This window comes from Bombina bombina, chromosome 8 (genome assembly GCF_027579735.1).
Source record: "Bombina bombina isolate aBomBom1 chromosome 8, aBomBom1.pri, whole genome shotgun sequence".
In the NCBI taxonomy this organism is placed as follows: domain Eukaryota; kingdom Metazoa; phylum Chordata; class Amphibia; order Anura; family Bombinatoridae; genus Bombina; species Bombina bombina.
This window is the reverse complement of record NC_069506.1, coordinates 273,077,654-273,366,011: the sequence shown is the minus strand read 5'-3', so window position 1 is coordinate 273,366,011 and position 288,358 is coordinate 273,077,654. Positions and strand designations below refer to the sequence as shown.

General features: G+C 39.4%; 3 protein-coding genes across 4 annotated transcripts in view; all 3 read left to right on the top strand.

Moving 5' to 3' along the window:
- The first annotated feature begins 52,421 nt into the window (after positions 1-52,421).
- On the top strand, positions 52,422-173,977 carry USP2 (ubiquitin specific peptidase 2). 2 transcript variants are annotated; one of them, XM_053691372.1, is made up of 14 exons: positions 52,422-52,587; positions 91,277-91,323; positions 122,399-123,091; positions 144,051-144,101; positions 144,818-144,938; positions 152,121-152,232; positions 157,825-157,935; positions 160,493-160,557; positions 160,925-161,028; positions 161,452-161,529; positions 162,199-162,277; positions 170,906-171,013; positions 171,656-171,776; positions 172,083-173,977. In XM_053691372.1, exons 3-14 carry the CDS (start codon positions 122,438-122,440, stop codon positions 172,168-172,170), a joined length of 1,692 nt encoding a protein of 563 aa, XP_053547347.1. In that variant the 5' UTR covers positions 52,422-52,587; positions 91,277-91,323; positions 122,399-122,437; the 3' UTR covers positions 172,171-173,977. The 2 variants fall into 2 exon arrangements, with proteins under 2 accessions (XP_053547347.1, XP_053547346.1); XM_053691371.1 differs by having other exon boundaries at positions 52,422-52,701.
- A 47,029-nt stretch (positions 173,978-221,006) lies between these two features.
- MFRP (membrane frizzled-related protein) lies at positions 221,007-264,531 on the top strand. The gene is given in 14 exon segments (XM_053691145.1): positions 221,007-221,147; positions 222,804-222,915; positions 228,546-228,671; positions 242,196-242,309; positions 242,905-243,112; positions 243,468-243,598; positions 243,678-243,803; positions 243,888-244,113; positions 244,461-244,591; positions 244,766-244,858; positions 244,861-244,893; positions 245,593-245,596; positions 254,167-254,290; positions 264,231-264,531. Coding segments are annotated over 14 exon segments (1,794 nt in total). The 3' UTR covers positions 264,456-264,531.
- Positions 264,532-270,856: 6,325 nt separating this feature from the next.
- C1QTNF5 (C1q and TNF related 5) overlaps positions 270,857-288,358 on the top strand; it is a 23,646-nt gene continuing 6,144 nt past the window's right edge. The window contains exons 1-2 of the mRNA XM_053691144.1: positions 270,857-270,940; positions 271,027-271,061. Of these exons, the coding sequence (XP_053547119.1) occupies positions 270,857-270,940; positions 271,027-271,061 (119 nt within the window). The remainder of the gene's footprint in view (positions 270,941-271,026; positions 271,062-288,358) is intronic.

The following is a 288,358-nucleotide window of genomic DNA, read 5'->3' as shown; positions in this document are numbered from 1 at the left end:
CCACTGTGATTTATATTGTATGCTCACAAAGATTACATTGAATGAAAATGTTAACTAATGTGTCTGAGAAACGCTGATGTTAATGAGAGTGGACATCCATTTAAAATAGTGATATTTTTCAAATCACAATGGTCAATGCAAGGCTAGAGTAAGTGATCCTTCCTTTGGACTAAGAAACAGATTTTAATGGCCGATAAAAAGTAGCCATTGAGACATTGCAAGTAAAAGCAAAGGGAATAAAACCATAAAAAAGACATGGTTCATAACCTTGTTTTAAATTAAATGTTCAGCTTTTGTGCATAAGACAGAACAGATTTGAATAATAAAGCAAACCTCAAAATGTTTTTATTTGAAAGGGACAGTCTCTGATGCTAAGCTTTGTCTTGCCGTCCCTCTGAGCTAGTCACAGGTCCCTATTTTCATAAATTTCCTTAGATCCACCCACTGACCAGCCCGACATGCTCAGACACACCCACTGACCACCCAGACACGACCATGATCCTGCCCAGTAAACACCCATGATCCCCCTCCTACAACCACAGCTTCTCTTACAAAACAGTAAAAGACCCCCATCAACCTCCTGACTCCCTGATACCCAGCCACAAATGTTCAGAAGTATCATAAAGGAGATGATCTTAATCTTGACCATGTTTTCTGCAGACGATTTTAAACAGAGTTTATAGTCAATGTATTTTTCCAATGAAACAAAAATGTTGCTGCCATTCATACCACTGTAGCTCAGAACTGTCACCTAGTGTTAATCTCCAGATTTTGTAAATTCAAAAATGGAATGTGCACAATTTATGACCAAAAAAAATATGGTTTTAGCAACTACATTATAGGTTGAAGTGTCTGTATTTCTTTCATGTAATTAGCAAGAGTCCATGAGCTAGTGACGTATGGGATATACATTCCTACCAGGAGGGGCAAAGTTTCCCAAACCTCAAAATGCCTATAAATACACCCCTCACCACACCCACAATTCAGTTTTACAAACTTTGCCTCCTATGGAGGTGGTGAAGTAAGTTTGTGCTAGATTCTACGTTGATATGCGCTCCGCAGCAAGTTGGAGCCCGGTTTTCCTCTCAGCGTGCAGTGAATGTCAGAGGGATGTGAGGAGAGTATTGCCTATTTGAATGCAGTGATCTCCTTCTACGGGGTCTATTTCATAGGTTCTCTGTTATCGGTCGTAGAGATTCATCTCTTACCTCCCTTTTCAGATCGACGATATACTCTTATTTATATACCATTACCTCTGCTGATTCTCGTTTCAGTACTGGTTTGGCTTTCTACAAACATGTAGATGAGTGTCCTGGGGTAAGTAAATCTTATTTTCTGTGACACTCTAAGCTATGGTTGGGCACTTTGTTTATAAAGTTCTAAATATATGTATTCAAACATTTATTTGCCTTGTCTCAGAATGTTCAACATTCCTTATTTTTCAGACAGTCAGTTTCATATTTGGGATAATGCATTTGAATTAATCATTTTTTCTTACCTTCAAAAATTTGACTCTTTTTCCCTGTGGGCTGTTAGGCTCGCGGGGGCTGAAAATGCTTCATTTTATTGCGTCATTCTTGGCGCAGACTTTTTTGGCGCAAAAAAATCTTTTCCGTTTCCGGCGTCCTACGTGTCGCCGGAAGTTGCGTCATTTTTTGACGTTATTTTGCGCCAAAGATGTCGGCGTTCCGGATGTGGCGTCATTTTTGGCGCCAAAAGCATTTAGGCGCCAAATAATGTGGGCGTCTTATTTGGCGCCAAAAAATATGGGCGTCACTTTTGTCTCCACATTATTTAAGTCTCATTTTTTATTGCTTCTGGTTGCTAGAAGCTTGTTCTTTGGCATTTTTTCCCATTCCTGAAACTGTCATTTAAGGAATTTGATCAATTTTGCTTTATATGTTGTTTTTTCTCTTACATATTGCAAGATGTCTCACGTTGCATCTGAGTCAGAAGATACTACAGGAAAATCGCTGTCTAGTGCTGGATCTACCAAAGCTAAGTGTATCTGCTGTAAACTTTTGGTAGCTATTCCTCCGGCTGTTGTTTGTATTAATTGTCATGACAAACTTGTTAATGCAGAGAATATTTCCTTTAGTAAAGTACCATTGTCTGTTGCAGTTCCCTCAACATCTAAGGTGCAGAATGTTCCTGATAACATAAGAGATTTTGTTTCTGAATCCATCAAGAAGGCTATGTCTGTTATTTCTCCTTCTAGTAAACGTAAAAAATCTTTTAAAACTTCTCTCCCTACAGATGAATTTTTAAATGTACATCATCATTCTGATTCTGATGACTCTTCTGGTTCAGAAGATTCTGTCTCAGAGATTGATGCTGATAAATCTTCATATTTATTTAAAATGGAATTTATTCGTTCTTTATTTAAAGAAGTACTAATTGCTTTAGAAATAGAGGATTCTGGTCCTCTTGATACTAATTCTAAACGTTTAGATAAGGTATTTAAATCTCCTGTGGTTATTCCAGAAGTTTTTCCTGTTCCTAATGCTATTTCTGAAGTAATTTCCAAAGAATGGGATAAATTGGGTAATTCTTTTACTCCTTCTAAACGTTTTAAGCAATTATATCCTGTGCCGTCTGACAGATTAGAATTTTGGGACAAGATCCCTAAAGTTGATGGGGCTATTGCTACCCTTGCTAAACGTACTACTATTCCTACGTCAGATGGTACTTCGTTTAAGGATCCTTTAGATAGGAAAATTGAATCCTTTCTAAGAAAAGCTTATCTGTGTTCAGGTAATCTTCTTAGACCTGCTATATCATTGGCTGATGTTGCTGCAGCTTCAACTTTTTGGTTGGAAACTTTAGCGCAACAAGTAACAGATCATGATTCTCATGATATTATTATTCTTCTTCAGCATGCTAATAATTTTATCTGTGATGCCATTTTTGATATTATCAGAGTTGATGTCAGGTTTATGTCTCTAGCTATTTTAGCTAGAAGGGCTTTATGGCTTAAAACTTGGAATGCTGATATGGCTTCTAAATCAACTCTACTTTCCATTTCTTTCCAGGGTAACAAATTATTTGGTTCTCAGTTGGATTCTATTATCTCAACTGTTACTGGTGGGAAAGGAACTTTTTTACCACAGGATAAAAAATCTAAGGGTAAAAACAGGGCTAATAATCGTTTTCGTTCCTTTCGTTTCAACAAAGAACAAAAGCCTAATCCTTCATCCTCAGGAGCAGTTTCAGTTTGGAAACCATCTCCAGTCTGGAATAAATCCAAGCCTGCTAGAAAGCCAAAGCCTGCTTCTAAGTCCACATGAAGGTGCGGCCCTCATTCCAGCTCAGCTGGTAGGGGGCAGGTTACGTTTTTTCAAAGAAATTTGGATCAATTCTGTTCACAATCTTTGGATTCAGAACATTGTTTCAGAAGGGTACAGAATTGGTTTCAAGTTGAGACCTCCTGCAAAGAGATTTTTTCTTTCCCGTGTCCCAGTGTAAATCCAGTGAAAGCTCAAGCATTTCTGAATTGTGTTTCAGATCTAGAGTTGGCTGGAGTAATTATGCCAGTTCCAGTTCCGGAACAGGGGATGGGGTTTTATTCAAATCTCTTCATTGTACCAAAGAAGGAGAATTCCTTCAGACCAGTTCTGGATCTAAAAATATTGAATCGTTATGTAAGGATACCAACATTCAAGATGGTAACTGTAAGGACTATCTTGCCTTTTGTTCAGCAAGGGAATTATATGTCCACAATAGATTTACAGGATGCATATCTGCATATTCCGATTCATCCAGATCATTATCAGTTCCTGAGATTCTCTTTTCTGGACAAGCATTACCAGTTTGTGGCTCTGCCGTTTGGCCTAGCTACAGCTCCAAGAATTTTTACAAAGGTTCTCGGTGCCCTTCTGTCTGTAATCAGAGAACAGGGTATTGTGGTATTTCCTTATTTGGACGATATCTTGGTACTTGCTCAAATCTTTACATTTAGCAGAATCTCATACGAATCGACTTGTGTTGTTTCTTCAAGATCATGGTTGGAGGATCAATTTACCAACAAGTTCATTGATTCCTCAGACAAGGGTAACCTTTCTGGGTTTCCAGATAGATTCAGTGTCCATGACTCTGTCTTTAACAGACAAGAGACGTCTAAAACTGATTTCAGCTTGTCGAAACCTTCAGTCACAATCATTCCCTTCGGTAGCCTTATGCATGGAAATTCTAGGTCTTATGACTGCTGCATCGGACGCGATCCCCTTTGCTCGTTTTCACATGCGACCTCTTCAGCTTTGTATGCTGAATCAATGGTGCAAGGATTACACAAAGATATCTCAATTAATATCTTTAAAACCGATTGTTCAACACTCTCTAACATGGTGGACAGATCACCATCGTTTAATTCAGGGGGCTTCTTTTGTGCTTCCGACCTGGACTGTAATTTCAACAGATGCAAGTCTCACAGGTTGGGGAGCTGTGTGGGGATCTCTGACGGCACAAGGAGTTTGGGAATCTCAGGAGGTGAGATTGCTGATAAATATTTTGGAACTCCGTGCAATTTTCAGAGCTCTTCAGTTTTGGCCTCTTCTGAAGAGAGAATCATTCATTTGCTTTCAGACAGACAATGTCACAACTGTGGCATACATCAATCATCAAGGAGGGACTCACAGTCCTCTGGCTATGAAAGAAGTATCTCGAATTTTGGTTTGGGCGGAATCCAGCTCCTGTCTAATCTCTGCAGTTCATATCCCAGGTATAGACAATTGGGAAGCGGATTATCTCAGTCGCCAAACGTTGCATCCGGGCGAATGGTCTCTTCACCCAGAGGTATTTCTTCAGATTGTTCAAATGTGGGAACTTCCAGAAATAGATCTGATGGCGTCTCATCTAAACAAGAAACTTCCCAGGTATCTGTCCAGATCCCGGGATCCTCAGGCGGAGGCAGTGGATGCATTATCACTTCCTTGGAAGTATCATCCTGCCTATATCTTTCCGCCTCTAGTTCTTCTTCCAAGAGTAATCTCCAAGATTCTGAAGGAATGCTCGTTTGTTCTGCTGGTAGCTCCGGCATGGCCTCACAGGTTTTGGTATGCGGATCTTGTCCGGATGGCCTCTTGCCAACCGTGGACTCTTCCGTTAAGACCAGACCTTCTGTCGCAAGGTCCTTTTTTCCATCAGGATCTAAAATCCTTAAATTTAAAGGTATGGAGATTGAACGCTTGATTCTTGGTCAAAGAGGTTTCTCTGACTCTGTGATTAATACTATGTTACAGGCTCGTAAATCTGTATCTAGAGAGATATATTATAGAGTCTGGAAGACTTATATTTCTTGGTGTCTTTCTCATCATTTTTCTTGGCATTCTTTTAGAATACCGAGAATTTTACAGTTTCTTCAGGATGGTTTAGATAAGGGTTTGTCCGCAAGTTCCTTGAAAGGACAAATCTCTGCTCTTTCTGTTCTTTTTGACAGAAAGATTGCTATTTTTCCTGATATTCATTGTTTTGTACAAGCTTTGGTTCATATAAAACCTGTCATTAAGTCAATTTCTCCTCCTTGGAGTTTGAATTTGGTTCTGGGAGCTCTTCAAGCTCCTCCGTTTGAACCTATGCATTCATTGGACATTAAATTACTTTCTTGGAAAGTTTTGTTCCTTTTGGCAATCTCTTCTGCCAGAAGAGTTTCTGAATTATCTGCTCTTTCTTGTGAGTCTCCTTTTCTGATTTTTCATCAGGATAAGGCGGTGTTGCGAACTTCTTTTGAATTTTTACCTAAAGTTGTAAATTCCAACAACATTAGTAGAGATATTGTGGTTCCTTCATTATGTCCTAATCCTAAGAATTCTAAGGAGAAATCGTTGCATTCTTTGGATGTTGTTAGAGCTTTGAAATATTATGTTGAAGCTACTAAGTCTTTCCGAAAGACTTCTAGTCTATTTGTTATCTTTTCCGGTTCTAGAAAAGGCCAGAAAGCTTCTGCCATTTCTTTGGCATCTTGGTTGAAATCTTTAATTCATCTTGCCTATGTTGAGTCGGGTAAAACTCCGCCTCAGAGGATTACAGCTCATTCTACTAGGTCAGTTTCTACTTCCTGGGCGTTTAGGAATGAAGCTTCGGTTGACCAGATTTGCAAAGCAGCAACTTGGTCCTCTTTGCATACTTTTACTAAATTCTACCATTTTGATGTATTTTCTTCTTCTGAAGCAGTTTTTGGTAGAAAAGTACTTCAGGCAGCGGTTTCAGTTTGAATCTTCTGCTTATGTTTTTCATTAAATTTTATTTTGGGTGTGGATTATTTTCAGCAGGAATTGGCTGTCTTTATTTTATCCCTCCCTCTCTAGTGACTCTTGTGTGGAAAGATCCACATCTTGGGTAATCATTATCCCATACGTCACTAGCTCATGGACTCTTGCTAATTACATGCAAGAAAACATAATTTATGTAAGAACTTACCTGATAAATTAATTTCTTTCATATTAGCAAGAGTCCATGAGGCCCGCCCTTTTTTTGTGGTGGTTATGATTTTGTATAAAGCACAATTATTCCAATTCCTTATTTTTATATGCTTTCGCACTTTTTTATCACCCCACTTCTTGGCTATTCGTTAAACTGAATTGTGGGTGTGGTGAGGGGTGTATTTATAGGCATTTTGAGGTTTGGGAAACTTTGCCCCTCCTGGTAGGAATGTATATCCCATACGTCACTAGCTCATGGACTCTTGCTAATATGAAAGAAATGAATTTATCAGGTAAGTTCTTACATAAATTATGTTTTTTATTGATCCCTATTAATAGTGTGCAATGATGCTAAAAGGTGACGTATGCAATTAACCTGTTGTGTTCCAAAACCTTAGATATATGTGTTTGTCTTTCTAACAGATATAAACAGGGGCATTATGGTTATATTGGGAAAGTTTGTTAGGTTATGGATTTTCTTAATTTTTAGTAATGTAAAAGTACTTAGTAGCATCTAGAGATATACTATATCTAGACAGGGAGCACGGAGGCCTCGGCATCCCTAACCTCATTAACTATTACAAAGTTGCGCATCTTGCACATATAATAGCATGGAATCAATCCCTATCTTCCAAACCATGGACCCAACTAGAATCACTCATAGTAGACAAGAACCTGGGAGAGCTGTGCTGAGTACCAACAAAATACAGACCATTGGACAAAATATCCAACTATTACATAGCGAGCACATTGAAAATTTGGGACAGCTTAATCTCGACAACCAAAACAATATCAAGTCCAATCTCACTACTGACTGCACTCCTTGACAACCCATTATTCGCACAACCCAAACCGACTATAACAAACATGTTAAATGGCAAACCAAGAAATATCCCTGTGCATCCCCTACTAACTAGTGCGAGCTTCTGATCTAAAGCAGACATTTCCCAAACTATAGGTCCCCCCTTCCAAAACTGGTTTTCCTATTTTCAAGCATGCCACGTGATCCTATCCAACCCCAATAAACCTGACCTCATAAGACCCCTTACCCCATTTGAAGAAATCTGATCTAAACCTAATACAGTAAGATCACATGTATTCCTCGCATACAAAATACTGACGGGTTTGTTTCCCGATAAGTGACCAACATACATAGCAAAGTGGGAGAAGGAGTTGAATATCTTGCTAACTAATGCACAATGGGGAAAGATATTCGGTTCAATTAAAAAATACTCAATATCCTTAACCATAGCTGAAACTAATATGATAAAATCCTCTCAAGATGGTACCTGACACCACACCGCCTTCACAGCATATTCCCACAAACATTTTCCCACTTCTGTAGGCGCTGCAGTAAAATGGGTATCATGTCCAGGGGCGGAACTACAGGGGATGCAGAGGACGCAATTGCGACTGGGCCCCTGAGGGTGTGGGCCCAGCTTAAAAAAAATATATACATTTTCTTCAATAAAAAACGTTGACCTGCCACTGCCTGCACTGATATCATGTGAGTGTGACATGATGCTTCACTAGTGTCTCTTACTACAGGGGTTAGTGTTTCTGTTTTACCCATTGGTGTTTATGTGTGTGTGTGTATCTATGTATCTATGTATGTATGTATGTACTGTATGTGACTGTGTGTGTATTTATGCATGTATGTATGTGTGTGTGTATGTTTGTGGAACCAGCAAATTACAGACCTTGTTACTACAGCATGGCAGGAGGGGGTAAACAGTACTACTATATACAGTACGGGGGGGCTGGACCATGTCACAGACTACTGTGGTCACTTTATAAAGTACTGGGGCAGGTAGGGTCAGGCCAGCCATCTCACTGGCAGATTACAGACTGTGTCACTAACTCACTATATACAGTACTGGTGGGTTAAACAGTGTCACTATATACAGTAATAGGGGGTCAGACCATCTCACAGACTGTGGGCACAGGGTACCTCCTTTTGCAGACATAATCTGATTCACATTTTTTTTCTGTGTTAAATGTAAAATAAAAATAAAAATACATGTATCAAATTCACCTTTTTTTTGGGGGGGGGGGGGCTTCTTAAATCATTGCACCTAGGCCCTGTGATTTCTAGTTACGCCTCTGATCATGTCCCATATCTGGTAGTCCTGTCCTCTCCTTAAATCTTACTGGGCCGATATCGCTAAATATATAAATAAAAAATTTGGGACTTACGTTGGAACTTTCCTCAGAAAAGATACTACTCAATAGCACCCCCAAAATCTTGTGTAAATATTGACAAAAACTATTACAATGCATGCTGAACTGCGCTAAAATTACTCATTCCTAAATTCTGGGGAAAAATGCAAGTCTCTTCATACATGTTGTGGCTCCAAGAGGTCGATCATGATTATCTCTAAAAAAGCTATATTATAGTTTTAACGGTAGACAAGAATTTATTTTAGATAAAATATATATCTGGGAACAGAAAACACACACATAATACACAACTCAACCTAGTGTAATTCATTACTTTGAGGAGTTGGCCAAATATTAAATATATGTGACATGACACATTGTTACCAGTTTCAGAAATAAACGCCTAGATTACGAGTTTTTTCGGTAAAGACCTGCGGTGCTAACGAGCCTTTTTTTTCCAGCGCACCCTTAAGACAACGCTGGCATTACGAGTTGTCTGAATGGCTGCGTTAGCCTCAGAAAAGTGAGCGTTGAGCAAAATTTAGCTCCACTTTAACCCTCAATACCAGCGTTGCTTACGGTAGCGGTAAGCTGGAAAAACGTGCTTGTGCACGATTTCCCCATAGGGTACAATGGGGCTGAGCTGGCTGAAAAAAAAACTAACACCTGCAGAAAAGCAGCGCTCAGCTCCTAACGCAGCCCCATTGTTTCCTATGGGGAAACACTTTCTAAGTCTACACCTAACACCCTAACATGAACCCCAAGTCCAAACACCCCTAACCTTACACTTATTAACCCCTAATCTGCCGCCCCCGCTATCGCTGACACCTGCATTATACTATTAACCCCTAATCTTCCGCTCCGGACACCGCCGCAACCTACATTATTCCTATGAACCCCTAATCTGCTGCCCCTAACATCGCCGACACCTATATTATATTTATTAACCCCTAATCTGTCCCCCCCAATGTCGCCGCCACCTACCTACACTTATTAACCCCTAATCTGCCGACCGGACATCGCCGCCACTATAATAAATGTATTAACCCCTAAACTGCCGCACTCCCACCTCGCAAACACTATAATACATTTTGTTAACCCCTAATCTGCCCTCCCTAACATCGCTGCCACCTACCTACAATTATTAACCCCTAATCTCCCGCCCCCAACGTCGCCGCTACTATAATAAAGTTATTAACCCCTAAACCTAAGTCTAACCCTAACCCTAACACCCCCCTAAGTTAAATATAATTTAAATAAAACGAACTAAAATTACTATCATTAAATAAATTAATTACCTGTAAAATAAATCCTAACCTAAGTTACAAATACACCTAACACTACACTATCAATAAATTAATTAAATAAATTAACTGCAATTATCTAACATAAAATACAATTAAATAAACTAAAATATAGTACAAAAAAAACAAACACTAAATTACAAAAAATAAAAAAATATTACAAGAATTTTAATCTAATTACACCTAATCTAAGCCACCTAATAAAATAAAAAAGCCCCCCAAAATAATAAAATTCCCTACCCTAAACTAAATTACAAAGTAATCAGCTCTTTTACCAGACCTTAAAAAGGCTTTTTGCATTGCCCCAAAGTAATCAGCTCTTTTACCTGTAAAAAAAAATACAAGACCCCCCCAACATTACAACCCACCACCCACACACCCCTACTCTAAAACCCACCTGATCCCCCCTTAAAAAAACCTAACACAACCCCCCTGAAGATCACCCTACCTTGAGCCATGTTCAGGCAGCCGGCCGGCCGGCCTTCGATGGGACAGAAGAGGACATCCGGACCGGCAGAAGTCTTCATCCTATCCGGGCAGAAGAGGACATCTGGACCGGCAGACATCTTCATCCAGGCGGCATCTTCTATCTTCATCCTTCCGGAGCGGAGCCGAGCCATCTTCTATCCAGCCGACGCGGAGCCATCCTCTTCTTCCGACGGACTAACGACGAATGAAGGTTCCTTTAAATGACGTCATCCAAGATGGCGTCCCTCGAATTACGATTGGCTGATTGGATGAGCCAAGAGAATTGACCTTGCATTCTATTGGCTCATCCAATCAGCCAATCGGATTGAACTTCAATCCGATTGGCTGATTAAATCAACCAATCAGATTTTTCCTACCTTAATTCCGATTGGCTGATTGAATCCTATCAGCCAATCGGAATTCGAGGGACGCCATCTTGGATGACGTCATTTAAAGGAACCTTCATTTGTCGTTAGTCCGTCGGAAGAAGAGGATGGCTCCGCGTCGGCTGGATAGAAGATGGCTCTGCTCCGCTCCGGAAGGATGAAGATAGAAGATGCCGCTTGGATGAAGATGTCTGCTGGTCCGGATGTCCCCTTCTGCCTGGATAGGATGAAGACTTCTGCCGGTCCGGATGTCCTCTTCTGTCCCATCGATGGCCGGCTGGCTGAACACGGCTCAAGGTAGGGTGATCTTCAGGGGGGTAGTGTTAGGTTTTTTAAGGGGGGATCGGGTGGGTTTGTTGGGGGGGTCTTGTATTTTTTTTTACAGGTAAAAGAGCTGATTACTTTGTAATTTAGTTTAGGGTAGGGAATTTTATTATTTTGGGGGGCTTTTTTATTTTATTAGGTGGCTTAGATTAGGTGTAATTAGATTAAAATTCTTGTAATATTTTTTTATTTTTTGTAATTTAGTGTTTGTAATTTAGTTTAGGGTAGGGAATTTTATTATTTTGGGGGGCTTTTTTATTTTATCAGGGGGCTTAGATTAGGTGTAATTAGATTAAAATTCTTGTAATATTTTTTTAATTTTTGTAATTTAGTGTTTGTGTTTTTACTATAGTTTAGTTTATTTAATTGTATTTTATGTTAGATAATTGTAGTTAATTTATTTAATTAATTTATTGATAGTGTAGTGTTAGGTGTATTTGTAACTTAGGTTAGGATTTATTTTACTGGTAATTTTGTATTTATTTAAGCTAGGTAGCTATTAAATAGTTAATAACTATTTAATAGCTATTGTACCTAGTTAAAATAAATAAAAGTTGCCTGTAAAATAAATTTAAATCCTAAAAATAGCTACAATGTAATTATTAATTATATTGTAGCTATATTAGGGTTTATTGTATAGGTAAGTATTTAGTTTTAAATAGGATTAATTTAACGATAGTAATTTTAGTTCGTTTTATTTAAATTATATTTAATTTAGGGGGGTGTTAGGGTTAGACTTAGGTTTAGGGGTTAAAACATTTATTATAGTGGCCGCGATGTCTGGTTGGCAGATTAGGGGTTAATAAGTGTAGGTAGGTAGGTGGCGGCGACATTGGGGGGGAATATAATATAGGTGTCGGCGGTGTCCAGTCGGCAGATTAGGGGTTAAATATTTGTATTATAGGGCTTGCGAGGTGGGGGGGCCTTGGTTTAGGGGTTCATAGGTAGTTTATGGGTGTTAGTGTACTTTGTAGCACTGTAGTTAAGAGCTTTATGTTCCGGTGTTTGCCCATAAAACTCTTAACTACTGACTTTTTTTTGTGGTTGGAGTCTTGGCGGAAGAGGGTCTACCGCTCACTTCTTCCAAGACTCGTAATACCAGCGTTAGGCAAATCCCATTGAAAAGATAGGATACGCAATTGACGTAAGGAGATTTGCGGTAGCCTCGAGTCGTGAAAAAAAAATGACCGGTAGACCCTTTCCTGCCTGACTCGTAATACCAGAGGGCGTTAAAAAGAAGCGTTAGGACCCCTTAACGCTGCTTTTTAATGCTAACACAGAACTCGTAATCTAGGCGATAGTGTTTGATTATTGTTTAAGAGTAATTTAAAGTTATATACTCAAAAGCTGAATTGTTTATACTTGTTTCAGTTTGAAATGTGAGATGTTCTGTACCTCTCTTCATCCTTGCATCTAGCATACATGCCAAAAGCTTTTATTTGAACCTGCTCATACCCGCAAGGATGACCAAAGTTATTGAACTTTGAGAGCATTACATGTATAAAGTCCAAACTGTACAAAGTCTACTGTTTTGTTTTGCCTTTTTCCCTTTACTGTAACTGAGAATTAAAATTCAATAAAAAAAACATTTCATCAAGAATTTTTTTTTACTTAGTATTATTGTGACGGACTCCGGCTACCCCGACTGGGTAGGTTCACCAAAGGATCCTTCCTGGACCTAGAACCTGCTGCTATTTAGTGGAGAAAGTGATTTTAGGCAATCCCACCCAAATAACTAGACAGACTAGCATTCAGGTGAAAACACGAAGTACATCTTTATTGGGAAAACACACCGTTTTTATACACAATCTCATCAAGATAAGAGCCTTATCAGTCCCCCAAATCTCCCACCCTTCCCGCCCCTCCAGACAGGATGGTTCCTTCCATAGAGTCCATTGTCCCATAGTGTCCAGCAATATAGTGATGGTGGTCCCGGGGTGATCCCGGGGGAGTGGCGGCACTTCCCGGGTGTTGTTGGAAAGTCCTCGGTCCCTAGCTGCTACAGTCCAAAAAGTGACATCCATGGCTGGGGGCCGGAGCTATGAGTGATTAAACGTACACTGGGAAGGCCACTGGGGGGTGGGGGTTGTAGAGGGGGGTCCAGAACCCCTGGTTCCCAAGGAGCTACCTTCCGTCAATCACCCCACCTCTTGCCCTCCACAAGGGGTACCAATCCCCAAAAGAGCGGAGCTGTGGGACAAGGGGCAGCTGGAGCGACCTGGGGTAAAGGACACCAGGGATGCGGGACAATGTGACCGGCCGGCAGTTCCAGGAACCCTGCCAGCCGGAGAGGGACTAGGCGATCAGGGGCCAGTTCTTTCATGACGATGTATAAACCATAAAATAAAGCAAATCAAGGGTCTGGGAGATCGCGGTTGCTCTAGAAAACCCAAAGCCGCTGAGAAACAAGAGGGGGCTAGGTAGTAGGGGGTTAGAGGTCTAGCCCCTGCAGCCTGGTATCCGTGACAATTATTTTTTTACTGTATTTGATTGAGTAGGTAGTGTTTGTGTCATCTGATTTGTTTGTATGTTGTTTTCTATCATCATCTAATATGGTATGGGTCATTTCACTATGTGCTTTGAACATGCATAAAACCAATGTTACATTCTAAAACGTTTTGGGGTACTTTTGGGTAATAATTTGAAAATGCCTCTCTATGGGTTTATCAAGTTCTAAAAGCTGGGGTATCTGGTGAAAATGTCCCAGGAAATGTTTCATTAAAGTCTGCAGAGGCTTAGATACAAGGTAATCACAGAGGTAAAAAGTGTATTAATAAAACAGTGTTGGTTATGCAAAACTGGGGAATGGGTATTAAAGGGATTATCTGTTTTTCTAAAGAATAAAAGTTCTGAGTAGACAGTCCCTTAAAGTATCAAGAATTCAGATTGAGACCAGTAAAACAGCAGTGACACATATTAAGTATAGGGCCATATTTCACAAAAATTATAATAAAAAAAAATGTTGCTGTTAGACAACAACAATGTGTGAATGTAGCTAGGTTGACAGAAAATGATAAAATGCAATCAACCTTAAAGTTAGCTAGATAATACATGCAGGGGTGAAACTACAGGGGGTGCAGAGTACGCAATTGCGACTGGGCCCCCAAGGGTGGGGGCTCAGCTTAAAAAAAAAATGTATTTTTTTTATTTATTTTTTTAACAATAAAAAACGCTGACCTGCCACTACCTGCACTGATATCATGTGAGTGTGACATGATGCTTCACTAGTGTCTCTGACTACAGGGGTTAGTGTTTCTGTTTTACCCATTGGTGTGTGTGTGTGTGTGTGTGTGTGTGTGTATGTGACTGTGTGTGTATTTATGCATGTATATGTGTGTGTGTATGTTTGTGGAACCAGCAAATTACAGACCTTGTTACTACAGCATGGGGGGGGGGGGGCGGGGGTAAACAGTGTCAGTCTATACAGTACTACTATATACAGTATGGGGGGGCTGGACCATGTCACAGACTACTGTGATTACTTTATAAAGTACTGGGGCAGGTAGGGTCAGACCAGCTATCTCACTGGCAGATTACAGACTGTGTCACTGACTCACTATATACAGTACTGGTGGGTTAAACAGTGTCACTATATACAGTAATAGGGGATCAGACCATCTCACAGACTGTGGGCACAGGGTACCTCCTTTTGCAGACATGTAATCTGATTCACATTTTTTTCTGTGTTAAAAAAAAAAGATATGTATCAAATTCACTTTTTTTGGTGGGTGGGGTGGGGGGCCCTTCTAAGATTCTTGCACCTGGGCCCTGTGGTTTCTAGTTACGCCTCTGAATGCATGAGCATAAAAATATTATATGTAGCAAAAACAAAGTATCAACTGTGTCTTCTCATTTCTTTGCAAGCCAGAAGAGTAGTCAATAGGGACCTAATATTTAAAAGAAAATATGTTTTCTGGATGCAAGATGTCAATATGGTACTAAGCAGTGTGAATAAATCGGCAGCATTGTCTGCCTTTTTCTACTGGCACTCTATTAAAAAATTATTTGACTGTATACGAAACATCAAAAATAGTTTGAACTGAATAAGAAGTATTATTAATTACTTTTTTGTTTTATCATTTACTAATTGCTAATACGTCTTCTTAATATATATATACTTTACACTACAACAGGGCAGTATTTTGCTCTAAAGTGAATGGGTTAGATTACAAGTGGAAAGAATTTTATGGGGCGCGCTAAAAAAGCCTACACTGAAGGTGTGCTAGACCAACTGCGCTAAAGCCGAAGGTGCGTAAGGAATACTTTAAAAACCGCTGCTTCATAGCTTTTGTTTCCGTGGAGCCTTAAGCTCCATAAATATGCCCCCAAGTATAAAAACCCCTAATCTGCCGCCACAACATCGCCGACACTAATAAAAGTTATTAACCCCTAATCTGCCGCCCCCGACATCGCCAACACTAATAAAAGTTATTAACCCCTAATCTGCTGCTCCCGACATCGCCAACACTATAATAAAGCTATTAACCCCTATTCCGCCGCTCCCCGACATTGCTGACACTATAATAAAGCTATTAACCCCTAAACCTCCGGTCTCCCACATCTCCGCCACTAAATAAACCTATTAACCCCTAAACCGCCGGCCCCCACATCGCAAAACACTAAATTAAACTATTTACCCCTAAACCTAACATCCCCCATAACTTTAAATTAAAATTACAATATAACTATCTTTAAATAAGTAAAAACTTACCTGTGAAATAAAAATAAACCTAACATTAAACTATAAATTAACCTAACCTTACTATTCTAATAAAATAAAAAATACTACCAATTAAAAAATCTAAATTACAAATTTAAAAAAACCTAACACTACGAAAAATTAAAAATCTAAAATTACAAAACATAATAAACACTAAATTACGAAAAATAAAAAACACTAAGGCCTAGATTTAGAGTTTGGCGGTAGCCGTGAAAACCAGCGTTAGAGGCTCCTAACGCTGGTTTTAGGCTACCGCCGGTATTTGGAGTCACTCAAAATAGGGTCTAACGCTCACTTTCCAGCCGCAACTTTTCCATACCGCAGATCCCCTTGCGTAAATTGCGTATCCTATCTTTTTAATGGGATTTTTCTAACTCCGGTATTTAGAGTCGTGTCTGAAGTGAGCGTTAGACATCTAACGACAAAACTCCAGCCGCAGGAAAAAAGTCAGTAGTTAAGAGCTTTCTGGGCTAACGCCGGTTTATAAAGCTCTTAACTACTGTACTCTAAAGTACACTAACACCCATAAACTACCTATGTACCCCTAAACCGAGGTCCCCCCACATCGCCGACACTCGAAAAAAAAATTTAACCCCTAATCTGCCGACCGCCACCTACGTTATCCTTATGTACCCCTAATCTGCTGCCCCTAACACCGCCGACCCCTGTATTATATTTATTAACCCCTAATCTGCCCCCCTCAACGTCGCGTCCACCTGCCTACACTTATTAACCCCTAATCTGCCGACCGCAAAGCGCCGCCACCTACGTTATCCTTATGTACCCCTAATCTGCTGCCCCTAACACCGCCGACCCCTGTATTATATTTATTAACCCCTAATCTGCCCCCCTCAACGTCGCCTCCACCTGCCTACACTTATTAACCCCTAATCTGCCGACCGGACCTGAGCGCTACTATAATAAAGTTATTAACCCCTAATCCGCCTCACTAACCCTATCATAAATAGTATTAACCCCTAATCTGCCCTCCCTAACATCGCCGACACCTAACTTCAATTATTAACCCCTAATCTGCCGGACCTGAGCGCTACTATAATAAAGTTATTAACCCCTAATCCGCCTCACTAACCCTATCATAAATAGTATTAACCCCTAATCTGCCCTCCCTAACATCGCCGACACCTAACTTCAATTATTAACCCCTAATCTGCAGACCGAATCTCGCCGCTATTCTAATAAATGTATTAACCCCTAAAGCTAAGTCTAACCCTAATACTAACACCCCCCTAAGTTAAATATAATTTAAATCTAACGAAATTAATTAACTCTTATTAAATAAATTATTCCAATTTAAAGCTAAATACTTACCTGTAAAATAAATCCTAATATAGCTACAATATAAATTATAATTATATTATAGCTATTTTAGGATTTATATTTATTTTACAGGTAACTTTGTATTTATTTTAACCAGGTACAATAGCTATTAAATAGTTAAGAACTATTTAATAGCTAAAATAGTTAAAATAATTACAAATTTACCTGTAAAAGAAATCTTAACCTAAGTTACAAATAAACCTAACACTAGACTATCAATAAATTAATTAAATAAACTACCTACAATTACCTACAATTAACCTAACACTACACTATCAATAAATGAATTAAATACAATTGCTACAAATAAATACAATTAAATAAACTAGCTAAAGTACAAAAAATAAAAAAGAACTAAGTTACAAAAAATAAAAAAATATTTACAAACATAAGAAAAATATTACAACAATTTTAAACTAATTACACCTACTCTAAGCCCCCTAATAAAATAACAAAGCCCCCCAAAATAAAAAAATGCCCTACCCTATTCTAAATTACTAAAGTTCAAAGCTCTTTTACCTTACCAGCTCTGAACAGGGCCCTTTGCGGGGCATGCCCCAAGAAATACAGCTCTTTTGCCTGTAAAAAAAAACATACAATACCCAAGCCCCCCAACATTACAACCCACCACCCACATACCCCTAATCTAACCCAAACCCCCCTTAAATAAACCTAACACTAAGCCCCTGAAGATCATCCTACCTTGTCTTCACCATACCAGGGGACACCGATCGGTCCAGAAGAGCTCCTCCGATGTCCTGATCCAAGCCCAAGCGGGGAGCTGAAGAGGTCCATGATCCGGCTGAAGTCTTCATCCAAGCAGGCCAGAAGAGGTCTTCCATCCGATTGAAGTCTTCATCCAAGCGGCATCCATCCGGAGCGAAGCGGCAGCATCCTGAAGACCTCCACCGCGGAACATCCATCCTGGCCGACGACTGAACGACGAATGACAGTTCCTTTAAATGACGTCATCCAAGATGGCGTCCCTTGAATTCCGATTGGCTGATAGGATTCTATCAGCCAATCGGAATTAAGGTAGGAATATTCTGATTGGCTGATGGAATCAGCCAATCAGAATCAAGTTCAATCCGATTGGCTGATTCGATCAGCCAATCAGATTGAGCTCGCATTCTATTGGCTGTTCCAATAGAAGAAAAAAAACCCACCCAAATAACAAAAATACCTAACACTAATCCCAGAATATCTACTCACGATTGCTAAAGTCCGGACATCCAGGCAGCTAGAAGTCTTCATCCAGGCAGGGACATCTTCATCTATCACGGGGGGCATCTTCTATCTTTATCCCGGCAGCACGGATTGGAGCGGAGAAGAAATCCAGCGTGGAGCATCCTCTTTATACAGTCCCCGACGTACAATGAAGCTTCAATGCAAGGTAGCCATTACAAAATGGCATACCTTGCATTCCAATTGGCTGATTTGATTCTTCAAATTCAAATCAGCCAATAGGATGAGAGCTTCTAAAATCCTATTGGCTGTTAAAAACAACCAATAGGATGAGAGCTACTGAAATCATATAGGCTATTCAAAACAGCCAATAAGATGAGAGCTACTGAAATCCTATTGGCTGTTCAAATCAGCCAATGGGATTTCAGTAGCTCTCATCCTATTGGCTGTTTTGAACAGCCAATAGGATTTCAGAAGCTCTCATCCTAATTGGCTGATTTGAATTTTAAGAATCAAATCAGCCAATAGGAATGCAAGGTATGCCATTTTGAAACGGCTACCTTGCATTGAAGCTTCAGTGTACGGGGGGGGGGGGGGACCGTATGAAGAGGATGCTCCACGCTGGATGTCTTTGCCACTCCACTCCGTGCCGCCAAGATAAAGATAGAAGATGCGCCCGCGATGGATGAAGATGTCGCTGCCTGGATGAAGACTTCTTGTCGCCTGGATGTCTGGACTTCAGCAATCGTGAGCAGATACTCTGGGGTTAGTGTAAAGTATTTTTTTATTTTTTGGGGTGGTTTTTTTTCAGATTAGGGTTTGGGCTTTTGAAAAAGAGCTAAATGCCCTTTTAAGGGCAATGAAAAAGAGCTGAATGCTCTTTTAAGGGCAATGCCCATACAAATGCCACTTTAGGGGCAATAGGTAGGTTAGGTTTTTTTTTAGAGTTAGGTTTTACTGTTTGGGGGACTTTGTATTTTTTTACAGGTAAAAGTGCTGTTTAACTTAGGGCAATGCCCTACAAAAGGCCCTTTTAAGGGCTATTGGTAGTTTAGATTAGGGGGTGTTTTTATTTTTATAGTTTTTGATCATTTCGTTTATTATTTTTTGTAATCTTAGTGTTTTTAATTTTTTCGTAATTTAGTATTTATTATTTTTTGTAATTTTAGATTTTTTTTTAATTTTTTTTTAAAATTTGTAATTTAGATTTTTTTAATTTTATTAGAATAGTAAGGTTAGGTTAATTTATAGTTTAATGTTAGGTTTATTTTAATTTCACAGGTAAGTTTTTATTTATTTAAAGATAGTTATATTGTAATTTTAATTTAAAGTTAGGGGGTGTTAGGTTTAGGGGTTAATAGTTTACTTTAGTGTTTTGTGATGTGGGGGGCCGGCAGTTTAGGGGTTAATAGGTTTATTTAGTTGCGGGAATGTTGTTATTCTGTCTCTCACTGTTCAAATAAACCTACCATTAAAATTATAGACTGATTATTTCTTTGTCAGTGGGCAAACGTACAAAAGCAGTAGGGGATCAAATATTTATTTCCCTCACTGTATATCCCATTTATGTCCTAATTCATATCTTTTTGACAAAAGCCCATATGTGTTCAATATATATTATATACCCCTTTGCATACCCCTTCCTTGCACATATATATGTTAAAGTTCCAAGAGTGACCATTGATTTCCTTATGGGAATTATTTTATTATAATTCTTGACATCAGAAATTAGGGGTTACTAACATTTTATTATATCCTTACAAAAAGAAAAACATAAGGTTACTGCCTATAATGTTCATAGCATGTAATTTTGACTCTTGTGATACTATGACTTTAATATTGTAAACGCATGCCTTCTATTTTTTCTTCTTCTCTATGTATAATTGTAACCTCAATAATAATTAATAATAATAATAATTTTAAAAATTGCTTGAAAATGATATTACATCATCAAGATATTTGACTGGGAAGGGCTCAGATATATATACTGTATATATATATGTGTGTGTGTGTGTGTGTGTGTTTATATGAGTGTATGTGTGCACATACATATTTACACATATATACACATGTATACACACACATACATATTTACACATATATACACATGTATACACACACATACATATTTACACATATATACACATGTATACACACACATACAAATATTTAGACAACACCTTATCATATAACATATCCTTTTAAAACCCTTTTAAAATGAGTGCAAGACATAACTTTCATCTTATTAGCAATATTTAAATCGGTTCGCAAAACCCATTGAACGTTAGGGTGCGCTAAAGTGATGTCTGCAGTGGTACACCTTCTGTGTAAATTCTGTTTAACCATGGACTTGTAATATCAATTTGTGCACTAATTTTAGTGTGGTCCAGGGATACTGATATTGTAATCTGGGCCAATTTATTTCTGAAGAATTTGATTGAAGACACAAATATTTTTTTGGAAACCACTAGGTGGCAGTATTTTATAACATGACAGTATTATAATGTAATTTTGTTGCCAAAATTTAGCTATTTAAATACCTGTGATCAATCGGCTAGATTACGAGTTTTGCATTAAGCTGAAAAAGCAGCGTTAACAGGTCCTAACGCTGCTTTTTCACTACCGCTGCTATTACGAGTCTTGCAAGTTTAGGGGCACTGCACACTTCTTTGGCCTTACCGCAAACCGACTTACATAAACTTTGTAAACCCTTTTTTCTATGGGACTTCGATAGCGCCGGTATTACGAGTCTGTCCTAGGAGGCCAAAAAGTGAGCAGTACACCCTCTAACTCCAAGGTCCGTAACGCATTCTAAAGTCAGTAGTTATGAGTTTTACACTACAACGCTGTAGCATAAAACTCATAACTAAAGTGCTAAAAAGTACACTAACACCCATAAACTACCTATTAACCCCTAAACCGAGGCCCTCCCGCATCGCAAACACTATAATACATTTTTTAACCTCTAATCTGCCGCTCTGGACATCGCCGACACTATAATAAACATATTAACCCCTAAACCGCCGCACTCCCGCCTTCGCAAACACTAGTTAAATATTATTAACCCCCTAACATCGCCGCCACCTACATTATACTTATTAACCCCTAATCTGCCGTCCCCAACGTCGCCGCCACTATATTAAATGTATTAACCCCTAAATCTAAGTCTAACCCTAACACCCCCTAACTTAAATATAATTTAAATAAATCTAAAGAAAATTACTATAATTAACTAAATTATTCCTATTTAAAACTAAATACTTACCTATAAATAAACCCTAAGCTAGCTACAATATAACTAATATTTACATTGTAGCTAGCTTAGGGTTTATTTTTATTTTACAGGCAAGTTTGTATTTATTTTAACTAGGTAGAATAGCTATTAAATAGTTATTAACTATTTAATAACTACCTAGCTAAAATAAATACAAATTGACCTGTAAAATAAAACCTAACCTAAGTTACACTAACACCTAACACTACAATACATTTAAATAAACTAAATTAAAAACAATTAAATTAAATTAGCTAAATCACAAAAAACAGCAACACTAATTTACAGAAAATAAAAAACAAATTTCAGATCTTTAAACTAATTACACCTAATCTAATAGCCCTATCAAAATAACCCCCCCCCCCCCCAAAATAAAGAAAACCCTAGCCTAAACTAAACTATCAATAGCCCTTAAAGGGGCCTTTTGCACGGCATTGCCCCAAAGTAATCAGCTCTTTTACCTGGAAAAAAAAAATACAAATAAACCCCCAAACAGTAAAACCCACCACCCACACAACCAACCCCCAAATAAAATACTAACTAAAAAACCTAAGCCCTCCAAAAAGGGAATTTAGATGGGCATTGCCCTTAAAAGGGCATTTAGCTTTATTGCAGCCCAAAGCCCTAACCTAAAAAATAAACCCACCCAATACACCCTTAAAAAAACCTAACACTAACCTCCTGAAGATCGACTTAATGTTCTGAAGACCGGACATCCATCCTCAAGGAAGCGGCAGAAATCTTCATCCAACCGGGCCGAAGTCCTCAACAAAGCCGGAAGAAGTCTTCATCCAAGGCGGGTGAAATGGTCCTGCAGACGGGCAGAAGTCTTCATCCAGATGGCATCTTCTATCATCATCCATCCGACGCAGAGAGGGTCCATCTTCAAGACATTTGACGCGGAGCATCCTCTTCAGCCAATAGGATTTTTTCTACCTTAATTCCGATTGGCTGATAAAATTCTATTTTTCCACATAGGAATCAATGGGGCTGCGTTACTGAGATTTACGCTGCTTTTTGGCAGGTGTTAGACTTTTTCTCAGCCGGCTCTCCCCATTGATGTCTATGGGGAAATCGTGCACGAGCACGTACGACCAGCTCACCGCTGACTTAAGCAGCGCTGGTATTGAAGTGCGGTATGGAGCACAATTTTGCTCTACGCTCACTTCTTGCCTTTTAACGCCGGGTTTGTAAAAACCCGTAATACCAGCGCTGTAGGTAAGTGAGCGGTGAGAAAAAAAACTGCTCGTTAGCACTGAATAGCTCCTAAAGCAAAACTCGTAATCTGGCCGAATGTTTCTTACTAAACATAACAAAGTGTATTATTCTGAAATTGTTGTCCTTATGAGGTAAGACCCTATTTTAACTTCTCAAGTGCTGATGCATACTGTCTAAATAACTAGAATGCCTACTGACTTTGCACGTATTTGTTAAGATAGTCTTATGCATATAACAAGCAATACAATCTCAAATAGAATTTGTCCTTACCACCTCTATCAGAAGTCTATTCAATGACAATACGAGAAAGAGTATTACAGGGAACAAAAGAAAAACTAAGCAACTACAAATTTACTATTTATTTTCAGTCTTTCACCCATTATTTTTATCTCTTTTTCACTATTTCCTCTTTCCATTGATCTCATTTGTCCCTTCTTTGACCAGCCCACTATGCTCCTGCGAGAGAATTAGTTATGATATGCCTGCTGCTATGTTTATTATGGGTATAAAATAGAGAATGAGTGAGGTTGCAAGGCACAAGCATGGGTCATATCAGGTCTTGTTTACTCACTGCATCGCCAGCTGGATACATTATGTTCCCAAACTCAAAGACTGTGACAAGATCATGTATTTTGTACCAAGCTTGTTCAATGAATAGGTTTACACACATATAGCTGTGTTGCCTGGACCCAGGCTTTAGGCTCTATATATATTCTGTATGCACACAGCTCATGCTATTATAACACACCCACAATGAATAAATGTTGCAAGAAAGTAATGCGTAGTATTGCTATCACACAATATATATAAAGCAGCTGCCTCTTCTGTCATTGTCCTATCTGGTGTCACCAGGTAACCAAGTGTGGTAACATCACAGCTATCAGTGACTAATTTTAACATCTGGTATAGCCAAAGGGAGCAGAATTGCTAAATCACATTTTAGTGTGCTTCACCCTAGAAAAACAAAATTGTAACTAAATTTCATGAGGAGCATTATTTGGGAGAAACTATCAGCTAACACAAGGAAACTATACAAATGACATCAATATAAGTACATAGGACAAGGCTCATTAAACAATGGTGAGGACACCTGTATAATTTATTATAATAATAGGAGATCCACTTTCTCTGTATTCAGTAATGAACATTTTGCTTTAAATTTGCCATTCTCCACTGATGCCTCATTAAATGAAACATTAACACTGTGCCTTCCCATGATCATTCATATTATGCAGCTTATAAACCTGTTACAAATGCAGTTTTTACCTTGATATTCAAATATTGTCTAACACTAACTTTCTACACAGTTTTTATCCCTGTATCTAAGGGTCTATATCCCACTGTGGACCAGATTATGAGTGGAGCGCAAAATTGAGCTTTCGCAAGCGCGGTATATGCACTCCACTTGTAATACCAGCGCACACAGTTATTTTTAATAAAATACACACCACTGTATTTTGGGAGCATTTAGGGCACATTTATAAAATTAAGTAAAATTAATAATTTCTCTGGTTAATTTTATGAGCGCTAATTGCTACAACGAGCTTGCGGAAGCAATAACCAGCCACTTGTAATTACTGGTTATTTGTCGCAATAAATTGGCACTCCACTTGTAATCTAGGCCTGTATGTGCTACCTGTAGCCCCGCCTATTAATCAGCCGGTATCAAATCATGAGCTATCATACCTACAGCCGTATGCTAAATGTGTTGTGACACTAGCGCTATGTTATAAAGGTGTCTGCATTACAAACAAGATTGCAGTTCAAGGGAAGAAATCACTGTTAGAAGGCAGTCTCACCAAGAGGAGTTTTACTTCACTTCACTGTGGTAAGTGATGCTTCTCTGACACTGGCGGAATGTTAAAAGCAGCATCACCATCAGTAGCAAAGGTGTAATGTAAATGATGTTGTAAACACTGCTGCCATAAACGGTTCTCTAGTCAAGTGTCACACACCTGAGGCTATTATAGTATGCCATAATGGGATGGCCCAAATGCATTCTATCAGAAAGAAGTACATTTGGTACCAGATGTAAATTGGATGTTTTTTTATGTATTCACTATCTGTTGCCTTAGCCTTCCATATATTTTTAATCAACTGACTCATACTGTGAATTACGTCCTTTAAGTGATGTCAGGACTGTCTTGACCTGTTCTCTGCAGTCTGTACTAGGAGGTTTTGGCCTATCACTTTTACAAGTGAATTCCTGTCAATGTTCAGCTGGTTCTCATGAATTTGTGATTTGTAACTTGTCAGGGATCAGTGATGCCGTTTAGAATAGAGCCTTAGGCTACACACGCTGTGACGTGTTTTTAGTCACCCTGGAATCCCTTGGTGCTGTTTAACTATTTTCTGACACTAAACATTGAAGTGAATGAAGTTAGAGTTCATGTTCACAAACCTGCAGAAACAAAGTATTTGACAAGAATGTGATTTAAAAAGGGACCAATAAATACCTCTTTAGGGGAGAAGACACTTTTTAGTAAATGTTTGCACTATTTTAGCACACATTTGCATTTCTTTTGATTTGAGCTAATAATGGACTGGAACATAGATCCATTTGGATTTATAAATAAGTAATACTATTTTGAGAGGGCAGATGTTACAAAATCTACAGTTTACTACTAGCAACCTTCACTAGAAGTCGCTCCCATTTTCCCACACCTACTGCACTTATAGGGGCCGAATTATCAAGCTCTGAATGGATCTTGATGCCTCTGTTTCTGCACGAGCCTTCAGGCTCACTGGAAACAGCAGTTATGAAGCAGTGGTCTTAAGACCGCTGCTCCATAACTGGTCCGCCTGCCCGATCCTATACGATTAGGCTGATTGACACTTTCTGCTAGCGTCCGATAGGCCGCGAATCTGCAGGGGTGGCATTGCACAAGCAGTTCACAAGAACTGCTTGTGCATTGATAAATGCCAACTGCGTGTGCTGTCGGCATTCATCAATGTCTGTCGGACATGATCCGCTAAGTGGATCATGTCGGACAGAGCGATGATAAATCGGCCCCATAGTATCATTCATTATTCTGACACATTCTCTTGAGGTAAATATCCACTAAATGTCCGGATAAACCCCCAATAGATTTAATCCAACTACAAAATAAAACATGTCACACATACACACATATATGGTATAAATATTAGCTGCAACTTTATCATCATTAATATAAATTCGATGACTATAAAGAATATTCCATTATTTAAGTATAACAAACAAAATCAACATGACTAATGCCATCTTAACTAGCCATATGTTCTAACATGTTCTCATAAAGAATAGGAGGAAGGGGAACTCCCTTGACAGAAACTCCCACAGACATACATAAACAGTTGCTCCCTAAAGAACCCATGCCCTAGGTGTCTATTACTAGACACATCTCTGCCCCTTGGCTATGGAAGCATGAACCATAATATAGGGAGACCCAGCCCTGCCAAGTGCTGCAAAAAGCATTGACCACCCAAATAACATAATTTATGCTTACCTGATAAATTCCTTTCTTCTGTTGTGTGATCAGTCCACGGGTCATCATTACTTCTGGGATATAACTCCTCCCCAACAGGAAATGCAAGAGGATTCACCCAGCAGAGCTGCATATAGCTCCTCCCCTCTACGTCAGTCCCAGTCATTCGACCAAGAATCAACGAGAAAGGAGTAACCAAGGGTGAAGTGGTGACTGGAGTATAATTTAAAAGATATTTACCTGCCTTAAAACAGGGCGGGCCGTGGACTGATCACACAACAGAAGAAAGGAATTTATCAGGTAAGCATAAATTATGTTTTCTTCTGTTATGTGTGATCAGTCCACGGGTCATCATTACTTCTGGGATACCAATACCAAAGCAAAAGTACACGGATGACGGGAGGGATAGGCAGGCTCATTATACAGAAGGAACCACTGCCTGAAGAACCTTTCTCCCAAAAATAGCCTCCGAAGAAGCAAAAGTGTCAAATTTGTAAAATTTGGAAAAAGTATGAAGCGAAGACCAAGTTGCAGCCTTGCAAATCTGTTCAACAGAGGCCTCATTCTTAAAGGCCCAAGTGGAAGCCACAGCTCTAGTGGAGTGAGCTGTAATTCTTTCAGGAGGCTGCTGTCCAGCAGTCTCATAGGCTAAACGTATTATGCTACGAAGCCAAAAAGAGAGAGAGGTAGCAGAAGCTTTTTGACCTCTCCTCTGTCCAGAATAAACGACAAACAGGGAAGAAGTTTGGCGAAAATCTTTAGTTGCCTGCAAGTAGAACTTGAGGGCACGAACTACATCCAGATTGTGTAGAAGACGTTCCTTCTTTGAAGAAGGATTTGGACACAAGGATGGAACAACAATCTCTTGATTGATATTCCTGTTAGTGACTACCTTAGGTAAGAACCCAGGTTTAGTACGCAGAACTACCTTGTCTGAGTGAAAAATCAGATAAGGAGAATCACAATGTAAAGCTGATAACTCAGAGACTCTTCGAGCCGAGGAAATAGCCATTAAAAACAGAACTTTCCAAGATAACAATTTTATATCAATGGAATGAAGGGGTTCAAACGGAACACCCTGTAAAACGTTAAGAACTAAGTTTAAACTCCATGGCGGAGCAACAGCTTTAAACACAGGCTTGATCCTAGCTAAAGCCTGACAAAAGGCCTGGACGTCTGGATTTTCTGACAGACGCCTGTGTAACAAGATGGACAGAGCTGAAATCTGTCCCTTTAATGAACTAGCTGATAAACCCTTTTCTAAACCTTCTTGTAGAAAGGACAATATCCTAGGGATCCTAACCTTACTCCAGGAGTAACGTTTGGATTCGCACCAGTATAGGTATTTACGCCATATTTTATGGTAAATCTTTCTGGTAACAGGCTTCCTAGCCTGTATCAGGGTATCAATAACCGACTCAGAAAAACCACGTTTTGATAAAATCAAGCGTTCAATTTCCAAGCAGTCAGCTTCAGAGAAGTTAGATTTTGATGTTTGAATGGACCCTGTATCAGAAGGTCCTGTCTTAGAGGTAGAGACCAAGGCGGACAGGATGACATGTCCACTAGATCTGCATACCAAGTCCTGCGTGGCCATGCAGGCGCTATTAGAATCACTGATGCTCTCTCCTGTTTGATTTTGGCAATCAATCGAGGAAGCAGCGGGAAGGGTGGAAACACATAAGCCATCCCGAAGTTCCAAGGTGCTGTCAAAGCATCTATCAGAACCGCTCCCGGATCCCTGGATCTGGACCCGTAGTGAGGAAGTTTGGCGTTCTGGCGAGACGCCATGAGATCTATCTCTGGTTTGCCCCAACGTCGAAGTATTTGGGCAAAGACCTCCGGATGAAGTTCCCACTCCCCCGGATGAAAAGTCTGGCGACTCAAAAAATCCGCCTCCCAGTTCTCCACTCCCGGGATGTGGATTGCTGACAGGTGGCAAGAGTGAGACTCTGCCCAGCGAATTATCTTTGATACTTCCATCATTGCTAGGGAGCTTCTTGTCCCTCCCTGATGGTTGATGTAAGCTACAGTCGTGATGTTGTCCGACTGAAACCTGATGAACCCCCGAGTTGTTAATTGGGGCCAAGCCAGAAGGGCATTGAGAACTGCTCTCAATTCCAGAATGTTTATTTGAAGGAGACTCTCCTCCTGATTCCATAGTCCCTGAGCCTTCAGAGAATTCCAGACAGCGCCCCAACCTAGTAGGCTGGCGTCTGTTGTTACAATTGTCCAGTCTGGCCTGCTGAATGGCATCCCCCTGGACAGGTGTGGCCGATAAAGCCACCATAGAAGAGAATTTCTGGTCTCTTGATTCAGATTCAGAGTAGGGGACAAATCTGAGTAATCCCCATTCCACTGACTTAGCATGCACAATTGCAGCGGTCTGAGGTGTAGGCGTGCAAAAGGTACTATGTCCATTGCCGCTACCATTAAGCCGATCACCTCCATGCATTGAGCTACTGACGGGTGTTGAATGGAATGAAGGACACGGCATGCATTTAGAAGCTTTGTTAACCTGTCTTCTGTCAGGTAAATCTTCATTTCTACAGAATCTATAAGAGTCCCCAAGAATGGAACTCTTGTGAGAGGAAAAAGAGAACTCTTCTTTTCGTTCACTTTCCATCCATGCGACCTTAGAAATGCCAGAACTAACTCTGTATGAGACTTGGCAGTTTGAAAGCTTGAAGCTTGTATTAGAATGTCGTCTAGATACGGAGCTACCGAAATCCCTCGCGGTCTTAGTACCGCCAGAAGGGCACCCAGAACCTTTGTGAAGATTCTTGGAGCCGTAGCCAATCCGAATGGAAGAGCTACAAACTGGTAGTGCCTGTCTAAGAAGGCAAACCTTAGGTACCGGTGATGATCTTTGTGAATCGGTATGTGAAGGTAAGCATCTTTTAAATCCACTGTGGTCATGTACTGACCCTTTTGGATCATGGGTAAGATTGTCCGAATAGTTTCCATTTTGAACGATGGAACTCTTAGGAATTTGTTTAGAATCTTTAAATCTAAGATTGGCCTGAAAGTTCCCTCTTTTTTGGGAACCACAAACAGGTTTGAGTAGAACCCTTGTCCTTGTTCCGACCGCGGAACCGGATGGATCACTCCCATTAATAACAGATCTTGTACACAGCGTAGAAACGCTTCTTTCTTTATCTGGTTTGTTGACAACCTTGACAGATGAAATCTCCCTCTTGGGGGAGATAATTTGAAGTCTAGAAGGTATCCCTGAGATATGATCTCTAGCGCCCAGGGATCCTGAACATCTCTTGCCCAGGCCTGGGCGAAGAGAGAAAGTCTGCCCCCCACTAGATCCGGTCCCGGATCGAGGGCTCTCGGTTCATGCTGTCTTTGGGGCAGCAGCAGGTTTCCTGGCCTGCTTGCCCTTGTTCCAGGACTGGTTAGGTTTCCAGCCTTGCCTGTAACGAGCAACAGCTCCCTCCTGTTTTGGTGCAGTGGAGGTTGATGCTGCTCCTGTTTTGAAATTCCGAAAGGGACGAAAATTAGACTGTCTAGCCTTAGCTTTGGCTTTGTCTTGAGGTAGGGCGTGGCCCTTACCTCCTGTAATGTCAGCGATAATTTCTTTCAAACCGGGCCCAAATAAAGACTGCCCCTTGAAAGGTATATTAAGTAATTTGGACTTAGAAGTAACATCAGCTGACCAGGATTTTAGCCACAGCGCCCTACGTGCCTGGATGGCGAATCCTGAGTTCTTAGCCGTAAGTTTGGTTAAATGTACTACGGCCTCCGAAATGAATGAATTAGCTAGTTTAAGGACTCTAAGCCTGTCCGTAATGTCGTCTAGCGTAGATGAACTAAGGTTCTCTTCCAGAGACTCAATCCAAAATGCTGCCGCAGCCGTAATCGGCGCGATACATGCAAGGGGTTGCAATATAAAACCTTGTTGAACAAACATTTTCTTAAGGTAACCCTCTAATTTTTTATCCATTGGATCTGAAAAAGCACAGCTATCCTCCACCGGGATAGTGGTACGCTTAGCTAAAGTAGAAACTGCTCCCTCCACCTTAGGGACCGTTTGCCATAAGTCCCGAGTGGTGGCGTCTATTGGAAACATCTTTCTAAATATTGGAGGGGGTGAGAACGGCACACCGGGTCTATCCCACTCCTTAGTAACAATTTCAGTTAGTCTCTTAGGTATAGGAAAAACGTCAGTACTCGCCGGTACCGCAAAGTATTTATCCAACCTACACAATTTCTCTGGTATTGCAACGGTGTTACAATCATTGAGAGCTGCTAAAACCTCCCCTAGTAATACACGGAGGTTCTCCAATTTAAATTTAAAATTTGAAATATCTGAATCCAATCTGTTTGGATCAGAACCGTCACCCACAGAATGAAGCTCTCCGTCCTCATGCTCTGCAAGCTGTGACGCAGTATCAGACATGACCCTAGTATTGTCAGCGCACTCTGTTCTCACCCCAGAGTGATCACGCTTGCCTCTTAGTTCTGGTAATTTAGACAAAACTTCAGTCATAACAGTAGCCATATCTTGTAATGTTATCTGTAATGGTCGCCCAGATGTACTAGGCGCCATAATATCACGCACCTCCCGGGCGGGAGATGCAGGTACTGCCGCGTGAGGCGAGTTAGTCGGCATAACTCTCCCCTCGCTGTTTGGTGAAATTTGTTCAAATTGTACAGATTGACTTTTATTTAAAGTAGCATCAATACAGTTAGTACATAAATTTCTATTGGGCTCCACCTTGGCATTGGAACAAATGACACAGATATCTTCCTCTGAGTCAGACATGTTTAACACACTAGCAATAAACTTGCAACTTGGTTATAATCTTTTTTAGCAAAAACGTACTGTGCCTCAAAGAGGTACTAAACGATTAAATGACAGTTGAAATAATGAACTGAAAAACAGTTATAGCATCAAACTTTAAAACAACACAACTTTTAGTAAAGGTTTGTTCCCATTAGTAAAATAACAATAATTAAATTTGACATAAAAAATTACAGAGCAACGTTTTTATTCACAGTCAATATAAAATTCTCACAGCTCTGCTGAGAGAATCTACCTCCCTCCAAAGAAGTTTGAAGACCCCTGAGATCTGTCAGAGATGAACCGGATCATGCAGGAAATATAAGAGTAGCTGACTGGAAATTTTTGATGCGTAGCAAAGAGCGCCAAAAACGGCCCCTCCCTCTCACACACAGCAGTGAAGAGAAACGAAACTGTCACAATTAAAAGCAAACAACTGCCAAGTGGAAAATAATGCCCAAATATTTATTCACTCAGTACCTCAGAAATGTAAACGATTCTACATTCCAGCAAAAACGTTTAACATGATAAATACTTATTAAAAGGATTAGTGACTTTTAACAGAGTAGTTCCGGTGAAATACCATCCCCAGAATACTGAAATGTATACATACATGACATTATAACGGTATGGCAGGATTTTCTCATCAATTCCATTCAGAAAATAAAAACTGCTACATACCTCAATGCAGATTCATCTGCCCGCTGTCCCCTGATCTGAAGCTTTTACCTCCCTCAGATGGCCGAGAACAGCAATATGATCTTAACTACTCCGGTTAAAATCATAGTAAAAAACTCTGGTAGATTCTTCCTCAAACTCTGCCAGAGAAGTAATAACACGCTCCGGTGCTATTGTAAAATAACAAACTTTTGATTGAAGTCATAAAAACTAAGTATAATCACCATAGTCCTCTCACACATCCTATCTAGTCGTTGGGTGCAAGAGAATGACTGGGACTGACGTAGAGGGGAGGAGCTATATGCAGCTCTGCTGGGTGAATCCTCTTGCATTTCCTGTTGGGGAGGAGTTATATCCCAGAAGTAATGATGACCCGTGGACTGATCACACATAACAGAAGAAATACCTTTTACTGACACAGGACCTCATTAACATTCTTTTTTTCTGATATACAAACAATGATGCCCAACTGAAAATAAATCAAAGAGAAAGGGAATCTCAAATTTCTTCCAAAAAAGTACTTCCTATATATACCCCAGACACTCCCCCACCTACTAAACCACATGTAGGCTGCTCCTTCCTGCCTCAAAACCCCACATCCCTAGGTATGTAAGAGGTGGGGCTCTCTTTCTCTGTCCCTTCTACTACTAAAAGGCATATTTTGTATTTTCTTTTGAAAATCATGTTTACAACCCATGTATAACTATGTGCACATACAAAGCAACTTCATCCAAACAGCAGTGGACTTATATTTTACTCTGCAGCACAGAGAGCTAACCACTATATCCTCCCAGAAATTAGCAAATTATTTAAAGCATAATTAAAGGGACAGTCTAGTCAAAATTAAACTTTCATGTTTCTGATTGGGAATTACATTTTAACCAAATTTCCAATTTACTTTAATCATCAAATTTGCTTTGTTTCTTGGTATTCTTTGTTGAAAGCTAAACCTAGGTAGGTTATTATGTTCATTTCTAAGCCCTTGAAGGCGGTCTCTTATCTCAGTGCATTTTTGACAGATTTTTAAATTTGCTTAGTTTTCTTGGTATTCTTTGTTGAAAGCTAAACCTAGGTAGGTTAATTTGCTCATTTCTAAGCCTGTGAAGGCCGTCTCTTATCTCAGTGCATTGTGACAGGTTTTTAAAGTTAGATATGTGTGCCCTATAGATAACATTGTGCCCACTCCCGTTTAGTAATTCACAAGTCAGCACTGATTGGCTAAAATGCAAGCCTGTGAAAAGAAATGAGATAAGGGGCAGTCTGCAGAGGCTTAGATATAAGGTAATCACAGAGGTAAAAAATATTTTAATATAACAATGTTGGTTATGTAAAACTGGGGAATGGATAATAAGGGGATTATCTATCTATTTAAACAATAACACTGTGGCCCCTAGTTATCAAGCCGTCAACCTCAAATACGCTGGAATTCCGCAGCGTATTTGTGGCGAGGCTGATTCGCCTTAGTTATCAAGCCCTAGATACCGGCAAAAGTAGAATTTTGTGACGTAAGTTTCGATCCGCCGGACTCAGTCCGACACAGATCGATTCTTACGTCACTCCAGATGTTCCGCACACAAGTTCGGCACAATCTGATTACTTTTGCTAGTTATCAAAAAACTAGCAGGTATGCTCGGCACTTTTCCGGCACAGCGTACCTGGTTTTCAAACCGCCGCCCTGGAGGCGGCGGATCCCATAGGAATCAATAGGAGTCTGACCATAGCGAAAGTTCATGTTTGCTGCTGCCCGACATCCCATTGATTCCTATGGGAGCTGTCTACACCTAACACCCTAACATGTACCCCGAGTCTAAACACCCCTAATTAGTAATCTGTCTCCCCCTACACTGCCCAACTAAATAAATGTATTACCCCCTAAACCGCCGCTCCGGGAGCCCACCGCAAGCTATACTAAATATGTTAACCCCTAAACCGCCGCTCCCGGTCCCCGCCGCAACTATAATATATGTATTAACCCCTAAACCACCGCTCCCGGACCCTGCCGCCACCTACATTATACCTATTAACCCCTATCCTGCCCCCCCTATACCGTCGCCACCTATAATAAAGTTATTAACCCCTATCCTGCGGATCCCGGACCTCACCGCAACTAAATAAATAGTTTAACCCCTAAACCGCCACTCCCGGACCCCGCCGCAACCTATATTAAACTTATTAACCCCTAATCTGCCCCACCCCTACACCGTCACCACCTATAATAAGTTTATTAACCCCTATCCTGCCCCCCTACACCGTCGCCACCTATAATAAGTTTATTAACCCCTATCCTGCCCCTCCTACACCGCCACCACTGTAATAAAATTATTAACCCCTAAACCTAAATCTAACACTAACCCTTAACACCCCCTTACTTAAATATTAATTAAATAAATCTAAATAATATTTCTCTTATTAAATAAATTAATCCTATTTAAAACTAAATACTTACCTTTAAAATAAACCCTAAGATAGCTACAATATAAATAATAATTATATTGTAGCTATTTTAGGATTTATATTTATTTTACAGGTAACTTTGTATTTATTTTAGCTAGTTAGAATAGTTATTAAATAGTTATTAACTATTTAATAACTACCTAGCTAAAAGAAATACAAAATTACCTGTAAAATAAATCCTAACCTAAGTTACAATTAAACCTAACACTACACTATCATTAAATTAATTAAATAAATTAGCTACAAATAACTACAATTAAATTAAATAAACTAACTAAAGTACAAAAAATAAAAAAAAGCTAAGTTACAAAAAATAAAAAAAATAAGTTACAAACATTTAAAAAAATATTACAACAATTTTAAGCTACTTACACCTAATCTAAGCCCCCTAATAAAATAACAAAGCCCCCCAAAATAAAAAAATGCCCTACCCTATTCTAAATTAAAAAGTTACCAGCTCTTTTACCTTACCAGCCCTTAAAAGGGCCTTTTGCGGTGCATGCCCCAAAGAATTCTGCTCTTTTGCCTGTAAAAAAAAATACAACCCCCCCCAACATTAAAACCCACCACCCACATACCCCTAATCTAACCCAAACCCCCCTTAACTAAACCTAACACTACCCCCCTGAAGATCAACCTACCTTGAGTCGTCTTCAGCCAGCCGACCCACCGATGGAACCGAAGAGGAGATCCGGAGCGGCAGAAGTCATCATCCAGGCGGCGCTGAAGAAGTCTTCCATCCGATGAAGTCATCATCCAGGCGGCGCTGAAGAAGTCTTCCATCCGATAGAAGTCTTCATCCAGGCGGCGTCTTCAATCTTCATCCATCCGGAGCGGAACCATCTTCAGACGAGCCGACGCGGAGCCATCCTCTTCTTCCTGACGACTAACGATGAATGGATATTCCTTTAAAGGGACAGTCTACTCCAGAATTTTTATTGTTTAAAAAGATAGATCATCCCTTTATTACCCATTCCCCAGTTTTGCATAACCAAAACTGTTATATTAATATACATATTACCGCTGTGACTACCTTGTATCTAAGCCTCTGCAGACTGCCCCCTTACCTCAGTGCTTTTGACAGACAGGCAGTTTAGTCAATCAGTGCAGACTCCTAAATAACTCCACGGGAGTGAGCACAATGTTATCTATATGGCACACATGAACTAGTACTGTCTAACTGTGAAAAACTTTCAAAATGCTCTGAGCTGAGAGGCGGTTTTCAACAGTTTAGAAATCAGTTTGAGCCTAGCTAGGTTTAGCTTTTCAAAAATACCACCAAGGAAACAAAGCAAATTTGATGATAAAAGTAAATTGGAAAGTTGCTTAAAATTGCATGCCCTATCTGAATCATGAAAGTAAAATTTTGACTAGACTGTCCCTTTAAGGGACATCATCCAAGATGGCGTCCCTTCAATTCCGATTGGCTGATAGGATTCTATCAGCCAATCGGAATTAAGGTAGGAAAAATCTGATTGGCTGATTGAATCAGCCAATCAGATTGAGCTCGCATTCTATTGGCTGTTCCGTTCAGGTAGGATGACCTTCAGGGGGGTAGTGTTAGCTTTAGTTAAGGGGGGTTTGGGTTAGATTAGGGGTATGTGGGTGGTGGGTTTTAATGTTGGGGGGGTTGTATTTTTTTTTTACAGGCAAAAGAGCAGAATTCTTTGGGGCATGCCCCTGCTAAAGGCCCTTTTAAGGGCTGGTAAGGTAAAAGAGCTGGTAACTTTTTAATTAGAATAGGGTAGGACATTATTTTATTTTGGGGGGCTTTGTTATTTTATTAGGGGGCTTAGATTAGGTGAAAGTAGCTTAAAATTGTTGTAATATTTTTAAAATGTTTGTAACTTATTTTTTTTATTTTTTGTAACTTAGCTTTTTTTATTTTTTGTACTTTAGTTAGTTTATTTAATTTAATTTAATTGTAGTAATTTGTAGCTAATTTATTTAATTAATTTAATGATAGTGTAGTGTTAGGTTTAATTGTAATTTAGGTTAGGATTTATTTTACAGGTAATTTTGTATTTCTTTTAGCTAGGTAGTTATTAAATAGTTAATAACTATTTAATAACTATTCTAACTAGCTAAAATAAATACAAAGTAAGTATTTAGTTTTAAATAGGATTAATTTATTTAAGTATAGTGTAGTGTTAGGTGTAATTGTAACTTAGGCTAGTTTTTATTTTACAGGTTAATTTCTCTTTATTTTAACTAGGTAGCTATTAAATAGTTAATAACTATTTAATAGCTATTGTACCTAGTTAAAATAAATTGAAAGTTGTCTGTAAAATAAAAATAAATCCTAAAATAGCTACAATATAATTATTATTTATATTATAGCTATCTTAGGGTTTATTTTAAAGGTAAGTATTTAGTTTTAAATAGGATTAATTTATTTAATAAGAGAAATATTATTTAGATTTATTTAATTAATATTTAAGTTAGGGGGGTGTTAGGGTTAGTGTTAGACTTAGGTTTAGGGGTTAATCATTTTATTACAGTGGCGGCGGTGTAGGGGGGGCAGGATAGGGGTTAATAAACTTATTATAGGTGGCGACGGTGTAGGGGGGGGCAGATTAGGGGTTAATAAGTTTAATATAGTTTGCGACGAGGTCCGGGAGCGGCAGTTTAGGGGTTAAACAATTTATTTAGTTGCGGCGGGGTCCGGGATCTGCAGGATAGGGGTTAATAACTTTATTATAGGTGGCGGCGGTATAGGGGGGGCAGATTAGGGGTTACTAGGTATAATGTAGGTGGCGGCGGTGTCCGGGAGCGGCGGTTTAGGGGTTAATACATTTATAAGAGTTGCGGCGGGGTCTAGGAGCGGCGGTTTAGGGGTTAATAACTTTATTGAGTTGCGGGGGGCTCCGGGGGGGGCGGTATAGGGGGTAGAACAGTGTAGTTAGTGTGGGTGCTTAGTGACAGGCTAGCAATAAAGCTGTCAAAAAGCCGAAGAGCAGCAAGATCGGATGAGTGATAACTCTCACAGTCCGCTGCTCATCGCCCCGTACTTGGTGCGTGGCTTTTTGACAGCTTTATTGATAACTTAGGTGAAATGTTGAAGGTCCGCGGCAGCGATGGTAGGCGAGCTTAGGCGGGCGTATTGAACCGGCGAAGGCAGGTAAAGTAGACGCGTTCATAACTACCCCCCTGTAGGTGTAGACTGTCCTTTTAAGCTGCTGGGTACAACAACAGTAGGGTAACAACTACTCACCATGTTGTTGATGTTCCTCCTGTGCCTGCAGCTTTCTTCATTCTCTTATTTTAACCCTTTACAAGTGCTGGCTAGTGGAGCTTCTTCATATTTGGCGCCCACATCTTGGAGTTTAAGTATTTTTGCACCTTATGACATAAGCAGTGCAGACACAGGATGTATTGTGCACTTCATCTTTGTGTGCTTAATACAGAGTATTGTTTTTGCAATGGCTGCAATGCTCTGTAATATTCCTGAGGGCTCTTTTATATTTGTTTTAAAAGATTTAACATGTGTAAAAATATAAAGCTTCTGTTTTTTTATTGTGCAAGCTAACCCAAAGTGCAGACACAGCTTTCATCAGTCCAGTCAAGAAAAACAGGATTACTCTCTATTCTGGAGTCATCTGATGATCATCAAACTACTTTAGAAGTCATTTGCACATCATTAGACATCATCAGGCTTGTGAAGTCATCAGCTAAGGTAACAAATTCTGGGTGATGACTTCAGAATGATTTGCAGATTACATTACTGATTACTTCATAAGCATGAATAGCCAATGAATGTCTCTAGAGTCATCTCATTTAAATATTTTGGCCTCTGGGCATACTTCAGGATGGCTTCTAATGACTAGTCTGGACTCTGGGGTCATTGATGACTTCAGAATGACTCTAGGAAGATCATCCATTTTGACTAGGGGTGACATCACTGCTCTGTTAAAGTACACTACTTCTGTCACAGAGTTGTACCCAGCAGTTAAATGTCCCTTTAGCCAAGTCACTGACTCAGAAACTATTCTCAGTAGTATAGAAGGTAAGCTTCTCTGCAAGCAAACACTATACCTGCACAAACACTGTAAAACACATACTTGAACAAGTCGAATGAGCTGTAATAAATAAAAGTAGTTATTGTCCTGACTCCAAGTAAGCCCTTTTAATCAAACTTTTAAACCATAAAGTTAAAGTAAATGAAGGGGCCAAATTTTGCAATCTCTATTTTGAGGATTTTAAGACACAAAGAAGGAACCACAATCTCCTGGTTAATATTCTCTGAAGAAATCACCTTAGGTAAGAAACTGGTCAAAGTTCGTAAGATCGCCTTGTCCCAATGAAACACTAGATACGGAGGATCACAAGAAAGAGCTGACAATTCAGATACTCCCCATGAGAAAATGGAAATAGAAACAAAACCTTCCAGGATAAAAACACAACATCCAATGTATGCATAGGTTCAAAAGGAGGAGATTGAAAAACCTTGAGCACCAAATTCAAATTCCATGGACGAGAAATGGGCTTATTAACAGGTTTGATTCTAGCCAGCGCCTGAAAAACAGCTTGAATATCTGGAAGATGAGTAAGCTTTCTGACAATAAAGCTGAAAGAGCAGAAATGTCACCCTTATAGGGTGCTGGCTGATAGGCCTTTGTCTAAACCACCCTGAAGGAATTGTAAGATTCAATAAATCCTAAAAGAATGTCATGTATAGCCCTGTTCAGAACACCAAGAGAGATACACCTTCCACGCTTTATGACATATTTTCCAAATAACTGACTTGCGATCCTGAATCAAGCTCTCCACTACAGACTCAGAAAAACCCCTTTGAGAAATATCTAAATGTTTAATCTCTAAGCAGTCAAACAGAGAGACTGAAGGTTTTGAAAAAAAGAAAGGACCTTCAGATCATAGATCTGGACTTTGAGGAAGACACCATGGAGGAACGTTGGACATTGAACCCAATCGGCAAACGACATCTTGCGGGGGCATGTAGGAGCTATTAATATTGAAGATATTTGTCTGTTTGATCTGATCAATCATCCTCAGAAAAAGCACAACTGTTAGTGCATCTATCAATTCCAACTTAGGATCTCTTGACCTTGACCAATATTTGAGAAGTTTGTGGTTCAGTGAGACGCCATACTGTTAATCCCTGGGAGAACCCAGCAATTTACAAACTGATCAAAAATCTCCTGATTGAGGGACCGTTCCCCAGAGTGAAGAGCCTGATTACTCAGATAATCCACTTCCCAGTTGTGGACCCTGGGATGTCAATCACTGAGATGATACACTGATGAACTTCTGCCCAATTCAGGATGCAAGCAACCTCTTTGATTTCAATTTCACTGCAAGTACCACCCTGATGGTTGATATAGGCTACTGCCATGATTTTATTGGACTGAAAATGAATGAAAGGAACTGACCTGAGGAGAGGTAATAATGCCTGAAGAGTTCTGAAGATCACACAAAGTTCAAAGGTATTTATTGGTAACCTCACCTCCTGAGGAGACCAAAATTTTCTGAGACCTTTGAGAGCCCCAGACCATGTCCCAACCATAGAGGCAAAGGAAAGCCATCCCTTGAAATACTTAAAGCCTGGAGTAAACTCAGTGAGACCATACTGTGTAGTATACACAGGCTGGGGGCAAACTGAACTGTCAGTAGTAGTTGTAGACATCTGAGATTGTAATACAAAACTTAGGCAAGTACTACAAAGTTGAGCTGGAGGACAGACAGTGACCAATTTGCAAAGCATACACTTCTTGTTTGAAAAAATAAAGTCTCTGAACCTACCCTCTAATAGGTCTAACTCAGGAGGGGCATTGCCATTTTGCTCCATAATGTAGAGATAAAACTAACAGTTCAAGGAATAAACTGTACAATGACAGAAAGGAAATTAAAAAGCTATGCTGCTGAATCTGTCACATATTTGTCTATGATATACACTACTATAATGTACCTATCAGCCGTAAAGGATCAGCCCAGGATTCAACCCAACTGCTAGCGTGAAAAGTAAAACACACGCTAGCACACTGAGAAATATCCAGGACGTGACCCACTCAGGAATGATTAAAGCAAATGTCCCTTTAAGCAGGTTAGAAAGCAAACAGATAGGTATTCCTTTTTGTAGGAATGGATAAAGCAAATGTCCATTTAAGCAGGTTAACAAACAAACAGAGAAGTAATCCTTTTATCAGGTTTGGATAAAGCAAATGTCCCTTTAAGCAGGTTAGCAAACAAACAGAGAGGTATTCCTTTTAGCAGGTTTGATAAAGCAAATGTCCCTTTAAGCAGGTTAGCAAACAAACAGAGATGTATTCTTTTTAGCAGGTTTGATAAACAAATGTCCCTTTAAGCAGGTTAGCAAACAAACAGAGAGGTAATCCTTTTAGCAGGTTAGATAAAGCAAATGTCCCTTTAAGCAGGTTAGCAAACAAACAGAGAGGTATTCCTTTTAGCAGGTTTGATTAAGCAAATGAATAGTCAGGAAGACAAGGGTGAATAAATCCAGTAGACAATTTGAGGGATTAGGTAATAACAATGTCAGGCAGGCAAAGGTAAAATATCCAGAAGTCAGAATGACCAAGTACTCACACAGCTCTGATTCAGGAAGACAAACGGGCCCCGAGAAGATCTCCCGCCGGTCTTTTAAAGGAGAGAGAGAGACGTCGACATCAGGAGGAGTGTTCAGACAACCGCGTCACGTTGCTAGGTGACGTGACACAGAAGAGATCCGTGAGCCGAGGTGACACGGCGATGAGCGGATCGAATGTGACAGTACCTACTGATAGCCTGCGGGCTGTGTGAAAAAAGGCAGGTACTTACCCAGCAGCTGTCCATACTGAGGAAGTACATTATCATGGCCTAACAGGAGATAATTACAATATATTCATTAAAATATCCTGAGGATTTACAGTATTTTACACCTCATAACGACTTGATAAATCTAACTATGGGCTGGATTTGTACCAGCACTAGCTACAAGTAGCAAATCATTGGCCATCACACTTCAATTGCTACAAATGGTAGCGAAGAACAAAATAGCAGGAGCTCTTGTATATTAGCCAGAGGTTCTGGTGTCCTATACTTATAATGGCAATTCTGAACGCATCGTAGATAACATAGCATTGTGACGCTTGCTACAAATGTACAAGCTGTCGCTACATCTATTCTTGCTATGGGTGGATTCAAAACTTGTAAATTCAAAAGAGTGGATTATTTGGTTAGCAAGCTATACAAGATTTTTTTTTTATTTTAAAAAAACTTTATAGCTTTGTTTATTAAAGAGACACAAAACCCACAATTTTAATTTCATGATTCAGATAGAGGGGTAGATTTACCAACAGGGCAAGCGGACATGATTTGCTGTAGCATCTGGGTAGCGCCTGCTGATTGGTGGCTAAATGTTATTTATTTATTTATTTATTTATTTATATAATAAGATGCTATTGGAGGTGTAACAGTTTTTTTTATAAATATAAATACATTTATTATTTGGAAGGGAAAATGTTAAAACCGCTACTGATGCAGCTACTTTGCTTCTGCAGCGACCCAACGCCGACTCTAACACAGGTACTAAAAATGGTATGAAAATGGACTTGTAACTACAGCCGCTGTTGCTATGTTACGTAAGCGAAATATGCAACTAAAGATCCTTGAAACTACAAATCTCTGCAACTTTGTTTTTATGTAGCAGGCGGTCGCTGCCTATGACCGCACAGAAGTAGCAAATGCAAGGGATTTTATCTACAAGTGTCGTGTAATAGGTAAGTGACGATTGACTCGCTACTTAAAGTAATAATAAAAAAAATGCTAGGATTTAACATCACTAAAAATAAACTGGGTGTTAAACTTACCCTTTCTTTGCCACGGCCTCTTTGCTAAAGGCACAGTGCTCTTTTCTCAATGAGGTGACGTTTCCACCTCTAAACCAATAGCTGTTCTAGAATACAGAGGTGGAAAGTCATCTCATTAAGAAAAGAGCACTGTGCCATGGGAGGCCGGAGGTGCTGACCTTAGCGAGGAAGCCGCGGCACAGAAAGGGTGGGGTTAGGGTCCTTTTCTTTCATGTAATTGGCAAGAGTCCATGAGCTAGTGATGTATGGGATATACAATCCTACCAGGAGTGGCAAAGTTTCCCAAACCTCAAAATGCCTATAAATACACCCCTCACCACACCCACAATTCAGTTTTACAAACTTTGCCTCCCTATGGAGGTGGTGAAGTAAGTTTGTGCTAGATTTTCTTCTGTAATATGCGCTTCTCAGCATTTTGAAGCACGATTCCTCTCAGAGTACAATGTTTGTCAGAGGGATGTGAAGAGAGTATTGCCTATTGATTTTATGGTTTTCCTCGCGGGAAATCTTTTCAAAGGTTCTCTGTTATCGGTCGTAGAGATTCATCTCCTACCTCCCTTTTCAGATCGACGATATACACTTATATACCATTACCTCTACTGTTACAGTTTCAGTACTGGTTTGGCTATCTGCTATATGTGGATGGGTGTCTTTCGGTAAGTATGTTTTCATTGCTTAAAGGGACAGTCAAGTCCAAAAAAAACTTTCATGTTTCAAATAGGGCATGTAATTTTAAACAACTTTCCAATTTACTTTTAACACCAATTTTGCTTTGTTCTTTTGGTATTCTTAGTTGAAAGCTAGACCTAGGAAGGCTCATATGATAATTTCTAAGCCCTTGAAGGCCGCCTCTAATCACATGCTTTTGTATTTGATTTTCACAGCAGGGGAGAGCTAGTTCAGGTAAAACCTATAGATAACATTGTGAGCACGCCCGTGGATTGTGGCAGACACTGCACTAATTGGCTAAAATGAAAGTCAAAATATAATAAATAAAATGTCATGTGACCAGGGGGCTGTCAGAAGATGTTTAGATACAAGTTAATCACAGAGGTAAAACGTATGTTAATATAACTGTGTTGTTTATGCAGAACTGGGGAATGGGTAATAAAGGGATTATCTATCTTTTAAAACAACAAAAATTCTGGTGTTGACTATGTTTTATTATAAAGTTCTAAATATATGTATTGTACTTATATTTGCCATGAGTCAGGTTTATGTATATTTCCTTTTGCAGACGAAGGGGCCTAGTTATCAAGCCGTCAACCTCAAATACGCTGGAATTCCGCAGCGTATTTGTGGCGAGGCTGATACGCCTTAGTTATCAAAGGCTCGAGACCGGCAAAAGTAGAATTTTGTGACGTAAGCTTCGATCCGCCGGACTCAGTCCGACACAGATCGATTCTTACGTCACTCCAGATGTTCCGCACACAAGTGAGGCACATTCTCACTACTTTTGCTAGTTATCAAATGACTAGCAGGTACGCTCGGCACTTTTACGGCCCAGCGTACCTGGTTTTCAAACCGCCACCCCTGGAGGCGGCGGATCCCATAGGAATCAATGGGAGTCTGACCATAGCGAAAGTACAAGTTCGCTGCTGACAGACATCCCATTGATTTCTATGGGAGCTGTCTGCACCTAACACCCTAACATGTACCCCCCCAAAATAAAAAAATGCCCTACCCTATTCTAAATTAAATAAACTTCAAAGCTCTTTTACCTTACCAGCCCTTAAAAGGGCCATTTGTGGGGGCATGCCCCAAAGAAAACAGCTCTTTTGCCTGTAAAAGAAAAATACAACCCCCCCCAACATTAAAACCCACCACCCACATACCCCTAATCTAACCCAAACCCCCCTTACAAAAACCTAACACTAATCCCCTGAAGATCATCCTACCTTGTCTTCACTCAGCCGAGCAGCGATGGAACCGAAGTGGACATCCAGAGCGGAAGAAGTTAATCCTCCAAGCGGCGCTGAAGAAATCTTCCATCAGATGAAGTCATCATCCAGGCGGCGCTGAAGAAAAGTCTTCGATCCGGCCATGTCATCTTCAAAGAGGCGCTGAAGAGGTCTTCTATCCGGGCGATGTCATCTTCCAAGCCGGGTCTTGAATCTTCCTTCCGCCGACGCGGAAGCTCCTTCTTCACCGACGGACTACGACGAATGAAGGCTCCTTTAAGGGACGTCATCCAAGATGGCGTCCCCTCAATTCCGATTGGCTGATAGGATTCTATCAGCCAATCGGAATTAAGGTAGGAAAAATCAGCCAATAGAATGCGAGCTCAATCTGATTGGCTGATTGGATCAGCCAATCGGATTGAACTTGAATCTGATTGGCTGATTCCATCAGCCAATCAGAATTTTCCTACCTTAATTCTGATTGGCTGATAGAATCCTATCAGCCAATCGGAATTGAGGGGACGCCATCTTGGATGATGTCCCTTAAAGGAGCCTTCATTCGTCGTAGTCCGTCGGTGAAGAAGGAAGTTCCGCGTCGGCGGAAGGAAGATTCAAGACCCGGCTTGAAAGATGACTTTGCCCGGATAGAAGACCTCTTCAGCGCCTCTTTGAAGATGACATCGGCCGGATCGAAGACTTTTCTTCAGCGCCGCCTGGATGATGACTTCATCGGATGGAAGATTTCTTCAGCGCCGCTTGGAGGATTAACTTCTTCCGCTCCGGATGTCCACTTCGGTTCCATCGGTGCTCGGCTGAGTGAAGACAAGGTAGGATGATCTTCAGGGGATTAGTGTTAGGTTTTTGTAAGGGGGGTTTGGGTTAGATTAGGGGTATGTGGGTGGTGGGTTTTAATGTTGGGGGGGGGGTTGTATTTTTCTTTTACAGGCAAAAGAGCTGTTTTCTTTGGGGCATGCCCCCACAAATGGCCCTTTTAAGGGCTGGTAAGGTAAAAGAGCTTTGAAGTTTATTTAATTTAGAATAGGGTAGGGCATTTTTTTTATTTTGGGGGGGTTTGTTATTTTATTAGGGGGCTTAGATTAGGTGTAAGTAGCTTAAAATTGTTGTAATATTTTTAACATGTTTGTAACTTATTTTTTTATTTTTTGTAACAGCTTTTTTTATTTTTTGTACTTTAGTTAGTTTATGTAATTGTATTTAATTGTAGTTATTTGTAGGTAGTTTATTTAATTAATTTAATGATAGTGTAGTATTAGGTTTAATTGTAACTTAGGTTAGGATTTATTTTACAGGTAATTTTGTATTTCTTTTAGCTAGGTAGTTATTAAATAGTTAATAACTATTTAATAACTATTCTAACTAGCTAAAATAAATACAAAGTTACCTGTAAAATAAATATAAATCCTAAGATAGCTACAATATAATTATTATTTATATTGTAGCTATATTAGGGTTTATTTTACAGGTAAGTATTTAGTTTTAAATAGGAATAATTTATTAAAGTATAGTGTAGTGTTAGGTGTAATTGTAACTTAGGTTAGGATTTATTTTACAGGTAAATTTCAGTTTATTTTAGCTAGGTAAGCTATTAAATAGTTAATAACTATTTAATAGCTATTGTACCTAGTTAAAATAAATTGAAAGGTACCTGTAAAATAAAAATAAATCCTAAGATAGCTAGAATATAATTATTATTTATATTGTAGCTATATTAGGGTTTATATTATAGGTAAGTATTTAGTTTTAAATAGGATTCATTTAGTTAATAATAAAAATATTATTTAGATTTATTTAATTAATATTTAAGTTAGGGGGGCGTTAGGGTTAGACTTAGGTTTAGGGGTTAATAATTTTATTACAGTGGCGGCGGCGTAGTGGGGGGCAGGATAGGGGTTAATAAATTTATTATAGGGGGCGACGGTGTAGGGGAGGCAGATTAGGGGTTAATACATTTATTATAGGTGACAACGGTATAGGGGGGGCAGGATAGGGGTTAATAGGTTTAATATAGGTTGCGGCGGGTTCAGGGAGCGGCGGTTTAGGGGTTAAACTATTTATTTAGTTGCGGAGAGGTGCGGGATCAGCAGGATAGGGGTTAATAACTTTATAATAGAGGGCGACGGTGTAGGGGGGGCAGGATAGGGGTTACTAGGTATACTGTAGGTGGCAGCGGTGTCCGGGAGCGGCGGTTTAGGGGTTCATACATTTATAAGAGTTGCGGCGGGGTCTAGGAGCGGCGGTTTAGGGGTTAGTAACTTTATTGAGTTGCGGGAGGCTCCGGGGGCGCCGGTATAGGGATAGAACAGTGTAGTTTAGTGTGAGTGCTTAGTGACAGGCTAGCAATAAAGCTGGGAAAAAGCCGAAGGGCAGCGAGATCGGATGAGTGATAACTGTCACAGTCCGCTGCTCATCGCCCCGCGGCTTTTTTACAGCTTTATTTGATAACTTAGGCGTATTTTTTCAGGTCCGCGGCGGCGATGTGAGGCGAGCTTAGGCGGGCGTATTGGGCCGGCGAAGCCAGAAAAGTAGACGGCTTGATAACTACCCCCCTATAAGTTTCAAAATTGGGAAAAACATTTTTAGGAAGTCATTTTTTCTTACCTGGGGTATATTCTTTTTCTTTAAATTGACTATTTTTCATTCAATTTTTGCGGGCAAAATTAGGCTTGCGAGGTCGCAAAATGCTGATATTTATTGCGTCATGCTTGGCGCGAGAATTTTTTTGGCGCAAAGGTACGTTCGGTGTTGCAAATTTGTCATTTCCGGCGTCTTAGTTGACGCCAGGTTTCCTTGCACAAGGTTGCCATGACGCGAGTTGCGTAATTTCCGGATGTTGTTAGCGCCAAAATATTTCATTTTGCGTTGTGCGTCATACTTGGTGACAAATAATTTAATTATTTTAACCCCACTTCCTATATGCCTCTTGCTTTTTTTCTATGCTCAGAGGGCTATGCTGTTTGCATTTTTTTCCCATTCTTGAAACTGCCATATAAGGAAATTGATAATTTTGCTTTATATGTTGTTTTTTTCTCTTACATTTGCAAGATGTCTCAATCTGATCCTGTCTCAGAAACCACTATTGGAACCCTACTGCATGATAACAGTTCAACCAAAGATAAGTGTATCTGTTGTAAATTAGTGGAGATTATATCTCCAGCTGTGGTATGTATCAGTTGTCATGATAAGAGTGTATCCATCAGTACTAGTACAATGCCTGTTGTTCCTACAACATCTAATGTACATGATATCCCTGTGAATATAAAATTTTTATTGCAAATTAGAAGGCTTTGTCTGCTATTTCGCCTTCTAATAAATGTAAAAGGTCTTTTAAAACTTCTCATAAAGTTGATGAAATTTCAAATGACCGACAACATACTCTATTATCCTCCTCTGATGTGGATCTATCTGATTCAGAAGATCCTACCTCAGATATTGACACTGACAAATCTACTTTTCTCTTTAAGATGGAGTATATTTGTTCCTTGTTAAAGAGGTGTTGATTACTTTGGATATTGAGGAAACTAGTCCTCTTGATGCTTAATCTAGTAAATGTTTAAATTCTGTTTATAAACCTCATGTGGTTACTCCAGAGGTTTTTCCAGTTCCTGATGTTATTTCTGATATGATTTCAAAAGAATGGAATATGCCTGGCACTTCTTTTTCCTTCTTCTAGGTTTAAAAAGTTGTAGCCTTTGCCAACAGTTGGATTGGAGTTTTGGGAAAAAATTCCCAAAGTTGATGGGGTTATTTCTGCTCTTACCTAACGTGCTACTATCTCTATGGAACATAGTATTTCCTTTAAGGATCCTTTAGATAGGAAACTTGAATCTTAACTAAGGAAAGCTTATTTATATTATGGCTATCTTCTCAGGCCTGCCATTTCTATGGCTGATGTTGCAGCTGCATCAACTTTTTGGTTGGAAAGCTTAGCGCAACAGGAAACAGATCCTTATTGTCTAGCATTGTTTGCTTGATTCAACATGCTAATTATTTTATCTGTGATGCCATTTTTTGATGTCATCAAAATTGATGTTTGGGCTTTGTGGCTCAGATATTGGAATACTGACATGGTATCTAAGTCTAGATTACTATCTCTTTCTTTCCAAGGTAACAATTTATTTGGTTCAAGCCGTTTAAGAAACCAACGTTAGTCCCCAAGTCTGCATGAAGGTGCAGGCCTCATTCCAGCTCAGCTAGTGAGGGCAGATTAAACTTTTTTCCAAAACATCTGGGCATATTTTGTCCAAAATCTATAGACTCAGAGTGTTGTCTCTCAAGGGTATCGAATTGGATTCAGAGTACGACCTCCTGTGAGAAGATTCTTTCACTCACGTGTCCCAGCAAATCCAGAGATGGTTCAGGTTTTTCTAAAGTGTGTTTCAGATCTAGAGCTTTCAGGGGTAATCATACCAGTTCCGTTCAGGAACAGGGTTTGGGGTTTTATTCAAATCTATTCATTGTCCCAAAGAAAGAATTCATTCAGGCCAGTTCTGGATCTGAAAATTTTGAATCTCACACAAATCAACTAGTGTTCTTTCATCAAAGACATGGTTTAAGGATCAATTTACCAAAAAGTTTCTTGATTCCTCAGACAAGGGTCACCTTTTTAGGTTTCCAGATAGATTCAGTGTCTATGGCCTCTATTTATCAAAGGTCTTGCGGACCTGATCCGATAGTGCGGATCAGGTCTACAAGACCTCGCTAAATGCGGAGAGCAATATGCTCTCCGCATTTAACATTGCACCAGCAGTTCACAAGAGCTGCTGGTGCAACGCCGCCCCCTGCTGACTCGCGGCCAATCGGCCTCCAGCAGGGAGGTGTCAATCAACCCGATTGTACTCAAACGGGTTGATTTCCGGCAATTCCTGTCCGCCTGCTCAGAGCAGGCGGACAGGGTTATGGAGCAGCGGTCTTAAGACCGCTGCTTCATAACTTGTGTTTCTGGCGAGTCTGAAGACTCGCCAGAAACACAGGCCCACAAGCTCCATACTGAGCTTGATAAATATGGGCCTATGTCTAACAGACAAGAGACGAATTAAATTGGTTTCAGCTTGTTGGAACCTTCAGTCTCAATTTTTCCCTTCAGTAGCTATGTGCATGGAAGTTTTAGGTCTCATGACTGCAGCATCGGACGTGATCTCCTTTGCTCATCTTCATATGAGACTTCTCCAGCTTTGTATGCTGATTTAATGGTGCAGGGATTATATAAAGATATCATATTTAATATCCTTAAATCCCAATGTTTGACTCTTTCTGTCTTGGTGGTTAGATCACCATTGTATAGTTCAAGGGGCCTCCTTTGTTCATCCAACCTGGACTGTAATCACAACAGATGCAAGTCTTTCAGGTTGGGGAGCTGTCTAGGGATCTCTGACAGCACAAGGGGTTTGGAAATCTCAAGAGGCGAGATTACCAATCAATATTTTAGAACTGTGTGCTATTTTTAGGGCTCTTCAGGGTTGGCCTCTGTTGAAGAGAGAAACATTCATTTGTTTTCAGACAGTCAATATCACAACTGTGGCATATGTCAATCATCAGGGTGGGACTCACAGTCCCCTAGCTATGAAAGAAGTATCGTGGATTCTTTCTTGGGTGGAATCCAGCGCTTGTCTAATTCCTGTGGTGCATATCCCAGGTGTAGACAATTGGGAAGTGGATTATCTCAGCCGTTAGACTATACATCCGGGGGAGTGGTCGCTCCATTCAGATGTGTTTTTTCATTTAAACAAGAGACTTCCCAGGTACCTATCCAGGTCCAGGAATTTTCAGGTGTAGTTGGTGGATGCGTTAGCAGCTCCTTGGTTTTACCAACCTGCTTATATCTTGCCGCCTCTAGTTCTTCTTCCAAGAGTGATTTCCAAGATCATCATGGAACAATCGTTTGTGTTTCTGGTAGCACCAGCATGGCCTCACAGGTTCTGGTATGCGGATATTGTCCGGATGTCCAGTTGCCAACCTTGGCCACTTCCTTTAAGACCAGACCTTCTGTCTCAAGGGCCGTTTTTTTCCATCAGGATCTCAAATCATTAAATTTGAAGGTATGGAAATTGAACGATTAGTGCTTAGTCATAAAGGTTTCTCTGACTCAGTGATTGATACTATGTTACAGGCTCGTAAATCTGTCTCTAGGAAGATTTATTATCGAGTCTAGAAGACTTATATTTCATGGTGTTCTTTTCATAAATTCTCCTGGCATTCTTTTAGAATTCCTAGAATTTTACAGTTTCTTCAGGATGGTTTAGATAAAGGTTTGTCTGCAAGTTCCTTGAAGGGACAAAGCTCTGCTCTTTCTGTTTTGTTTCAAAGAAAGATTGCTAAGCTTTCTGATATTCACTGTTTTGTACAGGCTTTGGTCTGTATCAAGCCTTTAATTAAAATAAATTTCTCCTCCTTGGAGTCTTCATTTGATTTTGAAGGCTTTACAGGCTCCTCCTTTTGAGCCTATGCATTCCTTGGATATTAAACTACTTTCTTGGAAAGTGTTGTTCCTTTTGGCTATCTCTTCTGCTAGAAGAGTTTCCGAATTATCTGCTCTTTTTTATGAATCTCCTTTTCTGATTTTTCAGCAGGATAAGGCAGTTTTGCGGACTTCATTTAAATTCCTACCTAAGGTTGTGAATTCTAACAACATTTATAGGGAAATTGTTGTCCCCTCTTTGTGTCCTAATCCTAAGAATTCTTTGGAGAGATCCTTACATTCTCTGGATGTTGTAAGAGGTTTGTAATATTACGTTAGAGCTACTAAAGATTTCAGGAAGACTTCTAGTCTATTTGTTGTCTTTTCTGGTTCTAGGAAAGGTCAGAAAGCTTCTGTCATTTCCTTGGCATCTTGGTTAAAGCTTTTGATTCATCAGGCTTATTTGGAGTCGGGTCAGGTTCTGCCTCAGAGAATCACAGCTCATTCTACTAGATCAGTCTCCACTTCGTGGGCTTTTAAGAATGAAGCTTCAGTTAATCAGATTTGCAAAGCAGCAACTTGGTCTTCTTTGCATACATTTACTAAATTCTACCGTTTTGATGTATTTGCCTCTTCGGAAGCAGTTTTTGGTAGAAAAGTTCTTCAGGCAGCTGTTTCAGTTTGATTCCTCTGCTGATGTTTTAAGTTTTTTTCTTTACATTTATGAGAAAAACTTATTCTTTTGGGTGTGGATTTAATTTTTTCAGCGGAAAATGGCTGTTTATTTTTATCCCTCCCTCTCTAGTGACTCTTCTGTTAGGTTATGTTTTTTTTGTATAAAGCACAATTATATTTCCAGTTCCTTTTTGATGCTTTCTACTCATTTTTCTATCACCCCACTACTTGGCTATTTGTTAAACAGAATTGTGGGTGTGGTGAGGGGTGTATTTATAGGCATTTTGAGGTTTGGGAAACTTTGCCCCTCCTGGTAGGATTGTATATCCCATACGTCACTAGCTTATGGACTCTTGCCAATATGAAAGAAATTAATTTATCAGGTAAGTTCTTACATAAATTATGTTTTTTTACAAACTCATCACTGAAAATCCAGTTTATTCTTAGTTATGGTAAATAAAAGCTTTTTTTAAATTCTCGGATTTACCACTTTTAACAAAACAAAAACGCTACTTTTTCCTGTAGCGAACCCATGTTTACCAACCTTGTGTAAATCCAGCCCTATTGTTCTATGTGTTTTGTTTCAGTCACTTTTAAATTAATACATAATAATAATAATAATAATAATAATAATAATAATAAAAGGTTTAGCTAATTTTCATAAAACTGATAAGAAAACATTTACCTACAGTAACAGACGATTTAGGGGATTTAGATGTCTTATCATTTGGTGGCAAGACTATTAGGAAAGCACCAGATAGTTCGTAACTTTCTGCACTGTTTGCTGCGCAGGGCCATTATTAGTTACATAGCCAGAAGCAGCTGATCTGCTGGAATTTAGTGTTCCTGACACTAAGTGAAACATGATTCATTTTCACAAGACACAAAGAAATGGTTAAGCAATTCAATTAAAGAGGGGGCAGCATTCCTAAGTAGCTGTAACACACTGCCAACCTTTTTTTTTTTTTTATTTACTATAGGGTCATTTAATTGAGTTTATGCAAATGTGCACAGCATATGAAACAGATATTCACTGTTTTGTTTGTTTTTTCTCAAAAATAAAAATAAATTATTTTCTTGAAATAGCCTGACAGCAAGGATAGTAGAACTTAAATACGTTTTCTTAAGAAAGAGCCCTAGACAACTGTAAGGAAAGAGGTGTAAATCTTGCATCAAGGCATTGGAATCTTTGTCAGCAGTTAAACAGTTTGTGAAACTGAATATAAAGTACCAGCCCTATAGCTCTGCAGAATGATTAAACAGATATGCAGTGGTACTTTGTTATTATGATACCAATGCACATAGGAGCAGCATTGCCGGCTGGCAGGTGAGGGGTTAAATGTCCTGAGAGGCTGGAATCTGAGATAGTGAGTGGAGAGTCAGTAGCTATATTTATCCTGCTGGTAACCCGAGCTTAGGATTCCAGTGAAGGAGCTTGGTTATTAACCACTACACAAAGTGTTCTACAGAGACCAACTACATTGGGGACTGGAATTGGTGTACAAGCTTCGAAGTGTTGCTAATGTCTTCCAAGCAGCAATAGATGGTATTACGGAGCACTGACCACAACCAGCTGGAAAGACGGGAAGGTGAGAGATTACTGCTGTGTCAACAGAGACTGTGTCAACCAACTGCCATCAGCCCAAGTATACTGTCAGCAATAACTGACTGTGCTAACCAGACACCTGTGCTGATGTTACCTGGTCAGTAATACTGTAACTTGCTAACCCCAGTAACATACTAACTATTGCTTGCTTTGTAACTTATTAACCTGGTACCATACTGTAACTTACTAATATGATACTCAGTCCATATTGCCTGCTCAGTAATGTTGTAATGTTTAGGCTGCTGTAGATTTGTGTTAGGCCGCTGTATATTTATATAATCTTTTTGTGGTTAATCACTCCCATTTTAATCTGCTTTCTATGAGCTAGTCTAAAGGGCAGAATTAATTACCTTTTATTATTATATATACTATTTCAGGTTTTAAGAATTTCACCTGCTTACTATTAAATTTAGGTTTCGACCAATGCTTATTATTAATTCTAGGTTTTTGACCAGTTTTTAACTTGTCCTATTTTTCTACTGTTTGATTAATAACATTTTTAATCTTTACAAAATATATCTCATAATTGTTTTTTTAAATCATCAGCTATATTTATTATTTATTATTATTCCTAGCTTAGGCTAGTTCTATTTAGATTTTATTGTCCTATTGGGTAATCGTCTCCTACGTACCCCTATCTATAGTAATTGTTACCCTAGCTTTACCGCAAGTATTTCCACATTTTTCTGTTTCTAACTGTTCCTCTGGGGGGGGTTTTAGAGAGGGACCCCTATATACTTGGCAGAGGGTAGATGCTAGCGCCAATTCTACTCCCACTTTCTCGTAATTTACTAACCCAACATGCGAGTCCTTATTGTCTATTGAGAAGTATTGTAACTGCACTTGACGGTATTGGGCACCAGCATACCACAAGGCGTACAATGTACACTATAAATACCTTGACCTGGAGAAAGGTGCAGGGGTCACAGACATCTCTCTCCTTCAAAGTGTGTGTGAAACAGCCAAAATATTTTTCAAAACCCTGCTGCAGCGTTTTCTTTTAGAAGACAGTCTAATCATCCTTTTTTGTCCACCCTGCCCTTTAACCCCTGTTTGTGGCCCTCACAAATAGAGCATACTGTGGGTGGGTGTGTGACAAGCTCCACTTGATTAAAAAATAAAAGGGGCACAGAGTTGTTGTGTGTAACAGGCACTTGAGGGATTAAATCATTGCTGCAACAGTATTATGCAGCTGCAATTTATCATTTGCCAAAGTGTGTTCTGAGCAAATAATGTTAAATCAGTTGTATGATAAAAATAATTAAAGATAGATGCACTATACACCCAATAGCAGTGCTAGAGATGGGGTAATGTTTAGTTTCTTGCCCACAATTTTAAATGAAAATATCTCAGAAACATTCACCATAAGCTTTTGCAATAAATGTTTTATTTTCCTTTACCAAATGTAACGTTTAAATAACAAATATAACATTTTGTTATCGCATAATGCAATCAAATAATTTGTTATTAACATTTGAGTGTTGCTACTTATTAAAGGGTAGTTACTTCTTAAAGGGACATGAAACCCCATTTTTTTTCCTTTCATGATTCAGAGAAAATACAACTTTAAGAAGTTTACAGTTTATTTCTATTATCTAATTTGTTTTGTCCTTGTGTTATTATTTGTTTAAGAGATCTCTAGATAGGTAGCGTGCCCATGTTTGTAGCACTACATGACAGGAAATAGTGCTGACACCTAGTGCTCTTGTTAAAATATAACATTGTTGCAAAACTCCTGCCATATAGTGCTCTTGTTAAAATATAACATTGTTGCAAAACTCCTGCCATATAGTGCTCTTGTTAAAATATAACATTGTTGCAAAACTACTGCCATATAGTGCTCTTGTTAAAATATAACATTGTTGCAAAACTCCTGCCATATAGTGCTCTTATTAAAATATAACATTGTTGCAAAACTCCTGCCATATAGTGCTCTTGTTAAAATATAACATTGTTGCAAAACTCCTGCCATATAGTGCTCTTGTTAAAATATAACATTTTTATTGTTGTTGCAAAACTCCTGCCATATAGTGCTCTTGTTAAAATATAACATTGTTGCAAAACTCCTGCCATATAGTGCTCTTGTTAAAATATAACATTGTTGCAAAACTCCTGCCATATAGTGCTCTTGTTAAAATATAACATTGTTATTGTTGTTGCAAAACTCCTGCCATATAGTGCTCTTGTTAAAATATAACATTGTTATTGTTGTTGCAAAACTCCTGCCATATAGTGCTCTTGTTAAAATATAACATTGTTGCAAAACTCCTGCCATATAGTGCTCTTGTTAAAATATAACATTGTTGCAAAACTCCTGCCATATAGTGCTCTTGTTAAAATATAACATTGTTGCAAAACTCCTGCCATATAGTGCTCTTGTTAAAATATAACATTGTTGCAAAACTCCTGCCATATAGTGCTGCAAACATCTGCATACTCCTGAACTTACTGTTCTGCTTTCAACAAAGGATAACAAGAAAACAAAGAAAATTGGAAAATAGAAGTAAAATGGAAAATTGTTTAACATGATATGTTCTATCTGAATTGTGAAAGAAAATGTTGGGTTTTATGTCCTGTTAAGCTTCATTGAGTCTGCGGGAATACTAAAACGTAAGATATGTATGTAAACATTAAAGGGACATTATACACTCATTTTTTCTTTTGTAATTCAGACAGAGCATGCAATTTTAAGCAACTTTCTAATTTACTCCTATTATCAATTTTTCTTCGTTCTCTTGCTATCATTATTTGAAAAAGAAGGCATCTGAGCTTTTTTTTTGGTTTCAGTACTCTGGACAGCACTTTTTTATTGGTGGATGAATGTATCCACCAATCAGCAAGGACAACCCAGGTTGTTCACCAAAAAAGGGCCGGCATCTAAACTTACATTCTTCCATTTCAAATAAAGATACCAAGAGAATGAAGAAAATTTGATAATAGGACTAAATTAGAAAGTTGCTTAAAATTTCATGCTCAATCTGAATCACGAAAGAAAATTTTTGGGTACAGTGTCCCTTTAAGGGCCAGGTTACAAGTGGAGCGCTATTTAATGCTCCTGCACGTGTGCTAGAAGTAAGCTTTTTGCGACCGTCGAGTTTCGCTCATATTACGAGTAAATTGTTTTCGCTTGTGAGTTAACCCAACAAGCGCAAATAGCCAAACTTAGAATATCCTAGATAGGAACAAAGAGGCGCCAATAGGGTGATATCGTATGGACAAAATCAATATCAGCAAGCAACGATGGAACTACTCACAAACAACGCAGCACTAAGTTGTGCCAGAAACAGCAGACCGGGACCTATTCGTTGCCCGGCAGACAAAGACTCAACAAGATTCTCCAGGAGGTCACGTGAGGCCCTTCCACTAATCCGATGAGGAATCACGTCCACTCCTTAGTCCAGACAGCCGAACAACCAATCAACGGTCAGCTTTGGCACACACCTTTCTCCACAGCGATGATACCATACTCCGTGAGTACTTAGCGGAGGCAAAGCGGCAGATATCGCTGAAAATGGTACTGCAGTAGGATCAAGGCAGAAGAATGTTTAGTTCAGACAAGGGGTCAGTACCAGGAACCAATCCAACACAGCTCAGGCAGAAGAGTGGTCAGCTCATACAAGCAGTTCTGCTTTTTACAGACTGCAGTCGCCTGTGTTGGGTGACTGCAGTCTGGAAGAAGCAGAACTGCTTGTATGAGCTGACCACTCTTCTGCCTGAGCTGTGTTGGACTTGTTCCTGGTACTGACCCCTTGTCTGAACTAAACATTCTTCTGCCTTGATCCTACTGCAGTACCATTTTCAGCGATATCTGCCGCTTTGCCTCCGCTAAGTACTCACGGAGTACGGTATCATCGCTGTGGAGAAAGGTGTGTGCCAAAGCTGACCGTTGATTGGTTGTTCGGCCGTCTGGACTAAGGTGTGGACGTGATTCCTCATCGGATTGGTGGAAGGGCCTCACGTGACCTCCTGGAGAATCTTGTTGAGTGTTTGTCTGCCGGGCAACGAATAGGTCCCGGTCTGCTGTTTCTGGCACAACTTAGTGCCGCGTTGTTTGTGAGTAGTTCCATCGTTGCTTGCTGATATTGATTTTGTCCATACGATATCACCCTATTGGCGCCTCTTTGTTCCTATCTAGGAGTCTCTTGGTTGTTTCCGGATTTTTTGAGAGAGCAGCCTACGTTTTCTGTCTACAGTGTGAGATCCGGATTGCTCGACACATAGCGCACCTCCAGAGGTTGAATCGTCATCCTCCTTTAAACTTAGAATATCATGTTCACGTATTCCCCATTGAAGGCAATGTAGGAAAAAAGGTGGAAAAAAACTAACACCCCACTTGCGCGAAAACCTGATCCCATATTCTCATGTGTGCTAACCCAACATGAAAATATGAATATTTCTCATTCCACTGTTCTTAACATACAAGAGTGTGTTCTATTTATTCATAAATACATATTTCTACATATATCTGATGTTCTCATGGTACAATATATATCTATACCTATATATATATATATATATATATATATATATATATATATACACACATGATTATATATAGGTATAGATATATACAGATATATATAGGAATATCTATTTATAAATACATAGAATATATTCTGGTATGTACAGAACATTGAAATGTCAAATATTTACAGCAAATACATATTTAAAACCTTTATTAAAAATGAATATTGCATAAGTATGTTTTTTCATGTTTTCTTCTACTTAACAGCAAAGGGATCCAATGCACTTTTATATATGTCCATATATGTATGCATATGTATTTATGTGTTTATATGTCTATATATATCTGTAAATACATATATACACATATAAATACATAAATACATACAGTATGTACACACACACACACACACACACACATATATATATATATATAGACAGTATATATATATATATATATATATATATATATATATATATATATATAGAGAGAGAGAGAGAGAGAGAGAGAGAGAGAGAGAGAGAGAGAGAGAGAGAGAGAGAGCTCAAAATTTCCACTAGCCCACTAGCCATTGGTGAGTGAAAATTAACAATGGCGAGTGAAAGTTAGCAAGTGAATGTTGGGCTACCTGCTGTTAAAATTATATATCCATGAAAGGATATGATATTCCTCCAGGCCTATAGGAACCCCAGGTAGTTCTGAGAGTGTAAACAGTGGCAGAGAGAGATTCGAGAGGAAAAGTGAAAGTGGAGAAAAAGATAGCGTTAAGAAAGAATGGAGAAAAAAATAAAGGGTAAACAGGTATGAGAGGAGAGTGAAAGAGTGAGTGAAAAGAAAAGATAAGGCCTGAGATAGATGGGAGGGGTTAAAAAAGAGAGACTGGAGAGAGGAGGCAGTGGAGAAACATAGTTGAGAGATGATAATTATAAAGCAATTTTTCCAGGTCTGCTATGACCTCACATTAATGCCAACACTCTCTGCACTCTCTCAGTTCAACAACATTTTCTGTCCAGCTGTTGTTTTCCCAAGAACCCTAGTTGACGTTGCTAACTGCTATGCACTTATTTTTGCTACTTTATTGCTGTATGTAGCGTTATTTAATTTATGGTATAAAACAAACAATATTAAAAAATGAATTCACAATAAGGTATTTCACATTGGCTAAATATATGCAAAGAGGCAAAGAGAGGGGTGGGTTAGTGGGTTTAGTATGGGTGGGTAGTGGCGAGTAACATTTTGGGCTGGCTAGTAGTTTAGCGCTTGACATTTTTAGCCCTGTATAATATATATATATATATATATATATATATATATATATATATATATATATATATATAGATTCACTACAACAATAGAGAGAAACACGAAGAGGACACAGTAGTGCCCTCTCCAAAAAAAGACAGGGATTTCAGCACTCCATAAATGACTAATTGTAAGAAATTTAATAAATTAATACATTTAGGTATTTAGTATTTTAGAAATAGGTGTTCTCCGCAGCAGCGTGAACTAGTCAACGGCCGGGTCCCCTAAATCAAAACCACACACGTAAGAATAATTCATAAATTTTATTATAAGTGCAAATATATTTAAAGTGTTTTCAATATATTAAAATAAACACATAGAAAAAGCAGGCCAGCTCACAACAGTTACTCACGATGCAAGTTATTAACCTTAGATTAAGGCTAAAAGAAAGTTATTAAGCAACACCCCTACCAGTGGGTAGCCCTGTGTGTACACAGGAATCTGCTACCATGGATAGAAATGGGGATCATTGTGTGCACTTATAATAAAATTTATGAATTATTCTTACGTGTGTGGTTTTGATTTAGGGGACCCGGCCGTTGACTAGTTCACGCTGCTGCGGAGAACACCTATTTCTAAAATACTAAATACATAAATTTATTAATTTATTAAATTTCTTACAATTAGTCATTTATGGAGTGCTGAAATCCCTGTCTTTTTTTGGAGAGGGCACTACTGTGTCCTCTTCGTGTTTCTCTCTATTGTTGTAGTGAATCTATGTGTGTAACAGGGTCTGCACCCACGTATAAATTGTATAGCACTATACTATTACCTACTCCCTAATAATTCAGTATATTTTATATATATATATATACAAAAGTTATAGATTTTATTTGAAAGTTCAGAGAGTGCGAATCTATAACTTTTGTGTGGATATTGTTGTTCCTCACACCCTGGCAGCAACTTTGTGAGGTGAGAATGCAAATCCCCTTGAACTTATATATATATTTAGGCATGTATATGTTTGTATCTCTATGTTAATGCCCTTTGCCTGCCTTTTTTTATTTTCTTCTAACGTCTGCAATCTCATATCTTTGAGCTCTTATAACTTTTGTGTGTAATATTTTTTTAAATAATTATTAGACAGCGTTATTTTGAGTGTAACTATTCTCTGCAATGTATTTTTTATCTGCTTTGTGACACTTTTTAGCTTCGTGAAACAGTTAACCAGAGCTCTAAAGTCACGGTAATCATTCTAGCGTAAATCACAATTGCGCTCAAGCAATCTAATTTACTTTCAACTCGTAATACGAGAGGTAAGCCTGACTAACGCAAACCCCACGATAAACCCCTTGCCCTCCACTTATAATCTTGCCCTAATTCTTTATAAACATTTGAATGTGATTTAAAGGTCCTTGTGTACTAGCATTCAAATGTCAAAATACAGAAGTTCTCTCAACCCTTAATGATAACATAATTTATGTAAGAACTTACCTGATAAATTCATTTCTTTCATATTAGCAAGAGTCCATGAGCTAGTGACGTATGGAATATACATTCCTACCAGGAGGGGCAAAGTTTCCCAAACCTTAAAATGCCTATAAATACACCCCTCACCACACCCACAATTCAGTTTAACGAATAGCCAAGAAGTGGGGTGATAAGAAAAAAGTGCGAAAGCATATAAAATAAGGAATTGGAATAATTGTGCTTTATACAAAAAAATCATAACCACCACAAAAAAGGGCGGGCCTCATGGACTCTTGCTAATATGAAAGAAATGAATTTATCAGGTAAGTTCTTACATAAATTATGTTTTCTTTCATGTAATTAGCAAGAGTCCATGAGCTAGTGACGTATGGGATAATGACTACCCAAGATGTGGATCTTTCCACACAAGAGTCACTAGAGAGGGAGGGATAAAATAAAGACAGCCAATTCCTGCTGAAAATAATCCACACCCAAAATAAAGTTTAATGAAAAACATAAGCAGAAGATTCAAACTGAAACCGCTGCCTGAAGTACTTTTCTACCAAAAACTGCTTCAGAAGAAGAAAATACAACAAAATGGTAGAATTTGGTAAAAGTATGCAAAGAGGACCAAGTTGCCGCTTTGCAAATCTGATCAACCGAAGCTTCATTCCTAAACGCCCAGGAAGTAGAAACTGACCTAGTAGAATGAACTGTAATCCTTCGAGGCGGAATTTTACCCGACTCGACATAGGCATGATGAAATAAAGATTTCAACCAAGATGCCAAGGAAATGGCAGAAGCTTTCTGGCCTTTTCTAGAACCGGAAAAGATGACAAATAGACTAGAAGTCTTTCGGAAAGACTTAGTAGCTTAAACATAATAATACAAAACTCTAACAGCATCCAAAGAATGCAATGATGTCTCCTTAGATTTCATAGGATTAGGACATAATGAAGGAACCACAATTTCTCTTACTAAGGTTGTTAGAATTCACAACCTTAGGTAAAAAATTCAAAAGTAGTTCGCAGCACCGCCTCATCCTGATGAAAAATCAGAAAAGGAGACTCACAAGAAAGAGCAGATAATTCAGAGACTCTTCTGGCAGAAGAGATGGCCAAAAGAAACAAAACTTTCCAAGAAAGTAATATAATGATCAAAGAATGCATGGGTTCAAAAGGAGGAGCTTGAAAAGCCCCCAGAATCAAATTCAAACTCCAAGGAGGAGAAATTGACTTAATGACAGGTTTTATACGAACCAAAGCTTGTACAAAACAATGAAATATCAGGAAGATTAGCAATCCTTCTGTGAAAAAAGAACAGAAAGAGCAGAGATTTATCCTTTCAAGGAACTTGCGGACAAACCTTTATCTAAACCATCCTGAAGAAACAGAAAAATTCTCGGTATTCAAAAAGAATGCCAAGAAAAAATGATGAGAAAGACACTAAGAAATATAAGTCTTCCAGACTCTATAATATATCTCTCTAGATACAGATTTACGAGCCTGTAACATAGTATTAATCACAGAGTCAGAGAAACCTTCTTTGACCAAGAATCAAGTGTTCAAACTCCATAACTTAAAATTTAAGGATTTGAGATCCTGATGGAAAAAAGGACCTTGCGACAGAAAGTCTGGTCTTAACGGAAGAGTCCACAGCTGGCAAGAGGCCATCCGGACAAGATCCGCATACCAAAACCTGTGAGGCCATGCTGGAGCTACCAGCAGGACAAACGAGCATTCCTTTAGAATCTTGGAGAATACTCTTGGAAGAAGAACTAGAGGCAGAAAGATATAGGCAGGACGATACTTCCAAGGAAGTGATAATGTATCCACTGCTTCCGCCCGAGGATCCCGGGATCTGGACAGATACCAGGGAAGTTTCTTGTTTAGATGAGAAGCCATCAGATCTATTTCTGGGAGTTCCCACATTTGAACAATCTGAAGAAATACCTCTGGGTGAAGAGACCATTCGCCCGGATGCAACGTTTGGCGACTGAGATAATCCGCTTCCCAATTGTCTATACGTGGGATATGAACCGCAGAGATTAGACAGGAGCTGGATTCCACCCAAACCAAAATTCGAGATACTTCTTTCATAGCCAGAGGACTGTGAGTCCCTCCTTGATGATTGATGTATGCCACAGCTGTGACATTGTCTATCTGAAAACAAATGAACAACTCTCTCTTCAGAAGAGGCCAAGACTGAAGAGCTCTGAAAATTGCACGGAGTTCAAAATATTGATCGGTAATCTCACCTCCTGAGATTCCCAAACCCCTTGTGCCGTCAGAGACCCCCACACAGCTCCCCAACCTGTAAGACTTGCATCTGTTGAGATTATAGTCCAGGTCGGAAGAACAAAGAAGCCCCCTGAACTAAACGATGGTGAACTGTCCACCATGTCAGAGAGTGTTGTATAATCGGTTTAAAGATATTAATTGAGATATCTTTGTGTAATCCCTGCACCACTGGTTCAGCATACAGAGCTGAAGAGGTCGCATGTGAAAACGAGCAAAGGAGATCGCATCCGATGCGGCAGTCCTAAGACCTAAAATTTCCATGCATAAGGCTACCAAAGGGAATGATTGTGACTGAAGGTTTTGACAAGCTGATATCAATGTTAAATTTCTCTTATCTGACAAGGACAGAGTCATAGACACTGAATCTATCTGGAAACCTAAAAAGGTTACCCTTGTCTGAGGAAACAATGAACTGAATGGTAAATTGATCCTCCAACCATGATCTTGAAGAAACAACACAAGTCGATTCGTATGAGATTCTGCGAAAATGTGAAGACTGAGCAAGTACCAAGATATCGTCCAAATAAGGAAATACCAAAACCCTGTTCTCTGATTACAGACAGAAGGGCACCGAGAACCTTTGAAAAAAATTCTTGGAGCTGACGCTAGGCCAAACGGTAGAGCCACAAAACTGGTAATGCTTGTCTAAAAAGAGAATCTCAGAAACTAAAAGTGATCTGGATGAATCGGAATATGCAGATATACATCCTGTAAATCTATTGTAGACATATAATGCCCTTGCTATACAAAAGGCAGGATAGTCCTACAGTTACCATCTTGAATGTTGGTATTCTTACATAACGATTCAATATAGATAGATCCGGAACTGGTCTGAAGGAATTAACCTTCTTTGGTACAATGAAGAGATAGAATAAAACCCCAGCCCCTGTTCCAGAACTGGAACTGGCATAATTACTCCAGCCAACTCTAGATCTGAAACACATTTCAGAAATGCTGAGCCTTTGCTGTGTTTACTGGGACACGGGAAAGAAAAAAATCTCTTTGCAGGAGGCCTTAACTTGAAGCCAATTCTGTACCTTTCTGAAACAATGTTCTGAAACCAGAGATTGTGAACAGAATTGATCCAAATTTTCTTGAAGAAAACATAAACTGCCCCATACCAGCTGAGCTGGAATGAGGGCCGCACCTTCATGGGTATATAGGAGCTGGCTACAGGTTTCTATAAGGCTTGGATATATTCCAAACTGGAAAAGGTTTCCAAACTGATACCGCTCCTGAGGATGAAGGACCAGGCTTTTGTTCCTTGTTGTGAGGAAAGGAACGAAAATGATTATTAGACCTAAATTTACCTTAGATTTTTTATCCTTTGGTAAAAAAGTTCCCTTCCCTGCAGTAACAGTTGAGAAAATAGAATCCAACTGAAAATCGAATAATTTATTACCCTGGAAAGAAAGGGAAAGCAAAGTTTTAAGCCATAAAGCTTTTCTAGCTAAAATAGCTAGAGACATATACCTGACATCAACTCTAATGATATCAAAAGATGGTATCACAAATAAAATTATTAGCATGTTATAGAATAATAATAATGCTATAAAATTATGATCTGTTATTTGTTGCGCTAAAGCTTCTAACCAAAAAGTTGAAGCTGCAGCAACATCCGCTAAAAATATAGCAGGTCTAAGAAGATTACCTGAACATAAGTAAGCTTTTCTTAGAAAGGATACAATTTTCTTATCTAAAGGATCCTTAAATGAAGTACTATCTGCCATAGGAATAGTAGTACGTTTAGCAGGAGTAGAGACAGCCCCATTAACCTTAGAGATTTTGTCCCAAAACTCTAATCTGTCAGATGGCACAGGATATAATTGCTTAAACGTTTAGAAGGAGTAAATGAATTACCCAAATTATTCCATTCCCTGGAAATTACTTCAGAAATAGCATCAGGGAGAAAAAATACTTCTGGAATAACTACAGGAGATTTAAAAACCTTATTTAAACGTTTAGATTTAGTATCAAGAGGACCAGAATCCTCTATTTCTAATGCAATTAATACTTCTTTAAGTAAAGAACGAATAAATTCCATCTTGAACAAATACAAAGATTTATCAGCATCAACCTCTGAGACAGAAACCTCTGAACCAGAAGAACCATTATCAGTATCAGAATGATGATGTTCATTTAAAAATTCATCTGCAAAAAAGAGAAGTTTTAAAAGACTTTTATGTATACTAGAAGGAGAAATAACAGACATAGCCTTCTTAATGGATTTAAAAAATAAAATCTCTTATATTATCAGGAACACTCTGAAAATTAGATGTTGACGGAACAGCAATAGGTAATGTAACAGTACTAAAGGAAATTTTATCTGCATTAATAAGTTTGTCATGACATGCAATACAAACAACAGCTGGAGAAACAGATACCAAAAGTTTATAGCAGATACACTTAGCTTGGTAGCTCCAGCACTGGGCAGCGATTTTCCTGAAGTATCTTCTGACTCAGTTGCAACGTGGAACATCTTGCAATATGTAAAAGAAAAAACAACATATAAAGCAAAATTGATCAAATTCCTTAAATGACAGTTTCAGGAATGGGAAAAAAATGCCAGTGAACAAGCTTCTAGCAACCAGAAGCAAAAAATAATGAGACTTAAATAATGTGGAGACAAAAATGACGCCCATATTTTTTAGCGCCAAAAAAGACGCCCACATTATTTGGCGCCTAAATGCTTTTGGCGCCAAAAATGACGCCACATCCGGAAAGCCGACACTTTTGACGCAAAAAACGTCAAAAAATGACGCAACTTCCGGCGACACGTATGACGCCGGAAACAGAAAAAAAAATTTGCGCCAAAAAAGTCAGCGCCAAGAATGACGCAATAAAATGAAGCATTTTCAGCCCCCGCGAGCCTAACAGCCCACAGGGAAAAAATCTAATTTTTTAAGGTAAGAAAAAATGATTGAAACAAATGCATTTATCCCAAGTATGAAACTGACTGTCTGAAAATAAGGAATGTTGAACATCCTGAGTCAAGGCAAATAAATGTTTGAATACATATATTTAGAACTTTATATAAAAGTGCCCAACCATAGCTTAGAGTGTCACAGAAAATAAGATTTACTTACCCCAGGACACTCATCTACATGTTTGTAGAAAGCCAAACCAGTACTGAAACGAAAATCAGCAGAGGTAATGGTATATATATAAGAGTATATCGTCGATCTGAAAAGGGAGGTAAGAGATGAATCTCTACGACCGATAACAGAGAACCTATGAAATAGACCCCGTAGAAGGAGATCATTGCATTCAAATAGGCAATACTCTTCTCACATCCCTCTGACATTCACTGCACGCTGAGAGGAAAACCGGGCTCCAACTTGCTGCGGAGCGCATATCAACGTAGAATCTAGCACAAACTTACTTCACCACCTCCATAGGAGGCAAAGTTTGTAAAACTGAATTGTGGGTGTGGTGAGGGGTGTATTTATAGGCATTTTAAGGTTTGGGAAACTTTGCCCCTCCTGGTAGGAATGTATATCCCATACGTCACTAGCTCATGGACTCTTGCTAATTACATGAAAGAAATTGTCATTTACTTAGCTGACATTCAAGCCCAGTGAGTAACATTGGAAATACCTAACCTAGCCTAACATCTCAGTCATTATTGCAAATAATATTATAACAAAGTAACTCTTCTTGAGACTCTTTAAATTGTCTAGTGATTAACCCTCTAATGTTTTTTAACATGGCATTACACAATTAATGCCTAATTAGTAATATTGTATCTTGCCCAACATATGAGTTTGCATTGCAGCATATGAACTGTTGTTACCATGACAAGTAGGGACCTTTATCCAGAGTCATTAATATTACATCTTTAGCCCCTAAAAAATTGTAAAATTGTAGCCAGAAGCATTATTTTATCCAGTGACTTAAACTTGGCACCTGAGTCCTTAATACCCAGTCTTTAGTTCTTCAATTACTATACTAAACCTGTATCTTAATAGCCCGATATGTATGTCTATACTGGTCAGTGAATATTATTGTAACTTGCTAATGTTGTACACAGTAAGATACACTATATAAGGTCTGCTCACCTTATTACACTATAGGTCAGTAAATTCACATATTAAAATGAAAAATCTTAATTAGGGTCTGTCTTACTGAAATAACAAGAATGTTGCTGAAATAGTTAAAGGGCCATTACAGTGAAATAAATGCATGGTACAAATTGTTAGAGTGTGTAATGTTAACACTAGTGATGCTGCAAGTCTATGTGTTTAACCCCTGCAAAAGATATAAACACAAAGTTAAATTTCCACTCAGGAGTCACAGAGAACTGCTGGTTCCAAGAGGAAACAGGCACTATTTTCTTTATTTACCATGGCCTAGATTTGGAGTTCGGCGGTAAAAGGGCTGTTAACGCTCCGCGGGCTTTTTTCTGGCCGCACCATAAATTTAACTCTGGTATCGAGAGTTAAAACAAATGCTGCGTTAGGCTCCAAAAAAGGAGCGTAGAGCATTTTTACCACAAATGCAACTCTCGATACCAGAGCTGCTTACGGACGCGGCCGGCCTCAAAAACGTGCTCGTGCACGATTCTCCCATAGGAAACAATGGGGCTGTTTGAGCTGAAAAAAAACCTAACACCTGCAAAAAAGCAGCGTTCAGCTCCTAACGCAGCCCCATTGTTTCCTATGGGGAAACACTTCCTACGTCTGCACCTAACACTCTAACATGTACCCCGAGTCTAAACACCCCTAACCTTACACTTATTAACCCCTAATCTGCCGCCCACGCTATCGCTGACCCCTGCATTACACTTTTAACCCCTAATCTGCCGCTCCGTAAAACGCCGCCACCTACGTTATCCCTATGTACCCCTAATCTGCTGCCCTAACATCGCCGACCCCTATGTTATATTTATTAACCCCTAATCTGCCCCCCACAACGTCGCCGACACCTGCCTACAATTATTAACCCCTAATCTGCCGACCGGACCTGAGCGCTACTATAATAAAGTTATTAACCCCTAATCCGCCTCACTAACCCTATCATAAATAGTATTAACCCCTAATCTGCCCTCCCTAACATCGCCGACACCTACCTTCAATTATTAACCCCTAAACTTCCGATCGGAGCTCACCGCTATTCTAATAAATGGATTAACCCCTAAAGCTAAGTCTAACCCTAACACTAACACCCCCCTAAGTTAAATATAATTTTTATCTAACAAAATAAATTAACTCTTATTAAATAACTTATTCCTATTTAAAGCTAAATACTTACCTGTAAAATAAATCCTAATATAGCTACAATATAAATTATAATTATATTATAGCTATTTTAGGATTAATATTTATTTTACAGGCAACTTTGTAATTATTTTAACCAGGTACAATAACTATTAAATAGTTAAGAACTATTTAATAGTTACCTAGTTAAAATAATAACAAATTTACCTGTAAAATAAATCCTAACCTAAGTTATAATTAAACCTAACACTACCCTATCAATAAAATAATTAAATAAACTACCTACAATTACCTACAATTAACCTAACACTACACTATCAATAAATAAATTAAACACAATTGCTACAAATAAATACAATTAAATAAACTAGCTAAAGTACAAAAAATAAAAAAGAACTAAGTTACAGAAAATAAAAAAATATTTACCAACATAAGAAAAATATTACAACAATTTTAAACTAATTACACCTACTCTAAGCCCCCTAATAAAATAACAAAGCCCCCCAAAATAAAAAATTCCCTACCCTATTCTAAATTAAAAAAGTTACAAGCTCTTTTACCTTACCAGCCCTGAACAGGGCCCTTTGCGGGGCATGCCCCAAGAATTTCAGCTCTTTTGCCTGTAAAAGAATAAATACAATACCCCCCCCCCCCAACATTACAACCCACCACCCACAAACCCCTAATCTAACCCAAACCCCCCTTAAAGAAACCTAACACTAAGCCCCTGAAGATCTTCCTACCTTGTCTTCACCATCCAGGTATCACCGATCCGTCCTGGCTCCAAGATCTTCATCCAACCCAAGCGGGGGTTGGCGATCCATAATCCGGTGCTCCAAAGTCTTCCTCCTATCCGGCAAGAAGAGGACATCCGGACCGGCAAACATCTTCTCCAAGCGGCATCTTCGATCTTCTTCCATCCGGTGCGGAGCGGGTCCATCTTGAAGCAGGCGACGCGGATCCATCCTCTTCTACCGATGTCTCCCGACTAATGACGGTTCCTTTAAGGGACGTCATCCAAGATGGCGTCCCTCGAATTCCGATTGGCTGATAGGATTCTATCAGCCAATCGGAATTAAGGTAGGAATTTTCTGATTGGCTGATGGAATCAGCCAATCAGAATCAAGTTCAATCCGATTGGCCGATCCCATCAGCCAATCAGATTGAGCTCGCATTCTATTGGCTGATCGGAACAGCCAATAGAATGCGAGCTCAATCTGATTGGCTGATTGGATCAGCCAATCGGATTGAACTTGATTCTGATTGGCTGATTCCATCAGCCAATCAGAAAATTCCTACCTTAATTCCGATTGGCTGATAGAATCCTATCAGCCAATCGGAATTCGAGGGACGCCATCTTGGATGACGTCCCTTAAAGGAACCGTCATTAGTCGGGAGACATCGGAAGAAGAGGATGGATCCGCGTCGCCTGCTTCAAGATGGACCCGCTCCGCACCGGATGGAAGAAGATCGAAGATGCCGCTTGGAGAAGATGTTTGCCGGTCCGGATGTCCTCTTCTTGCCGGATAGGAGGAAGACTTTGGAGCACCGGATTATGGATCGCCAACCCCCGCTTGGGTTGGATGAAGATCTTGGAGCCAGGACGGATCGGTGATACCTGGATGGTGAAGACAAGGTAGGAAGATCTTCAGGGGCTTAGTGTTAGGTTTCTTTAAGAGGGGTTTGGGTTAGATTAGGGGTATGTGGGTGGTGGGTTGTAATGTTGGGGGGGGGGTATTGTATTTATTCTTTTACAGGCAAAAGAGCTGAAATTCTTGGGGCATGCCCCGCAAAGGGCCCTGTTCAGGGCTGGTAAGGTAAAAGAGCTTGTAACTTTTTTAATTTAGAATAGGGTAGGGAATTTTTTATTTTGGGGGGCTTTGTTATTTTATTAGGGGGCTTAGAGTAGGTGTAATTAGTTTAAAATTGTTGTAATATTTTTCTTATGTTGGTAAATATTTTTTTATTTTTTGTAACTTAGTTCTTTTTTATTTTTTGTACTTTAGCTAGTTTATTTAATTGTATTTATTTGTAGCAATTGTGTTTAATTTATTTATTGATAGTGTAGTGTTAGGTTAATTGTAGGTAATTGTAGGTAGTTTATTTAATTATTTTATTGATAGGGTAGTGTTAGGTTTAATTATAACTTAGGTTAGGATTTATTTTACAGGTAAATTTGTTATTATTTTAACTAGGTAACTATTAAATAGTTCTTAACTATTTAATAGCTATTGTACCTGGTTAAAATAATTACAAAGTTGCCTGTAAAATAAATATTAATCCTAAAATAGCTATAATATAATTATAATTTATATTGTAGCTATATTAGGATTTATTTTACAGGTAAGTATTTAGCTTTAAATAGGAATAAGTTATTTAAGAAGAGTTAATTTATTTCGTTAGATAAAAATTATATTTAACTTAGGGGGGTGTTAGTGTTAGGGTTAGACTTAGCTTTAGGGGTTAATCCATTTATTAGAATAGCGGTGAGCTCCGATCGGAAGTTTAGGGGTTAATAATTGAAGGTAGGTGTCGGCGATGTTAGGGAGGGCAGATTAGGGGTTAATACTATTTATGATAGGGTTAGTGAGGCGGGTTAGGGGTTAATAACTTTATTATAGTAGCGCTCAGGTCCGCTCGGCAGATTAGGGGTTAATAAGTGTAGGCAGGTGTCGGCGACGTTGAGGGGGGCAGATTAGGGGTTAATAAATATAATATAGGGGTCGGCGGTGTTAGGGGTAGCAGATTAGGGGTACATAGGGATAACGTAGGTGGCGGCGATTTGCGGTCGGTGGATTAGGGGTTAATTATTTTAAGTAGCTTGCGGCGACGTTGTGGGGGGCAGGTTAGGGGTTAATAAATATAATACAGGGGTCGGCGGGGTTAGGGGCAGCAGATTAGGGGTACATAAGTATAACGTAGGTGGCGGTCGGCAGATTAGGGGTTAAAAATTTTAATCGAGTGGCGGCGATGTGGGGGGAGCTCGGTTTAGGGGTACATAGGTAGTTTATGGGTGTTAGTGTACTTTAGGGTACAGTAGTTAAGAGCTTTATGAACCGGCGTTAGCCAGAAAGCTCTTAACTCCTGCTATTTTCAGGCGGCTGGAATCTTGTCGTTAGAGCTCTAACGCTCACTGCAGAAACGACTCTAAATACCAGCGTTAGAAAGATCCCATTGAAAAGATAGGCTACGCAAATGGCTTAGGGGGATCTGCGGTATGGAAAAGTCGCGGCTGAAAAGTGAGCGTTAGACCCTTTAATCACTGACTCCAAATACCAGCGGGCGCCCAAAACCAGCGTTAGGAGCCTCTAACGCTGGTTTTGACGGCTACCGCCGAACTCTAAATCTAGGCCCATGACTTTTAAAAGTGAGCAGGATGACACAATAACAGTATAAATGATATCACACAATAAATAATTGTATTGTATTGTGCTTTAATTACTACTATTTTTTTTAATCTACTTTCTATGGTCATGAGATGAGTAAACACAGCAGATTAGGCAACATTCAATAAAACAAATATGTTGTTCAGGTGCACATAGGGGAAGATTACAGGCAGTGGCGTCACTAGGGTTGGTGCCACCCGGTGCGGTAAGTTATGGTGTCACCCCCCCTCCCCCCAGAAAGCAGACACAAAAACACAGGCACACACACATACAAACACTCAGACACACTTAGACACACTTAAAAACACACTCAGATGCACACACAAACACTCGGAAACACACTCAGACACACACACAAAAACACTCTGACACACACACAAAAACACTCAGGCACACACACAAACACTTAGGCACACACACAAAAACACTCAGACACACACACAGAAACACTCAGACACACACACAAAAGCACTTAGACACACACACACACAAAAACACTCAGGCACACACACAAACACTTAGGTACACACACAAAAACACTCAGACACACACACACACACACACAAAAACACTCAGGCACACACACACACACAAAAACACTCAGGCACACACACAAACACTTAGGCACACACACAAAAACACTCAGGCACACACACAGAAACACTCAGACACACACACACAAAAGCACTCAGACACACACACACAAAAGCACTCAGACACACACACACACACAAAAACACTCAGGCACACACACAAAAACACTCAGGCACACACACAGAAACACTCAGACACACACACAAAAGCGGTCAGACACACACACACACAAAAACACTCAGAAACACACACACACACAAAAACACTCAGACACACGCACGCAAAAACTCAGACACACACACATACAAAATATGTAAACTGCACTGCATTAATTATAAAGCTCATGCCTAGAGCTGCTCCCTGGCTCAGCAGAGCATCGAATGAAAGATAAAAATAAATCACTAAAGAAAAGGTTTAGGTGCGCAAACTATGAAAATTCTGCTCTCTGACTCTGTTCCAAGTCTGTCAGTGCACAGCCCCGGGCTGTGTGCCTACCGCTTCTTATGGCCAAGCACCTCTGCTCTCTGCCTACCCCCAGACCCCCGTCCACCCTCCCCTCCTACCTCTTCAGTGTGCACTTAGTGTACCATAACCGTACCGGTCTGGTGGGCATCATACGTGGCTCCTTCACTTTAGAGACAGTGTCAAACAGTCATGCAGTCAGGTGCCAGGCATCCCCCTCATGATTTCCCAGTTCCCGTTTAGAGAGACAACACAGCAGTGAGTGACTCCACTGCTCCACACGTCACTAAGCAGTGAGCACAGATAGGCAGACAGGTTTAGGCTAGCAGCGCAACTTTGCAAGCCCCACGGCATGCCCACAACATTCATAGTTAAATTGGGCAGGGGAGGAGCAAAGTACAAACAAGCAAAAGCAGCCAGGAATTTCACTATTTGTGGAAATTGCAGCGCTGGCTCAAGGGGCAAAAAAATGAAGTGTCTACAACTTCCCCAGTCCCACTAATGTTCACAAATGCTGGCCCCTCTAATAAAAAAAAAAATATATGCATCTCTACATTGTATTTCTTTGAATTTCACAAAAAAAATTTTTTGGTGGTGTCACCCCCTGGATGGTGCCACCCAGGTGCGGCCCGCACCCCTAGTGACGCCACTGATTACAGGTTGCGAAAAACCCCCACTAAAACCCTAATATGTTGCACAAAGCCCATGCCGGTTTCTCCTTGAAAATTGTACATGAAAATGCGAATATTTCATTTTGCAAGAATGTTTTTGTAAAGTAATAAGTTCTTTTTATTTATAAATAAATATTTCACTACATATGTGATGATTTTTGGACAGAGTTAAAAATTAAGTCAATCGATGTGCCAGCTCACCTAGTCTCTTTGATAGTCAGTATCCCTGGTTAACTAGAATATTGGTAACCAGGGGGTGCCCAGGGACATAATATAAAATGTGTTCAAAATTGGAGAAGAAAAAAAGTCAGAAGAAAAAAGAAGAAAGAAAAGTAAAGAAAATAGACCAGATAAAGGCCTCTAGTTATGAAAGTCTGGCGGACCTGATCCGACAGTGCGGATCAGGTGTGCCAGACCTCGCTGAATACGGCGGGCAATACGCTCGCCATATTCATCATTGCACCAGCAGCTCACAAGAGCTGCTGGTGCAACGCCGCCCCCTGCAGACTCGCCACCAGCAGGGGGTGTCAATCAACCCGATCGGGTTGAATTGCGGCGATATCTGTCCACCTGCTCAGAGCAGATGGACAGGTTATGGAGCAGCGATCTTTGTGACCGCTGCTTCATAACTGCTGTCAAGCTCCATTCGGAGCTTGATACATATGCCCCAAAGAATGTACAGTATGTCCTAGCCAGCACTTACACATAGAAAAAATAAATCTATAATTGAAAGATATGAACCTCAAGGTAATGTGTGTGGTAGTGGCCAATCCCAAGGTGACAGGCTCCCTTCCCCCCAAAAAGTATCTCTCAATACAAATTCAATATGCAAATAAAACACATTTACTTCATAGTAGAAAATTAGAGACAATATACACATAGTTATAAGACTTCTAAAAGTGGCAAGTATTTAATAATAGTGTCTATTAAGCACATACAAAAACACCAATGGCCATTGGATACTGATTAAATATCACCTATAAGAGCTCAGTGCCCTTAAGGTCATTAAAGATCCATATACAAAGACTTGTTTCACACTGTCAGTATGAATCCATAAGGTGATTAATGTCACAGTCTTCAAATCATTATTCAGCTATAATCCTTCAGTCAGTGCTGAAAAAGGCAAACAAAAGTTTGTAAATAGCACAAAAGCAGTTGAGCAGTTCAAGTGATTATTGGTGTAGCAAGAGCAGGGTATATCAGCATGTAGTTTAGTACAAGCAAAGCAGTTCATATAGGTATCCAATGGCCATTGGTGTTTTTGTATGTGTTTTAGACACTATTATTAGATACTTGCCACTTTAAGAAGTCTTATAACTATGTGTATATTGTCTCTAATTTTCTACTATGAAGTAAATGTGTTTTATTTGCATATTTAATTTGTATTGAGAGATACTTTTTTTTTGGGAAGGGAGCCTGTCACCTTGGGATTGGCCACTACCATACACATTACCTTGAGGTTCATATCTTTCAATTATAGATTTATTTTTCTATGTGTAAGTGCTGGCTAGAACATACTGTACATTCTTTATCTGGTCTATTTTCTTTACTTTTCTTTTTTCTTCTGACTTTTTTTCTTCTCCAATTTTGAATATATATATATGTCTAGATATCTCAAGATCTATATGCAAATATCTCTTTGAAAATCCCTCTGAGATATTGTTTAATGTGCAGAAGATTGTAATGTGAAATATTTTCATTATCTCCATAGTTAAACATATCTCTGTACATATAAATCCATGTTTCTCTATATATGTGTATGTATGTCAATGTAAATTCACTTATCTTTTAGCCCTTATAACTTTTTTAATAGTTTTTATTACACAGTTAATGAGTCTAACTGTACTTTGTGTTTCGTGAAACTTTTATATTGCGGCGGACAGCTACAGCTCTTTGAGTGCGGTCAGGATTTTTCAAGACTTGTAATATCTGCGCAATGGAAATTGATTGCGAAAAGACCAATAAATCGCAGGCGGAAAACCCATACCGCGCTACTTGTAATCTTTCCCATAGATTTGAGGTTTTCTAGCTAATTGGTAGATCACAAGTTTGTGTGGGATTCTCACTAATGCCCCCCTACCCCTAAGTAGTGTTTAACCCCTAAACGCTTTTAGGATGTTCCATGTCGTCTTCACAGCACTGGGGTTTAATGCCGTTAAATCAGTATGGAACATCCTATCTTATATGGTGTCCTGGCTGCAGCCCCTCCATTTTACGCAATAAAACATTGGACTGGGGTGCGTGCCTAGCAGCGTAGACAATGCCCCATGATCTGATTAAAATCATGTGATCGCATCAATGATAGTGTCGTGATTTCATTTTTCTAGCAAGTGTTTACATACGATCTAAGCACTTGCACCTTGGCGTGAAGGGGTTAATATAGCCTCAAGTGAAAAACCAACAACAACAATATTTAAAGGGACATTGTACTGTAGAAAAGCTATGTAAACAAGAAGCAAGCAGCTATTGAGTTTCCAGTAAGGGATGGAAGAGATATGGGGCCTGATATTCAAAACCTCGCTGCTCAGGCGATATATTATAAGAAGTCTTGTCGGCACACAAATGTTATCTTGAGAAATGTTTATGTTACTATGTAGTGTTCTTCATTTGAAATAGAGACTCCTACATTACAATACAAGGTCTAAAAAAGTTCCAAAGGTTTTGTGTGATTTATCTCCATGTCAGCGAGGTTTTGAATATCAGGTCCACATAGAGCTATTTCTATTTTGATTTGTTCTTATGGTATCCTTTGTTGATCATCATATCTAGTTAGGCTTAGGAGCAGCAATTCACTACAGGGAGCTAGCTGCTTATTGGTAGCTGTACATTTATGCCTCCTGTCATTGGCTCACCCGATAAGTTCAGATATCTCACAGTAGTGTAATGCTGCTCCTTCAACAAAGGATACCAAAAGAATGAAGCAAATCTGAAAAAGAAATGTTTAAAATTGTAAGCACATCTGAATCTTAAAATAAAAAATTGGGGTTTCATGTCCCTTTAATCTAATCATTACACAATGAACAAATTTGCATATAAAATTAATAAATATATGAACAACAGAATAACTGCCAACTGACTTTTAAACCAACATATAGGGCCAGATTACAAGTGGAGCACAAACGTTTGCACGCGAGAGATAAGGGCTTGTCGGGCGTACTGCTTGTATTATGAGTTGAAAGTAAATGGGATTGCTTGAGCGCAATTGTGATTTACGATAGAATGATTGGCTTCAGAGCTCTGGTTAACTGTTTTGCAAAACTAAAAGGTTAAACAAAACACTACAAAACTGCATTACAAAGTATAGTTACACTCATAATAACACTATCTAATAACAATTATTAAAAAAATATTGCACACAAAAGTTTTAAGGGCTCAAAGATATGAGGTCTCGGGCAGGCAAAGGTGTACATATGTATTTATATGTGTATTTATGTATTTATATATGTATTTATATGTGTATATATGTATTTATATGTGTATTTATGTATTTATATATGTATATATGTATTTATATGTGTATATATGTATTTATGTATTTATATGTGTATATATGTATTTATATGTGTATATTTTGTATTTATATGTGTATATATGTATTTATGTATTTATATGTGTATATATGTATTTATATGTGTATATATGTATTTATGTATTTATATATGTATATATGTATTTATATGTGTATATATGTATTTATGTATTTATATGTGTATATATGTATTTATAAGGGTTACACAAAAATACAGAGTTAGTAGTACAATATCTAGCAGGTATTATTTCCCTTTCACGCGAAACGCATCAGGTGTTTATCTGTACCTACACCTGTCATTTGGCCATTCGGCTGAATAAAAGATATTGATACCAAGTTTGCAGTCTCCGGGTCTCCTCCTTCATTCCCCCTGGTGGGATTTACCTTCTTCATTATATGTATTTATATGTGCATATATGTATTTATGTATTTATATGTGTATATATGTATTTATATGTGTATACAGACATTCACCTCAGCTGTACCACTGCTATGCAAACAGCTTGATTTTAAAAGCACCCCAGTCTTAAAAAGAATATACAGACATTCACCTCAGCTGTACCACTGCTATGCAAACAGGTAGCCTATGGAAGATAGTAATATCACTTTATTTTACCTACCCTGTTATTTTCTGATGTGTGTATTGCTATATATATATATATTTTTATTTTTTTTTTTGCTTTGATAATTTGATAATTGTAAATGCATATTTTGTCACCATTATGTCTGACCATTTTGTTAAAAGTTAGTTTAACCAGTTAAGGCCCATATATATTTTTTGTACTTTGTTTAATGGTTTATTCCCCTGCATGAATGCCTCTGTCTTATCTCTGTAATTTTCTGTGTTTGCTTAACCCCTTAAGGACCAGCGACGTACCCTGTATGTCGCTGGCCTTTTTTTGGGACTTGATTGTTTTATAGTGCGGTCTTGCCACCAGCGTTGAGACTGCTCTATTCCACAAAGCCTTCTGGAGGGAGGGCATTAATAGCGTGTTCTTGCTAGACTTGTGCTATTATGTCCTGAAAAAACACTTAACGACCAGTGACATACAGGGTACATTGTGGTCATTAAGGGGTTAAATGACCCTTAGCTCAAATGTCCATAGACATAGTACCTCCCCATTCCTTTAAACTTTTGCAGGCCAATCTGACGCTAATATATCTCTCTCCTTCAGCTTGATTTTAAAAGCACCCCAGTCTTAATAACAATATACAGACATTAACCTCAGCTGTACCACTGCTATGCAAACAGGTAGCCTATGGAAGATAGTTTACATGCCCAGCTGCGTATGGTGAGAGTAAAAGGAGCACACCTGAATTTGATCACAGCTGACCTCATTCAAATGTACCAGTTTCGGGATTCATTGTGGTCAAAATTCAAACATACAGGCTCTATGAACGATCACTGTGTATATAGAAAATGGCGAAATATATGCTCTAAACAAACAAAATTGGCCAAGGCCCAATATTTCTGTGAAAATCTGAACAATAACATATTAAACCCTAGAAAGTTTTGGAAGCTCATAAATAACTTACAAAATCCTCCAATCCACTCCCATCCCTCCACTGTCACTGTGGACAACCAAACCATGCAACTCCCCTTAGAAGTAGCAAATACCTTTAATAGTTATTTTGTTGGATGCTCCACCACCCTGATTGACAAACTAATAAATGACACACATCCTGAAACTACAAATGTGGATCAGGCCCCACTAAATCAGCAAAGACCCAATATAGAGAAGTTCAATTTTAGACCTGTACCCATCAATTGCATTAAAGGGACAGTATACACTCATTTTCATATAACTGCATGTAATAGACACACAGAGACACACATATATATATATATATATATATATATATATATATATATTTCTTTCATGTAATTAGCAAGAGTCCATGAGCTAGTGACGTATGGGATATACATTCCTACCAGGAGGGGCAAAGTTTCCCAAACCTTAAAATGCCTATAAATACACCCCTCACCACACCCACAATTCAGTTTTACAAACTTTGCCTCCGATGGAGGTGGTGAAGTAAGTTTGTGCTAGATTCTACGTTGATATGCGCTCCGCAGCAAGTTGGAGCCCGGTTTTCCTCTCAGCGTGCAGTGAATGTCAGAGGGATGTGAGGAGAGTATTGCCTATTTGAATGCAGTGATCTCCTTCTACGGGGTCTATTTCATAGGTTCTCTGTTATCGGTCGTAGAGATTCATCTCTTACCTCCCTTTTCAGATCGACGATATACTCTTATATATACCATTACCTCTGCTGATTCTCGTTTCAGTACTGGTTTGGCTTTCTACAAACATGTAGATGAGTGTCCTGGGGTAAGTAAATCTTATTTTCTGTGACACTCTAAGCTATGGTTGGGCACTTTATTTTTAAAGTTCTAAATATATGTATTCAAACATTTATTTGCCTTGACTCAGAATGTTCAACATTCCTTATTTTTCAGACAGTCAGTTTCATATTTGGGATAAATGCATTTGTTTCAATCATTTTTTCTTACCTTAAAAAATTTGACTTTTTCCCTGTGGGCTGTTAGGCTCGCGGGGGCAGAAAATGCTTCATTTTATTGCGTCATTCTTGGCGCAGACTTTTTTGGCGCAAAATTTTTTTTCTGTTTCCGGCGTCATACGTGTCGCCGGAAGTTGCGTCATTTTTTGACGTTTTTTTGCGTCAAAAATGTCGGCGTTCCGGATGTGGCGTCATTTTTGGCGCCAAAAATAATGTGGGCGTCTTTTTTGGCGCTAAAAAATATGGGCGTCATTTTTGTCTCCACATTATTTAAGTCTCATTATTTATTGCTTCTGGTTGCTAGAAGCTTGTTCACTGGCATTTTTTTCCCATTCCTGAAACTGTCATTTAAGGAATTTGATCAATTTTGCTTTATATGTTGTTTTTTTTTTTTTTTTCTTTTACATATTGCAAGATGTTCCACGTTGCAACTGAGTCAGAAGATACTTCAGGAAAATCACTGCCCAGTGCTGGAGCTACCAAGCTAAGTGTATCTGCTATAAACTTTTGGTATCTGTTTCTCCAGCTGTTATTTGTATTGCATGTCATGTCAAACTTATTAATGCAGATACAATTTCCTTTAGTACTGTTACATTACCTGTTGCTGTTCCGTCAACATCTAATTTTCAGAGTGTTCCTGACAACATAAGAGATTTTATTTTTTAAATCCATTAAGAAGGCTATGTCTGTTATTTCTCCTTCTAGTATACATAAAAGTCTTTTAAAACTTCTCTTTTTTCAGATGAATTTTTATATGAACATCATCATTCTGATACTGATAATGGTTCTTCTGGTTCAGAGGTTTCTGTCTCAGAGGTTGATGCTGATAAATCTTTGTATTTGTTCAAGATGGAATTTATTCGTTCTTTACTTAAAGAAGTGTTATTTGCATTAGAAATAGAGGATTCTGGTCCTCTTGATACTAAATGTAAACGTTTAAATAAGGTTTTTAAATCTCCTGTAGTTATTCCAGAAGTGTTTTATCTCCCTGATGCTATTTCTGAAGTAATTTCCAGGGAATGGAATACTTTGGGTAATTTATTTACTCCTTCTAGACGTTTAAGCAAATTATATCCTGTGCCATCTGACAGATTAGAGTTTTTTGGGACAAAAATCCCTAAGGTTATGGGGCTGTCTCTACTCCTGCTAATGTACTACTATTCCTACGGCAGATAGTACTTCATTTAAGGATCCTTTAGATAGGAAAATTGAATCCTTTCTAAGAAAAGCTTACTTATGTTCAAGTGATCTTCTTAGACCTGCTATATTTTTAGCGGATGTTGCTGCAGCTTCAACTTTTTGGTTAGAAGCTTTAGCGCAACAAGTAACAGATCATAATTTTATAGCATTATTATTATTCTATAACATGCTAATAATTTTATTGGTGATACCATCTTTTGATATCATTAGAGTTGATGTCAGGTATATGTCTCTAGCTATTTTAGCTAGAAAAGCTTTATGGATTATACTTGGAATGCTGACATGTCTTCTAAGTCAACTTTGCTTTCCCTTTCTTTCCAGGGTAAATAATCATTTTCGTTCCAAGGAACAAAAGCCTGATCCTTCATCCTCAGGAGCGGTATCAGTTTGGAAACTATTTCCAGTTTGGAATATATCCAAGCCTTATAGAAACCTATAGCCAGCTCCTAAGTACCTATGAAGGTGCGGCCCTTATTCCAGCTCAGCTGGTATGGGGCAGATTACGTTTTCTTCAAAGAAATTTGGATCAATTCCGTTCTTAATCTCTGGTTTCAGAAACATTGTTTCAGAAAGGTACAGAATTGGCTTCAAGTTAAGGCCTCCTGCTAAGAGATTCTTTTCTTTCCCGTGTCCCAGTTAATACAGCAAAGGCTCAGCATTTCTGAAATGTGTTTCAGATCTAGAGTTGGCTGGAGTATTTATGCCAGTTCCAGTTCTGGAACAGGGGCTGGGGTTTTATTTTATCTCTTCATTGTACCAAAGAAGGTCAATTCCTTCAGACCAGTTCCGGATCTATCATTATTGAATCGTTATGTTAGGATACCAACATTCAAGATGGTTACTGTAGAACTATCCTGCCTTTTGTTTAGCAAGGGCATTATATGTCTACAATAGATTTACAGGATGTGTATCTGCATATTCCGATTCATCCAGATCACTTTTAGTGTCTGAGATTCTCTTTTTAGACAAGCATTACCAGTTTTGTGGCTCTACCGTTTGGCCTAGCCTCAGTTCCAAGAATTTTTTTCAAAGGTTCTCGGTGCCCTTCTTTCTGTAATCAGAGAATAGGGTTTTGGTATTTCCTTATTTGGACGATATCTTGGTACTTGCTCAGTCTTCTCATTTTCGAAGAATCTCATACGAATCGACTTGTGTTGTTTCTTCAAGTTCATGGTTGGAGGATCAATTTACCAATCAGTTCATTGATTCCTCAGACAAGGGTAACCTTTTTAGGTTTCTAGATAAATTCAGTGTCTATGACTCTGTCCTTGTCAGACAAGAGAAGTTTAACATTGATATCAGCTTGTCAAAACCTTCAGTCACAATCATTCCCTTTGGTAGCCTTATGCATGGAAATGTTGGGTCTTAGGACTGCCGCATCAGATGCGATCTCCTTTGCTCGTTTTCACATGTGACCTCTTCAGCTCTGTATGCTGAACCAATGGTGCAGGGATTACTCAACGATATCTCAATTAATATCTATAAACCGATTTTACGACACTCTCTGACATGGTGGACAGATCACCATCGTTTAGTTCAGGGGGCTTCTTTGTTCTTCCGACCTGGACTATAATCTCAACAGATGCAAGTCTTACAGGTTGGGGAGCTGTGTGGGGGTATCTGACGGCACAGGGGGTTTGGGAATCTCAGGAGGTGAGATTTCCGATCAATATTTTGGAACTCCGTGCAATTTTCAGAGCTCTTCAGTCTTGGCCTCTTCTGAAGAGAGAGTTGTTCATTTGTTTTCAGATAGACAATGTCACAACTGTGGCATACATCAATCATCAAGGAGGGACTCACAGTCCTCTGGCTATGAAAGAAGTATCTCGAATTTTGGTTTGGGCGGAATCCAGCTCCTGTCTAATCTCTGCGGTTCATATCCCAGGTATGGACAATTGGAAAGCGGATTATCTCAGTCGCCAAACATTGCATCCGGGCGAATGGTCTCTTCACCCAGAGGTATTTCTTCAGATTGTTCAATGTGGGAACTTCCAGAAATAGATCTGATGGCTTCTCATCTAAACAAGAAACTTCCCAGGTATCTGTCCAGATCCCGGGATCCTCAGGCGGAGGCAGTGGATGCATTATCACTTCCTTGGAAGTATCATCCTGCCTATATCTTTCCGCCTCAAGTTCTTCTTCCAAGAGTAATCTCCAAGATTCTGAAGGAATGCTCGTTTGTTCTGCTGGTAGCTCCGGCATGGCCTCACAGGTTTTGGTATGCGGATCTTGTCCGGATGGACTCTTACCAACCGTGGACTCTTCCGTTAGGACCAGACCTTTTGTCTCAAGGTCCTTTTTTCCTTCAGGATCTGAAATCCTTAAATTTAAAGGTATGGAGATTGAACGCTTGATTCTTGGTCAAAGAGGTTTCTCTGACTCTGTGATTAATACTATGTTACAGGCTCGTAAATCTGTATCCAGAGAGATATATTATAGAGTCTGGAAGACTTATATTTCTTGGTGTCTTTCTCATCATTTTTCTTGGCATTCTTTTAGAATACCGAGAATATTTCAGTTTCTTCAGGATGGTTTAGATAAGGGTTTGTCCGCAAGTTCCTTGAAAGGTCAAATCTCTGCTCTTTCTGTTCTTTTTCACAGAAAGATTGCTATTCTTCCTGATATTCATTGTTTTGTACAAGCTTTGGTTCGTATAAAGCCTGTCATTAAGTCAATTTCTCCTCCTTGGAGTTTGAATTTGGTTCTGGGGGCTCTTCAAGCTCCTCCATTTGAACCTATGCATTCATTGGATATTAAATTACTTTCTTGGAAAGTTTTGTTCCTTTTGGCCATCTCTTCTGCCAGAAGAGTTTCTGAATTATCTGCTCTTTCTTGTGAGTCTCCTTTTCTGATTTTTCATCAGGATAAAGCGGTGTTGCGAACTTCTTTTGTATTTTTACCTAAGTTGTGAATTCCAACAACATTAGTAGAGACATTGTGGTTCCTTCATTATGTCTTAATCCTAAGAATTCTAAGGAGAAATCGTTGCATTCTTTGGATGTTATTAGAGCTTTGAAATATTATGTTGAAGCTACTAAGTCTTTCCGAAAGACTTCTAGTTTATTTGTTATCTTTTCCGGTTTTAGAAAGGCCAGAAAACTTCTGTCATTTCTTTGGCATCTTGGTTGAAATCTTTAATTCATCTTGCCTATGTTGAGTCGGGTAAGACTCCGCCTCATAGGATTACAGCTCATTCTACTAGGTCAGTTTCTACTTCCTGGGCGTTTAGGAATGAAGCTTCGGTTGATCAGATTTGCAAAGCGGCAACTTGGTCCTCTTTGCATACTTTTACCAAATTCTACCATTTTGTTGTATTTTCTTCTTCTGAAGCAGTTTTTGGTAGAAAAGTACTTCAGGCAGCGGTTCAAGTTTGAATCTTCTGCTTATGTTTTTCATTAAACTTTATTTTGGGTGTGGATTATTTTCAGCAGGAATTGGCTGTCTTTATTTTATCCCTCCCTCTCTAGTGACTCTTGTGTGGAAAGATCCACATCTTGGGTAGTCATTATCCCATACGTCACTAGCTCATGGACTCTTGCTAATTACATGAAAGAAAACATAATTTATGTAAGAACTTACCTGATAAATTCATTTCTTTCATATTAGCAAGAGTCCATGAGGCCCGCCCTTTTTTGTGGTGGTTATGATTTTTTTGTATAAAGCACAATTATTCCAATTCCTTATTTTATATGCTTTCGCACTTTTTTCTTATCACCCCACTTCTTGGCTATTCGTTAAACTGAATTGTGGGTGTGGTGAGGGGTGTATTTATAGGCATTTTAAAGTTTGGGAAACTTTGCCCCTCCTGGTAGGAATGTATATCCCATACGTCACTAGCTCATGGACTCTTGCTAATATGAAAGAAATGAATTTATCAGGTAAGTTCTTACATAAATTATGTTATATATATATATATATATATATATATATATATATATATATATATATATATATATATATATTACAAAAAGACAAAAAATTATTATCAGAGGGAACGCAATTGCTGTTTGAGAGCTATTATATAAAGTTCCAAGCTGACAGTGACTCTCCTAGTTCTGCCAGTATAATAATTATGGTGGTGCAGACCCTTAAAATTTTTATTATGGTTTAAGAAAGAGAGAAATGGCTAGGAGTGTAATCCTAGTTAAATAAAGACAGGGATTTCAGCACTCTTTTTGAGAAAATAAAGCTCATAAGACCAAAATACGTTTTTAAACAGTGAATTTTTTAATCCAATTGTGAACAGGGAAATCCTCCAACTGTATGCACACTACTCCCCAGATGAGAAAGATACAAAACACTGTATAACATTCGTTATAGGGAGTTAAAAAGAAAACAAAATTTACTTCTATACATACTAGAGTTTGTATTCAAAACCTGACCGGTCAGGGGTGCACAGCTTGTACAAAGAAAAAGCAGCCAACGCTTAGTAAATTTGATATGTGATACCTTTATATAACCTCTACACCCTGCTGCACACAGAACCCCTTGTGAAGAGGTATATCCTGGGCAGGTATAGAAAAGTGGGATCTAAGAGGTCAACTAGGGGTATCATAAACAGAAGCAAGTCACAACTTATTGTCACAGTTACAATATGGTATACAATGAATAGCGTATTTTTATATATAATCAAGAATATAAAGCCTTATTTTTAGACTCACTACACCCAACTGCTCTCAGTACTCCAAACAAGGAGAATATAATACCGGGCAGTACATAAAATGGTAATTGTTACCAGGATCTAAGTGGTCTCTAAGTTAGGCTTAGGCTTTATGCTATAACCCTCTACCTTTGCTTACTTTTTCCTACTGCAAGCTTTGCATGAAGAGCTAACAAAATAGCACTAAAAGGGCACATACTGTCTGTTATTATTATTGCCTAAAAATGTCGTTCTACATGCATATTGTTTAATTCAAGAAAGCCTAACTTAGAGACCACTTAGATCCTGGTAACAATTACCATTTTATGTACTGCCCGGTATTATATTCTCCTTGTTTGGAGTACTGAGAGCAGTTGGGTGTAGTGAGTCTAAAAATAAGGCTTTATATTCTTGATTATATATAAAAATACGCTATTCATTGTATACCATATTGTAACTGTGACAATAAGTTGTGACTTGCTTCTGTTTATGATACCCCTAGTTGACCTCTTAGATCCCACTTTTCTATACCTGCCCAGGATATACCTCTTCACAAGGGGTTCTGTGTGCAGCAGGGTGTAGAGGTTATATAAAGGTATCACATATCAAATTTACTAAGCGTTGGCTGCTTTTTCTTTGTACAAGCTGTGCACCCCTGACCGGTCAGGTTTTGAATACAAACTCTAGTATGTATAGAAGTAAATTTTGTTTTCTTTTTAACTCCCTATAACGAATGTTATACAGTGTTTTGTATCTTTCTCATCTGGGGAGTAGTGTGCATACAGTTGGAGGATTTCCCTGTTCACAATTGGATTAAAAAATTCACTGTTTAAAAACGTATTTTGGTCTTATGAGCTTTATTTTCTCAAAAAGAGTGCTGAAATCCCTGTCTTTATTTAACTAGGATTACACTCCTAGCCATTTCTCTCTTTCTTAAACCATAATATATATATATATACACCTACAGAGACACACATATACATATATATATATATATATATATATACACCTACAGAGACACACATATACATACATAAATACTCATATATAGCATAAAGAATGAAACACAAATTTTGTCTTTCATGATTCAGATAGAGAATACAATTTTTTAAAAGTTTGACATTTACTTCTATTATCAAGTTTGCTTCATTCTCATGTTATTCTTTGCTGAAGACATACCTAGATAGGCAGTGTGCACATGTTTGGAGCATCACATGAAAGGAAATAGTGCTGCCATCTAGTGCTCTTGCTAATTTATAACATTGCTGCAAAACAGTTGCCATATAGTAATGCAGACACGTGCACACTCCTGAACTTAACTTCCTATTTCTCAAGTATAACAAGAAAATGAAAAAAATTGATATTAGAATTACATTGGAAAGTTGTTGTTTTTTTCTATGTTTACATCTTCTTTGCTTTTTTTGCAAGTTATAGGGCAATAAGTACAAGTAGCACTTTGCTATTTCCAAACCATTATTTTTTTTTCAAAATTAGCGATAGTTAGATTGTAACACTGATATCTGTCAGGTATCCCTGAATATCCCTTGACATGTATATATATTTTTAGCAGACACCTTAAAGTATTGATCTAGGCCCATTTTGGTATATTTCATGTCACCATTTAACCACAAAAAGTGATCAAATAAAAAAAATAAATGTTCACTTTTTCACTAACTTTTTCACAAACTTTAGGTTTCTCATTAAATTATTTACAAACAGCTTGTGCAATTATGGCACAAAATGGTTGTAAATGCTTCTCTAGGATCCCCTTTGTTCAGAAATAGCAGACATTTATGGCTTTGGCATTACTTTTTGGTAATTAGAAAGCCACTCAAAGCTGCTGCACACCACACTTGAATTAGGCCCAGTAGTGAAGGGGTTAATTAGGTAGCTTGTAGGGAGCTTGTAGGGTTAATTTTAGATTTAGTGTAGTGTAGTAGACAACCCAAAGTTTTGATCTAGGCACATTTTGGTATATTTCATGCCACCATTTCACCGCCAAATGCGATCAAATAAAAAAAATCGTTAACTTTTTCACTAACTTTAGGTTTCTCACTGAAAGGATTTACAAACAGCTTGTGCAATTATGGTACAATTGGTTGTAAATGCTTTTCTGGGATCCCCTTTGTTCAGAAATAGCAGACACATATGCCTTTAGCATTGCGTTTTGGTAATTATAAGGCCGCTAAATGCCGCTGCGCACCACACTTGTATTATGCCCAGCAGTGAAGGGGTTAATTGGGTAGCTTGTAGGGAGCTTGAAGGGTTAATTTTAGCTTTCGTGTAGAGATTAGCCTCCCACCTGACACATCCCACCCCCTGATCCCTCCCAAACAGCTCTCTTCCCTCCCCAACCCCACAATTGTCCCTGCTATCTTAAGTACTGGCAGAAAGTCTGCCAGTATATAAAAAAAAGTTTGTGTTTGTTTGTTTTTTAAATTATATATTTTCTGCAGTGTAGGATCCCCCCTTACCACCCAACCTCCCTGAGCCCCCCCAAACAGCTCTCTAACCCTCCCCCCTCTCACTATTTGGTGCCATTTTGGATACTGGCAGCTGTCTCCCAGTACCCACTTTTCAAAATAATGTGCCATTACTTATATAAATATTTATTTTTCTGTAGTGTAGCTACCCCTCCCCCTCCCAGATCCCTTTTTTTAAAACATAATTTCCCCCCTCCCTCTCCCAACACCCACTCCCACCATCCGCTCCCACCAAGACTTCAATGCACATAAGTGCAGATCGCGGGCGCACGCCCCATGGCAGGAAGATAGCCAGCAATGGGCCGCCCACCCACCTCCCTGCGGCTGCTCCCACCCACCAATGATCGGAACCATCGCTGGTCGATGCATAGAGGGCCACATCGGTGTGCAAAAAATGGTATTGCAGTGATACCTCAATATCGAGGCATCACTGCAATACCTTCCACTGCTTGAAACCGAAGAGGACGTGCCAGGAACGTCGTTGGTCGTTAAGGGTATTTTTTTGTAGGACGTTCCTGGCACATCCTCGGTCGCGAAGGGGTTAAAACCATAATTTATGCTTAGCTGATAAATTATTTTCTTTCCACAAAATTCCTTACTGTTGGGAATTCATCACCTTGCCACCAGTAGGAGGCAAAGACTCCCTACAGCAAGAGCTTAAATATCCATCCTACTTCCTGATCCTCCCAGTATTACGTATAGACAAGTATAAGAGGAAGATAGTAGGGTAAAGATGTGCAAACTAGGTGGAGAATTTCAATCTCCCTGGTCTTGTCTGACCAGGGAGATTGAGAGCTCCTGCCCGGGTGTGATTGGATGTGCGCGGGCAGGGTTGCACTCGAGTGCAAAGTAGCACTCGTGTGCAATGTTAAATTCGGGCAGCAAATTCCGGTCTGCCAGAGGAGAGCTTGGGCAGACAGGGGCGAATATGTACGCCCCTGTCTGCCCTTGATTGATAAATTGAGCCCTTAAAATCAGAGAACACCCCTTTGTGAGACACACTGTCTAGTGAATTCCAGCATGGGGTATCACTGTACTGGTGAGATTTCTTAAAGAATCTCACAAGCCCAGAGAGCTCAGGCCTGTAGCATGGGGTGGGATCATTATTTGTACATATCTATTGTAATTGAATCAAAAAAGGATGAAACAACTGTTTGTGGTATTGTAAAACAATATCCCATTAGAAACAAAGCATAGAATTAAAAATTATATTCTATGTATATTTTATTTATATTTATACTCTCCCACAGCCAGGACTCATCTGATCATCTAAAAGCCAAGACTGTTTTTGTCAAAATCCAACTTTAACCAGGTGCGGAGCCTACCATGTAAAAGATTTAAAGGGACAAGAAACTCAACATTTTTCTTATATGATTCAGAGCACATCATTTAAAACTTTCCAATTTACTTCTATTATATAATTTGCTTAATTCTCTTGGTATCCTTATTTGAAAATAATACCTAGGCAGGCTTTGAAACATCAATGTAATACTGGGAACTAGCTGCTGATTGGTTGCTGCATATAAATGTCTCATGTTATTGGTTCCCCAGATGTGTTTAGCTAGCTCCCAGTAGTGCATTGCTGCTCCTTGAACAAAGGATACCAAGAGAATGAAGCAAATTAGATAATATAATTTTGAAAGTTGCTTAAAACCACATGTTCTATCTCAATAATCAAAGAAAAAATTGCGTTCTATGCTACTTAAAGATTGACCTTTTTCTCTGGTTCTTGCCATGCCCATTCTATAATCTCTTCAAATAGGGAATTGGGATGGGCGGGCAATCCCAAGGCAGCATTTATTTTACCTTGCCATTTAAATAGACATAACCCCAAAGCACTATATTCAATTTATTTTAATTTATTTTCTAACAAATGAAACTAGAAGCTTGTAAGAACTATTTTCTCATCAAATAGCAAGCTAAATAATATAATAGTTTGGGCTGTAGGCTGAACTATATGTTCTCATAGCACCAAGTCTGGAAACTAGGTATGTGCACTCAAATCCTTCGTGAGGATATAAATGCGGAAGTAAGCAGTGGCTCAAGGCCTTCAGATATTCTTGTAGCCATATTGATTCCTGTAGAAGATCCCCACACTAAAATCTGTACAAAGCCAGATCTTAGGGTTGGAATCTTTTACAAGAATCAATCCAGCTACGGAAATATCCGAAGGGCATAAGCTGCTGCTTACTTCCTTATTCAGATCCTCACAAAGGATTGGAATGCACTTACCTACTGGAAACTGGTAATATCTCAAAGCTACTAACCAAATTTATTTACACTTATATTTTACATACAAAGAAATAAATAAAAAAAAAAAAGCAACATTGGGTCACCTTCTAACAAAACTTTATCCTAAAACAACATTAGGTGCTTATTACACAAGTGTTTTTCACCAGTGTGCCGTGGCACACTAGTGTGCTGTGAGAGATCCTCAGGTGTGCCGCGGCAGACTGACAACAGTGCGGGGGTGTTTGTGAATGAATGTCATTATGTCATGTATAGTTTGTAGGAGGCATGGCATGACAGCACTGTACAGTATATATATATATATATATATATATATATATATATATATATATATATATATATATATATATATATATATATATATATATATATATATATATATATATATATATATACAGGGAGTGCAGAATTATTAGGCAAGTTGTATTTTTGAGGATTAATTTTATTATTGAACAACAACCATGTTCTCAATGAACCCAAAAAAATAATTAATATCAAAGCTGAATAGTTTTGGAAGTAGTTTTTAGTTTGTTTTTAGTTATAGCTATTTTAGGGGGATATCTGTGTGTGCAGGTGACTATTACTGTGCATAATTATTAGGCAACTTAACAAAAAACAAATATATACCCATTTCAATTATTTATTTTTACCAGTGAAACCAATATAACATCTCAACATTCACAAATATACATTTCTGACATTCAAAAACAAAACAAAAACAAATCAGTGACCAATATAGCCACCTTTCTTTGCAAGGACACTCAAAAGCCTGCCATCCATGGATTCTGTCAGTGTTTTGATCTGTTCACCATCAACATTGCGTGCAGCAGCAACCACAGCCTCCCAGACACTGTTCAGAGAGGTGTACTGTTTACCCTCCTTGTAAATCTCACATTTGATGATGGACCACAGGTTCTCAATGGGGTTCAGAAGGAGGCCATGTCATTAGATTTTCTTCTTTTATACCCTTTCTTGCCAGCCACGCTGTGGAGTACTTGGACGCGTGTGATGGAGCATTGTCCTGCATGAAAATCATGCTTTTCTTGAAGGATGCAGACTTCTTCCTGTACCACTGCTTAAAGAAGGTGTCTTCCAGAAACTGGCAGTAGCACTGGGAGTTGAGCTTGACTCCATCCTCAACCCGAAAAGGCCCCACAAGCTCATCTTTGATGATACCAGCCCAAACCAGTACTCCACCTCCCCCTTGCTGGCGTCTGAGTCGGACTGGAGCTCTCTGCCCTTTACCAATCCAGCCACGGGCCCATCCATCTGGCCCATCAAGACTCACTCTCATTTCATCAGTCCATAAAACCTTAGAAAAATCAGTCTTGAGATATTTCTTGGCCCAGTCTTGACATTTCAGCTTGTGTGTCTTGTTCAGTGGTGGTCGTCTTTCAGCCTTTCTTACCTTGGCCATGTCTCTGAGTATTGCACACCTTGTGCTTTTGGGCACTCCAGTGATGTTGCAGCTCTGAAATATGACCAAACTGGTGGCAAGTGGCATCTTGGCAGCTGCACGCTTGACTTTTCTCAGTTCATGGGCAGTTATTTTGCGCCTTGGTTTTTCCACACGCTTCTTGTGACCCTGTTGACTATTTTGAATGAAACGCTTGATTGTTCGATGATCACGCTTCAGAAGCTTTGCAATTTTAAGAGTGCTGCATCCCTCTGCAAGATATCTCACTATTTTTGACTTTTCTGAGCCTGTCAAGTCCTTCTTTTGACCCATTTTGCCAAAGGAAAGGAAGTTGCCTAATAATTATGCACACCTGATATAGGGTGTTGATGTCATTAGACCACACCCCTTCTCATTACAGAGATGCACATCACCTAATATGCTTAATTGGTAGTAGGCTTTCGAGCCTATACAGCTTGGAGTAAGACAACATGCATAAAGAGGATGATGTGGTCAAAATACTCATTTGCCTAATAATTCTGCACTCCCTGTGTGTATATATATATATATATATATATATATATATATCCTGTATTAGGCTACAATGTGTGATTTTGTCAAATTTTGGGATGGTGGTGTGCCACAGGATTTTTTAATGTAAAAAAGTGTGCCACGGCAAAAAAAATGTTGCAAATCACTGTATTACACTAACTATATATTTGATTAAATACTACAATGCCAGTTAGCTGGTGAGGTTAACAATTATGAAAAACAGACAAATATAGAAAACCTATTACTAATTACTTTATGGATATATTCCCGCTGATATACATTTATTTTGCTTCACAGATTGCAGCAGTGATATGGAATGAACATTGACTGACGAGCATAGACAGGTTGGTACACAGGAAAGGGTAATTATTTAAGCGCTATGGAATCTGTTGGTGTTCTACAAATAAATTATAATAATAACTATTACTTCAATAAATAAAAGTTAAAAAAAAACATTAAACTGTTGGATAGTTTTCTACTCACCATGATATTGTTTTTCCTTCTGTGTCTGCAGCTATTTTCAGAGCCGATCTCTGTTACAGCATCTTATAATACTGTTTTGATGTCAGTCAAAAACAAAAGATAACTTTGGCCATTATAAATCAATAAAATACGTCCTGTTTTGCTGGATTCATGATTCAGATAGAACACATAGTTTTATTAGGCTTTCCAATGTACTTTCATTATCAAATTGTGCCTTTTTATATGCACACTTTCTGAGGTACCAGCTACTAGAAATGGGCGATTGTTTTGCAACATTCCAAAATTGAAACAAATTTAAATAGATTTTGTTTTGTTGGTTCGAATTTCAAATGTTTGCACAACATTCTAACATTTGTTTTATCTAATAGTATTTCTAATGCTTTGTAAAAAAAAAATTGTATTTTGTGATTCAGACAGAGCACAACATTTAAAAAAGTTTCTAATCTACTTCTATTATAAAATTTGCTCTGTTCCCATGATATTCTGTGTTGAAGAGATACTGAGGTAGGCATCTGGAGCACTACATTGCAGAAACTAGTGCTGCTATCTAGTGCTCTTGCAAATCTGCTGCCAAATAGTGCTCCTAAGCTTATGTCCTTTTCAACAAAAGTTACCAAGAGAACAAATTAAAATTGATAATAGACGTAAATAAGAAAGTTGCATAAAATTGCATTCTCTATCTGAACCATGAACAATGTTGGGTTTGATATCCCTTTAATGATCCTTTAATGGAGTTTTAAAGATTCTCACTCTGGACCAACACAGAGATACTGCAAAGTAAACAGTGTAATGTAGTGCTATATTTATTGTGATTGTGCGCGTGCACCGGTGAGGGAAGGATATGCAGGGGGGCCAGGCAGATATCTAGATTCAGGAGCGAGTCTGCATAATTATGGCACGTAGCCCTCCCACTGAAGAAAATATAAAAAAAAAAAAGTACAGCCATGGGGACGACCGGAGGATCTATGTAGAGGGGATCTAAGTGGAGAGTGGATTTAATGGTCATTTTTTGGGTGTTCAAATTGCAGTTAATGCTGTCATTTTGCCACAGCAGTGACTATTATTATTATCATCATTTTTTTGTATAGCGCTGCGAAATTCCATAGTGCTGTGTACAAAGAAAGATGTATACATAGACAACGGTTTGTGATATGATACAAGTGCAGAACAGACTAAACAAAACTAGTACAGGTGGAGGGGGGGGGGGCTGCTCTAGGGAGCTTACAGTCTACAGGTTGAAGATACAGAGACATAAGGCTTTGGGTAGCTTGTCACGTGGATTGTAGTAGCAGCAGTGAGTCAGGAAGTTCAATATTTATTTTGGGTAGGATGAAAAACAGGAGAGATGTGAGAAGGGATTAGAGTTCATGTGAGTTGTAGAGGGGATAGAAGAGAAGATGAGATATGAATAGTCTGAGTGTTGTTTGTTAAAAGGAGGAGCTGTGACTTTAAGGAGAAGAGAGGATAATATAATGGCAAACAGTGTAGCATGTTTAACTGAAAAGGAAAATTCAAGGGGATTAGAAATAGGAAAGTACCTCATTAAAAATAGTCCACTCCTTTGTCTAATTCCTTGTATAACTCAAATTATAAATGCACCCTGTGACACAAAGCCTGTTGCTTCTTCTACAGCCCAGCCATTAAGGGGTTAAAAAGATGGTTCCTAGTCACAATTCTCTTTATTTCTTTTCATTCTGCCTTATTTTATCCTTTTTATAATGTTAAGAAAACTCGGTTCCCCAACCCCTCACAAAAGCTGCCTGGAAGTGTATAAATTAACCCCCAATATCCCTACCTATCCTGGCTACACTACCTTGTGAGCACCTGGTAAACTTTCCCAGAGAGTGCACCTGAACAAGAGCTTTTCAAATGATACCAAACACTTGGGGCTGCTCCCTCTACAAGGTTCTGCTCAGGATCTTTTTAATGGTTGCACCACCCGGCTGATTTTACTGTAAAATAAAGTAAAATCAGCTAATATTTAAATGTTAATTTCTCCAATCATCAATAAATACATGTATGTTAAACTATTAAATTAATTTGTGATTTTGGTAGCAGAAAATGTTATCATATTAAAAAGTATTACACTGCCCCCACCTGGCTATATTATAATGCCACCAGGCTGGCAAATATCTCTGTGGAGAACACTGCTCTAGAAGGATCTATGTGTCTCCAATAAGAAATAATAGGGATTGCAGCTTGTGCAAAAGTCCACTGACATCGCCACTTGTCAGCACTTTCAGTAGAGGGGGGCATAAGTGAAGTTTTCCTACACAGTGCTTACAGTACGTGCACCGAAATCAAACACGGTTTCTGTGTAGGAACACTTGAAATAATGCCTGTGTGGACTAACTCTAACTACACCTACACTACCTGCCTCACACTGTAAAGTCTCACCACTGAAAAGGTGGCGAGACAAACATGGTTGACACCCTACTCGTAACCTGTACTTGGAGATTGGAATATATTGCAGCGCTGCTGATATATCCCAATCAAAGTGCAGGTTATTCCCCTGGAAAGCCAAGATAACTCCCACAGAATGCTTAAACCTACGTCATACTTTAGCTACACTCCCCCTGGCACTCCCCCTGGAACTCCCAGCCAACTCCCTAATACCGCCTACACCTACGTCATACTTTAGCTACACTCCCCCTGGCACTCCCCCTGGAACTCCCAGCTAACTCCATAATACCGCCTACACCTACATCATACTTTAACTACACTCCCCCTGGAACTCCCAGCTAACTTCCTAATACCGCCTACACCTACGTCATACTTAGCTACACTCCCCCTGGAAATCCCAGCTAACTTCCTAATACCACCTACACCTACGTCATACTTAGCTACACTCCCCCTGGAACTCCCAGATACCTCCCTAATACCGCCTACACCTATGTCATACTTTAGCTACACTCCCCCTGGAACTCCCAGCCAACTCCCTAATACCGCCTACACCTACGTCATACTTTAGCTACACTCCCCCTGGAACTCCCAGCTAACTTCCTAATACCGCCTACACCTACGTCATACTTTAGCTACACTCCCCCTGGCACTCCCCCTGGAACTCCCAGCTAACTCCATAATACCGCCTACACCTACATCATACTTTAGCTACACTCCCCTGGAACGCCCAGTCAACTCCCTAATACCGCCTACACCTATGTCATACTTGCTACACTCCCCCTGGCACTCCCCCTGGAACTCCCAGCCAACTCCCTAATACCGCCTACACCTATGTCATACTTTAGCTACACCCCCCCTGGCACTCCCCCTGGAACTCCCAGCCAACTCCCTAATACCGCCTACACCTACGTCATACTTTAGCTACACTCCCCCTGGAACTCCCAGCTAACTTCCTAATACCGCCTACACCTACGTCATACTTTAACTACACTCCCCCTGGCACTCCCCCTGGAACTCCCAGCTAACTCCCTAATACCGCCTACACCTACATCATACTTTAGCTACACTCCCCCTGGAACTCCCAGCTAACTTCCTAATACCGCCTACACCTACGTCATACTTAGCTACACTCCCCCTGGAACTCCCAGCTAACTTCCTAATACCGCCTACACCTATGTCATACTTTAGCTACACTCCCCCTAGAATGCCCAGCTAACTTCCTAATACCGCCTACACCTACGTCATACTTTAGCTACACTCCCCCTGGAACTCCCAGCTAACTCCCTAATACCGCTTACAACTACGTCATACTTTAGCTACACTCCCCTGGAACGCCCAGCCAACTCCCTAATATCGCCTACACCTACATCATACTTTAGCTACACTCCCCCTGGAACTCCCAGCTAACTCCCTAATACCGCCTACACCTACGTCATACTTTAGCTACACTCCCCCTGGAACTCCCAGCTAACTCCCTAATACCGACTACACCTATGTCATACTTTAGCTACACTCCCCCTGGAACGCCCAACTAACTCCCTAATACCGCCTACACCTACATCATACTTTAGCTACACTCCCCCTGGAACTCCCAGCTAACTCCCTAATACCGCCTACACCTACGTCATACTTTAGCTACACTCCCCCTGGAACGCCCAGCTAACTCCCTAATACCGCCTACACCTACATCATACTTTAGCTACACTCCCCCTGGAACTCCCAGCTAACTCCCTAATACCGCCTACACCTACGTCATACTTTAGCTACACTCCCCCTGGAATGCCAAGCTAACTCCCACAGAACGCCTACACCTACATCATACTTTAGCTACACTCCCCTGGAACGTCCAGCTAACTCCCACAGAATGCCTACACCTACATCATACTTTAGCTACACTCCCCTGGAATGCCAAGCTAACTCCCTAAATCCGACTACACCTACGTCATACTTTAACTACACTCCCCCTGGAATACCAAGCTACCACCCTAATGCCGCCTACACCTACGTCATACTTTAGCTACACCCCCCCTGGAATACCAAGCTACCTCCCTAATGCCGCCTACACCTACATCATACTTTAAATACACTCCCCCTGGAACTCCCAGCTAACTCCCTAATACCGCCTACACCTACGTCATACTTTAGCTACACTCCCCTAGAATGCCCAGCTACCTCCCTAATACCGCCTACACCTACATCATACTTTAGCTACACTCCCCCTAGAATGCCAGCTAACTACCTAATACCGCCTACACCTACATCATACTTTAGCTACACTCCCCCTAGAATGCCAGCTAACTACCTAATACCGCCTACACCTACATCATACTTTAGCTACACTCCCCCTAGAATGCCAGCTAACTACCTAATACCGCCTACACCTACATCATACTTTAGCTACACTCCCCCTAGAATGCCCAGCTAAGTTCCTAATACCGCCTACACCTACGTCATACTTTAGCTACACTCCCCCTGGAAATCCCAGCTAACTTCCTAATACCGCCTACACCTACATCATACTTTAGCTACACTCCCCCTAGAATGCCAGCTAACTACCTAATACCACCTACACCTACATCATACTTTAGCTACACTCCCCCTAGAATGCCCAGCTAACTTCCTAATACCGCCTACACCTACGTCATACTTTAGCTACACTCCCACTGGAACTCCCAGCTAACTCCCTAATACCGCCTACACCTACGTCATACTTTAGCTACACTCCCCCTGGAATGCCCAGCTATTCCCTAATACCGCCTACACCTACGTCATACTTTAGCTACACTCCCCCTGGAATGCCCAGCTATTCCCTAATACCGCCTAAACCTACGTCATACTTTAGCTACACTCCCACTGGAACTCCCAGCTATTCCCTAATACCGCCAACACCTACGTCATACTTTAGCTACACTCCCCCTGGAACTCCCAGCTAACTCCCTAATACCGCCTACACCTACATCATACTTTAGCTACACTCCCACTGGAACTCCCAGCTAACTTCCTAATACCGCCTACACCTACGTCATACTTTAGCTACACTCCCCCTGGAATGCCCAGCTAACTTCCTAATACCGCCTACACCTACGTCATACTTAGCTACACTCCCCCTGGAACTCCCAGCTAACTCCCTAATACCGCCTACACCTACGTCATACTTTAGCTACACTCCCCCTGGAAATCCCAGCTAACTTCCTAATACCACTTACACCTACGTCATACTTTAGCTACACTCCCCCTGGAAATCCCAGCTAACTTCCTAATACCGCCTACACCTACGTCATACTTTAGCTACACTCCCCCTGGAATGCCCAGCTAACTTCCTAATACCGCCTACACCTACGTCATACTTAGCTACACTCCCCCTGGAACTCCCAGCTAACTCCCTAATACCGCCTACACCTACGTCATACTTAAGCTACACTCCCCCTGGAAATCCCAGCTAACTTCCTAATACCGCCTACACCTACATCATACTTTAGCTACACTCCCCCTAGAATGCCAGCTAACTACCTAATACCACCTACACCTACATCATACTTTAGCTACACTCCCCCTAGAATGCCCAGCTAACTTCCTAATACCGCCTACACCTACGTCATACTTTAGCTACACTCCCACTGGAACTCCCACCTAACTCCCTAATACCGCCTACACCTACGTCATACTTTAGCTACACTCCCCCTGGAAATCCCAGCTAACTTCCTAATACCGCCTACACCTACATCATACTTTAGCTACACTCCCCCTAGAATGCCAGCTAACTACCTAATACCACCTACACCTACGTCATACTTTAGCTACACTCCCCCTGGAATGCCCAGCTATTCCCTAATACCGCCTAAACCTACGTCATACTTTAGCTACACTCCCACTGGAACTCCCAGCTATTCCCTAATACCGCCAACACCTACGTCATACTTTAGCTACACTCCCCCTGGAACTCCCAGCTAGCTCCCTAATACCGCCTACACCTACATCATACTTTAGCTACACTCCCACTGGAACTCCCAGCTAACTTCCTAATACCGCCTACACCTACGTCATACTTTAGCTACACTCCCCCTGGAACTCCCAGCTAACTCCCTAATACCGCCTACACCTACGTCATACTTTAGCTACACTCCCCCTGGAATGCCCAGCTAACTTCCTAATACCGCTATGTCATACTTTAGCTACACTCCCCCTGGAATGCCAAACTAACTCCCACAGAACGCCTACACCTACATCATACTTTAGCTACACTCCCCTGGAACGTCCAGCTAACTCCCACAGAATGCCTACACCTACATCATACTTTAGCTACACTCCCCTGGAATGCCAAGCTAACTCCCTAAATCCGACTACACCTACGTCATACTTTAACTACACTCCCCCTGGAATACCAAGCTACCACCCTAATGCCGCCTACACCTACGTCATACTTTAGCTACACTCCCCCTGGAATACCAAGCTACCTCCCTAATGCCGCCTACACCTACATCATACTTTAAATACACTCCCCCTGGAACTCCCAGCTAACTCCCTAATACCGCCTACACCTACGTCATACTTTAGCTACACTCCCCTAGAATGCCCAGCTACCTCCCTAATACCGCCTACACCTACATCATACTTTAGCTACACTCCCCCTAGAATGCCAGCTAACTACCTAATACCGCCTACACCTACATCATACTTTAGCTACACTCCCCCTAGAATGCCAGCTAACTACCTAATACCGCCTACACCTACATCATACTTTAGCTACACTCCCCCTAGAATGCCAGCTAACTACCTAATACCCGCCTACACCTACATCATACTTTAGCTACACTCCCCCTAGAATGCCCAGCAAAGTTCCTAATACCCGCCTACACCTACGTCATACTTTAGCTACACTCCCCCTGGAAATCCCAGCTAACTTCCTAATACCGCCTACACCTACATCATACTTTAGCTACACTCCCCCTAGAATGCCAGCTAACTACCTAATACCACCTACACCTACATCATACTTTAGCTACACTCCCCCTAGAATGCCCAGCTAACTTCCTAATACCGCCTACACCTACGTCATACTTTAGCTACACTCCCCCTGGAATGCCCAGCTATTCCCTAATACCGCCTACACCTACGTCATACTTTAGCTACACTCCCCCTGGAATGCCCAGCTATTCCCTAATACCGCCTAAACCTACGTCATACTTTAGCTACACTCCCACTGGAACTCCCAGCTATTCCCTAATACCGCCAACACCTACGTCATACTTTAGCTACACTCCCCCTGGAACTCCCAGCTAACTCCCTAATACCGCCTACACCTACATCATACTTTAGCTACACTCCCACTGGAACTCCCAGCTAACTTCCTAATACCGCCTACACCTACGTCATACTTTAGCTACACTCCCCCTGGAATGCCCAGCTAACTTCCTAATACCGCCTACACCTACGTCATACTTAGCTACACTCCCCCTGGAACTCCCAGCTAACTCCCTAATACCGCCTACACCTACGTCATACTTTAGCTACACTCCCCCTGGAAATCCCAGCTAACTTCCTAATACCACCTACACCTACGTCATACTTTAGCTACACTCCCCCTGGAAATCCCAGCTAACTTCCTAATACCGCCTACACCTACGTCATACTTTAGCTACACTCCCACTGGAACTCCCAGCTAACTTCCTAATACCGCCTACACCTACGTCATACTTTAGCTACACTCCCCCTGGAATGCCCAGCTAACTTCCTAATACCGCCTACACCTACGTCATACTTAGCTACACTCCCCCTGGAACTCCCAGCTAACTTCCTAATACCGCCTACACCTACGTCATACTTTAGCTACACTCCCCCTGGAAATCCCAGCTAACTTCCTAATACCGCCTACACCTACATCATACTTTAGCTACACTCCCCCTAGAATGCCAGCTAACTACCTAATACCACCTACACCTACATCATACTTTAGCTACACTCCCCCTAGAATGCCCAGCTAACTTCCTAATACCCGCCTACACCTACGTCATACTTTATCTACACTCCCACTGGAACTCCCAGCTAACTCCCTAATACCGCCTACACCTACGTCATACTTTAGCTACACTCCCCCTGGAAATCCCAGCTAACTTCCTAATACCCGCCTACACCTACATCATACTTTAGCTACACTCCCCCTAGAATGCCAGCTAACTACCTAATACCACCTACACCTACATCATACTTTAGCTACACTCCCCCTAGAATGCCCAGCTAACTTCCTAATACCGCCTACACCTACGTCATACTTTAGCTACACTCCCACTGGAACTCCCAGCTAACTCCCTAATACCGCCTACACCTACGTCATACTTTAGCTACACTCCCCCTGGAATGCCCAGCTATTCCCTAATACCGCCTAAACCTATGTCATACTTTAGCTACACTCCCACTGGAACTCCCAGCTATTCCCTAATACCGCCAACACCTACGTCATACTTTAGCTACACTCCCCCTGGAACTCCCAGCTAACTCCCTAATACCGCCTACACCTACATCATACTTTAGCTACACTCCCACTTGAACTCCCAGCTAACTTCCTAATACCGCCTACACCTACGTCATACTTTAGCTACACTCCCCCTGGAACTCCCAGCTAACTCCCTAATACCGCCTACACCTACGTCATACTTTAGCTACACTCCCCCTGGAATGCCCAGCTAACTTCCTAATACCGCCTACACCTATGTCATACTTTAGCTACACTCCCCCTGGAATGCCCAGCTAACTTCCTAATACCGCTATGTCATACTTTAGCTACACTCCCCCTGGGATGCCCAGCTAACTCCCTAATACCGCCTACACCTACGTCATACTTTAGCTACACTCCCCCTGGAAATCCCAGCTAACTCCCTAATACCGCCTACACCTACGTCATACTTTAGCTACACTCCCCCTGGAACTCCCAGCTAACTCCCTAATACCGCCTACACCTACGTCATACTTTAGCTACACTCCCCCTGGAATGCCCAGCTAACTTCCTAATACCGCCAACACCTACGTCATACTTTAGCTACACTCCCACTGGAACTCCCAGCTAACTTCCTAATACCGCCTACACCTACGTCATACTTAGCTACACTCCCCCTGGAACTCCCAGCTAACTCCCTAATACCGCCTACACCTACGTCATACTTTAGCTACACTCCCCCTGGAAATCCCAGCTAACTTCCTAATACCACCTACACCTACGTCATACTTTAGCTACACTCCCCCTGGAAATCCCAGCTAACTTCCTAATACCGCCTACACCTACGTCATACTTTAGCTACACTCCCCCTGGAATGCCCAGCTAACTTCCTAATACCGCCTACACCTACGTCATACTTAGCTACACTCCCCCTGGAACTCCCAGCTAACTTCCTAATACCGCCTACACCTACGTCATACTTTAGCTACACTCCCCCTGGAAATCCCAGCTAACTTCCTAATACCGCCTACACCTACATCATACTTTAGCTACACTCCCCCTAGAATGCCAGCTAACTACCTAATACCACCTACACCTACATCATACTTTAGCTACACTCCCCCTAGAATGCCCAGCTAACTTCCTAATACCGCCTACACCTACGTCATACTTTATCTACACTCCCACTGGAACTCCCAGCTAACTCCCTAATACCGCCTACACCTACGTCATACTTTAGCTACACTCCCCCTGGAAATCCCAGCTAACTTCCTAATACCGCCTACACCTACATCATACTTTAGCTACACTCCCCCTAGAATGCCAGCTAACTACCTAATACCACCTACACCTACATCATACTTTAGCTACACTCCCCCTAGAATGCCCAGCTAACTTCCTAATACCGCCTACACCTACGTCATACTTTAGCTACACTCCCACTGGAACTCCCAGCTAACTCCCTAATACCGCCTACACCTACGTCATACTTTAGCTACACTCCCCCTGGAATGCCCAGCTATTCCCTAATACCGCCTAAACCTATGTCATACTTTAGCTACACTCCCACTGGAACTCCCAGCTATTCCCTAATACCGCCAACACCTACGTCATACTTTAGCTACACTCCCCCTGGAACTCCCAGCTAACTCCCTAATACCGCCTACACCTACATCATACTTTAGCTACACTCCCACTTGAACTCCCAGCTAACTTCCTAATACCGCCTACACCTACGTCATACTTTAGCTACACTCCCCCTGGAACTCCCAGCTAACTCCCTAATACCGCCTACACCTACGTCATACTTTAGCTACACTCCCCCTGGAATGCCCAGCTAACTTCCTAATACCGCCTACACCTATGTCATACTTTAGCTACACTCCCCCTGGAATGCCCAGCTAACTTCCTAATACCGCTATGTCATACTTTAGCTACACTCCCCCTGGGATGCCCAGCTAACTCCCTAATACCGCCTACACCTACGTCATACTTTAGCTACACTCCCCCTGGAAATCCCAGCTAACTCCCTAATACCGCCTACACCTACGTCATACTTTAGCTACACTCCCCCTGGAACTCCCAGCTAACTCCCTAATACCGCCTACACCTACGTCATACTTTAGCTACACTCCCCCTGGAATGCCCAGCTAACTTCCTAATACCGCCAACACCTACGTCATACTTTAGCTACACTCCCACTGGAACTCCCAGCTAACTTCCTAATACCGCCTACACCTACGTCATACTTTAGCTACACTCCCACTGGAACTCCCAGCTAACTTCCTAATACCGCCTACACCTACGTCATACTTTAGCTACACTCCCACTGGAACTCCCAGCTAACTTCCTAATACCGCCTACACCTACGTCATACTTTAGCTACACTCCCACTGGAACTCCCAGCTAACTTCCTAATACCGCCTACACCTACGTCATACTTTAGCTACACTCCCCCTGGAATGCCCAGCTAACTTCCTAATACCGCTATGTCATACTTTAGCTACAATCCCCCTGGAATGCCCAGCTATTCCCTAATACCGCCTACACCTACGTCATACTTTAGCTACAATCCCCCTGGAATGCCCAGCTAACTCCCTAATACCGCCAACACCTACATCATACTTTAGCTACACTCCCCTGGAAATCCCAGCTAACTTCCTAATACCGCCTACACCTACGTCATACTTTAGCTACACTCCCCCTGGAATGCCCAGCTAACTCCCTAATATCGCCTACACCTACGTCATACTTTAGCTACACTCCCCCTGGAACTCCCAGCTAACTCCCTAATACCGGCTACACCTACGTCATACTTTAGCTACACTCCCCCTGGAATGCCCAGCTAACTCCCTAATATCGCCTACACCTACGTCATACTTTAGCTACAATCCCCCTGGAACTCCCAGCTAACTCCCTAATACCGCCTACACCTACGTCATACTTTAGCTACACTCCCCCTGGAACTCCCAGCTAACTCCCTAATACCGCCTACACCTACATCATACTTTAGCTACACTCCCCTGGAAATCCCAGCTAACTTCCTAATACCGCCTACACCTACGTCATACTTTAGCTACACTCCCCCTGGAATGCCCAGCTAACTCTCTAATACCGCCTACACCTACGTCATACTTTAGCTACAATCCCCTGGAATGCCCAGCTAACTCCCTAATATCGCCTACACCTACGTCATACTTTAGCTACAATCCCCCTGGAACTCCCAGCTAACTCCCTAATACCGCCTACACCTACGTCATACTTTAGCTACACTCCCCCTGGAACTCCCAGCTAACTCCCTAATGCCGCCTACACCTACGTCATACTTTAGCTACACTCCCCCTGGAACTCCCAGCTAACTCCCTAATGCCGCCTACACCTACGTCATGTCTGCAATCTACCTGACTAATAAAGTATACAACTATATAACTATAGGGCTATGCCGCTACATTTATATACAATGTTAAAATAATATGCATTGTCATGAATAATGCATATTTATTAAACTATTGTATATCATTTAAAATGTAGTTATTTTTGTTTGTTCATTTTATTATTTTAAGCATAAATATATCATTTAAATAGTAATGTTGGCACTTTTATATATTTCGCCGGCATTCTCATCATTGCTGGAATCCCTTTTAAATATATCGCCGCCTCGCAGAACGTTTTCATCATCGGGGGCCCAGATGTGATAAAAAGCTTTCTGTTCTTTTTTGCTTGTGCATAGATAAAACAACAGTTGATGAGCGTACACAAATGCAGATTTTAAAACCACACTAACATATCTTTTATATCAAGTACATTACCTGTCTAAAATAACTTTTACATTGAATTTGCTATTAATCTGTAGTTTATATTTATTTTATAAGTCCCTCTCGTGTGATTTTAGCATGTTTGCTGTGTGGTTTCAGGTATTGGTCTGACAGACGTAAAGGGAGATTGACATAGGAAACTCCAACCGGAAGGTAAAGGAAACTCCAACATTTTCTTTCATGATTCGGATAGAACATACAATTGTAAACAACTTTTCTATTTACTTCTATTAACAAATTTGCTTCAGTCTCTTGTTATCCTTTACTGAAGGAACAGCATTGGACTACTGGCAGCTAGCTGAACACATCTAGCTAGCCAATCACAAGAGACAAATGTGCAGTTAGCTCCCACTAGTGTAGGATATGTGCGTATTCGTTTTTTTTTTTATCTATCAAGATACCAAGAGAACAAAACACATTTGAAAATAGAAGTGAATTTAAAAGTGTCTTAAAATGACCCGCTCTATCTGAATCATGCAAGTTCAAATTTGACTTTCCTATCCCTTTAAGTCAGGTCTGTGTATGGGTTTTCTTAAAATCAGATTAGTTTATGAGCCCTCTTGTTTGTAGGACAGGTCTGTGCTTGTTCTCAGTAAACACAGGGATAGGGAATTCTCTGTGTTTGCAGCTCGGTCAATGAGCAGCATGAAAAGTGTTTGTAATCAGGGTCATTCCCAAGGTAACCACGACTCAACAGCCATGTGAGACACTCCAGCTCATCTTACAGAGAGGCAGACAACTGGAGTGAAAAACAGAGAGAGAGAGGGAGACAGACAGAATCAGATCCAGGGAAAGAGAGAGGAAAGAAACAGAATCAAAAAGAGACATCAAAGCAGAAAGAAAACAAGAGACAAAGAAAGAGAACTCCACAGAGAACACACAATGAAGAGACTTAAAGAGGGAGAGGTGCTGGGAAGAGTGAAAGAATAAGAAACTACATAACTTTGTTTACATGAGAGAGAGAGAAGAAAGAAGAAAAAAAAGAGAGAACAGAAAAGTCGAAACCGTTAGAGATGAGATGCACTGGGAAACGACTTAAAAATATATACTGAAGAGACATCCAAGGAGGCGGTGATCATAAAGAGACAATTGTAAATAAAGATACACACTAGACAGACAGCCACAGTGCACAGGAAGAGAGTAAGAGAGTCTCACATATAATGAATAGGGCAGCAGAAGAAGCCTAACAAGTAATTTAAACAAAACAAAAGCAATTGGAGTTAGGGAGAGAAAACCTCACTTAAAGGCAGAGAGGGGGGAACCAATTGAAGAAGGGTAAATAAAAATACACAAAAAGAAAGGGGTAGAGGAAGAGACCATCAGAAACTGAGATGAGGAGACATGGCATGAGACACTACAACAAGCACATTATCTAAATGAGAGACATAAACTTGTTATAGGAAATATATTAGCTCATGAGACAGGCCAACAGTACTAAAGAGAGGCAAACAGTACTAAAGAGAGGCAAACAGTACTAAACAGAGGCAAACAGTACTAAACAGAGGCAAACAGTACTAAACAGAGGCAAACAGTACTAATCAGAGGCAAAAAGTACTAAACAGAGGCAAACAGTACTAAAGAGAGGCAAACAGTACTAAAGAGAGGCAAACGGTACTAAAGAGAGGCAAACAGTACTAATCAGAGGCAAAAAGTACTAAACAGAAGCAAAAAGTACTAAACAGAGGCAAACAGTACTAAAGAGAGGCAAACGGTACTAAAGAGAGGCAAACAGTACTAAAGAGAGGCAAACAGTACTAAACAGAGGCAAACAGTACTAAAGAGAGGCAAACCGTACTAAACAGAGGCAAACAGTACTAAAGAGAGGCAAACAGTACTAAACAGAGGCAAACAGTACTAAAGAGAGGCAAACAATACTAAAGAGAGGCAAACAGTACTAAACAGAGGCAAACAGTACTAAACAGAGGCAAACAGTACTAAAGAGAGGCAAACAATACTAAAGAGAGGCAAACAGTACTAAACAGAAGCAAAAAGTACTAAACAGAGGCAAACAGTACTAAACAGAGGTAAAAAGTACTAAACAGAGGCAAACAGTACTAAACAGAGGCAAAAAGTACTAAACAGAGGCAAAAAGTACTAAAGAGAGGCAAACAGTACTAATCAGAGGCAAAAAGTACTAAACAGAGGCAAACAATACTAAACAGAGGCAAAAAGTACTAAACAGAGGCAAACAGTGCTAAACAGAGGCAAAAAGTACTAAACAGAGGCAAACAGTACTAAATAGAGGCAAAAAGTACTAAACAGAGGCAAACAGTACTAAACAGAAGCAAAAAGTACTAAACAGAGGCAAACAGTACTAAACAGAGGCAAAAAGTACTAAACAGAGGCAAAAAGTACTAAACAGAGGCAAACAATACTAAACAGAGGCAAACAGTACTAAACAGAGGCAAACAGTACTAAACAGAGGCAAAAAGTACTAAACAGAGGCAAACAATACTAAACAGAGGCAAAAAGTACTAAACAGAGGCAAACAGTGCTAAACAGAGGCAAACAGTGCTAAACAGAGGCAAAAAGTACTAAACAGAGGCAAACAGTACTTAACAGAGGCAAACAGTACTAAATAGAGGCAAACAATACTAAACAGAGGCAAACAGTACTAAACAGAGGCAAACAATACTAAACAGAGGCAAACAGTACTAAACAGAGGCAAAAAGTACTAAACAGAGGCAAACAATACTAAACAGAGGCAAAAAGTACTAAACAGAGGCAAAAAGTACTAAACAGAGGCAAACAGTACTAAACTGAGGCAAACAGTACTAAACTGAGGCAAACAGTACTAAACAGAAGCAAAAAGTACTAAACAGAGGCAAACAGTACTAAACAGAGGCAAACAGTACTAAACGGAGGCAAAAAGTACTAAACGGAGGCAAAAAGTACTAAACGAAGGCAAAAAGTACTAAACGGAGGCAAAAAGTACTAAACAGAGGCAAAAAGTACTAAACAAAGGCAAACAGTACTAAACAGAGGCAAAAAGTACTAAACGGAGGCAAAAAGTACTAAACGGAGGCAAAAAGTACTATACGGAGGCAAAAAGTACTAAACAGAGGCAAAAAGTACTAAACAGAGGCAAAAAGTACTAAACAAAGGCAAACAGTACTAAACAGAGGCAAACAGTACTAAACAGAGGCAAAAAGTACTAAACGGAGGCAAAAAGTGATACAAGAATCAGTAGAAAAAGCGAAGCAAAGTAAAAGGAGGACACCCCAAGTAAACACAAATACGACTGTGATAAAGATAAGAAACAGAAGAAGAGACAGAGGACACAAAAGTGTGAGTATGGAGAAAAAACACACGGAGCAGGACAGAGGTGGGCAGGTGATTATTCAGTGACAGGGGTGACAGTCAGTGGTCTTGTCTTTGGGGGCAGCAAACAGAGCTTCTATTGTATACAACAATATCTTCTGCACTGCCAGATAGTTTATCATTTCATAGGGGACATTTTGGGTGAATGTCCTAGAAAGGGCCTGAATCTATATTGTCACCAAATACAAATATTCACACAGTGCAGCCTTGTTTCTACAGATCACCTGTCTGTCAGGCAAATTCCACCACATTTGCACCATTCAGAGATTATTTCCCCTGAGATACTGAAATTTGTGCCTATTTTATTTATTATTTATCTGCATTTCTTATTAAAATTAAATTCAAAATCAACATAAACTGCTCAAACATCTACTTATTTATAGGTGGGGACAAAAACACATAGAAGTTTCTTGTGCTACTTAGAATCTTGTTTTCCTGTTGTGAGGTTACATCTCAAAAGGGGCATTCAAAATGCAAAAATGTACAAATTCTAATTCCTAGAGCATTTCTTTTTAACACTATTTTGTAACCACAGAGAACTGCTGGTTCCTAGTGGACACAACTGGTGAGCCAATCAGCTGCAGCAGTTGCATGGCTAAGCTGTGCAATATGTCCCTATGAATTGTGCACAAACATACATTTCCAGTTAGTTTTTATATTTGTTTACACTGCTGTAACTTTACATTTTATCACACAAATTATTTTTTAACATTAAATTGCTGCTCTTTCATGTGTTTTAATGGTCAATCATATACTACTTACTTTGGGTAATTAAACAAGATTCACTGAGAAAAGACGGAGATTGTGAAACTATTTTATGAAACTATATGATACAATAGTAAATATAAAATGAACGCTTCTGTTGCTAGAGAGGGTTGGAACACATCCAATGTACCAAAGCCTTTTTACAAGCAAGTGGGTTAAAGGGCCATTATAGTGTTAAAATGATATGCTCCAATCCATTAGAGTATTTCATTTTAACACTAGCGACACTGTGGTGCTATGTATTCAACTCCTGCAAAAGGGTTCATCATATAGAAGTCCCACAGGGCAATGTTGGTCCCAAGCGAAAACTGCAACTGATCAGGCAGCTTGGTCGTGCAAGTAGAACTGGGGTCAGTGGCAGTCTCCTCTCAGGACCAGCAGTGCTCTGCAGGTCCCAAGTGGACTTTATATATGTGTTTAACTCCTTTGCGGGGGTTAAACACATAGCATTACAGAGTCGATCATGTTAAAATTAGATGTTCTAACAGTATTTTAGTGACAAGGCTGGTATTTCTAAGGTTCACGTTGATGTACAAAATAAAGCATAAATATAAAAATATAGGCCCTATCATTTTGAAACTTCTTCTGAGTGTGTTAACATCTAATTAATTACAAATGATAATTTAAAACCAGTCTGGTTTAGATTCTAAATTATGCTGTATAATTATTTATGCAAATGTCTGCTAATGAGCATGGCTGGTATTTTTTTTTATAAGTAAAGTGGTAGCCCTATCTGTGAGATTCTGTATCCCAGAGAGCGTTATTACTTTCTATGGGAGGCAGCGTTCATCTCTCTGGCACTTCCAGCGTCTGCCCTTTTTTGTTTTTTAGAAAATTCAACAAGCTCTGTCCCTGGGCTCGATGATATATTGTTTGCCAGCTCAAACCTTCTTTTTCTCGCTGACACTTGCAGGGCTGCCTCAGTGCAATGATCGTAAGAAAGGGGCAGTCCCTGCAAGTTGCGAGATGGCTCCTTTTAAAAGTAATGGAGCTCGCTGGATAGGGAAACTTCGCTCTTTAGTGCAAAGTTAGCAGGGAGCAGGGAGAGCACTTTAAAATTAAAATCCTGCAGCCAATATAACTAACATTACGCTGCTTTCTGCTTATAGCATCTTACATTCGCCTATATTTTAGTATGCACTTGTTTTTCTATTGGGGTTATAAGTGTTCGTATTGTTTTCACAAAAACTCGCCACCTTTTAGTTGGCAAAAAAAACGGTGATATCTTCAGTGTGAAAATCTTTATAGAATTACGCTGGGATTAGTGAGCCCATTTTACGAAAAAACAACAATTACGCTTTGCATTTTGTATTTATAAATTCAAATTTCTGTGTGATTTTTGCACATTCAGTGTACTAGTACTACAATTACGATTTACGCTGTGAATATTTAATTTGATTTATTCCTGTGTAAATTAGATACTAATTTTACGTTTTTGTTAACATATGATTTTTGTTGAAGAATTTTGTTACGATTTTTGATGCACCTTAACAATATAATTTTTCCCTGCTTATTTTTGTGTGAATGATTCAAATATTTGTTTTGTATAATGTTTAAAATATGAATTTTGTTGTGCACATATCATATGAAAATGCAGTATATGCCCCTTAGAGAGACACCCTGTTTTCAGGGTAAAAAATGGCTTTAGATTATTCCACCAGGGAAAGAGAAGGACTGGCGAGCATTCATTAATAATCTCACCAGCCCAGAGAGCTTTGAATCATTGAGCCCCCTGTGAATTCTAGACTATAATATCTGTGCAAACCAGAGACTTTCTGACCATAAGGGCCTTAGATCTTTTATTTAAAGGACCACTAAATAAAGTAGAATTGAATAATTTCTAAATACACAACAAAAAGAAAATTTGATAGCACTTATGTTGAATTTGAAATAACCAGTTGAATATATTCTGGTACATTTCAAAGTTAATATAATTTGGCTACCTTTATCATGTGACAGTTATCGACCAATCACAAAATGCATATATATTTATATACGGAACACTTCTGCACATGCTCAGTAGGAGTTGGAGTCTGAAAGTGTACATATAAAAATGTGGACATTTTGATAATGGAAGTATATTAGAAAGTGTTTTGTTTAATTATCTGAATCATGAAACTTTAATTTTGTCTTTAGTAGCCCTTTTAACTGATGCCACACTGGTGTTAATTTTCACCTCTTGTCTCCTCCTTTGTTCCCTATTCTTTCTCTCCTAATTCTTCCTCCACACCCCCTACACCAATGGTTCTCAAACCAAGTGACCTCAAGGCCCAGTACATTTTAGCCAGATGTCTCCAGGGGACGGTAGTTATAAATAAATATATATATATTGTATACTTTTATTGATGTCAGTGGGATGGTTTGAGTCACCTGCGGTGTCCAGGTCCAGTCCTATCTGCTCCTTGTTCCGCACTCCATGTCCTACCACTGAACTGCTGCTACATACACCATGCGCAGCAGAACACTGACAGGCATTCCTGGTATTCCTTATGTGTGGAGCAGCAGGCCTGTCAGATCACGCAGGGGGGACATGTCAGGTCGGGGCCCACCAGCACAGCCACCATAGCCCGGTACTGGGCCGCAGCCAGGCTGTTAAGGAACCAGGCCCTACACCCTTTGAATCTCTCCTCATACTATTTTGTGTGCTTTCTTCTCTCAATGCTTCACTTTCTGCAGCTAGTTTCATTGCATGTTTCATTTACTGCCCTTCAGCTTCTCTATATCATTCTTTGGCCTTTCCTCTACCTTCTCTATTTCCTCCCATTTGTTTCTAACCCCCTTCTCTCCTTACTTCTGTGCATTTGTTCCTCTGCTTTTTTTTCTTTCCTTTCCTCATTGCCTCTCCCCCCCTCTCTGACCTTTATTTGGTGCATTCCTCAGCAACTTCTCACACCCTATGAGTTTTTGCACAGAAGGTGCTATTATGTAATAGTTTATTATGGGATTGTCTCTCAGTAATTACTGGTTTAGGTCACTTGATTTCAAATTTCACTAATTAATGTTCTTCAGAGTCTATCAGAGGGTTTTTGGAATTTGTGCAGAGTGATTAGCACATCATTTACTGCTTGAGAAAAAAGCAGGGTTTGCACTTTTACATTTTTTTAGAATTTATGTTTCATTAAATTACCTAGCAATAAAATCTCTTGAACATTATAGTTTGTGTTGCAGTCCCACATAAAATAAGCATCAACATAAATTAATGATAAAGAAAATGTATCATACTTGCAAGAAGAAAAAGCTTAGACAATATAGGGCTATATTATAAGTGGTGTGCTACCTATTGCCTGCAACAAATAAGGGGTATATAGCGGCTATTTGCGCAGGGCGGAAGTAGTAATACGTATTACGTGTGTTCGCTTGAGCGTAATTTAATTTAACGCACGCATATATATATATATTCTATGTGAAGAACATTGGAATATGAAATATGAAATATTTCATGTTGAGTTAGCGCACTTGAGTAAACCCAATCAAGTTAAAGCACGAGTAAGGGTGTTATGTCTTTTTTCACTTTTCGTGCTCCATTAAAGTCTATGGGTAAATATATAAACACATTTGCGATATTCAAAGTTTGGCTTCAGTTCCTGTGAACATTTTTTATTTTCAACTTGTAATACAAGCGCAAACTGATGTACACAAAAAACCTCCATCTAGTGAAGTTAATGCACAAGCAGGAGCACTAATTTGCTCTCTACTCGTAATCTAGCCCTTAGTAGGTAACTCTTCCTTAACAAACAATTAACCAGAATCAAATAGAAAAAGTAGATATATAGGGCTAGATTACAAGTGGAACGCTATTTAGCGCTTTCGCTATAGCGCTAATTGCGCTTGAAGTAAACGTTTTGCATGGGTCTGGTTACACTCGTATTATGAGTTGAAAGTAAAAAGTTATTGCATTCACGCTAACCTGATACGCGCAAAATGCCGAACTAACTTATCACACACACGATAACCTATTCCCCCATAGAAGTCAAGTGAGAAAAAAAACACCCTACCTGCACGCTAACCCAATCGCATATTCTCATGTGTGCTAAACTGACATAAAAATATGTATATTTCACATTCCAGTGTTCTGCACATAGCAGTTTATGTTCTATTTATTCATAAACACGTACTTCTATATATATATATCTGATGGTATTTTGGTACAATATTTATCTATACCTATATATATAGAAATATATATATGTATACAATGATTATATATAAAAATAGATATATAGTTACTACTAATATATATATGAATATCTATTTACAAATACTTACAGCATATTCTGCTATGTGCAGGACATTGGAATGTGAACTATTTACAGTAAATACACAGTATAACACTTTACTGAATATGAATATTACATAAATATGATTTTTCACGTTTTCATCTACTTAACTGCAAAGGGCTCCAATACACTTATATACATGTCTATATAAGTGTACATACGTATTTATGTGTTTAAATGTGTATATATGTCTGTAAATACATGCGTACACATATAAATACATGTCTATATAAGTGTACATACGTATTTATGTGTTTAAATGTGTATATATGTCTGTAAATACATGCGTACACATATAAATACATGTCTATATATGTGTACATATGTATTTATGTGTTTAAATGTGTATATATGTCTGTAAATACATACGTACACATATAAATGCATGTCTATATAAGTGTACATACGTATTTATGTGTTTAAATGTGTATATATGTGTAAATACATACGTACACATATAAATGCATGTCTATATAAGTGTACATACGTATTTATGTGTTTAAATGTGTATATATGTCTGTAAATACATACGTACACATATAAATACATGTCTATATAAGTGTACATACGTATTTATGTGTTTAAATGTGTATATATGTCTGTACATACATACGTACACATATAAATACATGTCTATATAAGTGTACATACGTATTTATGTGTTTAAATGTGTATATATGTCTGTAAATACATATGTACACATATAAATACATGTCTATATAAGCATACATACGTATTTATGTGTTTAAATGTGTATATATGTCTGTAAATACATACGTACACATATAAATACATGTCTATATAAGCGTACATACGTATTTATGTGTTTAAATGTGTATATATGTCTGTAAATACATATATACACATATAAATACATGTCTATGTTAAAGCCCTTTGCCTGACTTTGTTTTTCTAACACCGGAGGCCCTATATCTTTGAGCCCTTATAACTTTTTGTGCAATATTTTATTAGAATAATCTTTATTAGATGGCGTTGTTATTAGTGTAACTGTATGTTTAAATGTATTTTTCATGTGTTTTGTGATACTTTTTTGTTTTGCAAAAATGTGAACCAGAGTTCTGAGAACACACTAACCTGACGTGTATTAACTTCAATTGCACTCGAGCGATCCCCTTTCTTTTTCACTCGTATTTCAAGTTTAAAGGGACAGTCAAAACCAGAATTGTTGTTGTTTTAAAAGATAGAATTTTCCTTAATTACCTTTTCCCCAGTTTTGCATAACCAACACAGTTATAGTAATACACTTTTTACCTCTGTGATTACCTTGTATTTTAGCCTCTACAGATTTCCCCCTTATTTCAGTTCTTTTGACAGCCTTGCATTTTAGCCAATCAGTGCTCACTCCTCGGTAAATTCACATACATGAGCTCAATGTTATCTATACTAATATACTGAATTAATGCCCTCTAGTGGTGAAAAACTGACAAAATGCATTTAGAGTAGAGGCGGCCTTCAAGGTCTAAGAAATTAGCATATGAATCTCCTAGGTTTAGATTTCAACTAAGAATACCAAGAGATATGTATAGAGAGTGATGTGTGTACAGCACACACCACGCCCCTTAGGGGGCGCTTCCCTGATATCAACTATAGAGTGTCTTTAGTTGTATATTTAGTGTACAAGGACAAGCAACAGGATGGACAGGTGTCCCTGATAGAGGGAAATAGCAACACAAATAAAAAATGTATATAAAAGATCAGATGTATGGTGTCATAATAGTACAACAGTATAAAACATTAATAATAGCAAACAATATCAGTATCAATAATGACAATGGTTAAAAATAATAAAATAAAAAATAAAAACTTCCATGATTATTGTGAAAGTCTTAGTACCAAAAAATTGTAGATCCCAAACAGTAAGGCAGCACTCTGTCAAAGGATGGCTATCCTAAGGTATGATATCTAGAAGAGAATAAAAAACAGAGACGCCAACATGGCCTAATATCGCCCAAACAAGATATAAAATCAGCAATGAGAATGTGAATACTCACAAACAAAAAGCACCAGATGGTGCTAGTAGAGCAGGCTGGAAACTTAACAGTGATCCAGCGCTGTATTAATAAAGAATTTTAATTTTTTAATATACACTTGCTGTTTTTGGTCTATATTACTTTTTGTAATATCTCACAACTGTTCCTGGTGCATGCTGAGGATCGTTTGTACTATAGTCTACTGGGCGACGATTTGGTTCCAGTTTGCTGTATCTGCACCTGCTGGTGCCTACCCTCTAGTAAGTGCATTTGGTTGGAGCCAATCTTATCTCTGTCCTGACGATATTGGACCATGTTTGGTTTGTCTTCCTATACATATATAGGAACCTGAATACTGGACATCCAGAAGGATTAGGACTGTTCCTGTGCCAAGGTCTCAGTGCGCTGGATCACTGTTAAGTTTCCAGCCTGCTCTACTAGCACCATCGGGTGCTTGGGCGATATTAGGCCATGTTGGCGCCTCTATTTTTTATTCTCTTCAAGAATACCAAGAGAACAAAGCAAAATTGGTGATAAAAGTAAATTGGAAAGTTATTTAAAATGACAAGCCCTATTTGAATCATGAAAGTTTTTTTTTTTACTTGACTGTCCCTTTAAAGTAAACACCAGTGATAAACACCTTACTGTTTTATTGATGTTCACAGCTTCAAATCACATTCAAGGGATTTATTCCCAAAGCTTATACAAATATTTTTATTTAGAATCCATCTTCTCCACCCAATACAATTCTACTACCTTTTACTTAATGTAACTCAGATACTGCTCCTCTCCTTTTAAACAAACTTACGCCTAGATTACGAGTTTTGCGTTAGAGACTGTGCGGTGCTAACAAGCAGTTTATGCTCACCTCTCATTTACAGACATCGCTGGTATTACAGGTTTTTACAAACCCGGCGTTAGCCGCAAAAAAGTGAGCGTAGAGCAAAATTTAGCTCCACATCTTACCTCAATACCAGCACTGCTTACGTTAGCGGTGAACTGGTAAAACGTGCTTGTGCAACATTTCCCCATAGGAATCAATTGGGGAGAGCCAGCTGAAAAAAAACCTAACACCTTCAAAAAAGCAGCGTAAAGCTCCTAACGCAGCCCCATTGATTCCTATGGGGAAACACATTTTATGTCTACACCTAACACCCTAACATGAACCCCGAGTCTAAACACCCCTAATATTATAATTATTAACCCATAATCTGCCGTCCCCGACATCACGACACCTACATTATATTATTAACCCCTAATCTGCCGCTCCGGACACCGCCACCACCTACATTATACTTATGAACTATACCAACTTTGTGAAGGTACTAGCAGACAATATATTTGTTGTAGTAAAATGTAAATCACTTGGTGAGAACAACTCCACATAGGAATCCCACATTCGCGGATAACACCAAGTATATGCGGAATAAGTGTACACAATTATAGTACTGTAAATCACTAGGGCTTACCACACAGTAGATCACACCGACTGTTGAGAAAGTCTCTTCCACGCTGCCACGGTGAAAGCGTGTGGCTTGTTGTGTATACACAATGTTGTCGGTAGAAAAACACCTGTGCCGCCTAGGTAAATCACCTGCTACGTCACGCAGGTGAACTGCTTCTACTTCTCCGGTGCTGTTAGGGCTCTCCAATACCCCTATTCTTCCATCCAAGGACAAAACATCAATATCACACACTTTCACAGTACCGGTAAAGAAAGGCAGGGAGAGAAAGCATCCATTTAAAAGGTAGACTTTATTATACTTGCATTAAAATCGTACAAAGGCACAGCACACTGTCAGAATCCACGGCTGACGCGTTTCCTGCCTCACGGGCAGTTCATCAGAGCACAGGATAGAGCGCTAACACAGCTGTTAAATCTGGGATGTGTCACACATAAGAACCAATGAACATGTTCAAATGGAGACACACACATTAACTCCATGTTTACTTTATCCAACAGTATGTATAACAGTTAAAGATAAAAAACACACTCTTATTTAAAAATAAAGTTAAGACATTACTGGATCTTGGGACCATATCTTTAAATAGATTGCAAACAAATAAGTGTAGAAAAGTTTCACTTCACGTTTCCTAGCCTATAGCCAGTATCGCTGCTCATGTCAGCCGCAATGCAAGTAGTTTAATCAATATAAAAGTTAAATGCAAACTGACCATATAGAAAGCTATTGCAGGCAAACGAGCAGCACAGGACACTAAGCTAATTGCTACGAACTTTGCTCAACTAGACACCCAGTGGCGAAAGACATAATTGTAATCACAAAAGGTTTCAAAACAACTATTCTGAATCGTTCAATCTTTAACATTTGTTGAAGAACAAATAGTGAAAATTAAATTTCATTGATATCCCATTGCAAAATTATTATTCTCTTCCTCTGTATATGTATAGTAGAAATAGTGTTAATAGCCAATGAATGCAAATCAAGTATCTACCAACAAATATCAAGCAGAGCAGAATAACAATTGTCAATGACCTAAATTCCAGCATAACAGATCTAAATAACATTATAATCATGACAGACAGGATAAGGAAAATAAGCAACTAAAATAGTAACTCTGACTATCATACAGTATATAACCTAAGCCACATTTATCTATCAATGAAAAGTTTGACATCGCTGATTTTGTTTATACCTAGTGGACTTCCAGTCCTAAGTGTATAAATCCAAAATACTTCTCTTTTGCTAAGAGCTTTATATCTGTCTCCACCCCTCAATCCTAGTTTAACCTGTTCTATTCCTTGGAACCTGAAATGATTAAACTTATTATCATGATTGAAAAAATGTTTAGCCACCAGTGTTTTTGGTTCTTCCGCCTCAAGGGACAACAAATGTTCATCAGATGGATCAGGGAACATTTGTTGTCCCTTGAGGTGGAAGAACCAAAAACACCGGTGGCTAAACATTTTTTCAATCATGATAATAAGTTTAATCATTTCAGGTTCCAAGGAATAGAACAGGTTAAACTAGGATTGAGGGGTGGAGACAGATATAAAGCTCTTAGCAAAAGAGAAGTATTTTGGATTTATACACTTAGAACTGGAAGTCCACTAGGTATAAACAAAATCAGCGATGTCAAACTTTTCATTGATAGATAAATGTGGCTTAGGTTATATACTGTATGATAGTCAGAGTTACTATTTTAGTTGCTTATTTTTCTTATCCTGTCTGTCATGATTATAATGTTATTTAGATCTGTTATGCTGGAATTTAGGTCATTGACAATTGTTATTCTGCTCTGCTTGATATTTGTTGGTAGATTAGGCTGACCATATTGCCACTTTAAGAAGGAACACATATGAAAAATACATATGTGAGGGTTCTTATACAAAACCATTTCTTTAAACAGCCCTGAAAACAGCCCTGACATATGTATTTTTCATATGTGTCCCTTTTTAAAGCGGCAATATGGTCAGCCTATGGTAGATACTTGATTTGTATTCATTGGCTATTAACACTATTTCTACTATACATATACAGAGGAAGAGAATAATAATTTTGTAATGGGATATCAATGAAATTTAATTTTCACTATTTGTTCTTCAACAAATGTTAAAGATTGAACGATTCAGAATAGTTGTTTTGAAACCTTTTGTGATTACAATTATGTCTTTCGTCACTGGGTGTCTAGTTGAGCAAAGTTCGTAGCAATTAGCTTAGTGTCCTGTGCTGCTCGTTTGCCTGCAATAGCTTTCTATATGGTCAGTTTGCATTTAACTTTTATATTGATTAAACTACTTGCATTGCGGCTGACATGAGCAGCGATACTGGCTATAGGCTAGGAAACGTGAAGTGAAACTTTTCTACACTTATTTGTTTTCAATCTATTTAAAGATATGGTCCCAAGCTCCAGTAATGTCTTAACTTTTAAGAAAACTAACTTTGTTTTTAAATAAGAGTGTGTTTTTTATCTTTAACTGTTATACATACTGTTGGATAAAGTAAACATGGAGTTAATGTGTGTGTCTCCATTTGAACATGTTCATTGGTTCTTATGTGTGACACATCCCAGATTTAACAGCTGTGTTTAGCGCTCTATCCTGTGCTCTGATGAACTGCCCGTGAGGCAGGAAACGCGTCAGCCGTGGATTCTGACAGTGTGCTGTGCCTTTGTACGATTTTAATGCAAGTATAATAAAGTCTACCTTTTAAATGGATGCTTTCACTCCCTGCCTTTCTTTACCGGTACTGTGAAAGTGTGTGATATTTATACTTATGAACCCCTAATCTGCTGCCCCCAACATCGCAGACACCTACATTTTATTTATTAACCCCTAATCTGCCACTCAGTATGTCGCCGCAACTTACCTACATTTATTAACCCCTAATCTGCCACCCCCAACGTCGCCGCCACTATAATAAAGTTATTAACCCCTAAACCTAAGTCTAACCCTAACACCCCCTAACTTAAATATAATTACAATAAATCTAAATAAAATTACTATCATTAACTAAATAATTCCTATTTAAAACTAAATACTTACCTATAAAATAAACCCTAAGCTAGCTACAATATAACTAATAGTTACATTGTAGCTAGTTTAGGGTTTATTTTTATTTTACAGGCAACTTTGTATTTTTTTTTAACTAGGTACAATAGTTATTAAATAGTTATTAACTATTTAATAACTACCTAGTTAAAATAAAGACAAATATACCTGTAAAATAAAACCTAACCTAAGTTACAATTACACCTAACACTACACTATAATTAAATTAATTACCTAAATTAAATACAATTAATTGCAATTAAATAAAATTATCTAAAGTACGGAAAAAACCCCACTAAATTACAGAAAATAATAAAGAAATTACAAGATTTTTAAACTAATTACACCTACTCTAATCCCCCTAACAAAATAAAAAAGCCCCCCAAAATAAAAAAAGCCCTACCCTACACTAAATTACAAATAGTCCTTAAAAGGGCCTTTTGCGGGGCATTGCCCCAAAGTAATCAGCTCTTTTACCTGTAAAAAAAAAGTACAAATACCCCCCCAACATTAAAACCCACCACCCACACAACCAACCCTACTCTAAAACCCACCCAATCCCCCCTTAAAAAAACCTAACACTAACCCCTTGAAGATCACCTAACCGGGAGACGTCTTCACCCAAACGGGTAGAAGTGGTCCTCCAGACGGGCAGAAGTCTTCATCCAACCGGGCAGAAGTGGTCCTCCAGATGGGCAGAAGTCTTCATCCAGGTGGCATCTTCTATCTTCATCCATTCTGCCCGGTTGGATGAAGACTTCTGCCCGTCTGGAGGACCACTTCTGCTTGGTTGGGTGAAGACGTCTCCTGGTAAGGTGATCTTCAAGGGGTTAGTGTTAGGTTTGTTTAAGGGGGGATTGGGTGGGTTTTAGAGTAGGGTTGGTTGTGTGGGTGGTGGGTTTTAATGTTGGGGGAGTATTTGTACTTTTTTTTACAGGTAAAAGAGCTGATTACTTTGGGGCAATGCCCCGCATTTGTAATTTAGTGTAGGGTAGGGCTTTTTTATTTTGGGGGGCTTTTTTATTTTGTTAGGGGGATTAGAGCAAGTGTAATTAGTTTAAAAATCTTGTCATTTCTTTATTATTTTCTGTAATTTAGTGGGGGGGGTGTTCCCTACTTTAGATAATTTTATTTAATTGTATTTAATTTAGTTAATTTATTTAATTATAGTGTAGTGTTAGGTGTTAGTGTAACTTAGGTTAGGTTTTATTTTACAGGTAAATTTGTCTTTATTTTAACTAGGTAGTTATTAAATAGTTAATAACTATTTAATAACTATTGTACCTAGTTAAAATAAATACAAAGTTGCCTGTAAAATAAAAATAAACCCTAAGCTAGCTACAATGTAACTATTAGTTATATTGTAGCTAGCTTAGGGTTTATTTTATAGGTAAGTATTTAGTTTTAAATAGGAATTATTTAGTTAATGATAGTAATTTTATTTAGATTTATTGTAATTATATTTAAGTTAGGGGGGGTTAGGGTTAGACTTAGGTTTAGGGGTTAATACATTTAATATAGTGGCGGCGATGTTGGGGGCGGCAGATTAGGGGTTAATAAATTAGGTAGGTGACGGCGATGTTAGGGACGGCAGATTAGGGGTTAATAATATTTAACTAGTGTTTGCGATACGGGAGTGCGGCGGTTTAGGGTTTAATATGTTTAATATAGTAGCGGCGATGTCTGGTTCAGCAGATTAGGGGTTAAACATTTTATTTTAGTGTTTGCGATGGGGGGGCTCGGTTTAGGGGTTAATAGGTAGTTTAGTTTTATGTTAGTGTACTTTTTAGCACTTTAGTTAAGAGTTTTATGCTATGGCGTTGTACTGTAAAACTCTTAACTACTGACTTTAAAATGCGGTACCAGTCTTGACAGGAGAGGGTGTACCGCTCACTTTTGGTCAGACTCGTAATACCGGCACTATGCAAGTTCCATTGAAAATATAGGATACGCAATTGACGTAAGTGGAGTCTGGCCAAAAAAGTGAGCGGTACACCTGTACCTGCAAGACTCGTAATACCAGCGGGCATTAAAAAGCAGCGTTAGGACCTCTTAACGCTGCTTTTTAACCCTAACGCACAACTCATAATCTAGGCCTTAGTGTTTTCACAGAGTGTAACCAATTCATATGTTTCTAGCTCTTTGAAAGATGATTACAACACACCTACATATAGACATTTTATACAGAAAGATATCATTTTGATATAATTTTGTTGCAATATAATAAGAGAGGTACTCTAATCTATTTGTGCAGGTACAGTCTGTATACCACAAATGAGTTTTAAAGTGTATATGTCTTCCAAAGGGATCTATATGTTTTGTGCACAGTATGAAAATGTTACTATTAGAGATACAACAGTATATGTATATGGTGTATCAGTTGCTATAATTTGCGTGTACACAGGGGGATAATTGTTATCTTTCTATGGCCCCATAAAAACCCCTTAACTTGACTATAAATTCATAGAACAACATAAAATAATTACTGACCTTGTGCACAGCATAAATTTAAAAGTACACTTACACTCATAATAACACTATCTAATAAAAATTATTCTAAAAAAATATTGCACAAAAAAGTTATATAGGTGTTAGAAAAAAAGTCAGGCAAAGGGCTTTAACATAGAGCTACATATATATACGCATGTCTAAAGATATATATGTTTATATGTGTGTACATATGTATTTATGTATTTATATGTGTATATATGTATTTATGTATTTATATGTGTATATATGTATTTATATGTGTATATATGTATTTATATGTGTGTACATATGTATTTATGTATTTATATGTGTATATATGTATTTATGTATTTATATGTGTATATATGTATTTATATGTGTATATATGTATTTATATGTGTGTACATATGTATTTATGTATTTATATGTGTATATATGTATTTATGTATTTATATGTGTATATATGTATTTATATGTGTATATATGTATTTATATGTGTGTACATATGTATTTATGTATTTATATGTGTATATATGTATTTACAGACATATATACACACATTAATACATATGTACGCACATATTATAAACATTTGTCTGTAAGCCATATAGGATTCCTAACATAAAAGTATAACATATACAGTTACAAGGATTCTATTTAGGTTTTGTGCTACCCTAGGTTAGGCCTATAAAAATCTGCTGCCCAAAACCCCACCCCGAACCTTATATATTTTTTACAACCAGAGGCCAGGTACTGCATCAACTAAACAGCCAGGGATCTTGTTTATAAAATTAATAAATAATACATTTGGATGGTCATAATAAATATGATGTCCTCTTTAAATCTTGCTAGTTTGCCTAGGCCAAAAATATGCCCCTGAGAGTAGCTACAGTCTGTTTGTTTCAGTATTGGCTCCCAACAAGACGTTTCTCACCATCTCTCTTTCTCTCTGCAGCCTAGGCTGGAGTCCACCATTTTTTCTACCTGACCCAGTATGTCCCATCTGTCCTCCACCCTAAAGAGATATGGTGACAACATATACACCAAAAGCTACAGCAGCATCAGCTCATACACCAGCAATCTCAGTTCTTCCTATGGTGATCGTGATAAGCTGCCCTATAAATCAAGCCTGGGTGGCTCCTACGTCTCTAGCACCTCCAGCCCGCGCACCTATCCTGAGCTGGACAGAAACTTACCTCGTCTTGACGTGACAAGCAAGAGAAATGAAATATTGGGACGTTCTCCTGCCAAATATGGAGGGTCAAGTAGTTTTAATACATACTCCTATGGTTACAGCAGTTATTCCCCCCTTGCACCCTCTTCCATCTCTTCTCTGGCCCGAAAAAAGTCATCTAGTCACACAGACTTGTCCCTTGGGCTCTCGGAGCTGCGAACCTCAGACACTTACTATCCTCGTAGCCCTGCATTGACACGCAACCGCTTTGAAGTAGATGGGACATCAAGAGCTTCCAGGGCTGCAAGCAACAGCGAGTTTAATGATATCTATGGGAAGAAAAGAGGAACTTACAACAGTTATGGGATCCCCAGGGTGGCTGCTACTGAGACACCTGCTTTTACTACAAAGACCAGCACACGTTACGGCTACTCATATGAGAAGAATGAGGGATCCAGTAACAAAGAGATGCAGGTGAGTGCATGATTAAATATACAGGGTAAGAACATGTGATGACCCTCTTATAAATATTATATCTGCAGCTTTGCAAGCGCTTGTTCATCTGGTCATAAAATCCCATACTTTCCACTCTATGGGACCGATTTACCAAGCCCCATATCGGCCCCAATGCCTCTGTTTCCGCGTGAGCCTTCAGGCTCACCGGAAACAGGAGTTAAGAAGCAGTGGTCCTTAGAACGCTGCTCCTTAACTCGTCTGCCGCCTCTGAGGCTGCGGACATCAATCCGCCTGATCTCATACGATCGGGTTCATTGACACATTACCTGCTAGCAGCCGCGAATCTGCAGGGGGCAGCATTGCACAAGCAGTTCACCAGAACTGCTTGTGCAATGTTAAATGCCAACAGCGTATGCTGTCGGCATTCAGCGATGTCGGGGGGTGGATATGATTGCTACAGCGGGTCATGTCCGACAGTTAGTAAATCGGCCCCTATATCTTCTCATTGGGGTAAATTTCTATATGTGCGGACAGACATGATCCACTATAGCGAACCATTTCCGCTGCACATCGATAATTGCCGACAGCATACGCTGTCTGCATTTATCATTGCACCAGCAGTGCAATACCGCCCCCTGCAGATTCGCGGCCAACCGGCCGCTAGCAGGGGGTGTCAATCAGCCCGATCGTACATGATCGGGCGGATTGCTATACGCCACCTCAGTGGTGGCGTATAAGTTTAGGAGCAGCAGTCTTAAGACCGCTGTTTCTTAACTCCTGTTTCCGGCGAGCCTGAAGACTCGCGCGGAAACAAGGGGAACAGGGGCCATTCGGTCCTTGTTAAATAGACCCCATTGTCTCTTTACATGATTATTTTATCTGTTATTTCTATCATTCCCCTTCTTATCTTCCTTTCATGGGAGAACTGTAGCATCTTTTGAAACAAAAGTCCCATTTGTCTGTTTAATAACAAGAAATGTATTATGTTATACATTATTTTTCATTCCCTGACTAAGGCCTATCTTGGTGTGACTTATGTATGAGGACAATGCACATGCTACAAGTAGGAATTCTCACCTATATCCTAAATCTTAAAGAGATAGGAAAGTCAAAATTAAAGTTGTATGATTCTGACAGAGCATGTCATTTTAAGAAACTTTTAAATGCACTTCTATTTTCAAAAATGCTTCGTTCTCTTGGTATCCCTTATTGAAAATGAATACACACATATCCTATACTATTGGGAGCTAGCTGCTGATTGGTGCCTGCACACATTTGTCTCTTGTGATTGGCTAACTAGATGTGTTCATCTAGCTGCTAGTAGTGCAATGCTGTTTCCTCAGCAAAGGATAGCAAGGGAATTAAGCAAATTTGATAATAGAAGTAAATTAGAAAAGTTGTTTAAGAATTGTATTTTATATCCAGATCATGAAAGAAAAAATTCTGGTTTCCTGTCCCTTTAATTTTACTCTACTGGGAGCGATACCTGAAAGAGCATGAAACCTGGTCCCAATGATTTTACTACAGTATATGCTTATGGTGTATCAGTTGCTATAATGTGTGTGTACTCAGGAAAAGGATCATTGTTATCCTTCTATGGCCCCTTAAAAACCCCTCAACTGGGCTATTAAATCATAGAACAACATAAAGTAACGTCTGACCTTGTGCACAGTAAATATTTACTACATTGCCTGTGCACAGCATACATGAGCCTCGTCATAGTAAAGAGATCAAGGAATGGACAACACAATTTATATCTTTAGAGGAGACTCTCCTTCCCAAAATTACACATAGTGGCCGATTTATGAAAGTGTGGACGGACATGACCCGCTGTAGTGATCATGTCCGCCGCACATCGATAAATGCCGACAGCATATGCTGTCAGCATTTATCATTGCACAAGCAGTTCTGATGAACTGCTTGTGCAATGCCGTACCCTGCAGGGAGTGCCAATCAACCCGATCGTATGCAATCAGGCTGATTGCGGTCCGCCGCTTCAGAGCAAGGGGACGAGTTAAGGAGTAGCGGTCTTAAGAAAGTTGCATAAGGAGGAAAGATATGGATATTATTCATGGGGACCAAAAGGAGAAATGGGGTAAGAAATGAAGGAAAAAAATAAAAAGATGTGAGACAGAAGAATAAAGATGCATACAGATAAATAAGGGGTGATAGGGAAATAAAGTCATAAAATATTTTATGACAGATGGTCTACATTTTTCCCAATATTTGATCTGTAAAGCATTTTTGTCTGACTCATTGAGAAAACATAAATGTTATACATTAAGACAGTATTTGAATATAGTTGCTACTAGGCTTGTGCATTTGTTTAATTACAAATGCATATTCATAACGAAAATACAGATATCCATTTTGTTTTCACAAAATTTAAAGAAAATATATAATAATGAAATCCATTAGTATAAATTAGTTTCCTTTAAATTACCTTTAAAAAGGTAAACTGCTTACCTATAGCGCTCTGGGGAGCCGCGCTAATCCCAATTCTTCTTCAAAGAGCCTCGCTAATAGGAGGCTTAGCACGCTGTGAAGAAGGGTCGGGATTAGCGTGATTCCCCAGTGCGCTATAGGTAAGCATAGAACTGCAGGTGATACAGTAAAGGAACATTTATATTTGTTGTAATGAAAATGAATGTAAATGTTAGAGAATACTCAGTATTTGTTTTGTGCAGCACACGAATATTCAGAAAAACTAAATTTTCAGAATATTCATTCAGAATGATTCGTCCAAAACGAATTATTCAGTGGTGCATAAGTCTAGTTGCTACAATACGATTCAATAGATAGCTTCAAAGTTGCACCTTGCTAATCTAACAGCTACATTTTCAGAACACCTGAACTTTGCAATATACAAATATGTATAGATACATAGCAAAGCATTTACAAACTGTCACCTGGTCACGCACTTCAAGTATCCCTAGCCACAACCTGTCCCACTCACCTATCCGTGACCCGTCCTTCCTTCTCAAGAAACTTCAACCACAACCACAAGAAAAATTCTAACACAAAAGCTACACAAATACTTCAGTCTGCCAGAGTATGTCAGTTTTGCATTACTGACACTAGATAATAATGGTTAATTGAGAGAAGTCTGCCATTTTAAGTGAATAATATGTCCCTTTAAGATGCAGGTGATTGCAGAAAAGTGGCAATTACCTGCAGCAGCCATACAGTTGTTTTGCCTGTTGGGAGGTATGCTCTGATAGAGTCCCTATTTCCCACCATGTCATCTAAAAGATGCAAGTGACCCATAGATTAAAAAGGTAAAAGTCCCTCTATATATATATATATATATATATATATATATATATATATATATATATATATATATATATATATATATATATATATACTAGTCGCTAAGCTGTCTAATTTTTGTTTAACAACCTATTTTGTAACTCTTCTTTTTTATAAATAAGTGGGAAAGCCTACTCAGAGGGCAGTATTTTGTGGTGACGGAACCACCCTGCCATTTTTGGAAGGGCATTCTATTGTGGATTCTTTCACCACCCTGCCATTTTCGGAATCCACCAGGATGTTGCTCTCTCTCCCCCTCTCTTTTGCTCTCTCTCCCCCCTCTCTTTTGCTCTCTCTCCCCCCTCTTTTGCTCTCTCTCCCCCCTCTCTTTTGCTCTCTCTCCCCCCTCTTTTGCTCTCTCTCCCCCCTCTCCCCTCTCTTTTGCTCTCTCTCGCCTCTCTTTTGTATGTATATGTGTGTGTGTGTGTATATATATATATATATATATATATATATATATACTAGTCGATAAGCCGTCTAATTTTTGTTTAACAACCTATTTTGTAACTCTTCTTTTTTATAAATAAGTGGGAAAGCCTACCCAGAGGGCAGTATTTTGTGGTGACGGAACCACCCTGCCATTTTTGGAAGGGCATTCTATTGTGGTGACGGAACCACCCTGCCATTTTCAGAATCCACCTGGATGCAGCTTACGCTGCATCCAGTTGGATTCAAAGAATGGCAGGGTGGTGAAAGAATCCACCTGGATGCAGCTTACGCTGCATCCACGTGGATTCTTTCACCACCCTGCCATTTTCGGAATCCACCTGGATGTTGCTCTCTCTCCCCCTCTCTTTTGCTCTCTCTCCCCCCTCTCTTTTGCTCTCTCCCCCCCCCTCTTTTGCTCTCTCTCCCCCCTCTCCCCTCTCTTTTGCTCTCTCTCCCCTCTCTTTTGCTCTCTCTCCCCTCTCTTTTGCTCTCTCTCCCCTCTCTTTTGCTCTCTCTCCAGCTCTCATTTGCTCTCTCTCTCCCCCTCTCTTTTGCTCTCTCTCTTCCCCTCTCTTTTGTTCTCTCTCTTCCCCTCTCTTTTGCACTCTCTTTCCCTCTCTTTTGCACTCTCTTTCCCCCTCTCTTTTGCTCTCTCCCCCTCTCTTTTGCGCTCTCTCTCCCCCCTCTCGTTTGCACTCTCACCCCCTCTCTTTTGCTCTCTCTCTCCCTCTCTCTTTTGCTCTCTCCCCCCTCTCTTTTGCTCTCTCTCCCCTCTCATTTGCTCTCTCTCCCCTCTCTTTTGCTTTCTCTCTCCCCTCTCTTTTGCTCTCTCTCTCCCCTCTCTTTTGCTATCTCTCCAGCTCTCATTTGCTCTCTCTCCAGCTCTCATTTGCTCTCTCTCTCCCCCTCTCTTTTGCTCTCTCTCTTCCCCTCTCTTTTGTTCTCTCTCTTCCCCTCTCTTTTGCACTCTCTTTCCCCCTCTCTTTTGCTCTCTCCCCCTCTCTTTTGCGCTCTCTCTCCCCCTCTCGTTTGCACTCTCACCCCCTCTCTTTTGCTCTCTCTCTCCCTCTCTCTTTTGCTCTCTCCCCCCTCTCTTTTGCTCTCTCTCCCCACTCATTTGCTCTTTCTCTCCTCTCTTTTGCTTTCTCTCTCCCCTCTCTTTTGCTCTCTCTCTCCCCTCTCTTTTGCTATCTCTCCAGCTCTCATTTGCTCTCTCTCCCCTTCTCTTTTGCTTTCTCTCACCCCCTCTTTTTTACGCTCTTTTATGCGCTCTCTCTCCCCCTCTCTTTTGCGCTCTCTCTCCCCCTCTCTTTTGCTTTCTCCCCCTCTCTTTTGCTCTCTCCCCCCTCTATTTTGCTCTCCCCTCTCTTTTGCTCTCCCTCCCCCCTCTCATTTGCTCTCTCTCCTCTCTCTTTTGCTCTCCCTCTCTCTTCTCTTTTGCTCTCTCCCCCCTCTTTTGCTCTCTCCCCCCTTCTCTTTTACTCTCTCCCCCCTTCTCTTTTGCTCTCTCCCCCCTTCTTTTTTGCTCCCTCCCCCTTCTCTTTTGCTCTCTCCCCCTTCTCTTTTGCTCTCTCCCCCTTCTATTTTGCTCTCTCCCCCCTTCTATTTTGCTCTCTCCCCCTTCTCTTTTGCTCTCTCTCTCCCCTCTCATTTGCTCTCTCTCTCCCATCTCATTTGCTCTCTCTCCCCTCTCTTTTGCTCTCTCTCTCCCCTCTCTTTTTCTCTCTCTCCAGCTCTCATTTGTTCTCTCTCTCTCTCCCCCTCTCTTTTGCGCTCTCTCTCCCCCTCTCTTTTGCTCTCTCCCCCCTCTCTTTTGCTCTCCCTCTCCCCCTCTCTTTTGCTTTCTCCCCTCTGTCTTTTGCTCTCCCCCTCTCTTTTGCTTTCTCCCCCCTCTGTTTTGCTCTCCCCTATATTTTGCTCTCCCTCTCCCCTCTCATTTGCTCTCTCTCTCCTCTCTATTTTGCTCCCCCTCTCCCCTCTCATTTGCTCTCTCTCTCCTCTCTATTTTGCTCTCTCCCTCTCCCCTCTCTTTTGCTCTCTCCTCCCTTTTGCTCTCTCCTTCTCTTTTGCTCTCTCCCCCTTCTCTTTTGCTCTCTCCCCCTTCTCTTTTGCTCTCTCCCCCTTCTCTTTTGCTCTCTCCCCCCTTCTCTTTTCTCTCTCCCCATGTCCTTTTTTTTAATTGGGGCACTCCCACTGCCTCCCCTTCCCTGCTGAGCCGCCCACCTGTCACCCGCTCACACCTCCCACTTTCAAGAAAATATCCAAAGTTGCAAATGATGAAAAAAAGCACTCGCTGAATATAATATAAAACATTAATCTCATTAATTTGGATACCTGTTTTTTTAATATAATTTATTAAATGTTACGTTTTATATTATATTCAGCGAGTGCCTTTTTTCATCATTTGCAACATTATATATATATTTATATATATTAGATATGTGCGATTCGTTTCGGATCGATTCAGAAAATTCGTCAAATTCGGCGATTCGGATCGAACCGAATTTCCGAATTAAAATACTGCCGAATTTACAGAATAAATCCGAATTACTTCGGATTTATTCGGTAAATTCGGATGGCCATGGATTACACTACTATTGTACAGTATAAGTCTAATCCCACCTAACACTTACCGAAATTCCGAACCAAACCCAATCGAACTGAATCCAGACGAATTTATTACATAATACTAGTCTAATCCCACCTAACACTTACCGAAATCCCGAATTTCCGAACCGAACCGAATCCAGACGAATTTTTTCGAATCCGAACAAATCCGAAACTAATTTATTCGAATCCGAATGAATCCAAAACAAATCCGAACCAAATTGATTCAAATTTTTCCGAATTCTAATCGCTCCGAACCGAAATTCGAAAAAATCCGAATCGATACGAACCGAACCAAATTTTTTCTCCATGCACATGTCTAATATATATGTATATATGTGTATTTATGTGTTTAAATAAATAAATATAAATATATATATATATTTATATATATATATATACACAGTACTAATTAGGCCACCATCAGCTTTGTTGTTTTAGCAAAGTTTTAAATGACCATCCATATTTATTTTTCAGTCTCTTTATTAAGATACAAACAGAAAATACAGAAAATATGTACACAAAATATAAAAAAACACAATTTTTAGAACAAAATGGCTTTTTCAGGCAAAAGTTAGTATTTAGAGGCCCATTTATCAAGCTACGAATAGAGCTTGAGGGCCCGTGTTTCTGGCGAGTCTTCAGACTCGCCAGAAACAGCAGTTATGAAGCAGCGGTCTAAAGTCTGCTGCTCCATAACCCTGTCCGCCTGCTCTGAGCAGGCAGATAGACATCGCCGGAATTCAACCTGATCAAGTACGATCGGGTTGATTGACACCTCCCTGCTGGCTGCTGATTGGCTGCGAGTCTGCAGGGGGTGACGTTGCACCAATAGCTCTTGTGAGCTATTGGTGCAACCACACTGTCGGATCAGGTACGACAGACATTTGATAAATAGGCCTCTTAGTGTGACCTCCCTTGGCATTAAGCACATCTTGAACTCTTTTGGGGAGACTGTCCTGATGTTTTCTGAAGTAATCTTCTGGTATATTATACCAGGCTTCTTTCAGCACGTCCCAGAGTTCTTATTTAGATTTAGGTTGTCTTTTATTTATTTATCTGTTCAGGTAATCCCATACTGCCTCTATATTATTCAGGTCTGGACTCTGTGGAGGCAAGTCCATGACTGTCAGTGTTTTATCAGCTGTTTTTCTCTCCAAATATGATTTCACTGCATTAGCAATGTGATTGGGATCATTATCATGCTGAAAAATAAAACCATTCCCAATCAGGCGCTTTCCAGAAGGGATAGTATAATGAATTAAAACCTGTCTGTACTTTCAGCATTCATGATCCCATCAATTCGGACAATATTGCCAACCCCACTGGCAGAAATGCAGCCCCAAACCAGGAGAGACCTTCCACTAGGGATGGGCGAATGTGTAAATTTTCGAATTTCGAATGTAGAACGAATGTTATTACCGAAATTCGAATTCTAAATCCGAATGTCGATAAGAACGAATATTCTTAAAAATTCGAAAATCGAATGTTATTTACAGTTTTCGAATGTCACTTTCGAATTTGAATGTTTATAATTATATCGAATGTCCACATTCGAAATTTCGAATTTAACATTCTATTTAACAAATACTATTCAGAAGTTCAATAGTTCATGTGGTAGGGCGGGAATCTAGTAAATTGATACATAATAGATACAAATATATCATTTTGAATGTTTCCATATAGAATATTGCATAATTTGAATATTACATTTAAAGAAAACATTAGAAATACTATTACAAACATATAAATTTGAATTTTTCGAATTCGAATATAAATTTGAATTTTTCGAATTCGAATATTGCATAATTCGAATATTACTTTTAAAGAAAAAGCATTAGAAATACTATTACAATCTAAATTCGAATTTTTCGAATTCGAATATTGCATAATTTGAATATTACATTTAAAGAAAAAGCATTAGAAATACTATTACAATCTAAATTCGAATTTTTCGAATTCGAATATTGCATAATTTGAATATTACATTTAAAGAAAAAGCATTAGAAATACTATTACAATCTAAATTCGAATTTTTCGAATTCGAATATTGCATAATTCGAATATTACTTTTAAAGAAAAAGCATTAGAAATACTATTACAATCTAAATTCGAATTTTTCGAATTCGAATATTGCATAATTCGAATATTACATTTAAAGAAAAAGCATTAGAAATACTATTACAATCTAAATTCAAATTTTTCGAATTCGAATATTGCATAATTCGAATATTACATTTAAAGAAAAAGCATTAGAAATACTATTACAATCTAAATTCAAATTTTTCGAAAATAATATTTTCGAATGTAATCGTAAAATTCGAAACCGAACATTCGAAAATCGAATGTTAGAATGTTATGTAAACATTCGAAATTCGATTCGAACGAACGAATGTGTTAAAATTCGGGCCGTTTTTCGAATGTTGCGAAACATTCGCCCATCCCTACCTTCCACCATGTTTCACTGAAGACCTCAAGCACTCATTCTTTCATCTCTCTCCAACTCTTCTTTTCACATATAGTCAACGATTAGATCCAAAAATTTCAAACTTAGATTTGTCACTCCATAATACTCTTTTCCACTGATCTTGATTCCAATCTTTCGCCTAGATTAAGAGTGTCGCGCTAACTGTAGTTCAAGTGCGCTATGGGTTTTTTCCAGCTCCCTAGAGTGTCTTCATACTATTTAAAGGGACAGTCTAGCCAAAATGAAACTTTCATCATTCAGATAGGTCATGTCATTTTAAACAACTTTCCAATTTACTTTTATTATCAAATTTGCTTTGTTCCTTTGGTGGTATTTTTGAAAAGCTAAACCTAGGTAGGCTCAAACTGATTTCTAAACCGTTGAAAACCACCCCTTAGCTCAGAGCATTTTGAAAGTTTTTCACAGTTAGACAGTACTAGTTCATGTGTGTCATGTAGATAACATTGTGCTCACTCCCGTGGAGTGATTTAGGAGTCTGCACTGATTGGCTAAACTGCATGTCTGTCAAAAGCACTGAGATAAGGGGGCAGTCTGCAGAGGCTTAGATACAAGGTAATCACAGAGGTAAAACATATATTAATATAACTCTGTTGGTTATGCAAAACTGGGGAATGGGTAATAAAGGGATTATCTATCTTTTTAAACAATAAAAATTCTGGTGTAGACTGTCCCTTTAATAACATAAAGACCGGTGAGGCTAGAGAGGCTGAAGACACTCTAGGGAGCTGGGGAAAAAAACATAGCGCACTTGCGCTACAGTTTGCGCGTCACTCATAATACAGGCGTTTGTGAGCTTTGGCATATCTTATCCTTTTCACCCTGTTCCCCTTTCGAAAAAGTGGTTTCTTGGTTGCTACCCTTCCACAAAGACCATTCCTGATCAAGCTTCTTCGGACTGTAGAAGAGTCAACTTGGCATTCAGATGAAGCTGCCAGATGCTGAGCCAGGTCCTTGCTGGAAGAAACTCTGAGAAACATCTCATCAGATTTTGTAAATTATCTTAGCCTTTCAGTTCTTTTTTTGTCCTTGACCTCTCCTGATTCTTCAAATTTCTTTATAACAGATTGAAAACCACATCTTGAGTATCCAGATTGTTTGCTGATTTCCCTTTGAGGGTGGCCTTGCTAATGCAAAAGTATGATTTTATGTCTAGAGTTGAAGAAATGTGGTTTTCTCACAGGTCCTTCTCTATGTCCTACTGGCTCCACCGAAAAACAAGACACCTAGTATATCTTGGAGGTAGTTACAAATAAGAAGAGAGTCTAGGGAGCGCCTCAAAGTGGGCAGAGGATAATTTAGTTGTGGTTGTTAAATAAAATTGAAGTGATATGTGTTGATAATTAACAGATTTATTAGCGCACAGAGAATAGAATACAAGATGTAATAGTGACCAGTAAAAAATTTCTCAGTAAAAATATCACATAAAAAAAGTCATAAAAATATCACATAAAAATTAGTCATAAAAATATTCATGGATCCATGTTACATAAAAATTAAAATCAATACATAACCATAATAGACAAAATGTGCTATGCCTCGGTTAGGAGGGATAGTAGGCCAACAAATAATATTCTTAAAAAACAGTCCTTAAATGTCCTAAGTGATCCTGTTTGGACAATCTAAAGTGGCAATCTTAAATGTCTACTGAATTAGCTTGTTATTAGCTTGTAGTTAGTCAGTGTATATGCGTTTCCGCATACAATATGAGTGTTCCCTGATTTACAGGGTATGGGTGGTATTCCAAGTCTTCAAAGGCTACCCAGTCCTATAGAAAGCTCCTGAATAAAGTCTCTCCTGTGGGAAAAGTGATGTGCAAAAAGTTGATGTGACGGTGTCCAAAATGTGTCTCAACAATAATGCAAAAATAGTGAGAAAGACAATGCGATAAAAAAGATGAAAAAATTATAAAAAATAGTGAAAAATAAAATCAAATACTGAAAAAAGAGTGAAAAAATAGAGCTCCAATTTGATCAATTCAAAACACAATTGAAAGAAAAAGTTAGATGTTGAAAAACTGATAAAATACTTGTGTCAATAGTCAGTGTATCCTGTGGTATGGTTCATATCAAAGAATGGCACAATAAAACCAAAAATAGAACATAAATTCCCAGTTATAGGATTTATTTAGCGTTATTGCACTATTCTGTTATTTGTATTCCACAGGTACACTGGGAATTTATGTTCTATTTTTGGTTTTATTGTGCCATTCTTTGATATGAACCATACCACAGGATACACTGACTATTGACACAAGTATTTTATCAGTTTTTCAACATCTAACTTTTTCTTTCAATTGTGTTTTGAATTGATCAAATTGGAGCTCTATTTTTTCACTCTTTTTTCAGTATTTGATTTGATTTTATTTTTCACTATTTTTTTTATCATTTTTTCATCTTTTTTATCGCATTGTCTTTCTCACTATTTTTGCATTATTGTTGAGACACATTTTGGACACTGTCACACCAACTTTTTGCACATCACTTTTCCCACAGGAGAGACTTTATTCAGGAGCTTTCTATAGGACTGGGTAGCCTTTGAAGACTTGGAATACCACCCATACCCTGTAAATCAGGGAACACTCATATTGTATGTGGAAACGCATATACACTGACTAACTACAAGCTAATAACAAGCTAATTCAGTAGACATTTAAGATTGCCACTTTAGATTGTCCAAACAGGATCACTTAGGACATTTAAGGACTGTTTTTTAAGAATATTATTTGTTGGCCTACTATCCCTCCTAACCGAGGCATAGCACATTTTGTCTATTATGGTTATGTATTGATTTTAATTTTTATGTAACATGGATCCATGAATATTTTTATGACTAATTTTTATGTGATATTTTTATGACTTTTTTATGTGATATTTTTACTGAGAAATTTTTTACTGGTCACTATTACATCTTGTATTCTATTCTCTGTGCGCTAATAAATCTGTTAATTATCAACACATATCACTTCAATTTTATTTAACAACCACAACTAAATTATCCTCTGCCCACTTTGAGGCGCTCCTTAGACTCTCTTCTTATATGATTTTATGTCTTTCAAATTCTGTGATCTTTGGCATTTGAATGGAATGATGTGATTGAAAGTTGGTCTTATTAGCAAGCTTCCAATTAATTAAACTCATACCACGTGTATGTAATACTCAAGCCTGTTTTGGACAAACCTAGTGTAATAAAACTTTTTAATAGCAGTCATTTTGACATGAAATAGTAGTACAAATTCAGGTGTAAGCAATGACTTTAATTAGGGTTCCATTCCTTTTAAGTTTACGAGAGTCAGGTCCCTACTACTGCTCAAGTCGAAGGGGAGGTCACTGTCACTTATTTTGCCTATATAAGTTGTTTTCTCTGATTTTTTTTCTGTTTTTTTAATACTGCATACAAATATCCTGTATTTTCTGGTTGTATTCTGATAAAGAGACAGATAAATAATTATATATGGTCATTATACCATTGCAAAAACAACAAATCTAATGGTGGACTAAGACTTTTGCACGGTACTGTATATATATATATATATGTATATGTATGTGTATATATATATATTTATGTGTCTGTGTGTGTGTATATATATATATATATGTGTGTGTGTGTGTGTATTTATGTGTTTATATATGTATATTTATGTGTTTATATGTGTGTGTATATATATATATATATATATATATATATATATATGTGTGTGTGTGTGTGTGTGTGTACATACATACATATACACATAAATACACATGTAAAAACTTATATACACACACACACACACACATATATATATATATATATATATATATATATATACACTTTTAGAGCCCTTCCCAGTCAAATACCTTGAAACATCCAATATAATTTTTATTTAATTTTAATGTGTTTTTAATGGAAATACTTTAAATTCATATTTTCTTTACATGAATTTTTTTATTTTTGTTTAAAAATAAATATTTCTATTTATATATGTAAAATGACCATTAGATGGCACAGTATATGATATATCTGTGTGGGTGTGGTATGGAATGTATAAGGGTTGAAGGGTATATAAGGAAGGGGATTATGGGAAATGTTTGTAACCTTGACAAAGACCCAAATCGGGGCCGAAACATTGGAATAAACACAAAATGTTGCTGTATCTTTATGATTCTTATAAATAGAATGACTACAGAAGAGAAGTTTTTGTAGGCACAGCGCTGCAGAATCTGTTGGCGCTCTACAAATAACCGATAATAATAATAATAGGTGTGCTGACCCTTTATGGATGTATATATATATATATATATATATATATATATATATATATATAGTATATATCTGTATATACAATATATATCTATAGATATATCTATATCAGTATATATTCATATAGATATATAGGTATAGATATATATTTTACAAACAAAATCAGCTATATTACTTTAAAAATAAAAAGAACATTTTCTTATATTTGAAAAACATAGGAATCTACAGTTTTCCTAACACCTTTATGTGTAGCGCAGTTTGCCTAGTGCAGTGTCGAGTGTGCATAAGAAACAACTGATCTTTTTTTTTTGTAGAACGCCCCATAGAAGTTTATGGCGAGAAGGGGTTAGCTCAGTAGCAATATCGGATATTCCCAATTTCTGAAGTTAGTATGCACCAAGTCTTGTGTTCCCGTGCTAACTTTTTACTTTCAACTTGTAATACGTTCACTAATGTGGCTGCACTAATTTTTTTACTTCAAGCGCAGTTAGCATGTGAGGGGGAAAAAATTAGCAAGCCATTTGTAATCTGGCCCTAGGTGAATTTGGACAAGAGTAAAAGCATGCATAAATTGTCACAATTGGTTCATTTTAGAATGATCTATTATTTTTATGGACATATATTTTATTTCTACTTTTCTATTTTAGAATAAATTGCAGAATGGACAAAGTGAAAAAAAAATCTTTTTTTTTTCTAATTACAATTAGTAATTATCATTAAATAATATAGGAATCAAATCCACAATTTGTGTGTTTTTGGAAAGGTATGTTAATGTAACAATAAAATGTATTTGAATAATTAAGGAAATTATTATTCTCATGCATTTTTACCAAGTACAACATGGAAAATAGCTAAAAAAAATAAAAAAAAATAACTTCTAATATAATGAATTTTCCAGTATTGGAGTATTTCTGCTAACTAATTTTTTTTTATATACTGTTAAAACACAAAAAAAAGGGCATGATTTGTGTTTTTTTATTTTTTTATTATTGTTATTAAATTGTATACAGCTACAAATACAGTCAGTCAGGGAATATATATTTCCCAGAAACTGAAACCTAAAAAACAATTCTACATATGTGTTTTTCATTTCTGGTGTATTTACAAAGCACACATTTGTGACTTTACTCATTTGAATTTATGAGATCACCTGGCAAAGTGAAGAGTCAACACACAGCCCAGGTATCTCATTACACACAGTTGGGAATATATTCAGTTCCAGGCTATACACACACCTGTGCTATGCACCTTGTCTGTCATTGTGCAGGTGTCATACCTCTCTGCAAGGGATCACTGTGTACTCTGCCTAGATCTCCTCCCCCACATGACGTCAGGAACCTGTGAGATTCTTAGAGCTGCTTTTTGCAGCTGAGACGGTGTGTGACCAGTCTGCCTGCCAAACAAGGTTGCTGAGGTTCTTCCATAAGGAGCTATCAAATTAAAGAAGAAACAGCAGAAGCACTGGCACCAACAGTAAGCAACATTTAATGCACTTAGCGTGAACAGGCAATAAAGTACTGACACCAGAAGGAAGAAATTAAGTAATGACCTCCAGCACAAGATTCAGACAGTAAGAAAATTCATGGGATTATACCAGCAGCAAGCAAGAACATTGATGCTGTAAATCAGAGCAAACAATTAAGGACACCAGGAGCAAGCAAAAAACAAAGAACTGTCACTGGGAGCAAGCAAAAGTCCTTACCACAGCATCATGCAAGTACTAAGGTGCTGACACCTGCAGCAAGCAATAAAAGATTCCCGAGCACTTAAGAGTTCATGTACTGGCACAGAGGGCAAGCAATAATCCTGCTGATTACACAAAATTGAATATACTGATACCAGCAGCAATCAAAGTTTAAGGTACTAAAACTGTGAACAAGCAAGGTATAAAAATCAGGAGCAAGCAAAAACTAATAAACTGCCATTAGAAGCAAAGATTGCAGTCAAGCGGAAATCAATGATTTGACTTTAAGTGTAAAAGGCACACAAAGAAGCAGTGTTTTTAAATCTGAGAAAACAAATTATTAAGCTATTGACACCTTCTTTAACAAAAGTCAATGTCTCAGTAACCGGCTTTCTTGAGACAGCTAGAACCTAACATAGGGAGTAGTCCATGCAATGGCTAATATATTCCAAATAACTGAGATATCCTAAGTGACTGCCTTAAAACCTGTAGTAACCAAACGTCCCAAGGCTCTCATAACTAGAACAACCAGAAAGCCTGATTCATATTTTAGTGAAGAACAGATTTTCCTAGACTGGGATAAGCATTGGGATTCACAATATACCAAGAAGCTGATCTCTGATACCAGGAGCCTGCAAACCCAAAACTGCAGGAGCAACCCATTTACCTGAACCACAGCTAAAACTTATAGAGTGCAAGGAATTGCACATACAAGAATAGCCAGCAGGACCTAACAATGCGATCCTACAGCCTCACCATGCATAGCCTCAGCAGCCGTCGGGACTACCAAATTCCTGGAGCGGTTATTCTAGCCAGCTTGGCGGATTTCATGCTACACAGACCTAAGGTAAGACTGCTGTGAAAAAACTCAAAAGAGTAGAAAAAATTCCTAATTTAGAGGATAATGCTTATTTAGGATGGAGGTGCTGACTAAGCTGTGTTTTACTGTACAATCTGAAAAGAAAGTAGGTAGCTATAATGTTTGGGGTTTCTAGTGAGTTATGTAAAGTAACAGTCTTCTTTATATGTAAAATAACACATGGAAGTGAAGCTTGTACAAGAGATGTATATTATGAATAGCAAAGCATTTCCTTTAGATTGTAAGCTTGAGAGTCTCCAGGGGCGAAACTACAGGGGGTGCAGAGGTCGCAGGTGCGACTGGGCCCCTGAGGGTGGGGGGCCAAGCTTAAAAAAAAAACAAAACAAAAAAATACCATGTGAGTGGGACATGACTACAGGGGTTAGTGTTTCTGTTTTACCCATTGGTGTTTATGTGTGTGTGTGTGTATGTATGTGACTGTGTGTGTATTTATACATGTATGTGTGTTTGTGTAACCAGCAAATTACAGACCTTGTTACTACAGCATGGGGGGGCAGGGGGTAAACAGTGTCACTATACAGTACCACTATATACAGTATGGGGGGGGTGGACCATGTCACAGACTACTGTGGTCACTTTATAAAGTACTGGGTGGGTAGGGTCAGGCCAGCCATTTCACTGGCACATTACAGACTGTGTCACTGACTCACTATATACAGTACTGGGGGGTTAAATAGTGTCCCTATATACAGTAATAGGGGATCACACTATCTCACATACTGTGGGCACAGGGTACCTCCTTTTGCAGACATGTAATCTGATTCACATTTTTTTCTGTGTTAAATGTAAAAAAATAAATAAAAATGTATTAAATTCACCTTTTTTTGGAGGGGGGAGGGGTGGTGGGGGGGGGGGGCCCTTCTTAGATTCTTGCACCTGGGCCCTGTGGTTTCTAGTTACGCCTCTGAGAGTCTGCATAGTTTAGGTAAAAATGAATCTACAACTAACTGTACTCAATAGCAATGTCCTCTCCATCTGTTCCAATTTAAATTATTTTGATTTATAAATAATAGGTAATAATATTAATAATAATAATAATAATAATAATAAAACGAAATTCAGTTCATTACGTTTAACTGAGAAGCAACCAGTATGTTTCAACTACAATATCTCGCTGACACGCGATTCATGTTTTAATACATAGAGGACAATGACTTATAGCAGGAACCAGGGAAACGACAATCAGTTTAGTTTAAGAATGGGTTTGGCTTTGTTTGATGTTCACAGGAAGGTCAAAATTAATTTTCTTCTGAACGGAATTCCATGTTTTGTGCTCAATCATTAGCCCATATTTTTTTTTTTCATTATTGATTCTAGCTTACTATGGACCAGATTACAAACGGGGCGCTATTTAATGCTTTCGCTCAAGTGCAAACACTGCCAGAAGTAAACTTGTAACATATGCAGGTTAGCGCAAGTATTACAAGTTGAAAGCAAATGGTTTGCGCACAAGCGAAAATTGAAGCGCGACATCTTCAGATATTTCGACCGAGTTAACTTCTTCCCCCTATAGACTTCAATGGAGTGCACTGTTCAAAAAAAATAAAAAATAACACTTTTCACTTACACACTAACCCGATACCGCATTTACCCAAGTGCGCTCAGCCCGATGTGAAGAATATTTTACATTCCAATGTTCTTTACATAGAAGAAATATGTTTATTTTTAAATATATATTGCTATATATGTGTTTATTTTTTTGTAAAATATATATTTAATCCTAAATACCTATATGATTATATATAATTATAGATATATACAAATATATTTAGGAACATCTATTTAAAAATACAAAGAGCATTTTCCCCTATGTGAAGAACACTGGAATGTAAAAATATATAAATACAAACATATATATATATATATATATATATATATATATATATATCATAGGCCTTTCCATTTATCCCTTTAAGGACACAGCTTTCAGTTTGCTCAATGGTTTTATGACGGAAAAATTCCGTCATATGTCCTTAAGAGGTTAAACACCTTGTGATATACCATACACCTTTTAGCCCTTATAAAATATTTTATTTAATATTTATATGAATATTTGTATTAGTGTATATAACACTTTATTTAACCAAACAAGCACAAATTAGAATTGCTCTCATCGGTACACGTTTACTTTCAACTTGTAATACGAACAATATTCCTGCTTGGAAAGTGCAAGCATTGCAGCTCCCAAGCAGAGATAGCTGACAATTACTGGCTATGTTCTGCTGAGGAGCTGCAGTGCTTGCAGCTTCTGAGCTATATTTTATCTATGTGTTTAACCATTTAACAAGGATTAAACACATAGGGGTGGATCAGAATGCTTTACAAAAAATAGCAAAATTTTTTTCTAAAGTTGCTCATTAAAGCCACACAGCAGTAATTTTAATTGCTTGGAAGACACAATGGCAAACAGTGGCAATCACTGTCAGTGGCCCACAGGAAATAGAAGGAGAGAGAAAGGTTGTCACGTGGAGAAGCAGCCTGGAAAAAGTAATATGCTCCTATACCAAGGCACACCATCAAGGGGAGAGTTGCAATCAATGTGCTAAATCACTGCTACATAACATATTATTTGCAATCATAACTTAAAGGGACATTAAACCCATATTTTTTATTTCACGATTTAGAAAGAGCGTGCAATTTTAAACAACTTTCTAATTTACTTCTATTATCTAATATGCTTTATTCTCTTGATATCCTTTGCTGGAAAGCATATCTAGATAGGCACAGTAGCTGCTGATTGGTGGCTGCACATAGATGCCTCGTGTGATTGGCTCACCCATGTGCATTGCTATTTCTTCAACAAAGGATATCAAATAAAATTGAAGCAAATTAGATAATATAAGTAAATTGCAATGTTGTTTAAAATTGTATTCTCTCCCTGAATCATACAATGATTATTTTCATGCACCTTGATGTCTATTATTTGTTGAACCTTGTAATGGGGAAACATTACATTAAGCAAAAACAGTTCTATGAATGGGTTTTATGGAGCAATAAAAGGATATACACATAAAGAGGGATTATAAAGGTTATACAAAAGTAGTTATTGAAAGGGGTTAAATAAAGCAATAATAGTTATAGGGAAGTAGACAACTCACTGAGATTCTGTGTGAGGTGACATTAAAGGACATGAAACCCAAATTGTTTCTTTCACAATTTAGATAATGCATACAATTGTAATATTTTTCTAATTTACTTCTATTATCAATTTTGCTTTATTCTCTTTGTATCCTTTATTAAAGGAGCAGCAATGCACTACTGGGAAGTAGCTAAACGCATCGGTAAGCCAATCACAAGAGGTGCAGACACCAATCAGCAGCTAGCTTCCAATTCCTGACCCAATCGAGATATGTTTTTCAACAAAATATATCAAAAGAATGATGCAAATTAGATAAAAGAAGTAAATTGAAAAGTAGTTTACAAATGTATGATCTACCTAAATCATGAATGAAAAATGTTGTGTTTTATGTCCCTTTAAGCAATTACATTTTTTGCAACCTCATTGTGAACAGGTTGACTGAAGGGCACTAATGTGATTAGTGACATAGCTGCAAAAATGCAGAGTTCCCATCAGCCTCCTGTAAGCCTGGTTGTCACCCCCACAAGATACGTTCAGCTTGTGCACTCTGTGACACTACTGCTGCCAGGACCAGTTGATTCCAGCTCAAATTCCAGTTGTTGAACTGGGATAGCTGGAAGGGGGAGGGCACACCTGAGTGCTACAGGGCAGAGTTTAACTTCTACTGAGAGAGTATTGCTACAGTTACTACAAATCTGCAGAATATTGCTGAATATATATATGAAAATATAAACCAGCAGGGCTGGGCATAAAAATATAAATACCCCCATATAATCATGCTATCCTGACCATCATATCCCCTCACTTAGGGCTAGATTTATTAAAGCTGAGGCATACAGGGGCTCGTATACGCGCCCCTGTACGCCTCAGCTCGCCTGTGGCGGGGCGAAAATACCCGCAGGTATTCGGCATTGCACACGAGCGCAATTTTGCGCTCGTGTGCAATCCCGCCCCCTGCCCGCGCACAGCCAATCACGCGCGGGCAGGAGCTGTCAATCTCCTCGGTCTGACTAGACCGAGGAGATTGAATTTCGCCAGATTAGAGGTGGCGAAGAGGCTCAGGAAGCAGCGGTCTGGTGACCGCTGCTTGATAAATGACGGCGAGCAAGTTCTTGAGAGAACTTGCTGCCGTAAGGGCTTAATAAATCTAGCCCTAAGTTCTCCCCTCACTTGTTCCCTCTGCAGTTTTCCCCCTGATCAGTAACTATTCCCCTTGTAGTCTCCCAATTGTTTCTCGTGAGCGCTCTGCATGTTCTTCCCCCCTTCTAAGCCATCGCTTCGTTCTCTCCCTTTTGTGCCCTCTTACTGTCCTTCTGTACCTACTGCCCCTTTTATTTCTTCTATTTATTTTGTGCCATTCTCTCCCATATTGGCCCCTATTTATCAAAGGTCTTGCGGACCTGATCCGACAGTGCGGATCAGGTCCGCAAATCTTCGCTAAATGCGGAGAGCAATACGCTCTCCGCATTTAACATTGCACCAGCACAAGAGCTGCTGGTGCAACGCCGCCCCCTGCAGACTCACGGCCAATGGGCCACCAGCAGGGGGTGTCAATCAACCAGATCGTACTCGATCGGGTTGAATTGTTGTGATTCCTGTCCGCCTGCTCAGAGGAGGCAGACAGGGTTATGGAGCAGCGGTCTTTGGGCTAGATTTATCAAAGCTGAGGCATACAGGGGCACAAATACGCACCCCTGTACGCCTCAGCTCGCTTGTGGCGGGGCGAAATTACCCGCAGGTAATCAACATTGCACACGAGCGCAATTTTGCGCTTGCGTGCAATCCCGCCCCCTGCCCGCGCACAGCCAATCACGAGCGGGCAGAAGCTGTCAATCTCCTCGGTCGGACTCGACCAAGGAGATTGAATTTCGCCACAATAGAGGTGGCGAAGAGCTTAGGGAAGCAGCGGTCTGGTGACCGCTGCTTGATAAATTACGGCGAGCAAGTTCTTGTGAGAACTTGCAGCCGTAGGGGCTTGATAAATCTAGCCCTTTGTGACCGCTGCTTCATAACTGCTGTTTCTGGCGAGTTGGAAGACTCGCCAGAAACACGGGCCGTCAAGCTCCTTTCGGAGCTTGATAGATAGGCCCCATTGTCTGCATGTTTTTTCCCTCTATCTTCAGCCCTCTTCATGATTTTTTTTGCCCACTCTGTATTGCCCCTTCCCTCTGTTCCTGTCCATGACCTCAGGATTAGCTGCCATCATTTGTTCTTTTGATCATTTCGTCTCTAAACATTCTCTCTCTCTCTTTCTTGCAGCCGTCTAAAGTTGTGCAGGGCTTGGTTGGCCTTAAGAATCTTGGTAATACAGTAAGTCCTTTATTTTATACCTATTCCATATCATTGCACAGTAGGGTTGCCAACTTTTTGGGAAAAAGTAAGGGACCTAAGAATCGACAAAATTTCACGCAGGAAATCGGCAAACTATACAATAGTAACCTAAAAATACACTAGTAGTTACTCAAAAATAAACAGTATATATCATCAAACATTCATACCTATTAACAAAATATATGCAATCATAACTTAACTCCTCGATTGTCTGGAATAATCACACACCAGTGATTGTGCCCCTGACTGCTGAACAATTGTGCCCCTGAACAATCATAATGTTAAATCAAAGCTGGATAACACATTTATAGCATTGACTTAAAAGCTTGATTGACAGAACACATGCAACAGCATTTAACCCCATGATTGACCCATAACTTTGCAGTTGTTGGGGCACCCACGTACAGCACCCTGCTCCTCTTAGCTTCACATGCAGGGAGGTGAAACAGAAGGAAAACAGGAGTAAGAATATGCTGAGGAAAATAGATTTTCCTTCTTATTAAACATTCGATTCTCCAAAACGAATGTCCACAGGACTATTCGTTCCCAAAATGAATTGCACTTTTAGCACATTCGCCCATCCCTGTTCACGGGAGAACAAAGAAAATAGAGGATTGTTGGCAACCCTATTGCTCAGTTACCTTTTGTCATGCATCGTGTTCTAGTATGAGCCTGACGCTGAGTTTATGTTGCAGTGTTTCATGAACTCTATACTCCAATGCCTAAGCAACACAAAGGACTTAAGAGATTACTGTTTGCAGAATACACACCGAAGGGACCTCAACTTCAAAAGTGGCAATACGGCAATCATGCAGGGTGAGTGATCTACTTGGAGTTGGGTGTGAGGAAGGTAAAAATGTACATATATACTAAATACGCAAATGCTGACAGCATACAAGGTCACACAGACACACAACAGATTATAGCCTCGATTACAAGTGGAGCACAAACATTTTAGTGTTATTGAGCTCTAACACAGCAAGTTAAATCAAAATTACAAGTTTAAAGTAAAAGGTTTGCTCTAGAGCAAAAAAAGTCAGGTGTGCTTATATCTGGAAATTGTGCGGCTGCTTTAAATCCCTTTCCTCATAGACTTCTATAGGGCACACTACAAAAAAAATATATATACAGTATATATCTTGCGTATATAGATGATAGCTAGAGAGAGAGCGATAATAGACAGATAGAGATAGATAGATAATTAGATAGATAGATTTAAATATAAAAATAGCATTTTCTCCTAAGTAAAGAACAATGCTTTTTTAAAGTATTTCGATTTTAAAACAAAAAAGTGTTAACATTTTTTTAAAAGAGATATGGTACATTACAAGGTGTTGTACTGGGAAGGGCTGAAAGGTAAATATATATATACTCAAGGTTCAAAATTTCCACTAGCCCACTAGCCATTGGCAAGTGGAAATGTAACAGTGGCGAGTGAAAGTTAGTTAGTGAATGTTGAGTCTGAAGTCTGGTGGCACGTTGTGAGTAGCAAAGTTGGCACATTGTATTTGCAGAATGTACATTCCTATTGCGCCACTGACAAACTCATAGTTTGTGCTATGTACTAAAACTATTATCTAAAGGGATATTATATAGCCAGGAAAGTGCAAGGATATGTTATTCCTCTAGGGCTGTAGGGACCCCATTAGTGCTTAGACTGTTACTTCTGAGAGGGTAATTGGGGCAGAGAGAGAGAGATTGTAGAGGAAAAGTAAAAGTGGAGAAAAAGGTAGAGTTAAGAGAAAATGGAGAAAAAAAAAAAAGTGAAGTGATATGAGAGAGGGGAAAGTGTAAAGAAAAGATATGGCCTGAGAGAGAATTAAAAGGCTAAAAAGAGAGATTGAAGAGAGGAGGGAGTCGAGAAAGATAGTTAAGAGCGAGAAGAGAGAGATGATGGTTATTAAAAAAAAATGTGTATACATATGTGTATGTATGTGTACACTTTTATTCCTAACACTAATACTTCAGATTTTAAGTTTTTATTAGCCCTAGTATGTGTTGCGCTCATGCATACAAATAACTTTCAACTTGAAATGAAAGAAGTTCAGATCAGTCACGCTATGCATTGAAAGTATAAGGCTCGTTAAAAAGATGTCTGCCACACTATGGGGCCGATTTATTAATGTGTGAGCGGACATGATACAATGTAGCGTATCATGTCCGCCACACATCGATAAATGCTGACAGCATACACTGTCGGCATTTATCATTGCACCAGTAGTTCTGGTGAACTGCTTGTGCAATGCCCCCCCCCCCCCCCGCTAGCAGGGGGTGTCAATCAGCCCGATCGTATAGGATCGGGCGGATTAAAGACTGCAGCCTCAGAGGTAGCAGACAAGTTATGGAGACCGCTGCTTTATAACTAAAAGGCTTGCGCAGAAACAGGGGCATCAAGCTCCATTCGGCCCCTAAATATTTTCTTTTATTCTTTTTACCATGGATTTGTAATACCAGAGATTAGCCTGGTCCTGCGATATTGATATCGCACCCTGCACTGTCCATAACACTCCACTTGTAATCTAGGCCTATGTGTTTATGAGCTGAGGTATATAAAGCGATATTTAGAAGGGCAAAAATTTAGATAAAATGCACATATACTTTACATTGTAAAATATTAGACACATGTATATTGGGACACAGATATGCTTGAGCATAACACCTGTACAAATGCTCATATAAGCACCGGGATGAAAGATACTGTGGGGCCAATTTATCAATGTCTGGTAGACATGATCTGCTGTAGCGGATCATGTCCGTCAGACATCGCTGAATGCCGACAACATGCGCTGTCGGCATTTAACATTGCACAAGCAGTTCTGGTTCTGCAGATTCACAGCCAATTGGCCGCTAGCAGGGGGTGCCAATCAACCCGATCGTACACGATGAGACGGATTGCAGACCGCAGCCTCTTAAGACCGCTGCTTCTTAACTCCTGTTTCCGGTCAGCCCGAAGACTCGTGTGGAAACAGATGCATTGGGGCTGGTTGACGGTTTGTTAAATCGGCCCCAGTGAGTTTAACCAACCCTACAACAGTCACCAGTTTGTCACAGAAAGGGTTAGCCGACCCTTTCCACCTTTACGAGTTCATTACAGTCTACCCACTATGGGCAAGACTATGGGGCCTATTTATCAAGCTCCGAAAGGAGCTTGACGGCCCGTGTTTCTGGCGAGTCTTCAGACTCGCCAGAAACAGCAGTTATGAAGCAACGGTCACAAAGACCGCGCTCCATAACCCTGTCTGCCTGCTCTGAGCAGGCGGACAGGAATCGCAACAATTCAACCCGATCGAGTACAATCGGGTTGATTGACACCCCCTGCTGGCGGCCCATTGGCCGCGAGTCTGCAGGGGGCGGCGTTGCACCAACAGCTCTTGTGAGCTGCTGGTGCAATGTTAAATGCGGAGAGCGTATTGCTCTCTGCATTTAGCGAGGTCTTGCGGACCTGATTCGCACTGTCGGATCAGGTCCGCAAGACCTTTGATAAATAGGGGCCTATGACTTAGTTCAGTAAGTTAACAAACACTCTCTTGTCTGTACTAAACCCATAAAAATGCCCAAACTCTCCTTTAATGCCACGCACACTAAACTATCTCTGCTGCTACCACCTTAAAATTATTATATGTGAATCCAAAGGAAAAACCCTGACTTACAGATTAAAAATCCCAAAATACAATTTGGTAAAAATCAATAAAAAAACACAATACTATTGCTAGTCTCTAGTTAACATGGTTCAAATATTAGACAAATGCAAAAACCTTATAAGGGAACATTTATTATGAACAAAAAAGAGTCATAGTGCATATATAAAAAAGGAATTAACAAATACAGATACAAACAAAAGCAAAACAGTTTAAAAAAAAAAATTAGATAAAGACAGAAAATATAACAGAACCTATAACTTTACTAGAATAGCCTCTGTTCCAGGGAGATGGCAAAAATATAGCCAAACACGCTGTTGCCAGTAGCCTCCCGTGTAGAATGACAATTATTTTGCTGAAATCACAATTAAACATGTTTTTTCCCTGAGGTCACTTTTCTGACCAGGACCCTTCCAGAGTTGGCAAGGAACGTAGCCGTCCCTTTTTTAAGGAGCATCATAAACCATTCTGCATACCGTGGCTGAATTAATAGGATAACTTATAATTGTAGTAATGTGTATACAGTACACATACCCTCATAAGAGATCCCATTGTGTCATCATGAGGATTATTTTGATACCAAACATGACATGTCTGTCATATTGCGTCACCCTGTAACATGAAAGTGATTATAATATGACTTAAGATATCCTAGCGTTTCAACTCAAATTTGTCTTGAGAAGAGGACATTGTCTTCTATCACTCTGCATTGACAGGTTGGCCCATAAAAATCACTCTCCTGAAAAGAGCAGAACGCACCTTATGGGGGCGATTTATCAAGCCCTTTCAGCAGGCTTCGCCTCCCTATGACTGGAGGTTCTTATAAGAGAACCTGCACGCCATATTTAACAAGCAGCGGTCATTAGACCGCTGCTTCCCTACCCTTTCGCCACCTCTTAGGTGGCGAATTTCAATCTCTGTGGTCTAGTCCGACTGCAGAGATTTACAGCCCCTGTCGCGCATAATTGGCTGTGTGCGGGCAGGGGCGGGATTGCACGTAAACGCAAAATAGTGCTCGTGTGCAATGCTGAATTCCGCTTGGAGAATTCAGCCCGCCAGAGGAGAGCTGCAGCGGATAGGGGCGCATATGTGCGCCCCTGTCTGCCTCAGCTTCATAAATCCCCCCCCCCCCCCCATGTCTGGTTCTGCAGCTGTAGGTAACAAAATAAATTATTCACAAAAACCTTGGCTTTTTTTAAAAGTTATGATAAAAAGTTGTGAATAGCAGACATACAAATACAGGACTAAAAAAAAAAATAAAGAAAATGTAAACACTGACATGCTAAAATTATGAGGTCTTCATGACAGATACAGTAAATACACAAACACCAACAGGCATGAATGGATGTTGAATGAAAAAGATAAATACAGCTAAACACTGACATGAATACACAGTGTATCACATCTTTAAAATAAAATGCACTGGAACATGTGCACAGATGTACACACACACACGCACACACACACTCTCTCTCTCACACACACACACACACACACACACTCTCTCACACACACTCACACACACACACACACACACTCTCTCACACACACACACACACACTCTCACACACACACACTGACTCTGAGGGCATACCACCTGTTACATCTTAGCTAAGCAATCTGTATTATTGTCCTTGAGGGTGAGTCATAAACCAAAACAGTACAAAACAGACACATGGCAACTTACAAAGTCACACCTACTACAGAGATTTGAATCCTATAACTAGTAACTATGGAATTACAAGAGATGATTCACAAACAGGATGCCTTTAGTAGGGACATACAGAACCACAGACACTAGCCAAAGACATTCACACACAGAGAAACTTCTCATTAAATCACATGCACACACAGTGCAAAGTATGACAACAAACTGCAACACAGCACAAAAAGTGTAAAATATCTTCACACACACAACAACAACAACAACATGTCATCACATCAGATATCATAACCCAGGGCTTGATAAATGTAAGTAAAATCTAGATACCACTAGGATAGAAAATTTATGTTTCCCTCTTTTCATGTGTAGTGTTGGTGGGTGCTTATGTATAAATATATGCAGCAGGGATGGAAATAATAAAGGGATATGAAACCTAAAAACTTTCATTTTGATTAAAACAGAGCATACAATTTTTTAAAAAAGTTTCCAATTTACTTCTATTATGAAATTGCTTCATTCCCATGTTATTCTTTGTTGAAGAAATAACTTAGGTAGGTGTCTTTTGGAGCACTACATGGCAAGAAGAAGTGTTGCCATATAGTGCTCTTGACAAATACCAAGGGAACAAAGAAAATTTGGTAATAGAAGTAAATTAGAAAGTTGTTTGAAAATGCATGCTAAGGGGCCAATTTATCAATGTCTGTCCGACATGAAACGCTGTAGCGTATCATGTCCGACAGATATCGCGTATGCTGTTGGCATTTAACATTGCACAAGCAGCTCACCAGAACTGCTTGTGCAATGCTGTCCCCCCTGCAGATTTGCGGCCGCTAGCAGGGGGTGACAATCAGCCTGATCGTATAGGATCGTGCGGATTGCAGACCGCAGCCTCAGAGGCAGCGGACCAGTTATGGAGCAGCTGTCTTAAGGCCGCTGCTTCATAACTGCTGTTTCCGGCGAGCCTGAAGGCTTGCGCAGAAACAGGGGAATCAGGGGCCATACGGAGCTTGATAATTCGGCCCCTCTGTCTGAATCATGAAAGAAAAATGTACGTCAAAAAGTTATGCTTTATACTGTTGTTTCAATTGTGCAAATGGTTTGCCTTAGCTTCCCATTAATCAATATTCAGGGTTTGAATAGCCAACTGCAATTCTAGCATAGAAACCAGGTTGATATAAACAGAATAATCTGATAATTTTGGAGCCACAGATAAAATTGAAAAAAATCATGGCTCCCTGGCTACCAGGATTTATAAATACACACAAGCTACCAAAATAATAACCCACTGGTACAGACACACAAAGATATTAAAGGGACAGTCTACACTTTAGTCATCTTAAAGTCTTACTTTAGATTAAGCTGCAAATATCCTACTGCACCCCTTTCTATATCATGCAGCAGTAACAGTAAAAAGGTTATTTTAAAATGAATATTGTTTCTGGTCACTTGATATCACAATCTGGGCTGCATCTATGCACTCTGCTGAATAGCACTGACAGTCTGTTGAATCCAATTAGTGAATCTTTTGCAACTAGTGAAGCCTTTAATGCAGCCCAGATTGTGATGTCATCAGTGGGCAAAGCTTGGCAGCCATTTCAATGTGACCCAAAACAATAGTAATTTTAAAATAACTTTTTTACTGTTCCTGCTGCATCATGCATGATATAGAAAGGGGTGCAGGAGGCTATTTGCAATTTAATCTAAAGTAAGACTTTAAGATGACAAAGGTGTAGACTGTCCCTTTAAAAGCCACTTTAATACAAATGACAATAATTTCTCCTAGATAAACACAAACGGACTGTGACACACTTCCTGTCAATAATAAACAGGAGCAAACATACACAGTGACACACACGTTCACAGTAACATATTTGTAAGACACACAATGTAAAAAATACAGAAGCAAATCACACAGAAAAACATTCACAAAATAGATTAGCAATTATTACCAAGACTTGTAATCACTGCAAGACAGAGGAATGTACACAAACAATGACAAAGAATGACAATAACCAACAGATATAAACATACACAGTGAAACACAAACTATCTGCAGATTTATGACAAGGTGAATACCTCAATCGGCTGGTTGCTTGCTCGCTCATTTGGACCTGCAAATGATATTTATGAAGCAGCCGTTTAAACCGCTGTTTCATAAACCCTCTCTGATAAACTGGAGTTGGCGGATGAAAATCACCCCAGATTCATTCGACCGAGATTATTGACAATGACAAGCCTTACTCTCACACAATTGGTTGCATGAGGGTAGGGGGTGGCATTGCACAAGTGTTTCCTTGTGTAATGATGAATAAGGGGAACATATCCGCTCCCCAATTTGTGATCAAGTGCAGACAGGTCCACAACTTGTGAATCCTGTCTGCTCGCAAATTGATAGATCTTGCCCTAAGCCCCATTACATTCTGTTGGAAGCTCACAAACAGCTAAAGATTCAGCCTCATTTCTTACTGACGCAATGTACACAGCCTCCCTGAGGTCTACGAACTGCCGGAGAGCAGTCTCAGCAAATTTTAGTGCAGCCAGGTCAGTGACTTATAAATTACAGTAACACTCAGATAAATACACAGTAACAGATTTACTATAACAGAGATAGACACAGCTGCAGGTTCAAAACACACACACTGTCATTGTTTATCTCTCATCTTGCTCCCCTATCCCCTCTTGAACCTAAACCTGCAGAGTTTGCTCGACTGCTCCAAGACCTATGGACCAGTTCAGTCAATGAGGTGGTGAGTCCTTCAGATTTCAAGACACAGATACAGAGATATGCTCCTCGCTTCATGGGATACAAGTAAGACCTTCCATAAAATGCAAATCCTAATGTACTAACTCATGTTGCTAACTAGCAACATTATCTATCTATCTATCTATCTATCTATCTATCTATCTATCTATCTTTATCAGTGTTCTCCCCAGGACTTTTTTAGTGGGTGCACCATCCGGCTGATTTTACCACCTGGCTAAAACTTTCGCCAATTTTAAGCTAAAATAAACCAGTATTAAACGTGTTCAATTTTTATTGCAAAATGAATTAATTTATCATTAAATACATTTATGTTAAATTATGCTATTAATTTGTGCTTTGGATAGCTGAAAATTATATAATATTAGAAAATATTACACTACCCCTACCCAGCTATTTCATAATGCCACCCAGGCTAGAAAAAATTTCTGTAGAGAACACTGTGTATATGTTACAGGTAAAATCAGAAATCCGGGTAATCCTACCCAAGCGGTCGTGGGTAAAGCCCAATGTAATGTAATTCCCCCACCTACACTATTTTTTTTTGCCTCTGCCTGGGGGGGTTCATGGAAGGGGCTCCGCCGATCCTCTGGCATCCACCACAAGTGAACCTTGGGGAAGGAGGTTTTCATGGGGGACTTTGTCCCCCTTGAACCCCCCAGATGGAGGCAAAAAAGTTAGTGAAGATGTGTGAATTACAGTGCATCGTATATATATGTTTGATGCAGTGACTCAATGCACTCTGAGAAAATTAATCGTTACATTGGGCTTTACCCACAGCCACTTGGGTAATGCTAGGATTACCCAATTTCTTACTTTATATATATATATTTATATATATAGATATACGTATATTTACCACTCCACAGTGGATCATATAGGTAGAAATAACTAATACAAAGTTGTTTTTTTAGAAGTTTCATTAAAAGAAAATTGATTAGTTTCCTTGATGTAAAGACGAGAAAATATCCATACTGAACATATACTCTATGTATAAATGGTTAATAACCATAATGCAGCAGTTAATGCTACGAACAAAAACAATGGCATGTGTTACATTAATGTTATTTACGTAAACTGAAAATCTTTTTTTTCTTTAGATTAATAAAGTTTATGCACACTTATGTCAAATTTTAATTTCAAAATTCAGTATAAATAACATACACATTTGTGCTATGAGTGAGGTATGAAAAAAGGCTGTATTTGAGGAAAAAAATCCTTAAATATATTTTTAAATCTTCCTGTGATATATTCTAATTGAAGTTCTAAAAATAAAACATGCAACACTGTTTGTGAACACATAAGATGGTAAGATATCCACTAGTTTACTAGCATAATAATCAGTATTATATAAAAGTACAGCCCAGATAGAGTGTTTGTTCAAGAAATAACAACCTTCATTTCAAGAAAACAAAGCCAAGTACAGCATACCTCCCAACATTTCAAAATTCAAAAGAGGGACCCCCCCCCCGCCCCCCCACGGCAAAACATTTGAAATGTGGTGGGCGGGGCTTAAAAATCATAAGACCAAAGTAATATAAATAAAATTCTAAATAAAGTCATATATTTTAATATACTTAGGCAGCAAATCAAACACAAGCTCAAACCACTGGTATGGCTATGTGAGCTATGTATTTAATTAGCCTTTGCAGAGACAGTGCTAAATATTTTTATCTTAATTGGACATTTAATAATAAATTCTTTAAAACTGCTCTCTGCATTCACCATTAATATTATAGATTCTGGCCTTTAAAGTCAGCAAAAATGCACAGTAGCACACTACATAATAGCCTTCTTACTCCTGCTTAACCCACACACAATTCCTTTTCCACAGGGAATCTAACAGGTATCTAACCCTGTCAGAGCAAAGCCAGCTGCTTCTGAGTATGGGCCCAATAGAATTTATAAAAAAATGTTTAATGCCTGGGCAACTCGGGACAGATGGCTAGCAACCCGGGACAGGGGGATAGACCCCTAAAATCGGGACTGTCCCGCGAAAATCGGGACAGTTGGGGGGTACGAGTACAGGGTTAACACAAGAGGCTGAAAGAAGAGGAATATTTAGATGTATTTTATACAAAAGTAAAAAACAACAAAACACAAAGTGTACACTAATGCACCGACAATGCAAGGGCTGGAGTGATGTAATATTGCATCACATTCTTGTCTGTTTAAAAACCTACCTTAATATTATCCAGTTATTATTTACTCCACCCTAAAATGTATTAACACCATTTCATTGTAAATTCTTTATTTATATGACATATATATTCTAATCACAAAACAATATGAAGTGAAAGACATAAGAAACTTCAATTAACCAGGGAACTCAAAGTATGGTAATCTTGTCTAATTACTGTTCAAGAATTCCAGGATCCAAAAAAGTATGTGACCCTGAATAGTTCTCCTGTTCTACCTGCACAGAAGAAAATAGATCACTTACGTCTGCAAACACAGACCTGTCCATCCAGATAGGATATAAAACTACCTACTCAGTAACCTAAACACCTCCCATGTAGATCAGAGACAATAAAAACTCTTCAGCTAGGGAAACCATTTGGCAGACCTTAAAGGGACAGTCTACTTAAAAAATGGTATTGTTTAAAAAGATAGATTATTTCTTTATTACCAATTGCCCAGTTTAGCATAAACAACAGTTATATTAATACTCTTTTTACCTCTGTGATTACCTTGTATCTAAGCCTCTGTAGACTGCCCCTTATCTCAGTACTTTTTACAAATTTGCATTTTAGCCAACTAGTGCTGGTTCCTGCATAACTCCACATATGTGAGCACAATGCTATCTATATGGCACACGTGAACTAGTGCTGTCTGGCAGTGAAAAGCTAATAAAATGCAGTGAGATCAGAGGCGGCCTGCAGGGCCTTAGAAACAGGCCGATATTTAGAGGTTTAGAGGTTATAAAATATATGAATATAACAATGTTGGTAATGCAAAGCTGGGTAATGGGTAGTAAAGGCATTATCTATGTTTTTAAACAATAAAAAAAAATCAAGCAGACTCTTCCTTTAAAGAAACAGAACTCATTGAATTCTCTAAGTAAACTTACAGAACTTGGCAGCCTTAAAGTCTTAAATTGAGAGCAATGAAGGCTCCTAGGATAGAGAATTTCACTGCAGACAGTGATGTTTATAGAAATCCACCCATGACTAATATAAATTCTCAGTCTGAAGCAAATACAAATTAAACTGAAATTGCACTACAATTTGACTTGTAATTGATTCTAGTTTAGTATACATTGTTTTTTTGTGTATTTTAAACAAACTTACCCAGCATACAGCTGGCAACATAAATCAGTGAGTTTGCAGTGTAAAACGTTTAGAAAATATAGGGCCAGATTATAAATTGCACAGAACTGATAACACAAAGCTTATACGCTCACTCATTGCTGTAGACGTTTGCACACCATCAGCTTAGAGCACCCTTGCCTTAGCACATCATCAGCTTAGCACTCATGATATCCAACATGAATTTCACTGCTTTATGTGAAAGATTTAGCTCACTTGTACAATCAGACATGCAGACGATAGCACATCCTAAAATATAATTTGAGTGCTAAAAAATAACTTTGGGCTTGTAATATAAACATTGCTATTGTGATTGCGCCAAATGGAATAGTTGCCTTTTCAGCCCAAAAAAGAGCCGAAAAAGCCGCTACTAACAGATGGTGATTGAGGCCTATATTAGTTATTTAAATATTGAAGATGTAAGTGTAAAGGTTTAGTTTCCTATAAAGTACTTAAGTTTGTATAAACTAATTGGCACCATCATGTTTCAACTTGAGTTTTTCACTTATCAGCCTTTCCTGCTGAGGAAAATTAGGGGCAGATATAAAACAGGCAATAAAACGGACGGTGCAAGTGTGGAAGCCCTGTTAAATTATTACATTAACAATACTATGTTCCACACAGCCTTGCTTACATAGTCCTTTTTATTGCCTGCGTTATGTCTGTCCCTAATTGTCCTCAGTAGGAAAGATGAATAATATAATAATGGCACCCATTACTTTATAGAAATTCAATGGAATTTAGAAAAACAATTTTCACAGTTAAATTACAGGAAGAGGGAAAAATAAATAATGAAATTATATTGCAATTTTTTTAACTACACATAATTAATCATTTTATATTGTATTAAAAGGGACATGAAACCCAAATGTTTTCTTTCATAATTCAGATAGAGAATACAATTTTAATTTTCTTCATTTTTCAGATATCCTTTGTTGAAGAAATAGCAATGCACATGGGTGAACCAATCACATGAGTCATCTATGTGCAGTCACCAATCAGCAGTTACTGAGTCTATTTTTTCAACAAAGGATATCAAAAGAATAAAGAAAATTAGATAATAGAAGTAAATTGGAAACAACAAATATTAACTATGGACTTGTATTACCAGAGCAAAAGTGCAAGTAGTGTGAGTTGTGTTCCAGCAATGTTTATGCTCTATAGTAATTGCTTTTTTGACACACTCAAGGAACATCCCTGTCCAGCCAACTCTCTGAAACTGCATGGATTCTATCACTTAAAAATAATAGAAAGTGCAATGCAATTTGTAAAACATACACAGAAATATACAAAGTAGGATCCTAAAAGTTGAAGTACAATTAAAATTAATACAAATCACAATCCTGAAGAGGCTAGTATATACAACATCTAAATACATTGTAACACAAGATACAAAGTACAAAATTAAAATATTAAGCACCAAATGTAAATGAAATAAAATTCTTAGTTCATATAGTAGTATATTGTACTGTACGTGTCTCTCCTTTACATGTTGAAATGCAGGGAACACTAAGCAAAATGAGCCTTTCTAAACTCGTGTGAGGTGTCTTGCATTGCACACGGACCATCTTAGATACCCTTGCCTGAGTGGAGAGTTTTAGAGAATCAAGCCCTATATCTCCACTTCGCACATTGTCCCCACTCTTATTTTGCATTTTAAATTAAAGGGCTATGAAATCCAAATTGTTTCTTTCATGATTCAGATAGAGCTAAGAGTTAAGAAACTTTCTAATTTACACCAATTATCAATTCTTCTTTGTTCTCTTGGTATCTATATTTGAAAAACAGGAATGTAAGCTTAGGAGTCGGCCTATTGTTGGTTCAGAACCTGGGTAGCACTTACTGATTGGTGGCTACAAAATCTAGAATATCGTTGGAAACCCTTTTTCTGTTAAAATTGACTGCACATACTGTATATGCAACTTTTTGAAGAATGCCCGTCATTACTTTGTATCTTTTACCTACTTCTTGAACTTTGAATGCATTTCTGTGAGCAAAACACATTCATTGCAAACCTTATTAATAGGCAAATAAAATAAATGTAAGAAAATGCAGTTTAAAGCCGTCATTTTAAAGGCTAAATTCAGTACTAATCTCAACCAAAACATTTTCTTTTTGCCTACTTTTAAATCACCAAAAGCACCAATGACTTATGCCCTCAAAGTTCTTTAATATATTGTTTACTTCTATGCATCTCCTCTCACCCAATCTAGAATTCATGTGCCTCGTTACCCTCTCTAGTCAGACCCATTTGCCTTTCCAAACAAGCCAATTACATAAAGGGTTGGGCTAATTGACTTGACTTTTAAATGCAAAATGGTTTTCCCTATAGCCAGCAAGATGCTCAGGAGTTTTTAAGATTCCTCCTGGATGGGTTACACAATGAAGTCAACAGAGTGACTGTCAGGCCTAAGCCCTCAACTCAGGACCTGGATCACATGCCGTAAGTATAGGTAGTAGATAATGGGATTTGTAACACCTGCTTTTGTTCTAAGTCAATGTTTAAACGTATTAACCCCTCCACCACCATAACCATAATTATAAATAGGCCATAAAAAAGTACAGATAATAAAAATGCACTTCTGTCTCAATCTTCAAATTATCAGACCTTGAGACTAACAGTTTTTTAATAGAGAAGAGAAAGACACAAATTATATTTATTTCTACTTTACAGGTTTACTTGTGTTTTTATGTTTGCTGATTTGTGACTATATCCCCCCTTGTTATTAATAGAGCCACAACTACAAGAATTTCAACACTAGCACTTAATTTGTATGCACCAGGTCTTGACAAATTCCAGTAACCAGAGAGACATAACTAGGGTTGTCACCTCGGCCATCCTGGACACTTATGAGTTACACATGCTGCAGGGAAATCAGGGAGGAACATGTATTGTGCTCCTTATCAGCACTATTCATGTGATGTCCAGAGACATAATACATGTTCTGCCCTGCTTACCCTGCAGCATGTGTAACTCATAAGTGTCCAGGAAAACATGGCCGAGGTGGCAACTTTAGACACAACACGTACAATTACTACTGGCTCCTAACTTTATGAATTATTCTTAATCTTCCTACACCCTTTGGTCCTAAAAACAATTGTTTGGTTGCAGACTCCTAAATTTGTAAATACTTTTGTCCACTACTGCTTTATATTTATCAAGTCCTGAATTAGTATGCACTGCTTTATTTGCAACCAATAGGTGTAATTAACCAGCAAACATCCTTATTGCAATTTCTGGGTCAGCCACTTCTTGGAGCATTTGATTATTATCATTACGAAAGGTACATGAAACCCAACATTATTCTTAAATGATTCATATAGAGCAGACCGTTTTTAACAACGTTCTAATTTACTTCTATTTTCAAATGTGCTTTATTCTTTTGGTATCCTTTGTTGAAGGAGCAGCAATGCACTACTGGGAGCTATCTGAACACATATTGGTGAGCATATATATGCAGCCAGCAATCAGCAGCTAGCTCCCAGTGGTGCATTGCTGCTCCTCAGCCTACATAAATTTGCATTTCAACTAAGGATCATAAGAGAACAAAGTAAATTAGATTATTTTAGTAAATTGAAAGTTGTTTAAAACTGCATGCTCTATTTCACTGGTTTTCAAACCTGTCCTCGGCCTCCCTAACAGGCCAGATTTTGAGGATATCTGAATTACAGCACAGGTGAAATAATCAGATGATTAGTAAACATGGTTATTTTACCTGCTCTCACCCAAGAGATCCTGAAAATCTGGCCTACTAGGGAGGCCTGAGGACAAGTTTAAAAAACAGTGCTCTATTTGAATCAGGAAAGTTTAATTTTGACTTTACTGTCCCTTTAAACTATATTTGTGTAAGGCCAAAAAATATATTTAAAAAAATAGTTTAATATACAGTGCTGATTACATAACTTGATAATTAATTATCCGGAAACAAACCCAGGCTATTGAGAATTTTGCTCATGCAAATTTGTATTAAAGGGACACTAAACTATAAAAATGTGTATCATGCATATTAAAGAACAAATATAAATATTTTATTTTTGAGGCTATCATGAAATGTACATCTCTGTTCAAACTGGACACACCTCACAAGTGTTTTTTTTTTCTCAGGAACATCTGTATTACACACACAATAAAAAAATATAGTACATTTTAAAATACTTTCAACAAAAACAACTTTAATGTCCCATTAAGGGAATGTTCTGTACAAAACAGATAAATATTATGGTTTTAGACCTCTTACTAGTTGGAAACAAGTTCAGTGTTATTTTTGGGATATATAAAAAATCTCAGCTAGGCTGATCTGGTTAAAACATAATCTGCTTTGTGTGGTGTTTCTATGAATACTAAACTTTGTAAAACACATCACAGAGCTGGCTTTCAGCCAAGCTTTCATTGTCACCAATGGCCACAAAGTCATACACTAGTGTGCTCATGCTTATGTAACTAATTACAGGTTATTATACAACTTTTAATGACAGCTCTGCTAACTGTTCTCTTCTCATACCTTATGCCAGACTGTTCCTTGTTCTGAATCAGATCGTTCTGTTCTACACGGTCTCCTGAAATTTATAGTCAGCGTTTTCATAAACACTTAGAGCTGAATATACAAATAGACTACGTTGTTGTGTGTAGTTTGCAAATGTCGTTTGCGCCCATTTATGACCATTCGGTATTAAAGGTATTTTATCAAATAACTGGTTTGGACAATTTGTGTTATTTTACGTATTTTAACTAAGGTTAGAGAATTTTCTTTTTTGGCATCTTCACTAAAAAAAAATAATTAAAAAAAATGACAGGTTTTCAGTGCCCCTTTCATGTCTCGCCCTCTACCCTAGTGGCTGATCTCCTCCATCTTTCCCTCACAATAACTGATCTTCTGTGTATATGTCTAATTTTCTGAGCCCACGTCTGTCCCCTGCCCCAGTTCCTGAATTTTCATTGCTCCAGACTGACTGTCTTCATTGCTGACCCCCTTTCCTTTTGTTTATCATCCTCTCTGCAGTGACACAGAAAAAGGAAAGCAAATGTGGAAGAGATATCTAGAGAGGGAGGACAGTAGGATTGTGGGTAAGTTGTGGGTTGTGCAGGATATGAGAGGCAATGTGAGTGCAGCCCAGTATGGATTGGTTTCACTGAAACTTCTGCTACTTTTACCTACAATTAAGTATGGTGATGCTTGCCAGACTGTATGTGCCTGTGTATGTAATATACAGTGTGTGTAATATACAGTGTGTGACGCTCATTCTTTATCTTTCATATCTTTCTCTTATGCACCATATGTTCTTTCACATTGTCTCTCCCATAAGAGCTCTACTTTTTCTTACCACGCGTCTTTGCCATCTTTCTTTCTCCTCTTTCTCCTCTTTCTCTGTTTTGCTCTCCCTATCTCTTCCCCTCATAGTCTCACTTTTTCCTGTTTCACTTTTCCCCACAGAGCTGTTTGTAGGGCAGTTAAAGAGTTCCCTGACATGCACTGAATGTGGATATTGTTCCACTGTGTTTGACCCGTTCTGGGACTTGTCGCTTCCCATTGCTAAGGTAAGTCTCCTCGTACCTTGTCACATCATGCGACACCAGGACAAACCGTGTCATACCATGGCACAATGTATGATATTGCGTCCCACCTCATATCAGATATCAACAGAAAACAATATTCAACATCATGTCTTCACCCATCTCTATAACACAGTTATACAACTCAGTATAACATTCCCTCTATATAAAACTCATCAGATTAACCCTCTATTACCAAGCATATGCCAGAAATATATTACTTGCATATGCCAGAAGTATATTACTTGCATATGCCAGAAGTATATTACTTGCATATGCCAGAAGTATATTACTTCCATTATACAATGTTTCTTTTTTATGAATGTCCACTATTAAACCTGTATAACACTTTCTCTCCATGATGCTTCTTTTGTATAATTTTCTGTCCATTTTTTTTTTATAATGTAGAGTACATCTGAAGTGTCCCTGATGGATTGCATACGCCTGTTTACCAAGGAAGATGTGCTGGATGGTGATGAAAAACCAGTGAGTGTCACTTAAGGGTTCTCTAGAGTCACCCTCAGATTTGTGGTTACAATATTCATGCAAGGTCACACTCAGACCATGAATTAAATAGTACATACAGAAAGAGAAGCACTCTACCAGGAACGAACAATAGCTCAGTAGCTTGTTCTATGGCCAGTTACCACCAAGCAGCCTCTTTTAGCTCACAGAGGAGAACTTTCCTGAAGTATATTAGTCTGATCCTGCCTAACAAGGTCAGACTAGAGAGATTGTCAAGGGCTTTTAGTGAATATTAGCCACTGCAGGGATACTCTTAGACCTGCAGTCACATTGTCAACATCCTACAGGGATCTATTTAGACCAAGGGTTACATTTAAATCATTGGCCTCCACTCTGAGACTTTGTGATCACATTGTATACTTCTCCATTAGGTCAGCCTCAGACCATGGGTCATATAAACTCAGACCAGGTATCACAATTTTACAATCTCTGCCAAGGAGGCATGCTTTCTCATTTATAAGGTTGCTTTCAGGTCAGGAGACAAATAGACTGGTTCTTTGAAGGCTCAACCTCAGATCAGAGGACTTATTGTCTCTTGCAGGGTCACTCAGACTAACATTCACACTATCACCACTGCTAGACTTGGAGGTTACAGTGTTGCTCATTTATCTCTTTCTCTGCTCCTTACAGACATGTTGCAGATGTAAGGCTCGTAGAAGATGTACCAAAAAATTCACCATCCAGAGATTCCCCAAAATACTTGTCCTTCGTATCCTTTTCCACTGTTTATTATAGTCTACTTTGTCCTTATAAAATGTACTTTCTTTCATGTAATTAGCAAGAGTCCATGAGCTAGTGAAGTATGGGATATACATTCCTACCAGGAGGGGCAAAGTTTCCCAAACCTCAAAATGCCTATAAATACACCCCTCACCACACCCACAATTCAGTTTTACAAACTTTGCCTCCTATGGAGGTGGTGAAGTAAGTTTGTGCTAGATTCTACGTTGATATGCGCTCCGCAGCAGGTTGGAGCCCGGTTTTCCTCTCAGCGTGCAGTGAATGTCAGAGGGATGTGAGGAGAGTTTTGCTTATTTGAATGCAGTGATCTCCTTCTACGGGGTCTATTTCATAGGTTCTCTGTTATCGGTCGTAGAGATTCATCTCTTACCTCCCTTTTCAGATCGACGATATACTCTTATATACCATTACCTCTGCTGATTCTCGTTTCAGTACTGGTTTGGCTATCTGCTATATGTAGATGAGTGTCCTGGGGTAAGTAAATCTTATTTTCTGTGACACTCTAAGCTATGGTTGGGCACTTTGTTTATAAAGTTCTAAATATATGTATTCAAACATTTATTTGCCTTGACTCAGAATGTTCAACATTCCTTATTTTTCAGACAGTCAGTTTCATATTTGGGATAATGCATTTGAATTAATAATTTTTTCTTACCTTCAAAAATTTGATTCTTTTTTCCCTGTGGGCTGTTAGGCTCGCGGGGGCTGAAAATGCTTCATTTTATTGCGTCATTCTTGGCGCGGACTTTTTTGGCGCAAAAAATCTTTTCCGTTTCCGGCGTCATACGTGTCGCCGGAAGTTGCGTCATTTTTTACGTTATTTTGCGCCAAAAATGTCGGCGTTCCGGATGTGGCGTCATTTTTGGCGCCAAAATCATTTAGGCGCCAAATAATGTGGGCGTCTTATTTGGCGCTAAAAAATATGGGCGTCGCTTTTGTCTCCACATTATTTAAGTCTCATTTTTCATTGCTTCTGGTTGCTAGAAGCTTGTTCTTTGGCATTTTTTCCCATTCCTGAAATTGTCATTTAAGGAATTTGATCAATTTTGCTTTATATGTTGTTTTTTCTCTTACATATTGCAAGATGTCTCACGTTGCATCTGAGTCAGAAGATACTACAGGAAAATCGCTGTCTAGTGCTGGATCTACCAAAGCTAAGTGTATCTGCTGTAAACTTTTGGTAGCTATTCCTCCGGCTGTTGTTTGTATTAATTGTCATGACAAACTTGTTAATGCAGATAATATTTCCTTTAGTAAAGTACCATTGCCTGTTGCAGTTCCTTCAACATCTAAGGTGCAGAATGTTCCTGATAACATAAGAGATTTTGTTTCTGAATCCATCAAGAAGGCTATGTCTGTTATTTTTCCTTCTAGTAAACGTAAAAAATCTTTTAAAACTTCTCTCCCTACAGATGAATTTTTAAATGAACATCATCATTCTGATTCTGATGACTCTTCTGGTTCAGAGGATTCTGTCTCAGAGATTGATGCTGATAAATCTTCATATTTATTTAAAATGGAATTTATTCGTTCTTTACTTAAAGAAGTACTAATTGCTTTAGAAATAGAGGATTCTGGTCCTCTTGATACTAATTCTAAACATTTAGATAAGGTATTTAAATCTCCTGTGGTTATTCCAGAAGTTTTTCCTGTTCCTAATGCTATTTCTGCAGTAATTTCCAAAGAATGGGATAAATTGGGTAATTCATTTACTCCTTCTAAACGTTTTAAGCAATTATATCCTGTGCCGTCTGACAGATTAGAATTTTGGGATAAAATCCCTAAAGTTGATGGGGCTATTTCTACCCTTGCTAAACGTACTACTATTCCTACGTCAGATGGTACTTCGTTTAAAGGGACAGTCAACCCAAAAATTACTTTAACTTATTTAGATTAGTTAAATAATGATCTTTACAGTAAACTGTAGCCAAATTTTCATCTAAATAAACTTTGGCAGAAAATACATTTACTGATCTCATCTGGCCTTTTTGAAATGGCCGCCTGACCCCTCCTCCTCTGACGTCTCCCAAAAGCTTGTACTAACAGGATCCTGTCCTTTCTTCTCGTCCCTGCGCGCTCCTGCAATTTCAGCTCTCTAGCAGCTGTTCATACCCGGCACTCACTGCCTCTCATCCATGCTGTGCGCTGCGTGTTACAGAGAATGAGAGGCAGTGAGTGCCGGGCAGGCGGCGATGTGATGGTCTGTGCCCCAGATTATAATAGAGAAATGATATCCAACCAGGAGCTGACTGGGCACTAGAATAAAACAGACCTTACCAAGCAATTGTTATTATATTTTATGTTTTTTAGCAGATACCTAAATCCACATTCAACTTTATCTCAATTGATGTGGCTTGTGCCCCTGATTTTACAGCTGCGGTCCGTTACAGAAATACACCCTCCCTGCATTTGAGTGTCTGATGACCCCTTATAACCTGATTGCTCCCCAAAAAAGTAGGCACTTAGGCAGAAATAAATTTGCGCCCTTGCAGGTCTTAGAACATTTATCTAATGCGAGTGTGATCGCACAGTACTGGGACACCGGACGCAAATTTATTTCTGCCTAAGTGCCTATTTTTGTTTGGAGCAATCAGGTTATAAGGGGTCATCAGACCCGGTGGTACATTGTCTTGTGTTTATCACTACACATGAGCTCAGCACACGCTACCTTGCCCACTGTCCTTTTTACCAGAGCCTGTCACAACACATGGACGCAGCACCCCTTCACCTTGCCCACTGGCTGTGCATGCACACACCACCTTACACACTGTCCTGTGCACCACGGTGTTTCACTACACATCACCCCTTTACCTTGTCCCACTGCAGCCACTGCCACACAGCCGCATCGAGCAAACGTTTTAGGTCCTAAAAAGATTTCTTAGAAACCAGTGAGTGTAATTTCATCTTCACTGTGATCAAACTCAACCAGCGGAGAGCAACAAATGTAACGTCTGCTGTAAGAGCAAGCTGCAGATTTATCACATATAACGGTATATACAGCCTGTATACTGTGTGTCCGGGACAATACGTTATGTGATAAATCTGCAGCTTGCTCTTACAGCAGACGTTACATTTGTTGCTCTCCGCTGGTTGAGTTTGATCACAGTGAAGATGAAATTACACTCACTGGTTTCTAAGAAATCTTTTTAGGACCTAAAACGTTTGCTAAGAGCACCACAAACACCAACCGGTGTGCAGGGACATCCCATGTAAACGGAAGCTGAGAGATGACTATAGTTTGTGTAGGTCTGTATACACATGTGCAAAGCTGTCAGTGTGTTCATAGCTGGCACAAACCTTTAGATGAAACAGGAGCAGCGTCTGGGAGGCGAGTAAGATCACACCACCTCTTGTGCCAAGGTGGGAGCAATCAGGTTATAAGGGGTCATCAGATACTCAAATGCAGGGAGGGTGTATTTCTGTAACGGACCGCAGCTGTAAAATCAGGGGCACAAGCTCGATGCGGCTGTGTGGCAGTGGCTGCAGTGGGACAAGGTAAAGGGGTGATGTGTAGTGAAACACCGTGGTGCACAGGACAGTGTGTAAGGTGGTGTGTGCATGCACAGCCAGTGGGCAAGGTGAAGGGGTGCTGCGTCCATGTGTTGTGACAGGCTCTGGTAAAAAGGACAGTGGGCAAGGTAGCGTGTGCTGAGCTCATGTGTAGTGATAAACACAAGACAATGTACCACCGGGTCTGATGACCCCTTATAACCTGATTGCTCCAAACAAAAATAGGCACTTAGGCAGAAATAAATTTGCGTCCGGTGTCCCAGTACTGTGCGATCACACTCGCATTAGATAAATGTTCTAAGACCTGCAAGGGCGCAAATTTATTTCTGCCTAAGTGCCTACTTTTTTGGGGAGCAATCAGGTTATAAGGGGTCATCAGACACTCAAATGCAGGGAGGGTGTATTTCTGTAACGGACCGCAGCTGTAAAATCAGGGGCACAAGCCACATCAATTGAGATAAAGTTGAATGTGGATTTAGGTATCTGCTAAAAAACATAAAATATAATAACAATTGCTTGGTAAGGTCTGTTTTATTCTAGTGCCCAGTCAGCTCCTGGTTGGATATCATTTCTCTATTATAATCTGGGGCACAGACCATCACATCGCCGCCTGCCCGGCACTCACTGCCTCTCATTCTCTGTAACACGCAGCGCACAGCATGGATGAGAGGCAGTGAGTGCCGGGTATGAACAGCTGCTAGAGAGCTGAAATTGCAGGAGCGCGCAGGGACGAGAAGAAAGGACAGGATCCTGTTAGTACAAGCTTTTGGGAGACGTCAGAGGAGGAGGGGTCAGGCGGCCATTTCAAAAAGGCCAGATGAGATCAGTAAATGTATTTTCTGCCAAAGTTTATTTAGATGAAAATTTGGCTACAGTTTACTGTAAAGATCATTATTTAACTAATCTAAATAAGTTAAAGTAATTTTTGGGTTGACTGTCCCTTTAAGGATCCTTTAGATAGGAAAATTGAATCCTTTCTAAGAAAAGCTTATCTGTGTTCAGGTAATCTTCTTAGACCTGCTATATCATTGGCTGATGTTGCTGCAGCTTCAACTTTTTGGTTGGAAACTTTAGCGCAACAAGTAACAGATCATGATTCTCATGATATTATTATTCTTCTTCAGCATGCTAATAATTTTATCTGTGATGCCATTTTTGATATTATCAGAGTTGATGTCAGGTTTATGTCTCTAGCTATTTTAGCTAGAAGAGCTTTATGGCTTAAGACTTGGAATGCTGATATGGCTTCTAAATCAACTCTACTTTCCATTTCTTTCCAGGGTAACAAATTATTTGGTTCTCAGTTGGATTCTATTATCTCAACTGTTACTGGTGGGAAAGGAACTTTTTTACCACAGGATAAAAAATCTAAGGGTAAAAACAGGGCTAATAATCGTTTTCGTTCCTTTCGTTTCAACAAAGAACAAAAGCCTAATCCTTCATCCTCAGGAGCAGTTTCAGTTTGGAAACCATCTCCAGTCTGGAATAAATCCAAGCCTGCTAGAAAGGCAAAGCCTGCTTCTAAGTCCACATGAAGGTGCGGCCCTCATTCCAGCTCAGCTGGTAGGGGGCAGGTTACGTTTTTTCAATGAAATTTGGATCAATTCTGTTCACAATCTTTGGATTCAGAACATTGTTTCAGAAGGGTACAGAATTGGTTTCAAGATGAGACCTCCTGCAAAGAGATTTTTTCTTTCCCGTGTCCCAGTAAATCCAGTGAAAGCTCAAGCATTTCTGAATTGTGTTTCAGATCTAGAGTTGGCTGGAGTAATTATGCCAGTTCCAGTTTCGGAACAGGGGATGGGGTTTTATTCAAATCTCTTCATTGTACCAAAGAAGGAGAATTCCTTCAGACCAGTTCTGGATCTAAAAATATTGAATCATTATGTAAGGATACCAACGTTCAAGATGGTAACTGTAAGGACTATCTTGCCTTTTGTTCAGCAAGGGCATTATATGTCCACAATAGATTTACAGGATGCATATCTGCATATTCCGATTCATCCAGATCATTATCAGTTCCTGAGATTCTCTTTTCTGGACAAGCATTACCAGTTTGTGGCTCTGCCGTTTGGCCTAGTTACAGCTCCAAGAATTTTTACAAAGGTTCTCGGTGCCCTTCTGTCTGTAATCAGAGAACAGGGTATTGTGGTATTTCCTTATTTGGACGATATCTTGGTACTTGCTCAGTCTTTACATTTAGCAGAATCTCATACGAATCGACTTGTGTTGTTTCTTCAAGATCATGGTTGGAGGATCAATTTACCAAAAAGTTCATTGATTCCTCAGACAAGGGTAACCTTTCTGGGTTTCCAGATAGATTCAGTGTCCATGACTCTGTCTTTAACAGACAAGAGACGTCTAAAATTGATTTCAGCTTGTCGAAACCTTCAGTCACAATCATTCCCTTCGGTAGCCTTATGCATGGAAATTCTAGGTCTTATGACTGCTGCATCGGACGCGATCCCCTTTGCTCGTTTTCACATGCGACCTCTTCAGCTCTGTATGCTGAATCAATGGTGCAAGGATTACACAAAGATATCTCAATTAATATCTTTAAAACCGATTGTTCGACACTCTCTAACGTGGTGGACAGATCACCATCGTTTAATTCAGGGGGCTTCTTTTGTGCTTCCGACCTGGACTGTAATTTCAACAGATGCAAGTCTCACAGGTTGGGGAGCTGTGTGGGGATCTCTGACGGCACAAGGAGTTTGGGAATCTCAGGAGGTGAGATTACCGATCAATATTTTGGAACTCCGTGCAATTTTCAGAGCTCTTCAGTTTTGGCCTCTTCTGAAGAGAGAATCGTTCATTTGTTTTCAGACAGACAATGTCACAACTGTGGCATACATCAATCATCAAGGAGGGACTCACAGTCCTCTGGCTATGAAAGAAGTATCTCGAATTTTGGTTTGGGCGGAATCCAGCTCCTGTCTAATCTCTGCGGTTCATATCCCAGGTATAGACAATTGGGAAGCGGATTATCTCAGTCGCCAAACGTTGCATCCGGGCGAATGGTCTCTTCACCCAGAGGTATTTCTTCAGATTGTTCAAATGTGGGAACTTCCAGAAATAGATCTGATGGCGTCTCATCTAAACAAGAAACTTCCCAGGTATCTGTCCAGATCCCGGGATCCTCAGGCGGAGGCAGTGGATGCATTATCACTTCCTTGGAAGTATCATCCTGCCTATATCTTTCCGTCTCTAGTTCTTCTTCCAAGAGTAATCTCCAAGATTCTGAAGGAATGCTCGTTTGTTCTGCTGGTAGCTCCGGCATGGCCTCACAGGTTTTGGTATGCGGATCTTGTCCGGATGGCCTCTTGCCAACCGTGGACTCTTCCGTTAAGACCAGACCTTCTGTCACAAGGTCCTTTTTTCCATCAGGATCTGAAATCCTTAAATTTAAAGGTATGGAGATTGAACGCTTGATTCTTGGTCAAAGAGGTTTCTCTGACTCTGTGATTAATACTATGTTACAGGCTCGTAAATCTGTATCTAGAGAGATATATTATAGAGTCTGGAAGACTTATATTTCTTGGTGTCTTTCTCATCATTTTTCTTGGCATTCTTTTAGAATACCGAGAATTTTACAGTTTCTTCAGGATGGTTTAGATAAGGGTTTGTCCGCAAGTTCCTTGAAAGGACAAATCTCTGCTCTTTCTGTTCTTTTTCACAGAAAGATTGCTATTCTTCCTGATATTCATTGTTTTTTACAAGATTTGGTTCGTATAAAACCTGTCATTAAGTCAATTTCTCCTCCTTGGAGTTTGAATTTTGTTCTGGGATCTCTTCAAGCTCCTCCGTTTGAACCTATGCATTCATTGGACATTAAATTACTTTCTTGGAAAGTTTTGTTCCTTTTGGCCATCTCTTCTGCCAGAAGAGTTTCTGAATTATCTGCTCTTTCTTGTGAGTCTCCTTTTCTGATTTTTCATCAGGATAAGGCGGTGTTGCGAACTTCTTTTGAATTTTTACCTAAAGTTGTGAATTCCAACAACATTAGTAGAGAAATTGTGGTTCCTTCATTATGTCCTAATCCTAAGAATTCTAAGAAGAAATCGTTGCATTCTTTGGATGTTGTTAGAGCTTTGAAATATTATGTTGAAGCTACTAAGTCTTTCCGAAAGACTTCTAGTCTATTTGTTATCTTTTCCGGTTCTAGAAAAGGCCAGAAAGCTTCTGCCATTTCTTTGGCATCTTGGTTGAAATCTTTAATTCATCTTGCCTATGTTGAGTCGGGTAAAACTCCGCCTCAGAGGATTACAGCTCATTCTACTAGGTCAGTTTCTACTTCCTGGGCGTTTAGGAATGAAGCTTCGGTTGATCAGATTTGCAAAGCAGCAACTTGGTCCTCTTTGCATACTTTTACTAAATTCTACCATTTTGATGTATTTTCTTCTTCTGAAGCAGTTTTTGGTAGAAAAGTACTTCAGGCAGCGGTTTCAGTTTGAATCTTCTGCTTATGTTTTTCATTAAACTTTATTTTGGGTGTGGATTATTTTCAGCAGGAATTGGCTGTCTTTATTTTATCCCTCCCTCTCTAGTGACTCTTGTGTGGAAAGATCCACATCTTGGGTAATCATTATCCCATACGTCACTAGCTCATGGACTCTTGCTAATTACATGAAAGAAAACATAATTTATGTAAGAACTTACCTGATAAATTCATTTCTTTCATATTAGCAAGAGTCCATGAGGCCCGCCCTTTTTTTGTGGTGGTTATGATTTTGTATAAAGCACAATTATTCCAATTCCTTATTTTATATGCTTTCGCACTTTTTTATCACCCCACTTCTTGGCTATTCGTTAAACTGAATTGTGGGTGTGGTGAGGGGTGTATTTATAGGCATTTTGAGGTTTGGGAAACTTTGCCCCTCCTGGTAGGAATGTATATCCCATACGTCACTAGCTCATGGACTCTTGCTAATATGAAAGAAATGAATTTATCAGGTAAGTTCTTACATAAATTATGTTTTTCCTCTCCCATTTGCAGTGTCCTCTACCCTGCACCAGGTTAAAGTCTCCCTCCTACCACTCAACCAAACGTTTCTATACATATTTTTCCTTGACTCAACCCTTTTAGACCTTAAGCGTTTCTCTGAAGCTCGAATAAGAAGCAGCAAACTCTCCACTTTTGTGAATTTCCCTTTCAAAGATTTAGACCTGCGAGCATTTTCCTCTGAGAAAAGTGGTGAGTATAATCCTATTTATTTGAATGCATCTAGCCTGTTGTATATGAACAACCTTTCCATGAGACCTGATTTACTAGTCCCTTTAATTGCAAGAAAAAAGAATCTTCTGAGTGATTCATATTCATATATATTCAGACAATAAAAATGGTGAGATATTTATATGCTTCCTTTCACATGGGTGATAGAACTTTTGACTACAATGTTCTTTTAAGCTACTCAAGTCACATGCATCTACACAGAATCAAAACATATGCAGATATTGTGAGAGGAAATTTGATAACTAATAATATTGATGGTAACTTTGTGTGTTCAAATGCAAGGTTTTTTTCCACTTAAAAAGACAAGATACCCAAAAGGACATGATAGAAATATTTATGTGATATTTTATTGTCAGCTTTTTAAAGTTATGCTGCATCACTTTCAAGTAAGTTAGCATATAAGTATTATGTCCCTTTAACTAAGCACTACTAACCGTTGCATATTACTGAGTACCACTGATTCCTACTGCAGGACATCACTTACTTCCTAAATCGATAGTTCCACAGACTCTCCCAGGATACCACCACTTGTTCCACAGTGCCCTAAAGATTTCCTTCCTACAAAGATCACAGCTAATACTGTTCTTTTTATGTGTTCCTCAGCTCATGCACTGTATAATTTGTATGCAGTGTCTAATCACTCTGGGACCACCATGGGAGGCCACTACACAGCGTACTGTAAGAACCCCAACAATGGAGAGTGGTACACGTTTAATGACTCAAGGTAATGAGTGTACCAGTAAGACACTATACCAACTTTACCAAATCTCTCTCTTCCCAACTTTATTTTCCCATCTCCATTTTCCACACCTATTATCAACCTCCAAAGCCTAATTCTCACATTTAACCCAATTCTTTCCAAACTCTCCCTCTAAATCCCCTTTCTTCTCCATCTCGTTTCCTCTCTTTTAATCTTCCATTTGTCTCCTTCCTTCCTCTCTCTTCTTACTCCTTAATAATTGCTTGTTGTTACATATTACATTGCTCTCCTTTTTGGTCTTCATGTCTCACCACCTATCTTATCCCACAGGGTCACTCCGATGTCTTCTAGTCAGGTGAAGAGCAGTGATGCTTATGTTCTGTTTTATGAACTGTCCGGCCCCTCATCTAGAATGTAGACCAAGGCCCACTGGCACTGATGACAATCCTATAACATGGGAAGAGAGACTATCTTCTTTTCTACTGCAGTTGTAATATCTCGCTGGGGGACCCTGCAGACTCCCACACCTACTGAAGAGAGTTACTGGACAATATTTATTATATGTGTGTACCGATGGAGAAACACCAGCATTTTAGAGACACTAATGCCTTAACTTATTACCAAAGGACAAATGATGCATATGTGGAGCGTTGCAAGAAGGCCACCTTGGCTGATAGTGTTAAATAATGCAAGAAATAGTTACAGTGCCTTCAGAATATCCTCATGTGTATGGCGCCCTCTGCTGTCACCGAATAGTAAAGCGGGCCTGTGTGTACTGTTACTGTGTTGTAATGCAGGGCAAGATTCCGCTCCTTATGCTCCTGTTAATGCAAGTATGGATGCAGATCTCTGTGCTGCCCCTGAGTGGTGTATGTATATTGGCTCATTATGCTGTAACTTAATTGTTATAAAGGATTGGGCCAGTTGATTCCTTATCCATAGAAGTTAAAGTAGGCCTGGGTGCAAGACCCACTGTGAGGTAAAGATGTTTCATTTGCAGCTACCTCTGCTGTTATGGGGGGCAATAACAGATATGTGTGAGGCCCCCTCAGCTGTTACTGAGTGGTAATGCTGACATTCTGCTGTCAGTGAGTGGTACTGCAGTCCTGTGTGCAATGAGTTAAGTCTTACTTATTATAAAGTTGCAGTCTCATTTGCTGGCAGTGGTCTTACTTACAATGGATCCCTTATTGGAGAATAAATCACTCAGAGAATTAGTGTCACTCAATGAAGGGTTCATATGATATCTCTTTGTGGGGTACCTAAATAATAATAGTAATGCCTATTTGGAGTGCAGTGTTTAATATAATAATATATTTATTTTTAAATTGACTGGAAAAATTATATGAGACAGAGATCTTTGTAAACTATATGTATTATAGAGTGATAATCATCAAGGCCTTACCTTGGGTTCCAAGACATGGAGGTGCATCAATAAAATCAGAAAATATTTTTGTAAAGTTAAGTATTTCATTGCTTTTGAGGCCCAGGCATGTGTGTCAGAGTACTGTATGACTGTGCATAGTATATTTATAAAGCTGTGTTTCTGAAGAGAGCATCAGAGCAAGCTTGGAATGAACATTGTGTCTGTACAATAATATTGCATCTGCAGAGATGTGTGTCTGCTCAGAGAGGTTTATTTCTGTAGAAAGCACTGGGTACCTCAGTAAGAAGTGTGTCTGTGTTGTAGAGTACAAAGTGTAAAGAGACACAAGTGCTGTGCTGATTGCTATGTATTGTTATTTAATAGTTGCACTGTGCACTGACCCATTAGGGAATGCTTTGAGGTAACCTCTTAAACCTCTCTAGGAAATCATGAGTTGCTGCTTACCATGTAAGTGTGTAGGCTTGTAATAAAAATAGATCCATGTGTGCAAATGTACAGAAACTAATTACACTTGGTGCTACAACCATTTCTAACTCCTGTGCTCTGTGCCATAAAACACAATATGTATTTTTAAATAAGACATTTATACCTCAAAAAAGACACTTGTATTTCTAATCAATAAAGAGAGGTGTGTGCATGTTGCACACCTGGGGTACTTATAATATATAGGTGTAGTTTGGGGGGAAAAGCTCATTCTTCCAAATAACAAAATGCTATCAAACTTTTGCACAATTTATGCAGCTGTAGTGTGTCTCTGTGGCTCACGGAGAGACAATGCATTAAATAAATTGTTTTAACTCCTCGGGATTAAATGGCAATAAAATTTACATGAATACAATAGTTTCATTTCTCACTCAAAAGGCAAAGAAATTCCTAGTTTCAATACTTGGTTGAAGAAAATTTGAACCTTAAAGGGACATTAAAGGCTAAGGTCCAGATAACGAGTGGAGCGCGAGCGAAAAGGAGTTTATGCGCATCAGGTTTTTGGCTCGTATTACAAGTTGAAAGTAAACATGATCACTTGAGCGCAACTGAAGTTAACGCTCATTGGGATCGAGCTTCCTCAGAACTCTGGTCAACTGTCTTGCAAAACAACATCAAAATACATTGCACTCATAATAACACTATGTAATAAAAATTATTTATAAAAAAGGGCTCAAATACATGAGGTCTCAATTGGCTTTAACATAGAGATATATACATGTCTAAATAAGTATGTATGTGTATATAAATATATTTATATAGTGTGTGTGAGTGTGTACATATGTATTTATATGTGTATATATGTATTTGCAGACATATATACACATAGAAAGAAATAAATACATATGTATACACATATAGACATATATATAAGTGCATTGGAGTTCTTGGCAATTAAGTAGATGAAAACATGTAAAAGCATATTTATGCAATATTCATCTACACTATTAACGTGCCCGTCGCCATCATCAGTTGCGCACACAGCGGGGGCATGGCCAAAAAGAAGTAGGTGTGATGGGGTGTGACTGAGCAGTGGCATGGGCGTGACAGGGCATGGTCGAGCAAGAGCTCAGGAGGTGTGTGTGCAGCGGTGGGGCAGGGCGGGGCATGGTCGGGGGCATGGACAGGCAGTAGCGCAGGTAGGACCGCTTCAATAAAGAAAATGGCCCTGTACAAGGGCTTCACCACTAGTATTTAATAAAGTGTTATACTGTGAATTTACTGTAAATATTTCACATTCCAATGTTCTGCACATAGCAGAATATGTCCTATATATTTATAAATCGATATTCCTATATATATATATATATATATATATATATATATATATATATATATATATATATAAACCTATGCCTATAAATAATTTTATATAGGTATAAATATATATTCTATATACAGGTGAAACTTGAAAAATTAAAATATCGTGCAAAAGTTAATTTATTTCACTAATGCAACTTAAAAGGTAAAACTAATATATGAGATAGACTCATTGGCCCCTAGTTATCAAGCTGTCAACCTCAAATACGCTGGAATTCCTCAGCGTATTTGTGGCGAGGCTGATTCACCTTAGTTATCAAGCCCTGCTGCCCGGCAAAAGTAGAATATAGTGACGTAAGCTTCGATCCTCCGGACACAGTCCGACACAGATCGATTCTTACGTCACTCCAGATGTTCCGAACGCAAGTTCGGCACAATCTGACTACTTTTGCTAGTTATCAAATGACTAGCAGGTATGCTCGGCACTTTTCCGGCCCAGCGTACCTGGTTTTCAATCCGCCGCCCTGAAGGCGGCGGATCCCATAGGAATCAATGGGAGTCTGACCATAGCGAAAGTTCATGTTCGCTGCTGCCCGACATCCCATTGATTCCTATGGGAGATGTCTGCACCTAACACCCTAACATGTACCCCGAGTCTAAACATCCCTAATCTGTCCCCCCCTACACCGCCGCAACTAAATAAATGTATTACCCCCTAAACCGCTGCTCCCGGAGCCCACCGCCATTCTAATAAACTGATTAACCCCTAAACCGCCGCTCCCAGACACTGCCGCCACTATAATAAATATATTAACCCCTAAACCGCCACTCCCGGACCCCGCCGCAACTATAATAAAATTATTAACCCCTAAACCTAAGTCTAACCCTAACCCTAACACCCACCTAACTTAAATATTAATTAAATACATCTAAATAAATATTATTCTTATTAACTAAATTAATCCTATTTAAAACTAAATACTTACCTATAAAATAAACCCTAATATAGCTACAATATAACTAATAATTATATTGTAGCTATTTTAGGATTTATTTTTATTTTACAGGCAAATTTCAATTTATTTTAACTAGGTACAATAGCTATTAAATAGTTATTAACTATTTAATAGATACCTAGTTAAAATAAAGACAAATTTACCTGTAAAATAAATCCTAACCTAAGTTACAATTACACCTAACACTACACTATCATTAACTAAATTATTCCTATTTAAAACTAAATACTTACCTGTAAAATAAAACCTAAGATAGCTACAATGTAATTAATAATTGCATTGTAGCTATTTTAGGATTTATATTTATTTTACAGGTAACTTTGTATTTATTTTAGCTAGTTAGAATAGTTATTAAATAGTTATTAACTATTTAATAACTACCTAGCTAAAAGAAATACAAAATTACCTGTAAAATAAATCCTAACTTAAGTTACAATTAAACCTAACACTACACTATCATTAAATTAATTAAATAAATTAGCTACAAATAACTACAATTAAATACAATTAAATAAACTAACTAAAGTACAAAAAATAAAAAAAACTAAGTTACAAAAAAAAACATTTAAAAAATATTACAACAATTTTAAGCTACTTACACCTAATCTAAGCCCCCTAATAAAATAACAAAGCCCCCCAAAATAAAAAAATGCCTATTCTAAATTACGAAAGTTAACAGCTCTATTACCTTACCAGCCCTTAAAAGGGCCTTTTGCGGGGCATGCCCCAAAGTATTCAGCTCTTTTGCCTGTAAAAAAAAAAAATACAACCCCCCCCAATATTAAATCCCACCACCCACACACCCCTACTCTAACCCAAAGCCCCCTTAAATAAACCTAACACTACCCCCCTAAAGATCATCCTACCTTTAGCCGTCTTCAGCCAGCCGACCACCGATGGAACAGAAGAGGACATCCGCAGCGGCCAAAGTCATCATCCAAGGGGCGCTGAAGAAGTCTTCCATCCGATTGAAGTCATAATCCAAGGGGAGCTGAAGAAGTCTTCCATCCGATTGAAGTCATCATCCAAGGGGCGCTGAAGAGGTCTTCCATCCGATTGAAGTTTTCATCCAGGCGGCGTCTTCTATCTTCATCCATCCGGAGCGGAGCTATCTTCAGACGAGCCGACGTGGAGCCATCTTCTTCCACCGACGACTTCCCGATGAATGACGGTTCCTTTAAGTGATGTCATCCAAGATGGCGTCCCTCGAATTCCGATTGGCTAATAGGATTCTATCAGCTAATCGGAATTAAGGTAGGAAAAATCTGATTGGCTGATTGAATCAGCCAATCAGATTGAAGTTCAATCCGATTGGCTGATCCAATCAGCCAATCAGATTGAGCTTGCATTCCATTGGCTATTCCGATCAGCCAATGGAATTTTTTCCTACCTTAATTCCGATTGGCTGATAGAATCCTACACGCCATCTTGGATGACGTCACTTAAAAGAACCGTCATTCGTCGGGAAGTCGTCGGTGGAAGAAGATGGCTCCGCGTCGGCTCGTCTGAAGATGGCTCCGCTCCGGATGGATGAAGATTGAAGACGCCGCCTGGATGACTTCAATCGGATGGAAGACCTCTTCAGTGACCCTTGGATGATGACTTCAATCGGATGGAAGACTTCTTCAGCGCCCCTTGGATGATGACTTTGGCCGCTGCGGATGTCCTCGCAAAAGGCCCTTTTAAGGGCTGGTAAGGTAATAGAGCTGTTAACTTTCGTAATTTAGAATAGGCATTTTTTTATTTTGGGGGGCTTTGTTATTTTATTAGGGGGCTTAGATTAGGTGTAAGTATGCCCCGCAAAAGGCCCTTTTAAGGGCTGGTAAGGTAATAGAGCTGTTAACTTTCGTAATTTAGAATAGGGTAGGGCATTTTTTTATTTTGGGGGGCTTTGTTATTTTATTAGGGGGCTTAGATTAGGTGTAAGTAGCTTAAAATTGTTGTAATATTTTTTAAATGTTTAACTTTTTTTTTGTAACTTAGTTTTTTTTATTTTTTGTACTTTAGTTAGTTTATTTAATTGTATTTAATTGTAGTTATTTGTAGCTAATTTATTTAATTAATTTCATGATAGTGTAGTGTTAGGTTTAATTGTAACTTAGGTTAGGATTTATTTTACAGGTAATTTTGTATTTCTTTTAGCTAGGTGGTTATTAAATAGTTAATAACTATTTAATAACTATTCTAACTAGCTAAAATAAATACAAAGTTACCTGTAAAATAAATATAAATCCTAAAATAGCTACAATGTAATTATTAATTACATTGCAGCTATCTTAGGGTTTATTTTACAGGTAAGTATTAAGTTTAAATAGGAATAATTTATTTAATGATAGTGTAGTGTTAGGTGTAATTGTAACTTAGGTTAGTTTTTATTTTACAGGTAAATTTTTCTTTATTTTAACTAGGTAGCTATTAAATAGTTAATAACTATTTAATAGCTTTTGTACCTAGTTAAAATAAATTGAAATTTGCCTGTAAAATAAAAATAAATCCTAAGATAGCTACAATATAATTATTATTTATATTGTAGCTATATTAGGGTTTATTTTAAAGGTAAGTATTTAGTTTAAAAAAGGATTAATTTAGTTAATAAGAGTTATAATATTTATATGTATTTAATTAATATTTAAGTTAGGGGGGTGTTAGGGTTAGGGTTAGACTTAGGTTTAGGGGTTAATAATTTTATTATAGTGGCGGCGGTGTAGGGGGGCAGGATAGGGGTTAATAAATTTATTATAGGTGGTGACGGTGTAGGGGGGGCAGGATAGGGGTTAATAAGTTTAATATAGGTGGTGGCGGGGTCCGGGAGCGGCGGTTTAGGGGTTAAACAATTTATTTAGTTGCGGCGGGGTCCGGGATCGGAAGGATAGGGGTTAATACATTTATTATAGGTTGCGGCGGTATAGGGGGGCAGGATAGGGGTTACTAGGTATAATGTAGGTGGCGGCGGGGTCCGGGAGCGGCGGTTTAGGGGTTAATACATTTATTATAGTTGCGGCGGGGTCTAGGAGCGGCGGTTTAGGGGTTAATAACTTTATTTAGTTGCGGGGGGCTCCGGGGGTGCCGGTATAGGGGGTAGAACAGTGTAGTTTAGTGTGGGTGCTTAGTGACAAGCTAGCAATAAAGCTGGGAAAAAGCCGAAGAGCAGCGAGATCGGATGAGTGATAACTATCACAGTCCGCTGCTCATCGCCCCGTACTTGGTGTGCGGCTTTTTGACAGCTTTATTGATAACTTTGGCGAGCGTATTCAGGTCCGCGGCAGCGATGGTAGGCGAGCTTAGGCGGGCGTATTGGGGCCGGCGATGGCAGGTAAGTAGACACATTGATAACTAGAGGCCATTACATGCAAAGCAAAATAGTTCAAGCCGTGATTTGTCATAATTCTGATGATTATGGTTACAGCTCATGAAAATCCATAATCTCAGAAAATTAGAATATTACATGCAATCAATAAAACAAGGATTATACATACCTGTAGAACAATATCGGACCTCTGAAAAGTATAAGCATGCATACTGTATGTACTCAGTACTTGGTTTGGGCCCCTTTTGCAGCAATTACTGCCTAAATGCGGCGTGGCATGGAAGCTATCAGCCTGTGGCACTGCTGAGGTATTATGGAAGACCAGGATGCTTCAATAGCGGCCTTCAGCTCTTCTGCACTGTTCGGTCTCATGTCTCTCATCTTTCTCTCGGCAATGCCCCATAGATTCTCTATGGGGTTCAGGTCAGGCAAGTTTGCTGGCCAATCAAGCACAGTAATCCCACGGTCATTGAACCAGGTTTTGGTGCTTTTGGCAGTGTGGGCAGGTGCCAAGTCCTGCTGGAAAATGAAGTCAGCATCCCCATAGAGCTCGTCTGCGGAAGGAGGCATGAAGTGCTCCAAAATCTCCTGGTAGACGGCTGCGTTGACCCTGGACTTAATGAAGCACAGTGGACCAACACCAGCAGATGACATGGCTCCCCAAATCAACACAGACTGTGGAAACTTCACACTGGACTTCAAGCATCTTGCAATGTGTGCCTCTCCATTCTTCCTCCATACTTTGGGTCCTTGGTTTCCAAATGAGATGCAAAATTTGCTCTCATCAGAAAAGAGGACTTTGGACCACTGAGTAACAGACCAGGTCTGTTTTTCTTTAGCCCAGGTAAGACGCTTCTGACGTTGTTTGTTGTTCAGGAGTGGCTTGACAAGAGGAGTACGACATTTGAAGCCCATGTCCAGGATCCGTCTGTGTGTGGTGGCTCTTGTGAAAGTCCCCAACACTTTTGAATGGCCTTTTCCTGACAATCCTCTCCAGGCTGCGGTCATCCCTGCTGCTTGTGCACCTTTTTCTTCCACACTTTTCCCTTCGACATAACTTTCTATTATAATGTGCTTTAATACAGCACTTTGGGAACATCCAACTTCTTTTGCAATTACATTTTGAGACTTTCCCTCCTTATGGAGGGTGTCAATGATGGTTTTCTGCACAACTGTCAGGTCAGCAGTCTTTCCCATGATTGTGATTCCTACTGAACCAGACTGAGAGACCATTTATAGGCTCAGGGACCCTTTGCAGGTGTTATGGCTTAATTAGCTGATTAGAGTGGGACACTTTGAGCCTAGAATATTGCACCTTTTCACAATATTCTAATTTTCTGAGATTGTGGATTTGGGGTTTTCATGAGCTGTAAGCCATAATCATCACAATTATGACAAATCACAAATCAAGGCTTGAACTATCTTGCTTTGCATGTAATGAGTCTATCTCATATATTAGTTTCACCTTTTAAGTTACATTAGTGAAATAAATTAACTTTTGCACGATATTCTAATTTTTCGAGTTTCACCTGTATATTCTATATATAACAGATATAGTTCTATCAGGTATTATATATATATATATATATATATATATATATATATATATATATATATATGTGTGTGTATTTATGAATAAATAGAACACATTCTGCTATCTGAAGAACATTGGAATGTGAAATATGAATATTTTCATGTTGGGCTAGAGCACATGAGAATATGTGATCGGGTTTGTGAGCGATTGTTTTTTTTTTTTTTGCTCCATTGATTTTTATGGTGGAATACGTTATTGCGCTTGCAATATTCTAAGTTCAGCTTTTTACGTGTGTCGGGTTAGCTCACAAGCGAAAACAGTTTACTTTCAACTTGTAATATGAGCACTACCCAATGCATGCAAAAAAGTACTTCTAGTGGAGTTATTCTACAGAGGTTATTTTACAAACGCTAGGATTTACTATTTAAAGTAGACATGTGCATGGCGAAAAAATTCGGTTCGGTTCGGATCGATTCTGATTTTTTCTAATTTCGGTTCGGAGCGATTCGAATTCGGAAAATTTTGAATCAATTCGGTTCGGATTTGTTTCGGATTCATTCGGATTCGAATAAATTCGGTTCGGATTTGTTTCGGATTTATTCGGATTCGAATAAATTCGGCTGGATTCGGTTCGATTCGGTTCGGAAATTCGGAATTTCGGAATTTCGGTAAGTGTTAGGTGGGATTAGACTAGTATTATGTACTCTACATTAGGTGTTACCCATAGCAGAGTGATATAACCTAATATACAGTACAATACTAGTGTAATCCATGGCCATCCGAATCTACCGAATAAATCCGAATAAATCCGAAGTAATTCGGATTTATTCGGTAGATTCGGCACTATTTTAATTCGGAGATTCGGTTCGATCCGAATCTCCGAATTTGCCGAATTTTCCGAATTTCCGAATCGAACCGAACCGAATCGCACATGTCTAATTTAAACAAATAAAGGGGACTTTCATTCATGAAGTATAAGATACTAAGGTAGAAAGCTCCTTTATTTGATTCAATCGATCGCTGCTCTTAGCTCCAACAGCAGCCCACGGCTAAAAAAATTTTTGGCTAAGAGGTGACGTTTTCACCTCTTTGCCAATAGCGTGCGGTAAATCCGGCTTGGCGCCCATGGGAGATGGATTTACCGCATGGCTATTGGCTAAGAGGTAAAAACGTCACCTCTTAGCCAAGTTTTTTTTTAGCCATGCGCTGCTGTTGGAGCTAAGAGCGGTGATCGGTTGAATCAAATAAAGGAGCTTTCTACATGAAGTATTTTATACTTCATGAATGAAAGGGCTCTTTATTTGTTTCAATAGTAAATCCTAGCGTTTGTAAAACGCTAGGATTTACTTTCACTTTAAGAGCCAAAAAATAGAAATAAACCGAGTTTTTTGCTTCCAGTTAATATGAGAAAACATAAATAGAAGCTAAAAGAAGGCTTTTTACCTAGTTGTTCTGTGTTTACTGTGACTGAAAACTGCAGACACCCCTCTCCTGTTGCTCACATGTTGCTGCCGCTCTTCTTGTTCTGTGGCTGCACATTACACAGCACATTTCAACGCATCATTTCCCCACGTTCTTAGACCAAAAGCACACACTTTTCACTCAGCTTTTCAAGTAGCCCGGGACAGAGCATGAAGGGGAGGAGCCTATGAGGAATGGCATTGTGGGAGTCAAGTTGCAGAACTAAGGACAGGTTGGAAAACATGAAGGAAGATATAATAAGAAAAAGAAGACCCGTATTATCTCTGAGAGCAGCTTCTGCATCAGACAGTGGGGGCAGGCTAGCCTACCCCTATCAGCCCTCATCCATGTAACACATCCATACAATTGAGAATGGCGAGGAGCTTGTTCACACACTAAGGGGTAGATTTATCAAAGGCTAGGCGAACTCTGTATGTGCTTCGCCTGTAACTGCGTCCCAGCTCGCCTCCGGAGAAGCGCACATGTGCGCCTGAATAAAAAAAAAAATTGATGTAATTTTGCGCGTTTAGTAAAAGGTGAGCTGGGGCGTAATAATGATAAATTTTGCCTGTCGGAAAAAGCATTTACTCCCTATTTATCACAGTACATCCCTATAAATATTTACGTCGCCATGTCTTGATTATTAAAAAAAGCGTTTTTTAGGTATCTATTTTGCGCATATTTATATTATATAATGTTTTTTGCCATATGTTGGTAATTTAAGATTGCAAAAATCAATATATATTTATATAAAACTCTTGGTACCCATACGTACCATGCGCCTGTGGAAGTGCAAATTTCAGGCAATAACAGTCTCTTCTTGGCACCGAGCCTTTGAAAAAGGAGTTAAAAGAAGAAAGTACTGCATCACAAGATGTAAACGCATGTATGATAATGGTGTTCGCCTCAGTCTGTATGGCGAAATATAGAACACGCAATTTAAGGAGAAATTTCAGTTCCCTATCGGGGCAAAGCAATGATAAATAAGAAACTGGGCGTATTTGTAGGTTGGGCTGTGAAATTACGCCTATTACTAATGTATATTGGTGAACTCGGGAGCACGCCCGTGCGCCTAGGCGAATGCAAGCGGAGTGCAAAGAAGTTTCTTTCAGATTTGCGCAATTATAGGTGCAGATTGCTTTCATAAATATGGCGATTGGTGCGTATGCGTTATTATGTCCGCAATTACAGGTGAATTGCTTTGATAAATCTGCCCCTAAGAGCTCAATTTATCAACCACGGGCGGACAAGGACATACATATTCCACCTCCTGCCCACACACAGCCAATCACGCGTGGCAGGAGCTGTCAATTTCCCCAGTTGGAAGAGACCGGGAGATTGAAATTCTCCACCTTGTGTGAACCTGCAGTCTAAGGGGAGAGAAGGGCTTGATAAATCTACCTGTTTTTCTCAAAGAGAACTGAATTTATGTTGTGAGTCGGTTGAACTTTAGCCAACTTCTCCAATTTTGCGACTGAAAATGCACACATGATTGTAATCTCATATTTATCAATGTGATATGCACCTAAAAACTCTGTAAATTTGCCTGTAAAATGCTACCAGTCACACTGCACCCGCCTACTCTCTTTTATTCACCTGAAAATGTTTTAAATTAATATTGTTTCTGTCAGTCGTTTACTGTGCGCCTTGTTTAATTACCTAATAACTCATTTATAATTTTTCTGCCCCCCAAGGCCCACATAGAATTCTCCTCCTAATGCGTACAATTCAGTTCTCCATAACTACTGGACAACTGCATAAGACCTTCTGTGTGCACAACTATACAGAACATGGAATACTTTTGTTTTTGGCTCGAATTTAAATTTACGATATTTTAATTTTTAATACTTAAATGATTAAATATACAAGATTTTCATTTCAAATAATTTTAAAAATATAAAGAAATTGGGGGGGGGATACAATCTTATTTTTTGATTAACCTCAAAATAGGCACAATTTTTAAAAAAAAGATACAATTTTAATATTTTTAATGAGCCAACAGTCGCAACATTGAAATATAAAGAAAATGCAGGGGGAAAGATACAATTTTACTAATTTTCCATTATCCTCTAAACCCTGGTTTCTCAACAGCCGGGCCGTGGCCCAGTACCGGGCCGTGATAGCCCTGCTGATGGGCCCTGACCTGTCATGCCCCCACTGCACACTCTTACCCCACTGCACACCAAGGGCAGACTGAGACCAATCAAGGCCCCAGGAAAACTGTCTCACACTGACCCAAATGTATTCAAATTTATGCAAATGAACAGGGTAGCCTCCGTGCCCTAACCCCAACAGGCCCATCAACCTCCAGAGCCAGGAACAACAACATTAAGGGCCAAAGAAAGGGCCCCCAACCTCCAGGGCCAGACCTCACACTCCATGGCCCTCACAGCAACAGACCCTCTGCAGGGCCCCCACTAAACCCACACTGAACTGCTTAGTTACTGATAGGGCAAATCCCCGGGCCTTGAGGTCACTTTGGTTGAGAACCACTGCTCTAAACAGGCCCAATAAGTTAGCTTTTTATGGTGCTAAATAAGGCGCAGAGTGTGCTTGCTGAAGGCACAAAGAAATTTGGTCTTTTGTTTTATAAAAATAATCTCAGAGGAGCACTTCTACACAGGAGCACTTAGACAAACACAGAGGAGAACAAGGTGCGTTTATTTGGAATATGATAAATTGAGCCCTAAAAGGTTCCTAAGTGGGACGTGTTAAGAGTATGGGAGATCGTACAGTAGTTTTTGGTACATGATGTGGATATTGTATTATATCTGTGTTGCCCCAAACAATGCAGGTAAATCATTGTCTGCTTTTGATATACTAACTGAAATACGCTGATCATTAGACATGTGCATGGGGAAAAAATTCGGTTCGGATCGATTCGGAATTTTTCGAAGTTCGGTTCGGATCGATTCGAATTCGGAAAATTTCGAATCGATTCGTTTTGGATTCGTTTCGGATTCATTCGGATTCGAAGAAATTCGTCTGGATTCGGTTTGATTCGGTTCGTAAATTCGGCAATTCGGTAAGTGTTAGGTGGGATTAGACTAGTATTATACTGTATATTAGGTGTTAACCTAACATACTGTATAATACTAGTGTAATCCAATGGCCATCCGAATTTCCGAATCGATTCGATTCAGACAATATACCAATTTGGAAAAGCTTGAGGAAAGTGTTACACTGGTATAGGCACTTATGCCAAATGCTGAGAATATTACCCTGCATAGAACATTTGGAGCCATAAACTAAAACTAATAAAAATATTTTTTTCATGTAATATGCTACAAAAAATAAATAAAATGAAAGCACAACCAATACATAATGATTAGCAGACTTTACCATCTCTATTTCATGGACAAATTTGGGTAGATCTGTTCTAATTATGTTGCAGGTGACCAATTTCAAGGTGGCTCAATTAATTCACTGGTGGAGAGAAACAAGGATATTGATGGTAGTTTAAAAAAAATATTAGTACTGTGAACTTCTTTGAAAGTGAACAAAGTGTGGCCAGACTATAGTGGCTTATCAGGCTCTGACTACACAGGACAGCTATAATTATACAATAAATGAAATAAAAAAATAAAAAAAAGTTTGAACGTATGTGGTTACCCTGGAACACGTTTTGTATCTAATCTTCTTCTTACTAAAACACACAAGTCTTTTACACATGGCCAGGGCATTGCTCAAATAGTATTAACAAAAGGGATGTTTTGTTCTTTTGACTTCTTCTGACTTATAACTGAGTTTTAGTTGTTCCAGAGGGTCCTTGTATTATCATAATTTCTATTATTAATATTATTTTATTTCTAAAGCACCTCCAAATTTAATAGCACTGGGTATATGGGTAGGACAATATACAATAACACTGATTTATTATAAAATGTTTACAATTAATAGGGATATAAATGTAATTTTACAGGGGAGTAGCCTTTACTCAAAATAAAACTTACTGAGAACATTTAATATAATAGTAATACAAACTACTCAATAGCAAAAAAACAACAACACGTTTATACACAAATATATGAAAGCAACCTATGGCCACACAAGAATTACCTTAATCTTCATTTAAGAGTGTCAGCCTTACACTAGCTAAAATGAGGGAGGGTTGAAACTAGGACTGGAGAGATCAAGACAACTTCAGTAAAGCCCTGGACCTCAAAAAGGTGTGTGGGCACATCAAAGATGCAACAAAGCATGAATTGTTAATAATGGGATTGTAGCTGATAGACTTTCATCATGGGCTATGGGAGAGGGAATTCTGAGTATATTATAGGCACTCCTCATCCTATGGATATTGAATATTCATTATAAGTTATGAATTACCTGGTAGGGACACTCAGTTTATGGCTGAGGTAATGCAATCACAATCATCCTAGATAAATAGTCTCTATAAATGGTGTAGTGTGTCTCCCAAAACCAAAATAAACCACACATACACTCTAATCCAAACTAAGAGCAGATCCTAACCCTTCACTGCATATCTTGAGGTTCCTCAGGAATTACCTCCGTTAATCTAACAGCCCAGTGGTGCCTTCAAGTCAGCTCAGACATAACAATTACCTAAAGGGGTTCCATTCTGGTCAAAGGGTGCATCAGAAATAAAATGAAAATGATTCTATGTATTCCTGCAATTGCAAAAATGTATCTCTTTGGACATATTTCACCAATCCAGTACAGAAGGTGTCAATAACAAACAATCTCACTAGCACTAGTGAAGTACACTTACATGCAAGCTGTTAAAGCCACTGCTCCTGGGTCAACATATCACAGACTCCACAGAAATACAGCAGCACCATCAACAAATTTAATCCTTTATTAGGTCCCAGGAAGCATAAAACACAACGTTTCAGGCTCACTTGCCCTTAATCATGCGGTCACATCACATCTTTTACTCCACTGTTTTATACACATCACCACAGGTGTACTTCATCAATTATTATAGCTTTACTATTCACCTATACTCTCTATACATAAAGAGTGACACCTAGTGGTTAAAATGTTTAAATTTTCTTAATACAAATTAATTTTTAAACTATTGTTCTTATTTCTTCTGTATAACAGACTGTATATTTCTAAAGCATGAATACAAGATTAAATCATCAAATAATATCTCATAAATTTACCTATAGGGAAAGGTTTAAATCTACCTCACGATTCGTGGATGGATACATCGCATTTTGCATTGCATTTTGACCACTAGGTGTCACTCTTTATGTATAGAGAGTATAGGTGAATAATAAAGCTATAATAATTGATGAAGTACACCTGTGGTGATGTGTATAAAACAGTGGGGGTAAATGATATGATGTGACTGCATGATTAAGGGCAAGTGAGCCCGAAACGTTGTGTTTTATGCTTCCTGGGACCTAATAAAGGATTACATTTTTTGATTGTTCTGCTGTATTTCTGTGTAGTCTCCAGTACAGAAGGTGTGCCACAAGTATAGATAGTCTGTGTTGACCAATTTCACGCCACAGAAGTTGTTATATAATCTCCTTGAGGGTACTCCCCTGCCTAGTTCACCAGTGAATAGTCAGATGAAAGATAGAATGGATAGCTGGAGTAGGTCCTGGAACAGACTCAAATTATAAGAGCCTTGCCTGATAGCCATCTACAAAGATTTTAAAGGGACACTGTACACTCGATTTGTCTTTGCATAAATGTTTTATAGCTGATCAATTTATACAGCTCAACAACAACTAGACAAACTAGTTGTAACTGAGAGTACAACAAAGTTATAAAGAGAGAGTAAATCCACTAGTGTATAATCACACTGTCACATCTACTGATATCATAAGGTTTTCCAAAAAAATAGTATTGAAAAATTAGTTCCCATTCATTCATACATTATAGTTTATTAGGCTAAGGAACTCACACTCATACAAGTAGCAAAAGCTGTGAATTAAAACCACTTGAACTCTGTGATTAGCATAATAGCCTTAAAGTTAATATGTTACTATTAGATATCCTCAATCCAGATAGATTAAAGTTAACTAAGCCCTTACAATCCGAGGGCTGTTTTACTTTTACATATGCAATAAAGGATATGAGGATATAGTATTAACTATTTAGTACATAATCTGTCACAAGAGGAAGCGTTCGTGAAACACGCGTCAGGGGTCCGATAGGGGCAGCTTTGTCTCTCCTATCGTCCGTTTTTAACTTTGCTTACTCTTGTGACAGATTATGTACTAAATAGTTAATACTATATCCTCATATCCTTTATTGCATATGTAAAAGTAAAACAGCCCTCGGATTGTAAGGGCTTAGTTAACTTTAATCTATCTGGATTGAGGATATCTAATAGTAACATATTAACTTTAAGGCTATTATGCTAATCACAGAGTTCAAGTGCTTTTAATTCACAGCTTTTGCTACTTGTATGAGTGTGAGTTCCTTAGCCTAATAAACTATAATGTATGAATGAATGGGAACTAATTTTTCAATACTATTTTTTTGGAAAACCTTATGATATCAGTAGATGTGACAGTGTGATTATACACTAGTGGATTTACTCTCTCTTTATAACTTTGTTGTACTCTCAGTTACAACTAGTTTGTCTAGTTGTTGTTAGGTTTCTTAGTGAGTAATCCACTCCAGGTTTTGCTTCTTTGCAGAATCAATAATTCCAGTATCTGAATATTATATGCAAAACGTTAATTCGGGTAAAACCTGGCAATATTTCCATAAATCTACTCCCCCCAACCCCTTATCTCTAAATAAATTTATACAGCTCATCTAGGAGTGTTGTTGTAACAATGTTTACTTTTGTTTATTTTTTAATAACATATAGTTGATTTTCAGACTTCAAACCAAGCCCCAGAGTATCAGATGTAGACCAAAGTCTACAGAATCCTGCTTGCTCCTGTTTGTGTAATAGGTCTTTTCATATGCAGGGGAGGGGGGGAGGTTTACTCTTCCTGCTTTCTCAGCCTCTTTCAGTGGGTGTCTCAGCCTAACTTCATCAACAGTGCTACACTAGGAGCTTCTAAGTAATTTTTTAAAAGATTTTATACTGGATATTTAGATCAGTATCTGTGCATGTTCTTCTGAATAGTAGTGATTTGTGGACTCTTATGAGTGTTACTTACTTCAAGCCTGCTTTTCTAATACTGAAAAAATACAGAAGGTTATTTACAATACAGATTAATTTTGCTAGTTACCACCGTCTTTTCCACCTGGGGGAATATGCCCTCTCTGGCAGCTCCAAAAAAAAGCAAAAAACCTTTAATGTTTGCCCAAAACTTCTTTAAGTGAATGCCCATTGGCATTGTCATAATCTTCTCCCTACCATTACTGTACAATAAAGGTCAGGTTCCACACAATAGCCACTCTGAAAGCACCATCAAAAAGTTGTGATCTGTGATCACTACAAGACCTTTCCACTGTTTTAAGTGTCCAAACCAGAACCAGACATTCATTTTCAAAAGCCATGTACCCCACCTGAAAATCCAGCACCTTGCAACTAGTGTACAATGCTGAATGTTTTCTTACTGATTATTGCTTTGGCTTAAACAGTCTGGGCCCTCAAAACTTCTTCTGTTATTAATTGTATAACCCCACTGCTGCTTATCTTGCTTACTTTATCCTTTGTCTATCTTCAAAAAATTGTTTTCTATGGCACAGTGGTTGGTACAGTCAATCGAAAGCCATGCTAAATGCTATAATGTACTGAGCACCCATGTACAATATGTAAATCCAGCTTCTATGGCTCTGAAACCAAATGTGCCAGAACAATGTACTCAAGGTAGGATTTATGGAACTATACTGAGGTATAAAAATACCTGCCAATGGGTTATCAATAAATAGATATTAGCTTTACTTAATAAATAATACACTCTTATAATATATTACATACAATTGATACAGCTCTCCAATTCCCTTTTAGTGTTCATGCACTTTCATTCCAGCTTGATTTTGGTTGTGACATGCACACACACACACACACACACACACAAACACACACACATACACTCACACACACACACAATTATAGTGCAGACCTATAATTTCTCTACAAACTAGAGAATTATAGAAAGTAATGAAGCTCTCTGAGAAACTGAAGCTGACAGTTTTTCAATTTTTTTTAAATAGAAGAAATGCAAAGTGCAACATAATTTGAAATAAAAAAATACACATAAATATTCAAAATATGATCCTAATTTGTTAAAGTTACACAGAAACTGTGAAAGCTTAAAGGGACACTGAACCCAATTTTTCAATCCTAAATACTCAACTGTATACAAAATAAAATAGAAAATAGTAAGTGCAAAGTTTAAAAGTAATACAAATTAATTTGAAGTGTAAATGAGTATAGACTACAAAGTGCAAAGTGTAAATGCTACAGAACTGTCATGTCATGAAGTGCTATATTGCACAAGCTTGTCTCTCCTTCACATACAGAAATGCAGGTAACAGCCCTTGGAGAAGTTTAGCGAAATCTGCCATTTAAAAGGACATAAAACCCAATTTTTTTCTTTCATGATTTAGATAGAACATAACATTTGAAACAACTTTCTAATTTACTTCTATTATCAAATTATCTTAGTTTTTCTTTTTATCCTTTGTGGAAAAGCAGAAATGTAAGCTCAAGAGTGTGCACCACGTGTCTGCAGCACTATATAGCAGCAGTTTTGCAACAATGTTATACATTAGCAGGGGCACTAGATGGCATCACTATTTCCTGTTGTGTAGTGCTTCAGGCATGTGCACGCTACCTACCAAGGTATCTCTTCAACAAAGAATAACATGAGAATGAAAAAAAAATGATAATAGAAGTAAATTGGAAACTTTTTAAAAATTGTGTCCTATATCTGAATCATGAAAGAAAATTTTTGGGTTTAATGTCCCAAAACCGGGGACCGCACAGTGTTGGAGGATCATTAGATCATCTCACCTGAGCAGAGAGCATTTTATCATCAGGCTCGTAATCTGAAGTCAAAACAAAAAAAATGCAGAGATGCCCTTAACTAGGCTGACACCAGAAGCTGGAAATAACTTCCTTGCTTTGTCCCTCTTTACTTCCAGAGTACAATCTCTTTTAGCACAAAATGCCTTGCACAAAGGAGACATTTCCTGCAGCGTATCAGTCTGATGCTGCCAAATTACAGTCCTGAAATACCAGACAAATCTCCTCTGATCAAGAGAAAATGACAAACTCCAGGATACGTTTCGGTCTATTAGGGCCTCAACAGTGATCCTTCTGGCATTTGTGCAAGGGGTTCATGTCTAGATTCTGCTTTTACTCTTAGGGAGAAGTTTACAGTAATATAAAATACAAATTGTGTAAATATAAAAAAAAAGTTTTAGGTCATGTAGTTCTATATTGCACTGGGTGTGTTTTAGACTTGTGCGCGGTGGAAAAATTCATTTTGGTTCATTTTCGGATCGATTTGAATTCGGATACATTCAAATGCATTCGTTTCGGATTCATTCAGATTAATTTGGATTCAAATAAATTCGGATGTATTCGGTCCGGATTCGATTCGTAAATTCGGAAGTTCGGTATGTGTTAGGTGGGATGTGCTGTGTATTAGACTAGTATGAACTGTAATATTAGGTGTAACACATAGCAGAGTGATATAACCTTATATACTGTACAATACTAGTGTAATTGTGATTAGTCCATGGCCATCCGAATGTAATGAATAAATCCGAACTAATTTGGATTTATTCGTTAGTTTCAGTGCTACGGTAATTCGGAAATTCGAATCGATCCGAAAGCTCCGAATTCGTCAGAATTTCGATTCGGAACGAAACGCACGTCTAGTGTGTTCCTCCTTCACTGCCATTTAAGAATCTTGTGAGGGATCTCATCTGAGCACAGATGAACATCAGGTACTACAGACTCAGGAGGTTGAGAGGGCCGTCACTGTTTTGTGGGTGGGGCCATGTCAGGAGGGGTTGAGTCATGGGTGGATCGTGGACAAGATAATAGGCATGTCTGTGCAGTCAGTAGGCATGTCTGGGTGGTTCATAGACTTGTCTGTCTGTGGGCAGGGCTAAGGGAAATTCTGCAAATCAGAATATATAGCTGTCAGGGGGAAAGCAGGACGGAGCTCAAAATTAGGGACTGTCCCTCTTACATAGGAAGGTCTGCACACAAACACACACAAATGCACACTTGCAAGCAAACACACACAGAAGGTAATTGGTTAATTAGGTAAAATTAGATCTTCCACTAGTATAAACCACTTCAGTGCCACAGAGTGCAGCTCCCAGGGAGGTTTAAAGACAAAAAGTACCTTACACGCCAGACAGGTTTTGTATTCCAAGCAGGCTTCTGTAGTTTTCAACTAGACATTGGCGATTCTCTAATCCTGTGTGCATTGCTGTGTGGCTGGAGTATCTGGGAAGAATGCTCACTCCTTGGCTACTTGTGACGTCTACTGTAAACTGTTTGTTTAATCTATGCTAATTTACAATCCTGTACGTAAATGTCTAATAAGGAGCATTGGTGGTTTGTAATGAAATTCACTTGAGTTGGCACAAGCTGCTGTTTGTTCCTGGTGTGTTTGATGGAGGTCACCTTGTATAGAAAGTGCCACCCCATTCTTGACTAATTACATATGATTTTTATGGACTGCATCACTATTTGATTGAATACGTTTTTTCTAGCTCTGATACAAGTGGTACATTTTTAAATTGGTAATAATGTATTGTCTTGTGTATCTGTATAACATGATAGCATGTTTGTAACTATTTAACAAACTGCCGATAGCAACACTAACTAGACAAAGAAACTAATCCTAAAGCAGTTATTAGCAGCACTAGACAGTTAATCTGCAGGAAGTTATATTACTTTACAGATCATCTGAGACTTATGCTGAGTGTATGTTACTATAAAAACAAGAGTTAGAGTATTGGGGGGGGGGGCTAGTAAAGAGTGGAGCTCTAACAGTTACGTGCAAGCGAAAAGGGGTTTAATAATAACACCATCTAATAATAGTTATTTAAAAAAATATTGCACATAAAAAGTTATAAGGGCTTAAAGATATGAGGTCTCAGGTGTTACACGCGAGTAAGATGTTAGGTCCTCCCCCCCCTACACTTGTTATGCTCCTTTGACTTCTATGGGGGAATAGGTTATCGCACGCACAATATTCTAAGTTTTTGATGCTCATGTTAGAACGCAAGCAACAACTGTTTACTTTCAACTTGTAATGCGAACGTTACCCGATGCACGCACAAAGCTTACTTCTAGTGCAGTTAACGCTTGAGCAAGAGCTTTAAATAAAGTTCCACTTATAATCTGGCCCTAAATAGTTTTTTTTTCATGTAAAATATCATACCTATAAACTCTCATTGATATTTATGTAGTATTTTGCTTCACATTAAGGGCCCTATTTAACAAAGGTCTGTCGGACCTGATCAGACAGTGCGGATCAGGTCCGACAGACCTCGCTGAATGCGGAGAGCAATACGCTCTCCGTATTCAGCATTGCACCAGCAGCTCTTGTGAGCTGCTGGTGCAACGCTGCCCCCTGCAGATTCGCAGCCAATCGGCCGCGAGCAAGGGGGGTGTGAATCAACCTGATAGTACTCGATCGGGTTAAAATGCGGCGATCTCTGTCCGCCTCCTCAGAGCAGACGGACAGGTTATGGAGCAGCAGTCTTCAGGCTCGCCAGAAATACGGGCCCTCAAGTTCCATCCAGAGCTTGATAAATGGGCCCCTAAGGCTTATAAGACCAAAAATATTTACTATAAGTAAACTGGAAACATGTTTAAAATTGTATGCTCTATCTTGATCATCTTGATCATCTTTGAGAAAGCGCCTATTGGCGTGAAACGCGTCAGATGACGTCATCTTTGCCTGTGTCTGTCAGCAATTTGTGAGTTTGTCTAATGCACAATCTATGTGTGGACTTTTAATGTATATCAATAAATGATTATATCACGGTTTTACATAAGTGCTGTGCATAGTGTTGTATCCTAGCCTATAATGCTTTAAACACTGTTATCGATATCCAGCTTTTGGGGTTCTTTCCTTCCTCTTTGATCTATCTTGATCATGAAAGAAAAACGTGGGTTTCATGTCCCTTTAAGTGAAAAAAAAATTACATTCAAACTCATAATGTAGTTACTGTATTAATAATAAAGCAATTAAGTTCAAGGTTTTTTATAGTATTAGTTGCATATATTTTACTTCCATGTAGGTTAGAGCAGGTCTGTAACAACAACCCCTGTAAAAAGCCTGTTCCTTATAGTTTTACCCAATCTAAATGTCAAAAATAGGCCTATCTAACAGGTGAGCATTTAAAGTGAATGTAAATTTTGATGCTAAAGTGCCCGGTTTTTAAAACTTTGATTAAAAACAGGGGCACTTTAATTCATCAATATTTTCATTTCACTCCTGTTGTGAAAATAAACTTACTTTTTAATCTTCACAGCAGCTCCAGCTTCCTCCACCTGTTTCAAAGCCTCTTCCTGGGTCTAAAATGAGGTATCTGGCTTCCTCCAATCACAGCAGTGAATCAGACACTGAATCCCCCGGGGAGGAATCTGTGATTGGAGGATGACCTATCAATCATTTCTGACATCAGAAATGGCTTGTGAGACCGGAGGAAGCAGCAGCTGCTGTGAAGTTTAAAAGGTAAGTTTTTTGTCACAACAGGAGTGAAATGTAAATTTTGATGAATTAAAGTGCCCCTGTTTTTAATCAAAGTTTTAAAAACCGGGCACTTAAACATCAAAATTTACATTCACTTTAATGGATTTGAATGCCAAAGAAAATAAGGTGAAAAAAAGCTTTAGGTAAATTAAATGATTAATTACAAGGGAGGCCCTTCTTTTAAATCTTGTAATCTCTTTGTTAATGTTAGTTGTACCAACAGGTAATATATACTGCTGTATGTAAATAAGTCAGGAGTATACAGTCACATATGTTGTTGTAATATTAGCTTTATGTGTAAACTCTATACAGACCTGGCATAAAGTATTGGTACCCTTGCATTTTAAGAGAGAAACACAAAAAAAGCCCAACTGGAGTTTGCCAAATTGCATGTTGACAGGCCACAGTCTTCTGTGAAAAAAGTAGATCTTTATGGCAAATCACAACAACTCCATGTTTACAGAAGGAAAAAATGATTTTTTTTTTTAAAGTAAAGAACACCATCCCTACTGTAAAACATGGAGGAGACTCAGTAATGTTTTGGGGTTGCTCTGTTGCCTCTGGCACTGGTTGTCTATAGTCTGTGCAGGACACAATGAAATCAGAAGACAATCAAGGCATTCTGGAGCAAAATGTGGTGCCCAGTGTCAGAAAGCTGTGTCCCTCAATTGCAGGTGATAGGTCTTCCAGCAGGATAATGATCCGAAACATACCTCAGGAAACACCTAAGAATGGATGAGAAGAAAACTTTGGACTGTTCCAAAGTGGTCTTCTATGAGTAAAGATCTGAATCCCATCGAACATCTACGAAAACAGCTGAAACTTGCATTTGGGAAAAGGCACCCATCAAACCAGAGAGAACTGGTGCAGTTTGCTCAAGAAGAGTAGACTTAAATCCCAGTCAAAAAGTGTAGAAATCTTATCCAGAGCCCCAGAAAGTGCTTAACTGCAGTTATTGGCCTCTATTTAACAAAGTCTGTCGGACCTGATCCGACAGTGCAGATCAGGTCCGACAGACCTTGCTGAATACGGAGAGCAATACGCTGTCCGTATTCAGCATTGCACCAGCACCTCACAAGAGCTGCTGGTGCAACGCCGCCACCTGCAGACTCGCGGCAAATGTGGCCACCACAATCTTTGTGACCACTGCTTCATAACTGCTGTTTCTGGCGAGCCTGCAGGCTCGCCAGAAACACGGGGCGTCAAGCTCCATTCCGAGCTTGATAGATAGGCCCCATTGTCTCTAAAGTCTGGGCTACAAAGTATTAGGTTAAAAGTACCAATATTTTTGCCCATGCGATTCTGATTTCTGTTACTATTTAAAGTAATATCTGAAATCATAGCTCAGAAGTGAAGTTTCTGTTCTTTTACATTTGAAATAAAAATAGTGGATACCAAATACTTTTATTAATTTTTACTTCAGAGAAAAATGTGCGTTTTCCTAAAACATTGTAAGTGTGCTAATATTTTGAGCCACATCTGTATATCTGTATTTGTCACCCCTGCCCTGTATTGATGCTCAATATTATTACTTATGCACTTGCTGTATGGAGGCGAATTCCACAGGATGGAGGGGGGTCTCACCTGACTGGGATTAGGCAGCTGCCCCCTCTCTGCTTAGAGCTGAGGAGCAGAATTCCAAGGACGGAAAGGGAGCTTGAAATCTACACCGGTGTGTATAACATGTGTGTATTTGTGTGTATAGTGCACACATTTAAACCCTGTGTGTGCTTTTTTGTGTTTATGATTGTATCTTCAGTGATGTTTGTCAATCTCATTGTTTTTGTGTTTGTCTCTCTACATTTATTAGTTTCTGTTTTTTGTCTTGCTGGCTGTCTAGGTGAATATTTTTTTGTGCAGAGCTTTATGTAGTTTTCTTTGAGTGTCTGTCTGTGTATTTGTTTATCTTTGTTAGCGTGTGTATCTGTTTGTCTATGTCATGTTGCGTGTCTGTTTGTCAACACCTATTCATTTGTCAGTTTTTTGGTAAATCTGTGTCCATTAACATGTGTGTGTCTACATATCTGTGACAGTAATGTGTTTGTGTCATGTGGTGTGTTTGTGTGTATGTCAGTAGGTGTCTGTGAATAACTCTGTACATTGTGTCAGATTGTGTGTTTGTAATTTTGTGTGTATCGTGAATATTTGTTATCTATTAGGCTATGTATTTGAATATATCTGTATTTTTTGTGTTTAATTTTATTTCAGTCTTTGTTTAACTATGCAGCAATCTGCTTATGAGGAAATCTGTGTGTCAGTCAGGGGTCAGTGTGTATCTGAAAGTCTGTTCAGTCATTTGTGGGCTTATCTATGGGCTATATTACAAGTACAGCAGTATTTAGTGCTCCCACTCTAGAAGTAATCTTTTAGGGCGCTCCGGTTAGCACGCGTATTACAAGTTCAAAGTAAAAGTTTTGCTCGCGAGCAAAATCCGACGTGCGCTAACTAGAGAACTTCACATAGCACTAACTTTTATTACCCATAAACTTCAATAAAGAGTGTGAAAGAAAATACCTAATACTTATCGCTTGTGCGCTAACCAGAGAGGAGTAATTCATATTTCCCATTCCAATGTTCTTCACATACAGGAAAATGTTATTTGTTATTTTAAACACACACACATGCATATATATATATATATATAGCCAAATCTTCAAAGGGGAGGTATGTGCGCTCTCACCAACTTTCAACATCCGCCAGGGTGCTCTGTAGGAATAATCATAAAGTTGATAGAAGAAAGCACTCACTGGACTTCAGCATACTTAGATCCAACAATAATTTATTTGTTTGTTTCTGTTAGTGCACTTCTCTCTCTCTCTCTCTCTCTCTCTCTCTCTCTCTCTCTATATATATATATATATATATATTATATATAAAAAATAGCCCTTTGCAGTCTATTACATGGCCATATAACATATCTTTACAGTAAATTAGACATGTGCGTTTCGTTTTGTTCTGAATCCAAATTCAGACGAATTCGCCAAATTCAGAGATTCTAATCAATTAGAATTTACGAATTACCCTAGCAACGAAACTAAAATAATTTGAATGCATTTGTAACGAATAAATCCAAATTAGTTCGGATTTATTTGTTACATTCAAATGACCATGGACTAATCATAATTCAATATAAAAATTAAATTTAGTGAGATAGAACAGTGAAATAATTCCGTTTGTGTAACTTGGAACCATCTGAATAAACATAACAAATACCGAACTTCCGAATTTACGAATCGAATCCGAATACATCCGAAATACATCCGAATTTATTTGAATCCGAATGAATCCAAAAAGAATACATTCAAATGTATCCAAATTCAAATCAATCCAAAACGAAATTCGAAAAAATCCAAATCGGTCCGAAACAATTTTTTCCTCTGTGCACGTCTACAGTAAATACACAGTAAAACACATTAAATATTATTATGGAATTATACATATATATATATATATATATATATATACTGTATGTATATATATATATATATATATATATATATATATATATATATATATATATATATATATATACACAAACACTCTGCTAATCCACATCTCCAGACCATATGAAAAAAAAAGTATATGTCAAATTGTTAAAAGTTGAAAAATACAGCTTATGTTAAAATCAGTTGCATGTAAAAACATGAAAGAAAAAACAAAAGGGAAAATCAGCTACAGTCCTGTAACTGACATAGAGCAACAGCAGCCAAACATGTTTCAGGCCTAGTGTCAGCCCTTGTTCACTGGCATAACTAGTGCTGGGAAAAGCCTTAATTTAAAGGTAAAGTTAATTATCAATTACATGCATCTGTTGAATTAACCCATGACTACCTAGATAGTCATGGTTAAAGGTAAATTATCATTAATTGTTTTTTTGTTTCTTATATTAAACATTTTCATTTTAAAGCAAACATAAATGTTAAGTGTGTTTATTTAAAACTGTCAGATGGCTAGATATATATGAAAAAAAATGTTATTACTCTGATTTGATCCTAAATGGATGTAGAACTCAATCTCCACTTAAAGATATTTTTTACTTAAAGATATTGTTTTTTATACTTTAATTCATTTTCTTTTTTGTTAAAAAGGAGAGAAAATGAAAAAACCAATCATAAATCTATTAGTAAAATAAATCAACATCCATTATGGAATTTAGACCAAAGGGGTGCTTTGTTTTAAGATGGAAAATCCAAAACACTTCCCTTTGGTCCAAAAGTCTCTCTCTATCGCCCCCTCTCCTGTGTCTAGGGACATGGTCAATGCCTTGTACTGTCAAGAGGGTATCATTAGAATTATGTTCCTCTCTAAAGTGCTTAGCTATTGGTGTATTGCAATCCGGGTTGCCAATATCTCTGAGATGTTGTAAGAACCTGTCACGCAGGGCACGTTTAGTGCGCCCCACGTACTGTTTTTTACATCCTTGGCATGTAAGTAAATAAATGACAAATTTGGTGTTACATGAAATGCTGAAGCGTATGTCAAACTCCCTATTTGTTGTACTTGATACAAATTTGGGACCCTGTTGGATGTGTTTGCAGGTTTTACAAATATTTCCTTGACATTTCATGGAACCTATTCTTCTCTTTAACCAAGATTGGTTAGTTTGTGACGGTAGCATTGAGGGAGCTAATAAGCTTCCTAAGGTCTTTGCTTTATGTGCTGAAAAATTACAGCCGTGTTGAACTATTTTGCTTAACTTGGCATCACTTTTTAAAATTGGCAAACAGTTACGAATAATGTCACAAATTTTGTTATAGTCTTTACTGTAATTTGTTGTAAAGTATGGTTTATTGTTATATCTCTTACTCTGTGTTTTACTCACACATTTGGTAGTAAGAAGATCATCTCTGTTTAATTTATCCACTCTATTCTTGGTTTCCTTTAATAATTTCATATCATAACCTCGGGCTTCCAATCTGTGGCCGGTGTTGGCTGCATGTGATTGAAATTTGTCCTCAGTGGTGCAATTCCTTTTAGTCCTAATCATTTGGCCATAGGGTATAGAATTGATGGTGTGTTTTGGGTGACAGGAGGAAGAGTGAAGAATGGTATTACCCGCTGAACTCTTTCTGTATAACTCTACCTCCAAAGAATGTGTGTCAATATGTGAAGTGAGTGTGATATCCAAAAAATTTAGGCAATCACTACTTTCAAACATGGTGAATTTAAGGTTTAGATTATTGCTGTTGGCGTGTTCAAGGAACAGTTGAACCGAATGACTGTCCCCATCCCACACCAAAAGCAAATCATCTATATACCTACCAAAATAAACAATGTTCTCACGAAAGGGATTAGTATCCCAAAAGACGTGGCACAGCTCCCAAAACCCCATATACAAATTTGCATATGAGGGTGCGAATTTCGCACCCATGGCCGTGCCACGTCTCTGGAGATAGTACTTGCCCTCAAACATAAAAAAATTGTGTGTAAGTAAATATTCAACAGCAGTGTACAAAAATTGAATTGTCAAAAAATCATAAGTAGTGAAATTCGTAAGGAAAAACATTAATGCTTGTAATCCCATATCGTGAGGGATGGATGTGTATAATGATGTCACACTAAAATAATTTGAATGCATTTGTAACGAATAAATCCAAATTAGTTTGGATTTATTTGTTACATTCAAATGACCATGGACTAATCATAATTCAATATAAAAATTAAATTTAGTGAGATAGAACAGTGAAATAATTCCGTTTGTGTAACTTGGAACCATCTGAATAAACATAACAAATACCGAACTTCCGAATTTACGAATCGAATCCGAATACATCCGAAATACATCCAAATTTATTTGAATCCGAATGAATCCAAAAAGAATACATTCAAATGTATCCAAATTCAAATCAATCCAAAACGAAATTCGAAAAAATCCAAATCGGTCCGAAACAATTTTTTCCTCTGTGCACGTCTACAGTAAATACACAGTAAAACACATTAAATATTATTATGGAATTATACATATATATATATATATATATATATATATATATATATATATATATATATATATATATATATATATATATATATTATAGCCCATTAGTGTCAATTACATGGCCGCATTTGAACACTTATAAAACATTTTTATTAATATTTATATGACTATTTTTTATCAGACAGTGTATATATGAGTGTAACTGTTTAGTTTAATGTATTTATGTTGTGTTTGGTGCAACTTTTATTTTGGCCCTTATCCTTTACGTGAGGTCTTCATTTGCTCTAACCCAACATGTGTTAAATTTGATTGCGCTCAAGCGAATGCGTTTAAATTCAATTTGTAATATGCACGCAAATTAACGCACCCGTGATATTCTTATATTGCTTACTTGCAAACATTAGCACGCCATTTGTATTCTAGCCCTATGTGTGTAATTCTGGGTGTCTATTTCTGTGACAGTGTATGTGTTTATGTGTGTGGGTTGATGTGTTTATACAGGTATATGTCTCTGTGTAAACATTTGTATCTCTGTGTGTGCATATATTGTAGCATAAGTTAGTGTGCTTCTATATCAGTCTTAAAGGGACACTAAACCCAATTTTTTTTATTTATTCAGACAGAGCATACAATTTTTAGCAACTTTTTAATTTACTTCTATTATCAAATTTTCTTTGTTCTCTTGCTATCTTTATTTAAAAAGCAGGAATGTAAATCTTAGGATTACCATTTTAGGTACAGCATCCTGGATAGCACTTGCTTATTGGTGGATATATTTAGCCACCAATAAACAAGCATAACCCAGGTTCTGAACCAAAAATGGTCCGGCTCCTAAGCTTTACATTCCTGCTTTTTAAAAACAATACCAAGAGAACACCGAAAAATGTATAATAGGAGTAAATTAGAAAGCTTCTTAAAATTGCATGCACTATCTGAATCATGAAAGAAAAAAAATTGGGTTTAGTATCCCTTTAAGTCTGTATGTGTTTGTGTCACTATCAGTCTATATATTATAGCTTAAGCAAGCGGCAAAAATAAAGGTGCTATTTTAAACATTTATGTTAGCTGATTGTTTATGGGGATCCGTTTGACAGTGGGGTACTGCTAAATCACAACATATCAGCGGCTCCCTAGAGAGGCTTGTAATGACCACTTGATAAGGTGCTTCTGGTCTCTGCTGTACTAACACTGCTACCTTTATTAAAGGGACAATCTAGCCAAAACTAAACTTCAGGTAGGGCATGCAATAATAAAAAATAAAAAATCCAATTCTAATAGCAAAGATTCCCCTGTTGACGTTTTCTTTTTTCCAGAGGATTGTATCATTTGGTAATTACTCAATTTCACATAGATTACGAGTTTTGAGCGCTATAGGGAAATTAATGAACACAACAAAAGTTGCGTTATTTAATCCCCTATAGCGCTGCCATTACAAGTTTTTGCGGGCGATATGGGGTTTTTATGCTTCATACCGCACCAAATATAAGCACTGTTTTGACGTGCTCGTGCACGCTTTCCCCATAGACATCAATGGGGAGAGCGGGTCAGAAAAAAGCCTAACACCTGCAATCGCGGAAAGAAAAGCTCCGTAACGCAGCCCCATTGATGTCTATGGGGATAAAGAAAATACTGTTTAAACCTAACACCCTAACATAAACCCCACGTCTAAACACCCCTAATCTGCTGCCCCCGACATCGACCAACCCTGCCTACAGTTATTAACCCCTAACCTGCCGCTCCCGATATGGAAACCACCTAAATAAATGTATTAAACCCTAATCTGCAGCTCCCGATATCGCCGCCACTATACTAAAGTTATTAACCCCTATTCCGCCGCACAACAACATCACCCACACTATATTAAATTTATTAACCCCTATTCAGCCGCTACCCGACATCGCCGCAACTAAATAAAGTTATTAACCACTAAACCTCTGGCCTCCCACAACACTACCACTAAATAAACCTATTAACCCCTTAACCACCAGCCCCCCACATCGCAAGAACCTAAATTAAACTATTAACCCCTAAACCTAACCCTAACGTAACCCTAACCCTAACACCCCATAACTTTAACATAATTAAAATAGAGCTAAATTAAACTTACAATTATTAACTAAATAAACCTATTAACCCCTAAACCGCCAGCCCCCACATCGCAACAACCTAAATTAAACTATATTAACCCCTAAACGTAACCCTAACGTATCCCTAACCCTAACACCCCCTAACTTTAACATCATTAAAATAGAGCTAAATTAAACCTACAATTATTAACTAAATAAACCTATTAACCCTTAAACCACCAGCCCCCCACATCGCAACAACCTAAATTAAACTATATTAACGCCTAAACCTAACCCTACCTAATTAAAACTAAATACCTGTGAAATAAAACCTAAGCTAGCTACAATATAACTAATAGTTATATTGTAGCTAGCTTAGGTTTTATTTTTATTTCACAGGTAAGTTTGTATTTATTTTCTAAAAATAAAAATAAATATAAAAATAAATGAGAGAGTAGGACATTTTGCTGAATTCACTATCCGGTGCCACCCTTAATAATAAGATACTTAAGAAAAGACAAAAGGAAGAATATATTCAGGACATATGTTAATATCCTAAAATAGCAAGGGAATTAATAGGCACACAGGAAGTACTAGAAAAATATGTATATCTTTATTATCCCAGACCACATATCAGTGGATCACATGTCATATCTTAACTAAACCACCTAAAGTGAATACTAAAAACTATAAAACAAATGGCAAAAGAAAGCATTGGAATTAGTGATGTCGCGAACCTAAAAATTTGGGTTCGCGAACAGCGAACGCAAACTTCCCCAAAAGTTCGCGAACCTGGCGAACCACCATTGACTTCAATGGGCAGGTGAATTTTAAAACCCACAGGGACTCTTTCTGGCCACAATAGTGATGGGAAAGTTGTTTCAAGGGGACTAACACCTGGACTGTGGCATGCTGGAGGGGGATCCCTGGCAAAACTCCCATGGAAAATTACATAGTTGATGCAGAGTCTGGTTTTAAGCCATAAAGGGCATACATTACCTAGCATTCCTAAATTGTTTGGAATAACGTGCTTTAAAACATCAGGTATGATGTTGTATCGATCAGGTAGTGTAAGGGTTACGCCCGCTTCACAGTGACAGACCAAACTCCCACAGCGGGTACAACATCATTATCATCACACCGTACGTCCATGTGTGTAATGCTGCCTGACTGAGACACATCCTCTGGCAATAATGGTTGCGCATCAATCATTTCTTCCAACTGATGTGTAAATAACTCCTCTGACAGATCAAGTGAAGCGGCTGTGGTGCTAGTGTTGGTGGTGGCGGCAGGCGGGCGAGTGGTAACTTGAGAGGTGCCCGAAGCTAAGCTGGAGGAGGATGGTGCTTCAAGGTTCCGAGCGGAAGCTGTAGAAGATTGGGTGTCCTGTATTAGCCAGTCAACTATGTCCTCAGAAATGTTTGAGTTCGGGGTACGTGGCCTCTGAACACTGGGCATTATTCTAGGGCCAAAGGGAATCACAGCACCACGAACACGACGGCCCCTGCGGGGTGGCCTGCCTCTGCCTGTCATTTTTTATTCGATTGGTGGTACTATGCGTGCAAGCTACTGTGACAACAGATATGAGTGGCACTGTGCACTGGCGGAAGTTGGCAGAGTAGACGCTGTAGGCCTGACACACACGCTTGCACACAACTAACTGCTATTCAATCTATTACAGTCAAAACAATTTTTTTTTTAAATCTACACTACTGTTACACCAGATATGAGTTGCACTGGGGTGACACTGTGCCCTGGCAGGCCCTGAAACGCACACGTGTGAAGGAAACTGACTGCTATTATTTAACACAGTTATTTAACCCCCCCAAACCCACATAATAAAAAAAAACGATCTAAAAAACCTAAGCTACCTATTGCCCTGAAAAGGGCATTTGGATGGGCATTGCCCTTAAAAATTCATTTAGCTCTTTTGCTGCCAAAACCCTAATCTAAAAATAAAACCCTTAAATAAACCTAACACTAACCCCTGACGATCCACTTACAGTTTTTGAAGTCCCGCTTGAACGATCTTCATCCCCGCGGAGAAGTCGTGATCCAGGCGGCGAGAAGTCTTCATCCAGACGACCTCTTCAATCTTCATCAAGGCGGCATCTTCTATCTTGATCCCGGCGGCTTATCATGTTCGCTGCACATCGATAACTGCCGACAGCATACGCATACGCTGTTGGCATTTATCATTGCACCAGCAGTTCTTGTGAACTGCTGGTGCAATGTCGCCCCCTGTAGATTTGTGGCCAATTGGCCGCTAGCAGGGGGTATCAATCAACCCGATTGTATTTGATCGGGTTGATTTCTGTCCGCCGCATCAGAGCAGGGGGACAGGTTATAGAGCAGAGGTCTTTAGGGGCATCAAGCTGCAGATGCCCTATGAACTGTAGCCAAATCTGATATAAAACAGGTGCCTTATGTGCTGTTTTCTATATACTAAATGCAACAATAAAATGAGTACAGCATTAGAAAACTACTTAGATTTCGTCACTTTATTTGCTCTTTGGATTTTATTTGGCTCATCAGGATTGATTTTTTAATATTAAGTTTCATTATTATATCAATAATGTTCTTAAGAGCCCAGTATGAGCCACATTTGTGCCGCTGCATAAAGTACAGAACTTCATAAAAATGAGCTAAATAGCTTAATATTTTATGCAGCACATTTCTTATAGGGGGGTTAACATGAACTGCTGCATAGCTGCTTTGCCTTTCACAGCCTCAGTAACACCAAGTTAAGTCTCAGTGATAAATAGTGCCACAGATTAGTGTCACCAAATTGTCCAATAATTTAAAACACTTTCAAATATTAAACATTTTCTGTAGGTCAGATAGATTCAGCTTCAGCTGAGTGCTGGTTAGGAAAAAAATTCAACTTTTATGGCTGCCAATAATTCTGGGACTATAACTCTTCTAGTTGCTCCTATATATCCATAATCAGCAAAGTAATAGTTGCTCCTATATATCGCTAACCATCACAGTACTAGTTGTTCCTATATATCGCTAACCATCACAGTACTAGTTGCTCCTATATATCCCTAACCATCACAGTACTAGCTGCTCCTATATATCCCTAACCATCACAGTACTAGCTGCTCCTATATATCCCTAACCATCACAGTACTAGCTGCTCCTATATATCGCTAACCATTACAGGACTAGCTGCTCCTATATTTCCCTAACCATCACAGTACTAGCTGCTCCTATATATTGCTAACCATCACAGTACTAATTGCTCCTATATATCCCTAACCATCATAGTACTAGTTGTTCCTATATATCCCTAACCATCACAGTATTAGCTGTTACTATATATCTCTAACCATCACAGTACTAGTTGTACCTATATATCCGTAACCATCACAGTACTAGTTGTACCTATATATTCCTAACCATCACAGTACTAGCTGTTCCTATATATCCCTAACCATCACAGTACTAGTTGTACCTATATATCCCTAACATCACAGTACTAGTTGTACCTATATATCCCTAACCATCACAGTACTAGTTGTACCTATATATCCCTAACCATCACAGTACTGGCTGCTCCTATATATCCATAACCTGCACAGTTTTAGCTGCTCCTACATATCCCTTAACCATCGCAGTATTAGCTGCTCCTATATATCCCTAACCATCACAGTATTAGCTGCTCCTATATATCCTTAAACAGCACAGTATTAGCTGCTCCAATATATACCTAACCATCACAGTAGTAGCTGATGCTATATATCCCTAACCATCACAGTATTAGCTGCTCCTATATATCCCTAACCATTACAGTATTAGCTGCTGCTCCTATATATCCCTAACCATCACAGTATTAGCTGCTCCTATATATCCCTAACCATTACAGTATTAGCTGCTGCTCCTATATATCCCTAACCATCACAGTATTAGCTGCTCCTATATATCCCTAACCATCACAGTATTAGCTGCTCCTATATATCCCTAACCATCACAGTACCATCTGCTCCTATATATCCCTAACCATCACAGTATTAGCTGCTCCTATATATCCCTAACCATTACAGTATTAGCTGCTGCTCCTATATATCCCTAACCATCACAGTATTAGCTGCTCCTATATATCCCTAACCATCACAGTATTAGCTGCTCCTATATATCCCTAACCATCACAGTACCAGCTGCTCCTATATATCCCTAACCATCACAGTATTAGCTGATCCTATATATCCCTAACCATCACAGTATTAGCTGCTCCTATACATCCCTAACCATCATAGTATTAGCTGCTCCTATATATCCCTAACCATCACAGTACCAGCTGCTCCTATATATCCCTAACCATCACAGTACTAGTTGCTCCTATATATCCGTAACCCTCACAGTATTAGCTGCTCCTATATATCCCTAACCATCACAGTACTATCTGCTCCTATATATCCCTAACCTGCACAGTATTAGCTGCTCCTATATATCCTTAACCATCACAGTACTAGCTGCTCCTATTTATTTCTAACCATCACAGTAATAGCTGCTCCTACATATCCTTAACCATCACAGTACTAGCTTCTCTTATATGTCCTTAACCCTTACAGTACTAGCTGCTCCTATATATCCTTAACCATCACAGTACTAGCTTCTCTTATATGTCCTTAACCCTTACAGTACTGGCTGCTCCTATATATCCATAACCTGCACAGTTTTAGCTGCTCCTACATATCCCTTAACCATCACAGTATTAGCTGCTCCTATATATCCTTAAACAGCACAGTATTAGTTGTTCCAATATATACCTAACCATCACAGTAGTAGCTGATGCTATATATCCCTAACCATCACAGTATTAGCTGCTCCTATATATCCCTAACCATTACAGTATTAGCAGCTGCTCCTGTATATCCCTAACCATTACAGTATTAGCTGCTCCTATATATCCCTAACCATTACAGTATTAGCTGCTCCTATATATCCCTAACCATCACAGTATTAGCTGCTCCTATATATCCCTAACCATCACAGTATTAGCTGCTCCTATATATCCCTAACCATCACAGTACCAGCTGCTCCTATATATCCCTAACCATCACAGTATTAGCTGCTCCTATATATTCCTAACCATCACAGTATTAGCTGCTCCTATATATCCCTAACCATCACAGTATTAGCTGCTCATATATATCCCTAACCATCAAAGTACCAACTGCTCCTATATATCCCTAACCATCACAGTACTAGTTGCTCCTATATATCCGTAACCCTCACAGTATTAGCTGCTCCTATATATCCCTAACCATCACAGTACTAGCTGCTCCTATATATCCCTAACCTGCACAGTATTAGCTGCTCCTATATATCCTTAACCATCACAGTACTAGCTGCTCCTATTTATTTCTAACCATCACAGTAATAGCTGCTCCTACATGTCCTTAACCATCACAGTACTTGCTTCTCTTATATGTCCTTAATCCTTACAGTACTAGCTGCTCCTATATATCCCTAACCATCACAGTACTAGCTGCTGCTCCTATATATCCCTAACCATCACAGTATTAGTTGTACTTATATATCCCTAACCCTCACAGTACTAGCTGCTCCTATTTATCTCTAACCATCACAGTACTAGCTGCTCCTATATATCCCTAACCATCACCATACTAGCTGTTGATCCTATATATCACTAACCATCACAGTACTAGTTGTACCTATATATTCCTAACCATCACAGTACTAGCTGTTCCTATATATCCCTAACCATCACAGTACTAGTTGTACCTATATATCCCTAACATCACAGTACTAGTTGTACCTATATATCCCTAACCATCACAGTACTAGTTGTACCTATATATCCCTAACCATCACAGTACTGGCTGCTCCTATATATCCATAACCTGCACAGTTTTAGCTGCTCCTACATATCCCTTAACCATCACAGTATTAGCTGCTCCTATATATCCCTAACCATCACAGTATTAGCTGCTCCTATATATCCTTAAACAGCACAGTATTAGTTGTTCCAATATATACCTAACCATCACAGTAGTAGCTGATGCTATATATCCCTAACCATCACAGTATTAGCTGCTCCTATATATCCCTAACCATTACAGTATTAGCTGCTGCTCTTATATATCCCTAACCATCACAGTATTAGCTGCTCCTATATATCCCTAACCATTACAGTATTAGCTGCTGCTCCTATATATCCCTAACCATCACAGTATTAGCTGCTCCTATATATCCCTAACCATCACAGTATTAGCTGCTCCTATATATCCCTAACCATCACAGTACCAGCTGCTCCTATATATCCCTAACCATCACAGTATTAGCTGCTCCTATAAATCCCTAACCATTACAGTATTAGCTGCTGCTCCTATATATCCCTAACCATCACAGTATTAGCTGCTCCTATATATCCCTAACCATCACAGTATTAGCTGCTCCTATATATCCCTAACCATCACAGTACCAGCTGCTCCTATATATCCTTAACCATCACAGTATTAGCTGCTCCTCTATATCCCTAACCATCACAGTATTAGCTGCTCCTATATATCCCTAACCATCACAGTACCAGCTGCTCCTATATATCCCTAACCATCACAGTAATAGTTGCTCCTATATATCCGTAACCCTCACAGTATTAGCTGCTCCAATATATCCCTAACCATCACAGTACTAGCTGCTCCTATATATCCCTAACCTGCACAGTATTAGCTGCTCCTATATATCCTTAACCATCACAGTACTAGCTGCTCCTATTTATTTCTAACCATCACAGTAATAGCTGCTCCTACATATCCTTAACCATCACAGTACTAGCTTCTCTTATATGTCCTTAACCCTTACAGTACTAGCTGCTCCTATATATCCTTAACCATCACAGTACTAGCTTCTCTTATATGTCCTTAACCCTTACAGTACTGGCTGCTCCTATATATCCATAACCTGCACAGTTTTAGCTGCTCCTACATATCCCTTAACCATCACAGTATTAGCTGCTCCTATATATCCCTAACCATCACAGTATTAGCTGCTCCTATATATCCTTAAACAGCACAGTATTAGTTGCTCCAATATATACCTAACCATCACAGTAGTGGCTGATGCTATATATCCCTAACCATCACAGTATTAGCTGCTCCTATATATCCCTAACCATTACAGTATTAGCAGCTGCTCCTATATATCCCTAACCATCACAGTATTAGCTGCTCCTGTATATCCCTAACCATTACAGTATTAGCTGCTCCTATATATCCCTAACCATTACAGTATTAGCTGCTCCTATATATCCCTAACCATCACAGTATTAGCTGCTCCTATATATCCCTAACCATCACAGTACCAGCTGCTCCTATATATCCCTAACCATCACAGTATTAGCTGCTCCTATATATCCCTAACCATCACTGTATTAGCTGCTCCTATATATCCCTAACCATCACAGTATTAGCTGCTCCTATATATCCCTAACCATCACAGTACTAGTTGCTCCTATATATCCGTAACCCTCACAGTATTAGCTGCTCCTATATATCCCTAACCATCACAGTACTAGCTGCTCCTATATATCCCTAACCTGCACAGTATTAGCTGCTCCTATATATCCTTAACCATCACAGTACTAGCTGCTCCTATTTATTTCTAACCATCACAGTAATAGCTGCTCCTACATATCCTTAACCATCACAGTACTAGCTTCTCTTATATGTCCTTAACCCTTACAGTACTAGCTGCTCCTATATATCCCTAACCATCACAGTACTAGCTGCTGCTCCTATATATCCCTAACCATCACAGTATTAGTTGTACTTATATATCCCTAACCCTCACAGTACTAGCTGCTCCTATTTATCTCTAACCATCACAGTACTAGCTGCTCCTATATATCCCTAACCATCACCATACTAGCTGTTGATCCTATATATCCCTAACCATCACAGTACTAGTTGTACATATATATCCCTAACCCTCACAGTACTAGCTGCTCCTATATATCCCTAACCATGACAGTACTAGTTGTACCTATATATCCCTAACCCTCACAGTACTAGCTGCTCCTATATATCACTAACCTGCACATTATTAGCTGCTCCTACATATCCCTAACCATCACAGTATTAGCTGCTCCTCTATATCCCTAACCATCACAGTATTAGCTGCTCCTATATATCCCTAACCATCACAGTACCAGCTGCTCCTATATATCCCTAACCATCACAGTAATAGTTGCTCCTATATATCCGTAACCCTCACAGTATTAGCTGCTCCTATATATCCCTAACCATCACAGTACTAGCTGCTCCTATATATCCCTAACCTGCACAGTATTAGCTGCTCCTATATATCCTTAACCATCACAGTACTAGCTGCTCCTATTTATTTCTAACCATCACAGTAATAGCTGCTCCTACATATCCTTAACCATCACAGTACTAGCTTCTCTTATATGTCCTTAACCCTTACAGTACTAGCTGCTCCTATATATCCTTAACCATCACAGTACTAGCTTCTCTTATATGTCCTTAACCCTTACAGTACTGGCTGCTCCTATATATCCATAACCTGCACAGTTTTAGCTGCTCCTACATATCCCTTAACCATCACAGTATTAGCTGCTCCTATATATCCCTAACCATCACAGTATTAGCTGCTCCTATATATCCTTAAACAGCACAGTATTAGTTGCTCCAATATATACCTAACCATCACAGTAGTGGCTGATGCTATATATCCCTAACCATCACAGTATTAGCTGCTCCTATATATCCCTAACCATTACAGTATTAGCAGCTGCTCCTATATATCCCTAACCATCACAGTATTAGCTGCTCCTATATATCCCTAACCATTACAGTATTAGCTGCTGCTCCTATATATCCCTAACCATCACAGTATTAGCTGCTCCTATATATCCCTAACCATCACAGTATTAGCTGCTCCTATATATCCCTAACCATCACAGTACCAGCTGCTCCTATATATCCCTAACCATCACAGTATTAGCTGCTCCTATATATCCCTAACCATCACTGTATTAGCTGCTCCTATATATCCCTAACCATCACAGTATTAGCTGCTCCTATATATCCCTAACCATCACAGTACCAGCTGCTCCTATATATCCCTAACCATCACAGTACTAGTTGCTCCTATATATCCGTAACCCTCACAGTATTAGCTGCTCCTATATATCCCTAACCATCACAGTACTAGCTGCTCCTATATATCCCTAACCTGCACAGTATTAGCTGCTCCTATATATCCTTAACCATCACAGTACTAGCTGCTCCTATTTATTTCTAACCATCACAGTAATAGCTGCTCCTACATATCCTTAACCATCACAGTACTAGCTTCTCTTATATGTCCTTAACCCTTACAGTACTAGCTGCTCCTATATATCCCTAACCATCACAGTACTAGCTGCTGCTCCTATATATCCCTAACCATCACAGTATTAGTTGTACTTATATATCCCTAACCCTCACAGTACTAGCTGCTCCTATTTATCTCTAACCATCACAGTACTAGCTGCTCCTATATATCCCTAACCATCACCATACTAGCTGTTGATCCTATATATCCCTAACCATCACAGTACTAGTTGTACATATATATCCCTAACCCTCACAGTACTAGCTGCTCCTATATATCCCTAACCATGACAGTACTAGTTGTACCTATATATCCCTAACCCTCACAGTACTAGCTGCTCCTATATATCACTAACCTGCACATTATTAGCTGCTCCTACATATCCCTAACCATAACAGTACTAGTTGTACCCATATATTCCTAACCATCACAGTACTAGTTGTACCTATATATTTCTAACCATCACAGTACTAGTTGTACCTATATATCCCTAACCATCACCGTACTAGCTGCTGCTCCTATATATCCCTAACCATCACAGTACTAGTTGTACCTATATATCCCTAACCCTCACAGTACTAGCTGCTCCTATATATCCCTAACCATGACAGTACTAGTTGTACCTATATATCCCTAACCATCACAGTACTAGCTGCTCCTATATATCACTAACCTGCACAGTATTAGCTGCTCCTACATATCCCTAACCATGACAGTATTAGTTGACCTATATATTCCTAACCATCACAGTACTAGCTGCTCCTGTATATCCTTAACCATCACAGTACTAGCTGCTCCTATATATCTTTAACCATCACAGTACTAGCTGCTCCTATTTATCTCTAACCATCACAGTAATAGCTGTTCTTATATATCCCTAACCATCATAATACTAGTTGTACCTATATATCCCTAACCATCACAGTACTAGCTTCTCCTATATATCCTTAACCCTCACAGTGCTAGCTACTCCTATATATCCCTAACCATCACAGTACTAGTTGTACCTATATATCCCTAACCATCACAGCACTAGTTGTACCTATATTATATATCCCTAACCCTAACAGTACTAGTTGCTCCTATATATCCCTAACCCTGACAGTACTAGTTGTTCCTATATATACCTAACCATGACAGTACTAGCTGCTCCTATATATCCCTAACCATGACAGTACTAGTTGTACCTATATATCCTTAACCATCAGAGTACTAACTGATACTATATATACCTAACCATGACAGTATTAGTTGTTCCTATATATCCCTAACCATGACAGTACTAGCTGCTCCTATAAATCCCTAACCATGACAGTACTAGTTGTACCTATATATCCTTAACCATCACAGTCCTAGCTGCTCCTATATATCCCTAACCATGACAGTACTAGCTGCTCCTATATATCCCTAACCATCACAGTACTAGTTGTACCTATATATCCTTAACCATGACAGTACTAGTTGTACCTATATATCCTTAAACATCACAGTACTAGTTGTACCTATATATCCTTAACCATCACAATACTAGTTGTGCCTATATATCCTTAAGCATCACAGTACTAGTTGCTCCTATATATCCCTAACCATGACAGTACTAGTTGTTCCTATATATCCCTAATTATCACAGTACTAGCTGCTTCTGTATATCCCTAACCATCACAGTACTAGTTGTTCCTATATATCTGTAACCCTCACAGTACTAGTTGCTCCTATATATCCCTAACCATGACAGTACTAGTTGTTCCTATATATCCCTAACCATCACAGTATTAGCTGCTCCTATATATCCCTAACCTGCACAGTACTTGCTGTTCCTATATATCCATAACCATCCCAGTACTAGCTGCTCCTATATAGCCCTAACCCTCACAGTAGTAGCTGCTCCTATATATCTCTAACCATCACAGTATTAGCTGCTCCTATATATCCCTAACTATTACAGAACTAGCTGCTCCTATATATCTCTACCCATTACAGTATTAGCTGCTCCTATATATCCCTAACCATAACAGTATTAGCTGCTCCTATATATCCCTAACCATCACAGTACTAGCTGCTCTAATATATCCCTAACCATCACATTACTAGCTGCTCCTATAAATCCCTAACCATCACAGTACTAGCTGCTCCTATATATCCCTAACCATCACAGAACTAGCTGCTCCTATATATCCCTAACCATCACAGTACTACTTGTTCCTATATATCTCTAACCATTACAGTATTAGCTGCTCCTATATATCCCTAACCATCACAGTATTAGCTGCTCCTATATATCCTTAACCATCACAGTAGTAGCTGATGTTATATATCTCTAACCATCACAGTATTAGCTGCTGCTATATATCCCTAACCATCACAGTATTAGCTGCTCCTATATATCCCTAACCATCACAGTAGTAGCTGATGCTATGTATCTCTAACCATCACAGTATTAGCTGTTCCTATATATCCAAAACCATCCCAGTACTAGCTGCTCCTATATATTTCTAACAATCACAGTATTAGCTGCTGCTATATATCGCTAACCATCACAGTATTAGCTGCTCCTATATATCCCTAACCATCACAGTACTAGCTGCTGCTATATATCCCTAACCATCATAGTATTAGCTGCTCCTATATATCCCTAACCATTACAGTATTAGCTGCTCCTATATATCCCTAACCATTACAGTATTAGCTGCTCCTCCTATATATCCCTAACATCACAGTTCTAGCTGCTCCTATATATCCCTAACCATCACACTATTAGCTGCTCCTATATATCCCTAACCATCATAGTATTAGCTGCTCCTATATATCCCTAACCATTACAGTATTAGCTGCTCCTATATATCCCTAACCATTACAGTATTAGCTGCTCCTATATATCCCTAACCATTACAGTATTAGCGGCTGCTCCTATATATCCCTAACCATCACAGTACTAGCTGCTCCTATATATCCCTAACCATTACAGTATTAGATGCGCCTATATATCCCTAACCATCACAGTACTAGCTGCTCCTATATATCCCTAACCATTACAGTATTAGATGCGCCTATATATCCCTAACCATCACAGTACTAGCTGCTCCTATATATCCCTAACCATTACAGTATTAGCTGCTCCTATATATCCCTAACCATTACAGTATTTGATGCTCCTATATATCCCTAACCATCACAGTATTTGCTGCTCCTATATATCCCTAACCATGACAGTACTAGTTGTACCTATATATCCCTCACCATTACAGTACTAGCTGCTCCTATAAATCTCTAACCATTACAGTACTAGCTGCTCCTATATATCCCTAACCATTACAGTACTAGCTGCTCCTATAAATCTCTAACCATTACAGTACTAGCTGCTCCTATATATCCCTAACCATTACAGTACTAGCTTCTCCTATATATCCCTAACCATCACCGTATTAGCTGCTCCTATATATCACTAACCATCACACTATTAGCTGCTCCTATATATTCCTAACCATTGTTATATAGGTACTAGTTGTACCTATATATAACTAACCATTACATTACTAGCTGCTCCTATATATCACTAACCTGCACAGTATTAGCTGCTCCTATATATCCCTAACCATTACAGTACTAGCTGCTCCTATATATCCCTAACCATTACAGTATTAGCTGCTCCTATATATCACTAACCATCACACTATTAGCTGCTCCTATATATCCCTAACCCTCACAGTGCTAGCTACTCCTATATATACCTAACCATCACAGTACTAGTTGTACCTATATATCCCTAACCATCACAGCACTAGTTGTACCTATATTATATATCCCTAACCCTAACAGTACTAGTTGCTCCTATATATCCCTAACCCTGACAGTACTAGTTGTTCCTATATATCCCTAACCATGACAGTACTAGCTGCTCCTATATATCCCTAATCATGACAGTACTAGTTGTACCTATATATCCTTAACCATCACAGTACTAACTGATACTATATATACCTAACCATGACAGTATTAGTTGTTCCTATATATCCTTAACCATGACAGTACTAGCTGCTCCTATAAATCCCTAACCATGACAGTACTAGTTGTACCTATATATCCTTAACCATCACAGTACTAGCTGCTCCTATATATCCCTAACCATGACAGTACTAGCTGCTCCTATATATCCCTAACCATCACAGTACTAGGTGTACCTATATATCCTTAACCATGACAGTACTAGTTGTACCTATATATCCTTAAACATCACAGTACTAGTTGTACCTATATATCCTTAACCATCACAATACTAGTTGCTCCTATATATCCCTAACCATGACAGTACTAGTTGTTCCTATATATCCCTAATTATCACAGTACTAGCTGCTTCTGTATATCCCTAACCATCACAGTACTAGTTGTTCCTATATATCCGTAACCCTCACAGTACTAGCTGCTCCTATATATCCCTAACCATGACAGTACTAGTTGTTCCTATATATCCCTAACCATCACAGTATTAGCTGCTCCTATATATCCCTAACCTGCACAGTACTTGCTGTTCCTATATATCCATAACCATCCCAGTACTAGCTGCTCCTATATAGCCCTAACCCTCACAGTAGTAGCTGCTCCTATATATCTCTAACCATCACAGTATTAGCTGCTCCTATATATCCCTAACTACTACAGAACTAGCTGCTCCTATATACCCCTAACCATTACATTATTAGCTGCTCCTATATATCCCTAACCATAACAGTATTAGCTGCTCCTATATATCCCTAACCATCACAGTACTAGCTGCTCCTATATATTCCTAACCATCACATTACTAGCTGCTCCTATAAATCCCTAACCATCACAGTACTAGCTGCTCCTATATATCCCTAACCATCACATAACTAGCTGCTCCTATATATCCCTAACCATCACAGTACTAGTTGTTCCTATATATCTCTAACCATTACAGTATTAGCTGCTCCTATAAATCCCTAACCATCAAAGTATTAGCTGCTCCTATATATCCCTAACCATCACATTACTAGCTGCTCCTATAAATCCCTAACCATCACAGTACTAGCTGCTCCTATATATCCCTAACCATCACATAACTAGCTGCTCCTATATATCCCTAACCATCACAGTACTAGTTGTTCCTATATATCTCTAACCATTACAGTATTAGCTGCTCCTATATATCCCTAACCATCACAGTATTAGCTGCTCCTATATATCCTTAACCATCACAGTAGTAGCTGATGTTATATATCTCTAACCATCACAGTATTAGCTGCTCCTATATATCCCTAACCATCACAGTATTAGCTGCTCCTATATATCCCTAACCATCACAGTACTAGCTGCTGCTATATATCCCTAACCATCACAGTATTAGCTGCTCCTATATATCCCTAACCATTACAGTATTAGCTGCTCCTATATATCCCTAACCATTACAGTATTAGCTGCTCCTCCTATATATCCCTAACATCACAGTTCTAGCTGCTCCTATATATCCCTAACCATCACACTATTAGCTGCTCCTACATATTCCTAACATCACAGTATTAGCTGCTCCTATATATCCTTAACCATTACAGTATTTGCTGCTCCTGTATATCCCTAACCATCACAGTACTAGCTGATCCTATATATCCCTAACCATTACAGTATTAGATGCTCCTATATATCCCTAACCATCACAGTATTAGCTGCTCCTATATATCCCTAACCATCACAGTACTAGCTGCTCCTATATATCCCTAACCATTACAGTATTAGATGCGCCTATATATCCCTAACCATTACAGTATTAGATGCTCCTATATATCCCTAGCCATTACAGTATTAGCTGCTCCTATATATCCCTAACCATCACAGTACTAGCTGCTCCTATATATCCCTAACCATTACAGTATTAGATGCGCCTATATATCCCTAACCATCACAGTACTAGCTGCTCCTATATATCCCTAACCATTACAGTATTAGATGCGCCTATATATCCCTAACCATCACAGTACTAGCTGCTCCTATATATCCCTAACCATTACAGTATTAGCTGCTCCTATATATCCCTAACCATTACAGTATTTGATGCTCCTATATATCCCTAACCATCACAGTATTTGCTGCTCCTATATATCCCTAACCATGACAGTACTAGTTGTACCTATATATCCCTAACCATTACAGTACTAGCTGCTCCTATAAATCTTTAACCATTACAGTACTAGCTGCTCCTATATATCCCTAACCATTACAGTACTAGCTTCTCCTATATATCCCTAACCATCACCGTATTAGCTGCTCCTATATATCCCTAACCATCACACTATTAGCTGCTCCTATATATCCCTAACCATTGTTATATAGGTACTAGTTGTACCTATATATCACTAACCATTACATTACGAGCTGATCCTATATACCACTAACCTGCACAGTATTAGCTGCTCCTATATATCCCTAACCATTACAGTACTAGCTGCTCCTATATATCCCTAACCATCACAGTATTAGCTGCGCCTATATATCCCTAACCATCACACTATTAGCTGCTCCTATATATCCCTAACCATTGTTATATAGGTACTAGTTGTACCCATATATCACTAACCATTACAGTACTAGCTGTTCCTATATATCCCTAACCATTACAGTACTAGCTGCTCCTATAAATTTCTAACCATTACAGTACTAGCTGCTCCTATATATCCCTAACCATTACAGTATTAGATGCTCCTATATATCCCTAACCATTACAGTATTAGATATTCCTATATATCCCTAACCATCACTCTAGTAGCTGCTCCTATATATCCCTAACCATGGCAGTACTAGTTGTACCTATATATCACTAATCATTACAGTACTAGCTGCTCCTATATATCCCTAACCATTACAGTACTAGCTGTTCCTATATATCCCTAACCATTACAGTATTAGATGCTCCTATATATCCCTAACCATCACAGTAGTAGATGCTCCTATATATCCCTAACCATTACAGTACTAGCTGCTCCTATATATCCCTAACCATCCCAGTATTAGCTGCTCCTATATATCCCTAACCATGGCAGTACTAGTTGTACCTATATATCACTAACCATTACAGTACTAGCTGCTCCTATATATCCCTAACCATTACAGTACTAGCTGCTCCTATATATCCCTAACCATCACAGTATTAGATGCTCCTATATATCCCTAACCATCACAGTATTAGATGCTCCTATATATCCCTAACCATTACAGTATTAGATGCTCCTATATATCCCTAACCATTACAGTACTAGTTGTACCTATATATCCCTAACCATTACAATACTAGCTGCAGCTTCCAAGACAGTTTCTATAATTCTTACATCTCACTATTAATCCTCCATTAGCAGCTTATAACTCATAGCAAATCCCAAGTCTTTTAAAATGGAGCCCTTACTTAAAGGGATGGTAAACTTAAAGCAATGTCTAAATCTCATACGATTCTAAAATAAAAATAAACATGAGTTTAAGTCATGAAAAATTACAATGTTCAATTGTAATACCTTTATTCTGAAGGCAACAGCTACTATATACTGGTATCCGCTGACAGCCCCGTGACAAAACAATTTTTTTTGTGACGATAATTGCGTGGTCCAATGAAATCTGTGGCGTTTTCGCATTTTAGCAAAGATCAGAAGCTGCATGACGTCTCTAACGCATTTTTTTTTTCTATGCTAAAATGCAAAAACGCCACGGATTTCATTGGACCACGCAATTATCGTCACTAAAAAAAATGCTGTCAAATCTTTGTGACTTAAAGGGACATGAAACCCAAAAAATTTTCTTTCATGATTTGGATGGAGAATACAATTTTAAACAACTTTCCAATTGTTTTCTATTGTTTAATTTGCTTTCTTCTCTTGATATCCTTTGCTAAAGGTTTATCTAGGTAAGCTCATGAGCAGCAAAGAACCTAGGTTCTAGCTCCTGATTGGTGAGTGCATGCAAATACCGATTGTCATTGGCTCACTCATGTGTTCAGTTAGAAACCAGTAGTGTATTGCTACTCATTCCACACAGGATACCAAGAGAATGAAACAAATTAGATAATAGAAGTTAATCAGAAAGTTGTTTAAAATTGTATGTTCTACCTAAATAATAAAAAAATGTTTGGGTTTCATGTCCCTTTAATCTCAACCTTCTACTTGCATCATCTCATCCACACACTCCTATAATTTCTGTTTTAAACTCCTTTCAATTATTCTTCCATTAAATGCTCACTATGGCCTCTAGTTATGAAGGTCTGTTGGACCTGATCCGACAGTGCAGATCAGGTCTGACAGACCTCGCTGAATACGGCGAGCAATACGCTCGCCGTATTCAGCATTGCACCAGCAGCTCACAAGAGCTGCTGGTGCAACGCCGCCCCCTGCAGACTCGCGGCCAATGGGCCGCCAGCTGGGGGGTGTCAATCAACCCGATCGTACTCGATCGGGTTGTATTGTGGCGATGTCTGTCCGGCTGCTCAGAGCAGGCGGACAGGTTATGGAGCAGCGGTCTTTGTGACCGCTGCTTCATAACTACTGTTTCTGGCGAGCCTGCAGGCCTGCCAGAGACACGGGGCATCAAGCTCCATTCGGAGCTTGATATATATGCCCCTATGAATCCTCCTCTTCCCTCTACCACAACAACAACTTGTACAGACAGGCAACACGGTGGATACATTTATAAACCACAGCTCCACCTATCCTAGCAGGCTAGTAGCTTTAGTTCCTAATATATGCTATATCATTATTTATGCAAATGTATGCTAATGAGCATTGCAGGTATTTTTTTTCCAGAAAAGGTGGCAACCCTATCTCTCTACCATCATGCGTCATATTCGAGGATGGTCAAATCTGCGTTCCTCAAACCATAAACTAGAGCGTGCAGGAGACTCTAGACTTGTGCGGCAGGAAGAGGCCAGCTCTGAAAATAACAGAATCTCCAAATTTCAGGGATCCGAGGAAGAGGTGAGAAAAAACACAAAATTCCAGTTGTTAAATAATTCCTTATCTGAAAATATCTATGTTGTTTCCTAGGGGCCACTCATTCAACATCAGATTGTTACAGATAGTCATTTTCATTAAAGAACCAGTAAATACAGTAGATTTGCATAAACAACAATTACATGATTAAAAGACAATGCAAAAGCACCTAGGGGTAGATATAACAAGGTCCGCCACACATCCTTGTGAAATGCTTGTGCAATGCCACCCCCTGCAGATTTGCGGCCAATCGACCACTAGCAGGGGGTGACAATCAACCCGATCGTATCCGATTGGCCAGATTGCTTTCCGTCGCCTCAGAGGTGGCGGACGAGTTAAGGAGCAGCGGTTTTATGACCACTGCTTCTTAACTTACATTTCCGGTGAGCCGCAAAATATGTGGGTAGATAGCAGCATCCGCTGATTGGTAAATCTACCCCTTTGGGGCCTATCTATCAAGCTCCGAATAGAGCTTGATAGATACCGCTACTCCATAACATGTCCGCCTGCTCTGAGCAGGAGGACAGACATCGCCGGAATTCAACCCGATCAAGTACGATCGGGTTGATTGACACCTCCCTGCTGGCAGCCCATTGGCCGCAAGTCTGCAGGGGCGGCATTGCACCAGCAGCTCTTGTGAGTTGCTGGTGCAATGCTGAATACGGAGAGCGTATTGCTCTCCGTATTCAGCGAGGTCTGGCGAACCTGATCTGCACTGTCGGATCAGGTCCGCCAGACTTTGTTAAATAGAGGCCCTGGTCCGAACTTCAAATGAGTAGTAGATTTATTTTCTAACAAATTTTAAAGTTATGTATATTTCCACTCCTACTGTATCATGTGACAGCCATCAGCCAATCACAAATGCATATATGTATATTCTGTGAATTCTTGAACATGCTCAATAGGAGCTGGTGACTCAAAAAGTGTAAATATAAAAAGACTGTGCACATTTTGTTAAAGGGACAGTCAAGTCCAAAAAAAACTTTCATGATTTAAATAGGGCATGCAATTTTAAACAACTTCCCAATTTACTTTTATCACCAATTTTGCTTTGTTCTCTTGGTATTCTTAGTTGAAAGCTAAAACTAGGAGGTTCATATGCTAATTTCTTAGACCTTGAAGACTGCCTCTAATCTGAATACATTTTGACCACTAGAGGGCATTAGTTCACATGTTTCATATAGATAACATTGAGCTCATGCACGTAAAGTGACCTAGGACTGAGCACTGATTGGCTAAACTGCATGTCTGTCAAAAGAACTGAAATAAGGGACAGTCAGCAGAAGCTTAGATACAAGATAATTACAGAGGTAAAAAGTATATTAATATAACTGTGTTGGTTGTGCAAAACTGGGGAATGGGTAATAAAGGTATTATCTTTCTTTTTAAACAACAAAAATTCTGGTGTTGACTGTCCCTTTAATGGAAGTTAATTGGAAATTTGTTAAAAAATTGCATGTTCTGAATCATGAAAGTTTAATTTTGACCTGAGTATTCCTTTAACAGAGTTATCAAAACTCCTATCTGTTCTAAACAAATATCGAGCTTTTAAAGTAAATCACATAATCATACAAATTTGTTTGCTTTCTACTTTCAACTGGTATTCTCTTCCCATGACCTCTTTTATCCTTCTTTATACAGATGAGGTTTTGCAATCCTGTCTTTGATCAAATGTCAGAGCTCTTGTTTCCAGTGCCCCCTGTGGATACAGAGACCACTCAATCAACCTGTCCAGTCAGCACTGCTAAAAGTGGTAAACTTGCACTAAAAAAAAGGGACAATAAAATAATGTTTTATATATATATATACATATGTTGTAAAGCAGTGAGGTACTAGATTACAAAAGAAAAAATAAATGTTTTAAAAGCATTTAAAATATTTGTTTTATTAACAAAATGTGCTTTCTCTTGCAGTATAGCGACATCCCAACTGAATAACAAGTTAGGGTTATATAATAATGAGCTTCTACACTTATCAAGCAATCACTGTGCAGAATATTGCAGAGTCAAACTACTGAATCCTTTAGCATTCTCTCCCGCTCCCTGCTTCACAGACACACAGTGCCTTGTACCTTGTAGCAACAAGAACTGTCTGAACCTATGCCTTCTGTGGGAGTGCTCTCTGTTTTTAGGAATTTTTCTTGGCTGTGCCACCCACAATGACAGCATAGAAAAAAACAGGTGATATGAGTAAATAAGCAGTCACAGAGGAGTCAAATAAGCAAGTGGTAATATTAAAAGTAAATGGGAAAAAAGTTAAAGGGACATGAAAACTAAATTTTTTCTTTCATGACTTAGGTAGAACGTACAATTTACTTCTATTTTCAAACTTGATTTATTCTCTTGATATCATTTGTTGAAGGAGCAGCAAATCACTACTGGTTTTTAACTAAACACATGAGTGAGCCAATGATAATCAGTATATATATGCAGCCACCAATCAGCAGCTAGAACCTAGGTTCTTTGCTGCTCCTGATCTTACCTAGATGAACCTTTTAGCAAAGGATAAACTTGTTAAAAATTGTATGCTCTGCTAAATCATGAATGTCTAACTATGACTTTACTGTCTTTTTAAGTTTCTTTAAATTAGAAGTAAGAGGGCAAAATAAACAAGGAAAGGTAGCTAATAAGAGTTCATCGTATTCCCTGCACTGGGAAAAACTTCACATTGGGAGGTTGATTTCTGCTGCTGCTGCTGTCTCTCTTTCACTTAACTTTTCTAGACAATACTGCAGTATTCATATTTTCAGTATAGATGGTGGTTTCACCAGGCAAAAGCAGCTATTTAAAATAGATATCTCTAAACAATGTAATACATTCCAGCAGGTAAAAAGGATCCTCAGCAACACATTAAGGGCTTTATAACAAGTGGAGCACTAATTTATCACGTGCCTGCAAATGGGCAAATTTGCCCGTTTTTTTGGGGGGCGTGCGATAAATAACAAGCCATTAAAAGTGGCTGTTTGCGACCGCAAGCTCACGGTAGCAATTAGAGCTTATAAAATTAACCTGAGATCAGATTTTATAAATTTTATTTATAAATATGCCCCCAAAATACAGTAAAGTGTATACTGTATTATTAAGAAATAACAATTGTACCATTTTTATTTTTGAATAAAATAACTGCACTAGGCAGTATTTTGATTGTAAAGTTGGCAGGTGTGGGGTGTTAGAAAAACAATGGCACTGAAAAGTGCCTTTACATTGCGGTCCATGGGAACCGTGTTCCCAGTCTTTCTGTTTGCTGCCAAACAGTAGATAGATCGCGTCCGATACTGCAGTCATGAGACCTAAAACTTCCATGCACATAGCCACTGAAGGGAATGATCGAGACTGAAGGTTTCGACAGGCAGAAACCAATTTCATTCGTCTCTTGTCTGTTAAAGACAGAGTCATAGACACTGAATCTAAGGTGACCTTTGTCTGAGGAATCAAATAACTCTTTGGTAAATTGATCCTCCAACCATGTCTTTGAGGAAACAACACAAGTTGATTCATGTGAGATTCTGCTAAATGAAAAGATTGAGCCAGTACCAAGATATCGTCCAAATAAGGAAACACCGCAATACCCTACTCTCTGATTACAGATAGAAGGGCACCGAGAACCTTTCAAAAAGGTTCTTGGAGCTGCTGCTAGCCCAAATGGAAGAGCAACACATTGGTAATGCTTGTCTAGAAAAGAGAATCTCAGAAACCAATAGTGGTCTGGATGAATCGGAATGTAAATATACACATCCTGAAAGTCTATTGAGGACATGTAATGACCTTGCTGAACAAAAGGCTGAACAAAAGGCAAAATAGTCCTTATAGTCACCATCTTGAAAGCTGGGACCCTTACAAATTGATTCAAAAACTTCAGATCCAGAACTGGTCTGAAAGAATTTTCCTTCTTCCGACAATGAATAGATTTGAATAAAAACCCAGACCCTGTTCCAGAATTGGAACTGGTACAATTACTCCTAAAAAGTTCTAGATCTGAAACACACTTCAGAAAAGCCTGAGCATTCACAGCATTTGTTGGAACGTGAGAGAGAAAAAATCTTCTCACAGGAGGTCTTATTCTGAAACCTATTCGATACCCCTGAGAGACAATATTCTGAATCCAATGATTCTGAATGGAACCTGCCCAAACGTCTTGAAATAATTTCAATCTTCCCCCCACCAGCAGAACTGGATCGAGGGCTGCACCTTCATACAGTCTTGGGGGCTTTGGTTTCTTATAAGGCTTGGATTTATTCCAACTTGAGGATGGCTTCCAATTGGAGCCAGAGTCTTTAGGGGAAAGAGTGGTTTTCTGTTCTCTATTCTGATGAAAGGAATGAACCTGATTAGAAGCTTTAGATTTGCGGCAAAAAAAACTCCATTCCCCCAGTAATAGTGGAAATAATAGAATCAAACTGGGAACCAAACAAATTATTACCCTGGAATGATAGAGATACTAACCTATATTTAGATACCATGTCAGCATTCCATGATTTGAGCTATAAAGCTCTTCTAGCTAAAATAGCCAAAGACATAGATTTAACATTAATCTTGATGATATCAAAAATTGAATCACAGATAAAATGATTAGCATGTTGAAGCAAACAAACAATGCTAAGCAAATCAGAGTCTTTTTCCCGTTGTGCTAATCTATCCAATTAAAAAGTTGATGCAGCCACAACATCAGCCATAGAAATGGCAAGTCTGAGAATATAGCCAGAATGCAAATAAGCTTTCATTAGATAAGATTCAATCTTCCTATCTAAAGGATCCTTAAAAGAAGTACTATCTTCCATAGGAATAGTAGTACGTTTAGCAAGAGTAGAAATAGTCCCATCAACCTTAGGGACTTTTTCCCAAAACTCTAATTTAGCCACTGGCAAATGATACAACTTTTTAAACCTTGAAGAAGGAACAAAAGAAGTACCAGGCTTAGACCATTCCTTAGCAATCACATCAGAAATAGCATCAGGAACAGGAAAAACCTCAGGAGGTTTATAGACAGAATTTAAACGTTTACTGGATTTATTATCAAGATGACCAGACTCCTCAATATCCAAAGTTATCAACACTTCTTTAAACAAAGAACGAATATACTCAATCTTAAAAAGATAAGATGATTTATCAGTGTCAATGTCTGAAGTAGGATCTTCTGAGTCAGAGATATCCTCATCAGAGGAGGATATAACAGTATGTTGCCGGTCATTACAAATTTCATCAGTATTATGAGAAGTTTTAAAAGACCATTTAAGTTTACTTGAAGGCGGTATAGCAGCCATAGCCTTCTGTATCACATCAGCAATATAATGTTTCATATCAACAGGGATATCATGTACTTTAGATGTTGAAGGAACAACATATACTGTACTAGCACTAATAGAAACCTTTTCTGCATGCAAAAGCTTATCATGACACACTACAGCTGGAGATATAATCTCCACTAGCTTACAACAGATACACTTAGCTTTGGTAGAACTGTGTTCAGGCAGCATGGTTCCTACAGTTTCTGAGACAGGATCAGATTGAGACATCTTGTAAAATGTAAAAAAACAAAAAACAAAATTTAAATAGATATATCTTATTTCCACATATAGCAGTTTCAGGAATGAGAAAAAAAATGCAAATGCTAAAATAGCATAGCCCTCTGAGCATAAAGAAGGCAAGGAGCATATAGGAAGTGAGGTAAAATAAAACTAATTTTTTTTGGTGGCAAGTATGATGCATGACGCAAAAGGAAGTTGAGAAATTTTTTGGCGCCCACAAACATCCGGAAATGACCCAACTCGCGTCATAACAAAAACAATTTTGCGCCAAACAACCTAGCATCAACTAAGACGCAGGAAATGACAAACTTACATCATTACAGGCACACATTAGTGGAAAAAAAAATTCTTGTGCCAAGAATGACGCAATAAATAACAGCATTTTGCGCCCTCGGGAGCCTAATTTGCTCGCAAGTTTTTCAAAGAAAAAACAAGTCAAATTGAAAAAAAGACTATACCCCAGGTAAGACAAACTTCCTAAAACATGATTCCCATAACGAAACTGCCAGACTGCAAAGGAAAATACACATAGGCCCCAATTTATCAAAGGTGTTGCAGACCTGATCCGGCAGTGCGGATCAGGTCCGCAAGACCTCGCTAAATGTGGAGAGCAATACGCTCTCCGCATTTAACATTGCACCAGCAGCTCACAATAGCTGCTGGTGCAACGCTGCCCCCTGCTGACTCGCAGCCAATCGGCCACCAGCAGGGAAGTGTCAATCAATCCGATCGTATTCGATCGGGTTGATTTCCGGCGATTCCTGTCCGCCTACTCAGAGCAGGTGGACAGGGTTATGGAGCAGCAGTCTTTAGACCGCTGCTTCATAAGTTGTGTTTCTGGCGAGTCTGAAGACTCGCCAGAAACATGGCCCTTCAAGCTCCGTACGGAGCTTGATAAATGGGCCTGATAGACCTGACTCATGGCAAATATAGGTAAAAATACATATATTTAAAACTTTATACATAAAGAGCCAAACCATAGCTGAGAGTGTCTTAAATAATGATACATACTTACCGAAAGACACCCATCCACATATATCAGATAGCCAAACCAGTACTGAAAGCTATCAGCAGAGGTAATGGTATATAAGTGTATATCGTTGAGCTGAAAAGGGAGGTAGGAGATGAATCCCTATGACCGATAACAGAGAACCCTTGAAAAGATTTCCCGTAAGGGAAACCATAAAATCAAATAGGCGATACTCTCTTTGCATCCCTCTGACAAACACTGTACTCTGAGAGGAATTTGGCTTCAGGATGCTTAGAAGCGCTTATCATAGAAGAAAACATAAAAATCAAGTGCAAACTTACGTCACCACCTCCATAGGAGGCAAAGTTTTTAAAACTGGGTGGGAGGTGTATTTATTGGCATTTTGAGGTTTGGGAAACTTTGCCCGTCCTAGTAGGATTGTATATTCCAATACGTCTCTAGCTCATGGACTCTTGCTAACTACATGAAAGAAAACGGCTGCAATGTAAACTTTCATGAATGAAAGTGCCCCTGTTTTTAATAGTATTTTTAAAAACAGGGCTTCCATTCGTTAAAATTTACATTCACTTTAAATACATTCTACAGTACAATGCCCATTTAACTATTACAGCTGTATGTACAGGTGCATTTGTGTATTGGTAAACTAGCAAGTAAAAGATAAATAAAGATTATTAGCTTTGGGAACATGAGAAAAGTTACAGGAAGATGATTTTCTGTATTACTAGTTATACATAAAACATAAAGTTATATCTATATAATGATACAACAAATGGGCAGTTATATTATGTTCACATAAAATGCAGAATTTTGGCTGTAGGGGCTGCTTCTTGTTGATTTTCTCTCTCCTCTCATCTCCATTATGTATTAGTTCCTTTGCAGAGTAACAGCTGTTCCTCTCAAAGACCTCGGATGTCCCTCTTCACCATATTTATCATTACAACGGTCCTCCTCTTCCTTCTGATCTTTAGCATAACCTTGGGAATCCTGATTCCACGTGAGTAACAACAGAATCCATTCTACATGAGGAATTAATGGAAATAGAACTCTCTGACTGGTCAGGAAAGAATGTGCTACTCCCAACTTTTATTAACATTTAAAGGGATATGATTCAGATAGCGCATACAATTTTAAGCAACTTTCTAATTTACACCTATTATCAATTTTTCTTTGTTCCTTTGGTATCTTTATTTGAAAAGCAGGAATGTAAGCTTAGGAGCCGGTCTATTTTTGGTTCAGCACCCTGGGTAGCGATTGCTGATTGGTGGCTTCATTTAGCCACCAACAGGCAAAATCGAATGTATTATGTAGGTACTTTAATAACAAGAGAAAACAAATTTCCACAAATTTTTTTACTGACAAAATTAAAAATATACAACAAACAAATATGCTAATCAGAAATTAATTTGATTGCAGCCTCATTTTCCATTTTTATTTTTGTAAATAAATTCTGCTGTGATGAGACTGTTTCAACTTTTCTAATTTTCTTTTGTAAAATGATGATGGTCTACAGTCCTCCATAACATATGGGATATATTTTCCGCCACTAGGAGGAGGTCAAGAACCCATATCAGAGCTAAAAATCCCTCCCACCTCCCTTCTCTCTCTTAGTTTTGTTCTTGGCCTCGTAGGAGAAGGTTGAGAATAGAGTTTTTCCAGCTACTTGCTTATAGATTTAAATATTGGAGTTCTGATCAATGTGAGACCCAGAGTCCATGGGGAGTATCATTTACAAAGAATATAGCAGAGAAACTTCACAGCAGCTGAATGATACACGGACATAGGAATACCCTGCTATGTGCACAATATTTCCCTAATGGGACATCAGCCATAACTACCCTCAGGCATCGTGGGGACTCGTCCCCAGCCTCCCCCTGAGGGACACAGGTATATCCTACTGCAATTCTCTGTGGTACTCGATACCTGCACTGGACGGGTTGCCTACTGGATACTGCTGCAGCTGCATTGCAATGGAATTGACAGAGGGGTCCTGCGTAAGGTAAGGGACTTTACATAGCACACACACAGCCCAGAGGCTATTTGTAGGTACTCTGACAAGTACAGCATAGCCAGGGGACTTAGCTTGCTCTCCTCCTGACACACTTTTTTATTTTTTTCAATTCCATACCAACCCTATTCTTATCAGGGACATGGCCAAGAAACACTGTTGCACTTCAAGTTCACAGCACTCTGGCAGCTCTGGGGAAATATTTATGACACTTATAGAAAATAGGTGCCTGGCCCTTTACGACAACCGTTAATTGCTCAGTGCAGTTAGCAGATCAATAGAGGAAACTCTGGTTGTTCAGGGGAGCATGTTGTTATGAGGGAAGAGTATTTATTATGCTTGGTGCACATTATATCATTTTATTATGCTTGATGTACATTATATTATTTTATAACATTCAAAATGGATTCAAGCTTTCTGTGAGGTAAAATGGTTTCTATATTGTGGTAGCTCCGCCCCCTCAGCTTCTTAGGCCTTACTATCCACTCAGGGGCTGAGGTAGAAATCAGCTCAGGAAATTATAAGGCTGTATTCTCTAAAAGCTACTTAATGAATAACTAATTTTTCAAAGCATTTCCCCTTACAAAGAAACTGCCAGGGAGTTACTTGCACTAGGCTATGAAACCTGGGAGCATGTGATGCAGTTTTAATAAATGTGTCATAGATGTTTTATTAAGCTTAGTGTATAACTTTTTCAACCAATTTTATTGTTTTTGTATGTCTGGTATCTCTACATATTCTGCCAGTACACACTATGGAACAACATGATATCCCCACTAAAATCATGTAAAACAGCACATTAGAGGAATCATTTCCTGATAACCCTCCCTATACATACATTGCATGTGTTTTACAAGCTTGTTCAATTATGTAAAGTTAATACACTCTGTAAGAGATATTTACCTCAGATTGTGCATGTGATTTAACCACACACTTTGACTTCCTTTAAGGAATTATAAACTGTCTATGTTGTTCAGAACCTACTTACTTTATCTCTGAGTATAATAATAAATAGCAAGGCTATGGCAGCATATTTTGTGGTTATTATTATTGAGTTTTATACCCATATTAAACTCTCTGCTAATAAAGCACCATGTGCTGTTTATACACCCTCTGCTAATAAAGTACTACATGCTGTACATACACAGAGCTGTAATTATTTAATACTAAGGCTTCAGATTTTAAAACATTTTATGTGCAGGTGTTTTTGCAAAGACCTTTAGGCAGCTGTACACCTCAGCACATTCTTATGTGATCTATAATGTACACACATTACTGGACGACATACTAGTGCAAGCCTATTCCCTGTCAATAACTATTACTCATACTTACAAGCTTCTATTTATCTTCAAGACAATGGTCGGAGAATCAATGTACTTAAAAGCTCAATATATCCTGCTATAAGGGTAGCATTTATAGGAGTCATAATAGACTGAATTCTTATGCATCTAGTTTTTGATGGAACTTGCAAAGTAAAGATTAAGAGGACGTGTCTCTCCCTACAAAAGGCTCCATTTCCATCAGTAGCTCAGTGCATGGAGATGATGGTTCTTATAATAACTGATTCAGAGGCAGTTTCTTTTGCCCCTCTTCACGGAAGACCTCTTTATTTGTCTATGCTACCTCAGTGGTCAAAGAATTATCTACTTTTGGAATAGCAGATTGCTTTGGATTTCTCTGTCAAACAATCTTTTTCTTGTGGACACAAAATCTTTCTTTGACCACTGGGGCATCCTTTCTTAATCAGTCATGGTCAATTGTGCTGACAGACACCAGTCTCTCAGGCTAGGGGGCGGTCTGGGTTTCTCAAAAGAGGGCAAGGAGTTTGGTCTCCTCTAGAGGCAAGGTTATCAATGAACATTCTGCAACTTTGAATGATTCTTCAGACTCTACAGACCTGGTCCCAATTGAAGGAGGAAAAGTTTATCCATTTCCAGTCGAACAATATTACTGCAGTGGCCTACATAAATAATCAACGGGAGTATCTGCAGTCCACTGACCATTCAGGAAGTGTCTTGAGACTCTGTCTTAGGCAAATAATTTCTCCCTTTCTGGAATTAACGTACCAGGTGTACACAACTGGGAGATGGATTATCTCAGCAGTCAATTGGTCCATCCTAGAGAGTAGTCTCTCCATCAGGACACTTTTGATCCCTTAGTGATCAAATCAGGCCTTCCTAAGGTAGTTTCTACTGAAAATATCAATCAAGAAATTGTTATTTCTTCAATGTGTCCAGATCCTTCTACAAGAGAAGTTGTAACATAGTGGGCTTTTAAAAATTATGCATCTTTGGAGCAGATTTGCAATGCTTTCACATAGTCTTCTGTGCATACTTTTTCCAAAATGTATCATTCTGATGTTTTTGCTTCTTTGCAAGCAACTTTTGGCAGGAAAGTCCTTCAGGCTGCAGTGTCAGCTAAATAGGAACTGACAAAGAAATTTGTCCCACCCTTTCCGTAACGTAGACCATCTGCTTAGGTATTAATTCCAAATGTTATGGAGGACTGTGGACCATCATCATTTTACGAAAAAAAACACAAAATGTATGCTTAAATGATAAATTATTTTCTTTCAGAATGATAATGATCAAAATGTAATTAGTAGACCCTGCGCTGTTTCCAAAATACCTCGGGCTCCCCTCAGGAGGTCCCATAGTGGACCCAAAAAGTAGATAATAAATGCAGTGGAGAGGCGAGCACCACTAAGGCTGAGGTAACAGGTGGATGTGGTAATAAATTAGTGTGTGATATACATAAATATAATTTAATAAAGAATGTAAATTAGAAAATCATGGATCCATGTTACAGTCAATGAATAAAAATAAATAAAAACAAATAACAAATAAGAACAATATTGAAAACTTCAAAGCACAAGGGGTATAATGTCTTCGAATGAGTAATGTCCTGGCATCAAAGTTATAGGAACGCTCCGATATAGATCCAAATCTATAACCCTATAAAGTCATATCCCAATTGTCCGTGATTGATAAAAGCAATAAATTCCTTGTGAAAATATGTGAGAAAAACTGTGTAAAAAAATTGAGTGAAAAAAATGGAAAAGTCACTGAATATTGTCCAAAAAAGTGGAAAAAAAACTGGAATTAAAGCTGGAATAAAAACTGTGGTGTAGACTGATTATATGTGGTGGTGAATACTTTTATCCATATAGATTGTGAAGATTTCGAAAGAATATGTCCCAAAAAATATCCTAAAAACCTGTGAAAAAAAGCAAACAATACTGCAAAATATATTCCCAAAATAGAATCAAAAATAGGTAATATACTCACTATGGTTATGTCAACGCGTTTCGGCCTCTGTGTAGGCCTTTTTTTTCACAGGTTTTTAGGATATTTTTTGGGACATATTCTTTCGAAATCTTCACGATCCTTGCTGATTGGTGGATAAATTCATCCACCAATAAAAAAATGCTGTCCAGAGTTCTGAACCTATAAAAAAGCTTAGATGCCTTCTTTTTTAAATAAAGATAGCAGGAGAACGAAGAAAAATTGATAATAGGAGTAAATTAGAAAGTTGCTTCAAATTGCATGCTCTAGCTGAATCAGGAAAGAAAAAAATTGGGTTCAGTGTCCCTTTAAGACAGCACTGGTATTACAGGTTTTTTTCAACCCGGCGTTAGCCTCTAAAAAGTGAGCGGAGAGCAAAATTTAGCTCCACATCTTACCTCAATACCAGCATTGCTTAAGTCAGCGGTGAGCTAGCTAAACGTGCTTGTGCACAATTTCCCCATAGGAAACAATGGGACTGAGCTGTCTGAAAAAAAACACCTGCAAAAAAGCTGCGTTCAGCTCCTAACGCAGCCCCATTGTTTCCTATGGGAAAATACATTTTACGTCTACACCTAACACCCTAACATGAACCCCGAGTCTAAACACCCCTAACCTTACACTTATTAACCCCTAATCTGCTGCCCCGACATTGCCGACACCTACATTATATTATTAACCCCTAATCTGCCGCTCCGGACACCGCCGCCACCTACATTATACTAATGAACCCCTAATCTGCTGCCCCCAACATCGCCGACATCTACATTATATTTATTAACCCCAAATCTGCCGCCCCCAACGTCACCGCAACCTAACTACAATTATTAACCCCTAATCTGCCGCCCCCAACGTCGCCGCCACTATAATAAATATATTAACCCCTAAACTTAAGTCTACTCCTAACCCTAACACCCCCCCTAATTTAAATATAATTTAAAATAATCTTAATAAAATTACTACAATTAAATAAATTAATCCTATTTAAAACTAAATACTTACCTATAAAATAAATCCTAAGATAGCTACAATATAACTAATAGTTACATTGTAGCTATCTCAGGATTTATATTTATTTTACAGGCAAGTTTGTATTTATTTTAACTAGGTAGAATAGTTATTAAATAGTTATTAACTATTTAATAACTACCTAGCTAAAATAAATACAAATTTACCTGTAAAATAAACCATAACCTAAGTTACAATTACACCTATCACTACACTCTAATTAAATTAATTCCCTAAATTAACTGCAATTAATTACAATTAAATTAAATAAACTAAAGTATGAGAAACAACAAACACTAAATTACAGAAATTAAAAAAATAATTATTTTTTTTTAAAACTAATTACACCTACTCTAATCCCCCTAATAAAATAAAAAATACCCCCAAAATAATAAAATTCCCTACCCTATACTAAATTACAAATAGCCCTTAAAAGGGCCTTTTGCGGGGCATTGCCCCAAAGTAATCAGCTCTTTAACCTGTAAAAAAAAATACAATACCCCACCCAACATTAAAACCCACCACCCACACACCCAAATCTACTCTAAAACCCACCCAACCCCCCCTTAATAAAACCTAACACTAACCCCTTGAAGATCACCCTACCTTGAGACGTCTTCACTCAGCCGGGCACAAGCGGTCCTCCAGAGGGGCCAAAGTCGTCATCCGATCCGGGCAGAAGAGGACCTCCAGACGGCCAGAAGACTTCATCCAGGCGGCATCTTCTATCTTCATCCATCCGGAGCGGAGCGGGTCCATCTTCAATCCAGCTGACGCGGAGCATCCTCTTCAAACAAAGTCCAACTGAAGAATGAAGGTTCCTTTAAATGACGTCATCCAAGATGGCGTCCCTTCAATTCCGATTGGCTGATAGGATTCTATCAGCCAATCGGAATTAAGGTAGGAAAAATCCTATTGGCTGATGCAATCAGCCAATAGAATTGAAGTTCAATCCTATTGGCTGATCCAATCAGCCAATAGGATTGAGCTCGCATTCTATTGGCTGTTCCAATCAGCCAATACAATGCTAGCTCAATTCTATTGGCTGATTGCATCAGTCAATAGGATATTTCCTACCTTAATTCCGATTGGCTGATAGAATGCTATCAGCCAATCGGAATTGAAGGGATGCCATCTTGGATGACATCATTTAAAGGAACCTTCATTCTTCAGTTGGACTTCGTTTGAAGAGGATGCTCCGCGTTGGCTGGATTGAAGATGGACCCACTCCGTTTGGATGAAGATAGAAGATGCAGTCTGGATGAAGACTTCTGGCCGTCTGGATGTCCTCTTCTGCCCGGATCGGATGAAGACTTTGGCCCCTCTGGAGGATCACTTGTGCCCGGCTGGGTGAAGACGTCTCAAGGTAGGGTGATCTTCAAGGGGTTAGTGTTTTATTAAGGGGGGATTGGGTGGGTTTTAGAGTAGGGTTGGGTATGTGGGTGGTGGGTTTTAATATTGGGGGGGGTATTGTCTTTTTTTTTAAAAGAGCTGATTACTTTGGGGCAATGCCCCGCAAAAGGCCCTTTTAAGGACTATTTGTAATTTAGTATAGGGTAGGGAATTTTATTATTTTGGGGGTATTTTTTATTTTATTAGGGGGATTAGAGTAGGTGTAATTAGTTTAAAATTCTTGTAATAATTTTTTTATTTTCTGTAATTTAGTGTTTGTTGTTTTTCGTACTTTAGTTTATTTAATTTAATTGTAATTAATTGTAGTTAGTTTAGGGAATTAATTTAATTATAGTGTAGTGTTAGGTGTAATTGTAACTTAGTTTAGGGTTTATTTTACAGGTACATTTGTACTTATTTTAGCTAGGTAGTTATTAAATAGTAGTTATTACAGTTAACTACTGTACCTAGTTAAAATAAATACAAAGTTGCCTGTAAAATAAACCCTGAGATAGCTACAATGTAAGTATTAGTTATATTGTAGCTATCTTAGGGTTTATTTTATAGGTAAGTATTTAGTTTTAAATAGGAATAATTTAATTAATTGTATTGATTTTATTTATATTTATTTAAATTATATTTAAGTTAGGGGGTGTTAGGGTTAGGGTTAGACTTAGGTTTAGGGGTTAATACCTTTAATATAGCTGTGGTGACGTTGGGGGCGGCAGATTAGGGGTTAATAAATGTAGGTAGGTGTCGGCGATGTTAGGGACGGCAGATTAGGGGTAAATAAAATTAAACTAGTGTTTGCAAGGAGGGAGTGCGGTGGTTTAGGGGTTAATATATTTATTTAAGTGGCGGCGATGTCCGGTCGGCAGATTAGGGGTTAAAAACTTTATTTAAGTGTTTGCAATGTGGGGGGGCCTCAGTTTAGGGGTTAATAGATAGTTTATGGGTGTTAGTGTACTTTTTAGCACTTTAGTTAAGAGTTTTATGTTACGGCGTTAGCCCATGAAACTCTTAACTACTGACTTTTAAATGCGTTAGGAGTCTTGACAGGAGAGGGTGTACCACTCACTTTCTCCAAGACTCGTAATACTGGCTTTAGGCAAATCCCATTAAAAAGATAAGATACGCAATTGACGTAAGGGGATTTGTGGTATGCTCGAGTCGCGGAAGAAAAGTGAGCGGTACACCTGTACCTGCCAGACTCATAATACCAGCGGGCGTTAAAAAGCAGCGTTGGGACCTCTCAACGCTGCTTTTTAAGGCTAATGCAAGACTCGTAATCTAGGTGTTGGTATTCTTTGTGGAAAGCTAAACCTAGGTAGGCTCATATGCTAATTTCTAAGCTGTTGAACTGCCTCTGATCTCAGTGCATTTTGACAGTTTTTGACAGTTAGGCACTGCTAGTTCATGTGTGTCATATAGATAACACTGTTCTCACTCCTGTGGAGTTATTTGAGTCACACTGGCTAAAATGCAAGTCTGTCAAAAGAACTGCGATAAGGGGGCAGTCTGCAGAGGCTTAGAAACAAGGTAATCACAGAGGTAAAAGTGTATTAATATAACCGTGTTGGTAACGCAAAACTGGGAAATGGGTAATAAAGGGATTATCTATCTTTTTAAACAATAACTCTTCTGGAGTAGACTTTTAAATGCAGTAGAGCTGCATAATCAACAAATGCATAATAAAAAGACAATGAAACAGTAATTTGCATTTAATACTAGCAGACTTTTTTTCCTGACAAATGTTAGTTAGTTTTATCATCCGATCACAAAACACATATCTATATACTGTTAATTCTGGCACAAGATCAGTATGAGCTGCTGCTCAGTAAATATGCATATAATGGAAGAAAATTGGAAAGGTTTTTAACACGTCTATCTGACTCATGAAAGTTTAATTTTTGACTCTAGTGTCCCTTTGAAAATGTAAAAACCATTTTTAGCTCTAGATCCATACAAAAACAGGTGGCATGCCTCATTTGGCCCCAGGTTGTAGTTTGCATACCCCTGTTCTATGCTATACTATTTTTGTTTAGTCACAAAGGGGTCTTTTTATCAAGCTGCGTATGCAGCTTTGGAGGCCCTTTGTTACAGGCTTACATGAGCGAGCCTGCAGCCGAAAGTTAGGAGGCAGCAGTCATCAGACCACTGCTTCCAAACTTTTATGTGGTTGATTAAAATCACCCGGACATATTCGCCCGTTGTGATTGGCAGCCCCTACTCCAGCGCCATTGGGCTAGCGTGAGCAGGGGCAGTATGGCACAAGCACAGGCTTGTGTAATGTTAAATACCGGTAACATATTGCTGCCCGCTTTCTGAGATCCCGGGCAGACCGGTTTGCAGAAGTCAACATTGTCCGTCTGGGCTTTATTAAATGAGACCCACAATACTGAAACCTTAAATTATTACACATAAATGTATTTCACTCAGGCCTAGATTTGGAGTTCGGCGGTAAAAGGTCTGTTAACGCTCCGCTGGCTTTTTTCTGGCCGCACCATAAAATTAACTCTGGTATCGAGAGTTCAAACAAATGCTGCGTTAGGCTCCAAAAAAGGAGCGTAGAGCATTTTTACCGCAAATGCAACTCTCGATACCAGAGTTGCTTACGGACGCGGCCGGCCTCAAAAACGTGCTCGTGCACGATTCTCCCATAGGAAACAATGGGGCTGTTTGAGCTGAAAAAAAACCTAACACCTGCAAAAAAGCAGCGTTCAGCTCCTAACGCAGCCCCATTGTTTCCTATGCGGTAACCCTTCCTACGTCTGCACTTAACACTCTAACATGTACCCCGAGTCTAAACACCCCTAACCTTACACTTATTAACCCCTAATCTGCCGCCCCCGCTATCGCTGACCCCTGCATATTTTTTTTAACCCCTAATCTGCCGCTCCGTAAACCGCCGCAACCTACGTTATCCCTATGTACCCCTAATCTGCTACCCCTAACACCGCCGACCCCTATATTATATTTATTAACCCCTAACCTGCCCCCCACAACGTCGCCGACACCTGCCTACACTTATTAACCCCTAATCTGCCGAGCGGACCTGAGCGCTACTATAATAAAGTTATTAACCCCTAATCCGCCTCACTAACCCTATCATAAATAGTATTAACCCCTAATCTGCCCTCCCTAACATCGCCGACACCTAACTTCAATTATTAACCCCTAATCTTCCGATCGGAGCTCACCGCTATTCTAATAAATGGATTAACCCCTAAAGCTAAGTCTAACCCTAACACTAACACCCCCCTAAGTTAAATATAATATTTATCTAACGAAATAAATTAACTCTTATCAAATAACTTATTCCTATTTAAAGCTAAATACTTACCTGTAAAATAAATCCTAATATAGCTACAATATAAATTATAATTATATTATAGCTATTTTAGGATTAATATTTATTTTACAGGCAACTTTGTAATTATTTTAACCAGGTACAATAGCTATTAAATAGTTAAGAACTATTTAATAGTTACCTAGTTAAAATAATAACAAATTTACCTGTAAAATAAATCCTAACCTAAGTTATAATTAAACCTAACACTACCCTATCAATAAAATAATTAAATAAACTACCTACAATTACCTACAATTAACCTAACACTACACTATCAATAAATTAATTAAACACAATTCCTACAAATAAATACAATTAAATAAACTAGCTAAAGTACAAAAAATAAAAAAGAACTAAGTTACAGAAAATAAAAAAATATTTACAAACATAAGAAAAATATTACAACAATTTTAAACTAATTACACCTACTCTAAGCCCCCTAATAAAATAACAAAGCCCCCCAAAATAAAAAATTCCCTACCCTATTCTAAATTAAAAAAGTTACAAGCTCTTTTACCTTACCAGCCCTGAACAGGGCCCTTTGCGGGGCATGCCCCAAGAATTTCAGCTCTTTTGCCTGTAAAAAAAAACATACAATACCCCCCCCCCCAACATTACAACCCACCACCCACATACCCCTAATCTAACCCAAACCCCCCTTAAATAAACCTAACACTAATCCCCTGAAGATCTTCCTACCTTGTCTTCACCATCCAGGTATCACCGATCCGTCCTGGCTCCAAGATCTTCATCCAACCCAAGCGGGGGTTGGCGATCCATAATCCGGTCCAGAAGAGGCTCCAAAGTCTTCCTCCTATCCGGCAAGAAGAGGACATCCGGACCGGCAAACATCTTCTCCAAGCGGCATCTTCGATCTTCTTCCATCCGGAGCGAAGCGGCAGGATCCTGAAGACCTCCAGCGCGGAACATCCATCCGGACCGACGACTGAACGACGAATGACTGTTCCTTTAAGGGACGTCATCCAAGATGGCGTCCCTCGAATTCCGATTGGCTGATAGGATTCTATCAGCCAATCGGAATTAAGGTAGGAATTTTCTGATTGGCTGATGGAATCAGCCAATCAGAATCAAGTTCAATCCGATTGGCTGATCCAATCAGCCAATCAGATTGAGCTCGCATTCTATTGGCTGTTCCGATCAGCCAATAGAATGCGAGCTCAATCTGATTGGCTGATTGGATCGGCCAATCGGATTGGACTAGAGTCTGATTGGCTGATTCCATCAGCCAATCAGAAAATTCCTACCTTAATTCCGATTGGCTGATAGAATCCTATCAGCCAATCGGAATTCGAGGGACGCCATCTTGGATGACGTCCCTTAAAGGAACAGTCATTCGTCGTTCAGTCGTCGGTCCGGATGGATGTTCCGCGCTGGAGGTCTTCAGGATCCTGCTGCTTCGCTCCTGATGGAAGAAGATCGAAGATGCCGCTTGGAGAAGATGTTTGCCGGTCCGGATGTCCTCTTCTTGCCGGATAGGAGGAAGACTTTGGAGCCTCTTCTGGACCGGATTATGGATCGCCAACCCCCGCTTGGGTTGGATGAAGATCTTGGAGCCAGGACGGATCGGTGATACCTGGATGGTGAAGACAAGGTAGGAAGATCTTCAGGGGATTAGTGTTAGGTTTATTTAAGGGGGGTTTGGGTTAGATTAGGGGTATGTGGGTGGTGGGTTGTAATGTTGGGGGGGGGGTATTGTATGTTTTTTTTTACAGGCAAAAGAGCTGAAATTCTTGGGGCATGCCCCGCAAAGGGCCCTGTTCAGGGCTGGTAAGGTAAAAGAGCTTGTAACTTTTTTAATTTAGAATAGGGTAGGGAATTTTTTATTTTGGGGGGCTTTGTTATTTTATTAGGGGGCTTAGAGTAGGTGTAATTAGTTTAAAATTGTTGTAATATTTTTCTTATGTTTGTAAATATTTTTTTATTTTCTGTAACTTAGTTCTTTTTTATTTTTTGTACTTTAGCTAGTTTATTTAATTGTAGTTATTTGTAGGAATTGTGTTTAATTAATTTATTGATAGTGTAGTGTTAGGTTAATTGTAGGTAATTGTAGGTAGTTTATTTAATTATTTTATTGATAGGGTAGTGTTAGGTTTAATTATAACTTAGGTTAGGATTTATTTTACAGGTAAATTTGTTATTATTTTAACTAGGTAACTATTAAATAGTTCTTAACTATTTAATAGCTATTGTACCTGGTTAAAATAATTACAAAGTTGCCTGTAAAATAAATATTAATCCTAAAATAGCTATAATATAATTATAATTTATATTGTAGCTATATTAGGATTTATTTTACAGGTAAGTATTTAGCTTTAAATAGGAATAAGTTATTTAATAAGAGTTAATTTATTTCGTTAGATGTAAATTATATTTAACTTAGGGGGGTGTTAGTGTTAGGGTTAGACTTAGCTTTAGGGGTTAATCCATTTATTAGAATAGCGGTGAGCTCCGGTCGGCAGATTAGGGGTTAATAATTGAAGTTAGGTGTCGGCGATGTTAGGGAGGGCAGATTAGGGGTTAATACTATTTATGATAGGGTTAGTGAGGCGGGTTAGGGGTTAATAACTTTATTATAGTAGCGCTCAGGTCCGCTCGGCAGATTAGGAGTTAATAAGTGTAGGCAGGTGTCGGCGACGTTGTGGGGGGCAGATTAGGGGTTAATAAATATAATATAGGGGTCGGCGGTGTTAGGGGTAGCAGATTAGGGGTACATAGGGATAACGTAGGTGGCGGCGCTTTGCGGTCGGAAGATTAGGGGTTAATTATTTTAAGTAGCTGGCGGCGACGTTGTGGGGGGCAGGTTAGGGGTTAATAAATATAATACAGGGGTCGGCGGGGTTAGGGGCAGCAGATTAGGGGTACATAAATATAACGTAGGTGGCGGTCGGCAGATTAGGGGTTAAAAATTTTAATCGAGTGTCGGCGATGTGGGGGGACCTCGGTTTAGGGGTACATAGGTAGTTTATGGGTGTTAGTGTACTTTAGGGTACAGTAGTTAAGAGCTTTATAAACCGGCGTTAGCCAGAAAGCTCTTAACTCCTGCTATTTTCAGGCGGCTGGAATTTTGTCGTTAGAGCTCTAACGCTCACTTCAGAAATGACTCTAAATACCAGCGTTAGAAAGATCCCATTGAAAAGATAGGCTAAGCAAATGGCGTAGGGGGATCTGCGGTATGGAAAAGTCGCGGCTGAAAAGTGAGCGTTAGACCCTTTAATCACTGACTCCAAATACCAGCGGGCGGCCAAAACCAGCGTTAGGAGCCTCTAACGCTGGTTTTGACGGCTACCGCCGAACTCCAAATCTAGGCCTCAGTGTTTTAGCCTCAGTTTCTACTCTGTTAAAAATTATTATTTTTATTATCATTATTATTATGATGATTATTCAGTTATGTTTAAATTTCCCTGTCTAACTATTTTTGTCTTGTATTTTATTTATCTTTGTTATGTTCTTGTACAGAACGCAAATCAGAACATCTGAACAGATTTACATCCCTACAGGTGAACAACAGTAATTCTTCTGTGCCAAGGACCAATAAGAGCTCAAACAGTGTAACAAAATCTAGCCCCCCCAGTACGTAAGAGATTCAGCTTATTAAATGCAGTAAAATACAGGAGGCATAAATATTTAAAAGGAAAAATAATGTCTAGAATAGAACATTCCGTTTTTAAACTAGATGAAAGAATAGTAATGGGAGTATGTGCTGCTTAACAAAAAGAGTAATGTGTATGGTAAATACTAACAAATATAGAGCAAAAAATCAGCACAGTTTCTATTGTAATATAGGAGTCTTAAAGGTATCTGAAAAACCTTGGTGCTGCCGCTTTAAATATAACATTAAGTGCAGGGAGGGAAGAGGGAGGGGTACAGAGGGGATTACTAGTCTCCAGTAGAAGGTATGTTAGTAAATACACAAAGGAAAGTCAAACATACTAGGCAGAAACATAAAACTTTGATTATAGACCAAATAAAGTTTAGTGCATAAAATAGAAAATACTTAGGCCAAATTACTGTAACTTTCTAATTTTATATGCAAAATATGATTGTTCCTAATTTACTATGGCTCACAAGGATTACACATTAAAGAAACTTACTTTAGAAATGTTCTAATAGCCTCAACACTTATTCAACACCTAAAAATAGCATTTTTGTTTTGGGGTTTTTCCAGTGTGTGGTGGCTTCTTGAGTGATGAGGAAGGCTCAATCAGCTCCCCAAATTACCCATACTTGTACCCCCCCAACTGTCATTGTCAGTGGGTACTGGAGGCAGATGAAGAGAGAGTGGTTCAGCTAAAGATTATTTCCTTGGACATTGAGGGTTATGGAAGCTGTCCATTTGATTGGCTAGAACTCATTGATGGGAATGCCACAAGCAGGTAACAAAGTTCTAGAAAACACATTGCCCCCAAACACAATAGGCTATGGTAGATATGACTGTTCATATAGGTGACTGATTACTAAACCAGAAATTAGTAGAATTAATACATTTTTTTCAAAGATAACAATAAAACATATACCTTAGAAATAAATGATCTATCTGTGCATTTAGGACATGAAAAGGCCTTTCTAGTTGGTGAGCCATAGTAAAAGTACCTGGTACCTCTTGAGTAGAGTTAAACTAGAAAAGGTTATCCTGATCAGCAATAGCGGGACATGCTGATAGAGATTATTAACAATCACTTGTTTTATGTCTAGTTGTAAGCTTTGTTGTGTTTACTTGTCTCACTGTAGGTTCTGTGGTACTGTCGCTCCTACCACCTTCATTTCCAGCTCCCAAATGCTCCAGGTGAAGTTTGTGTCAGATGATAGTGCAGGGGCCATGGGATTTCGAGCCACTTATCGGATGATCAAGCCCAGTCAAGGTATGCTCCTCTTGGGTGGATTATTAGATGGGTATGGGGTGCTAACTTTATAATGTTACTGAACATTACTCCCACACAGTTAACTGCTCCTGGGATGAGTTTCTTTGTGATCAACGGAAGTGTCTCCTACTTCCTGCTCTTTGTGATGGGGTCATAGACTGTAAGGACCAGACTGATGAAGAGAATTGCAGCCGGCAACACTGGGGTAACTGAGTGTGAAGCAGGCATTAAGGGGGGGGGGAGATATATGGCTAAAAATTACACATTTATTGGGAGTTTGTGTTTCTAGAATGTGGAAGCTCCCTAAATGATCTACGTGGCTCATTCTCTTCTCCAAATCACCCTGGACCGTACCCTGAGTTGGTAGTTTGCCGATGGTTGATCAGTGTCCCAGAGGGATTCATCATTCAGATTCAATTTCTCAACTTCAGCTTGGAGGCAGAGGAGGGGTGCAGGTTTGACTATGTGGAGATCCATGACAGTGCTGGCTTAGGGACCTTCAGCTTGTTGGGGAGGTGAGGACTACTTAAATGCACAAATAACCTAGAAACCTATGCAAGGGCTCATAGGAACACCAACCTACACCAACCTTAAAGGGACAGTAAACATACAAAAAATGATAGTTTGCCCCCTCCCACAATTAGTATATATATATATATATATATATATATATATATATTTAAAAAACAAATACAGTATATATATATATATATACACACACAAAGAGAGAGAGAGATGATTGCTAGATATATAGACAGACAGACAGACAGACAGAAAGATAGATAGATAACACAGATTTAGAAGATGAGAAGCATTCCAAAAACCTGATAATATTTCCATTGTCTCCCTGTTATCCGCTAAGGTTTTGTGGCTCTGAACTTCCACCCTCCCTTTCCTCCTCTGGGAGGCACATGACTGTCATATTTGTAGCAGATGAAGGGGTGTCAGACTTAGGATTCTATGCCATCTACAATGCTCTTAATGCCTCAGAAAGTAAGTCACAAACTATTTCCACTATCAGCTTCAATCATGTAGCCTGTCATTCTATACTTAATTTGTGTAACTAACATTAAGTACCTGTGCTGCAAGTTTTATTACTTACAGCTACTTTATTCTAAGCTCTGTTCACCATAACACTAGCTTTTCATTCCACTCTCCTCTTTTTAGGTCCATGTGGGCCATGGGAGATGAAATGTGGAGGGGGCAAGTCTCTGCAACTGACATGTGATGGATGGGTAGACTGTCCAGATGGGATTGATGAACAGACTGTCCAGAAAGCCCTGACACAAAACCTGGTAACATTACTAAATCAATGTGACAGATAGATATATGTAATATATATATATATATATATATATATATATATATACAGTATCTCACAAAAGTGAGTACACCCCTCACATTTTTGTAAATATTTTATTATATCTTTTCATGTGACAACACTGAAGAAATGACCCTTTGCTACAATGTAAAGTATTGAGTGTACAGTCTATATAACAGTGTACATTTGCTGTGCCCTCAAAATAACTCAACGTACAGTCATTAATGTCTAAACCATTGGCAACAAAAGTGAGTACACCCCTAAGGGGAAATGTTCAAATTGGGCCCAATTAGCCATGTTCCCTCCCCAGTGTCATGTGACTCGTTAGTATTATAAGGTCTCAGGTGTGAATGGGGAGCAGGTGTGTTACATTTGGTGTTATCGCTCTCACACTCTCTCATACTGGTCACTGGAAGTTCAACATGGCACCACATGGCACCTCATGGCAAAAACCTCTCTGAGGATCTGAAAAAAAAATTGTTGCTCTACATAAAGATGGCCTAGGCTATAATAATATTGCCAAGACCCTGTAACTGAGCTGCAACACGGTGAGCAAGACCATACAACAGTTTCACAGGACAGGTTCCACTCAGAACAGGCCTCGCCATAGTCGACCAAAGAAGTTGAGTGCATGTGCTCAGCGTCATATCCAGAAGTTGTCTTTGGGAAATAGACGTATGAGTGCTACAAGCATTGCTGCAGAGGTTGAAGGGGTGGGGGTCAACATGTCAGTGCTCAGACCATACGTGGCACACTGCATTAAATTGGTCTGCATGGCTGTCATCCTAGAAGGAAGCCTCTTCTAAAAATGATGCACAAGAAAGCCCGCAGTTTTCTGAAGACAAGCAGACTAAGGACATGTCCTGTGGTCCGATGAGACCAAGATAAACTTATTTGGTTCAGATGGTGTCAAGCGTGTGTGGCGGCAACCAGGTGAGGAGTACAAAGACAAGTGTGTCTTGCCTACAGTCAAGCATGGTGGTGGGAATGTCATGTTCTGGGCCTGCATGAGTGCTGCCGGCACTGGGGAGCTACAGTTCATTGAGGGAACCATGAATTCCAACATATACTGAAGCAGAGCATGATCTCCTCCCTTTGGAGACTGGGCCACAGTATTCCAACATGATAATGACCCCAAACACACTTCCAAGACGACCACTGCCTTGCTAAAGAAGCTGAGGGTAAAGGTGATGGACTGGCCAAGCAAGTCTATAGATCTAAACCCTATTGAGCATCTGTGGGGCATCCTCAAACGGAAGGTGTGGGAGTGCAAGGTGTCTAACATTCACCAGCTCCGTGATGTCATCATGGAGGAGTGGAAGAGGATTCCAGTGGCAACCTGTGAAGCTCTGGTGAACTCCATGCCCAAGAGGGTTAAGGCAGTGCTGGAAAATAATGGTGGCTACACAAAATATTGACACTTTGGGCCCAATTTGGACAATTCCACTTAGGGGTGTACTCACTTTGGTTGCCAACAGTTTAGACATTAATGGTTGTGTGTTGAGTTATTTTGAGGGGACAGCAAATTTACACTGTTATACAGGCTGTACAGTCACTACTTTAAATTGTAGCAAAGTGTAATTTCTTTAGTGTTGTCACATGAAAAGATATAATAAAATATTTACAAAAATGTGGGGGTGTACTCACTTTTGTGAGATACTATATATATATATATATATATATATATATATAAAAACATGGAAGGGAACTGCACTCCAAGACCGGACCAGGTACACATCATGTGACTCAGCAGCATCCAGCCCTGGGTGCTCAATAGCACTCCAAAAAAGCTATGATGTCACCAGAGCCACAGGCAGTTAACCCCAGTCCGGAATGGGTGCAAGAAACAAGGGGGATTACAAATAAAAAGTAATACAACACATAGAAACACCCAGCACTCACCAGCTAGCTCACAGCTAAGATAAAATCACAACTGGAAAGGTTAGTCACCGCATCTGGCCAAATGGGAAAGCTCAGGCACCACGTCAAGGTCCTTTCCATTGCCTGAGTCCCTAACACAGCCACACCATCATGCGAGCTCACAAAGCCAAACAGACTGAGAACAAAGAAGGGGTGCACAGGTGGCTGTAATCACCCAGAGAAAATACAAAACATGGAAGGGAACTGCACTCCAAGACCGGACCAGGTATATATATACATACATATATATACTGTATATATACACAATCCCAAAAGAGTCATTTGAAAATTCAATTCACCCTGTAGAGTCAACACCATTCGCTTCTCTGGATCCACAAATGCAAGTTAAGGCTTTTCTATGCAAAGCTGAAGCCGTACATCAAGCGCCGTTGACTTCTCTGACTCCATTTGTGGGAGGAGAGGGGGAGACAGATTTTACATGATCCATAAAAACTCTTGACATAATATCATGTAACAAAATAATAAATACATATAACAAAAAATGAAATGAAATGAAAACAATTTGCACATAATATAAGATAAAGATTCAAAATAAAAAATAATAAAAAATTTATGACACAAGATATAGAATATAAATATAATACTAGAATAGAAATGATAATTTAACATTTGAAATTTAAAGTAGTGTCGGCTAGATGTTTTATACGTAAATATTCAAATGATGGTAATATCCCCCAATAATCGTGTTATTGGTATTAGCCTACACAAAATACATATATATCACTTAATAAGTGTATATATGTCAGGCATTCCTTGGCCCTTCCCATTTGTCTTTAAAAGTTCTTTCACAGCTGCAGACAAGTGCTTAGTAATTTGTTTGTAGTGAGCACTGTTCTGAGCCACAGCAGGATACCAATTCCTGTCCCCATACTTTCTAACTTTTGAGAGTTATTCATTCAAGCCTAACAACTTCATCTACTTGGATAACCTTATGTTTTCATCTGTCACTCTGAAGCTGCTAACCCTGGCACTTGAATCAACTTAAAGGAAGGGTTAATTATTACTCCAGCGTGGATTTATCTATCTGGTTACAAGCTGTCTTTTGCTTCCATCACTGATTAATGTACTACCTCCGTGACTGATCTACTCAACATCCTGCCTCTCTCCCTTCTCAGAAGAATCCACTCTAAATCATCTATCTGCGGACACCGGAGTTCCAACTCCGCCTCTCTAGTGCGGTCAGCTGTTCTCTGAGCCGAATACACTCACCGGGCGATCAGCTGATTCTCTTACCATCAGCGCTGATCTGAAAGCCTGCAGCGTGTGTAATCTGCAGCTCCTCTCCTTCTGACAAGTCGAAGTTCGGCAAGTGATCACAGTGTGCGTGTACGCATAAAGAAACAATTTCAGCACTTACATTGTTTCCTTTCATTTCTACGGGGTGATTCACTTCTTACTTGAATTAAAGGCACAAGCACACAGGATCCATCCTAAAAGAGCGGAGTCTCTTTACCACGTTCAAGCAGCTTTTCTTAAAGGGGACATTACCACAATTTCCTAAATACCCCTATTGACAATTTTACTTCTGATTGTCATAGAGGCAATCTGTATCCCATACAAAATCAGGGACAACAGGGGGCAAAGTGGTGCAAAACCTTATACTAGGTCTACAGTTGTGTTCCATTAAATTAAATCCTCACAATATATTTGGATACAAACTTCATAAAAGATAATTGGTACATATACATGCAAAAAATTGGATCAGGAAATAAAACATATATATATATATATATATATATATATATATATATATACTAATCCTAAAGCCCGTTCACATGGGCCAGTTTTTGCAGTACAGTGGTCCCACCCCTTGCGTTCTCTCCCTCCCACTCTCTTTTGCTTTCTCTCTCTCCGCCCTCTCTTTTGCTTTCTCTCTCTCCCCTCTCTTCTGAGCTCTCTCTCTCCCCCCTCTCTTTTGCGCTCTCTCTCTCCCCCTCTCTTTTGCGCTCTCTCTTTCCCCCTCTCTTTTGCGCTCTCTCTTTCCCCCTCTCTTTTGCACTCTCTCTCTCCCCCCTCTTTTGCGCTCTCCCTCTCTTCATCTCCCCTCTCTCTTTCTCTCTCTCCCCTCTCTCCATCTCCCCTCTCTCTCTCTCTCCCCCCCTCTCTCTCCCCCCCCCCTCTCTCTCCCCCCCTCTCTCTCTCTCTCTCTCTCTCTCTCCCCCTCTCTCTCTCTCTCCCCCCCCTCTCTCTCTCTCCCCCCCCCCCTCTCTCTCTCTCTATCTCCCCTCTGTATCTCCCCTCTGTATCTCCCCTCTGTATCTCCCCTCTGTATCTCCCCTCTCTATCTCCACTCTCTCTCTCCCCTCTCTCTCTCCACTCTCTCTCTCCACTCTCTCTCTCCCCTCTCTCTCTCCCCTCTCTCTCTTCCCTCTCTCTCCCCCCTCATGTGTGTAATCTGATCGTACAACGCTTTGTGCATAAGTACCCAGACTTACAGGACATCCTGAAGCAGGCCAGGAGGGTGTGTGGCCATTTCAGGTGTTCCTACACGGCCATGGCGCACTTTTCAGATATCCAGCGGCGAAACAACATGCCAGTGAGGCGCTTGATTTGCGACAGCCCGACACGTTGGAATTCAACACTCCTAATGTTCGACCGCCTGCTCCAACAAGAAAAAGCCATTAATGACTATTTGTATGACCGGGGTGCTAGGACAGCCTCTGCGGAGCTGGGAATTTTTTTGCCACGTTACTGGACGAACATGCGCAATGCCTGTAGGCTCATGCGTCCTTTTGAGGAGGTGACAAACCTAGTCAGTCGCACCGAAGGCACCATCAGCGACATCATACCATTTGTTTTCTTCCTGGAGCGTGCCCTGCGAAGAGTGCTGGATCAGGCCGTAAATGAGCGTGAAGAGGAAGAGTTGTGGTCACCATCACCACCAGAAACAGCCTTATCAGCATCGCTTGCTGGACCAGCGGCAACGCTGGAAGAGGATTATGAGGAAGAGGAGTCAGAGGAGGAATGTGGCTTTGAGGAGGAGGAGGAAGACCAACCACAACAGGCATCCCAGGGTGCTCGTTGTCACCTATCTGGTACCCGTGGTGTTGTACGTGGCTGGGGGGAAGAAGATACCTTCAGTGAGATCACTGAGGATGAGGAACGGGACATGAGTAGCTCGGCATCCAACCTTGTGCAAATGGGGTCTTTCATGCTGTAGTGCCTGTTGAGGGACCCTCGTATAACAAAGCTGAAGGAGAACGACCTGTACTGGGTGTCTACGCTACTAGACCCCCGGTATAAGCATAAAGTGCCTGAAATGTTACCAAATTACTGCAAGTCGGAAAGGATGCAGCAGTTCCAAAAGAAATTAAAAAGTATGCTTTACACAGCGTATAAGGGTGATGTCACAGCACAATGGGAATCTAACAGGGGAAGAGGTGAAAGTAATCCTCCTCCTCCCACGACCACGCCGGCAAGGACAGGGCGCTTTACAGACGTGTTGTTGATGGAGGACATGCAGAGCTTTTTAAGTCCTATGCATCACCACAGCCCTTTGGGGCCACCCTCAGAGAATGACTCGACCAACAGGTAGCAGACTACCTCGCCTTAACTGCAGATCTCGACACTCTGAGGAGCGATGAACCCCTTGACTACTGGGTGTGCAGGCTTGACCTGTGGCCTGAGCTATCCCAATTTGCGATAGAACTTCTGGCCTGCCCCGCTTCAAGTGTCCTGTCAGAAAGGACCTTCAGTGCCGCAGGAGGTATTGTCACTGAGAAGAAAAGTTGCCTAGGTCAAAAAGTCTAGATTACCTCACCTTTATTAAGATGAATGAGGGATGGATTCCGAAGGGACTGACATTGGGCGATACATTTGACTTAAAAAGGCCTGATGAGATGAGCTGCCTTGGGCTAAAAATGGTCCACACGCTGCTGTATTTTATCTCTGAATGCCGGATGACTTGCGTGACTTATCCGCCACCAACTAGGGTTCAAGCCGCAATGTTTTAGGGCACTTTCTGCCTGGGAAACAAACATCAATTTTTCTGGCCGCTGCTACAGCAGCGGCTGAAACAATACCTAATTTTTCAGGCATGTATACATGCCTAATTTTTCTGGCCTCTGGTGCAGCACTGTGGCTTCAAAAACCAAACCAATAAAAAAGGCATATAACAGGGTTTAAACTGATAGGAATAGTACTACTTAACACACCACTCCTATCTGGTGGCACATTAGATTGCACGCGCAGTGCCCCAAATTTGAAGTAGGAGGACCGACCAAGCATCTTTTTCCATCTCCCGTTCCTAAAATCCATGCCATATACACGTCCCCTGATAGGGGATGTAACAGGGATTAAACTGATAAGAATAGTACTACTTAACACACCACTCATATCTGGTGGCACAGTAGATTGCACGCGCAGATGCCCAAATTTGAAGTAGGAGGACCAACCAAGCATCTTTTTCCATCTCCCGGGTTCTAAAATCCATGCCATATACACGTCCCTGATAGGGGACGTAACAGGGATTAAATTGCTAAGAATAGTACTACTTAACACACCACTCATATCTGTTGGCACAGTAGATTGCACGCGCAGTGCCCCAAATTTGAAGTAGGAGGACCGACCAAGCATCTTTTTTCCATCTCCGGTTCTAAAATCCATGCCATATACACGTCCCCTGATAGGGGACGTATCAGGGATTAAAACTGATAAGAATAGTACTACTTAACACACCCATCATATCTGGTGCACAGTAGATTGCACGCGCAGTGCCCCAAATTTGAAGTAGGAGGAGCCGACCAAGCATCTATTTCCATCTCCCGGTTCCTAAAATCCATGCCATATACACGTCCCCTGATAGGGGACGTAACAGGGATTAAACTGATAAGAATAGTACTACTTAACACACCACTCATATCTGGGTGGCACAGTAGATTGCACGAGCAGTGCCCCAAATTTGAAGTAGTAGGACCGACCAAGCATCTTTTTCCATCTCCCGGTTCCTAAAATCCATAGCCATATACACGTCCCTGATAGGGGACGTAACAGGGATTAAACTGATAAGAATAGTACTACTTAACACCACCACTCATATCTGGTGGCACAGTAGATTGCACGCACAGTGCCCCAAATTTGAAGTAGGAGGACCGATCCAAGCATCTTTTTCCATCTCCCGGTTCCTAATATCCATGCCATATACACGTCCCCTGATAGGGGACGTGAACAGGGATTAAACTGATAAGAATAGTACTACTTAACACGCCAACTCCTATCTGGTGGCACATTAGATTGCACGCACAGTGCCCCAAATTTGAAGTAGGAGGACCGACCAAGCATCTTTTTCCATCTCCTGCGTTCCTAAAATCCATGCCATATACGCGTCCCCTGATAGGGGACGTAACCGGGATTAAACTGATAGGAATAGTACTACTTAACACACCTTATAATAACGCAGAGAGAGGCAACGCAGAGAGAGGAGTCTGAAGAAGTCGAGTCAGAGGAGAAGGTGGCTTTGAGGAGGTGGAAGAACCAAACACAGCAGGCATCCCAGGGGGATTGTTGTCAGTTTGCGGTTGTGCAAATGGACTGTTTGCTGTGCGTTAAACGGGGAGTTTGGTCTGTCACTGTGAAGCGGGCGTAACCCTTACACTACCTGATCGATACAACATCATACCTGATGTTTTAAAAGCACGTTATTCCAAAACAATTTAGGAATGTTAGGTGATTTATGCCTTTATGGATTAAAACCAGACTCTGCATCAACTATGTAATTTTCCGTGGGAGTTTTGCCATGGATCCCCCTCTGGCATGCCACAGTCCAGGTGTCTAGTCCCCTTGAAACAACTTTTCCATCACTATTGTGGCCAGAAAGAGTCCCTGTGGGTTTTAACATTTGCCTGCTATTGAAGTCAATGGCGGTTCGCCTGTTCGCGAACTTTTGTGGAAGTTCGCGTTCGCGGTTCGCGAACGCAAAATTTTATGTTCGCAACATCACTAGCATGGGTAACTTGCACATCTGTGAGGGCTACTATTAATGCAGAATGATATGTATACATTTTGGAGCAACAGCTGCTAGCTGAAGACATGCTTAATGGATAAATGGGGGGAAATTCTGGTTGCTAAACTTAACCAACTGGTGTCTTCAGTGCCAAATGTTTAATAGTGTTATTAAAAGACAAAGGTGATGTTACACAGTGATAAACAGTCGGCTGTCCCAACTTTTTGGAGTGTGTTGCAGTCATCAGATTTAAAATGAGTGTATATTTTCAAAAGTACATTAAATTCACAAAATAAAACATCCAATAATGTGTTAATGTATTTTCAATATAGTACAGGTTGAATTGAATTTTCAAATTACTCTTTCTTTTTTTTTTTTGCATTTACCATACTGTCCCAATTTTTTCAGAATTGGGGTTGCATATATAAATATATATATAATATATATATATATATATATATATATATATATATATATATATATATATATACAGGTCTCAAAATTTCCAGCCCTAAGCTGCTAGTCAGCCTAAAATGTTACTCGCCACTTTTGACCCGACTCACTACCCATCCCCTTCTTTGCATATGTTTAGCCAATGTTAAAAACCTTATTGTGAAGTAATTTTTTAATATTGTTTGTTTTATACCATAAATTAAATAATGCTACATACAGTAATAAATTAACAAAAATAATGCAATGCAGTTAGCAACATAAACTAGGGTTCTGGGAAAGACAACAGCTGGACAAAAAAAATGTTGTTGAACTGAGAGAGTGTTGACATTAATGTGAGATCATAGCAGACCTGAATTTTTTTTATCATTATCATCTCTCATCTTCTTTCTCCACTGCCTCCTCTCTCCAAACTCTCTTTTTACCCCTCCCTTCTCTCGCAGGCCTTATCTTTTCTTTTGAATCTTTCTACTCTCTCATATCTCTTCACTCTTTTTTTTTTTCTCCACTCTCACTTTTCCTCTCCAATCTCTCTCTGCCCCTGTTTACCCTCTCATAAGTAACAGTCTAAGCACTAATGGGGTCCCTATAGCCCTAGAGGGGTAGCATATCCTTCCCTTTCCATGGATATATAATATCCCTTTAGAAAATATTTGTAGCAGGTAGCCCAACATTCACTCACTAACTTTCACTCACCACTGTTAAATTTTCACTTGCCAATAGCTAGTGGGCTAGTGGAAATGTTAAGCTGTATATATATATATATATATATATATATATATATATATATCATTAGCAGATTATAGATCTCTTTGTGTACTGCAGGCCAATAGGCACAATACTGTAGAGGTAAACTCTAATTGTGTGGCTTGTCTTGTGACTTCTGAACTAACACTTGCTTCTATATTTCATGACCCCCTGCCAGCCTGTGGAGGTTCCTGTATGTCAGGGTCTTTCTTATTCTCTCACTGTATTCCCCAATCTATGGGTTTCTCTTACTGAACAGCCAGAAGCCAGTGAGCTTCTCAAAGGATACAAGGTATGCTCAGCACTGTGCAAAGACAGTACAAAGTGTATAAGACATTGGTATATTCAGTAATGCAGCAAAAAGTAATCAGTATAGACACAACATTTTAAATATATGAATATGTTATACTAGCTTAAACACATTTATTATATATGAATTAGTGTATTTACTTGGATGCCAGCTAAGTATGCAGCACTATGCCTGGATTTGTAAATATATGTTTATCTCAGCTAAATGCACTGTAAATATATTGGTGTGAGTTCTATACATAGAACTGTGCTTGAGTATATGCGCGTCATAGGTACCCAGCATTATACATTTTCTGTTGTTGAATCTAGACAAACTATTGTTGTCTTTATTTAAATATGAGCAATTGATCAGCTTGACACAATTTAGGTTTTTTGTCTGTGGAGTGGAGTTTATGATGTGTATTCAATATAGAAGAAGTTTTGAGACCTTGGAGTCCAGAACATGACCAAACCTTCTACATTCTTTGTGGGACAATAAAGAGATTGAACGAGAAACCTTAACTCGCATGGAAGTAGGAGCTGAAAGTAATACTCCCCATTGTAAGTAGGTCTTGGTCTGGAGAAACGGAAAATTTGGCAGAAAAAAACAACTTTTGTAAAGTCATTGAAATGTATAAATACTATTGTAATTATACAGTAGTCAAGTAGCGCCACGAAATTATAAATGTGAATTAAATAGAAACATGCATAAACCCACCCTGCAAACACAATAAGAAGCAGGTAGAAAGGATATATGAAATGTACTAGAAGTCCATTCAAAAGACCAAATGAAAAAAGACCCAATGGGATACACAGTTCTCTAAAACATTATGAGGCCTAGTATCAAGCCGGTCAACCTCAAATACGCTGGAATTCCGCATCGTATTTGCTGGCGAGGGCTGATTCGCCTTAGTTATCAAGCCCCTAGATACCGGCAAAAGTAGAATTTTGTGACGTAAGCTTCGATCCGCCTGACTCAGTCCGACACAGATCGACTTCTTACGTCACTCCAGATGTTCCGCACACAGTGCGGCACTATTGACTACTTTTGCTAGTTATCAAAAAACTAGCAGTACGCTCGGGCACTTTTCCGGCCCAGCGTACCTGGTTTTTCAACCCGCCGCCCTGGAGGAGGGCGGATCCCATAGGAATCAACGGGAGTCTGACATAGCGAAAGTTATGTTCGCTGCTGCCCGACATCCATTGCTTCCTATGGGAGCTGTTCTACACCTAACACCCTAACATGTACAGCGAGTCTAAACACCCTAATCTGTCTCCCCTACACCGCCGCAACTAAATAAAGTTATTACCCCCTAAACACCGCTCCGGAGGCCCACCGCAACTAAATAAAATGTATTTACCCCCTAAAACCGCCGCACCCGGAGCCACCGCAAGCTATACTAAATATGTTAACCCTAAACCGCCGCTTCCGGTCCCCGCCGCAACTATAATATATGTATTAACCCCTAACCGCCGCTCCCAGACCCCTCCGCCACCTACATTATACCTATTAAACCCTATCCTGCCCCCCCTACACCGTCGCCACCTATAATAAGTTTATTAACCCCTAAACCGCCGGCTCCCGGTCCCCGCCGCAACTCTTATAAATGTATTAACCCTAAACCGCCGCTCCGGGTCCCCGCACACCTACATTATACCTAGTAACCCCTATCCTGCCCCCCCTATACCGCCACCACCTATAATAAAGTTATCAACCCCTATCCCTGCGGATCCCGGACCTCGCCGCAACTAAATAAATAGTTTAACCCCTAAACCGCCGCAACCCATATTAAACTTATTAACCCCTAATCTGCCCCCCCTACACCGTCGCCACCTATAATAAGTTATTAACCCCTATCCTGCCCCGCCCTACACCGTCGCCACCTATAATAAATTTATTAACCCCTATCCTGCCCCCCCTACACCCCCGCCACTGTAATAAAATTATTAACCCCTAACCTAAGTCTAACCCTAACATCCCCTAACTTAAATATTAATTAAATAAATCTAAATAATATTTATCTTATTAAATAATTAATCCTATTTAAAACTAAATACTTACTTTAAAATAAACCCTAATATAGCTACAATATAAATAATAATTATATTGTAGCTATTTTAGGATTTATATTTATTTTACAGGTAACTTTGTATTTATTTTAGCTAGTTAAGAATAGTTATTAAATAGTTATTAACTATTTAATAACTACCTAGCTAAAAGAAATACAAAATTACCTGTAAAATAAATCCTAACCTAAGTTACAATTAAACCTAACACTACACTATCATTAAATTAATTAAATAAATTAGTTACAAATAACTACAATTAAATTAATAAACTAACTAAAGTACAAAAAATAAAAAAAGCTAGTTACAAAAAATAAAAAGAATAAGTTACAAACATTTAAAAAATATTACAACAATTTTAAGCTACTTACACCTAATCTAAGCCCCCTAATAAAATAACAAAGCCCCCCAAAATAAAAAAAATGCCTCCCTATTCTACATTAAAAGTTCAAAGCTCTTTTACCTTACCAGCCCTTAAAAGGGCCTTTTGCGGGGCATGCCCCAAAGAATTCTGCTCTTTTGCCTGTAAAAGAAAAATACAACCCCCCCAACATTAAAACCCACCACCCACATACCCTAACCTAACCCAAACCCCCTTAAATAAACCTAACACTACCCCCTGTAGATCATCCTACCTTGAGTCGTCTTCAGCCAGCCGACCCACCGATGCGACCGAAGAGGAGATCCGGAAGCGGCAGAAGTCATCATCCAGGTGCGGAAGAAGTATTCCATCCGATAGAAGTCTTCATCCAGGCGGTCGTCTTCAATCTTCATCCATCGGAGCGGGAGCGATCTTCAGACGAGCCGACGCGGAGCCATCCTCTTCTTCCCGACGACTAACGACGAATGGATATTCCTTTAAGGGACGTCATCCAAGATGGCGTCCCTTCAATTCCGATTGGCTAATAGGTTTTCTATCAGCCAATCGGAATTAAGGTAGGAAAAATCTGATTGGCTGATTGAATCAGCCAATCAGATTGAAGTTCAATCCGATTGGCTGATCCAATCAGCCAATCAGATTGAGCTCGCATTCTATTGGCTGCTCCGATCAATAACTATTTAATAGCTATTGTACCTAGTTAACCCCTTAAGGACACGCCATTTTTCAATTTCTTTCCCTTAAGGACCAGGGCATTTTTACATTTCTGCGGTGTTTGTGTTTAGCTGTAATTTTCCTCTTACTCGTTTACTGTACCCACACATATTATATACCGTTTTTCTCGCCACTAATGGACTTTCTAAGATACCATTATTTTCATCATATCTTATAACTTTACTATTAAAAATATTATAAAATATGAGGAAAAAATGGAAAAAAAACACACTTTTTCTAACTTTGACCCCCAAAATCTGTTACACATCTACAACCACCAAAAAACAACCATGCTGAAATAGTTTCTAAAATTTGTCTCTGAGTTTAGAAATACCCAATGTTTACATATTCTTTGCTTTTTTTGCAAGTTATAGGGCCATAAATACAAGTAGCACTTTGCTATTTCAAAACCACTTTTTTTTCAAAATGAGCGCTAGTTACATTGGAACCCTGATATCTGTCAGGAATACCTAAATATCCCTTGACATGTATATATTTTTTTTAGAAGACATCCCAAAGTATTGATCTAGGCCCATTTTGGTATATTTCATGCCACCATTTCACCGCCAAATGCGATCAAATAAAAAAAAATGTTCACTTTTTCACAAACTTTAGGTTTCTCACAGAAATTATTTACAAACAACTTGTGCAATTATGGCATAAAATGGTTGTAAGTGCTTCTCTGGATCCCCTTTGTTTCAGAAATAGCAGACTTATATGGCTTTGGCGTTGCTTTTTGGTAATTAGAAGGCTGCTAAATGCCACTGCGCGCCACACGTGTTTTATGCCCAGCAGTGAAGGGGTTAATTAGGGAGCATGTAGGGAGCTTGTAGAGTTAATTTTAGCTTTAGTGTAGTGTAGTAGACAACCCAAAGTATTGATCTAGGCCCATTTTGGTAATTTAATGCCACCATTTCACCGCCAAATGCGATCAATTAAAAAAAACGTAATTTTTTTCGCAATTTTAGGTTTCTCACTGAAATTATTTACAAACAGCTTGTGCAATTATAGCACAAATGGTTGTAAATGCTTCTCTGGTATCCCCCTTTTGTTCAGAAATAGCAGACATATATGGCTTTGGCAATGCTTTTTGGTAATTAGAAGGCTGCTAAATGCCGCTTGCACATCACACGTGTATTATGGCTAGCAGTGAAGGGTTAATTAGGGATCTTGTAGGGAGCTTGCAGGTTAATTTTAGCTTTAGTGTAGAGATCAGCCTCCCACCTGACACATCAGAGACCCACTGATCCCTCCCAAACAGCTCTCTTCCCTCCCCCACCCCACAATTGTCCCCCGCCATCTTAAGTACTGGCAGAAAAGTCTGCCAGTACTAAAATAAAAGGTATCTTTTTTTTTTTGGGAGCATATTTACATATGCTGCTGTGTAGGATCCCTCTTAGCCCCCAAACCTCCCTGATCCCCCCCCAACAGCTCTCTAACCCTCCCCTCTACATTATTGGGAGCCATCTTGGGTACTGGCAGCTGTCTGCCAGTACCCAGTTTACAAAAAAAATATATTTTTTTTTAAAGTATATTTTTTAATTTTTCCCCCACTTTTCTGTAGTGTAGCTTCCCCCCCCCCAAGACTAAACCCCCACCCCCTCCCAGATCCCTTCGATTAACATATTTATCCCCCCTCTCTCCCTCTAAATATAAACCACTGTTCCATAGTGTAACGGTTCCCACCCGCTCCCTCCCCGTGCACGCGCCCGCCCGCCTCCCCTGTGCACGCGCGCGTCCGTGCGCGCCCCCCAGCAATCCCGCCCACGATCCCGCCCACGATCCCGCCCACCGGTCATCATCGATCGCCGCCCACCCGCCTCCCACGTCTGCTCCCACCCACCAACGATCGCGGCATCGATGTCCGGTGCAGAGAGGGCCACAGAGTGGCTCTCTCTGCATCGGATGGGGAAAAATGTTATTGCAGTGATGCCTCGATATCGAGGCATCACTACAATAACCGGAAAGCGGCTGGAAGCGATCAGGATCGCTTCCAGCCGCTTTCAACCCCAACGTCGTACAGGGTACGTCGCTGGTCTTTAAAGACCAGTTTGTGCAAGACGTACCCTGTACGACGCGTGTCGTTAAGGGGTTAAAATAAATTGAAAGTTGCCTGCAAAATAAAAATAAATCCTAAAATAGCTACAATATAATTATTATTTATATTGTAGCTATATTAGGGTTTATTTTAAAGGTAAGTATTTAGTTTTAAATAGGATTAATTTATTTAATAAGATAAATATTATTTAGATTTATTTAATTAATTTTTAAGTTAGGGGGGTGTTAGGGTTAGTGTTAGACTTAGGTTTAGGGGTTAATAATTTTATTACAGTGGCGGCGGTGTGGGGGGGGGGCAGGATAGGGGTTAATACATTTATTATAGGTGGCGACGGTGTAGGGGGGCAGGATAGGGGTTAATAAACTTATTATAGGTGGCGACGGTGTAGGGGGGCAGGATAGGGGGTTAATAAAGTTATTATAGGTAGCGACGGTGTAGGGGGGGCAGATTAGGGGTTAATAAGTTTAATATAGGTTGCGGCGGGGTCTGGGAGCAGCGGTTTAGGGGTTAAACTATTTAGTTGCGGCGAGGTCAGGGATCCGCAGGATAGGGGTTAATAACTTTATTATAGGTGGCGGTGGTATAGGGGGGGCAGGATAGGGGTTACTAGGTATAATGTAGGTGGCGGCGGTGTCTGGGAGCAGCTTTTTAGGGGTTATTACATTTATAAGAGTTGCGGCGGGGACCGGGAGTGGCGGTTTAGGGGTTAATAACTTTATTGAGTTGCGGGGGGCTCCGGGGGCGCCGGTATAGGGGTAGAACAGCAATAAAGCTGTCAAAAAGCCGAAGAGCAGCGAGATCGGATGAGTGATAACTCTCACAGTCTGCTGCTCATCGCCCCGTACTTGGTGCGCTGCTTTTTGACAGCTTTATTGATAACTTAGGCAAAATTTTGCAGGTCCGCAGCGGCGATGGTAGGTGAGCTTAGGCGGGCGTATTGAGCCGGCGAAGGCAGGTAAAGTAGACACGTTGATAACTACCCCCCATTGTCTTGAAAGAAACAGATACTTGTATCTTTCTCCTGATCGATTCTTGTCTTGTGTGTCCGCCGTGCAGCTCCCTTCCAATCACTGGTGTGATCTCCGTGAGAAGAGGTTGCAAGAAGAAATCTGTAGATACAGAAAAGGGGGTGGAGTGCAGCCAGGGGGACAAAATGGGCGTGGGCCCATTTTGTATACGGAGGACACAGGTGAGCTGTGTGCAGCGGCGGATCTGAAGCCGGCATTAACACAATACTACCGCTGCCCCAGTATTACCTCCTCCTTGCTTGTTTGTTATAATATAAGCACCTTAACAACTACGGCCCTGGACTTTGTATACAGTGTTACTGTGGGGGGAGACGCCATATGTTTATAGCGTTTACCATTATCAATGAAACCCCTGTTATTCTGTAGTGGGCTAAGTGTACTGTGTAACCGCACAGCGTGATAAGGGATCACTGGAACTTTCATAAAGTATCAAGTGTGGATTTCTGCTATTCTGTGGACATCTATACGAGTGTGTTGTTACATACCTCATATGTTTGAGGGTGAAGTTTGTAAGTGTACATCTTGCTGAATTTTTTATGAATAAAGTGGAATATTTTATAATCTGCACTTAGATTGGTTTGTGTCCCCCTGGCTGCGCTCCACCCCCTTTTCTGTATCTACAGATTTCTTCTATTATTGAAATGTGTTAATTATAAAATTAATTTAAATTAAATGATTTTATTTTGTCACTTACACTCATTTCGTGAAAAGATAGGAATGATTAATTGAAAAGCCTGCATTCAAAAACATTAGCTTTTTATTAATATTTTATTAGTCACTGTTTTACTTTACCACTTACTGCATATTGTTTGCTACATTCTCGCTTTATATTGAATATTATGTAAAATACAACTTAAAGGGATATGAAATATAAACATGTTCTTTCATGATTCAGATAGAGCAAAACTTTATAATTTACATCTATTATAAAATTGTATTCTTCTCTTGGTATCTTTTACTGAAAAGCAGAGACATAAGCTCCGGAGCGTGCACGTGTATCTAAAGCACTACATGGCAACAGTTTTGCAAGAATGTTATCCGTTTGCAAGAGCACTATATGGCAGCACTATTTCCTACCATGTAGTGAGCCAGATATCTTCAACAAAGAATGCTATGGGAACTAAGCAAATTTGATAACAGAAGTAAATTGGACACTTTATTAGAAACAAAAAAGTGAGTCCTTGCACTCTGGAGGATTAGGGTTAAAAAAAATCAATTTTATTAACAAAATAGTTAACATTCCAAACATGCATGGACGGCCTTCAGATGCTTTTTGCCTTGCTCTAGCTCTTAATCATAGGTAGTTACATCACACTATAATTTCATACTTAAACCATTTTCAGCCAATCAGGTACCTGGGGCTTAACTCAGATGTAGACCGCCCTAAGTTCTTTAAGGTGGTATCTACAAGATATAGCTAATGGGGCCTATTTATGAAAGGCCTGTCGGACATGATCCGACATTATGGATCATGTCCGACAGACCTCGCTGAATGCGGATAGCAATACGCTCTCCGCATTCAGCATTGCACCAGCAGCTCTTGTGAACTGCTGGTGCAACACCGCCCCCTGCAGATTCGCGGCCAATCTTCCGCTAGAAGGTGGTGTCAATCAACCCGATCGTATTTGATCGGGTTAAATTGCGGTGATCTCTGTCCACCTCCTCAGAGCAGGAGGACAGGTTATGGAGCAGCGGTCTTTAAGCTTCAAGCTCCATACAGAGCTTGATAGATAGGCCCCAATAAATGGAAATGAGATATAAAATAAAACACTAATTTTGCATATCATTAGTGACAATATCCCATGTTACTTTTACTAATTCATAGGATCTGAATAAGCTATAGACTTATTTTACCCCGTAAAGTACAATATATCCCACTCAAGGTTCATCCCCTGTGGGAATCTAGTTCCTAACTATTCAAAAAAGTTCTCATTTAGTTAAAGGGACAGTCTACTCCAGAATTTTTATTGTTTAAAAAGATAGATAATCCATTAATTACACATTCCCTAGTTTTGCATAACCAAAACGGTTATATTACTATATTATTTAGCTCTGTGATTACCTTGTATCTAAGCCTTTGTAGACTGCCCCCTTATTTTAGTTCTTTTGACAGACATGCATTTTAGCCAATCAGTGCTGACTCCTACGTAACTCCAATGTTATCTATATGGCACACCTGAACTAACACCCACTAGCTGTGAAAACAAGTCAAAATGCATTGAGATATCAGACAGCCTTCAAGGTCTTAGAAATTAGCATATAAGCAAACAATAACAAAGCAAATTTGATGATAAAAGTAAATTGGAAAGTTGTTTAAAATTGCATGCCCAATCTGAATCATGAAAGTTTAATTTTGACAAGACTGTCCCTTTAAAGGACCAGTAAATATAGTAGATTTCCATAATCAACAAATACATAATATAAAGACGATATAGCACTTAGGGGTTGAATGATCTTTTTTCGGCTTGCCGGAAACAGCAGTTATGAAGTGGCGGTCTAAAGACTGCTGCTCCATAACTAGTCCACTGCTGACTGATCGGGCTGATTGACACCCCCTGCTAGCGGGGCGGCATTGCACAAGCAGTTCTGGTGAACTAATGGTAAAAAAAGTATTTCATTATTCAAAAAATATATCTAAAATAACAACACTCATGTTGCAAACAAGTAACGGAGGAGGAGGAGACCTTACATGTTTCGCGCCCTGCGGCACTTAATCATAGGTATCTATATATATGATTAAGTGCCGCAGGGCGCAAAACATGTAAGGTCTCCTCCTCCTCCGTTACTTGTTTGCAACATGAGTGTTGTTATTTTAGATATATTTTTTGAATAAAGAAAGACTTTTTAACTTTTACCCTGGAGTGCCGCCTGTCCTTCTCTACATTTGAGTTCTGGTGAACTGCTTGTGCAATGTTAAATGCCGACAGCGTATGCTGTCAGCATTCAGCGATATCTATCCGACATGATAGGCTACAGTGTTTCATGTTGGACAGACATTGATAAATTGGCCCCTTAGTCTGAACTTCAAGTGAGTAGTAGATTTTTTTCAGACACATTTCAAAGTGATTTCTATTTCCACTCCCCTTGAATCATGTGACAGCCATCAGCCAATTACAAATTCATATACAAATATTTTGTGAATTATTGCACATGCTCAGTAGGAGCTGGTGACTCCAAAAGTATAAATATAAAAAGACTGCACATTTTGTTAATGGAAGTAAGTTGGAAAGTTGTTTAAAACTGCATATTCTATCTCAGACATCCTCAAACTTGGCCCTCCAGAGGTTTTGTAACTACATTTCCCATAATGCTTAGCCAGCTGAGAATCATGGGAAATGTAGTTTCAAAACCTCTGGAGGGCCAAGTTTGAGGATGCCTGTTCTATCTGAATCATGGAAATTTTATTTTGAATTGAGTGTCCCTTTAAGCATTTACAGTATGTCCTTCACCCCCTCTTAGCTGTTTCCCGGCAATTAAAATTTTTAAAGAGTTTTTTTAAAGCTGAATGCTTTGTCTGAATCACAAAAGAAAATTTCTGGGTTTCATATCCCTTTAACAGTTTAACTAATCAAATTGGGGACTATTCAAATGGATTAGGATAGTTCAGAAAAGGAAGTAAGACACCACTCAGGCTGCATTATATATATAATTATTATTTACATATTGCTATTAATGCTGATCTTCTCTACCTTGACAGGTTCTTCAGGAGCTGCCGTGCTACCCAGCTCTCCGCCCCTTGCTTTGTGCTCTTTTAGTTCCTAGTTGCTCTGCTGAGGGCGGTGTTCTGCAGCCATGCCGCTCTGTTTGTCTAAATGCAGAGCAACTCTGTGTCCCCCAGTTTCACAAGATGGGGATTTCATGGCCCTTTCACTGTGACCTGCTCCCCACAAGCCTCCAGCAACCAGATTGTGTCATCCCGTGATATGGACCTGCTTAAGAGTTAAAGCTGTTTGAATCATTATGTGATATAACAATATACTTAGCTGGTTATTCATCCACTTTGGTCTCTTTATTTGATGCTCTATCATTTCCCAACCACAAACAAATCACATATGTGTATGTTTTGTACTAATTTATCTCTTTCTATCTCAAAAATCATATAGGAGATCTCTCAAATTAAACAGTTAAAGAGCATAGTTAACTTTTTTAAAATATTTGTGGAAAATAATTTATGTATATTTGTAAAATACATAGTGCTAAATTACAAGTGGGCCGCAAAAATATTAGTGCTAACATTGCTCAAGTTAAAAAAGCGTTCCTATTCTTGCGCTTGTATTACAAAGTTGATAGTAAAATATTAGCGCATGTGCAAAATACTTGTGCGCGCTTACATCTGGAGGTAGGACAGCGTGACCACTCTAAGGGGCTCCATTTAACAATGGTCGATCTGACATTATTCACTGTATCAAATCATATCCGCTGACACTGCTGCGGGCGGGACAGCATATTCCCTGCTCACTGAGCGAATCTTACAACCGCTGCTTCTTAAAGGGACAGTCTACATGTTATTGATTAAAAAGATAGATAATCTCTTAATTACCCATTCCCCAGGTTTTGCATAACATCACTGTTATATAATTACGCTTGTATCTAAGCCTCTGCAGACTGCCCCCCATACTTCAGTTCTTTGACAGACTTGCATTTTAAGCAAATCAGTGCTAACTCCATGGGATTAAGCATAATGTTTTCTTTATAACATACATGAACTAGCACTGTCTAACTATGAAAAACTGTCAAAATGCACTGAGATAAGAGGCATCTTCAATGGTTTAGATCTCAGATTAGCTTTCAACAAAAATACCAAGAGAACACTATGCCTTTCACTTATTTTAAAATAAACTAAACTATAGGCAAAAACAAGTTAAACTGTAGTGAAAACATTTTAGTTTTATTTATAATTGATGCAAACTGAGCCTTTGGGGTAGATTTATTATGCAGCGGATGCTGCATTCTACACCCATCTGTAATGTAAGACCGCTGCTCCTTAACTTTTAGGTGGCGGACTGAAATCATCTGGATCCAATTACGATCGGGATGATTGGATTGGCCGCGAGTGAGAAGGGGGCGCAATGCACAAGCATTTCACAAGAAATGCTTGTGCAATGTTAAATGCTGACAGCGTATGTTATCTGCATTTAGATAGGTCGAGTGGACAGATTCACTGTAGCTCGACCCTTCATAAATCTACCACTTTATATCAATCTCAGGTGCTCTCCAGTTATCTTCTCTCTCCTATGTGAAATTTTGTATCCTAGAGAGCTTCATTACTTTCTATGGAATGCAACTCTCACCTCTCTAGGACTTCTAGGTTCCGCTCCTGTGAAGTCTGCATGATAATTTCCCTCCAAACTAGAGAATGTTTGATTATCTGGACCCACATAAAGTAACAAAGCTCTCTGAGAAATTGAAGCTGACATGTTTTCAGTTTGTTTTAAATAGAAGAAATGCAAAGTGAAATGTAATTTGTAAAAGATACACATAAATATACAATGTATGATCCTAATTTGTTAAGGTTACACAGAAACCGTGAAAGCATAATCAGAATTTGTAAAATCCCAATCCTAAATACACTGAAGCACACAAAATAAAATACAAAATAGAAAGTGCAAAGTTAAAATATAATCAAATTTAATCTGAAGTGTAAAATAATATTGAATACAGATTATAAAGTGTAAATGCAGCAAAACTGTCATTTCATGCAGTGCTTTATTTCACTGGGGCTTGTCTATCCTTCATGTACTGAAATGCATGGAACGCACTTGGAGAAGTAAATACATTTAAAGATAAAAAGAACAAAGTTATTTGACGTATTTCTTTAAAAAAAATACATATTCAGTTTGTTTGATATGGATATTTTATATATCAATTTGTCTGACTGGAAAAGGCTCAAAAGTGTATATTTACAGTGGATAATTCAACAATTAAAATTATGGGGAGCGAAAAGTGAGTTTAAAATCCTCCACTAAATACAAAAAATAGAGAAAATAACTCATTGTGTAAACTATTTACAAATCTAGACAAGCCAGAAACTCTATGACTACACTGTTTGCAATGCAGCAAAGGAATATGGGTAAGGATATGCAAATGAGGTTCACAATGACTCACCTTTTTACTTTTAGCCTGCTTTTTAAGGCAGACTTCCCTTTACGCTATAGCACTGCTGCATTACACAGCTTTTATGCTTAGCTAGGGTTAGTACAGTGATTCAGACCAAGATTGTCTAGATTTGTAAATAGTTTACACAATGAGTTATTTTCTCTATATTTTTGTATTTAGTGGAGGATTTTAAACTCACTTTTCGCCTCCCCATAATTTTAATTGTTGTTGAATTTCCCCCAGAAATGAACTTTACCAAGCAGTGATTTCACCTACTCCCAGCTGATGAGTGGCAATAACCACGAAACAGCTGTCCTGGGATTGGTCTGAATCACTGTACTAACCCTAGCTAAGCATAAAAGCAGTGTAATGCAGCAGTGCTATGGGCGGAAAGGGAAGTCTGTCTTAAAAAAGCAGGCTAAAAGTAAAAAGGTGAGTCATTGTGAACCTCATTTGCATATCTTACCCATATTCCTTTGCTGCATTGGAAACAGTGTAGTCAGAGAGTTTCTGGGTTAAAAGCAAGTCTTCTGACTTGTCTAGATTTGTAAATAGTTTACACAATGAGAAATTTTCACTATATTTTGTATTTAGTGGAGGATTTTTAAACTCACTTTTCGCCCTCCCCATAATTTTAATTGTTGTTGAATTTCTCCCAGAAATGAACTTTACCAAGCCAGTGATTCAACCTACTCCCAGCTGATGAGTGGCAATAACCATGAAACAATTGTCTTGGGATTGGTCTGAATCACTGTACTAACCCTAGCTAAGCATAAAAGCTGTGTAATGCAGCAGTGCTATGGCGTAAAGGGAAGTCCTGCCTTAAAAAGCAGGCTAAAAGTAAAAAGGTGAGTCATTGTGAACCTCATTTGCATATCTTACCCATATTCCTTTGCTGCATTGGAAACAGTGTAGTCAGAGAGTTTCTGGGTTAAAAGCAAGTCTTCTGACTTGTCTAGATTTGTAAATAGTTTACACAAATGAGTTATTTTCTCTATATTTTGTATTTAGTAGAGGATTTTAAACTCACATTTTCGCCTCCCCATAATTTTAATTGTTGTTGAATTTCCCCCAGAAATGAACTTTACAAGCAGTGATTCAACCTACTCCCAGCTGATGAGTGGCAATAACCACAAAACAGCTGTCCTGGGATTGGTCCTGAATCACTGTACTATCCCTAGCTAAGCATAAAAGCAGTGTAATGCAGCAGTGCTATGGCGGAAAGGGAAGTCTGCCTTAAAAAGGCAGGCTAAAAGTAAAAGGTGAGTCATTGTGAACTCTCATTTGCATATCTTACTCATATTTCCTTTGCTGCATTGGAAACAGTGTAGTCAGAGAGTTTCTGGGTAAAATCAAGTCTCTGACTTGTCTAGATTTGTAAATAGTTTACACAATGAGTTATTTTCTCTATACAGTGGATATTCTCACACCCTTATGAAATTGCAGGTTTTTGAAACGTAAGACACAAAAAACAACAATATAAATGTCAGACATTTCCATCTATAATGTTAACTTCCAACAAATAAAAATCCAGAGAATAAAAACCAAATAGTTAATTATTAGGAACATTGTAAATAAAATAAAAAAACACCCTGGTTTGCATAGGTCCTGCACACATTTTTATAATGAGGACTCTAGCTGTGGTCACAGTTAACCAATCACATTCTAGATCAAGCCTTTAGGTAAATAGCATATAAATGCCATCAATGAAAGTGATTCTTAAACAAAGATTAAAGTCAACTGTTGCTTTAGGATTTGCTTGAATGTTTGGGGGTGTATCCTTCTGGGAGAGAGCCATAGTCTGCAAAGAGTTGCCAACAAAACTGCAACAAGAGCTAATTGTTGAAAACAACCAATTAGGATAGGGATATAAACGAATATCTAAGGCACTATATGTACTATAGTATAGAGCACTTTCAAAAACCTTCATCCAATACGCAGAGAAAATGTGGCACCACAGAGACATTGCAAAGATCAGGACAACCCTCCAGAGGCCAACAGCAACATTGAAGGAGCTTCAGGGCATTTCCAGAAGTTTATGGTCACACATGGTCATATTCTGCACATCTCGGCTATGGGGTAGAGTGGGTAAGACGGAAACCCTTTCTTACCAAAAGCAACATATCAATTTTGCTAAAAGATTAATTTAGTCACTCCATACTATGTAGGAAAATGTGTTATGGTCTAAAGAGACAAAGGTTGAATTGAATTGTAAAAGATATGTTTCAAGCTAAACAATAAAGTTCATCAACCCAAGGAACACCAAACTGATTTTAAAGCATAGCAGTGGTAGCATCATGATTAGGGGCTGCTTCTCTTCAGCTGGGTCAGGGGCTCTTGTCAAAATAGATGGGATAATGAATAGCTAACAAATATCAAAATATTTTGGCACAAAATCTGTTGGACTTTGTCAGAAAAAAGATGAAGAGGAATTTCAAATTCCAACATGACAATGTCCCAAAGCACACATCAAGTCGACCAAGGCATGGCTTCAGAAAAGGAAAATCAAAGTCTTGGAATGGCACAGTCAGAGCCCAGACCTCAATCCCATTGACAACCTGTGGAATGACCTAAAGATAGCTGTACAAAGAAGAGTGGGATACAATTCCAAAGTCTAGATGTATACGTCAACAGAGACTTATTCACAAAGGGTTGCTGCTGTAATAAATACAAAAGGTTGTTTCCAAAAAGTATTAGTTAGGTGGGTATGGAAACATATGCAATCAGGGGTACTGTCATTTTTAGTATTTAAAATGTTCCTAATAATTAAATTTGTTGTTTTCTCTGCACCCTGTGATCAATAGCACTCCATTTGTAATCTAGGCCATACTTGTTAAATATGTATGCATCTTGTCAAGGTTTTCAAGTAAATTTGCAATGGTGGTAGCCAATTAACAGAAATAAGATTAACAGATCTTAAAGGGACAGTGTGTACCAATTTTCATATAACTGCATGTAATACACACTTGTATAAAGAAGAATATGCACAGATACTGATCTAAAAATCCAGTATAAAACTTTTAAAACGTTCTTAGAAGCTCCCAGTTTAGCACTGTTGATGAGGTTGACAGGGACACCCACTAAAAGGGGCTGGAAAAACAAGAAGAGCAGACACCCTCCCCTCCCCCTTCACTGCATATGAAAAGGCAGATAACATAAACAGGAGCAAGCAGGAGTCTGTAAACCACTGGTTTCAAACCTGTCCTCAGGCCTGCTAACAGGCCAAATTTTTGAGGATATCTGAACTAGAGCACAGGTGAAATAATCAGCCTATTAATAAATATGGTTATTTTACCTGCTCTCAACCAAGGTAATCCTGAAACCTGGACTTTTGGGGAGGCTTGAGGACAGGTTTGAAACCAGTGCTGTAAACGCATGTATACATCTGACACAATGGGGCTTGGTTATGAGTCTAATAATCAGCACCATGTTATTAAAAAATAAGCAAAATAAACTGCTCCAAAAATACTCCCAGGTGGGCTATATAAATGGGTCATCTACAAAACATTTATGCAAAGACAAATCTAGTGTACAGTGTCCCTTTAAAAGTCAGATACAAAGGTTATGGAGAGTATGCATTGGATGCCAATACACATCCGAGAAATGAACATCTATAGAAGTTTTTGAAGGTTAAAAGCTTTATGAAACTCCATCATTATTTTTCCGTACTCTTACAAATGACACTTTGCTAGCTGTAAAGTAAAGACAAGTAGCTTAATTTTGAGTTGCTTTTATATCACTGCAGATTCCCACTGGTAGGATTACCTGTCAGGAATTAGCAGAAACCTTTGCAGAATCTTACAGGAAACTGTATAATGGATGGAAACCCATGCCCTTTAAAGATGCTAACTGCATTATTTATATAGCATTTCCTTTCCAAAAGAGGTCAGGTGCGCTGTATCACTCTGCTGTGGAGTTAACTATTCGCCACAAAATCTCAGATGCTAAAAAAAAAAGAAGGAACATTGGAGTTTCTTAAAAAAGTATACATGAAACACACTGAAATTGTAATACATTTTGTGTAATAAAAATATTGAAGAGTATTTTTATTTCTTGTTTTGCATCTTTTTCCTGTAAGTTAAATTTTGAAAACTGGAAGACTTTGTAAGCCTAACTCTAATACACATCTGTCCCTTATCTGGCATCATAAGAACAAATACTGTAAAACAATGCAATAGATTACAATACAACAGACGCAAGCCTCGTCTATTTCAATAACAAGTCTGAATGGCTCCTTCAAACAAGGAAAGTGACGGAGTTGAGTTTGGCCATTGGAAAATAATTGAAACAAACGAGGTGTTAATGTATTCAGTAAGTTGGCATTCTTATACAGTATATTGAAGTATTGCAACACTGTAGAAAAGTATTTTAGTACAAGATGTTTTATATTCCTTTAGAGATCTCATAGGGAAGAAGAGTTGATCCTGCTTGGGTAAGAACGTGTGATGGTGTGAACAAGTGCTAAAGTGACTTCTAAATTATCAGAATAAATTCTTTCCTTTAAGGGACACTAAACCCAAAAAATTTTCTTTCATAATTCGGATAGAGCATTGCAATTTTTAGCAGCTTTCTAATTTACTTCTATTATCAATTTTTCTTTGTTCTCTTGCTATCTTTATTTGAAAAAGCAGGAATAAAAGCTTTGGAGTCGGCCCATTTTAGGTTGAGAACCTGGGTTGCGCTTGCTGATTGGATGGCTAAATGCAGGCACCAATCAGCAAGCCCTATCCAGGGTATTGAACAAAAAATAGGCCTGCTCCAAAACTTTCATTCCTGCCTTTTCAAATAAATATAACAAAAGAACGAAGAAAAATTGATCATAGGAGTAAATTAGAAAGTTGCTTTAAAATCAAATGCTCTATCTGAATCATGAAGAGTTCAAAAGACTCATTGGGGCCTATCTATCAAGATCCGAAAGGAGCTTGGCGGCCGTGTTTCTGGCGAGTCTTCAGACTCGCCAGAAACAAAAGTTATGGAGCAGTGGTCTCTGAGCAGGCAGACAGGAATCGCAACAATTCAACCCAATCAAGTACACCCCTGCTGGCGGCCCATTGGCCGCGAGTCTGCAGGGGGCGGGCGTTGCACCAGCAGCTCTTGTGAGCTGCTTGTGCAATGTTAAATGCGGAGAGCGTATTGCTCTCCGCATTCAGCGATGTCTTGCGGACCTGATCCACACTGTCGGATCAGGTCCGCAAGACATTTCTTAAATAGGCCTCATTAAGTCTTCTCAATGGTGAATTTCAGAGCTAGAGAAAAGGCTAAATAGACATGAAACCTACATTTTTCTTTAATAATTCAGATAGAGAAAATCATTTTAAAACAGTTTCCAATTTACTTCTATTATCAAATTTGTGTAATTCTCAATGTTATTCTTTGTTGAAGAGATATTTAGGTAACGTGCACATGTCTGGAGCACTACATTACAGGAAATAGTGTAGCCTTCTAGTGCTCTTGATAATGTATAACATTCTTGCAAAACCACTACCATATAGTGCTGCAGACTCATGGACACCTTCCTGCTTGTCAAGACAATTTGATAATAAAAGTAAATTGGAATATTGTTTAAAATTGTATGTTCTATCTGAATCGTGAAAGAAAAGTTTTGGGTTCCTTTAGAAATATTTTCATTCTTGAAACTTATAAAACCCTATGGATTTTATACGATATTATTATAAAAGTGTTGGCAATAATATAGTAGCACAATTACCTTTCCAGCTATATTTATTTAAATAACTCCTATATCTTAAAGTCAATAGCGTTTTTTCAGACCTGCTAGACACGGGCATTATGATTATACCAAGAACAAGTGATATTGTGAGAATGTAATATCTAGATCTCTTGTGAGTATTTTAAAATTGTATGTTTAGGGCAATATGGATTTTTTTTTAAGGCTGCCTAAGACCCATATAATGTTATATAGTGTATCGCCTTTCAAAATGACCACCATATTGGTTTTCAAACCTGCCCTCGGCCTACCTAAACAGGCCACATTTGAAGATATCTGAACTGGAGCACAGGTGAAATAATCAGCTGATTAGTAACCATGGTTATTTTACCTGCTCTTATCTAAAGTAATCCCGAAAACCTGGACTGTTGGGTTGGCCTGAGAATAGGTTTGAAAGCCAGTGGTGTAAAGGAGTGAGTCTTCTGACTGTGGTAAGCCATATAAACACATACAGATGTTGTGGGGAAAAATAGAATGTGAGTAACAGATAAGTAAAAACTTCCCAAAAACTTCCCAAAACTTCCCTAACTATACTGCATCCAGAGGTTTCAGGCATAAACGTAAGTCCCCACAAGCAAATGATATTATGTCCACGATAACCTCTTTTAACAATTCCAGCACAAATTTGTGTCATTTTCTAGATTTAAGATTAGTAACGCATGTTATGGCTATTAAAGTTAGCCTCTGCAGATGGCGACAAAGAAGTGAAACGGAAATCTCTTCTAGTATATGTCAAGGTTGTCATCTTTTCTAGGACTTCTAATTATAGGTGTTGTGACAATTTAACTGTTTTCTCCTAATATTTTTTTACTTCTTGTATTTAAATCACATTTATCCTTTTCCTTTCATCTTTGTCATTTTAATTGCCCTTTTAGCCTTACACAACTACTCATCACGTCTCTCCATTGGGCACCTTTCATGACTTCCCCTTATATATGAGGCTGCAGCTCCCAGCTATTTCTGCTCACATGGTCTGAGTACCAGGACTAAGAAATACTGCACAACAGCAGTACCAAAGTCAGCCAAACAAGTAATGAAAGGTCTGCAATATGAATTTTTGGTTGTTAGCTCCTTTTAGGATTTTGGATGATCAATAGTCTTTGGTGTTGCTGAAGCAGTCAAAAAATTAACAGAATCAACACAATTTGCAGGAAAGTGTATTACCCCTTATATGGGGATGGGGTCTAATCTAAAGGATACTTTCTAACACTAGGTAGACACCAGTCTTTAAACATTTGCTTTTTGACACCATGGCCTCTAGTTATCAAAGTCTGGCGGACCTGATCTGACAGTGCGGATCAGGTCCGCCAGACTTCGCTGAATACGGCGAGCAATACGCTCGCCGTATTCAGGCATTGCACCAGCAGGTCGCAAGAGCTGCTGGTGCAACGCCGCCCCCTGCTGACTGGCGGCCAATCGGCCGCCAGCAGGGGGGTGTCAATCAACCCGATCGCACTAGATCGGGTTGATTTCCGGGCGATGTCTGTCCGCCTGCTCAGAGCAGGCGGACAGGTTATGGAGCAGCAGTCTTTGTGACCTCTGCTTCATAACTGCTGTTTCTGGCGAGCCTGCAGGCTCGCCAGAAACACAGGGCATCAAGCTCCATACGGAGCGTGATACATATGCCCCCATATTTCTAAATTCTGGTACATTAGAAATTATTCTGGAATATAACAGTTCCTTTTTGAAACTAGTTAAATGTGCAAATATGTCAATGTAACAGGCATTGTTGTGATTTATTCACCATTCTATTTGACTCTCATTTCATATTTTTCTTTCCCTTCTCTCTCAGGGCTTGATTTTAAAAAGCTCACCGGCATGATGAGAAATCAAGTAAAATCTTTTTCAGACCGTATAAAGTAATTTAGGTGTCACTCTTCACATCAAGAACCCTGGATAGTGGAATAAATAGCTTTCAAATTAAAATTTGTGTTTCTAACATTTCTTAAGGACCTCTCCATACTGACGAGATGTCTTAGAGCATCTAAACTGAGCGGAGAGCTTTGAATATCAGGCCCCTTAGTCACTCTCAGTTTAAACATTATTTAGTTTTCTCTTAGACCCTTTCTCATGGTTCTTTTTTTTTCTCCCCTTTCTGTTGTTCTTCCCTTTTTCTCTCTCTAATACTTATTTGTTTTTTTTGTTTTTTCTTATTTCATCTTATTCTACATTACTCAGGTCCTCTCTTTCACTTTTTATTGTATTTCATGGTATTTATTTCTTCCCTCTCTATAATTGTTTCCTTCTTTATATTCATGTGTTTCTTCTTATGTATTTATCTCTATTTCTCCATTGTTGTTCTGTTTTTATGCTCCCATTTTCTTTCCATAGTTTCCCTCTATAGCTCTTCTTTCTTTCCTTATCATCTATAGTTTCTTCTCTGCTCACTTTTTTTTCTGTAATGTTTATCTCCTATTTTTTCACATTTTTTCTTATTTGGGAATTAAAGAGACAATGGCCTCTATTTAACAAGCTGTCTACTTTCCTGCATTCGCCGGCCCCAATACGCTCACCTAAGCTCGCCTATCATCGCCGTCGCGGGACCTAAATACGTTCGCCAAATTTATCAAGTAAGCTGTCAAAAAGCCGCGCACCAAGTACGGTGCGATGAGCAGCGGACTGTTGTTAACTAACATACGCTGTCAGCATTTATCATTGCACAAGCATTTCTAGTTAAATGCTTGTGCAATGACGCACCCTGCAGATGCACAGGGGGTGTCAATCAACCCAATCGTATCTGACCGATTGGGATGATTGCTGTCCGCCGCCTCCAAAGTGGCGGAAAAGTTAAGGAGCAGCAGTCTTATGACCGCTGCTTCTTAACTCCTGATTCCGGCGAGCCCAATTAGAAGCATTCTGGGGTTGATAAATCGGCCCCTACGACTGATAATCAACTGCTTCATTTTTCTTTGCAGAATACTGGTTTTAAGGATACAAGAAAAGAGACTTGCTTTGCCTATACAATAATGTAACATGTCATCGTATAACACTTCTTGTATTGCTCGAAATGTATTAAATATTAATACATTTAAAAAAACCTTATAAGATAATGTCTCCGAACAGTTACCAGTCTGGCCAAACAGTAACCACAATGCGTTTTCAGAGCCACGCCTATTTTATATTTAATTAAAAACATTTCTTAACTATTCATGCACTGTCTATTTAATTCACAAACTAGTCTCCTTTCTTGTAAGATAGCTACATTTATAGTTTATGTAATTATTATATTAACTTTTTTATAACTATTTTCTCTTTTTATACCTATAGGATATTGTTTTTTTTAGAACTAGATTTCTGTGTCTCTAACCAGACTAAAGCGCTGATTGTTTTTCTTAATTTTCATGTTTTGCTTTTATAAACATTCCTGCTGTTATTCACCCTCTCTCTCTTTTAACCCCCCTCTGCCTTTCTCTCGCTCTCTCTAACTCTCAATCCATTACCTCTCTTTCATTTCTTCTGATATTTTTCTCCCTTGTGGTTTTTGGCTCCTAATAGAATAGTTTGACTCATGAAGGGGGGCGGCTTGGGTGAATGCGTCAGTGCTGGGAGAGAAAGAGAGAGACAAACAGTGACTGGAAATCAGAGAAGGACAACTGACAATGTGAGTACAAACAATATAAAATAACAATAGAATGAGACAGAGAAAGTGAATATGTGTAACAGAGAGATGGAGGAGGTAAAAAGGGATTGATGCTCAGGGAGAGAGATCTAAGGATTTGAGCTCATGAGAGCCAAACAGGAAAGTTAGTCTGTTGTTAATAGGCCGTGAGCACAAATCAGAGACACCACAAACTTAACACACAGCAATAAAAAATACAAAAGAAGTTAAAATGAGACAGTATGTAAAAAAATACAAAGAAATGAGACAGGGTGTTCTGCATATGAAAAAAGGAAAAATAGTGTAATACAGATTAGACTAAACACAAGTTATGAGAGATTCAATAGGTTAAAGAGTAATAGATGAAGTAGAAAATACAAAGCGTGAGAGAGTGTGAGACCAGAGAGAAATTAGAAAGTTTAAAACATGAAAAAAAAAACAAGACATCTGTTGCATGAGATTCCAGATTAATGGATGGATGCCATGGGTGAGAGTTTGTCTGGTTATCAAAATCTGGCAAGTTATTCAAGCAAATTTGCCATAAAAGTGTTAACATCCCCTCCCTTCTTTCCAAATACTAAGTGCCTGATTCACTAAAGCTCTCTGCTCTGTCGTATCAGTATTATGAGGCCCCTCAGGGAATTGCTTAAAGGGGACATGAAACACTTTGAGATGGTAATATAAAATGATAAATCATAGCTATAAAAAAACTCTACAATATACTTTATTTATTTTACCCCTTTTCCTGTAATACCATTCTGAAATTGTGAGCTTATCAGTTCCTGTTAGAAATGGAATTGCAGATCACTGTTATATGCCACACCGTCATTGGCTGCACACTCTAGTGACCTATTTATAACTGTCCCTAATTGGCCACAGCAGAGAAAGTAACCTAAGTTACAACATGGCAGTGCCCTTTGCTTTATAGACATTAAAACGTTTACACTTATTTTGTCACTATTTAACCAACTAATGAAACTTAAAACATTTTATTCTCAGACACGGAGGCCTATTTATGAAAGGTTTTGCGGACCTGATCTGACAGTGCGGATCAGGTCCGCAAGACCTCGCTGAATGCGGAGAGCAATACGCTCTCCGTATTCAGCATTGCACCAGCAGCTCACAAGAGCTGCTGGTGCAACGCTGCCCCCCTGCTGACTCGCGGCCAATCGGCCACCAGCAGGGAAGTGTCAATCAACCCGATCGTATTCGATCGGGTTGAATAGCGGCAATTCCTGTCCGCTTCATCAGAGCAGGCGGACAGGGTTATGGATCCGTGGTCTTTAGACCGCTGCTTCATAACTGGTGTTTCTGACAAGCCTGAAGACTCGCCAGAAACACGGCCCTTCAAGCTCCATACAGAGCTTGATAAATGGGCCTCTAATTGTTTCTTTGAATGCTCCATTCTATCTAGCATTTATTTAGGGCTAGATTACAAGTGGAGGGTATTTTCCGCTTCTGCTAGAGCGCTAATTGTGCTAGAATTAAACTTTTTGCACTCGTCGGGTTGTGCTGGTGTTAGGAGTTGAAAACAGTTTACTCCTAGCGCAATTAGACTTTCGCACAAACTATAACCTATTCCCCCATAGAAGTCTATGGAGAAAAAAGAGAGGAAAAAATCATGTGTGCACATGTGTACCCGATCGCATATTCTAATATGCGCATATATATATATATATATATATATATATTATATATATATATATATATACTGTATAAATGTCTATATATGTATACATATGTATTTATGTGTTTATATGTGTATATATGTCTGTAAATACATATACACACATAAATATATATAAATGTCTATATATGTATACATATGTATTTATGTGTTTATATGTGTATATATGTCTGTAAATACATATATACACACATAAATATATATTATATATATATATATATATATATAAATGTCTATATATGTATACATATGTATTTATGTGTTTATATGTGTATATATGTCTGTAAATACATGTATACACACATAAATATATATATATATATATATATATATATATATATATAAATGTCTATATATGTATACATATGTATTTATGTGTTTATATGTGTATATATGTCTGTAAATACATATATACACACATAAATATATATATATATATATATATATATATATATATATATATATATAAATGTCTATATATGTATACATATGTATTTATGTGTTTATATGTGTATATATGTCTGTAAATACATGTATACACACATAAATATATATATATATATATATATATATATAAATGTCTATATATGTATTTATGTGTTTATTTGTGTATATATGTCTGTAAATACATGTATACACACATAAATATATATATATTGAGGTGCACCCTGGCAGTTGTGGTAATGTAAGACTGTGCTTATCTCTTTTTGGAGGATATATATACAGGGAGTGCAGAATTATTAGGCAAATTAGTATTTTGACCACATCACCCTCTTTATGCATGTTGTCTTACTCCAAGCTGTATAGGCTTGAAAGCCTACTACCAATTAAGCATATTAGGTGATGTGCATCTCTGTAATGAGAAGGGGTGTGGTCTAATGACATCAACACCCTATATCAGGTGTGCATAATTATTAGGCAACTTCCTTTCCTTTGGCAAAATGGGTCAAAAGAAGGACTTGACAGGCTCAGAAAAGTCAAAAATAGTGAGATATCTTGCAGAGGGATGCAGCACTCTTAAAATTGCAAAGCTTCTGAAGCGTGATCATCAAACAATCAAGCGTTTCATTCAAAATAGTCAACAGGGTCACAAGAAGCGTGTGGAAAAACCAAGGCGCAAAATAACTGCCCATGAACTGAGAAAAGTCAAGCGTGCAGCTGCCAAGATGCCACTTGCCACCAGTTTTGGCCATATTTCAGAGCTGCAACATCACTGGAGTGCCCAAAAGCACAAGGTGTGCAATACTCAGAGACATGGCCAAGGTAAGAAAGGCTGAAAGACGACCACCACTGAACAAGACACACAAGCTGAAACGTCAAGACTGGGCCAAGAAATATCTCAAGACTGATTTTTCTGAGGTTTTATGGACTGATGAAATGAGAGTGAGTCTTGATGGGCCAGATGGATGGGCCCGTGGCTGGATTGGTAAAGGGCAGAGAGCTCCAGTCTGACTCAGACGCCAGCAAGGTGGAGGTGGAGTACTGGGTTTGGGCTGGTATCATCAAAGATGAGCTTGTGGGGCCTTTTCGGGTTGAGGATGGAGTCAAGCTCAACTCCCAGTCCTACTGCCAGTTTCTGGAAGACACCTTCTTCAAGCAGTGGTACAGGAAGAAGTCTGCATCCTTCAAGAAAAACATGATTTTCATGCAGGACAATGCTCCATCACACGCGTCCAAGTACTCCACAGCGTGGCTGGCAAGAAAGGGTATAAAAGAAGAAAATCTAATGACATGGCCTCCTTGTTCACCTGATCTGAACCCCATTGAGAACCTGTGGTCCATCATCAAATGTGAGATTTACAAGGAGGGAAAACAGTACACCTCTCTAAACAGTGTCTGGTAGGCTGTGGTTGCTGCTGCACGCAATGTTGATGGTGAACAGATCAAAACACTGACAGAATCCATGGATGGCAGGCTTTTGAGTGTCCTTGCAAAGAAAGGTGGCTATATTGGTCACTGATTTGTTTTTGTTTTGTTTTTGAATGTCAGAAATGTATATTTGTGAATGTTGAGATGTTATATTGGTTTCACTGGTAAAAATAAATAATTGAAATGGGTATATATTTGTTTTTTGTTAAGTTGCCTAATAATTATGCACAGTAATAGTCACCTGCACACACAGATATCCCCCTAAAATAGCTAAAACTAAAAACAAACTAAAAACTACTTCCAAAAATATTCAGCTTTGATATTAATGAGTTTTTTGGGTTCATTGAGAACATGGTTGTTGTTCAATAATAAAATTAATCCTCAAAAATACAACTTGCCTAATAATTCTGCACTCCCTGTATATATATATATATATATATACATATTTAGACATTTATATGCATGTATCTCAATGTTAAAGTCCTTTGTCTGAGAGCTCATATCTTTTAATTTTTTTGTTCAATTTTTGTTTGAATAATTTTGATCAGATCGTGTTATTAAGAGTGTAACTGTATTGTGTAATGTATTTGTGATGTGTTTTGTGACACTTTTTTGACTAGCGTAACAGTTAAAGGGACAGTCTACACCAGAATTGTTATTGTTTTAAAAGATAGATAATCCTTTTATTACCCATTCCCCAGTTTTGCATAACCAACACAGAAAGTGCAGGGCAAATAGCCCGGAGTGTAGCTAAGGGTTAAGGCCTGTAGGAGTGAGTGCTGCTGTGTGTGTGTGTTTTAGTTACAATGTTGCACTATGTTGGGAGGGGTCTACTAACTTTATAAGAAGGATGTACAGGAATTCCACTTCCTCTTTGTTCCTGTGGACTCCCAGAAGAATTTTCAGCTTAGCAGTTTGCAGCATTTTCCAATGGAAGGCGAATCTGGAGAAAGGGAAGAAATGGAGTTAGAGGGACGTGGAGTGGGTCGCACCATCCCCATCTGGAACTGTCACGGTGGGTCTGGGGCCATGGGTCTGGGCTGTGTCTGCCGGTTTCTCCCTTAGGGGGGGGGGGTAGCCCATTGTTGTTCCATTCTCCTGCACGGGAGAATTTAGAGGGGGATGGTGGCCCCGGTATAGCCTATCCGTCGTGTGAGACAGACTGTAGGCCCTCGGGGGAGATTGGGCCTGGGGGGCAAGTAGGAGCGCCCGGCGGGTCGGTCTTTGAGCTTAGGAGGTCCCAGGGGAGCTCCGGGTTCAGCTCCGGAGGTCCCGGTTCTGTAACCGGGGGTTCCGGTGTCGGCCTTAGACAGGGGCCTGTGGTGGCAGGGCCCAGCGAGGCCTTAGCAAGTGCGGGCACCTCGGGGGTGAGCGTCGTTGGCGCGGGTAGTGGGAGCAGTGCGGCCTCACCTGCGGCAGTGGTCCTCTCCGGGGAATCGGTGGCGGCGGCGGTGGCTCTCCTCCAGTCCTTGGCGTCGGTCCTCGCGGGTGCGTCGTCGGGTCCGGCGGTACTTCAGGCCCCGGCTTTGGCCTACGGCGTGGTACAGGCCTCCGGTCCGTCGTCCCTCGTAGCTTCTAAAATGGCCGCCGCGTCGACTTCCGGCGGCGTTGCGCGCTCCCGCGTCACTTCCGGTGACGTCATTTCCGGCAGTCGCAATCTGGACAGCGAGCAGAGCGGATCGTTCCCCCCGGGCTCCGAAGGTAAGAAGGGAGCACCTCGGGGGGGGGACACCCGCTCTTGGGGGCAAGAACGATGGGGCCCAGGAGGCCGGGGGGGGCGCATGATAGGCCGGATAGAGGGGCAGAGGTGCTGAATCATGGGGCAACTGTGAGCGTGGGCACCGGGGCAGCAGGGGCCTCCGGAGGGCGCTCCGAGGGCGTCACAACAGGGTGTGTGCACTAGAGCCGCAGCTGGACACAGTAATAAGGGGGGGGATGCCGACAGGGCACCCGCCTCGCGCTCGCGGCCTACGTTAGGAGGGGGAAAAGCTAAGGCGGCCCCCGCACGCGCCGCGGCCCAAAGTAAAGGAAAGGCCCCCGCGGCTAAGACCGCGAATAAGGGGGCCATCCTGGCACACAGCGCAAGGGGCGAGGCCGCAATAGCGGAGCCCCAGGGGCAAGGCCTGCAGGGTATCATGACGCCCAGCAGGACTTCGCCGGCACGATCTGAGCAAATAGCCACAAGGGGGGCTGTCAAAAGGGGGCATGCTAGCATTAGCGTTGGCACTGGGGAAGGCTTAGAGAGCCCCGGGAGGGGGACAGGCGAGACAGGCTAGGGGATCGAAGTCTCAGGGTCGGAGTAGGACCGTGAGATTTCAAGAGGATTCGACTAGCGGGTTGGCCACCAGTACGGATGATGATGTGAGTGTGGCATGCGGTGTGAGTGACAGTGACCGGGAGGGCTATTTAGAATTTGAGGAAAGGGGGGGATAGGGAAGAGATGGCTGGTCCTTCCCGAGGTACTCCCCTCTTGGCTTCTATTTTGCAGGTACCCAGGACTTCCTCATCCAGCAGGGATATGGCGACTCAGAGTTCCGGAGCTCTCGTGCCTAGAGGAGTCAGCAGTGCTTCTGGACAAGGCCAAGCCGCATCGGGCGCTTCCTCTGGTGAGATGCAACTTGGTTTACCTAGGGGGCGGTGTAATTCTTCCAGCTCTAGTGGGTCAGGGTCAGGATCTGAGATAGATGGGTCCCTGGGTTTGCACACGAAAGGGCATAGGAGGATGTATAGAATGTTGAGGAAGATGAGTAAGGGCAATCACAGGGATGACATGGCCAGTAGTGGGGCGCAGTCATCTCAACTCTTAGGGGTTGCTGGGGGGTCACCACAGGCGGTGAACAGAAAGGCAGCGGTACACGGGGATACTTATTCGTGCCAGGTACACAGTTTGCATGCACACCTTAAAACTAAAACTGTGAAACGTATCCAGGACGGTAAGTATGTTAATATGTTTGAGCTGTCTGCAGAGGCCTTTAAGTTTAAGGAGATGGCGGAGGATGGTACGGGCCCTAAGAAATTTAGGCGGCCTGATACCCTTGAGGAGTGGCATCGGTGTTTCCGGGTATACGCCACTTGCTACTTAGAGAGGTTTCCCGATCAGGGGACTGCACTCTTTAAGTACGTTGACACCATCGATGCAATACACAGAAAGTTTGCCGATGGTGCTTGGAGGGAGTATGATATGTTGTACCGGAAAAAGAAAGTGGGCAACCCACTGCTTGATTTTGGTACGATGGATTTGCACCTCTGGGCGCATCTTGATGCGGAAAGGAGGGCGCAAGGAGGCGCCATAGCGACATCGCCCGGGGCTAGGCAGACTTTGCGCTTTCGACGGCGACAAGGGGGTGTATGCTGGCGATACCAGGACAAGGCGTGTGAGCGGGGCACTTCGTGCACGTTCAAGCACGTCTGCAAGTTTTGCAGCGGGCAGCACCCCGGGGCTGAGTGCTCCAAAAAGCGAGACACCCAAACTGATCGGTTTGGGAGCAAAGGAGGCGCTGGCGCTAAGGGCGGATTCACCACTTAGAGTCCAGGTCATTTGTACATGGCTGCGTAGGTACCCAGATAGGGCGGCTGCTCAGCTTCTGGATAGCGGTTGCGTGAGGGCTTTGTGATCCCGGTAGTAGGCCGGGTGGGGGGAGCACGAGACAGGAAAAACCTGAAATCGGCTTCCCAATACCCTGAGGCAGTCAGGGAAAAACTGGGCAAAGAAGTGGCCTTGGGTAGGGTCGTAGGCCCTTTTAGGGACCGGCCGCTGCCGGATTTAGTTGTCTCCCCACTAGGGGTGGTCCCCAAGAAGGAGACAGGTAAGTTCAGGCTGATACAACACCTCTCTTATCCGAAAGGGCGGTCGGTAAACGACGCTATACCGGTGGAATTGAGCTCGGTCCGTTACCAGTCGTTTGACGACGCGCTGGCTCTGGTTAAGGAACGGGGCCCGGGAGCATTAATGGCGAAACTAGACGTGGAATCCGCGTTTAGGCTACTCCCGATTCACCCATCATCCTTTGGGCTGATGGGGTGTTGGTTTGAAGGGGGTTACTATGTTGACCGTTGTCTGCCCATGGGCTGTTCGATATCCTGCGCGTACTTTGAGGCATTCAGCACTTTCCTGCACTGGGCGGTGGTCTCGGTGGCGGGGAGTGATAGAGTGGCGCACTACTTGGATGACTTTCTCCTGGTAGGGGTGGCCAACTCGCAAGAATGTGCCTCCTTAATGAAAGTCATGAGGTTCATGATGGCCAGGTTTGGGGTTCCTTTGGCAGAGGATAAGACGGAGGGGCCGTGCACGTGCTTGACGTTCCTTGGTATCGAGATCGATTCAGTGGCAGGTGAATGCAGGCTGCCTAAGGAAAAGGTCGCCAAGATGTTGGCGGCGGTGCGGGCCATGGTTGCAACGCAGACATGTTCGCTGCGGGAACTGCAATCGCTCCTTGGCCTCCTTAATTTTGCGGGGAGAGTGATCCCGTGGGGGAAGGTGTTTAGCAAGCGACTAGAGCGGTGTTTGGGCGGAGGTAGGGCTCCGGCATCGCGTATTCGCATCACGAGGGACCTCGTGGCGGATTTGCAGGTCTGGGAGAGGTTTCTCCAGGACTTTAACGGCGTCTGCATGTGGCGAAGGGAGCCGATATCTAACCAAGCGCTACATCTGTTCACGGACGCTGCAGGAGCATCCGGGTATGGGGCTTACTTTGAAGGCGCTTGGAGTGCGGAGCCCTGGCCGACCGAATGGGCGACCAGAGGGCTTACACGCAATCTTTGTCTTCTGGAATTGTTTCCTATCTTGGTTGCGGTGGAATTGTGGGGTCACCTGTTTAGTAACAGGGCTGTGATTTTCTGGACGGATAATCTCAGCGTGGTGTTTGCAGTTAACAGGCTTTCTGCTTCATCGCCTGTGGTCATACATTATTTGCGACACCTGGTGTTGAGATGTTTGCAACTGAACATTGACTTTAGGGCACGGCATGTGCCAGGGGTGCAGAATATAGTTGCGGATGCACTGTCGCGCTTCCAGTGGGGGGCATTTAGGGCTGCGGCGCCTGCCGCGGCTCCTAATGGTCTTTCTTGCCCTCTCTTTTTGTGGCAGATGTCGAAGGACTACAGCAACTGATCCCGGTGTTGCGGGCTTCGTTGGCACCCAACACATGGTCGGCATACGTGAGGTACTGGAGTGAATGGGTAGGTTTTTGCGACCTCCGTGAGTTCCCCTCTTGCGAGGGTGAACAAGGGTTTTTGTTGCGCTGGCTGGCGGAGCTGAGAGGTAAGCGAGCAACGAAGGGGGGCGGTGGTAGCAAGACTATCGGCTGTGGCTTTTTTCTGCAGGCTATACGCCTTTAAAGACGAGTCGCGATCCTTTCTCGTTAAACAGCTGTTGAGGGGCTGGGGGCCGTCTGGAAGTTCCACGACGAGACACAAGGGAGCCCATTACGGCAGAACGGCTAGTAAAATTATTGGACGTGCTGCCAGAGATATGTTCCTCACCTTTAGAGGCCCGCCTCTTTGGGGCGGCCTTTGGCTTAGCGTTTCACGGCGCATTAAGGGTGGGTGAGTTGGTACCGCGAGCCAGAACGGCGGCCACAGGGGGGGTCATGCACAGCCATGTTCGGCTGGTGGAGGACTCCGTGCTATTGTTCATTCCCAGGTCCAAAACGGACCAGGAGGGCCGGGGAGCCTGGCTTTCACTGCCGGGGCAGCAGGGTGTTGCCTGTTGCCCGGTGCGGCTAGTGTCATCTTACCTGGGAGTACGGCCAGGAGGCTCCTCCAGGTTTTTGATACATGCTAATGGAGACCCACTGACCAGATACCAGTTTGGCAAGGTATTGGAGAAGGCAGCGCAAAAGGCTGGCCTAGACGGGTCTCGGATCACCCCACACTCCTTCAGGGTGGGGGCAGCGACGACAGCAGCAGAGCTGGGTTGGTCCTCGGATCGGATCCGCTCATTGGGGCGGTGGAGGTCGCAGCGGTATAAATCTTACGTTAGGCCGCTGTATGTTTGAGATCGGGGAGCAAGGGTCATGCATGCAAGAGTTGGGGGGGCTTGCGGGGGTGATACCAGAAGGTTATGGGCCAAGGTTGTGGACCTGGTCTACTGCAAGCGGGCTAACTCTTGTTTCCTTTGTTTCAGAAATACGTCCAGGTCCTGTACGGGTGTGGATCGTCGGCCATTCATATGTGCACTGGGCCGCAATTAGAGCTGCAGCCATGCCAGGAGGACAGCAGCTAGGAATTGAATCGTCCAGGGCTGTGTTACGTTGGCTAGGGCGCAGAGGCTTGTCTTGGTCAGATCTGCCTGCATTGCTCCAGACCGCAGCGAAAAGGTGGGAGAAACCTCACATTTTGATAATTCATGCTGGCGGCAATGATGTGGGGGCCATTCCCACATTGGATCTGATCCGGGCAATGCAGTCAGACCTGAGGCAGTTCAAACTCTGGTTTCCAGGTGTGAGAATCGGGTGGTCGAATGTGATCCCTAGATTAAGATGGAGGCACATGGTGTGTCATAAGGCAGCTTTCCAGGTCAGGAAAAAGATCAATAGGGACCTGAGGAAGCAGGTAGTGGAACTCGAGGGTTTTGTGGTAGAGCACGGGAACATCTCGGCAGCCCATAAGGGTTTGTATAGGCAGGATGGGGTTCATTTAGAACCGGCAGGAGTAGATTTGTTCTTGCAGAACATCAGGCAGGAGTTACTCCTAAGAGTATAGGGTGGCGGCAAGAGTCAGGACCATTGTATATGCAGGTCAGTCTCTTGTGGCGGGTGGTCAGGATCACGGCTGCAGACTGGAAGGAGGTTTGGTAATGGCCATTGCGGTCAGGGTGACGTCACAGGCTTGGTATGCTTGGGCGTGCTCGGGCTGAGTATTGTTAGGCCGGAAAACCCCTAATTATGTAAGCTGCGTGAGTATCTCCGCCTTGTGGTCTGCAGCTGTGTCCCTTGGCCATTTTCTAGAAGGGGTTATTCATAGTTAGATGTAGGCCCCGATTGCCGCCACCCGTGGATAAGTTAACTGCCAGTTCCACGGCTGGTACCAATAAATGCGACCCACGGGTCTTTCACCCACAGAACTGTGTTGTGTTTTATTTATTAGTTGTTAAGTTATATTAAGTGTTAAGTTAAGTTAAGTTACAAGCAGACACTCAGGAGATGTAGGGCATTTAATCCCTTAAGTTATATTAATATACTTTTAACCTCTGTGATTATCTTGTATCTAAGCCTCTGCAAACTGCCCCTTTATTTCAGTTCTTTTGACAGACTTGCAGTTTAGCCAATCAGTGCCTGCTCCCAGATAACTTCACGTGCACGAGCACAGTGTTATCTATATGAAATACATGAACTAACACCCTCTAGTGGTGAAAAACTGTTGAAATGCATTCTGAAAAGAGGTGGCCTTCAAGGTCAAAGAAATTAGCAAATGAACCTCCTAGGTTAAGCTTTCAACTAAGAATACCAAAAGAACAAAGCAAAATTGGTGATAAAAGTAAATTGGAAAATTGTTTAAAATGACATGCTCTATCTGAATCATGAAAGTTTTTTGGCCTAGACTGTCCTTTTAACCACAGCTCTGAGATTGCAGTAATCATTCTACCTTGGACCTGTGTATCTCAGTAAGGGGAGTTCACTGATATGTTTATGTGAAGGAGCAATACTTACATTAAAATAAAATGCTCAGTACGAAGTACCTAGGGAAATGAACGTATATCAAATATAGCTCATAGTTAGGTCGTATACTTTTGGGATTTATCTCTAGTGTCACCTAACCCACCACGGAGTATGTTATTGAGTTTTTCAGATGGGATACCAATTTATATCACTTATCATTGCTGACTTTGTGCTCTTTGTGATTAAATGTTTTAATAATTGTTATTAAATGAGAATATAATGAAACATTCAGAGTTTTCTTTTATTTTCACGGCTTAGTATTATTAAGAAATGGACCCAAAGTTTATCTGTTCGTTATGGACCACTAACATGTTTCCTACGGTTTTTCACTTGTGATTCACCCAATAAAATGTAGCTTTTCCATTTTCCCTTTAGCTGGAATGTTGAGTTGTATCCAGCTGTAAAATGGGTCATTATGTTAAAGTCCATTTGTTCTCACTGTTATGTATATTATTTCAAGGAGAGACAATGTACTTCTGATTTGTATGCTTGTGAAATCGAATAAAAAGATAAATAAAAAATATATATAAAATGCTCAGTCAAGTAAGTTGATGATTTCTCTCCATGCCGGTATATTTTTGAGAACTGGACCCTATATTAGGTTTTAACAGTAAAAGAAATAGAGGCTCAAATGTTACAATATAATGTTGACAATAAAAAAAAGTTGTTGGATGATTTCTCTCCATGCTGTCAAGTTTGTGATAATTGTCCTTTTTGTCCCCTTCCTCTCCTCTCTGGCAGCGATTGTCCCTTTCTTGTCCTCTTTTGCAATTATTATCCCCTCCTCTTCTCCCTCACAGTAATGCTCCTTTTGTCCTCCAGCACACATATTCTTTCATCTGATCTCTTCCATAACAATGATTCTCCCCTCTTCTTCTCACTCACAATTATAACCCCTTTCCTCCCTATCTCTTATTCTCCCATTCCTCTACAACACTGATTCTGTCCATGTCCTCCTCCCTCATATTAAATATAACCCTCCTCTCCTTACTAACAATGAGTCTCCCTTTCCTCTCCTCCTTTACAATGACCCTCTTCTCCTCCCTCATTATATCCTCATACACAGCGATTCTCCTCCCTCTTATCTTCTTTTACAAAGATTCTCCCCTACCCTTCCCCTCCTGCCTCTAAACAAATTTCCCAATCCCCTTCTCCCTCATGCTGGTTCTTTGCTCCATCGTGGTCATCCTAG

What these genes read in the sequence shown, in the direction of transcription:
- USP2 (XM_053691372.1), top strand. Translation starts at nt 122,438, where the DNA reads ATGTCCCATCTGTCCTCCACCCTAAAGAGATATGGTGACAACATATAC. An exon ending in CCTCGCTTCATGGGATACAA is followed by an intron (nt 152,233 to 157,824) that starts GTAAGACCTTCC and finishes TTTTCCCTATAG; the next exon opens with CCAGCAAGATGCTCAGGAGT. An exon ending in ATTTTCCTCTGAGAAAAGTG is followed by an intron (nt 171,014 to 171,655) that starts GTGAGTATAATC and finishes TGTGTTCCTCAG; the next exon opens with CTCATGCACTGTATAATTTG.